Source organism: Synchiropus splendidus, chromosome 11 (genome assembly GCF_027744825.2).
Source record: "Synchiropus splendidus isolate RoL2022-P1 chromosome 11, RoL_Sspl_1.0, whole genome shotgun sequence".
Taxonomy (NCBI): domain Eukaryota; kingdom Metazoa; phylum Chordata; class Actinopteri; order Syngnathiformes; family Callionymidae; genus Synchiropus; species Synchiropus splendidus.
Window position 1 is genome coordinate 19,970,741 of NC_071344.1, and position 287,071 is coordinate 20,257,811.

Below are 287,071 nucleotides of genomic sequence, written 5' to 3' on the forward strand. Positions count from 1 at the left end.
TACAGTTTGTTTTTTTACAAAGGAACTTGTTTTGTCAGTCGATGACGATGATGTGAACAATTTAAAACATCAATATACATGTATGTATCTCATTTAATGTATCTGCTCACCATGCGTACAACAACCATTAGCGCCATGCTAACCGTCAGTGTAGCTGTTAGCTGAGGCTTGTCCACTGTCACAGATCAAACACGGAGTCGGGACTAGATAGAGAAGATAAGAAGAACGGGAATTAACATTTCTGAGCAAAACTGATGACTCACCAATTTTGTTTTTGTTTTTATTGAAAGAAAAGAGCCAGACATGATAGTGCTCACAGGGAGAAAACTTTAAAAATGGCCAGCTCAATTATGACCCATCTTCAGCGTATTTCAGAATTATATATATTTTATTATTATTTATTTTATTATTAACATCTCCGCCCCCATGGTAGAGATGGTGTTCTCTGGGTCATGTTCAGCAAAAAAGAAATACACAAGGACAAGTGCCTCAGGCCGAAGTTACAAACCTTTGATCCACACACCTAACCACACTCTGAATGAAAGTTAAATGAAGGAAACGCATGTGCGCTCCAATCCACAGCTGCATCATATAACACCGAGCTTATGAGACAGTTAAACAGATGCGACCACACAGCCTGGCATCAGCTCCTGATGTTTAGATTTATCTTTATGCACAGCCTCTGCTTAAGGACAAATTCCACTGCAAAAGCTGTCAGTATCTCCCCTGTTGCACCTGAAACATCTGCATCGTCTTACTGTACGTTCACTCTGAACACAATTTAGGCCACTGCTTCTGAGTCCAGATTTTACAGCGACAACCACAGAGAGGGGAAATTCATCAGCAAGACAAAGACATGAAATGGAAGAGACGATGGTCGTAGTGAGTGCTGGCATTCACCGAGCTTATACTTCTTCTAATGTCTCTGAGAGGGAGTTTGGCTTTTGTTCCTTTAGGCACCAGAGTTCTTTCAGTGAAATATTCCACTTTGATATCACTATTTCAAAAGGTTGTTGCTTGAAAACCGAGATAAAGGCATAGTGTAAATGAGAAAAATCTTCAGTTTGACCCAAAGTTTGGGAAGGGAGGAAATACACAATTTATATTATGACATCACCATGTGTGGCCAGGGTGAATTAAAGTGAAGACACACTATTGAATTGGTGTTTTGGGTTTCATGAAACTGTGTTTTGATTTTCAGAGGCCACCAAATGGCACTGTCTGCTGTAAAATGTTTGGATCAATTCTAAACCAAGAGTGGCATCTAAATAAGGGTGCTATTTCATCAATCCTGCAATACTGTTTCATGGTACGTGTGAATTGCATGATTTGTGTAGATGTTTATCTTATCTTGCTCCACTGGTGATACTCTTCTTCATTTTAATGCAATAACAACATTTGCAGTGTATTTTCTCCCACAGCTTCTACTGTGTCTGCCACTGTTTCCACATTTGACCGTGCCTCCTCCCTAGACCTCGACTAGATCTTCAATAAGCGCTGCTTGTGGACCATCAAAGCGAAATGGTGCGCTGTGACTCACTGTACGACTCAACAGCTTGACCTGCCATGTTGACATTGACGTGGGATGAAGTCACTTTAGTCGTGGAAACTAGCGACTACTTGGGTGTTGCCACCTCGTGCTTGGTGTGAATGTACATTAAATCTGCTGCCTTGGCACATGGTCACAACAGAAACATTTTAGAGCAGATCCTCTAGCTGAAAAACTCTCATTGACTCGAAGTGATGGTGGAACAGAGGGGTGAGGTGAAATTTGTTGTGTGCATATAGCCAAGCTCTGAACCTGCCCGTGTGTAAGGCAATTTCAGGTACATGCACAGTACTTCCTGGTGGCCACAGTACTTTACCCACACCTAACTGACGACAGCTCTCCAACAAACCAGTGGCTCCAAGACAATGTTGAGAAATTACAACTAAAGAATTTGTCTATTTAGTCAAGTTTGTTGTGCACTTATTTCAACACTGCACATTTACAAGTCTTTTATGGATACATTTGCCATTGATGGGATTAATCCAAGCCATGACCGTAATAATCTTGATTCATTTCTTTAAATGAATTGACACCACTTCTACAGTTCCATCACTTTTGCAAAGCACCTCTCATCTGTAATCTTTTTTTTTGTCATGGTTCCCTAATGAAGCACTGGAAGCAACAATGACAATCTCATTCCATGTTGATATTTTACTACATTAATGTGACACTACTGAGTCTGTTCCATTCTGACCTTTGTTGGAGAAAGGTCATCGGTTTCCATCCAATGAAGCCAAAAATAGGAGCTTTAAAGGTTGGAAATGTGGCCAGTCTGACTGAAGAAGTGCATGAGTGGCACAGACTCTGCCTTCCCCCCGCTGTCATTAGTCAGCTACTTAGCAATGTGAAGAGAAAGAGAGTCAAAGGAACAGAATGAGGCCACAAGGCTGCCATAATGCGCTTGTAATGGACTATAACCACACAGTCAAACACACACGCAGCAAGACAAGGCTGATAATACTGACACATACGTCCATGTATCAAGCAGTGATAAGCGATGATGATGAAGTTTGAGGCTTTTTTCCACAAAGCGCTTCCAAATTATAGCTTTCAAAACACACACAGTTTTGACAATGGCAAATGATATTTAGTGATTCTGAGCTATCAGTGAAGCCTAATGGCTGACCACATGGTCGTTCATGAAATAGTGTCCTCAGCTCAGCTCTGTAGGTGGCGCTCTCTCTTTCTAAAAATGACAAGTAGATTCAAAACCAGTGAGAGTAATGCTGAGAAGGCATCCAGTTAGTGGCCTCCGCTAGTAACACGGCTCCATGAATCCTTATCTGAGCATTGGTTGGATGATTTGAAGGAGGTTTGCAGGTAGATAATGGGAAACTTGTTTGCTGTGGTCATCGTCTTTTTCTCTATTTAAAAAAGAAGAGTCAATCAGAATGCTGTATTGCAGCACTGTCTTTTAGTGACGACTTAAAATCCTAAATGGTTGACAGACTGATCACTGGATGGAAGCGTTGTGTTTTGTTTGTCAGTCCAGAATGCGTTTGCAAGGTTGGATAGGAAACACTTTCTTGAGCTGGTGAAGCTTCATGAAACAATGACCTGAATTTCACACCTCAGTACGAAGTGCTCTTAAAAATGGTGTTTAAAGGATAAGGTTTCATAACAATGGCTGTTCAAATCCCAAGGTTTGAGATCAGACAGTTCCATCTAGTGGGCGCTAAAGATGAGGACATTGGTTTCATGAAGCTTCATCAGTCCCTTACTATAGACAAGGTTTCGTGGTGATGGGCTGACAAGGCTTCGTGAAGCAGTGTCCTGCTTTTCAGTGCTCACTTGCTGGTGTTGTCTGTTTAAAAATAATATCGTTTTTGTAGATTTTTTTTCTTTTTTTGAGTCGATTATGCCAGCGCTTAGTTTCATGACTGTGACACTGACAATACTTTGAAGTACCTTTCAGCCCTTGGAGAAATGTTGCTAGACAAAAGCAGTAATAGCCACTCATTTAAATGTAATAACCCACAGAAATAGGGCCCAGTAAATGTAACAGAAATGTATATAATACAGAAGGCACTTTCATATCATGACAATAGGTCTCCTTGTTTGTTTTGTTTTGTTGGTTGGCTCAAATCTGCAGCTGAGGACCATTGTGACCCATTACACTTTAAGTATGAGACCTTTTCACAAAGCATTCATCAAAGGATCCACACCATTCCTACCACATTTAGAGCAATTCAAATTCAAATGTGAAACCATTTAACACTGAACAATAGTTCACAACAATTAACATACGTACCACTACAAGTAAGTGATACTAGTAAACTGTCAAAATAATCATTAGTTGAATGAATGAATCAATGCTTTTATTGTCATTGTACCACAAGTTTCAGTAGTTTACCAACCAAAAAAATAGTATAGTAGTATTTGATAACTAGATATGAATGTAGTTAAGCTATCAGAAAGTTCCAGGACATGATGCTGCTGATAGAGGGATTTAAAATGAGGACAGTGCTTTTGCGTTGTCAATAGCAACAACGTACAATAGAAGAAGTCAAGAGTCTTGACTCAAGACGCCCAGTTTTGCGGAAGTCTGTTCTATGAAAAGAGCAAAAAGGAAAAAGCTTTTTGTGATAATAATGTGCTTGTTTTTCTTCTTATGTGTCAATCATGTCATTGAAAGAGACTTTCCGCAGACTTGAAGACGTCTTGACCCTGATGTTTGTGTTTCTCCGTGCTTGGTTCCTGCCGTGTGTGCAAGTGCTGAGAGATGTTGTGATTGAAGAGGGACGCGAAGAGCCCTGAATACTGTGGGAAACGTATCAGAAGAAAGAAGTCAGGAGCCATGGAAGAGTTTGTTTATTTTCCTTTCACCTGCTGCTTTCACTAACCACCGCCTCACTGACTATGACTCCTCCAAAGATCCCGTTTATAAACGCGCTATTGATTGTAATCTGCATGAGGCCGCTGGAGACTGAACCCCTACCATTTCCGAAGGGCCATTTGTGTGGAGTGAATGTGTGCCCTCACATCTTGTATCACCAGATAAAACTCTTTAACTCTTATCATGACTCTGTCATGTATTCCTTGTTGTGGGTTCCTCTTTGTTGGTAAGCATGGACATGTGACTGGTGGAATTGAGTTGATATCCATTTCTGTTTATTGGAAGCAGAAGGAAAGCTTTTATTGAATTTATTTATGAACTTGGGGCCCCTCAGGCAGCAATTTCTAGAGTGCAGATTTGATTCATTCCTGGTGGCATGTGACCATTTCATGTCTGTGATTGGCCGAGCTCATGTGCTGAAGGGGCACTTTTCCAGTGTCCCACAAGGAGTATATAATGAAGAGGACGGTGTTTCCTCCAAATTAAAATTATTTTATTGGTGATACGTTGTAGAGCACAGTGAACACAGTCATGAGTCACCAAGACATTATGAATAAAATCTTCCTTTCAATGGAAAATAATTAAATTCACCATATTAACAGAGGTACAATGAGGTGTGGGTCTGTGCTCCAGCGCCCCCTACTGACCAGCCGCCACTGTTGATTTCATCATACATCAATCATGCGACCTTTCCCATGTTATTACACTGTATCCTTCAGGTAATAACTTCAGATGAACTCACTGATATTATCCTCCATTTGTTTCCTTTTCTCAGCCAATCTTGTCTCGTCCCTATCCATTATAGCAAACTCTGCCCAACTTGATAAACCCTTGTCTTCACATTATTGGGTAGGATATTATTTTTGAGCCTCTTGTAGAACATCCATCCATGATGTTGCAACTTCAGAAAGTGAGACTGACTATACCACTAAACAATAGTAACCTAGTGGATTTATTCCTTTTAATTTGTTGGTTTTTTTTCCTCTTACTACACACGAAAGAGAGGTAGTGCCTTAAAGGTGAAATCTTCAACATGTCTTGGTCATATTTAGTGTTCCCCGGAGTGCAGGCGTTTAGTCAGAATTATTCCCTGAAACATACCTCTGTCTTCACGACATGATTCACCCTCCCTCTTCCTCTCCGCTTCTCTGAAGTGTCTCGGCCGTGGACGGTGACCCTGCCGGGGCTTTGCTGCAGTTGAGCTCTGAGCACGTCTGGGATTTTACATGATCTCTCCACTTTGTTCCTTTAGCAAGGTGAGGCTCTGTTTAGTGCGAGGGAAAATGGAGCTTTTAAGTGGCTTGTTGGAGACGTAACAGTGTGATGGTGCATGTCGGTCACAGCTGCTGTGGGCGCCCAGGCTACCCGCCTGCTGCAGTTCTGTCTCGTCCACTTCCCAGCGGCGGATCTGGCTGGTGTTTCAGTCCATCATGGGACGGTTAAACACCATCGACTCTTGATGAGGTTGCAGGGGGCTGGAGCTCATCCTAGCTACTTGGGGCAAGAGGCAGGGGCCATCAAGCCAGATCCACTGCAGAGCACACAAACACTACAGTCAGGGATGAACCTTAATTCATTTAGTTTAGCTTTTCATCCGGGCCCAGGATCTGATCAATGATGTGGACGTGACAAGATACGTCTGCTGCGTCAGTGTGAACCTGTCTGAAACAGGACTACGAATAAAGTTTGACTGGTCGGGTGTATTTTGGTGTATTCCAAAAACAGCGCCCGGTCGGTTGCATTCCATCCAGACACATGGCCTTTTACAGCTTCCAGTGTTGACCTCTTTGTCTTTGGCCGGCAATTCAATTTTGGAATCCCACCGGGGAGAATCCATAAATGAGAAAAAGAAAAAAAATCTTACTCGCTCAAATATTAGTTGTCTGGACAGAGGGAGGAAAAATAACCTGTTTATCATCGTCTGCTGTGCAACATGATCGAAGCAAACTATCTTTTCTGACAAAAATCCATAGCTCTGCAGGAAACACTCTTCAGCCAATGGCTGGACAGCAACACTGCTGGCTGCCCTCTCCCAAACTTGCACACGCACACGCACACACACACTTTGGTTTCCTTTGGGATTGCAGCTGACAAATGACAGTGTGACTTGTCTTCCAGTCCCGAGACATCTAGTGTGTGCGTGTGCGTGTGTGCGTGTGTGTGTAGATAAATCCCATTGATCACAAACGTAGTTTGTTGCTTTCCAGTTGGAATGGCAAGATTGGTGGTATAGTGGAAATTAGAAAGCAAAATAGCAAATCAAAAGTAAGTTTTCACAAGTTTTGGAGTGAACAATGTTCCCTGTCTCAATCTGAATACATTTGAATATATTCAGGAGGTTCGCCTGTCTGCCGTGTGCGTCCTAAAATAATCCAACGTTCATGTTCAGAGATGTACTGTTCAGCATAGGAGTGCGCTACACCACTGCCACCCAGCGGCGATAAGGCGCCATTACAATCCTGAATATGAAAAAAAAAGTTATGTGACTATATATGAAAATGTTTTTGGATGCTGTTAACTTTAGCGGAGTGTTTCATCAAACACGCGCTCACCGGTATCATAGCAATGTTAATATCATGCATGACAGAGTGATCTCCACAAATAGGCCTCTCCAGCTGCAGCAGCTTCCGTCCAGCCGATTAGCATAAGTGAGCGATGGCGTTCATTAGCCTTATCTGGGATTCATAAGCCGAAGAGAAGTGAAAGGAAACCGCCCCTCCGCCTCACCTCAGTGGAGCAGACTCTCGAAGCTGAGGAACAAGAACAGTTGTTGCCATCATGTAATTGATGGCCCAACCTCTTCTGAGGCTGCTACAAGTACTAACTACTGTGCAAGTGCTGCTTCAATTTATATTTATTTAACAAAGAGAATGATGGTGGCACTGACACTGGCGCAGCCGGTTTTTCCTGAAACCGCACTGTTAAATGTGCTCCGGAGCTCCTGCAGCCTCACAGAACAAGGCTGATGGGAAGTCAAAAGAGCATAAAATGAGTTGAGGCTGGATAACTGGTTCCAACCAGGCGAAGCAGCTCGGCCTGGCGTGGTTTTGGATCAAGTTTCGTCCTGAATCTGTCGCAATGCTGAGTGGGTGTGCATTGACACTGGGCGTTAACTTGAGTAATAGCAGGAGCAGAGTTTAGATGGCTTCCATCCTCCCTCCTGTCCACTGCTGGAGAAGGTCATCGCTCATCCGGACAGAGGCAGAGCGAGGCGAGTGACGGCGGTCATCCGGCCTGGGTGGAGGGAGTAAACAAGCTCAGAGGGGAGGTAACTGGGGCATATCACACTAGAGGGACAATGAAGAGCGACAACATCAACACGCGCTGAACCCCTGCTGTCACGCTCTCATCTTCTGCATCAAAACTTGACCCGGTTTTCAAAGACGAACAGCTCCATAGCGACACTGGCTGGCATTTGTCGCGACACAAACCTGGGCTTGAGAGGTTCACTATGAAGTACGTCGCATGCGTTTTCCGAAACAGGAAATTATGGGGTCATGCATTTCACATGGCAAAACAGGACGACATTTTCCCAAACTGACCAATCCAGAATACAAATATCACGAAAGGCTTCACACTTTGACTGTTGCAGTGTGGTAAAGATTGTGTTTTGCGTGTGGCCCAATGTGCTTTTTACTAAAACCAATGGCCAAGGCCCTTTTGACCGCTTTGATGTGTCTACTGACCTTCTTTACTCCACCTGCCTTACAAAGACAATCCTCTTCAATTTAGTTTATTCCTTAAAGAGGGACGTGGGAGCTGCAGAATCCATCAAAAACAGACCATTCAGTTATACACTCACATCTACAGGTAAGACATTTCACTCAGTTATTATGCATACATGACTGACTATAGGAGGAAACCCAGAGTGCCCAAATCCAGATGAAGCTCATGAAGCCGCATCTTTATTTCAGAGCTCAGGAGGTGGTTTGAAAATGACTCCATCACAGACCAGCGGTGATGGGTAGTTGGGGTATCATGAAGCAGTATTGCGGGGTTGATGAAACAGTGTCCTAATTTTCAGAGGCCACTAGATGGTGCTCTCAGTTTAGAAACGATGCGAGGTTTCACTGAATTAGTAGTTCAAGTCCAAATATTTTGGTGGCCTCTGAAAATCAGGACACTGTTTCATGAAACCTCATTTACCCTTCAATACTGTCATTGAACCTCATCTACTCATCACTACAGACCAGAGTGCCAACTGAAACTGCAGGCTGTGTTTCATGAAGCTTCATCAGTCCAATATTAGCACGTCAGAGTATAGTGGTACTCTCCGCAGCACCGCATTCCCCCCACACTCAGGTTTATGCATCTTGCACCTCAAAATTAAACACACATTAAAAATATTTCCATATTTTAAAAGACAGTTAACGGGCACCATAGGGCCAAGTGGGTAGTCCATCCCGTACAGTAAACCCAGATGGAAATGTCAGTAAATATTTTGCAGCTTGGTGGTTGAACAGAATAATTATAAAAAAAGACAAACATTTCATGGGATAAAAAAAGTTTTACTTCAAACATAATTTAGTCAATAAAATTACTTGTTAAAATTCTGTACAGTGTATGACAATCATTATGTAAACAGAGAGAATTGAAAACATTCTGCAGCTCCGCACATGGTCAGAAGGCACCTGAGCTCACTATGTGGTCACCTGCTGCCTCCTCAGCTGTCTGTCTAAACACTTGATGGACTCGGAGGTTCCTGGTCTCAGCCAGGCGTCCGTGGAGGCGGACTCAACAGAGCTCCTGTGGTTCGACATGAAAGGGGAGAACTGAGGAGACGAACTGTCGTCGTCGTCGTCTGAGAAATCCAGAGCTGCTGGAGGACAGAAAAAGGAAATGGTCATCAGAGAGTTCAAATTCGTACCTTGATTATGTGGCTCAATACTGCACCTGCTTCCTGCTGGGATTTACAGTTGGTGTGATCTGGGGAGTCATCGTCATGCTGTCCAGCTCCATCCTGAAACAAGCACAAGCGTTCCCCAGTTCACTTTGCTATGGGCACCATCCTGAGGGTCAGTGGACTACCTGGAAGGCCTGCGCCTGCTTGTTCAATCTCCTCCTTTCCCTGGCCGACAGCTGACAGTGCCTCTTCAACTCTGGCACGGGCAGCACTGGGAACGCATTACCTAAAGGGTCTTGAAGAATCAGTTCCACCTCGCATTAGTTTGGACGGACAGAACAACTAAGATGAACTAACTTAAATGAAAAACAAAGAACCACAGCGGACACAAAGTCTGATTCGAACCCGATTTTTCATCACATATTAGTGTGAAGTACTTAATCGATCTAACAGCTCTTTGTTCCAACAGTTTAATAAAATCTTGATGCTTTATTCCCTGGGTGGGCAGCCACAGTAAAGCAAATATGGCATATAGCACCACCAGCTGGAAAGAAATTGGAAGTGCAGGACTTAAAATGTGCTCAAGATTGTCATCTTGTTGTAGACATTTGCATACATAGCATAATGAGGCTGCGTGAATACAGTGGTGCATGTGTCTACAGCAGAAGTGGTATCACCAGTCACAGCACTACTTATAATCCAGAAAATATGGACAATGTGTTATCGTTGGTAGGTAGGTAATACTTGATAAAGTAGACCATGTTCTTGGTGGTGGTTCTTGCAAGAAGACACAATCTGGCCTTTTGCTTTATGTTTTTTATGTAGAGGATTGAAGAGCATTTTATCAAAACAAAACAGTGAGCAGACACACAAGGCAGCCGCTCACAGTTCAGTTTAAAACTGGATCAGCTCTTACCGATAAAGGCACTGTCTGACTCCAGCAAGGAGCCTTCGGCAGGTGCGCCCGCCGCACTCCTCTGCAGACACATGAGAGTTCCTCCAGTAACCAGAAGGCTTTATCATCCACAGGATCAGGAATAATACTCACCTGGTAATTTATGTGGAGAGGGGAGAGGTCGAGATAATCTGCAAGAGAAAAGCACCTTCATTTGTTTCCTTAATGGTATTGTGAAGAGTGTAGTATTGGTGGAGTTTTTGGAAATAATAGCTGCAACTATTCTCATGGTACAAAGGCTTCTCTATAGGTCAGGACCAAACCACAAATGAAAAACAGCCTTCAGCTCTCACCATCCTGAACAGTTGATCTCTGGCTGCTGGGCTGATGATAAAGGTCTCTGTAATCTCGCCTCCTTGGACTGGCCATGCCCAGGTTATCCAGCCCAGGAGCATCACTGGAGCCATACCTGGAGTCTGGGAATACCAACATGGAACACACGTCATTGTTGGAGTCACGGCTGTAGCAGCAATAGATGGTTTCAATATTCCATCAATTATCCTTTCTATCAATCGACCTTAACATAGAGACAGTGACTGACAGAACAGGAATTGCATCTGGTCACCTCTGCATTCTCACGCCAAACTTGAACTGTGAGTAGCTTTTTCATAGTCAGTGATATTATACAACAATATTTCAGCAAAGCAAATATGCTTATGCACAACCTATTTCATTTGAACACATTCAAAGCATTCCCAGAAAGTAAAAGCAGCAGTAATAATAAAACACGTATATGGAAGAAATACGAGCGCTGCCAGGGTGCAGAGCAGCAGTGGCCTCTTTTATAACATGGAACAAAGTGGTGCTGATTCAGCACAAAGTTATGAACATTTACACCTACAGCTGATGACCAGTTCCCACTATGTATTGAGGGTGGACACGTTACTTATGTGACATGCATTGACCCTAGTGCTGACAGTAATTTACAATACAACAATACAACAGTAATATTGTCTGTTTTGTCTCCTCTCTATAAAGTGCTGACGTTGTAGAAGGATCCACATCAGTCTTTGTTGACCAGGTACAAACATCTGGATAGTTTCAGTGTGGAAAAGTCTGACAAACCATGGTTCTACATACCCGGATAGTTGAGCTGAAGAGAGTCATGAATTCGAGAGAGATTTCTGGGCTCCAAGTTTCTGGAATTGGGCCTCCGAACAGGAGCCTGGCGCCTCAATCGGGCCAAATCAAAGACATCTAGAAGTGGTCGCCCATGATGCCTGTAACATCATTGTTGAGCAAGAAAGAACTGAATCAGCACCAGGAATCAAACAAAAACGTCAGTCATGTCAAATCATAGTTAGCAAACCAATGTGTAACCTGTGACTTTGAGAGTTGAAATCCTCCAAGTCTTCTTGCTGTATCTGCTTCTGAAGTCGCTTCTGTTCATTAAAAAGCTGGCGCCGCAGCACTGACAGTTCACTCAGCACATCACGCTGCTCCCCTTCAGTGCAGAGCAGAATAAACAAATGACTACTGGATGATCTGCATCTTTCACACATAATGCTGTTTGAAGTTTGAGAAACACTTCACTTGAAAAGGTCTCATTTACAATGCATTATGAGTACATTCATAAGGCATCATGATGCATTTATAGGACTATATAGAACATGTTATGAGTGTTCACAGTCATTCATGGTGATTTATGAAGCATTATAAGTAGGGGCAGGATTTGATTACAGGGCCCTCCCTTAGGAGTGGAAGTGCAAGATGGCCATCCTATCACTGTCTTACTACCACTGGCTGATGGTGATCGGTCCGGCTGTGTTCTACAACTGGACCATGCTGGTGGTCAGGTGATTGCTTCAACAACACCACACTACAAAAGCCAAGGCAAGTTTATACAAAAACAAAATATTGTTTATTTTGCATCAGTTTGACAATAGCACAATAAATCACGATGGTGGCTATATTCAAGTTTTTATATCACCTTATTTGAACTTAAATTCTTTTAATGTCTTGAAAATATTTGTATAAGAATTTCCATTTTGTAAAAATTTCATGTCCATTCAGTGTAGTGTAAACCCCAAAAATATCCCTGAACAAAAGCAAACAGTTTGCTTTTGTTTGCTTTTGTTCAGGGATTCCTCCATGTTTGTTGCTGTTGTCGTTATCATCCTAGCTGTGACGTGTCTTGTGCTTGGAACTTGTGCAAAGGTTCCATATTGTCTGGAGAGCAAACTGTTAACAAATTAAATTAAATTACATTAAATTAAATTATTTTTGTTGTAATTAATTAATCATAATAATGTTGTAATTAACTTGTTGAAGTCCCACCACTAATTATAAGTTGTGGACTTTATTAGTCCCACAGCAGGGAAATTGCTGTCATGCATGAATATGAACGGCCACAATATCTGCAAATGCATTATAACATCTTATGATAGTGCTAATAATGCGTTCTAGATGAGACCTTAATATAGTGTAACCGGCGTTTTGGAAATTATCCAATGTGGTAGTTTTTCACTGATTTGGAACAAAATCGTGGGAGACAGATGCATGAAGGTGTGAGAGCGTACCAGCAGCCCGTAACTTATTCCTACACGCAGGAACAGGTGGAGACTGGAGACCAGACAAAGATCGCTCCTGAAACAATGGGGAGAGGCAGGTGCACCATTAGTCTTCCTGTACACAAGTATGCTGCACTGTGCTCGCTGACAGGGCAGACAGACAACGATGTTTGTGTGACTCACGGAGAGAGGGGCTGTAGAGTGACGACTCTGCACACTGGGGGGTCTGGATGCAGACTGGTGGTGACAGCGTTTTTTCTGCAGGGTTGGAATCGGGGGAGAAGGTTGCCTGCAGACCTGAAAAAGTTTACGATTGGAGGAGGGTGTTCAACAAGTTGAAGGACACATAGGATGCTGTAAGGAAACATGGTACCACAATGGAGGTGAATGAGCTCACCTCTTGCACTTGTCTCGCTTTCTCATACTGCCTCCTGAGTTCTGCTTTTTCCCTCTCTTCTGCCTCCTTCCTCCTCTCCACTGCCTCCCTCCTCTCAGCCTCCTTCTTCCTCTCGGCCTCTCTCTTGTGCTGTTCAGCCATTTGAATCAACTCTTCATTCTTTGCTTTTTGCTATCAAAAGAAACACACATCATAGAAAATATAGAAAAACATTGAGTGCAATCAGAAAACACATAGTGTACACTATGTTCCTGTGTAGTAAACAAGGGAGCATCAAAGTCATTTCCCAGGCTTTAAAAGTAAAAGACCCAAACGTTAAATATTTTTTAATTGAAAACACATTTACTTATGCGTTGCCATAAGATTAAAATGTGAGACAGTATGGCTCCTTACCTCCATTTCTTTTTGTTTCTTTTTTTCCTGTTCTTCCTCAAACTCTCGTTGAATTCTTGCCCGCTGTTCCATCAGTCTCTTCTCCTCTTTCTCCTCCTCAAGTCGGATCTGTTCCCGCTCCTCCGCCTTTTTACGCATTTTCTCTTCAATCTGCAAACATGAAACAAATTTATTAAGGTTCCAGTTGCCACCACAAATTGCGGGTGACTTTACTCAAGATTGTGTTGCAAAAGAAAACAGTGTAGAATACTAGCCACCTGTTTAACTTAACGCTGCAAGTAAAACAACGCTGAATAAAAAGCCAGAGGACAGAAGAAGGCCAAAATAGACTTTGGCCGCCCCCAGAGCCAATGAATTCCTCCACTACTTCCAAACATTCTTTATTCATGCCAATATATTACATAGTCAGAAAATATTTGAAAAATACACACTTTTCACCAAACCTCTTTCCTTGTCTGTGTTTGCTATTGATTGGTCGCCACATATGTTCTAAGCTGCACTTGCTTTCATTTGATAATCAAGAGTATGAAGATGCACCTGTTGTTTCAGTTCAGCTTTATACTTGTCCTGCTCCTGAAGCTGCTGCTGGGTTGGTTTGCTGGAAAACACATTGCCTCGTGCAAACTGGGGGGTTTGAACGTGAGTAAAACCTAGAAAAGAAAACAGCAAGACTATAGGACGAGCGCAAACTGCTGGAGTTTCTCTGCATAAATATGAGCTCACTGCCAGCACAGCACTATTAATCCAGACATATAAAATATTAGCCATTTTTGGTTGATGTGTATATTAAACTTTTGTTTGGAGTCAGAGATGAGGTAAAAGGATAAATGCAACACTATACAAACAAGTAAACTGTGTTTATTAAGATAATGGATCAAACTCCAATTTGAAGTCCTTTCCGTCAGCCCTCTCCTGTCAACATTTTGTGTCCAAGACATAACCAACTGCTCACACACTTCCGCATTATTCAAGCTTGGGGTGACAATCTCATCTCCCACTGTTATTCAGATGAGCGTTTTCAGATCATTTACTTTATTCAAAGTGATTTTTGCAAACCGGGTGCACCCATCAGTGGGTGCAGCCAGTATCCGGGATTCAGAATTTATGGTACCTAAAATGTGTTTTAAATTAAAATGGTATAAACCGCTGCAGTACCAGAAACCCTCTCTTTTGGTTCAAAGCGCTCAGGTGCGTAGGTCGGCGGTGCTACTCTCCTCTGCTCGGGGTTGATGTAGGCCTCCTCATTCTGCTTGTGCATCTGCTTGAGATCAGCTTGGGAACAAGAATATTCATGACTTTTTGTAGCCCTGAATCACAACATCAGCATAAAAAATGCACTTCAAACAAGAGGGAATATTTCATTTACTAATGAGATTTCCAGTGCTGTCTCTGAGTGGAGCTCCTCCACCACCTCGACCCCATGGCTGATGGTTCTTCATGTCGGCCTCCAGCCGAGCCTCATAACGCTCCTTAGCCTCCCTCTCCAGGCGCTTCCGTTCCTGTTGTTCTTGAATCTGGAAGACATTTTGTTTGCACATCACACACATTAAAGATAGCTGCTTTGTAACCATTTATACTGCTCTTCTGTGGCCAGATTACCAAGTCTACACTACCAACAGCTCACCAATAGCCAAGGCAGGTCCGATATACACACACAAAGGGGGAATGAATAATTGGGACACAACAAGACAAGGAACAAAACACTCCCACAGACTGATCAAATATTGAATTCAATGGGGTCAATAGGCATTGTTTTATATTTTAGGCTCTGTCTTCTGCCATTTTACCTGGTGCAAAAACTTCATGTCATCCCTCCTGGAAGCTTTCTGTCAACACATCAAAGACTTTGAATCCAATACAGCTTCAAAAGTTGAAGTTATTGAGTTTTTAAGTGTAAAAAAAAAGCCTTATTTCTTGAGGTTATCTGGAAAAGACACCAACAAACTCTCACCCAAGTGGTTTCTAGTTTTATCCACTTCAGGTTTCCAGTGTTTGTGGCAAGTGCTTTCCTCCTAACATTGGCATTGAAAAAAAGAATATTGGCTGAAAAAATAAATATAGAAATATATTATTATTTTAATATCATTCTAGTTCTCTACCTCAACACAAAAATGTTTCAGCCAATATTTAGTTTTTTTTCTATTTCTACATTCTTTCGGGCGTTTTTGTTGTCAATGCCAATTTTCGTCTTCTGTGTTCTCAAGGTGGCACGGTTTTAGCGTGCAGAGCGTGCAGGGCGGGGAGGAGAGTGGGAAGGGGCGGGGTTTGCACTGTGTCTGCATGTTATTTGCATATTAGTATAATGTTAGTTTTTGGCAGTGTTTGGTGAAGCTCATGCGCCACATCGAACATGTAGAATTCATCTTCAAAACCTCAAGTAAGTCATTTTTCCTTCCGTTGATTCTCATGTATGCAACACTGCAGTGTTAGAGATACGGTTTTGGAGGACACAGTTTGAAGTGGAATTCAACATCTTCAACATGGCGCATGTACGGAACACCACACATGACATGGTAAAAATATAAATTTAAGAACAAAATACTAAAGCATGCCAACGAAATGTGTAAAATACGCACACTGACCTGTGATCTGAATGTAAAACTGTGGAACAGTCAATGGCCTTGTTATTTAGTTTGAACTTTTTTTTTTTTTTTTTTTTTGCAATGTCAGGTCTGGGGCTCCGTATGCATGAGCTTCAGTAACAGAACAGTGAGCGTTGCCAATATGCAAATGACATGCAGACAGCGCAAACTCCGCCCCCACCTCCTCCCTCATCCCATCTGACCCCTCCCCGCCCTGCACACTATAACAGTGCCAGCTTGAAGAGAACTCAAAACACAAACATTGGCATTGAAAAAAACAATAATAATAATAATTGGCTGTAAAAAGAATAAAGGATTTGGAAAAACTGAACACTGGAAACATTTCTGTACTGAGGTAGAAAACTAGAATGGTATTAAAATTTTAAATAAGATTTTTTTTTTCAGATACTTTTTTTCTATTCTACATTGTATTTTTCAGCCAATATTTTTTTTCAATGCCAATGTTAGCTCTCCCTGGTTTAGCCCTCTACTTTCCCAACTTCGGATTCTATTTTTCCACAGTTGCCATTTTATTGTTATCTTCTGATGTTTGTATACAGTGGAATTTGCTAATTGTAGTATTGTTTAAATGATTTTGTTCAGTGTCTTCGAGGTTCCAAGGTTATCACTTTTATCTTCCTCTCATTTTTGTCAACATTTGGATTCAGTTCTAAACATGGGGGACTGGGGTTGGTCATAATGATCATAATAATAACAACTCCACTTGTAGCATTTTGCTAGTTGTTTCTCTTTGAACAAGCCCTCTCTCTGAGGCGAACATACCTGTAACTTTAGAGCGTCTCTGTAGCTAAAAATCCTCTCCTTGCTTGATGTGGCACCTTCAGCGGGCAGGGTTCTGACATGGTGGTCTGCCACAGAAGCCTCTTTGCTTTGTCTGACACAAATCACAGAACAGCAAGTTCAAAACATCTCTGAACAGATTATTTTCTTTATTGCAGCCTTAAACATTCCTATGAATCCAGAGTGAGAAAAGACAATATTTACTGTGTTGACTGTTCAGGGTAACAGCTCCTGTAGTTCTGACTTTGAGGGATGTGGTTAGTGATGGGGCAGGGTATAGGTCCCCCTGGTGGAATATCTAATCAACAGAAAGGCATAATATTATTTACCATCATTTCCAAGACCGAGAGTATAACAACAAACAACTTACAATAAACCATGTTTGGCTCAAGTATATTGCCGTAGTGGTGATTGGGCTCAGCATATAGACTTCTGTAGACATCATTGGTGGCTGAAGTATGAAGGACTCTGTAATAGCAAATGTATCCCACAGGTTTGTTAGCGGTAGTTGCGATAAATATAAGCACACAAGGTGTACCTGGGTGCGTCCATGCTTGTGGAGATAGGGATTGCTGCAAGACGGCCAGTGGGAGACAGGCCACCGGCAATTAGGCCAAGAGAGGAGCTGCACTCCAAAACAGGGGACTGGAAAGCCACGTGAGGTTGATCAGGAGGTGGAGTTTGCATGCCCCTGGCATCAGTTGCCCTGTTCTCTCCTGATTTTAGCAAATATGGCTCAGTCTCTGTTTGTGCAACAGATTCGGACACCTGAGGATTTTTTCTGCCGTGCAGTCCAAACTGTCTGATTCGGTCTGGCTGTTGCACACATACACAGGAAAGGAAACGGTTAATCATGGACAAGGTCATGAGAGAATTTTTTTTTTAAACAAATATCTAATCTAGGGATGTCCCGATAGCACTTTCACATTTCAAGTTTAGCCTGAGCAATCTATGGATATGTTGATATACAGATTCTCTAAGACGGCTGGTACTGCCTTCTGGTTATGTATACAGGTTCCCTTGTTTATCAGAAGAGCAACATTACGATAATGAAAGGAAACAGCAGCGCTGAGTTGACAGCTCTGTAACAACCTGCGATGCACTGAATTTGAGGAATATAGCAAGGGAACACTGTTGTAGGTATCAGGTGCAGTCACGAGTATTGGACGAGTATGAATATAACATAATAGGCCAGTATTGGTGCAAGTACCAATGCTAGTATCAATATGTGAAGCCTAATCTAATCCAGTGTAAATTTAAAAAGGTAGTTTGTCACTTGTACACAAAAGCAAATAAACCTTTTTCTCTGGATCATTCACTCCTGTTGCAGCAACTTTCAACTCCAGATCTTTTTCCCTGAGAAAAACAATGGGTTAAGCGCAAAGATTCATTAAAAACTCTGAAGGCGTTCAACTCTATTACAAATGAAGCATAAAACAGAGAGGTAAAAGCATTGTTAGGCCTAGAATAACAAAGGGTGCACCTTTTTTTGTTCCTCTCTTGTTCAGCTATTTGCTCCTGCAGCTCACGTCTGTAGCATTCTTTCCTCTTCTGCAACATCTCAAAAGTATCAGCCACACCTGGAAAGAAGACAGCACACATCTAAGTCCAGAACTGTATAACCATGACATTTTAAACATAGGGCAGAAGGGAAAATGTCCATTACTTCACTGACTACCATGGGCTTTTATTGGTTTTTAATATGATGCTGAAAAATACAATCTCAGAATACCAAAACATTAAAAAAAAAAAAACAAAGTGTTTCACAAACCAATAATAAGGCCCGTGGCAAACTCTTGTCTGACATCTTTCCGTTGGACTTCTGGTCTTCTTTCTTTTCTAAGTTCTAATGAAGTCCATCTGTTGTCCCTGAAATGTAAAATGAAATTACTTTCAACCTCAAATCTATAATAAATGCAAATCTACTACTTTCTCTCACCTACCTGTCATCACTGTTATTGTATGGTGTTCCATATCGGCTGGTCCCAACACCCACATTCCTTTGTCTACTTCTCTCTCCCCGCTCTTGAGCCTCCCTCATGATCTCTTCCTTTCCTGACTCCAAGTCTCTCTGCCTTTCCAACCTGTCATGGTGATGAAGTACTGATGACGGTTCTTCACTCTCCTCAGGCAAAACACGCACAGCCATATCCGTCAGAGTGGCTGCGTCCCTGTGCAAAGTTGGTCGTTGTCTATGTACCTGGTCTTCTGACGCAAGGGCCTGGTAAACAGAAGGAGGATGAAGTCTAACTTGAGCTATGAAAAGTCAATGAAAAGTCAACATACGGACTAATTCATGTAAAATACGGTTTTAAGTATGAACAGGTATTTTATTACATCTGAACCACTGATACTTTCACATCAAGATATTGCAACCTTTACAATATATTTTCTTGTAAGGGACAGCAGGTCAATATTAGACAAAACATTATTCACAAGGAAACACTGAATGATTTTTATGAGACTACGTTCCTTCAATCACGAATAGTTGAGTATTCTATATTGTTCTTGTTTATTATTTGTTCTCTCTCTGCAGCAGGTACATGAAGAGGCTACAATTTGGCAGGAGAGACACAATCCGCAAAGCATCTTCAAACAGCTGAAAAATACTGAAAATATAATGTCATTAAGCCTAAGGTATTTATTTCTATAATAATAAAACAGAGGTTGTGTGGTTCATGTCTTCACATAACCAGAGGTTGTGTGGTTGTAGTTGCATGAATCAGTGGTCCAAAATGTAGGTTTATAAGCCGCTGGTGTAGCGGTGCCGCCTTCGCTCTATAAAGGTCAGTGACATCTGTGTTTTGAACTAGTTTATAAAACGGGGTTCAGCCTCAAGACTGATTAATGACGAAAACATACTGGAATGTTCTGAACACACATCAGGCCACCAATGTAATTGAAATTGTCACATTGGACCAATGAAATTACAGGTGAACCACAGTGAGGGGTTGACTGGGACGTTCAGGTTCATTTCAAGCCACCAGATCCAACTGAGTTTACTGAGTGACGGCACCTCACATGCCAAGTTGTGACCAAAATGTTGAAAGAGGACCAAACCCCCCCCCCAAAAAAACATTATGTCTGGAGCCGCAAAAAATTAAAAGCCTCCTATAAGCCTTAAAATGAAGGCAACACAGGCTGTATGTATCTATATTAGCTACATTGACCTACTATCACAATGCCTAAGTTGGCAACAAACACATGATGAGCCTTCATGATGAAATGTTTATCTTCTGGGCAGTGCATCCTTTAGAGAATGACGCACCACCTGACAGCTCTGTTGAACGATGCCGCCTCAAGTTTAACTTCATTACAATATTAATGAACTAGCAGGACTTCGGAATATTCTCTATCAACTTCAACAAGCAATGCACCGAACCGACGGTGGTTCAGTGCTTTTGCAATTATCTTGTTCACCATCTTGATGACAAGGTTCATCACCGCCATACACTCTGATAGGAATGTTTGTGCACACAGCGCCTCTTGATGCAAGATGCAGTGGAATGCAACCAGATGTCGATCCTATGCTTTCTGTAGCAAAGTCACAAACCCCCTTTTTGATCCTCTCATTTTGCCAATCGCTTTGAGTTCGTGAGTTTTTCCTGATCCACCTCCTTTGTTTTCCAGTGTGTCTGTGCCCGTTCTCCGTGGTTCTCCTCCCCACAATCCTGTGGACTTACTGCGTGTCTTGGGCTCTAGTTCTCCTCCGTTGTTTTGCGCTCATGGACGCTGTTTTGGTTTCTGAACAGTTTGATTTTATTTTCCGGACTCTGTCTCCCTCTTGTGTTGAGATTTTGTACCGTCTTGTTTTTCCTGCCTCCTACTGCAATTCTGTTCTTTTTAAGTTTGCCTCCTTCTACCGTTGAAGCGTATTCAGTTAGTTTTCTTATTAAATTTGTTGGACTTGACCCTCAGACTCAGTCTCCTCCCTGCTGCACTTGGCTCTCCCGTCTCAAATCGTTACACTTTTTCCATTTTCAAACGCTCCCGGGACAGCCGCAGGTTGCCAACCCCCGACTTAGACTGAAGACATGATGAGAAGTGGAGCAAAGCTGTAATTCACAAGAGATGTAGTAACTATCTGACTATCTTCCCACTGTTCACCATTCTTTGATTGCAAGATTCTAAACTCCCAGGATGACAAAAATAGTGTCCATAAAGTCTCTTATCCACTTCCACTTGGAAAAAATAACAAAATCACATGAAAAGATAATTAACCAACAATATTTGATGGATATATCCTTTATTCTTCCCAAAGTTGAGAACTTCATCATCAAATTTAAAATGAATGTGTTCTACTTTTTTGTCTTTTGACACTTTCTGTCAGGGGTTGCCACAGCAAGTCAACCTCCTCCATCTTAAAAGGACCCCTCTAATCCCGTTTTTCATCGTGAGTAATCAAATCTCACACTCATAGGGCAGCATCACATCAAAAATCAAAGTCAAATATTGAATCATCCTCCATGTCCAGTCTCTCCTCTCCATATGTCAAATCTCAAACCATCATGCCTCCTCGAACTTTGTCTCCAAACCTTTCTGCATGAGCACCCTTTGATACGCTTGTTTTTAAAGTTGTAAAAGGTTAAGGTTTGTAATAACAGTTCCTATGATGGAAGGATAATAAATAAATAATACAATTAATAAATGAATTGATTAAGCAATATATTGCAATTCTACCTTCCCCCAATTCAGTATGGATTCAGCAGATCCCCTGAATCGCAGATAAATGCTGATCTCATTGTCTAAAATATTTTTCAAATCGTAGAGGTACTTAATGGATGCCCAAAACAATCTGCACATCCGTGTGCAAATAATGAATTTTCACAGATAATATATTATTTTAAGAATTTTACTTCAATAATTCAATGTTAGCGAAGCCACTATTTCAGCCACACTTGTGTTTGGATCCACATATACAAATATACAGATATACATTTCTTTTAAGGCCCACATGAGGTCTTGGAAACATGACCATGCAGTAGTCAAGTTGACAAGAAAAACGGGACAAAGACTTGTCACAGTTTCTTTTGCACATGAATTAGTAATTCAGTAAAACAAGTGCGCTGCAATGAAATAAAGATTCAAATGACTAATTTCAAAACTAATATATCAATAGCTAATAAATTAAATAAAGCCAAAAGTGGCATGAACACAAAAATGAACAATAACAATCGAGTCTCTGACATGACAGGACCACACCTACAAACACAATGAGACCCATATTAAGTAAGATGTTCCACTGTTACCTGAGCCATGTAGGATCTGTAGTCCATCCGGAGCTCATGCTGCAGTCTCTTCTTCTTACGCTCATACTCGACTCCAAACGGAAGCCCGACACTGCTCTCTAGTACATAGACACATCAATAAGTGATTTTGGCAGTGAGACGAAGTCTAACAACATGGAGCCAAAATTCTCAAAAAGAATCCAAATAAATTTGGAGAGGATGTGTCCTACCTTTCTTGTGTGACGTACAGTCCGGAGGTATGTTCTCTTTAACAGTCGATTCATAACTCCAGGGGGGTTTACCCTGTAAATGAAGTTCCAGAAAGTATTAAGTTGTAGTCAAAATTATTCATCACCCAAGGATTTTAGAACAGGCTGAATATTACTGGTTTGTTGCCCACATTTTAAATGAGATCCTCCTTTCACTGACTACTGCAGTTTAAAATAGTCCAACCTCTGAATAAACCAGGTGTGATCTCAAGTACGCCGCAAATATCTGAATTATTATCATGACGTTTAACGCATAATGTAGTGGGTCCAAAAAGAGCAGTGAAAGAAAAAATATACAATGGGGAAAATCAGCTTTTCATAGCAGCAAACATTAACAAACATTAACAATGAATATGTACATAAAGTAACAATATTAAAAAAAATCAGCCACGTGTTGCATAATTAACAACATACAACAAATTAATATGGACATTAGACAAATCAATTTAAATTATAAATGAACAAATATGGCAAAATAATAAGAACAATAAATAGTCTAAACAATATGAGGAAAATCAAACGAAATGGAACAAATGGAAAGAAAATAAATGTGTTTTCTGCTACCTGTATGTAGCAGAAAACGGAAGCCATCGCGACCAGAGTCCTGAGGAGGCAGGTGCACAACAACCCCTGATCGACTGCAAAAGGCTTACAGAAAGACTTGGTGACAGCAGTAACTGAGGTTTCAGTTTCCACAGAAAGGCTTAAACTTAACACTGCCTGGCTCCATGCCCAAGCTCAAAGATGTAGAACACTGCAGATCCAAAATAAGGTTTCTGCAACATATAAAGTAACATGGTGGTGCGCCATAGCTTAAATGAGCGCTGCCATGCCATCAGGAAAAAAAAACTCTTTTTAAAAATGAAATGTCACGCGATCAAAAACATTAAAACGAAGTAGAAACATCGGAACAAACTGATAAACAAAACACATCATGGACATAGAGATGAACATGACAGTTTTCGGTCGGTTATTATAATGATTGAAGTACATTGCTCGCAGAACTGAACTCCAGCGTTTCAGCCGGCCATATACGAGGACACCGTGTGAGGACACCTTGGATTGGAGGCAGACTTAAAAACTAGCCCTTTTTACTGAAACCAAGTCAGTAAATGAGTAAAGGCTTGAATCAAGACAACCAGACTGGTAATAGTCGAAATTCTTTGACTGTACCCGTACGGAAGCCTTGATTCAAATCTTTACTGAGTGATGACCTGGGCAGCTCAAGATAGATGACGGTTGCAGGTCCCTGGCATCCGGCTCCTAGAGACAAGGGATGTTCTGAAACTTTATGGCTGAATATATTGGGCTGAATAGTGGGAAAAAGGCAACATTTGAATAGTGGCATGTAACGCTATCAGACACCGTGCAGAGGTAGGCGAACAATTATTTCCACTTCTAGTCAAAAATGCAATGTAACAGAACATGTTTTTTTAAATGCCAAAATGCAGCACTGACGTGGCATGAACTCTGCTATATGGCTGACGAAAATTTTGCTAACCACTCCCCAAACAACCTGTCCACACAATCCCCCACTTTCAGCAGTCAGCTGGTGGAGATGTTCAACACAGCTGGTAATTATGTAACACATATTTCCTCTTTATTTGATCATTCTTTGTCGTCCATGGTGCATTTAGTATTTAGCGTGGCCTGTTCCGACCGTCATCATGGTGACGGATCAGTGCAAAGTCTGATCCAAAGTTTGCATACAGAATTGAGGTTTTTGGTTCTTTTAAAGTCTTGGAGAGTTTGCATGGAGTGTTCATGCAACTGTGGTCCCCAACCCCCAGGTCGGGGACCGGTACCGGACCGTGGATCAATTGGTATCGGTCCGCACAACAAATAACTAATTATTTCCGTTTTGTGTATGATCTAAGTCTGAGGGATCTTTAATTTTGAAAAAAAATATTTTATGACCAGATTCTCTCGGTTAAGCCTCGGTCTGTGATGAGTAGAGTGATGAGTAATGAGTAGGAAACAGTAGTTTTTTGCAAAGGGTAAAAGGTTCAGTGAAAAGACAGGGCCTACAACTTCCAAGAAGAAATTTTTAAACAGACGATACCAGGAGTCGTACTTGAAATGTGGATTTATCGGGGTCGTCTACCATCACTCCCAGGTGAAACCGTCTCGTTGCAGAGAAACAAGCTCAGGTCTTCCATTTGATTGTGTGGTGATGTGGTGAGTTAAAATTTTCATGCACTTTATATTCGGTATTGTGGTATATCTATATGCAATTTTGAAGGCATGTTTAAATGTTACCATAGCGACCACAGTCAGATAGTATTAGGGCACTGGTTGAGAGGAGGAGAGTTTGTGAGGCACACTAATATCCAGAGGCCTTATATGACGGGTCAAAGTGGCCACGTTCCAGGTGTCAAGTCTTCACCGGTCCGCAGTGACAAAAAGGTTGGGCACCACTGATCTACATCCTTCTCTTATTATACATTATCAGCCTATAGTGTAATGGAAAATTGAGTTATGTTTTTTATTTAATAATTATTATTTATTTGACAAAGATTTTTTTCAAAAAACAAATTCTGAAACATAAAAAAATAATCCAGCCAGCCCTGACATCAGCAAATCTGATCTTTAACACGGTGGAACATCGGATAGGAAAACAAAGTAGTAGTCATCTGACGAGATTGTATTCATGAGGCATATTGGTAATGAAAATAACCCACCCTAATTTCCATATACGGAGGGTCTTGTTCCAAGTGGGCTTTATCTTCAGCCACTCTTGCTTTCCTCTCTCTTAGAAAGGTCTCAAACTCCTCGTCCATTTCTGAAAATTCAATAAAAAATTTATATATATATATATATATATATATATATATATATATATATATATATATATATATATTTATATATATATATATATATATATATATATATATATATAAAACACATCCGATAATTAGGAATTAATCTCGTACACAAATTCCTTCAGCCCTTCAACCACTATTGCGAGACCGGGACACAATAAACTGGGGTATTGTGCTTCATTGAATCGCTAAAGCAGTAGTCTATTTCTTTTCATCCATTTGTTCAATGACTTATAATATGTTCTAACAATTGCAGCAGTGGGCAGCGGTCAATAAACGCGTTAGCGTGACTGCCTCTTTAAATTCGGTTGTCAAGCAACCACTATGAACACGACAACGTCACGTTCCAACTGCGAGCATTAACCTAATTCACTTCGACACAATGAATGAAATAAAACTTGTCCGAAAAACAGTAAACGGCGGGAAAAACCAAAACAACAGTTTGTATTTGCTTCCGTTAGCTGGTTGGTTAGCTTTACTAGAGGCAAATCTTAGGAGAGAGAAAAAGAAACGACAAAAAACTTGGGAGGTTAACTCGTGCCATTCCCTCGGAATGTACACTTCTGTCTAGACAGAATGTGTGGCAAATATAAATAAAACACAGACCTGGAGGAGTGCAACAGTTTCTTAGATTTCGAGCGTTAGCGGCGCCTCTCCTCGCCAGCGAGCCAAATGAAGCCTCCACAGCTAAAGAGTTCCGCTTTTGAGTGTCACAATAATAGCTCGTCCAGTTCTTTAATTAGCTATTTCGGACAAATAACTGAATAGTCAAACATACCAGTGGGTTGATGCTGCAACTCGATCGTGTCGCAATCAAACACTACCGACAGAGTCTACTTAATGATATTGTGAAGATTTGTATTTAATCGCTTGTTTTATTTTGATAGGTAGATTTAAGCTGCCTGTGTTTTGTCTCCATGTGACCTACCTCAGCACATCTCAGCTGTTTGTCTCACTCTGTCACTTGTGTTCCCGGGAGACTGCCATGGAAACTAATGGGTCCTCTGAGATTCTACTGGTGTTTTGGAGATAGCTATAATAATAGACAGATATGTTAGGGTTAATTCTGTCGTCTTTGAAATATTGGTACCCAGTAAACATTCATCAGAATGATTTAGAAACGTTAAAGGAAGGCATCTGTACTGACCCCGCCAAGTTATTGTGTCTATCTTACTTACTTGCTGTGGGAATATATTTGCAAAAGCATTTGTGTTATACCTTTAAACTCGCCTCTCATCACCATGGAAAATATATAAACACACATTTTGTTTTTGTTGGTTTTCAAGGTAATTATACAATAACCACAATTATATCACTTGAATGACTAGGACATTGACTTTTTGCACTCTTAAAAACATACAGTATTACAGCTCATTGTCGCCTGTCCACATGGAAGGATATATTAAAAGAGCTTTTTAGTTATTCTTATTTTATTTATTTATTATTATGTATTTTTCATGGAAGTACAGCAGAGGCACAAAATTGTATCTGGTATCAGCAACTTTTATTTGTCAATCCCTCTGATGATTATCATAAGAAACATATGTTGAAAATGTGCTTGAATAGCTTCTCGTGCTCATGTCATTGATTATTTACCAAGCAGACTTGTGGCCAAAGTCCAACATCACATAGATGAGAGGTTTCAGGAAGTGAGTTTCGAGACTTGGTGAAACAGAGAATCGCCGTGGTGTACAGGTCTAGTACATTTCTCGTTTCGGTTACTTCACTGTTAGTCTGTTTTGTTGGAGCATTCTGTCATTCTTGTAAATAAGAGCTCGCACTTTCACTCTATCACCAATCAGCCATGTTATCTAAATGTGAGGCGTGTATAACTGCAAACTCCTTCACATCTTCCTACGGTTATGTGTTTCAGAAATGGCACTCAGCTTTGCGTTGCTGCTTGCCACTGTCACACCTGTCACTGCTGCCGAAAAGGTAACCCCAATTTTGAAGATGAATGGATACAAAAATGATGTCATCTTTGTATCCGTCATCTGTTTTTGAGCCAGACAACAGAAGCATGATGGCCTTTGCATGGGAGGCGTGGCTTCAATCCACAGTTATACATGTTTCCTTTTCAATAGTGTACCAATGATATGGCAATGGACTAATTGATATACATATATAAGTATTGTGTGTGTAACATCCTATATTTTTGTGGCTCAGACAGGTATCATTGAAAGCCTTCTGCAGGCAACGATCCAGCGCCCCTGGCTGTGGTCGGTCTATGTCTTCAGCGTCGGACTTCCAATTATTCTATTCATCAGTTTCATGTGGCCTGACAAGGTAACATCAGTTAGATGCTTTGCTGTTAGAATATTTTATGTCTAACTATCCAGATGTCTGCATGTAGAGGTTCGGGCCTCCTGATCAACAGTATTACTACAAAAAGTCTGATGACATTCAACCAGACGACCCCGAGGTGTCTCGTGCCACCAAGTCGACAGATGTCACGGGTAACGGTAATTCTCTTGTCTTCTGAAGTACATAAATGTAAATTGTAAAGGGTTTTTGAACGATAAGTGCAATTTCTACTCATTCTGTTGTTACAGACAAACCAAAGAAGACAGTATTAAGAAGAAAAGACGCTCATGGTGACCAGAGGAAGTCTTAGATTGACTGCAGCTTTGATGTTCTTGTGACAACATAAAATTAGGCCAATAAAACATTTGACTGTGTCATGGTGAGGGTGTTAGCATTCCATGAGTTTGCATGTGTTTCCTCTTTAAATCTTACAGAACAGACCTACTTCTCTCTCGATGGCTTTGCCAATATTTCATTGAATATCTTGAGACGGTTCCTTTATTATTTGTCAGTTACCAAATGAAACTTTGGGGATCCCCCTCATGTTCTTCAAGTGCCACCTTTGTAGCCTGCACACAAGCTGTGTATTTGTTTTATGCAGTTTACTGGAATAACTGCATTCTGTGTAACAACTTTGATTTATAATGTGTCTCTACCTCATTGCCAAATCTTAGCTGGAATTGTGCAGTGACCATCACGCTCCAGGAAATATGCTCTAAATTTCCTCATGCTTTGATGACTCACATATCTGGAGTTCATTTTTCTGACCCATCACCTGGTATTCATCTGGGGTACATAAATGACACTATGATTTGTAGCTAGCTACCACCTGATAACTCAAAAAGTCATACTGAATTTGACATATCCAATTTGTCACTTAATGGCACTTCATAATGTCACTCCATAACAGAATATTGGTACATTTAATGTCAAACAAAGTTAATCCATTAGTCAGCCTATAGTTAAGATACTGCATATTTTTGGTCCAATTTCAGTCTGAGGTTTGGTGCTCAGAAAACAATCATGGCTGAGCCAAGACAGTAGACTGATACCAGCAGGAGCAGATAAGGAAGGTGCCAGTGGTGGCTGAAATATTGACACCCAGGCGCTTGAGGTTCCATGGACTTCTAGGTCTTTATAATGACCCCCACTGTTTCAGAATCAGAATCAAATTTATTGCCATGGTCAGTGGGGATCCCACCAACTAGGAAAGTGATTCGGAATAAAGTGATGTCAATAAAATAACATAAAATAAAATAACACAGGCTGATCACAAATTCAATAGTCTGACAGCCGAGGGGTAGAAGCTGTTCCTGTGACAGGAGGTTCTGGTCTGGATGGACCGCAGCCTCCTGCCAGAGGGAAGAGGAACAAACAGTCCATGACCAGGGTGAGAAGGGTCGGCTCTGATCCGAAGATCCTCATGAAGAGGTGGAACCGATCACCTTCTCAGCAGAACGCACAATGCGCTGCAGTCTGCTCTTGTCCCTGGAGGTGGCGCTGCTGTACCAGACGGTGATGGAGGAGGTGAGGATGGACTGGATGATGGATTCTTTATTTCAACCAACTTTCATTAGTATTTTCCAGCGCTTTATACAGGGCTGTTGTGGACAGTTTTGTTACATGGTGTGAAGGGAATCATCTACAGCTTAATGTGACAAAGACTAAAGAACTGGTTATGCACATGAGGAAGACCAAGGTACCTTTGACCCCTGTGTTGACATTGGGGAGGACTAGGTGGAATCGTAGATGATAAACTAAACTGCAAGAACACAATTGCTCCCTGCAGAAACAACTTTATTCTTTGAAGTGGCTGAGGTCCTACAATATCTGCAGGACAAAAACACGCACCCACTACAGCCCTTTCTGGAACAGTTTGGTGACCCCTGCTCTACGGTGTGGTATGCTGGGGCAGCACAGTGATGGTAGCGGACACCAAACAAATTGAATAAGCTGTGGGAGTGAGCCTGGACTTAGTGACGGAGGTGTCATAGAGGAGAATGCTTCACAATATGAATAACATCCTGGACTGTGTGTCCTACCTGCTCCATAACATGCTGCTGAAACAATGGAGCTTTCAGCACCAGACTGATGCAGTACATAGCGTCACAGGAAATCTTTACTACCTTTGTCCATCAAACTGTACAACTCACCCCTCTGAGTGTCAGCGAGTGCCCCTCATGTTCAATAGCTTTTAGTGCAATAACCATCTTAACAACAACATTGTATTATAGCCTGGAATTCTTTGTACACTGCAAATATGTTTCTAATATTCTATTCTATTCTCATTCTATGATCCTGGCGCATAGTGTATATTGTATTGTATTGTATTGTATTCTCTTCTCTTTATTTCTTCATTCCTCCTTTATCTTGAGTAGGAGTTTTTGTCACTAAAAATAATTTCCCCCCGAATAAATCTGATTTATGGTATTCTCATTGAGTCTCTCACGCTTCCTCATTTCTTCAGTGTGTGTTAAAAGAGCTCCTCACTGCGACTCAACTGCCACCTGCTGACCGTTTCTCTATTAATAGCCATAGCATTTCATGTAATGTCTGCACTTAAATTATTAATCCATGTGGTAGACAGGACAGGAGGTGTTTTCATCAATCTTGTTTTTGACAACAAACAATATGATGTACTCTTTGTCAAATTTGAGGAATTGAGGAATTGACTCCCTGTTTTCTCGAAACTGACGCATATAAATGAATTCAGATGGGTTTTTTTTAATTGGACACAGATGCAAGTCGACTATTTAGTTCGACCAGATGCAGGCAAAACGAAAGTATTCCGCTCCCCTCTGCCTTGAAGATGCATCTCTTCTCCCTGTTAGCCTTCACAGCCTGCTGCGCCGTTATTTCTGTAAGTAAGCAAGAACAAAGGTTTGTTGCATGCTTTTCATTTGTTTTGTTGCTTACACATTTCATTACAATATGTGCATTACAATCCTGTTGACAGACGCAGTCCTGTCAAAACAACTGAATCATTTCTGCGCACTTTATTTCCAGGCTCAAAAATATTTCTCTGATTTCTGTCTTATTAGTCTTTCCCATATGTTGTTGATATCACCGCCACTATGGGGAGTTTATTTTCATGTTTTCTATTTATATAGTACAGTTCTAAATGTCTGTTTGTTTCTGTACAGGGGTCAGCTGAAAACAGTTGCCATGAGGAACTGGCTCGTCTGCAGGAGCAGGAGAACACACTGAGGAGGAAGCTACATGAACAAGAAGTCCTTCTCCAAAGAATGCAGCAAAACAGCCAACCTGGCACAGCTGACCAACCCAGACCTGCACCGAGCCAGGACTCTACGTTCTCTGGTCAGTTATGTCTTCAGGACTGTGAAACACTTGATCAGAACCAGATGATGTACCTGTACCTGTCTGTGGGTTGTCAGACTGCTCTCAGATCTACACTGCTGGCTTCAAACACAGCGGCGTGTATCGAATCAGACCAAGTGACAGTCCTGCTCCTGTCAGGGTCTACTGTGACATGAGTGATGGAGGTGGATGGACTGTGATCCAAAGACGCACCAATGGAAATGTGAATTTCAACAGGTGTGTCTTAAATACTCACCAGAGATGTTCTCTTAAATGTGTATTACTTCTAAGATGTGAGAAACAGAAACAGGAGCCAGTTGCAGGCTTGTGTGTTTCTGCTCTGCTGTGCTGTGAAATAGGGGTTACAGTTTTTAAGAACTTCAGGTCCATTTCTTGGAAGATGTATCAGGAGGGAGTGCACTTTGATGGGTGGGAAGCAGGTAGTTGAACCCTGGCTGCAAGCGTTGTTAATGTCTGTTGCATAGCTGTTGCTTTTTGACATGTCCACATGGTTTCAATGTCAAAGTGGCTCTCATGCTCCTCCTGAATTCTTCTTTCCTTGACAATGAAGTTTGAGGGGTCGCTGGGTCCATGACCGGCCAGACAGTGTCATCACAGAGTGTCCTTAACAGGACCTAATAGCAAAATAACATTCAGAGAGTCTATTGCAGCTCAAGGTCGAAAAGTGGCGGGACATATTGAGCGACAAAGGCATCATAGCCAGGAGAGCATTTTTTGTTTTAAAATATAAACGTACTGTTTATGCAGTTGTGAATGGGTATAAGGGTAAGGTGATTACTGGGGCTGGTACACCGGTGTGCAGGTGAGCTGGAAGGCACCGACCTGGCAGGGTGTGAACCAGGACAGCAACTGATGAAGACCCAACAAGCAAGTAACAATTTATTTCTCTCTTTTAGACCATGGAATGAATACAAGGCAGGATTTGGGGATATGGATGCTGAATCAGGAGAGTTCTGGCTTGGAAATGATAATCTGCACTTCATCACTACACAAGGTCATTGACTTAACTGTTTATATTCTGTCCTATATGAAACCAGATGCTTGGAATGGTGGAATTTGATACAGTATATCCTTGTCTTTCCCACTGATGTACATGATTGAATGTCTGTATGTTTTTAGGCAATTATTCGCTGAGAATACACCTGGAAGACTTTGATCTATACCAGCGATATGCTGAGTACAAGAACTTCAAGGTTGCAGACGAACAGGTATATTCATTTTGCTTTGGGCATGGTGGGATGCAATTCACACATCATCTGCTGCTTATTAAAATGCCTGTTGAGCAAGAGTTTCAAACTCACGGCCCTCATGGTGCAGCTTTGTGGTCCGCCGTGGATGCCCCATTTTAGCATGAGTGTGCCCTCCACAAGGCATCCACTCCATCTCCAACTATCAGTGAATTTCAATGGATGACGTTTGGACTTTACCTTAGGAACCTGTACTTCTTCTTCTTTGTCATGGTCCCAGGGTTACTTTTCCTTTTTATTGTCACCATACCTTTTTGCCTCGGAAAAATCTAACAAAATTTGATTTTCATCTTCCCAGATAGTAAGCACCTGCATTATTGTGCAACACCATGTGATGCACATTTGTGGTGAAGGCCTGTTATCATGAAGGCCATCATGATACCGTCTAGGTGTTGAACATGATCTGGAGCTAGTGGTCTTTTGTCAAGGAGCCATTTCTGTAGATCTTCAAGAGTCTCACATTGACATTAACTGGATTTAGTAACAAGTCATCAATGTAAATAACACCAGATGAAGCAAAATGACCAATGATAAGTGGGAAAAAAACATTCATTCAGCTTCACCATCACTCAGACCCCTTCTGTTGAGGGTTTGAACATTTTTTTTCTTTTTGTTTTCCCCTGAGACCGACAGAATCCAGATTTTCTCTGGCCATGTACTCTGCATCAGTCACAATTGAGCACTGAGGTGAATGATCTGTATGGGTTGATCATTTGAAAATGAGTAAATGCAACATTTCCGTCTGCAGGATCATTACAGGCTCTCATTTGGAGTTTATGTGGGCACGGCTGGAAATTCACTCGCTGGAAACTATGAGCCTGGTGTGTCAGACTGGGCCAGTCATCAGGGAATTAAATTCAGCACCTTCGATAAAGACAATGATAACTACCGGGGCAACTGTGCAAAGGAAGACAAAGGAGGCTGGTGGTTTAATAAGTAAGTTCAAGATTGATTTGCAAGTGCGCAAGTGTTTGACTTTTTTTTCTTTGTAAATGTTCTATTCTCCAGGTGCCACTCAGCTCATCTGAATGGCTTTTATCACCAGGGTGGCCACTACAGTGGGATCACTGACGATGGTGTTGTCTGGTACACATGGAAAGGCTGGTGGTATTCTCTAAAGACAACAGTCATGAAGATTCGCCCTGAAGACTTCTCCGTTGACCCAGTCGATGACCCCAATGCAGTTTTGCAATCTCTTCTCTAATTGTGCCGTCATGAGGATGTTTCATACAAGGCCTGTTTGCATTCTCTGATGATGTGGTTGTTTATATCCATAATGTGGATGTGTGTATACACTTTAATCAAACGTTTCAAGCTTTTGTAGACGGACAAACCACGACAGCACATGTGCTGGATGAGAAACTGACGGATCAGCATTTGAAAAGCAGAAGTGCAGTTTAAGGAGTTTGTGCAGAGAAAAGTGGTTAGCAGTTCAGTTTCATTTCACAAACAACTATAGAAATATAACAAAGTCATATTATATAGTATTTGACTGCTGTTAAACTGTCAAAAACATACTACATATATCATATATCATATTTTACTATTACTATTACAGATCATTAAATTGCTGAAAAATTCCAATTTAATGTTCCGCTTGACTAGGTGGTTGGAAAAGTGGTTCGCTGTCGCAAATAAATAAATACGTTGAACGTATTATCGCCTGCCTGCGTGTGCGTTTAATTAATTGTTATAGCTGCCCGGAAATTAGTGGAATGCGCGTATGTGCATATGAACGGGCATAATTACCGCCCCTACGGATGTTCTGGTGAATAGAGCAAGCGTACCTCAGCGAGCTAACGCCGCCGCTGACACCGAGCTCGTCAGTCAGCTGGCGCTCGAAGGAGTCACAGTTTTGTTTTTATCGGACCGGGATTCTGGGCATTCTCATATGAATGTCTTTTTATTCGCTAAAAACTGACGCCGTTGTTCCTTTTTGGGGAAGAACTACTCAATAGTGATTTTATGAGACACTTTTGAAAGATAAAAGGCAAGTACGGTTGTGTAGCTTGTGTGGTTGATTAGCTCGCAGGCTAGACAGTTAGCTGGCTGCTTGTTCTGAGTGCGGTTGGTTTTCAAACAAGTCGGCGATTGTAGGTGTTGTTATTTACTTTAACCGTGGGCTAATTATTGTTTGAACGAAACGTCAACTTTGGTTAAGCTGCCATGTTAGCGATTTGCTAATTCTGTTAGCTTTAATCATACCGCTCCTGTGTGTTTCCAAGGTGACGCTTGCTCCATCCATTTATCCCATCATTACTCTGCGCAGGCACTTCCTGTATGTGGCCGACATAAGGTTTCCCTCCGTGATATCGGCAGGAGGAGATGGCCGCCTAGAGTTCCCGACGTCGTAGCCCAAGGGACGCTGTGACCCACAGAGGATATGTCGGAGCGGGGATGCCTCGACTGGGAGACAGCCCTGTAGTCGCTGGTGCTCAGTATTGCTACCTCCTCTGCATACCAGACAAAGTTTCAGGTCTAACTAGCAGTAACACATATATGGATGGTGGGGTCGCAGTATGCCCACTCCTTCAACTACCTACACACCACAGGCTGGAGGGAGAAGCAGCACCGGGGGAGTGGAGGGGGACCACACGCTGGCCACCTTCATCTCCCATCTCAGCTCCTCATTCAGATTCGTCCCAGCCTTCTGCCTGGGCGTGGTGGCAGCAGTAGTATTCCAGCTGGTGTGGGGCGGCCTCACCCTCACATCCTTCTTTCTGAAGCTTTTTATTTATGTGTCATTTGCCCTGCTATGTTTCCTGGCTGGAAGCTTTGTCCTGCTAATAAGGAAGAGTCCTCTCAAAGTTAGCTGCTTCGACAGAACGCGAAGGCACTCGGCTGCACAGCAGGACTTCTTCAACAAACTGATGGTAAGATCATGCGCTGCTCCCCACATGTTTTTGAAGCATAATCCACCTGTGACTTGTCTGCATCAAGTTCTTCTTGAACATCACATGTCTGTGTTTCATTGGCTTCTGCATATACTCCATGATGAAGTGTGGGCTGATAGCTTTCATTCAATAGAGCAGAGAAGAACTGTCTTTGCAGCCAGTTTGATGAGTGTGATGCAGTTTTGTGATCATACTCAAATGAATGTAGTGACTGGTTTATTTCATTTGATGCTAAGAAACAGTAAGCAGTGTATATACAGTATAATATATGACAGTAGTGATATATATACAGTATGTCACCCAGGGTGATTTTATATACTTCCTGTTTTAAAAACTGCCTCTAGAATGTCTTTTTTTTTTTTTACATTTCTGACGCTAACTGCAAATGTTTTTGTGATTTAGTCTTCTGAACAGTCTATTTATTTTGTGTTTTTCCTTTACTTTGATAAATGTCTCTTCTATGCCAGAATGAGCTAGTCATGAATGTGGCAAGTTACAGAAATTGACAAAATGAACATTTTTAGTATTATAATAAAGGAGTAATATACACCCATCATTGAAGCTTGTTATTGTCTGTAAAATCTGCTATCAATGAAACAACACTTCGTTTTGGGCTTGCTTTTTGTTAATGATATGGTAATCTTTTTCCAGGTTAGGTCGCTGTCCTTTACTGCTTGCAATCTTTTAACCATGTTTCATAATTCGTCCACAGAGCATATTAATCTCATTTCATGATTGATATTCTAGCGTTAGATTTACATCCTGCTGCGAACACAACTACACCTACATCTACCCACTAACAGGGATGTTTGCTCTCCATAGACATGGAGTCTGTCCTCCTGCTGGCTTCTGTTATGTTGCAGCAGTCCAGTGACTTACCAGCGAGCCGTGTGTGTTGGCTGGTGGCTTATTAATGTTGACAGACTGGAAGTAATGTCACCAGCCTTCCTCTGGTTAATGTGCTGTATGAGCCTGTCATGGCATTTAATACATATTCTGCCCGTCTTTCCTGTCGTTGCACAACAGTTCCTGCCTCGCAATGTTTTCTGCAGCAGCGAAGGGACATAATCATGTTGGTGTTTCAGGCTCGTTTTGCTGCACCTCGGCAAGAATTAAGCCAAAACAGGAGGGTGGTGGTGTCACATAATGTGGACAAAGCCCTAAAGGAAGGTAACAAGGTTTTTTTTTTCTCTCTCTCTCTCCTGTTATTTATCTGATGGTGCAGCTATTTAATTGCTTTGGAATGGTACAGAAACCATTTTCTAAACCTACAAAGAGATGTATGTAATGTAAGGTTTATTTGTGTTGTACAGGATGCATTTACAGTCTTGACTGTTTTGTGTCTCACCAGTCGTAGTTGCAACAGTTTATAAACTGAATGAGAAGCATCACTCTTATACTGTATGTTAATACTATGGGGCGTCCATGCTGTAATGCTTGTAGTACGACAACTAAAACTAACTAACTAACAAATAAGCTATGTCAGAGTCACCAGTTTTACAATACATGGTGGCCAAAAATCATTTGAGTCTGGACTTGTTAAGATTTTCAATGAGACCGCACTATAATTTCAACCCTGATGGTGAAGAGATTGATAATTGCCAAAAGTTGTTGTTGTCAGATATCCTCATGATGTCTAATGGCAAAGCCGCCGTTGGAGGATACTGTGTGTTACTTATATTGTGCTGAAGCTTTTGGTAAAGAATTTATTGTGTCAAGTAATTAGTGTGAGATTTCACTGATTATAATCTGTCCTTTCTCTTTCATAGTAGTTCTTTCATAACTATTTTTAATGTGCCCTGTGAAACTTAAAAGAACAAATAGGCATCTGTTTTGATCCTGTTCAAAATACTTGGTCTTCCAGAGCATGTGCCTATGTCAGAGTTCAGCACATGGCTGAAAAGTAGTCAACAACGTGCCAGGACAACAGATTTGTGATGTTTAGGGGATTAGTGTAATGTCTGTTGTGTTGTTGAACTCCTCCCATTTCTCCTATTCATGCTCTCCGCTTTCAGTTGTGTATTTGGGTGTTTGGATAGCATTTGTTCAGGTCATATGGATTTTGTTGACCACTTTACGTACATCAATAGCTAACATTGTTGCGTCCACATTTGGGTGACTTACTAAGAGTGCTCTGTAAATAGTGTCTCTTTTGTTGATGAAACAGCAACATGTGTTTTCCTTCCCCAGTTTTGGACTATGCCTACAGAGACTACATCCTGTCCTGGTACATTCCCCTGAGTTATGACAAGGGCCAGTTATACTCCATGCTGTCTGAAGACTGGTGGCAAATGATCAGCCAATTGAGATCCCGGCTGGCTGAGATCGACCTTGTCAATGTTGTGTGTTACGACAGCATCCGAATTCTGCACACTCACTTCACAGACCTCAAGGCTGCATCTGCAAGGTGATGACCTTCTTTGTCTGATTCAAAAGTAGAGAAGTAATGTTTTATCTGGAGAGCTCTCACCCTAGACAGTGCTCCTTTATCATTAAAGGTAGCTTGCTTGTTATCTCCAGTTCATTCATTCAACCATCTGTATCTTTAGTTAAACAAAGAAAGTTCTGACAAACTGGCATGGATGATGATTTAGTTTTCACCTCAGTTATCTTGCTGTGTCAACCTGGGTGTCTGTATCTCAGCTGCAATATGGATACGCGATCTTTCTGCACTGTAGAGAACTGATATTTTGTAATAACAATTGGCTATAATGAATGGTAGCAGTCTGACTTTGGGCTCTCTCCCATGTACAGACCAGACGAGTGTGCCCGCCCATTTCCTCTTCACCCATGTCTGGTCAATCCTGACTCTGAGCTGGCCTTCCTCCGCTGTGTTGCAAGAATATTGCTGCTGTGTCTGCTGCCAAAAAAGGATGCCAAGTCTCACACACTACGCTGCTGCCTCACAGAAGTTATCACAACAAAAGGTATTCAATTTCCTGTTACTTGATATTAGAACCAGTTTTGATTTATGATCAGATATCTTAATTGCTTTGTTACATTTGTCTCTGAAAGACTGTTTTCCTAACATTTTTTAATCCACAGAAGTGCCCCAAATGCTTACAATTCTTGCTGTCAACCATGTTTGTTTATCTACCGCTTGTATTGTGTCATTTCTTACGTGTCTAGTAAGATTTGACAAACAGTCAAATCAGAAATCTAGTGTCTAGAGTAAATATAGCAATTAAAAAAGGAATTAAAATCATCTCATATTTACATGACAAGTGACATGAAGTATACAGAAATCTGTGGTGAATGATTTCCATTAAAAAAAATCCTGAAAAATAACTTCACACTGGCTGCACTCCTTCTCAGTCCTTTAGATTAATGTTTGTGACTCACTGTTTAATAGACCGAATGGTTCTGTAGCTACAGCTAGTTTCATGTCTGTGCACGCTCGTTTGCTCTGCAGTGTTGAAGCCTTTGGTGGAAGTGCTCAGTGATCCAGACTCCATCAACAGGATGCTGCTGTCTCAGCTGGAGCAGAGGGAGCAGCAGGCTGAGCAGCAGAAGAAAGCTTACACCTACGCTGCCTCCTATGAAGACTTTATCAAGCTGATTTCAACTTCCACAGATGTCAATTTCCTCAAACAACTCAGGCATGCTACCTCAGATGCACACACATGCATGCACACAGATGTGTTTTCATCACCTCAGTGGACGTCTCTTCAGTTCTTTTTTTAGTTCTGTTTTCTCTTAAAACCAATCAGCCAATTTTGTCAGTGATCTTACTTGGTACTCTGTTTGCTCCAAAAGAGATGCATTTATGTTAGCACACTCATTTTTGTGCTATATACAGAACACAATATTCAGCCTGAGTTGAGTCTTTTCCCTGCTGTGGAGTTGCCATGGGAACAGACAGTGTCCCTGAGATAATACGATGAAGCTAAATGAGGAATGAACATGACACCGCTACATTGTGTTGTTTGGGGCTTACGAGAATCTGGTTTCCTACTACTTAAATTTATAATAGCTTTAACATTGGGTTTTCTTTTCTTTTGCTGTGCTTATTAAACCTATCCACCTTTTCTTTGCAGGTATCAGATAGTGGTAGAGATCATTCATGCCACAACTATCAGCAGTTTGCCTCAGCTCAAGAAACAAAAAGGTACCAAGTAGTGCTAGGAATTGTTGATTTTTGTGTGGGAAATGGACTTATACTGGATAAGAACCTTCGATCAATTACTGTTGCTTCCCTGAACTGTTTCAACTGAACCCTTATAAACCTGGATCAAGTTAACGTTTTAGGAGTAAAGAGGACTTAGAGGAGAAGCTGGAGAAGTGACGATACACACAGAAGATGCAGCCTGTGAAAAACACTGAAAAGTCTCTCCATGATGCGTTGTGTTTGATGTTTTCACTTAGTTTAAATACATGTGAACACGTGAGATTTCATCTTTCAAAAGAGATGGTTTTTCTGAAGGCGTGGCAGTTCTCAGTTTTATCGTGCCGGTTTGCATGTAGCAGAAACCCTGGAGTTAGAAGTTGAGGACATGATGGGAAATGCTGAAAGGCCAAGAGAACTACACACGGGGTCCCTGGTTCTTAAATAGACAAGAAGAATTCAACATAAACATGATTTTCTGGCAAGTCAGAGGTGGGCACTATGGTCTTGCAGTGGTGCAGGTTTTTGTTCCAGCTGTTCAAACACACAGTTTAACCATTGAGGTATCAGATCTATCAAGCAGTCTAAGAAACCTGATGAAAAACAATACGTATTGCAGCTTGCTTGGTTGCATAGCAACAAACGTGACCATCAAAGTGGCGTCTCTTAATGATGGCTCCTTTCTGTTCTTCTGTTTGTCAGAGCGCAAAGGTAAAGAGTCTGCGGCGATGAAGGCAGACTTGCTGAGGGCCCGAGATATGAAACGATATATCAATCAACTAACCGTTGCTAAGAAACAATGTGAAAAACGGATCCGTCTTCTTGGAGGACCAAACTATGAAAACAATGAGGACGGAAGTGTGGATGATGGAGAGGAGCCTCAAAGTCAAAAGGTTTGAATCAGGAGATTCAACTACAGATTCATGCGTCACTTGGAGACTTGTGTTTGTAATCTTTCCTTTCCTCCTGCTCAGATTCTCCAGTTTGATGACATCATGTCTAATCCAAGTTACAGGGAGCACTTCAGAGTATACATGGAGAGAGTTGATAAGAGAGCTCTGATAAGCTTCTGGGAGCTGGTGGAAACCCTCAAAACGGCCAACAAGGTAACAGCACTTAATCCTGTCAGCAGTCTGAAAAAGAACTGTGAAAGACTGACTGTCAGCCAAGATGCAAAAACAATGAGGTTGGTTTCTGAATATCAAGAGCTCAAAATTGAATACATAGATGGTGATAAATAAGTGGCTGTAAGTACGATGTATACCCGTATACTGATCATGGTCACCTGGATTTATTTTGATTTTATGTTTGTAGAATTGATAAATATCTGTGCATAAGTGGTTTTTGTTCTTTTTTCCCCAAGACATGTTAGTTTCAAATCATTTTTCTCTTTGTAATGACAGTTAAAATGGGGACAAGTACAAAAACACTGTTGTTTTTTTCTACATAACATGGCTCAACTTCTCAAATGAGATCAGAAAGTCAGCAACTTTGGAGTATTTTATGTTACCAAACCCTCACTCCTGGACTTTTGTAGTTTATTTTTTTATGTTTTTTCTGCCAATTGATGATTGCAATGTTCAGACATTTTTAGCCTGTTGGGTCGGTATAGTGCTAAGCAGTGTGGTTAGATTGTCACAGCATAGTTTTGGGTGACAATCTGGAAAATAAATGTGAGACAACGCTACCCAACTAACCATTTAACTAAAAATTATTTCTGAGCTCAACATATGTACTCAATAAATCGCACTTCAGCTGCGCTGTGTTAGTCCCACTCCCTCTTGAACTCGGTTCTAGCAGCAATTTTTTATCTTCAATATGCATGTGCATTTCTGACATCTTGAGGAAGCGCTTGTTTCCTGCTTCCAGAAACCTTTGTTTTGTAGATGGCACCTCTTGCAGAAGTGCTGGGCGCTAAATGACACTTGCATGAGCACAAAGGCCCTCTGCTTTCAGATTGTGCCTGAATTGATTTTTCTGGAGAGGATTAACTTTGCAGGATAAACAGCAAATTTGTAATGTCTATGTCATATAGTGTCAGTGTGACTTTAAAGTTAATCATAAAAGGAGAAAAGCTTCAGCAGTAGCTATTGAAAGTAAACATGACACGCAACACTTCCTGTTTGAAAGCATTTCTAAATGAAGAGTCTGTGTTTTCAATACAACCTGCTGTGTACAGCATGTGACGCTCATGATACATTGCTTTGATATGTTCTGTTTTGCAACTCACTCGCTTGCGTTGCTTAAACTTTCATGCAACTCAATTTGTCATGCTTTGTCTTCCATAGAATGAGGTGCCACAAATTGTTGGCGAAATCTACCAGAAGTTCTTTGTGGAGAGCAGGGAGATTCCTGTGGAGAAGGTACTCCTGAAGGAAATCCAGCAGAGCCTGGTGGGGAACAGAGGAACTCAAGTCTTTGTGAGACTACAAGAGCAGGTGTTGACCTCCAAAATCTGACAATTCTTTTTATGCATGCCTTTTAGATGTGTCCTGAGTGCCACACTTGTCTTTGGTCACAGTCCACCATGCTTAGCTGAGCATCACATCCTCCAAGAACGATGCAGTGTCTGACTCTCTGTTGTTCTCCTCAGGTTGCGGAGACAATGAGAGAGCGTTGCTACCCTTCCTTCCTGGTTTCTGACCTCTATGAGAAGCTGATCCGACGGGAGGAGCAGCAGAGCCAATCTCAGTGTAGCACAGAGGGGAAGGAAGAGGGAGTAAGATGCACACAAAGATATGCAAGTGCTTAACCAGTAGCACATTGAGCTAATTATTTTTGCTCTTTGTGTAGTGTCAAGGACTGGATGCAGGTGAAGAGGTGTGTGATGAAGGTACGAAAGGAATCAACGAGCAGGCCAGCTATGCTGCAACAAAACTACGTCAGCTGTACGACAAGTTGGAGTACAAGAGACAAGCCCTGGGTTCCATTCAGAACGCACCCAAACCTGACAAAAAGGTATGAAAAATATTTGCCTCTTTTTCTCACATTGTGTCTTGTGTGCGCGCGAGTCTGTCTGTGTGTGTGTGCGTGTGTGCGTGTGTGCGTGCGCGTGTGCGCGTGCGTGCGTCGTACTTTATGGGATCAATTCTTGACAAAACACTCATCGGGTCTAAGTTTGGATCAGAGTCCTGGTCATGAGGTTTAGAAATACAAGTGCGAGTTCACTTGCTCTCCCTGTGTGTGGGTTTCCTTTCCGCATTGAGGAATGCCGTCATAAATGTCAGCTGCTAATCGCAAACTCCAAATTCTTGTGTGCGATGGTCGTCATGTCTAAATGACTTGTCCAGGTTGTCCCCTGCCTCTCAGCCCTCATTACTAGTTTTACCAAAGAACCTTGCCATTCAGCTGACCTTCCATGCTCTTGTGAATCTCTCCTTCTGACAACAACTGATTTGTCATTTCTTCTACATTTAATTAACTTAAAAAAAATGATATCTCGCCTGAGAGGAAATTATTTTAAATCGGACAAACACTGCCCTAGAAATTGGAACTAGTTGTAGTATTCAATACAGGCTCTTTTTCAGTTTAACATTAGTAAGTGTAAGTAAAAGTAAAAAGTATGAATGCAATTCAGTTCTGTGGTGGTTCAAAGTCACATCTCTTATTATCCTGCTCATAAGATGATGACTCTTCCTCTCTGCTGACGTCACACACTGACCCCAATCATACAAAGGATCTTCTGTGCTTACAGATTGTGAGCAAACTGAAGGATGAAATCGGTGCCATGGAGAAGGAACATAGTGAACTTCAGCAACACATCATTAGAACTGACTGGTGGTGTGAAAACCTGGGGCACTGGAGGGCAACAGTCACTGCGGCTGAGGTATTGCTGTGTTCACATAGAAGCCATAGAGAGTTCTAGGAGTATGGTACAGGTGATAGTTACTTAACCTCCTTAAATTATGTTAAACTTCAGAAAATATAGTCCTGCTAATAGATGTTGGCCGGCTGTAATGCCACCTAAACAGCGATGTTCTCTGACACCTGAGCTCTGCTTTATTATTTTCATTGTTACTGGTTATTGTGCATTTGAAAAGGCAACTTGAGGTTTGTATGGGACCAGAAAAGGAAGCCAGAAAAACAGGAACTCCAGTCAACAGGAAGAATCCAATCCATTAGCAGCTGTGACGTTGAGGAGGCAGATGATACACTAGCAGCTCCTTCATCTGGTCTGCAGAATTACATACACTCGCTCTCCTAGCATCATTCAATATTTTTCTAGTGGCAGTAATTTATGAGTAAAAGAATTGTGTGGTTTGGCAGAAAACGAAAGGCCGCTGCTTCAGGACCAGTCAGACAGGAGAGCTAATAACCCGACAAATAATTCATTTAATCTTGCTAGATGACCAGTCATTCTCAGTGGTGGAAGAGCAGCTGCCACGTGCTGCCGGGACCTGTGAGTTTTGTTGCTAGAGCTTCACCACACTGCAATACTCGCATCCTGTCAAATGTTTTTCACTGGTCCTTTTTGACTCAGTATGCCTATGCTGCAACACTTCACAGCAGACAGGTTCACCCGCCAGGATCTGACTATTTGTTCTGGATTCGGGAATCCATCTTCCTCTAGAGCTGCTGTCACTTAGTGAAAACAATGATTTTGCCTGGTGCTACAACACCAATCCTCCACTGTTTTCTCAATTTACTGTGTGTTGTGTAAGCAAGGTCTGGGAACGCTGAGGGCCGATGTGGCGTCATAAAACAATGTTCTGATATTCCATGCTCCCTAGCTGGTGCTCTTGTTTTCAAAAGCATGTGTGTGTACAAATCCAAAGACTTTAGAGTAGAAAGGCACTAACTAGTTGGCTCTTTAGGTGAGAACACGGACTGAGGAAGCCTCAGAAGCCTGTGACGAGTGGCAACAGTATTGAAAATCACATTGTGATATGTGTTGTCTGCCTTTTTAGTTTCATATTTAAATTGCGGCGGGAATAGTGGTATAGTAGTATGATGATGTAGTTAATAATTTGCCAAAGCACACCATGTTGTTAACATAATGCTGAATTCCGCCAGGCAACAGAGGAGGGTGGTGAGACGGTAGCTTGCTACAGTGTTTGTGTCAGCCTGCTGGAGGGGGAGGAGACCACCAACAGTCGATGGAGTGTCCAGAGGAAGCTCACCGAATTCCAAATGTTGCATCGTAAACTGACGGAGGTTATACAACACATACTACATTGATTATGCCGCGATAGTTCTCCTTCTTCACTCCCTCTTTCTTGTCCTCAGTGTTTTCCGTCACTGAAGAAGCTCCAGCTGCCCTCACTCAGCAAACTGCCCTTCAAATCCATCGACCAGAAATTTCTAGACAAGAGCAAAACTCAGCTCAATGCCTTTCTACAGGTAATCGAGAGTGTGACTTGCAAGACTGGGAGGATTGCATGATGTTTGGTATCCATTCAAGAAGATTCCCTTTTTTTCTGTTGACAAAACTGTTACCGCCCACCGTCTCTGCAGCCAGATGAATAGTTGTACTGCCTCCCTCTGGCTAACGATTGCAATCGCATGTTGTGTCTTGACCTGTGTTGACAGCGCCTGCTGATGGATGAGCGACTGTGCCAGTCTGAGGCGCTGTACGCCTTCCTCAGTCCTTCACCCGAGCACCTGAAGGTACCTTGTCATGCTTTTGTCTCTTCACAGGAGATTATCTATGAAAATGTCCGACTAACTTCACACCAGCTGTTGGTTGATGGTGATGATTATAATTATACAATTAAACTATATTACAAAAAAATTAAGAAAAATCAAAACGTGCTAAAACGCTCCCAGTCTTCCACCACCAGCTTGATGGATGAAACCCCTGGGTTCCTTCTCATGCATCCATGCTCAGCCTCGTGTTGCGAGAATGTGGCAGTGATTCCTGCATAATGAAGGCACTGATGCTTTGGACTGGCCTGCCCCTTCCATTGAGCTGAAGCCAATGATCTGGAGCATCACATCCACCACAGACTGTCTCTGAGCTGACTCATGACCTCACCAGAGCGTGTGGCATCACACGATGTTGCTTAGCTCCGCGTCAAGTCAGTGGCTCTCCTCATCACATTCCAAACCTCTCAGGGGAATATGTGAAAACTGGGCACTAAGTTAAGAATGAAGCTGAGGCAGCTGTGTTTTAGACTGCAGAAGAAGCTTTCACGTCCTGTTGTTGTTGTCAGAGTTGAGTTGTGTGATCGACTGTCCAAGATTCTGTTAAGAACGCCGAGCTTTCTGACAGTGAATCCGGCTGCTCTTTGTTGAAAGGTGATGTCCATTCAGAAGAAGTCCTCCTTCTCACTGGCCTCCTTCCTGGAGAGGCTGCCTGGAGACTTCTTCTCTCACACTGAGGTAGCACAGGCTTCCGTCTCATGTGTCAGGACTCCCCAGTGATGCGCCTCTGACTGTCTCCAGGAGGACGGCGACGAGGACAGTGACCTGTCTGACTACGGCGATGAGGCGGATGGCAGGAAGGACGCTCTTGCTGAGCCCTGCTTCATGCTCATAGGAGAGATTTTTGAGCTCAGAGGAAGTGAGTGCCCATCAAGATGCAGCATTCTGGCTGGACTCCACAGTGACTGGTCTGTCATTGCAGTGTTCAAGTGGGTCCGCAAGACTTTAATTGCACTAGTCCAGGTGACGTTTGGACGAACCATCAACAAGTGAGTTGTTTTTTTTTTTTTTTAAATCACAACAGAGGCTGATTCAGCAGTGCGTGGAATCCGCTATGTCAACTTTCAAATGGTTTTTGGTCTTGACATTAGTATTTACTCATCAAGAAGGCACTGTAGATAGAAAGTACATTTTTATGGAAGCAGTGGATGCTTCGTTAAATTCATAAACAAAAGATCCAGAATCCAGCAGAGCCATCACTCTATTAACATGAACATATGAAAACATGTCTCTTCATTTTTGGAGGCAGAATTGTTCAGGTTACGTTTTCATTATTAGGTGAGACCTCAAATTGCCATTTAAAATTTTGAGCTCTGCACAAATAAAAGATCCCTTTTTATTTTTTCAAGATATTCTTCATGACTTCATTCAAACTACTGAGGATAAAAACCAGGTGGTCCTGTGAGCTTCTCGCGTCCACGTCTTGAAATATCCTGCTTCTTTTCAGGCAGATCCGAGACACCGTGAACTGGATCTTTTCAGAGCAGATGTTGGTCGGCTACATCAGTGTCTTCAGGGACACCTTTTGGCCCAATGGCACCTTGGCACCACATCTGAAGGTCCGCACTGACAGCGAGCGCACTGAGACCAAAGAGCGGGCTCAGCAGAAGCTGCTGGACAATATACCAGGTATATTGTCATGGCGATGATGATGATGATGATGATGATGATGATGATGATCTTCATTGTGATCTCAGATGCACTAGCTAACCTGGTGGGACAACAGAACGCCCGCTATGGAATCGTCAAGATCTTCAACGCTCTGCAGGAGGCTCGTGCCAACAAGCATCTGCTCTACGTACGAAACACCAAGCTGTCATTCTTTGGTCAGGATTGTTGGAAACCTTCTTCTGTGTGTTTCAGGTGATGATGGAAATGTTACTGAAGGAGCTGTGCTCTGAACTCAGGGCTGAGGTGGACACCCTCACCTAAACCTACTGATGACAGGGGTGTGACGGGTGTCCGCACCGTCTCTGCTGCTCTCAGTTGGCTGCCAGAGCTTCGTCGTCTCATCTGACAAAGACTCGCTCTCCACACTTGAACAAACGGTGTCGTACTTCCTGTTCTTCAATCGCACTAAACGAGCAGATGTGAACCACGACTCGGTCAAAGCCCACGTCCCTGTGAATCATGGTGGTGGGTAGAGGTCTGTGAAGCCCTCACAGGAGGAGGAAGCTTGATGTCTGGACTCTCCATCGCCTCAGTGGGCCACTGAACATTCCTCTCACACAGCAGCTGAGCAGCTTCGTGTTCCGTGATCCTCGTCTACGGCTTTTGATTGTGCAATATAACGTCCTGTAAAAGTCATTGTGATGATTTTATTTATGATTGTTATCAATAGATTTTATTTTTACCAAAAATTGTTTAGAGACTTTATATAAGCAATAAATTGCAACAAAAAAGACTCTTGGATTCTCTCACTTTTGTTGAGATTGAGAAACAAGTTTGCGATGTCATCACTTCCCCAGAATAAGACGCTGGATGTTGAGCCTCTTTTCTTTCACTGTCATCATTTAGGAAGTACGGGTCTTCATCTTTCTGCACATCAGCATCATAGTGTCAGGACTTTAAAAACGATTATGCATGTGGCTATGTCTACTTTGGAGAAAGAACCAAAGAACAAGAAGCCTGTTGTTTCCGCTCCAGTTCTCTGTCAGATAGTCCTTTCGATCCACAAGGATCCAACATTTTTAGACGCTGTATCCAATGCTTTGTTGAAACTGGGTCGCTAATCGAACACATCTGAGAACCCCAGAACTGTGTGGTCAGCTGATCCACTGCTGTCAGACAAATGACCTTAGGGCCTCAACTCTCTCACTTCTCAACAGCTAATGTTATTGGAAATATCACAACATCTTCAGCGACTCTTTCATCATAATGACCAGCAAATAATTGTGTCGACATTTAAATCACACACTCGACAAAGAAGCTAGTCAGTTTAACATTTCAACCAAACATTTATTGTCTCAAACCACAAACAGGAACTTGAACCACTGCCTTGATGATGTCAGAGATGCAAGAATGACCACAGATCCAAGAACTCACTACAGGCCTTATATGAGAGCCACACCGTTTCATGAGGTTTCCAGTGGGTTTGTGACAAGTGGACCCCTAAACGGTTCCCTATTGTTAACCGCTCGAGTTTCAAGCGTCCCTACAATCTAAAGCATGGACATATTTATTATTGATCCAATGTCAATGTAAATCAAATAATATTTTTATTCTTGTAATGTTACGCTCACTACGTAATGGCGCTCTTACAAATGGCGGTTAAACTTGGCAATAGCTGGACAACTTGACAGTCATTCAAAGTCGGATGTTGATTTGACTGCGGACACCGTCGCCACAGACGCTCTCCACACCATCATTATCCGAGAGGAAGCCACTTCCTGTGGCGGCTGCACCGAGCCTCTGCTCCAGAGTTGTGACTCGCTGTTTCATTCTCTGCTGTGATGAGCCGAACTCGGACTGGAGACGAGCCAAACATGTCTGGGAGGATGAAAACAACACTCACTGTATATGTTTTAATAGTTCATTAGAACAGACACTCCACATATCTTGAGGGTAAATATGATGTGCAGAGTGAAACGTATTGAAGGCAGAAGGACAATAGAGGAAAGATAATTGAATTAGGATGCAAGTGCCTTATGATTTTACAGAGGTCAATGTCCTTAATAATTCAAATAAATGTACGCAGTACTTCTCTTGTGCTGACCTGCAGCCGATCCAGACTGCTCTCCAGTCGCTCCACCTTCTCCTCCAGTTCCTCCCCTGCAGACACATCCACTTCTTCAAGGAGCCCTTCCTTCTGCAGGATGTCCCGCCCCCTCTGCTCCAGCTGCGCTCTGGCGTGGGGAAACTCTTGCAGCGCTTCCATTAGGTCCTGCTTGGAGAGGCAGAAGAGGTCGGAGTAGCCCAGACTGCGAATGTTGGCCGTGCGCCGGTTCCCCATCTTGCTGCCGGAGATGTTCAGAATGCTGATCTCTCCGAAGCAGCTTCCTGCCGTCAGCACCGCCAGCTGGGTGAAGCCGTCCTCCGCCACCACAGCCAGATGGCCTTCTTTGATGATGTACATCTCTTTTCCCACATCGCCCTTCAGAGGACAAATGCAAGCTTGACACGCTCATCCATGGAGGTGCGGTCGCGCACGACTGCTCAGGCGTTTCTGGTGTCCTTCCGGAGACAGCAGACACTGACCTTCCTGCAGATGTAGTCTCCAGGACTGAAAACTTGTGGTCGAAGCTTCAGCACCAGCTCCACCAGGAGGCCCGACTCACAGTCCTGGAAAATACGCACCTGGCCACAGGTGCACAACAAAACCAATACAAAAACAAAACACAAATACAGCCACTATAAAAACATTCCCTCACAAAACTCTAGCTGCAATTCTACGAGTCAACACATGATGGCATTTATGCACTCTTATTCATGCTTACATGTTACGTGAATAAGAGTTTGAAAGGAAATAAAGCGGAGAACAATGATGCAGAAGAAGAGTGTAGAAGAAAATGAGGCAAAGCGGAGGCAAAAACGTGAAAGATGCGCCGACCAATTGAAAATCTTGAATTGAAGTCTTTAACTACAAGTAACATCCGACCTACTCGACTTACGTCTACCCGTACCCCAATTTTTTTTTTTTATTCAATGTCTGGCACCGCAGCACGTAGCAGCCTGGCATCGCATACGACAGTTACAGCAGCACAGTATCCCAGCATCTCACTCTCACACAGCCACCTACCACTACAGTAGGACCTATAACCCTCGCGTCGGATATTTTGAATCGCATTCGACTAATGTCCAATCCAACTGACAACTGGTTGGTCGGAACCAATCCCGGTCGTAAGTCGGATGTTACTTGTATTAGAAATACTGGAACAACACGAAGGAGCTAGCAACCAGAACTGTCTCATAAACACGGCCAACACTTCCAACATGTACCTTGTTTTCACCATCCTGAGCTGATACATACAAGTTGTGGTCACTGTGTGTTAATGTGAGCCACTGCGCAGTTGATACTTGGTTATATTGACGTAATGTTATGTGTTTCCTGGCAATGGATTGAGTGCTGCCAATAAATTCAGATTTTCTTGAGTGATTCTGATACGATGATGGATCATGCATGAAATGTCTTGCACTCACTTTGTGGGGATGTTATGGGTATAGTAGGCAAAAGCAACGTGATAATGTGACAGTGGATGTACCAAAGAGAGTGTAGACCTGTAACCCGTCTTCACCTTCTTGAGTGTGTCCAGGTGGACGTTGATGGCGATCTCTGCTCTCAGCTTGCTGGGCAAACTCCTCAGCACTTCCTGCTCATCCACTGTCTTCTGATTGGTCCAAAGGTAGTCAAACCAGCGTATGACACGCTGCTCAAGGGCCTTGCTGACGTGTCTGAAGTGCATGTAGTGCTTCAGAGCATCCACCTTGGTCTGAAAGGAAGCTCTGTTCGCATTCATGTTGGAGATCATGGAGCCCACGTTCCCGACGATGGAGGCGAAAATCAGAACCCCGATCTGCAACGGATTCAGTCAACAGCTGAGGCAGTGTTTGGTTTGGAATGCACCTTGTGTCAATACCAGAAAGTCAAAGATGAGAAAGAGGTACTCCTCGTCCCTCTCTGGCGGAGGCGTCTCTCCGATGGTGGTCAGCGTCAGGGTGGACCAGTACAGGCAGTAGATGTAGCTCCTGGTCAGGGAGCCAAACTCTGGGTCCGAGCTGTTGGGGTAAACCCAGGAGTCCGATCCCAGGCCCAGGACTTTGGAGAAGCTGTAGTACCCGCAAGCATTCCAGTGAATGATGACCAGGATGTAGAGGACCAGCTTACAGATGCGGAAGGCGTTGGGGTAGCCCGTCCTTGTTTCTGTTCGCTCGAAGAACTCAAAGAGGCGCGAGAGCCGCAGCAGGCGGTTGAATCGAAGGAGAGGAGTGTAGCCCTGTCCGACGACCAGGTAGAGCAGGTCAGTGGGCAGGATGGAGCAGATGTCCAGCTTACACTGCAGCGTGCGGACGTAGGTCTCCCTGAGGCGCTGCGCATCTTTCACCATCAAGCCCTGATCCAGGAAGCCTTCAGGAGATCAGGTCAAGAGGAGCATGAACACCACCAACAGCCAGGTGTTGCAGCTCTGGATTCTTTCTGTTACCTGTGTGGAGACGAACTGCTATGTCTAGGACATAGACTCCATCGCAGAAGTAGTCCAGCACCGGCCACACCAGCACGCTTCTCATCTGCAGTTCATCGAAACAGGCCCTGCACATCAGACGTGGGACCTGACCTGTTATTCCTGCTCAAGTGCTGTGCTGGTGGTGACTGGACAGCTTCCTCAAGAGTTGGATGTTGTTAGTTTGACACATGGGGTCTCATTGTTGTTTATGGTGAAATATGATCAGGTGCTACCAGACGCTAAAATGGACTGGACACTTCATGCTAGTGTGTGGCTCCCTAAGCGCATCCGCAATAGATTGCATGTAGCTAAGCAGCAACGGTGTGGTTTGCTAGGCCGCCACCTTCTGGTGATGTTATTTATTTATTTTATGTCTTATTATTATTAAATGAAACTTCAAATGAACGCTTTGCAAACATTTGTAATACAGTGAGACCTTATCATTTACAAAAAGATTAACCCTGTGAATCCAACCAGGAAAAAAAATGCAAGCTAGGATCCTTTCAATACGTTGTTGAAGGGAAACAATTAATTAATTACAACATTATTACGATTAATTAATTATAACAAAAAAAATTAATTTCATTTCATTGAACAGTTTGCTCTCCAGACAACAGGGAGCCTTTGTAAGTGCAGGAGTTCCTGGTCCACTGATCACACTGATGCACAAGACACGTGGCAGCTAGGATGATAACAACAACAACAAACATGGAGGAATCATCCCTGAACAAAAGCAAACAAAAGAAGTCTGTTTGCTTTTGTTCAGGGATGTTTTTCACTACACAATGGTCAGGGTTTCCACTACTCTGAATGTGCTTGAAATTCTAATAACATTGAAATTCTTATACATATATTTTCAAGACATTAAAAGAGCTTTAGTTTAAATAAGTTGATATAACACTTGAATATAGCCACCATTGTGATTTATTGTTCCATTGTGAAACTGATGCAGAATAAACACTATTTTGTTGTTTAAATGCATGTATGGGTCCATCATTTGGTTCAGTAATATACCAAATTCATTCAAATTGGAAAATGTGGCTTCTTGTGTCAAATATTCTTATACCATTAAACTGCGATTAATTGAGATTCATTAATCACAAATTCTCTCATTAACTAGATTTTTTTCTTTTTATCGAATCCCACACGTAAAAATGGAGCGTTGTTTTCAAGTAATTGTAACTTCATTTGTGTTTTCAATTTGAAGTTATATTGTGTGATTTTATTGACTTATTTATTTTAGTAATCTGAAGAAGGGTATTGTAACACGTCATTCATAACATACTGTGTATACCATAATACATATCATCCTACATGATGGTGCGTATGGCATCACGAGGTAAAGATCCTGTAAAGACTGACCCCTCCTTGGAGTTTGATTTGGTGTTGCAGGTTGCTCTGGAGATAGATAAACGTGCCTTGGCTTTTGTAGTGTGGTGCTGTTGACGCACTCACCTGACCACCAGCATGGTCCAGTTGTAGAACACAGCCGGACCGATCACCATCAGCCAGTGGTAGTAAGAATTATCAGACGGTGACAGGATGGCCATCTTGCACTTCCTCCTCCTAAGAGAGGGCGCTGTTTAACACCTTTGTCAAATCTTCTCTGTCACTTTTAATCCTGCTCACGTGCGTCGCTGACGTCTCGTTTCATTGCCAGTTTCGGAATCGTTTTGGGTGTGGCTGAATCTGCTCGGTGGGGCCTCAACGTCCATGTGGGCGGGGCCTCGGAATCGCTCCAGGAAGGAGTCCGGCCGCTCTGTCTCTTCTGCCAAACTCTTCTGAGCCCATTCTCTCAAAGTCACTACCATGTTCACAATCCTGAGGACGGAGGTGCAGATGAAGGGAGTCTGATCTGAATTTAGGCAACATCTAACAAGTCCCACCTGAACAGTGCTCCGCGACCACGCAGGGAGTTCTGGGAGTTTCCCTCTCTCCTGTCATCAGCCATCCTCTGGAGCTCCAAAGACGTGTCATCACACACAGACTGGCCCCTGCACACAGATTAGCGAGGCTGTTTCACCCCAGTTAGGGTGGTTTACTGGACTTTATTGGTCTGCTTTCACATTGTGGGTTCCCTCAGCATGTCAGTCTCCTCCACCTTAACTTGACTTAACTTGATCGTCCTCCCTGGTCACATGCATATAATATTTCTGCTGTACTTGTTGAACACATCAGAGCGGTCAGCATTGCTCCCTGTCCTCAGCGACCAAAAGCTCAGGCTGTATCTAAGAGAGGAGATGTTCCTGGCTTTCCTTAGTTGTTCTTCACAGCGCCTGACTCGGCCAGCCTTGGTTCATTGACAAGTCTGTTGCCTGACTGGCTGGTCTTCCACCCATCAAACCTCTCCTCTCTACGGCAGTTAATTCTATCAGACAACCATAACAAGGTCATTTCCTTCTCCTTCAGCTCCTATAGTTCCGGGTCATCCTTGGTTAGTTAGCCACCGTCCAAACTTTGGACTTTGGTCGGCCCACCAGATAATCAACTGGAGTCCTTACTGTCATGGTTCCTGCCTTCGTTCTGCTCTTCTCCCTTTGGAAGACAATCACTGTACCCCAGACAGTACCTCCTTTCTCTATGGATTTCTCTGGGTATGCAAGTCATCTCCTACCACCTGGGTCGAGTTTTCTCAAACACTCATCATCTGCCACGACCTGGGTCGAGTTTTCTCTCTCTCACACTCTCTCACTCTCTCTGCCAATATCACCCCTAATATTGGTCTTGTTCCGAACGGTCAAGAATCAATCTACCCAAGAGAGTGGCCATGGAGAACTTCATTGTTGAGTCCCACATCAATTGCTCCTGGTCATCACCGCTTGGCGCTGGGTTCTTCCTTGTCAAGAAAAACACTCTCCGTCACTGGATTTTGAACATTTAGTAATGTTGGTTGTTACATACTTCAATGACGTACTAAGAGATTTCCTTAATTGTTTAGTGTTAGTGCATATGTAGATGACATCCTGATTTTTCACACAACTTGGAGGAACATGAGTGGCATGTCCGTCAGGTTTCATGTTTCCTGTCTGGGCTTCATCCTCATGAGTGGGCAGGTGGAGGCAGATCCTGAGAAAAGAGGGGCAGTGGTGGAATGGCCGACCCCTTCTCCAGTTAAGCCTCTTCAGAGATTGGGCTTGTCAGGAACTACCATCGCTGCACCATCAAACTGGCTCAGCTCTGCCAGTTCTACGACTCCTAATCTACTCCAATTCTCCCATTCATCTGGTCCTCCCATGCTGACCTTACCACTGCCTGGTCCAAACCTACCTGATCCTTCATGGCAGTTGGTTTTGGAGGTGAATGCTGAGAATGACCACCGACTTTAGCTCTGTTCCTTCTGGTCCCTAAGAATTTGTGAGGCAGAGAAAAACTATGGTGTCGTCCTCTTGAGTAATGGAGGCAGTGGCTTGGTGGGGCTGACAAGAACCACAAGACCTGGCCTTAGATTCACACTGCAAAGTGCCTAACCTCTGATGTAACCTCACTGTAAAATGACCGCCCAGGTTCCAAAAAAAAATCACACAGAATGCCTTATCCAAAACTACTCCACCGATGAGCGCCCCTCAGGCCCTGGCAGCCTGCTGTCTCACTCTTGTGGGGTTGGAACCATTATCTGGGAGACTGAGACCATCATGGATGCCCAGTGCAACACTGGCAGTGGTCATCCTAATTGTTCCTGACTCAGTGCCATCCCATAATTCACACATAGTCTGTCAACCTGGGAGTAAACAGTGGCTCAAACTCTCCAAGAGCTTTTATTGCTGCCTGTCAGGTAAGGCTCGAGGCAACTCCTCATGGACCTCCTGATGGTCTCCTTCACCTATTCCTCCCTGACCTTGTCCTTGTCCTCATTCCTCTGTTTTGCTACACCCAAATCTCGCCACCCACCTTCTCCACTTGTCCACTTCCCTGGACTCTGCTCAACTCAGCTGAATACAACTCTTGCTCAATGGAATCCAACCTGGATATTGGACTCACACTGCTCACCCACCCGTATCTTCGATAAACTTGTGAACTCGGACTGGTTGTTCCAGTCTGCCTTCTGAGTCCATCTCTTCTCATCTGTGCATGACGGATATAGGTAGGTCACATGTTACTCATGTAAAGAACGGTAATATATTTTGATTGCCTTAGAGTTCAGTCGCGCTTGGTGGTTGTTGTTTGACATTTGGTTCAAAAGTATTTGGCTATTTAACATGGCTTCAGTCTACGATGACTCAAAACAGACAAAGCCGTGTTGCTGTCTGTCTGTGTGCGAAGATAACAATGACTTTTTGAACAAGAAGCCAATAATTTGTAACATTTTCAGAGAGACTTGCTGGAAAAAGCTTCCTATTCGTGTTATGGTGAATTGTATATATATATATATATATATATATATATATATATATATATATATATATATATATATATATATATATATATATATATATATATGTCATTCCAGAACTACTGACGGTTCTTTACATTCATCTGAAACCTTCATCTGTTCCGTGCAAAGAAAAACCAAACCCACCTCCTCAGCACATTAGAAGAAGAAGAACAGAGTGAGCTGCACTGTCACCATATCTCTGTATTTGATCTATTTCATTTATTTCCTCGGATTAGATGTCTCTCTCGACCTTCTGCAATAATTTCAAACAAATCTAAAGGATTAAACAAATGTTTTATTCTTTATGAACTAATTTACTTATGTGAGTTTGACGCCATTAAAAAAAATGAAAATGTCCTCCTTTACTGGAAAGAGCATGGTGTGCATGTGCTATGATACAAGTGAGAAAGAAGAGGCGAGAATGTAAATGTTTATCAGAGTCATCTCCTCCTCCCCGGATTCAAAAAGTCGATGGTGGAAGTATAAATACATTTTAATCTCGAGATGTTGGTAACAACAGTATGACTCCGTCTAATTCAAATAACAGCGTATGAGCTTGTGATTTCAGGAGGGTGTACATGAGTGTGTACCTGCTGTCCGCTTGGTCACTCTCCTCCTCAGTCCAGGTCTTCACCGACAGTCTGTGTGGCACTGTGTCTGTCATGCTACGCACAAACACACATGTTAGTTTTTCTATCCTTGTTAGGATAAACAAGCACACACACACGCACACACATTTTTGTATTTCTATCTTTTTGTGGACCTCTCATGGTCATAATGCTTTCCACGCCTCTCACCGAAAACCTAACCATCCAAAACACATGGCTCACCTTAACCAGGACTCTGAACTCAACTTAAACTTCATTATAATGACCTGCTATTTTGACATCTTCTTCCTCACATGCATGAATATATTTAGTGAGAGATACAACTGCATATAAATATTCTCTTTCAGTCATTCTCAAATGATGAAAATGTCATGTGTATGATATTTAAAATAGTTTCATAAATATTTCCATATCTTGAGATGAGAATTATGCACAGTGAGCGATAGGTACAGTGAAATCAGAACACAGTGCCAGGTATTGTTTTCGCCATTGGGTCATCCACTCTCAGGTCTCTCCGCATCAGGCGCTACCATGGAAACCAGAAAGAGTAGTAACGCACAGTGCAGTTGTTCCAATGGCAGCGTCTCATTGAAGTGAAAGACAGAAGGAGGACTGAGGTCCACAAACCTGAAGGGTGCCCTGAGTCCTTGCGGTCCCGGTCTGGCTTGAGTAATGTTACGGACCAGCAGGCAGCAGCTGAATGATGGCGGGAACAAGTGTGACATGAAAGGTGTGATCACGTGACACGCACAAAAGCATCGTTTGAATTGCAGATTTCTTTCTTTTTTTTTTTTTTTTACCCATGAGCACATCTGAATACAAGAATCCCTTTTCAAGTGGCTCAGCACTCAGCAGGTGTGTGTGTTGTCTTTCTCTGTCTGCATGTGCGCAGTGACCCCACACTTGTGAGCCATGTTAGTCAGGTAGTGAGGTAGTGTCTGTGCTGAAACAGAGGCACAAATAGTGAAATACACTTGTGTAAGCCCAAATTCAGGAATCTATCATGAGGCGAGACCGTGTGCGGAGATTCATGTCATCATCACGCAGCACTGTAGATGCACTGATGTACTGTACCAAGACCTCAAGACCTTCTCGCTAGCAACTATATAGAGACGGTCTTTGTCACAATCTTGTTTGCTTCTCAAACTGTTTGTCATGAAAAGAAAAAAATATTTTGAGTTTGAACCAGATTGTCTCGATATATTTATATGTGACCAGCATGAGTGAAGAAAACTGATGCGCTGACCTTCACTCTCCCGTGTTCTGTCCCGGGTTAATGTTGTTCTGTGTCAATGAGACAGAAAGACCATCTAGTGAGGACAGTGTTTCATGAAACAGTGACCTAATTTACAGAGGCCACTGGATGGCGCTCTTAGTTTAGAAAAGATTGGAGGTTTCAGTGGATGAGTCTAAACATCCTAAAGCAGAGTGCCATGTGTTGGCCTCTGGAATCAGTACACTGTGTCATGAAACCTCATCTTGCACTTGACAATATCTAGATGTTCAGTGAGTTCAAGACAAATGATTTAATATGCAAAATAATCTACAATAAAATGAATTAAATGCAGATTCCAGAACGCAACGAGCCTCAGAAAGCTGTATCTTCTTCCCCACCAGATGGCGCTCTCTAATCTCTAATAATACACCTTGGACAACTATTGTCATGAAACCTCACATCATTTTTACACTGGCAGCGCCACCTACTGAGCTTTGAGAATGAGGAAACTGTCTGATGAACCTCTGCGATATGTATTCTTCTAGAAATATGATTTTGATGTCAGTCACAGAGGGTACCTAACAAAATACGATTAAAGCTGGATGCAGTAGCAGTTGGTTTCTTTATCCACATGTATAGAGATGGTAATGATTATGGTAATGCGGCGTCTGGATTTTGCCTCAACACAAAGTCACACACCAGTCATTTTCTTTTACCTGAAATCATTCTTTATTGCTGTTTAATGATACAAATCGGTGCATGATGTGCACTTTAGGCCACTTTTAAAGATTCCTGAATGTAAATAGCGATGTAAATGTAAAAAGAGAAACAAAACATAGTTGAAAAATAAACAAAAAACCTTGATTTGCCACAATAAATTTCAAATAAATACATCTGGGAGAGTTTCACAACTTTGTTTCCAGTGTGATGACCTGGTTGTTCTCTTTGGTCACATTACCGAGTGAAAAAAGATGCTTGCCGGGCAAAGGAGCAACATTGTAATGCAGGCACTTGAATTACACTGCCCCCCACAGGTCAGATTAAGACTAGTTTATACCTGAGAAAATCAAATGTTTTCATCAAATCATCTTTTTAAATATTCCAGTGGCAAAATTGAAGCAAATGGCTTTATATATTCTTGTTGTAATCTTGTTGCTTTCATTCAAGGAAGGACAGAAGACGTGGAAGACTTCCTCAGCAGTCGCTTCCTTACTCTATATCTGTTGTGGGGTGGGAGTCCTGGTGCGAGGGGAATACAGCATTAAAGAGAGAGGAGAGAAGCAGCAGCAGCATCGAAACAGAAGCCTGGAGTCTCCCGCAGCATGGAAGCACAGATCTGATCACTGAGAGCAGGTGCTGACATAAACGGAAAGCCCCAAACCAGGAAATGTCGACCACGCAGCTCCGTCTCCCGAGTCAGTCGAACCATCAGCGTGAGTTACGCTTTCTTCATGCCTCGACCCATCAGGCAGGCGAAGATGGTCATCACCATTTTTTGGTTGACCTCCACGATGTCCTCTGGCAGGGCGTACACCTTCGCGCCGATCTTTCTGGCCATTGAGATGGCATACCTGCAGCAGCAAGAGAACAACGTCACTTCTGAAACGGCTGGTTTTCCCTCTCTCTAATGTGTTCTCAGTTGGACGACGGGACACAGACTACATGGTAATGAAATGTACAGTGCCATGTAGAGTGCATTTTCTGAGGCTGATGCTATTTTTGGGGGGACTCAGAAGATGACTGGTTTGCATTCCCATTTCAAGTCATTTCAATATATCAATTTCAATATGAGGCTATACACCTTGTTTGACGCACCATCGTGAAACCAAAACAACATTACAACATGTCACAAAAAGTGAAACTGAATGCATTTGGGCTCGGACAGGATGAGTTCTTGAAAAACATCTGATACCCAATCCAGTCATTTCAGCCTGAATTGGACCTGATACTGATTACAATTCCCACAACTTACTCATGAAAGAAACAAAGAGTTCCACCTTTGTCATAAGCAACATTTCTCCTTCATTTCAGCACAAGTTCTTGTTCAGTCTACCAACTTTAATCTATAGATGACTTTAGGCCTTGTGGAAGTGTAACAAGATTTTTCTATTGATGTGAAACTGAAGACATGGATGTGACAAAAAGTGAACACATGTGACTGACTTGGTTCTTCAGAGATGATCAAAGTGGAGTTGAGATTTGAGCAATTGAGAGTAGGATTACTTGGCATTGTCCAGTTTTTCCTCGTCCTCCAGTGAGCCTGTTTTGACCAGGTCAAAGTTGACACTCTGACACTGAATGGCATCGATTAGCTCCAGAACCGGAAGACTGGTGCTGATAGACTTGTCCTAAAAACAAGGACTTGTGGGTCAGGTGTGCTGTTTCATTCCTCCAAGATCAAATGACCGACCTTAAAGCTTTTGATTGAAGAACTCTTTCCAGCTTCCGCTAAAGTCTTGTTCACCCAAGAGATGATCAAATCATCGCCAGCAACTTCTCCATGGCCCAAGTCTTCAAGAACATTCAGTGTATACCTGCAGAAAACATTAAGACAATGATGCTCCACCAAACACAACACTAACCTCTCTAAGACCTCAGACCTGGAGGTAGAATAAATGAGAGCTTTACACTGCTAACCTGAAAATAAACATTATCTATGCTGTGCCAGTCCCACTTGCATGAGGACATAGTCCAAAACAGTGACATGTTGAGTTTTCCAGTATGGAAGTGTTGCAACAAGTTGATGTACTCTGCACAGCTGCAATGAGCCCCAGTTTGCGCAACAGACTAACTTTCATCTAAAACTTCATCTTGCCAAGCTTCTGAAAATATGTCTGTTGAAGCCAAAAGATGTGCGTGTTTTTTTGTTCCTCACAGTCCGCCAACTCAGCCCCACTGACAGCCATTACGCAGAAAGCGTCCAGATTTGTGCCGCTGCTGGAGTGCTCAACTTGACTCTGTTCCAATCAAACTGTTGGGTGTTGCAACTCGCAGTACCTGTGTTCTTACTACTTTCTGATCAGACCAGTAATTTTTCTGCAGCTGACACTTGCTTGGACAGCCAGCTCTACATTACTTGTGTGGCTCAGGTGGTTGAGTGAGTCGTCCAAAGCTCTATATAAATGTAAGCCATTACCATTGTTATTATTGGAATAGAGCCCAATAGAGAGCAGCCCAGCACTCTGTCTCATGGTAGCTCGATTGTGATGTCATACTTAGGACCACAGACATTGTGGGAGTGAGGCTGGACTCACTGACGGAGGTGTCACAAAGTGAAGGACATCCTGGACTGTGTGTCCAACCCACTCCATAATGTCATGAGTAAACAGCAGAGTCCTTTCAGCACCAGACCACGATGCACCACAGAACATCACAGGAAGTCTTTCCTACCTGTGGCCATCAAACTCCTGTCAGCTAGTGTCCCTTATGTTCAATAGCTCTTTAAATGCAATAACCTGCGTATGTGAATACACTGTTAATACTATTTAGATGGTCCTTTGTTTTTATTGCCGCTTAGTAGTATAAATTATGTCTTTACTCTTATATGTGAATACACTGTAAATACAGTTTAGATGGTTCTGTTTATTTGCGCTTAGTAGTATATATTATTATGTCTTAATTTTATATTTATCATACATGTTTGTTGAGTAACATTACATGTAATCCATTCGCTCTGTTTCTTCATTACTCTTCCATTTTGAGCATGAGTTGTGGTTGTAACAAAAAGCAATTTCCCTCTGGATAAATAAAGTGATTCTCATTCCGATTCAAGGTAAAAACATAATTTGACTTTGGACCGGAACATTTTCATTGTGATTTCTGACAAGAGATTTCACTCTGACTGGATGTAATTCCTTTAAATGCCTATCCTGGAGCTGAAAACTAGAGGAGCAGAGTGTACACTATTGCAATACTACATTCATTGAACTATTAAAAAAAAGGTAAAGTATCACCACTGAAACAATTGAACTGAATTGTCCCCGGGGGCCTACGGATGAAAGCAGGAAGAAACCGAACACCAGCAGCCACAGCTGCATCCACCTTGTTACCTAACAAAACGAAGCAGCTGCTGTGAAGCTGTACTTGTAACCCAAGTCACCTCCTCATCAGCTGCCAGACCACAGCCAGAGTTAAAGTGGCATTTCCATCATAGAGGTCCTGTCCTCCGATCCCCACCAGAGAGAAGCCGGCTTTGTTCTTCCCCAGCTCCACGGCGTAATTACAGTTCTCCATCTGCAACAATGAAAGAGCTTTGGTGAGCGCCAATATTTCCAGCAGGAAGTGGTCTGCTCACCTTTTTCAAATGTCCTCCACCGATACCCTTGAATGGAGGCTGGTTTACTCTAGAATCCCAGTCAACAGGAACTTTAATTTTCTCGTAGAGCTGGAGAATCACCATGGCGTCCTGCAAGTCTCTGTGAGATCACAGACAGTCAGCATGGCATCGCAAGACACAGGGATCACTCTGTTTCCAAGATACCAACCCATAGATGTGGTGAACATGAGGACTCACTCCAAGAGAGTTCATCCAGTTCCTAAACGTCCTCTCCTCCCTTGTCTCAGCTGGAAGAGTAAACCAGAAGACGCCTTCAGAACAGGTGGACACTTCTTCAGGCGGACTATTTGACAAGACCTACTGGTCAGGGTCCAGTCTTGGTCTTCGGGTTTGGTGAGAGCCGGATGCTTGTTGAAGAGTGTTGCAACAAAAGCCAAATTGAGTTTGCTGTTTCCACCCACAACGTCGGCCGCTGTTACGAACTGTCGACAGCCCAGTCGGTCAGCCTGCTTCAGCATCAACTCAGCCCTCTTGGTGAGATCTTTTTCCTGGAGGGAAGACATGTGAGGGAGCCAAGGTTAGGATACATCATCACGGAGAGCCACAAGCACAATAAGAAACTACAGAGCACAAATTTAAAGTCATTTAACGGTATATTATAGCCACAGTCAGTCAGCCTCCTCCACCTACTCTTATCCACCACTTCTAATTTCTGTATTTCCCAATATTGCATGACCCATGACTTACATAAACACCAGTCATATCAATGTCGACTCGTGGCATCTCTTCTTTGCTGCCATCAGGGGCGATCTGCTCCAGCAAGTGGAAGTAAGCTTTGGAGTCCTGCACCAAGGCAATAGCTCAGTCAACCACCAACAACAGAATGAGGATTTCTCTCAGCACACTGAACGGACCTTTATGTCTCCAGAGAAGTTTGATATGGACATGCCAACTTTCCTTAAGTGGAAATTGGCCCAGCGCAGCAGCAGCTCTTCAGGACTTAGTTTCATCAAATCCTCCAGACTCTCTCCTTCCTCCAGCAGGGCGGCGATAGCTGTACAGGGGAAAAAAAACTTTTTTAAATTATATATAAGTCACAAATTATATATATATATATATATATATATATATATATATATATATATATATATATATATATATATATATATATATAGAGAGAGAGAGAGAGAGAGAGAGAGAGAGAGAGAGAGAGAGAGAGACAGAGATATAGCTTTATATAGATATATGCACCCGCACCTTTTAGTTTAGAAGATATGCACCCACCTTCATTTCGGCTCAGCTCGATGTCAGCAAACAATCCTATTTTGATGATCTGCCACAGGAGTCCAAGCACGAGATGAGGTTTTCCCTCCTTCAGGTCCTGGGCCCCGATGTTGATGACCTGGCATCCGATGGCTGAGGCCGAGTTCAGAGCCAAGTTCAGATTCTCCTGCACATTCAAATAACAGTGTCTGTTGATCCAGGGGTGAGTGGTGAAGGGCATCGGTTCATGCTGCACTCTTGACTTTCATCCAGGGTTTTACCTGGATGGTGAACCGAGTGAGTTTCTTTTTGTTGATGGTTCTCTCGTCAATAGTGTCAGGAACGGAGAGGTTGATGAGTTTACTGCAGAATTAGAAACATGATTCAGTGTATCAATATTGACGACAGAGAAGCCTAGAAGGTTGAGGGTATTGATTACTGTATTCCATTACAATTATTCAGACTCAGAGAATGTTGTTAGCTTCGATGACTGATTTAAAGTGCATGTAACCATCAAGGCCCAAAACAAAACAAAGAGTCATCTACGGTCACTGAAGAAAAGCTAACCAATGTCTGCACAGATGAAGAATGCTGAAAAAGAATCCAAGTAGCAGGACAGATATTCGTCCTCACTGAGCCTCAGCACTCAGTCGAACATTCTATTTACATTCTTAACCTTAACTAAATTTAATAAAATTAAACACAATCACTGGTTAAACAGAGTGATGTGGACGTGGTTAAAGCAGGAAGAGTCTTTTACCAGAATAAAATGCCGTCAGACATGGCGGTAAATAGCTCCTCAGTGTTGGGATTTATTGGCAGCAAGGGTTGGCAGTCTGGATCATCCTCCAAAGAAGAATTGATGTAGTTGGCAAACGCAAAGCGCTCCTGCTCTGAAATACAGTGGAACATCATCAACTCAGAACGTCCCTCTAAAACACATGATTCACAGGTGAAGACATGAGTGGACGCCTCAGAAGAGATGCTGACTTACCAGAGATGGAGTGTTGGGTTCCTTCGCTGGAGATCTCACTGGTGCCACCAATGGCTACAATGCCCTCCTTCTTGTTGAGAGCTTTTCTGAATCCATCAGCCACAGGATCAGCCTTCAACTTTTTGTAGATCTGTTGAGGAACATTCAATACGAAATCAAAGTCAATAGATTTAAGAATGAAGCAAGAATGTTTGACTGAATTATCAGGGACGTGATCAGGACTCAGAAGGTTTCTGGTTAGTTGGTTACCTACCTCTGTGAACTCCTCAAAGCTGATTTGGCTGTCCTGATCATGGTCAAGTTTCTGAAGCAGCTCTCGGAGCTGGTAGCCGGCCACGTGGCACCCCACCTCCCGGAAGAGGTTGCCAAGCTCACAGGCCGTGATGTAGCCATTGTCGTCAATGTCTGCAGAAACCAGGAAGAAGACAACCGCAACAGAATGAGATGAAAAGAGGGAAAATTTTTCATTTTTATTTCATTTTTTAATCAATACCAATAGTTATACAATATGGAAACTTTACATTTAATGTACGTCAAGTTTTTTTGGTCAGTGTTCTTTGTTATCATTTATCATGAAACAGAACACAAATATGAAGCGCCATTCATAACAGATGACATTAGTGCCAACAAACGCCACTATCTTATTGTAGGGAACTGTTACAATTCGGTGTACCATTTGTTCCGGCACCAAGATCCAAATCCAATAGTTTTAGAGACCTTTTCAGCTCCAATGCCAGAGCAGGGCCATTTCAACAATTTAAGATTCTTAATCAGGAAGGGACTTCATGCTGTTGTCGTAAACATTATCCACATCACTGCTCTTGAATCAGCAAATGAAGTTTAGAAATCCTTGGGTCAGACAACAAAGGCCTCCGTCACAAAATGCAATACAGATTAGAAAATAAACCTTTTTTTTGGTTTTATTATTTTTATTATTTTATTTTATTATTTCAGGGAATGTCAAAGCTCACTGACAGAGTGTGAGCTGAACCAACTGGTCTGACAGAAAAAAATCCACCAGCAGCAGTTCATGATGAACTCTGTCCATGAGTGGATATGAACTCACCCACTTTCCGGAAGCTCTCTCGGATTTCCTCCAGCTCATCTGCATTGGCAGTTTTGGACATTTTAACACCTAATAGGAAAAAGCAAAAACAATGAGTATGAATAGTCCTTGTCATTTCTTACCACACAGTGATCTGCTATAAAAGTTTTGCCTGGCTCCAGACGCACAACAGCCCGTGTGATGTCCAGTCTTCTGCCCCCTCAGCTATAACAACCCCACACCTCTGTCATGTTATCGTCAACAGTGCGAAAGATGGAGAAGATCTTATAATACATAAGTTGATTCACGAGTAGTTTAACCCAAACTCTTTCAGTCACATCATAGCAAGCCATGCAAAGGAATTTTGGCGAGACTATTTTTTAAGATGTAGCATGGGTATTTACGCTTCTAAAGTAGTTGTTTAGCTGGTGGAAAAGAGAAAGTACACAAAAGCAGAACAACTCCAACAACCGTCTCTAGAAAAGCAGAACCATCAGGGCGAATGTGACACTTGAAAATGTCAATCACAAAGTTTTGGTGACTTCTGGCGTGAGAATAAAATTTATCGAACACACCTCCAACTGCTCTTCTGCATTTAGAAATGACAAATACATTAGATTTTGAAACAGGTATTACAAACGGACAGGTTTATTCATTAAAATAAATGGGACCAGGGGCCCTGTCATTATGGCAGCACTTAACATGTTTAAGATAAATATTTATCTGGAGTTTTGCATCCATTCCGTTCAACATTACTGAGCCACAACTTAATATATTCATCATTCAGTTATGTAAACATGACGCACAAATCGTAGACATTTTAGACATTTAGCAAGGGCATACAAACAGAACCATATTTTGAGTTGTGGTTTTGGTCGGTAGGTACTTTTAAAAGACATTAGGTGCAACTGGCCAAGAACCTCTTGGCATCCTGCTTTTCTTGGAAGACCTAGCTACATACACACATAGCAAAATACAGGTAACTTAAAGTTAACAACCTTTATGTTCTAAGCAAAACATTTAAATAAAACAAGTTAAAAAAACTGTCAGGAATTCAATATGAAAGATTAAAGACTACAATGAAATATAAGAAATGTCCACAATTATCAGATTACTGCAGTATATGAAATATTTTATATTATTTCTTTAAAATGTCAAAAAAAAAATCAAGAATATGTTGTTGGTTTCATTTCATTTGTAAAAAACGTAAGTAAAAATCTTTTGCATATGTTAACTCAGTAGTAGTATCATTGCTAGTGGTAGTAGAATTCGAATCAATCGCAAACAAAGTGCACTTTATCAACAAATGAACAAACAAACAAACAGTTTTTCAGTCTGATCATTTTCATATTTTTGGACAAAATTCACAAGACCTGTGACATCATCTGAGATTGAACATATCTTGTTAAAGGACCTCACGTCAGTCTCACGCACACACACAACCCCTGATGCTAGAACATGTATAGAGAGGCAGCTTACCTGCCTCAGCATGCAAATGTGGTGGCTGTCTGCCCAAACTAAGAAGAGGACTAAAATAAAGGCCAATAAAAAACCTTTCCGACAGACTGATTATATTAGCCCTTTAACAGTTTTGGGAATTATAATTAGATGAATAAAAATATTTATTGCCCTAAAACAACATATGAAGACCCAAACAGCAAATGTGTTTTTTTTAACTAACTGAAATTGTTATCCTCGTGGGACAGAATCAGCATTGACAATGGAACACACATCCTGGTGATGTGCTGATAAATAGTCCCTAGAAATAGTCTTCTTGAGAGGAAATATATTTTGAAACCTATGAAATCGTCAACAGTAGGTTAGTCAAACATTAGGAAAGATCAGGAAACAAATATTGTGAGAACAAAAACAAACAATCAGTAAACTACACAATCAGTCGCTTAATATTTCCAATTGTTACTTATCTAAAACAAATAAATGATTGGTAATGAAATTGTTCTCTGTGAATAAGCACTTCAAATGGATAAACGATACTTGACTCAATGAGTGCAGTCAACCATGTACAAAACAGTGGAGTGTGTTTACACACAATACTAATGGACACGCTCACATGCAAACTTAGGTGACGTCACATGGCCAACAGACTTAATAATAATTTAAACAAATTCTGCAAATGAATTGTAAAAATGACACAGTAGTTAAGGAAACCAGCTGCTTTGCATTTCGATCACATTAGCGAGTTCTAATATGTAAGATAGAAATTTTGAAAAGCTAGGCTAATAATAATGTCATTTAAATAGCACACATATGGAGGGTTTATGGGAAAGTAAAGATAAACATTCAGCTCGTCATAAAGAATAGCGTTATTTCTCGGTAAGGTTTTTTTTACGTCAGATATCGCCGCATTTTGGCTAATGTTAGCCTTTTTATGTGGTGCATCTTCTCGGATGTTGACTGCACAGTGACCAATAACTGTGTTTTGAATTGATATAAATGAGCCACAGATTCCTTATTAAAGGTGAGAAACCACTGTCCTACCTGAAGTCGGCAGAAGTGATTCACCTCGTCCAGCCCGGGGAGAGAATACCTTCCTCCTTCTCTGCCCCGCTCTCTTGTACAGACACCGCCCGGTCAGAAGCACCGCCCCGCTCCTCGGCTGCTGTCTCGTTCATAGACTCCTGATCATAACTCCCTCCCCTCCTCCCCATCTTCTACTGATAGGACCTTTTTTTCCCCTGTACGTGGAAATTTCAACGATAAATACGTGAATAAATTAATAAACGTTCCCATTAATAAATGCACAGTGTCCAATAATATTGCTCGCAGCTTGGAAACAATACATTGAAGACAAATATTTCTACAGAGAGGATATGTAAATATAATCTTGTTTTTTGCAGGAACTTGCAGCGCCACGATAAGTTCTGTCAGGAAATGCCCAGCTTCCTCTTTCTCTCATCTGGCAACCGTCAGCGCTGGATCAGTTCTTTATTGGTGGCCAGCTGGAAACAGCTTCTCTTTCTTGTCCAGGGATATTGGATGTTGTGGGTTGGTTGCCATCTACACTCAAGTACTGTTTGGAATGAGACCCCGCTCTATTGTAGTTTTGCCTCATCACCAGCTTGTCAGGTGATCCCTGTCTACACCACCAGAAAAACAAGCCTAGTCCTGGCTATTTTGGTCCATTTCCATGCTCAAAGCTATTTTATTGAGTAGCACTGCACTGCATTACATGAGGCAAAATGGGAATAAGGGGGAGAAGAGTGATCTTCAGGATGAGGTTGGCGACTGAGGAGAGGAAGACGGAGAACGTTGAGGCTGGAAGAGGACCGTTCAGAGTTCAGGGAGGTGTTAACTCGGACTGCGGTCAGGAGGGATTCCCGAAATTAGTGAAAAAAGGTTGAGGGAAACCAAAATGGAGGTGTGTTTGATGAGTGTTATGCTGATCAATGACTCATAATAATCTTTCACAAAGGTATGAAAGTTTGAAAGATTCTTCTCTAGGAAGTGAGACAGTTCCCAGAAGAGCAATAGCATGTTCGTGACTGGGTGATGGGATGTAGTTTGAGCTGAAGGTACTGAGGCCACAGCATGGCTGTCATGACAGCAGACCAGGAGTCAGTGCAGTGCATCCGCTCTGCATCCAGACACTGTGACTCCCCTCCTGTGCCTGTGAATGGTAGTCTCAAAAATAAAAACCGTCATGACTCTTCATTAGATTCATGGACAGCATGCTAAAAGCAGGCGTTTATCATTGCTCTTGTTTGTCATGACCTTCTGAGCAATCATTAACAGAACTGGTGTGGACTGAATTGCCATGATGAATCACACAAGAAAGTGCACACAAAATGCACAGCTCTCCAAAAGCTTCAGAATAACTCGGGTTAAGCAGCCTGTCTCAGCATGTACACATTCCTCTTTTCCTCATACTTTTCCTGCCTTACTCCACCCACTCTGGGTCTCTCTCTTCTGTCCATGTGTCAATCAGGTAAAGTTGTAAATTCTTGTCCGAGTGAAACATCCACCAGGGCCCACCGTACCACGCTGACTTGTTCAACATAGCCAGGTTGTTTCTCCCAGCAGGGCCACGATGAGATTAAATTCCATATAAATCGATGGACAGCCCTGACAGCCAGAGGATCTGCACCAAATTAGAGCTATGGTACAAATTCTAGGGATGATTCTGTTCCTGTTAGAATTGAGCTTGAAGTTAGTAGCTGTAACAACTTAATTTAGTTATAACTACACCCGTCAGTGTCATAAATAATATGAATTACAGGTTTGTGTGTTGTTGGAAATGGTGTGCAAGCAGACATGTGGTTCATGTGATAACATTAGCAGCTGGTCTCAGGTCAGCCGGCTGTTATTCAGGCTGTGGCTCTGGGTGGACATTGTTAGAATGTTGTGACAAACAGCATAAGGAGGCACAAACAACCAATCGAGGAATGTCCAGCATGCTCTGCTACAGAAAACAGCAGATACCCAAAGTTACATGCTTCCACAACTCCAAATATTGAAAAAAAAGAAAAAGGAGGGAAAAAAATCCAGTATCAACCAATATGTCCTGGCCCAGGTAAATATAAATTTACCATTGGTGGATGTGAACTTCATCTTCTCCTCACCTCCTTTGCTTCTCTGTCTTTGAGTTGGAGCTACTGTCTCTTAAGTATACATCATAGAAGGTCTCACAACTGTCCAATAGATCTTCCCTTTCGCTCCAGCTATCACTGCTCACTGTTGTTGTTATGACAGATCACCCCTGACAGTTGTCTAACCCAATCCACCCCGCCTGCACTCTCTTCTTCACCTCTCTTGATCTCTGTCCATCACTCTCTAGGACAGATTCCAAATACTTGATTACAAATCCATCTTTTTTCACTTCCTCTTCCCCATCGTCTACACAAACCTTCCCCTCTCTCTCAGATTGTACCTCCACCTCTCCAGCTTCTCCTGCAACTCATCTTTACTCTCACAGCAGATAGAAAAAAAGTATAGGCTGAGAGCTGATCCCTGATGAACTCCTCTCTCTTGAAGCCTTCTGTCTTTCCTACAGCACACCTCGCCATCGTCTGTTACTTGATTTTTTTTAGCTGTTAGGCCAAATAAGAAAGAACATGATCTGCGACACTGAGAAAATTCCGTATTACCCTAAATGCCCCAGACTGGGAGTTGGTCTTCACTATGTAAATGTATGTAAAATGGCCAGAAAAGCAAACTAACGTCACAGAGACATAGCTGGCTTCTTTAAGTCAGTCTTTCCTGTTTTTATATCCTTTCTTTGAAATAAAGAGCTCTGACTCACAACTGAGCTTCATTCACTTTTCTGTGTGTGACGTTTTTTTTATGGATTAACTGTTTTGTATCCTGTGTCTTGCAGTCATCAAACTGTGTTATGAAGACATTGATGATCCCCATTAGAAAGGTGAGAGACAGTGAATTATTATTAAACCTTGATCAGCAAGTGGGAGTGGTTTTATAATCGCAGGACGAGGTTGCCTCATGTCCTGTGTTTGTGCACCCACCTGACCTATAACCCTGAGAGTTGTTCTCCAGTCTTTAACCTCAACTAACTACTGTGTGAGTGAGATTTTTAAAAAGTCTGCTCCAAGAAAGTCATCATCTTTCATGTGCTGCTTCAAATCACAGGCGAGTGAGCGTGTTTTTACAAGAACAAAAGGACGGAGTAGTGTTTCTCACTCAGCTGGGACAAACCGCATGGAACTCCCACTCTCCACGCCCCCTTCAAATTTCCCACATATTCGTCCTTGCGTCCTTATATGGCCATGCTGCCAGAGCTGCTTTTGATTGGTCAGGGGAATTGAACGCCCATACAGGTACAAACACGCAGCGCTCATACTGCTCACACTGCCAGCGGGACATTTGTGCTGTCGAGTCATCTCAGCTAGACAGCGTCTCCGTGTGGTCATTTACGCACACTGACACACATCACTCCTCAATACATACGACCAGATAATGGGAAAAAAACAAGGGCACAGACTGTATTTATAACGCATTTATTATATAATTTCATAAAGACAAAGGTGTATATGACTGTGTGAGATCTTCAATCATAGTACAATAATGACTCCATCAGTCCTCAGGCTGTTCTGTAGTATCCAGCTCTGACAGAAGGCTCCTGAAGAGAAAAGGAATTGTTCCATCATTGATGTGGAGATAGTGAACTAGACAATGACTGCAGGTTCTCTCTCACCTTTGCTCCTCCTTCAGGTTGAACTCAGTCAGGGCTCTCTTGGCAAGTTTGGGTGTCGCCTGCAAACAGAAGGCTGACGACAGCTGGACCAGCTCAACTGCCCTCTGAGCATCTGAGTCCCTCTTGCACACGGACAAGAAGTCATCCAGCAGTTTGTCACTGAAAGAAACATCTTATTAAATAAGGAGTGGAAAACAACCACCTAGTCATCAGAAACCTCAACCTCACACAGGTGGTGCAAGACTGTGACCCCATTCATCCATGGTGCAAAGCAAATACAAGACGTTATTATTTAATGACAGCATTTCTGCTCATCAAACACGTGAGGCTTATTTTGTGTCCAGGAGTGAAATAGATGTTTGAACTCACGAGGGAACTCGGTTCTTCTCCTTGAAGACCTGCAGCATCTCCCTGGAAAGAAGGAAACAGTTGTTGTTGACCTAGTCTTCTGGGAACCTATGAAAGATTTAGTGGCATCCCTCACCAGGCCTGTCCTGTCTTGTTCGCTCGCAGCAGCAGGGTTGTGACATTTGACAGGGTGGTGTTGGTCCACTCCAGGACAGGCCTTCCTCTAAGACTCCCGACTGAGTCCTTGACTTCCAGAGCACATACTGCAAAAGACTCCTGGACCTGCAAAGCACGCACAAGATGATCTTGTCTGCAACCTAGATTGGTGCAGAGGGAACTAATGATGGGCGGTTGGGGCTTCATGAAAAGGTGTCCTGATTTTCAGAGCTCAGTAGGTGGCGCTGTTGGTTAAGAAATGATGTTTCATTGAGCTGGTTGTCCAAATCTCTTAATTCTTAAGTAGTGTGCCTAGTGTACTCTGAAAATGAAGCCTGAAAGTGTTGCAAATATCAGGACTGAAAATGTCTCTCAAGTGACACGCCTATATTTCTACAATAAAATGCATGTCCAACGCCTTGTGATGGCTCGATGAGGCTTCATGAAACAGTGTCCTGATTTTCATAGCTGTACCAGATTGCAGTACTTTTTCTTCTTGAGATTGAGCAGTGGAGTAGTACTGACCTCAGGAGGGTGTTCATCTCGGGCCATGAGAGTGAGAAGCTCCTCCACCAGCTCCAGTTTATTATCGTGTCCCAGAGAGCGAATATCTGAGAAAAAAAAATAGAATGGCAACCTCAATGAACGGAATTTACCTTTAGAAATGACAGCTTTTTTTAAAGGTTTTAAATACGTTATTAATTTTTAAAAGAACTGAAATTATATTTACTCATTCAAAAGAAAATAATAAAAATTGTAGATGACTATTTTCACCACCATCAGCTTTCACCATTACCTTTAGAAACCATCTGCGGGCATCCAATTGAACGATAGTGGACAATACCTCTTCATCATGAAAATAAATATTACTAATAATCAAAGCATTATTTATTTATCTTCTATTTGATTCATTATTAGCTGTATTGTTTTTTCCTTGGTGGTTTGGTAATATATTGTTACTTTAAAATGTAATTTGTTTCGGACAATTGAATTTCTCCTGTAGCATTCAGTTCTTCAGTGACTTGGCATGAGGAGTTCAGTAAATGTTATAACAAAAAAAAAAAAAAAAAAAAAAATATATATATATATATATATATATATATATATATATATATATATATATATATATATATATATATATATATAATAACTACAACCTCCAGCAGCACAACATCACTCCGATCTGACAAAGTTACAAGACACACCTTTCCATATCGTGGGGATCAAGTCCAGGCGTCCGTCTGTGTCCAGGGCTTGCAAAAGGTCCATCAGTCCCTGAGAGTTTGGATAGAACTTCTGCAAATAGGGAACAAAAGGAAGCTTGGTGAAGTCTTAAGACAGGACTTCGCAGCTGGTAGTTAATGTGACGTATCATTTCAAGATACAAAATGAACATAAACTACTGTGAACATGTCTACCTCCTTTGTGAGGTCCTAACAGAGAGCTCAAGACACAGAGGAGAAATTACTGAGCTGACAGGAACCAAAATGAAATGTAAAATAATGAAGGAATCAAGCGATCTCATATACAGTCAGGAGAGTCCCATTGCACGTTAATAATAGCATTAGCATAGTTGATGCAGGTGATGAATTAAATTGAATGCAATATAATTGACTTTGGAGACAGGAATGATATCATCCTCCTTGGTGAGGAAGCATTGCTTTGCAGCACATTTGGAAAAGTAAAACAGCACACATTACAAGTCAGACACATTTGTTGGAGCACAACAAAGATGATACACAACGATGAAATGAGGTTAGACTGTTGCTAGAGACAAACTCACAGATGGAACTAGCCGCCGGTACCACCTCATCACAGTATCAACATGCTCCATCATGCACAGCAGGCTGAAGAAGCGGAAGCTGAGGAGGAGAAACACACATGATCAGCAACTATACTACACATGCTACACTACAGTAAAACTCCAAGCAAGGCTTGCTCTCACTCACTAGTAAACACTTGTCTTATGGGAATCGCCCAGCAGCCTCCAGTTTTCCGAAGTCTCCACCAGACTGTGGACTTTGTAGGCCAGCTCCACATCTTTGTAGGCTAGACACTGGACATAGATATTAGCTGTGAGAACCACTTGGTGACAGAGGGACATGCTTGTGAGAATATTAGACTTACAATCTTCATGGCCGTGCAGAAGAACATCACTGTGGAAAAAAAACAGGATTCAATTACAAGCTCTTTTTAAGTCAACGCAACAGTTCTGTTTTGTCGAAAATGTTGCCAAAAAGTGTGATTCAACTGAACAAATTATAATCAACTCAATATTTGCAAATAACATTGACTGTGTTCTTCACAATTGTTATTATGAACTCACTAACTTTGATACTTCCTTCCATGTTAATGCTGCAAAGTGCACATTCATTCAGCATCAAATGAAATTCAACAATCAGTAATTGTATTAAATAAATCATAAATAAATTGTGATTATTTTCAACCAACAGCAACATACCATCATCAGGGTCCTGGCAGGTGAATCTTTGTCCCTCCAAGTAAGACAACAATTCTTGGAGAACAGAGGGGTTGCCCTTCCCGATGAAAGCTGAAGAAGATCAAAATATTTGTATTATGTTTTGGAATGTAATATGAAAACAAATATTCAAGATATGAAATACAAGGAGAATTGAACTCACATGGTTTGTAAAACACAACCAGGATGTGGTTGTAAGTGGCAAGACTGGGAGCTGTGCAGAAAAACCAGATTTTTTAGAAAACTCAAGAAGCAAATGTCAAAAACACTGTTGATAACATTCTGAGTACAAGTGCGCTGATAAAATATAAAACATCTCGACATGTGTTCCATTTGTATTTGAATAAACATTGAACATTAAATTACACCCAAAGTGGAGATGTGTGTTTGTACCTATTCCCAATGCTCGCATCTCATTGATCGTGTTGAGGGAATAATTTCTGGCCTGGGGTCCACATTGTCTCAGCGCTTTGAGAACAGTGTTGAAAGTCAGCAGGTTTGGCTGAACCTTCTGCTGATTCATCTGGTTCAACGTCTCCTGTCAACGCACCAGAAAATGCAGAATGGGAGCTGGACTTATACAGAGGCGTGGTGATTCCAAAAAAAAAAAAAAAAAAGACTTACAACAATGAGGTCCCATCTCTCGTTATATTGATCTCTGACGTCTGGAACAGCTGCGATAAGAGCATTGAATATGTGGACGTCCGCTGCGGACACAAGGTTGGGTTAGATCATAAAGACTGAAGTACAAATAGACTCAATTCAACAGCAGAGGGGCTCACCAGTCAGTCTATTGTTCAGCATGTCTGTGTACATGCTAAAAGCCTTAGCAGAGTTGCCATGCTAAGGAAACAAAGAGTATTAGTCACTGATCATTACCCAACCACTTTTTATCTGGCGCTGAAACACACCTGTGCATGCAGCACATACAATTTGGAAGTGTCGTGTCCGTACCTTCTGCATGCCTCTGATCAATGCAGAGTAACAGCGTGTGTCTTTCTCCGGCAGCAGGTTGAAGATTCTCTCTGCATTGTTGTTATCTTTCCACACTGGCTTCATAGAAGTCCTTCCCCTACGACCTCTGACACTGCGCTGCTTGACCTCTTCACCAGGTTCATCCTGATGCACACAAGCACATAAAAATATTTTGCATTGCAGAAAGGACATCATTTTTCTGTCACAGTTAGTGCCACATCAGCTTTTTTGGTTTGGTTTGTTTGCGCAGTAAAACAGCATATGACTGACAGCTGAGGAATGGAGCTTGTGTGCATGATATATAATTGGGAATCAAGCCCGAGACAATAATAATCCTATTTCACTATTATGCCATCATTGTCTCTCACTTTAGTCGTCATAACAGATGATTTAATTTCTTTCAGTAATGCAAAAAGTCAAAGACACTCTGGAACAAAACATACAGGATAACCAACTAAGAAGACTAGGAATTGTCAATAAATACTAAATATACTTTGACCAAACGTTGCAGTCATTATAAGAAAAAAAATCCAGTGCAGGTGGACGGATATCAAGTCATTGACTCACTGGGTCTTCAGTTTGTGCCCCCTCCTGGACAGGGTCCTTGTCACAGTAGAAAGAGATGAGATCCAGCAGTTCATAGACAGTCTCCATTGATACAACTGTGCCTGGAACGGTGGATTTAAACAATGAATATAAGGCACTGCAAGTTATTGTGTACTTTGTTTATCCTACTTTGTGGGGACCAATCCTCGCTAAAACACTATCCTTGTGAGGACTGTATGACATTGTGGAGACACTTGACTGGTCCCCACGAGGTTAAGCCTCAATTTGAGGATGAAGACTTCAAAATAACTGGGTCATTATAATTAGGTTTAAGTTCAGTTCAGAGTCATGGTTAAGGTTAGCCATTTATTCTGGAAGGTTTAAACTACAAATTAGATTGTAATATTGTAATAATTGGGTTTTAGTTTGGTTAAGAGTAAAGGTTAAGGTTAGCCATTTGTTTTAGATGGTTAGGTTTAGGGTGACAGGCTGGGGAAAGCATTATGTCAATGATGGTCCTCACAAAGCTAGGAAGATGCGTGTGTTTGGTGTGTGCGTGTCTATATGTACTCACCAGCTTGCAACAACTGGTCATACATTTCAACAGCTGCAGTGACTTTCCTCAAACTGATCCGCTCCTTCAGAGCTTCTTCACTCACGTCCTCCAGGCGCAGTGTTACCGTCTCAGGCATAAGACACTGCAGACGAACAAACAAGACACAATATGTTCACCACTAATTTGATCTGTAAACGAACAGTTTCCACCTCCTTTCTGCATTTATTTTTTCCCCCCCAATTCTTTTCTATTTGCACATCTTTGTTTATATTTTCCTTCGGAATAATATGACAATATATGACTGATTGTAAATGTTTGCCGTCAAAAGAAAATTATATCAACAAACTGATAGTTTTGAAGCATTCTATATACAGCTGAGTGTCTGCACGCTTATTATTATATTGTATTTACACCGTTGAATGTAATGAGATTTGCTCACATTCAACCCACATAGTAGGTTTCCTACAATTTAAATTGGAGTTTGATACGATAAATAGGACACATTTTTACATTTCCTGTTTTATTTGTCTTCAACAGTTCCTAAAGACAAACAGCTACAGGCAGATGAACAAATAAATCCTTTAGGCTGTTCATCTGGATTCCCTGTGCAAGTGTTTCTTACTGGAATGTGAGGTTCAGCAAAGTCTTTGGTGAAGAATTTGGGATTGGTGTTGACAAAATACTTGGCTGCTGATCTTCCAGACTCCTGAGAAAGCAAGAACATCTTCTGCAGAGAGACAATGAAGAGTGGTACAGTAGTGAGAACCAAAACAAACCACAATAAATAAAATGTAACACACATTTTTCTGATATGTTTAACGTGGAGTATTGCAAAATTATTTGAAGTGCTTATAGAAAATGGAAAAAAATATTAGGAAATAAAATAAATGCTGAAAGTGCACTAATGCCAATAAGTTATACTGTTAGACAGAAGGACCTCATCTCACAGACATATAAAATAAGTAGAACGTGTAAAATTGATGTCAGGTTTCCAACTTTATTGCCAAGATGTCTTATTTTATTAAAATGCAAAGACCCCCACCCTCCAACTTTCAAACAATGGCTGGGAAATCTCATGAAACATCAAACATTAGAGAAAATTAGGTACACGACCAGGGGTACACAAAGATATGGCAGCCAGTTGTTGAAGAGATGAACTCAAAAACTTGGTCAATTTAACTGGATTTTTACATTGACATATTTTCTATGTATAATATTATATAATTATTAGAATATATTTTTGTTTCTTTGTTTTTGTTATTTATTTCTTTATTAAAGCAGTAGACAAAAGATATTATGAACAAGATAGTATCCTGAACAAAGAGATCCATATTTGACATACATATTCTGAGGACGTCCTTGGAGTGAGGTAAGGATCATCTTGGAAATCATATTGATAAGCTGTAGGATCCTGGGGTGTGAAGAGAAAAGAGATGAATGGATTTATTTTTAGCAATATAAAACCTCATAACGCTGTAGTTGTATTAAAGGTTTAGATTGAAGCACTCACTCTGTTGACAGTTGATGCCAAAGCCTCCAGTACAGCAGTTTTGTTCCTGTCAAAAGTTTAACACATCGGGTCAATGTTCTGGTCACTTTTCTTAATCATCAAGGAGAGGAAAACGCACCATTCTTTCTTCCTGGGTAAGCTGATATTTTCTGTCAACCCTGTCAAAGTCGGCAAATAATTAGACGATAATCAGAACAGACAAAATATATATTCATAAAAACATACCTTTCTGAAGTTCTGTTGCTTGTTGTTGCAAAACAGGAGCCCAACAAAAACTAGAAGAATATCGTTATAAAACAAACATTAATAGTATTAATGTTTATGTATGTCTTCATGTCAGCCGAACTAAAAAGCTAATTAAAATAAATTCCAGAAAACAGGAACCAAAAACAGTTTTCCAACAGTTTCCTTTATCTGACCTTTTTCATTTAAACAGGAAGCAGATGAAATGCTTCATGTATCTGAAATATTCATAGCATTACTAGAGCGAATGCTGTATGGATCTCTGTGATACACACAAAGGTGACGTGAAATATTGAATATTAAGATTGTGGTGAGACAGGTGCCAATCACTCACAGACCATTTGGACAGTGATACATGACGCATTGAAGAGTGTATTGTATTATGATGTGCCTCTAGCTCCAGATGTACTTTACTTACAGCAAGTAAAAAGCAATTACTGGGGAAATTGTGAGCCACCAACTCACGAGCAATGGACCGATATTGTTGATAGCATTGTTATTATGGAAAGAATAACACATTGGCTTAGACTGTAAGAGAGACTGTGTGAAGAAAGATGGAAAAAAAATGGACTCAGATGAAGGAGTGACAACAAATGTAATACATGAGTACATATTAGAATACTATGATTTAAAACAACTTGAATTTCCTTCTTGATTTCATATTTTATAGTCCGTGCAATTTTTGTATTCTCTTTATGTTAGTGTTGGGGGCTGTTTTCTTTATTTTTTCATTATTGTTACTTTAAAACTTATCGCGAAATAGATCATCATTGCTGAATAGAACTTGCTCAAAATGTGGTGTGGAAGGTGTGCTTGATGACTCCATTGTGGAATGTTTGCATGCTTTTAATATTTCAGGTCGCGAGCCATTTCTCCTAAAATGTGCATAAAAGAGATGAGCAATGATGCCACGACGAGTCGACTAGCCGTAGATATCTGCCGATAGATGTGACCGACAGAGAAATATAGACGCTGCACGCTCCATCCGTCCTTAACTCGTGAACAATGATCTCCTCCACCTGAGGAGTGATCGAATTTTCAACCACCGAGAAGGACCATCACCCCAGGAAGTCGGGCACAAGGTTCATCCAGAGCATGCACTGACATTAGTCAAAATATGTATGTTGTGAGACAGTGACATCTCAAATGCGCACTGCAGACGTGACCTCCTGTCACAGCAGACATACGGAGGCGGGCGGAGTGGGGGGATAACCGTGGGAAAAAAATCAGAACTAGCAGAATATACAGTACAAAAATGTATTCTTACCTTCGACCCTTTAGTTGCTCAATGCTGCTAAACAAAAATCGACAGTTTTTGTTGATATAAAACCCGACATTCCTGCTGGCCGCAGCCATGTTGCTTCTCTAGTGAAGGCTTCTGGGAGGAAAAAACCAATAGGCAATTGAAATGGGGGTGTTTGTCTGAAATAACCTCAAAACTAACGTTGCGTCTTAAAAAAAAAAACAAAATCATGACAGCTTTATAAAACTTGTATGTTGAAGTGCACGTATTGATTGAAACAGACAAACAAGGTATGATAGTAGTAGTAAATATTTCTTGTTAACCTCCCCTGTTACTGTGGAGATTAGGAGGGTCCTACATGTGGCTCAACTTCTCTCACATGTGGTCTGCTGCCCTGTCGTCATGCGTTAGAAGTTTCTGAACTTGTCTTCATTCGTGTCCGCACAATGTTGTTTGGAAAACAAACGCCATGGCGGCGTTTGGAGGGGATGTCATTCGGTTTGTACTCTGCCGAAGAGTTAAGGTGAGTGACTTGTTAGCACCATGCTAAACTGCTGAGCCCAGAAACTCGTGTCATGGCTCCTCGTTTGCTGCGTTTCGATATTCTCCCCATACAGAAAGTTGAGTGTGAAGGCAATCAACAACTGGAGGTTCCTTGATGGAGTTGGGAATATGGCCCCGAACAGTCTGTACGACACGGCACTTGGACCTGCGGACAACAAGGAGGTCAGCATGGACGCCACCTGTTTTGGATATTAATACAAGCATCCTGATCATGAAGCGGTTTTAAGCTTTTTGGTTCCCCCATTTTGGAAACCCCAAAAGGCAATAGGCTGTTTTATATGTACCTTTGTAGTAATTCACGCATTTAGACTACATAACGGGCAACTGTCATCGCCAGTATTACGTATTTGATGCTAGCAAAAGAGACTGATTTTAATATTCAGCATACGATTTGTTGTCCTTTTTTTTCTAGGTCTGTTCAACTTGCTGTCAGGACTTCAACAGCTGTCCAGGACATTTGGGTCATGTTGATCTCCCTCTGCCTGTGTACAACCCCTTGTTTTTTGATGTAAGTACTTTATATTTATATGATGCTTCTTGCCTTGCACTAGGTCATGCATACGGTGCAAAGTTAAATCTCCGCCGTGAAAGATGCTATTCTTAAATTCACTTTCTTGAAGTCCGTTTATAATGTACACTGTTGTGCAAACATTTTGTTAGTTCTTAATGAAATGATATTGGTATAGGCATTCAGGCTTATTAGTGTATTTATACATATTTGTAATTATAATTACAAATCAAAATGTAACCTATCCATTTTAAACATTTTCTGAAAAACATGTTTTTCATCCAAGCATTTCTTTTTAATTATTTGTTTTTGGTTCTCTTAAGTTTGAGTTAAGTGATTCTCAAATCAAGCAGCAGTGTTACAGATTAAAAGTTCCATTTCAAATTTATAAACCAGACTAATTTTCATGAGAAATTGTGGTAAATGTAATATCAGGGAATTATTTGTAGTTTTCTTGATTAAACCACCATGTGCAAATCTCATTTGCCACTGTCACACAAGTTTTCACATCTTTTTGTACTTTGCCTTCTGTGGTAACAAGAGCCAGGAATTGGGAATAATTTGAATGTGAGGTTTAGCATTCATAATTTCGTGATTAGATTAGATTACAGCCTTTATTCTTCCCCCAATGGATTTGGTTTGTTTGGTGTTTATCATGAGTTGTTGAAAATAAAAATTTGGTATCATCATCATCATCATCGTGTTTTGAAACAAAATAAGCTTTTTTCCCAAAACATAACATAGATGCTTGTATTCCTGTTCCTTTTTTTCTTGTTTAAGTATATGCGGACATCACCATATGGTGCTGCAAAGTTGCTCTCAACAATGTTTTGTGACTATTAACATTGTTCCTGTTTCCCTCAACAGAAACTGTACCTGTTGATGAAGTCGGTGTGTTTTGCCTGCAACTCTTTAACCTGTCCACGGGCGTCAATGCACCTGCTGATGAATCAGTTAAAGTTACTGGAGCATGGAGCCTTCGAAGAGGTTTACCAGGCAGAGCATGTTCTCAACCTGGTAAGGTTCTCAACCTGCGTTGATGAGAGAAGTTATGAATGATAGGAGTCCCTCACTCCTTGTGGAATCAAATTTGGGTGTGTTATCAAACTGATGTACCTACATCAATGCGTGAATTGTGTGTGTAAGTGTAAGTTGTGTCCATTGTATAAATATGTGTTGTGTCTGTGGTAAAAGTGTGTTGTCTTGTGTATATGGCAAAAGTGGATGATTTGTGTGTGAATTTCTCCTGATGAAAAAGTGTTTTATAAACCCATATGCTTAGTTATCTGTTTATGTTTAAATGCTGATGGTTTGTTGCATTTTAGTTTCTGGAGGAGAATCCCAAACCCACTGGGGATGAGATTGAACAAGTCCTGACCGAGTATACAGATGCCATAATTGCCGTCAAAAATAAAAGTCCAGAAAACAGGAAACCGGTAAGTCTTGTTGCCCTCAAGTTCAAGTGTTGTCACCAAAATCAGTCATAATAACCCTACCTTCTTTCTTTTATTTAGATAAAACATCTTGTAGAAAAGAGGAACAGCCTCATAAATGACTTTTGGAGGACCCAGATTAAATCCAGGAAGTGTCCTGTATGCAGGTAACTAGGCAAATGGGTTAATATGTTACTGTACTACAAGTGTTAACAAACAGTATGAGCTAGATGCTTAATAATTCTGTCATATGATGGTTTCAACTCATGGCTGTCAGACATCTTTTATGATCTGTATTTAACGCTAGTGAACTTTAATTCTATTTTCAGAAATGGAAACCTAAAGCTCGATATACCACTTAATGTCTCTCTGATGAGTGTGTAATTGTTTTACTTTTTTTGTGTACCTGTGTGTGTGCTAAGCTGTGGGAGTTTCCACATCCGCCGTGAACACAACAGCAAGCTATTGGTCTCAGTACCTGCTGGAGCCCAAGACTCTGAATTTAAACTTGATGGTAAATCAATTGTTTGTTTTTTTTTCTGTTGTACTGGAGTTCATAGAACAGTTTTTGACCCCCAGTCATTTCTCCACATACAATTCTAACTGGCTAACTTATCAAGTAATGCTTGTTACAAATCCAATCACATTTTACAGTTCATCCTGCATGTGTCCAACAATAATGACCATGTCATGTGAAAGATAAGATTGAATTGTGTTGTTTTATTTTTCTTTTCCAGAGGACTTTGTGGCCGGGAAAAGAGTTTATCTGACTCCAAGTACTTCCCGAGAGCATGTGATCAAGCTGTGGAAGAAAGAGGGTAACTTCTGTTCTTGTCTTCTGTCCCTTCTTGTTGTTTGCCAATCGCCAACAGCCGATTGCACTGATATGTTTATTTTAACATTTATTGCAGTCTTCTTTTTTTAACATTTGTTTACTCAAAGATGTCAAAAGAACTAGGAGATACCAGGAAGTGAAGGATGTTCTGCCTCTGTGTCCAGGTTTCTTCTTGAAGTGCCTCTTTTCTGGGCTGGTGGATGGATCTGCAGAAAAAAGCAGTTTCAGCCCTGACCTGTTCTTCTTAGAGTTGTTAATGGTTCCACCGTGCAGGTACTGAAATTGACAGAATTATTGCAGTTAAGTTGTTTAAACTTTCATGATGATAGCTGGGCGTCATCACTGTTGTTTGCAGCGGGACCGTGAGCACGGCATCCACCAATGGTTGTGAAAGTTGTATTTTCTCCTACGGCTGCTGCTATTGTTGTGTTTTGTTCTTGCCTTCATGCAACCAACATCACTGTGTTTTGACCATGAATTGTGGTGCTGTCACCGGGAATGGGTGCGCTGTCACTTTGCGCAGAAGCAGCACTGCCAACCGCCATCTTCACGTTCTCTGTTGCTCTCCGTTTTGCTCCAACTGTGTAACTTAACTGGGGTCTGTTTTCAAACTTTTTCAAACTTCTGCAACACGCCCTCAAATGTTGCTCAGATTGGAGATACAGGTGTCTGACATACTTACTACTATACAGAAGCAGATGGCAATCACCATGTTTACAGATTGGCTTGTCTAAATGCCACAGTGTTGCCTGTCGCAAGTTTGCAACTTTGGTGCCCAAAGGGTTAATTGCTGCTTTTCTGGCTGTATTGCTTGAGCTGCCTTGTGTCATCTTCTGCTTTCAGGTATCGACCGATTAACCGACTGGGCGACCAGATGTTCACCAATGGTCAGACGGTGAATATGCAAGCTGTGTTAAAAGACTGTGAAATAATCCGGAAACTTCTAGCCTTAATGGCAATAGATAAAGATGTGGAGAATGAAGAGGTGAAGAACTCTTGTCAGTGAGTTTAGATTGCTTGCAGTCTAATTGATTCCAACATATATTCCAGGTCCCTGAACAGATGGACCAGACCTTTCTTACAGGAATTCCTGGTCAGACATTAACAGATAAACTCTACACCATCTGGGTCCGCCTGCAGTCACATGTCAACATTGTCTTTGACAGTGACATGGACAAGTTGATGACAGAGAAATTCCCTGGAATCAGACAGGTAACTGAAACTTTGGTTTTCATCGATGGCATCATTGACAGACCAAAAGATTCATATCGATCATGATGATGTAAAAGATGAGTTGAGTGAGGAGGAGCTGGTGAGGTGGAGGTACGAGCTGGAGAGAAGAGAAATGAAGCTCAGAGCAATCGAGGCAGAATGTGTAAGTGAAGGAGTGGAAGAAAGACCATTGAAGATGAAGCAGTAGAGGAAGAGAAAACAGCTGTGTTCAAGTGTTTCAGCTCTGACATGAAGCAGAGTCAAAAGTGATGATCCTCTGGTTTTCATGGCGTGACTAGGAAGTACAGGACAAGAAGTTGGTACATCTGAGGAACGCGTGGGATGACGAATGTTCCACATTGTACCAGGCAATAGACGGAAAGGCAGACAACTATGGTTCTTGATTGTGGTGAAGGAGGATGTGAGAAGACCATGTGTGGCTAGGGAAAGTGATCAAGATGATCAGTATATTAAGGTGTTGGTGGAAGATGAAGAAGAGGAGATAGTTTCTGGCTATAACAGCATCTGTATTTGTACCGCTGAAGCTTCAGAGGCAAATTGTAGGGTCAATGTTTTGCCTTTAACACATGTTGCTTTGTTCCTTACAGATTTTGGAGAAGAAGGAGGGATTGTTCCGGAAGCACATGATGGGGAAGAGAGTGGATTATGCTGCTAGGTCTGTCATCTGTCCGGACATGTACATTGGGACCAACGAAATCGGGATTCCCATGGTACACCTAAATAGTGCATTTCTTAGGCTTTGTTGTTCGCACACCTGACTATTTAATGAACTTTGCTCTGCAGGTTTTTGCCACCAAACTGACCTACCCACAGCCCGTCACCCCTTGGAATGTGAAGGAGCTGCGCCAAGCAGTCCTTCATGGGCCGCATGTCCACCCTGGTGCCACTATGGTGATCAATGAGGATGGTAAAAAAACCATCCTGTCTACAAGCCTAGCACAGAGAGAAGCTGTGGCAAAGCAGCTGTTGACTCCCTGCTCCGGCCCTCACAAGATGCCCATGAAAATAGTAAGCATCCAGAAATTCAAGCCTGTTTCTCCTTCTCCACAACACAAGTCAGCATCTTGGTGTACATCATACTGTTGATGAATTGAAGTATTTTATATGTGTTTGTGAAGGTCTGCCTGTGATATACTGTATGTTATGATCAATCATCATTTTTTGGGGGCGAGTTCAATAGTTTTGTATCTGCTGTCGTTAATTTAAGATCACTTGTATAACTTTTCACTATACAATGAATTCCATGATAATTGTGGCTCTTTTGCCATATTCCAGAAAAAGATTGTAACTTATTTTCATGCCACAATCATCCAAGACTGGAGCTGAAAAAAAAAAACGTTTTTCTCTGCAGGTGAATCGTCACATTAAAAATGGGGACGTGCTGTTGCTGAACAGGCAGCCCACCCTGCATAGGCCGTCTATCCAGGCTCACTGTGCTCGAATCCTACCGGGAGAGAAGGTAGGAACTCTCTGCTCTCTTCCAAAGAACAGCCTCAGGCTTCACTCCATGTCATTGTTTTGCAGGTTCTACGGCTTCACTATGCCAACTGTAAGGCTTACAATGCTGACTTTGACGGAGATGAGATGAATGCTCATTTCCCTCAGAGCGAACTGGGCAGAGCGGAGGCCTATACTTTAGTCAGCACAGACCAGCAGTATCTTGTCCCCAAGGTATAGTGGAAAACCTTCAATTGATATGAACGCGAACCCTGGAAAGTTTGTGGGGCTCTCTTGCTCTAGTGTCTGTATTCATGAACGGTTTTGGACTTGTAACAAATGTGTGGCTGAGCTTAAAGGTCTTCCCTCCAGCTTCTGTTGAATCTTGCCTATAAGAAGTGATGCTGCACAAAGGTTGAGTGAAGCACCACACCACCACCACCATCATCATCATAATTATTATTGTCATTAAAATCATTATTATTGACACTTCGAAGACAACAAATTTAATCTGTTTGTATAAACTACAATAGGAGTAATAAAAGGAATGGGATTGAATCCAATAATAAAAAAAGAAGACAGTGAAGCTTCCCCTCTGCTGTTAAGACAGAAAACACACTTCCACCCAACACTTTCTCCCAATCAAAACATTCCACTGTGCAGGTAAATCCTAACAAAACATTTTTGTTTGGATTTAACAGGATGGTAAACCGCTGGCTGGCCTGATCCAGGACCACATGGTGTCAGGTACCAGGATGACCATACGAGGTTGCTTCTTTACAAGAGACCAGTACACAGAGCTGGTGTACAGAGGACTGACAGACAAACCAGGCAGAGTAAAGCTGCTGCCACCGGCAATATTCAAACCTCAGCAACTGTGGACTGGAAAGCAGGTAACACATTGTTTTCTGTCTGTAGTCTGTGATTCTGGAGTCTATGCTTTATTATAATGCAGTACAGACTAGTGCCTGTTCTCAAATGTGTGTCCTCAGTGAGTGACACTGGCCAAAGTGGCTGCTAAAGTCATGATGTAGTTCATGGGCCACTGAGCATAGAAATGTATCACTCTCAACTTAGGGGCTTTTAACACTGTTGGTTTTGTCTCGGGTGGCCTCACTCCAGTACACGCCCAGCTGTGACCCTTGATGAAGCACATCTCAAGGAAATCGTCATCAGCTGGGCAACCTGGGCCCGAATCCATTTACTACCATCGGCTTGCCCACCTTATTTCTCTGTCATTTCTTAAGGTTGCGAGTCATCGACAATTCAGATATTTACTGATGACGAACCTCCGCCACACCTGTAAACACGAAAGAGTGTATCATGTTTATTTTACAAGAAAATAGTGTTATACGGATTTATCCTCGCCGCTCTCACAACACATTGAACAAAGTGAGTGAGATTACTGACAATCATGAAGTTTTTTTATCAGTGAAGTACAGGTCCCCATGTCAAAAATGATCAATGAATAGTCAGGTATTCTTCAATAACAATAACAGAAAAATCAATGTCTTTCCTCCTCACTGTTGTCCTCGTGCAGATAGCTGCGTAGCTGCAGGTTTGCAGTAGTGAAGTAAATCAGCCTGTCAATAAAATCTGAAGTGTATGCGCCTATTTTAAGCTAATTAAAAAAAAAAATTATGACACTCCATGTCACAGATGAAACAGAATACGAATCTTCTGTGGTTCTGTATCAGTATTTAATACATTGATACTTTGCTGTATTTGTGACACGTATTTACTATACACTAATAGTAAGTAATACTAAGGTTTTCTGTCTGTACACTGGAGTTATTTTGTTGATTTATGGGAGCGATTCATACTCTAGTCTTCCCCCTTTAGATGAAGGTACTTAATACAATATTGCTGAATTTACGGTACCACAATATCAATAAGATTCCTGCCAATACAAACAGCTATCTCACTGATATTGTGGCTTCAAAGTTGACCGTATTATTGACTGAACAAATGAATAGTGTGAAGATACAGTATGTATGATGTGTTGTAGGTAGTGTCGACGCTCGTTCTCAACGTTATCCCAGAGAAGGCCGTGCCCTTGAACCTGGTGGGGAAATCAAAGATTCCCAGCAAAGCATGGATCCAGCTACCTCCTCGCAGTGCTCCTGGATATAAACCGGAGGAGATGTGTGACTCACAGGTACACCCATAGAATAAATGTCACACATGGTCATAACAGTAGTAATGAATGTGCAACTCTCCTACTACCTCTGTCACAGGTAGTGATTCGTCAGGGTGAGCTGCTGGTCGGGGTCCTGGACAAAGCTCACTACGGCTCATCGGCTTACGGGCTGGTCCACTGCTGTTACGAGCTATACGGTGGCGAGACGAGTGGGAAGATTCTCAGCTGTTTGGCCAGACTCTTCACTGCTTATCTTCAGCTATACCGAGGCTTTACGATGGGTAAAGCACTGCTCATGTTCTCATCCTTGTTTGACACTTGATCATGCAAAAGCAAATTAACATCCTTGACCATTGGTTCTGTAAGAGTTAGTGTTTTCCTAGATAGAAATGCCAATACAGAGGCAGTACTGTTTTCCTTTCCCATTTAAACACAAGGATAACATAAAGCTATTCTATTTACAAATAGATATAATGCTACATTCCTCAACTGCTCATGACCTGCTTGAGTCTGTTTCCTATCAGCTCTTAAAATGTGATCAATTACTCAAGTAACAAAACAAACAAGTGTTCTTCTGTTTAGATACCAGCCATTTTTGAAATTCTTAAATTGAGTTTGTCTTTGAAAATAGCTTTTGATTCTTGACTGCAGGTGTGGAGGACATTTTGGTAAAAAAAGGAGCCAATAAAAAGAGGAAAAAAATAATCAAGGAATCCCTCAAGATCGGTACCAAGGTGAGTAAAGCATTACAAATGTATGATGTGTCTTTATGGCACTGCTTTTTGTAATAAAAGATGGTAAAAATGAGTTAATATTTTAATGTTGTCTCTGATGTATTTACACGGTCTATGCCATTAGTCTCTCTAAAAAAAAGTGCAGTGTGCCGCAGTCTTGTCAAATTCAGTGCACCCTCATCTGGGTGCCACTGGCCAAAATGGCTGCTACAGTGAAGTTGTGGTTCATGGGCCCCTCTGTGCTCCTTGGTGGCCTCTGGGGATATAAGTGTGCCACTTACAAGTCGACAAATGCCGAGCAGTGGATTGTTCTAAGATGATCTCGCACTAATGTATGGTTCTTTTGTGAACTTTTTTCCTCTCAGGCCCTGCAGGCTGCTTTCAACCTGCCTCCAGATGTGACCCAAGCTGAAGCGCAGAGCCGCTGGCAGGATGCCCACTTAAATCCAGACCAGCGGGACTTCAGTATGGCAGACCATAAGTTTAAAGAAGTGGCCAACCAAGTTAACAATGATATAAATAAGGTATCTGTCTCAACCACCAGTGCAGGTCCCTGAGATAAGATTCCTAAAAATATAAGTTTTGATGCTTGATCATTTATCTGCAATTATAAGGTAAAATCTGCATCTTGACTCTCTCTGGAAAAAAATGTTCATTCATACTTGCATAACAAACAATAACCCTTCTTTCGCTACAGTTGTATGAGCTTCCTATAAGACTGTAAACTATTAAAAGCAAGAATTCACACAGGACGCAGCCATGTCAAATTCAGTGTTTCCTCTTCAGTGGATGTCACTGGCCAAAATGGCTGCCACATTGTACTAGTAGTTCATGGGCCTCGCTGTGCACCTTTATGGTCTGTGGGGATAGAAGAGTGCTACTTACAAAATGGAAGAGCCTAACAGCTCTTCTCCACTCTGCCTGACCGAAGTAGTTCAATTGACTCAATGTTTTTTTTTTTTTTTTTTTTTTCGGTATTAGGTTTGTATGCCTATTGGCCTTCACACTGCCTTCCCTGACAACAACCTCCAACTGATGGTCCAGTCAGGAGCCAAAGGTTCCACAGTGAACACCATGCAGGTATGCAGGCTTCTGTTCTACCACTATTGGACTAATATTGTTGTGCTTCCTTTCATATGTCTGTTTTTTCCCCAGATTTCCTGCCTGTTAGGACAGATTGAGTTGGAGGGTCGGAGACCCCCACTGATGCCCTCAGGAAAATCATTACCATGTTTCCAGCCATACGACCCATCACCTGGAGCTGGAGGTTTTGTTTCGGGAAGGTTCCTCACTGGAATCAAACCTCAGGTACGCACTTTGCTTGTAACTCAAGTTGGTGCCAATTCGTGTTGATATTATGCTACATTAAGTCATGAACAAACCCTGCAGCATATTAATTTGCTGTTAATGGGGGGCACAGTAGAGAATACATTATTTCCACCCCATACCTCCACTTTTCCCAGAACAGTTGATTCTTTAATTGATCTTTGAAAAATATTCCCCATCCCAGAGTACTTTTGGTGGCACTGTTAGGTTTTTCATGTATGTTGCAGTGTTTTTCAAGCGGTGTGCCATGAGGGATTAAAGATTAGAGAGATTAAGAGGAAGTAAATCATGAACAATTAGAACGTGTTGTAGGTCTACCAACATGAAGAGAGTACCTGGATTTGGTCGCGTTCACTCTATACACTATTTATCTATGCTGATGCGTTGGCACCATCACTCGCATTGCTGGCTGTGGTTGGTGCTCTTCTTCCCACTCGCACTCACATCGACGAAGATGGTCAAATGTGCTACGTTTAAACCTGATGTGCCTCTAACTTGACCATGCTCCTTCATGACAGAATGATGGAGTTCTCCGCGACTATCTGCAGACACCGCAGAGCTAACGGCTAGCGTGACATCTCACGTCAAAACTTTGACACATGCAGACTATCAAAGTTTGGCTAGTTGTTTAAAAGTTGGCCCAAAACTAAATGCAGAGCCAAATAAAATCAATCCAAAGTGTGAAGAGATGTAAGATCATTGTTGCTATGAAGCTGAGGAAAAGAATATGAAAGATTTGTCTGGTAATTCCCAAACTAGAGTAATATCATGCAAAAGAGATCGTGACAAAATCGCGGAAGTTGTTTAAAATAAATAAATCCTGATATATTTTTGCCACATTGACCCACCCCATTTTTAAACAGATACTTTTTCACAAATTAAAAGGGATTTTCATCAGGACTGACATCCTATTGTGCTTTGCCAAGATTCCATTGGTAGTGTGCCTCTGGATTTGTTTTTTATGAACAAAGTGTGCCATGGCCTAAAAAAGGTTGATAAAGGCTGTGTTAGGGAATTCCACTGTCCACTCAGATCCCTGGAGTTCATTTGTCTCGGTGTGGTTCCTGCAAAAGGCTGGTAGAAGTTCTCTCCTCTCCTATTTTCCAGTTCAACCGATGTTAGTTCAAACAGTCTTCAATGAGTTTGCAGCAGTTATCAGTCAACAGTTTGTCATGTACATAGTCACAAATACCGGAATAGCAAATATGTTATTTTTTTATAAGTCTTATTGTCCAGTTTATAATTTCTTCTTTGTTCTTGAAGGAGTTTTTCTTCCATTGCATGGCTGGCAGAGAGGGACTGGTGGACACAGCTGTGAAGACATCCAGATCAGGATATCTGCAGAGGTAATACTGCCTCCTGTGACACAGAAAAAATGGCACTACAATCACTTTGTTGACATTCTTGCCACCGATGATTTGACAGCCACTTTTCAAGTTTTGGTAACTCAGGGTTCAAACAAAATGAAAGCAGGGATTGGGTTTTGCACCTGTGTGGCAGTCATGTATGCTCTTCATAGTAGGTCTGATGTTTTGTCAGATTTTGCCACCGCCACCTTTTTAACATACTTATTGCATTAAGATAAAGATTATACTGTCATCACCTCTTCTAATTTGAACCAACACTGGAGACATAGCAACACATTACAAGGGTCCTACACAGTCCCTTACTCTGTCTGAGTCTAATAATAATACAGTACAAGCAAAAAACATCCTCCGTCTTTCAGTGGATTATACCAATTACTGACCATAAACAATTCATACTGGCAGAGACCTCACTGAACAAATCAATTCATTTCTTCTGTTTTACTGATGGTTTTGACTTCTCTGTCAAAAGGGGACTTGGGAATGAACGTCCTTGAGATGATTGACATTGTTGTCCACCCTCTGCAGATGCGTCATAAAGCACCTGGAAGGTCTGGTGGTGCAGTATGATCTGACGGTGCGGGACAGTGATGGGTCGGTGGTTCAGTTCCTCTATGGAGAAGATGGCCTGGATATACCCAAGACTCAGTTTCTGCAGCCTCGACAGTTTCCTTTCATAGAGGACAACTATGAGGTAATGTTGCTGTTGGAAATCTTTATGGACTGTTGCAGCCTTGTCAAATTCAGTATGTCCTCCTTAGTGGATGGCACTGGCCAAAATGGCTGCCATAATGAAGTCGTAGTTCATGGGCCCCGTGGTTCGCACACATGGCTATCGGGGATAGAAACGTACTACGCACAAAGAACAGTCCTTGTTGTCAGTGGAGCTACTCAAGATCTTCTGGCAGATTGTGTTGTGCTTGTCCTGTTCCCGATGGTCTATTTTTAATTTGACTTTTGTGTGCACTCCTATTGTGCTTTTTCTGCCAATAGCTCAACAAATGTTTGTCAAACAGGTGATCCGAAAGTCCCAAGGCTTAGATGAAGCTGTGGCCCAATTGGACCCTCAGACAGCCAGTCGACATTTTGCCTCCGTGCAACGTTGGCTAGCGAAGAGAGACAAGGCTTGTCCGCGGACAGGTATAGTGGCAAAATGTATTCATCTTATATTCCCTTAGGTCGGCCTGTAAAGGTTTCTTCTATTATTGTTCCTCATCTACTTCTGCTATAACCTGCCTTAAGGTCATCATGGTATTGTAGTTGTTATATCTTAGGATTTTATGACTCAACTCCTTTCCTTTTTTTTCTTTTAATAGGAGCATTCCTTTTATTTTCCCAAAAGAAGTTGGCTAAATTAAAAGACAGTGAAGAAAACACACAGCCAGATGTGAATGGGAGAAGAGCTGTTACTCATCAGGTACTGACATCTGCAAATGTGCCTCCAGTCTTAGCTGTCCTGATCGTCTCCCCTCCTTCTCTCACACTTTTCTGCCTTGACAGATCATCCAGCAGTGGCAGTCTCTGGACCAGGACAGCAAGTCAAAATACATCAGGAAATCGTTGCATTGCCCTGACCCAAGTCTGGCCTTGTTCAGGCCCGACATTTCTTTCGGGTCGGTTTCTGAAAACTTCTATGACATCACAGAGAAGTATCTGCAGAGCAAACAAACCGGAGATGGCCTGGATCCTCAGAGGTGACGTCCTTATTTTGAATTTACACATTGCTTACACATCGACTTGCTTGCTCTGGATCAGTCTATAGATATTAGAGCTGCACAGTCACAGGCACTGTCAATCTAGCTTAAAGACACGCCATTTTGCTCTGGCTTTTCATTCAAGCTGAGCTCCTAATTTATTGTTTTTAATGCGTTGGATTTTGTCCCTATGTAATTCATCCAGTTTTAATCTGTAAAGCACTTTATTCAATAAATCTGCCATAGAGACAAACTTGTCCTTGACCTTACACAAATGTACACACAAGATGTGAGCGACTGACATGACTTTAGGTACAGAGATTTAGCTCATTGACAAGTCCTGACTGGAGAACTACAAATCAATCAATTGAACAGGTCGTGTCTGCTTACATTTTGATTACGGAGGAGAACATCTAAAAATCTATGTCTATGCGGTGACATTTGAGAAACCTTGACTCTGCATCTGCAGGCTTCGTCAGCTGTTTAACTACAAGTGGCAGCGCTCGCTGTGTGATCCTGGGGAGGCAGTGGGCCTTCTGGCTGCTCAATCAATTGGTGAACCCTCCACACAAATGACCCTCAACACCTTCCACTTTGCTGGCAGAGGGGAGATGAACGTCACTCTCGGAATTCCTCGGTAACCACATCCATTAATCTTGCATTTATCTCTGAGAAATGTTAGACATAGAAATCAAAGCCTTTATTGATCATTTGCTTTACTGTTTTTAAATTATGTTTTCCAATCTTTCTCATTTGTAAAAGTGAAAATCAATCTTTCAAACTCTGCTAATTGTATGAAATATGTCCTGTCTCAGGCTGCGTGAGATCCTCATGGTGGCCAGCGCCAACATCAAGACTCCGATGATGAGTGTGCCAGTGTTCAATAACAAAAAAGCTCTGAAGAAAGCCAAAATTCTTCGGAAGAAACTCTCTAGAGTTTGTCTTTCTGAGGTGAGCACTTTTTCTGACACTCATGTTCCTTTTGTCAGTTTTTGTGCTGCAGTGTGTGTTAACTGTGTGTGTGTATGTTTCAGGTGCTTCAGAGAGCGGATGTGGTGGAGACGCTGCGCATTCAGGGCCACAACAAGCAGCGGATATTTAAAGTCACCTTTCACTTCCTGCCGCCAGAACGCTACAACGAGGATAAGATGCTAACACCTCATGCGATCCTCCACTACATGGAAACTAGGTGCGTCAAGCCATCTCACCTGCATCAGGGGTTATATGAATTCATCTTGATATAACTAGAGTGGACTGATCAGACTTAATAGAATGAAATGACTTTTAGTAGTGTGTTTGTTTCTGCTACTTTTGCTGCATCAGATTTTTCCGTCTACTCCTGGAAACCGTTAAAAAGCGCAGCGCCAAGTTGGCTTCCATCACTGTGGAAACGAGAAAGGCCTCCTTCAGAGATAAAGACCAAGATGGCAACGTGGTGGCTGAAGGACATATGGTGTGTGCTCCATTGCCTCTGACATGATTAATTTCATAGTGACACGTTCTCCTTGACATAACAGGAAGAAGACCCAGAGGGAGAAGAGACAGGAGAGATAGTGGATGACTTGGGCAACGAAGGGGATGCAGACGCATCCGACGCTAAGCAAAAAAGCAAACAAGAAGAGGAGGTTTGACATTCATCCTGTGACATATTCCAACGGACAACAAACTAACTTGTCTGTATTCCCTGACTCTAGATTGACCAATCGCTATATTGAGATTATTCACTGTAAATGTCCTCTTCTTTCTTTTCTCAGTACTGAACTCTATTTTGTGTCGTAAGGTGGATTACGAGAGTGAGGAGGACGGTGGGGGGGAGGAGGATGAGGATAACGATGAGCCGGAGGAGGCAATGCCAGCCAGTGAAGAGAATGTTACGGAGGCTCCTGAAACAGAGACCACCACAATAAATGTGCAGCCGGTAGTCGAACACATGGCCTCTCAAGGAGCCATAGATTCGATGAGAGTAAATGCCGTCCTGGTGACAAACCCAGCGATCGAGAGCTACTGTTATGATTATGAGCACGAGCTCTGGTGTGAGGTGTGTTTAACTGTCTTTATCTCTCTTTATATGTTATGCCTCGGCATCTATGCTCATAACTATGTTGTCTGCATGATCGTAGGTGGAGCTGGCCTTACCGGTGAACAAGGTGCACTTTGACCTGACCTCTTTACTGTCGACGCTGGCCCAAAATGCCATCATTATGGAGACTAGAGGGCTGACCCGCTGCCTTCTGAGTGAGACCACCAACAAGGCGGGCGAAAAGGAAACGCTGCTCAACACAGAGGGCATCAACATGCAGGAAATATTCAAACACAGTGATGTCTGTAATCGCTTCTAAGGCAGGACGTAGTGATGAAGTAATGGTTGTGCTGACGGCTGCTTCACTTTTCACTGCAGATTTTAGACGTTAAAAGGTTGTACTCCAACGAGGTCCACGCCATGGCCCAGACGTACGGGATTGAAGTGGCTCTGAAAGTCATTGAGAAGGAGATAAAAGATGTTTTTGCTGTTTACGGTAGACACCGACACACACCTGCATGACGAAAACGGACATGAGTCATACTGATGTGTGTTCCATCTACAGGCATTGAAGTTGACCCCAGACATTTGTCACTGGTGGCAGACTACATGTGCTTTGAGGGCATGTATAAGCCTCTTAATCGACACGCCATTCTCTCCAACTCCTCCCCACTGCAGCAGATGACCTTCGAGACAAGCTACAAGTTCCTTAAACAGGCCACCATGCTGGGTAAGAAAGCAAGTATTGAAATATAGATGTGTGGGTGGTTGGTTTCTAGACAGTGAGGAATAAAGAATGTTCGCTAGCAATGCGACAATTCTGATTTAGAGTAATGCTGACTGATGATATAACAGGCAGCACATCATGTCACATGACTTGCTACACCTAAAACAGAAAATGGACAGACTGATTCTTTAAAACAAAACAATCAAATGTCTGTGATTAACCAACTGTCATGTGATATTGGTTCCCTCTAGTGCGGCCTCTTTTGTGTGACTGTGCATCATAGAAACATTGCACCGCTTTCACAATCTGCTGTCCATTTCAGTTTATTGCACTCTGAATATTTAAAGCAAAACAGATACAATATAGACAGGACAATTGTATTGAGTTAAGAAAACGGCAGAGAGGGAGAGAAGCTTGGCAAAGGTCTGTGTTGTCACAGTGCCTCTCAGTTTTTGTATGTTGTTACTAGAAAGACAATATGCATAGCTTGCATCAACAAAAGTGCAGCCAACTGCAAAAGTTGTTGTTTCATTGTCTTAAGCTGGACTTATATTGTTTGCATTTTTCACTGTTTATATGTTGCTAAGTCAAGTTTATAATTATTTCAAATCTATTGCATGTAACAAGCACAAACATGTCGGCAATAATGTTGCAGATTTCCTCACATTTCTGGAGACCGATTCATCAAGCACTAACAATCGATTTCCTCATCTGACTTGGACGTGTCCAATATTTTTTATTGTACTTTTTTTTTTAATCCATTTTTCTCAAACTGGTCCATGCTTAGATGTCTAAAGGCCACAATGTGCATCAACCCACATGTCTCAGTTGTGCCTCTGTTCTTGTCCCCAGGGTCAAGAGATGAGCTGTCCTCACCTTCAGCCTGCCTGGTAGTGGGAAAAGTAGTTAAAGGTGGCACAGGATTGTTTGAGCTCAAGCAACCTCTGCAGTAGTGTATAGGTGCCTGAATTCATTGTGTTTGAGCAAAACTATTTTTTAATGATTTCCAAACTGGTAAGATCATGTTGTAAATATGATATTGTGCTACAGAGGTTTAACATAATAAACATTTTTGCACATTTGCGCAATATTGGTACTTTCTCTCTGAAAAGAGGAATCCTGTCTCACTTCTGCACACTTTAGAACACTCAGAATTAGAGAACTTATTGGTCTTTCAGACGATGATAAATAGGGCTTGTGAAGTTCCTGCACCCGCTTCTTCACCTCTTTCTCACACTCTCCATCATCCTGGACAGTTGAGCCGAAGTACTTAAAATCCCCCACCATCTTTAGCTCTACATCCTGTAACTTCATCTGTCCACTTGCGTCTTGCAGCACACCTCACCACTGTCTTACACCTGGTATACATGTCCTGCACCACTCAAACATACTTCTCTGCCACTCCAGACTTCCTCATACTGTACCACAACTCTTCTCTTGGTACTCTGTCAAACACTTTCTGCAGGTCCACAAAGACACCATTGAGCTCCTTCTGACCTTCTCTGTACTTCTCCATGAACATCCTCAAAGCAAACACTGCACCTGTGGTGCTCTTTTTTGGCATGAAGCCAAACTGTTCCTCACATATGGTAACTTCTGCCCTTAGTCTACTTTCCACTACTGCATAGATTCCCATCCTTTTTGCAAAGTCTACAATCTTCTGACCTTCAGTGTTCCTTTCCTGGATGCCAAACTTTCACATCACTTCCTCGTCACCTCTGTTTCCTGCACCAACGTGTCCATTGAAGTATGCCCCAATGACCACTATCGCACCTCTGGGAATACTCTCCTGCAGTTCATCTAACTCACTCCAGAAGGTCTCCTTCTCCTCCAGGTCACACCCCACCTGTGGGGCATAAGCACTAACTACATTAAAGATGACGCCTTCAATTTCTAACTTGAGACTGATCACTTTGTCTGATACTTTTTTCGCTTCTAGAACATTCCTGACAAACTCCTCCTTCAAGATGACTCCCACTCAATTCCTCTTGCCATCCACACCATGATAAAACAGTTTAAACCCTGCTCCTAAGCCTCGAGCCTTGCTACCTTTCCACTTGGTCTCCTGAACACATACAATATCCACTCTCCTCCTCTGCATCATGTCAGCCAACACTCTAGCTTTCCCTGTCATCGTTCCCTCATTCAGACACATTCAAACCTATTCTCTTGTCTTTCCTCTTCTCCCTCTGTCTATTGACACGCCTCCCTCCTCTCCATCTCTGTCTTCGGCCTACAGTAGTCCAATTTCCATCAGCACCCTGCTGGTTAAGAGCACTGATGGCGGTCGTTGTTGACCCGGGCCTCGACCAATCAGGTATGAGATACATTTGTCTCATCCGCATCTTTTAGTTTGGCGAGTTTTTACGTCGGATGCCCTTCCTGACACAACACTTTGCATTTATCCGGACTTGGGACCAGCGTGGGAAGAAAACTGCCTGCAGCAATGGAGTTCTTGAAAAGAACTTGGAGAAAATAATGTTCTTGAAAAGAAAAAAAATGTAGAAAGTGATGCTGCCCACCTTCAACAGTAAAAACTGTTCATGAATGCAACTGTTGAAGCAGTTTGTTGTATTTAGTTTTATGCTGTGCCAATAAACAAAAGTCAACATCAAACGTTTACACATGCAAAGGCATGCACACATGCAATTATTAAAAAACGTTTACATTGAACTCAGGTGGTTCTTATTCTTCACTATTAAACATGAAAGTATCAGTGTATTGATTAACATTCACTGTGAGCGTATTGAATGGCAAAAAATAAAAATCATTTAGAAGAATCCATTTCAAGTTTTTATCTGTTAAGTTTGGAGCTTTATGGCCTCTGCAGGGTGTCAACAGTTTAGTCACCTCTGAGTTATGGTTGATGCAAATGATGCTCGCGCATAAAGACATGATAAGCCCTCATCACTGGCTTACAGATAACATAACAGCGGTTTTGACCAAAGAGCAAGAGCTTGTGTCGCAGGAAGTTGCTTCAACATGTGAGTATATTCGACCCAGATGTTTATTTTTACATATGTTTCAGTGAACTGAATGAAATTGAATGACATACAATGGTGGTGTTAAACCTCAGTCATTAAACAGCATCTTGTAGTTCCAGACATTGTGGGAAGAATAAAGGCAGTGCCACCGGTCTGTAGTCATTCAGTCCTGTGATCCTGGCCTTCTTGGGATCAGGAATGATAGAGGAGGATTTAAAGCAGGCAGGAACATGACAGGACACCAAGGAAGCATTGAAGATGTCCGTGAACACTGGAGCCAGCTCAGTCGCACAATGCTTCAGGATGGCAGGGGAAACTCTGTCCGGGAACTGAGTGAACACAGCCTGCCCCATGATGTCAAGAGACGGAGGGGGGGGCGGTCAATGACTGTGTTCGTCTTTGCTGTCTCAGTGACATCGTTCTTCTCAGTTGTGTCACTAAGAGACAGCATAGTCCTTTGCTGTAAGGGGGGTTCATGGGTTCTTAATCTCTTTGATTTCGGGGCCCACTTTTCCCAGAACAAATGGGATCAAGTCGATGCCTTCACTGTCCAAAGGAGCTAAACAGAAATGCTTTTAGCGTCCGTGCTTTTATTGTGAAGAAAGGCACGTGACGAGAACCCTGGTCCCTTATTGGCCTGTGCTTGTCGGCGGACGCAGGAGGACGGAAGAAGTGAGTTGATCGTACGCGATTGATCCGCGCGCTGATCAATGGCTCTCTATCCCCGCCACGACTGACTGTTGGCCTCCATGGAAAGGTATGTTGAATCTATTTAGCTCTTTGGGAGAAAGGGGTGAAGGTAACTAAGCCAAACGCGAGGGTGTCAGTGATTATCTGCCGCATCGACGCGGTCGTAATGTTGTCTTCGAGAGTCGTGGATGAAACGAATGCTTCTATGCCCTGTGAGCACGTTCGCAGAAATGTCTGAGATTCACCCCACCAATGAAAATGTTAGGGTTAGGGTTATTCAAACCCTAACACTGATCGAAATGTTCCTCTGTATTTCTATCGGAATCCGATCTTATGCAGTCGTAGTAGTATGAACGCGACAAAACTGTTTTTAAAAGTTGTTTGATAAGCCTTCATTGTTAAGCTTTTTTACTTGTATCTTTCTGACAACACTCACACGACATGCTTTTCTAGGTTACTATTGGCAATTCGCCTCGCTCATCTCCTCGAGCAATGTCTCGAGGGTGTTGAAAGCAGAGCACGTCACGAAAATTTCAAGTTACCAAAGTCTCCTAGTATAGACCTGTGAAACTGTAATAATAAACTATTATAAAGTGTGTGTATAACGTCGTCACATGACCTTATTATTGTCAGTGATGGGCAGTAACTCGTGATGTTACTGTAACGGCTCACTCTCCAATACTTTATCATATAGATACAGTGGTGATGCAACGTTGGATTACTGGCAAATGGGACAGAACATTTTCTCTGACTACTTGGACAAGGAGCACTCTAAAATAGAAAGTAATCTGACTACTGTTGAAGGTTTATATTGCGAACACAGATGTTGAGACAGAGGGAGCACCTTGCCATAAAGCGAAGGTCATAATAAAATAGCTTCGGGAACAAAACATTAAGATTTTGGGCCCTGTGCCAGGAAACTCTCCAGATCTTAATCCCATTGAGAACTTGTGGTCAATCCTCAAGAGGCGGGTGGACAATCAAAACCCCACAAATTCTGACAAACTCCAAGCATTGATTATGCAAGAATGGACGGCCGTCAGACAGGATTTGGTTCAGAAGTTGATCGACAGCATGCCAGGGAGAATTGCAGAGGTCTTGAAAAAGAAGTGTCAACACTGCAAATACTGACCTATTGCATGTAATTCTCAATAAAAGCTTTTGATACTTGTGAAATGCTTCTAATTGTATGTTATTGTACCATAGAAACATCTGGCAAACACCTTAAAACCCTGAAGGAACAGACTTTGTGAAAATGTAATATTTATGTCATTCTCAAAACGTTTGGCCATGACTGTATGTTTATGTCAAAAACAATGGCGTAGAAAGCAAACGGACAGGACGGTGCACTTCAGCTCGCGTGGGCTGATAACAAAGTGGTACTTGGGCTGCGAGGGATTCTAACTTAGAAGTTCTGGGTTTTTCTAATGTGAATGTGATGTAAATGGGTTGGTTGTCTTTAACAGTAAAGAAGGAAACATAAGAAGTGGGCGTGAAGGATAGTGCCTGCTCTTGCATGCACAAAGACAAGAATGTGGTTGAATAATACATGAGTGTGGGCAGAGTTGGACGAGAGGATGCTGTCATGTGAGTGCCTGTCAACAGAAATGTGTTTTTAAAAGTATTTTAAAGATAAATCTATATATATATGTGATGAATGTGTTTAGATGCAACACAACTTCATCATTATCTTGTAATTGATGTCATTTATAAAATGCCAACACACAGTAGGAAGCTTGCACCGTAGTTATGAAGCAAACCACTACCACAAACACCCTTAAGCTGGTGTTCGGCAGGACCAGCCACTATATCTGGTGTAACTGTGTCGGAGGGAGGAGAAATATAACAGATGATGTTTGGCTTTAACTTATAGTGAGAATTGAAGGCTGTGAAATCTGCCAGTCCATCTGTCGTCTCATGGATACTTAAAAGGAGTACATTTCTTCAACCAATCTATCAGAGTGTTTGTTTCTCGATGCGTTTGGCACTTGCACAGAGGGTCGTGGAGTCCTGTGACTCAATCTCAGGCTCTTTCTAATGTCAATTTGTTTCAATAAGTCTTGTTGTTTATAGTTTTCAACACTAAAAGTGAGTTAGGGAGATGCGGTGATATGGAACAACAGACAACAAAATCATTTTTTTGCCATATCGCCCATAAAATTATATATTAAATGCTGATCCGTGGCCCCTCTTGTTCCCTTTATATTACTGGCCGCTGTCCAAAGATGGCATTCCTTCACCTCAAAGTCTGTAGTTCTGTTCAATGTCAGTCCAGTGCGGCAGTTGAGGAAGTGTCATTCCTCCTGTCCGTTCTGGATCCTATCTTTTCTGCTCTTCAACTTCTTACACCTTCAGTTAGTGATTTCCTATTACCATCTATAACCATCTCTTCTGTTTTGGAACAAATCTCGGGACCAAAGCGATTAGATTCAATTAGAGAAATTGATATTCATCCTACTAAATTCCTGTGTTTTTGTCTGTGTCCAGGACCAGCCTTCTGAGAGCCAGACAGGCTTCAGCAGAGGAAGCAGAGGAAGCAGAGCTACCAGCGTCAAATCTGTCTGGCGAAATGAGACTTGCAAAAAGATGGGGTTCTCAAAGGTGCGCTCAGAATTTGTGGTGTGAAAGGTTGGGAAGGTCGACCTAACTTCCTAACTTCTGTTCTGTTCTCTGTATCTGCATTCACACAATCGCTCAACTCTAACTTTGGGAAGCCGCAGGAAATATGTTTACAACCCACAGGAAGCCACTCACGTTGTCACAGCCACTGAACATGTCACCACAAACGCAATCACAATAATGTTTAATAGTCATTTGATCACCCTGTTTTTAGCCTGGGAAGTAGATGTTTTGGCCAATTTATCTGCTAGATCAGGGTTCCCTGCTCTTTTTCTTATAAATGACCGGGTCGCTATGATCTACTACCATTTATTAAGTGTTCTTTATTGTTCCTGTTTGTTATTCCTTCTCTACAATTGGCCAGCAGAGACACCATAAAATGCATCTTCAAACTGCTGAAAAATTAAAATGAAACTATCAGAACATGAAATGAAAATATGACACAAATTAGATATAATGAAACCTAAGATAATTTTGTTTCGTGATGACTTCACGAACTCTTTCTACACAGGAGGTTGCAGGGGCGGAATTGCATGACCGCATGAATCCATATGACACAATGGTAATCTGTCTTTTTTCACAAACAATAAGCCACAGATGCTTTGAAATGGTTTTTAAAACGGTTCCCAGTGCACTGAGTTGTGCAACTGACCAGCTGTGGAGGCGGAGCTGCGGGAACACTGGACATGATGTTGGACGAGAACTGCACATTGAGCGTGTTATTGTCAATAAAACGCCAGTAATTTCATTGGTCTGATGTGATAAGACTCAATCTGGCCGGCTTATAAGAATCCATGTTGTCGAGATCTACCGCTGTGATTGGTTGACTGGACTGCAGAGCATCATGGGAACTGTTCAGGGTCATTTCAAAGTCACTCTAATTGAGTTTGAATTGTTGAGTGATGGCGCCTCACATACGATAATGGGCACATGATACCATTAAATGCATTCCACCAACTCTACTTGCAGTTGACATTGACATTCATCCCCCAAAAAGTCTTTGGGGGGGATGAATTAGTTGTTGACTGACTGTAGTGTGCTAAGAAATGGTGCTGCAAGTCACAAAAGGCCGTGATGCAAACAGTGTTTCGACTGCATTATTTTCTTAGATTAAAAAAAACAAAAAACATTTTTGATAGTATCTATAGGTAATGGATAAACAAAGTTGAAAGTCTTACTTAAAATCTGAGTTATGTCATTACACAGGTACACCACCAAACATCCAGAGTTCTGGTTCCTTGCGAGGGACATCAAGACCGTTGCTGTTTGGAACACATGTATCTCACAGTGAAACATGAATGTGACTTCTTACCTGTGATGTCTGTCTCTGCAGACGTGTGCTGGTGTGGGGTGGCCTTCTTGGATCACTGCTGCTGCTGCTGATGGTGTCCATGACGCAGTTCCAGTGGCACATAGACACAGTTCAAGAGTGGCATGTCAGCCCCACCCACAGGAAGGTACGCTGAGTTAAGCAGTCAGTGTGTCAGGCAGACAGGTGGAGGAAAAGATGTCTCGAAAGAAGACAGTGAATGAAGGGGTCAGAGGAAGAGAAGTCAAATATGTTGGTCAATGATACAGAGAGATTTAGGTTAGTGTTTTATAATGATGACTCAAGTGTCTTTAGGATGAAGTTTGAGCTTGGCTGAAATTGTCGCACCACTTTTAACTGGTAATTCTCTTCTTCATTTCAAGCTTGTGCAGGATTATGTACTCAAAGTTCTGGATGGACAGTGCCGTTTGGACGGTGCCAGAAAACTGCTTTTAACACGACTTCCTACTTCAAGCCATGTGTCTCAGCCCTTCCTGTGGAAGAACATGCCGTATCCTGACGACGTTTTCACGTACGCACCTCCGTTTGGCTTCAGAGGCTTGGAGGAGAACTTGCACACGCTACTGCAACAGGTTAGAGAACAACAGGACGTGTGTGGAAATTAAAATAGTTGATAGCAAGACATGGTAGTACCTTTCAGATAATGTTGGACTCTGCTTATTTGGCACTTTTTCATCGAATATTAAACTCAAAATGCTTCCGTACATCAAAATGGAAACGTCACAGGAAAACTTGTGGAGTTCAAAAGTGGTGCTTAAAATTAAAAACTCACTCAGAACCAGCCACACATACAGCTGGACATACGTACTTAAGATACACTCGAAAATATTAGGGGATTGGGAGAGAACTATGATGGGATAGCCTATCGACTGGGCCATATCTGGGGCCAAATCATGGGAGTGTGCAGCCATAACCAATCATGACCCACCATCAGAAATGCATGCTGAAAATCGATCGAAATTAGCAATTTCAGATGCACATGAGCATATTCAGGTGGAATCTGAGAGAGTGTTTGCATTTATTTTAACCGAAGGGAAACAAAAACTTTGACATTGTGTCCTTCCGAGCAACATAACTGCAATTGAGCATTATTAAAGGAGATCTTCTCTCTTAAATAGACAGTCCGCAACCTTTCCACATCAGTTCCTGACCTGATGTCGGCAGCACAGTGGGAGGGAGCTCTTTTGTTTAAATCTGTCACACTGCTCATGATGTTCTCATCAACATCAAAATGGATATACAGTACTAGAAATGTGACGGTAGCTGGTCTGTGTTTTGGTGGATGTCAAACCCTCTAAAGACCATAAGTGATGTTTGCGCTTTTTACCAACTTCCATGCTTTTTACAGAAATTATGTTTTTATTATATTTTAATTCATTATTTTCATTTTATTATACATATTTTAAAACTTTCTTTCATGCTCCATTCTATTTTTTTGTTAGTGCATGTTTATTGCATTAGTCGTGTTAAACTCAACTATTTTCATTCTGTTTTTTTGGAATATAATATTCTTTCTTCACTTACATTATTTCATATTTGGCGACCATTATATGCGGGATCTGAGGACAGAAAATATATATTGGTGAATTGCTGAATTTATTGCTTGTGTCCTGCTTGACCTCTTTTAACAACATTAAAAGGAGCGGTTGTTGAATTTGCTGTGTCCCATTGCTGTTATAGCTTTATGTAACTGTATTTTTTCATCTTTTAAAAAAAAGAAAATTCATCATTGAAACACAAAAAATCTTCTTTTTCACAAGTCATAGCAATGTTTGGCTTTGCTGAAGCCTCAGGTGTCACTGAACATTGTTGTAAACATTGTCAAAGCAAGAAGACACATATACACACATATTTGTTTAAACTGTAAAAACTCACTGCAGATGTTACCAGGTGGTTGGATATCTTCCTATTTACTTCTCTGTTTCAATTTGTATTTGTTAAATATTGAATTTTAGGAGGAACTTTTTGAAACTGTTCCTAGCTCTCTGATCAGCAGGGAAGACTGAGCGACAAAATACTAATTCATATATTATGTGACCTTTTCCAGCTTCCAAAACTGGACAAGGTCACCCAGCCGGGAAGGACATCCGAGAAGTGTCAGCGGTGTGTTGTCATTGGAAATGGCGGCATTCTCAAAGGCCTGGAATTGGGTGCCCTCATTGATCATTTTGACACCATAATCAGGTCTGTCTTCAAAACACTTTTGTTGCACTGCCTCTACTATTGTTGACATCCTGCCTTTCGCTTGTCCAGACTTAATAGTGGTCCTCTTGGTGAGTACAGCATTGATGTGGGGAATCGCACCAGTATCAGGATGAGCTACCCAGAGGGCACTCCGCTCAATTGGATGGACACAGACGCACATGCTCTGTTTGTAGCTGTGGTGTACAAAGGAGTGGATATCAGCTGGACAGCTGCTATGGTCAATAAACAGCCTGTGGTGAGTTTTTTTTTAGTTTTTTATCAATGACTGGAGTACAGAATCTGTGTTCTAGGTTCAGAGGTGCCTAACTAGTCTTGAGGAATGCTACTTGGGCTCGTAATGGTGTTGCCCACCAAATCTAAGGTTATTGGGTGGACATACAAAGCTAAAGCCAATTTCATTACTGCAACATTGTCATCAGCTACATGTGTGTCTTTGTAGCATTGTGTGTTACATGCCAGTGGTGCTGGTTGGTAGCAAATATTGGTCTGCAATAGTGGAGTAGATAATGTACAGGTTTGATCATCGGCTGATCAGTCTGGGACAGTTGTTTCATAGCATCTTCCTTGTGCGTTGAAAATATTGAGAATGTTTGTTAATCTTTTAATATCAGTTCTAGCCCTAGTCCATATTGACAATGAAATGAAGTCTGTCCACACTTCTGTTTTTTTCTGTGGCAATGGTCATAAGACTTGTCTGTGACTCAAGAGAGGCAAAGCATGAGGAACTTTGTGTGGCTCAGGCAACACAGACGAGCAGTATTGGAAGCTGCCTTCAAAATAGACCAACTAATGACAAGCTTCTGGTCTGTTATGATTTGGGTTACAAAGTTCAGCTGTTTAAATTCCTGTGTCCTGCATGGTGTGACTGTACTTCAACACATGAACAGTGTGTTGATCTTTTCACTACCGCTCTCTGAAAACACACACACCGGCAAATGATGTTCAACACAAAGACATCTGAACAGTGATTTGATATGTGCTCGTCTTACAGGATGTCACTACATAAACACTGCATACAAAAATAGTTCGAGTTAAAGGGGCCTTATTGTGCATTTTCCCTTCAGTTATGAAACCAACGCCTGCTAATAGAGCAACTTACCTCAAAATAAAATGTTAGATTTTTAAATGTATATGTTAAGTTTACAAAATTGCCGTCTCGCTCGAAACTGTACCTGTTACTCCACTAGTGATGAGTCTGTTACTGTTGTCACAGTATTGACGGGTTGATGAGGTTTCATGAAACGGTGTCCAGATTTTCAGAGGCCGCCAGATGGCACTGTTTGCCATAAGTGTTTGCACTTGAACAGCTAATTCAATGAAAACTCACACCATTTCTAAACCAAGAGCGACGTCAAGTGGCCTCTGAGAATAAAGGCTCTGTTTCACCAAACCCTGCCACACTGTTTCATGATACCTCATCCTCCCATCACTACTGATGATATATATCATTCAAGCATGGAAACCAGCCTTAACAATAGTAAATTAATAATAAACTAATGAATTAAATGAAAGCTGACTCATGCGCCATCTTGTGGCAAGATGTGAGTTGCTGCATTTCAACATGCAACTTAGTCAAATGCCGATAATTTGATGGCACACGCCTGCTGAGCTGAGGTGCTCTGATGCTATTTATGTCGAGATGTTCTCTTTCTCCCTCAGATCATATGTTGTTATTGCAGACAACCTAAGGTTTCTGTCTAAAAAAAGCTTCTCGATTGAGCGCTATTTGCACTGTGGGGCTTCATCAATCCCATGATTCCTTGCAACATGACATGAACTAGCTTTCTTGACATCAGGACTGATTATGTTGTCGCACCGTTATCACATTTCACCATACTGTATGTTGCAGTGATACTTCATCTCTCTCGACTGTCTGATCATTGTTGAAGTTCATTGTGGGTCATTTTGTCAGACCACTTCCTCTTCCACTGAACCATTCATCACATTGACAATCTCAAACTTACAATTGACACTCAGGAGAGAGTTGGTTGAAGGTTTTCAAACCCATGAAATGATTCTACTTCCTATTGTGAGCTCTAATTCATCTATCTTCCATGTTGCAGCCTTGGAAGGACTGGTTTTTCTTTTGGAAGAAGGTTGCAGCTCAAATCCCAATAGATACCTCAAGATTCCGGCTTCTTAACCCACTTGTTATCAGAGAGGCTGCACTGGGTCTGCTGAAGTACCCTCCACCATCCGCTCGCCTCTGGGGATGGGACCAGGTATTTTTTTTTTCGTATACTGTTTCAAAAGTGACAGAATAAACAGAAGAATTCCTATTATGCTCAGCAAGAACGTCACCTTATTGGCCATTTCGGTGTGTGGAAACTCTAGGGGGCTTCTGTTTGTAGTACCCGTGTTGTGCTGCAAAGTGCTTCCAGTGAGGTTAGTCCGTACGATCGGAAAAACTGTCGCTGTGTGTTCAGTGTGTTTTTGGTGGATTTTTTGTAGACATTGTCACAGACTGACATTACCGTAAATGTTGAAGTATAGAGCGCACTGGGATATTAAATGTACCCACTAAATTTAAGAAGGAAAATAGATCTTTTTCGTGCACCTTAAAAATGAGCACAGTATGTATAGATGACTTTTATAACAAAATGATAGTTCTTTTTTAAAGTGGGTTATTTATAGCCAATTTATTGTTTTATTTCTTTTCTAATTAGAAAAAAAGAAAAAAATCACCCTTGTCAAATACCTTGAAACTGATATAAGGGAAATGTGTCCAATGATAAAGCAGATTCTTTTGAAATAACCCTGACAAAATACTCCAGCAATGTTTTTTTTTCAGAGGCAAATTCTAAAGTTGTTTATATTTTATTCTCACTTGCTACCAAACTGGTCTTTATCTGTACATATCTTCCCCCACCATGTATTTACTATACTGCCAGACTTCCATAGAATTACATTACCACAAAGCTACTATTTTTTAATGGCCGAAAGTTGGCTAAAATATCGTCAATTTTTGTTGACTGAACATAGGCAAAGATGGCCATGGATGAGTGACTTAAGTAAGACAAAGGTTCTCAGACCTTTACTTGACTAAAATTGGTCCAGAGGTACACTCACTGTTATTCTTGTAGAAATGACTTCGTCAAAGCAAAATGGCTTTTCTGAACATTTAGACCGTGTTTATAACGTAACAAATAAACTGTTTACTCTGTCAAATTACAAATGAGGTGGACAGGAGAAAAAAAAACTGTTGCTGTTTCTCTCCCGTCACCCAGAATGTGCCGACCATTGGGATCACTGCAGTGAACTTGGCCAGCCTTCTGTGCGACGAAGTCAGCATCGCAGGTTTTGGCTACAACCATTCCCAGCAGGGGGCGCCACTGCACTACTACGATCACCAGCCAATGAGTGCCATGCTGCAAGAGAAGATGCACAATGTGGATCGAGAAACAGAGCTCCTCCGAAGTCTTGTCAATGATGGGGTCATTACGGACCTGACGGGGGGGATCCACTGCTACTACTGTACCAGATGACCCCCACAAACATTCCCCAATGCGAGGGCGGCGCATAGACATTCGCAGGTCAAATCAACTATGAAATGATTCACAACTTAAGTTCTTCCAACAAGCAAGTTAATCATGATAGCAATATAAACAAAACCATCTACCTGTTACTGTGCCGCGGATATAATACCAAAGAAAACCACTATATTTATTCTTCTATTTATAGATGTTTTACTGGTTGATAAATCAATGAAATACATATTTTTTTTTATTAATGTATAGAATGTATATATTTGTCGTGTTTACAACGACATTCAAACTTATTTATTCGGGACTTTTGTTACATCAGGTTGTCTGTTAAAGAATGGCTCAACGGGATCACACGTTACTCATTTATCATGTAATTTCAACTGGTGTGATCTCGGATCTGTCTCCTGATTTGTCTTAGTCAATTACTAATGGTTAGTAGTATGTTTTTTTTTTTTTTTTACTTTCTTCGTCTTAATTTTTTTTCCCTTTTTCAAATGACCTTGTTTTGGTTCACATTTACACACAATTCCAAAGTCATGAAAGGTATTGTAAAAAAAACATGTTTTGTATGTTGCTTCATATTGTATTGCTTTTCTCTCTGAACTTGAAATAAAAACAAATCAATCATTGCATAAAATGAGACTTCTGCATTTGCCCGTAGCTTTAAGTGTGACTTATTCAAATAATTTCTGTTTGAAACTGTCATGAAGGAAATGACACTAATGTCTCTTCCCCTAATCACGGCAGCAAAGGTCTATGCTGTTGAGACCATCGATGCCTTTGTACTCCAAGCGGTAATCAGATCGGGTGTGTGGAATTGGAGAAGACGCTGAACCGGTTTTCTTCCAGAGAAGATGTGAAGCACTGTGTTTGCTCTTATAATAGACGATTAGATGCTCAAATTATTGAAACTTAAAACTTTATCACGCCTATCTATGAAACGGCAGACCCTCTGTTCAATGACAGTCACATCTGTGTCTTCTGCTGTTGGCTCAGACTATTAACTCTATTTATTTCTTTTTGTCCCCAGTAAAAGTAGCCTACCTGAAACCAAAATAGTGACATACCATGTAGTCCAATTTCCCAGCATCAAATGGAACAACCTTCATTCTTAAATTCCCATGGACTTAAATGAAGGAACATTCTTTGATAACCTGTATTCACTGCTGGCCGAATGTGCCCAGAGGGATATTAGATTAGTAGCTCAGTGTTGGTCCAAGAAGAGGATCAATGGACTGAGGGTGATAAATGGCTTTTTGTGCGATTCACTTCCATGTGACCAAGTTGGAACGAATTCTCTTTTTCCTCAAGTCGCATACGACATACTTGTGACTCAACCATAAATGAAGTTTTACGATGGCCGGTCGGAGACAGTAACGCACTGGAAAACGACATTTTGAAACAAAAGCCAAAAGTTTCCTTCATCTACACAACTGAATTTTGTGACTTTTATTTTGACGTTTCTTCATTTGCCGGATGTCGTACTTTCCTTCAGCGCGTGGTCAGTAAGGAGTGACCGAGGCGGCAGCTCACAGGTGGGGCTCAAGTTAAACTCTTTATCTCTTCATTTGTTGGTCTGAAATATCGTGTGTTGCCTTGAAGTTATCGGCTGAACACTTTCAGCAACTTTTCAAAGTTTCATTTTGGCGGGAGGTTTAGAACCATGTCGCCTGGCGCGTACTCTCGAACTTATAGGCGTTCGTGTTTATACATGAGTGGTGTAGCAGTCAACCTGGCACTGTGAAACACACTGCTTATTCTCTGGTACAATCGAGTTCTCTCTAATGCCTTCCTGCTGAGTGCATTATTGTCGAGATGACGCTACAGTTTCAGACAGTGTGGTGTTGCTCAGCTGACGTGTGCCATCACGACCCACTGTACTGTGTGTAAGATGGGGGGGTTGTGCTTCTTATGGATTGTCATGGATTGTTATGGATTGTTCAGGGTGACATTACGTTTGGACCAGGGACATCGCCCTCGTCTACTGCGCGACAAGCGAACATAGGCACCAGAATTAGAGCACGGCCGGAGATGCGAGAGTTTGGCATCTGGCACGAAGCAGGTTTTAGGGTGAAAGGTCTCTGGTCTCCGATTGGGCTGCACTCTGACACTCTCCGTGCCCATGTGGGTTACAGTGTCAAACACTTACTCTTAAGTTTTTTGATCATTGACTTGATGGTAGTTCACCACTTGCATATATTGATACATCTCCACCTTCGTCAACAGTCCATGTAATAATTTGATTTAACTGGTGAATTTGTTCTTTTATATAAGTCTGTCTCAAGTTGTTTCTCTTATTCCACTGTGTAATGTTCTTCCTTTGTGGTGGCAGGGTTCGGGTTAGACCAAGTGTTAATGCCAGGTTATGTGTAACTGCAATTGTTAAGCATGTGTCATGTTTAAAAAGTATTAGGCTGTCATTACAGTTATATTACAATTGGTACTCTATTGTTCAAAATACAGTTATTAATAGCATTATACACTGCCTGGCCAAAAAAAAAGTCGCCACCAAGAAAAAGGGTCATAAACTCTAATATTTCGTTAGACCACCTTCAGCTTTGATCACAGCACACATTCGCTGTGGCATTGTTTCGATAAGCTTCTGCAATATCACAAGATTTATTTCCATCCAGTGTGGCATTAATTGTTCACCAAGATCTTGCATTGATGATGGTAGAGTCTGACCGCTGCGTAAAGCGTAAAGGTTCTCAACGGGGTTCAGCTCTGGACTCTGTGGTGGCCAAGCCATGTGTGAAAATGATGTCTAATGCTCCCTGAACCAGTCTTTCACAATTTGAGCCCGATGAATCCTGGCATTGTCATCTTGGAACATGCCCGTGGCATCAGGGAAGAAAAAATCCATTGAGGGAATAACCTGGTCATTCAGTATATTCAGGTAGTCAGCTGACCTCATTCTTTGAGCACATAATGTTGCTGAACCTAGACCTGACCAGCTGCAGCAACCTCAGATCCAGGATCCAGGTGGCGACTTTTTTTTGGCCAGGCAGTGTATTTACGACTGTAATAATGCAGTTATAAAATCAGTGTAGCAACTTAAACTCAATTACAATGACCCATTCATTTTAAACTTTTAATCCTCAAATCAAGGTTTAAACTCCAGCAAAAGGTCCTCTCAAGGAGGTGTGTTTCCAATAATTTGCCCACACAAGTATAGCTATACAAGGCACGCACACGCACGCACACACTCACGTTTCTTTTTCTCTCTTTGTGGGGACCGCTCATTGCCCTAATGATTTCGCGAGCCTCACTTCCTTAACCATCCAAAACAAATGTCTAAATTTCACCAAGACTCTCAACCAAACCTAACCGTAATATAATGACCCAGTTATTTTGATGTCTTCATCCTCAAATTGAGGCTTGGATGTGGGGTCCAGCCAAATGGTCTCCACATTGGCATGAGGTCCAATTTTTGCATCAAACACTTTGCCGTTTTTGAAATTTGATTTACTTTTCTGTTCATTATGGTTATTAATGTGAAACCCACACTATCAGATTGTTAGTCAAATATTTGACTCGTGTATGTGTACAATACATACCTCAAATGAAAAATGAAAGATGCCAACTAGCAGAAACCTGGTGGTGGTAGTGAATGGAGAATGATCAATGATTGAATGAATGAAAAAGCACATGACCTTAAATTAAACTCATGTGAGTGGGTGCCTTTGGGGGAAGTCAAACTATCAAAAAAAAAAAGAAAAAAGTAAGACACACAGTAGTCATGTATACACTAATGTGATTCACGATGACTTGGCTTGTTTGGCCCTAGCCTGAATTAGTCCATTGTGTCTTGTGGTGTATCGCCAGATAACAAGCTCGGCAGCAATAATGTGAATAGTTGGGATTCTCTAGTGGGCTTGGCTGAACATGCTGAAACCTGCAAGCATTCGCACCAACATCAAGATGTTGCATCTGTTGACGTGATTAGCCGGCTGAGCCGTATTCCACTTCCTGTACAGGGATGAAGCTGGAAATAATGACAGGCAGTTTGCTCCCAGCTGATAATGCTGCAAGCAAATTGTTCCTAGCTGTGAATATGTTTAACTATATTTGAACTTGTGTGTGAGAGAGACAACTTTAGTGTGGACTGGTCCCTTTCCATGCACATGTGCAAACACTTATGAGTCTTAAAGGTGAAGTTAACACCTCCTGCAACTTTTCAGTAAAATATCCAGATGTTTGTTTTCTAAGTGTGCATCAATGACAAAAACTTGATGAAAGAACCTGCAGACTAATCACGGGGCTGAAGATAAGTAACTTGAAAGTTTGTTGTCTCAAGTCCATGGATCCACTAGTTAAGCCACACTTTGTTCCATTGGTTCCAGTTCAGACTCAAATAGAGTAAAGGTTTCTTTTGCAAGAGTGTCCTGGTCCAGGCGCACAGTAGCAGTTGCAACATGGGCATACGCAAGAGTGCTAATATATATATATTTATTGTTGCACAAGTGATCAATATGGTTTGGAATTTAAGCCAGAGGGTCATTTTTATCTTTACAGTCAGTCAACCCTGAGTTATTGACTCTTTTGCTTTCATATTTTCACCTTCAATAGTTACAGTTGCAGTATCAGTCACTATTATTTTTTTGTATATTTTTTGTTGCTGTAACTAGTTCCAGTGTCAGAATTTGTATCCGTCTTGGGAGTATCGGCTCGACGTGGCTGTTGTTAGTCGTTGCTCCATGGTTAATAATGCCCGTAGCTGTTCACTCAAGATAATAGTGCCGGCTATATTAGGTTAGGTTAATGCGTTTGAATTATATGAGGCGCACCGTACTCACAGTAGCATTGTATTAGCTGCTATAACTAGGCTTTTAGCAAGGGGGGTGTCTAGTGTGGATGCCCTAAACTGCGAAACATGAAAAAATGGACATCCTCCTGCATTCACAGCAGGATGCCCTAAATGATTATTAGTGCCTATATAATGCCCTATTTGTAGTGTCATCACAGTAGTTTCCATGAAAAGGATCATATTTGCTGAATATGATAGAAATTCTCAGATTCTCAACCCTTTTACACCCGTAGCGTGGCCTTCGCAGTTGCTATATTAGTTTACTGGCGTAATCCGCACTGGCATGTCATGGAATTGCGTTGTCATTGATGCGGTGTCTGATGCTGATGACAGGAGAAAACCCGCAAATAAGTTTCCAACTTTAAATAATCGTTTACAAAGGCAACTCATTGATTTTTAATCAGAGGAGTATTTTTGCTGGGGTTTTTTGGCTCAAGACCCTCTCCTCTGCTCCTCTCGCTCCCCAGTGCCATACTCAGGCACTTAGCTTGTACTGAGGGAAAGAATCATTAAAAAAGTTTATTCATTTATTTTTATTTTTTAATTAATCAGGGTCACCCAAGTAAAACAGCTGCCCAGGAGAACCCTGCCTATGATTGTGTCCTTGTGGGAACAGCTACAGTTCATCTCTGTTCACTATTATTTGACTCAGATGTTTGTTTTTATAAAAAGTTATTTTTCTACACATTGATATTTACAGTTTCTTTTTTTTCAAAGCTACTTGTCAGTCGATGTCCTGGCGTGTCGGGAGGGGAATGGGCTAGGGTTAAGGGCATGGGGGCAAAATCGCAGCTAAAATCCTGGCCATTACTATTGCTGCTAGAGAATAGAAGTCATTCTTAGCTGCTCTGCTAGTGTACTATTTTTGGCTCTGAATATAAGCAGTAATGTTTATTACTGTGTGTTGTGTAAAAAACACAACATTTGTGTAATGTTTGCAGCAGATCGAATGGTTGTTTGAGTTCATTCGTGTTTGAGGCTTTGTGTTGCTATTCAAGGAGTTTCCCATTCTTCCAAACTGTTGGTGGTGAAATAATGAACTGTAAAGGTTAGTACAGAAATCAATAAATGTACCTTCAAGTTATTTATATCCAGCGCCTTCAAGTGTCTTATTGGACTTCAATGTTAAGATGGAACAATGTCGATTTGCGTTATACGCATGGAGAATACCAAAAAAGTATATATTTTAAATATTTTCCATGATTATTGAGTTTGGTTTTCTCATGAAAAAGTAAATTGAAAACCAATTTTCCATGTCATACCCGCTGTTTATACTGAACAAAAAAGTAAACTTTGCGCTACATCACTTAAGAGTGGAGTAGACAGAATCCTATTATGATTTATTGACTCAGATCTTCATGAGTCAAAATCAATCAATTTAGGAGATGGAGCATGATACCCAGCCCTAGTGGTGGCTAGTGGCCTAGTGGTAGGAATTGTATTCACTTCAACTGAATGCTTATTCATCGTACCCTGTAACATAGCATAAAATCACTTCTCATTTTTCTTATACCTATACATTGCTGCAAGGGATGCACCGAATTGAAAATTTGAGACGAAGCCAAAGCTGAATAAAGTTTTAAATGCTTGGCAGTATACCAAATAATACCGAATGTCCAATGTGATTACGATTTGTACGAATTTTAAAAAAGATGCAAAACTAGTCGAACATATGAACATGTTTGACAAGGAAAGTTAGTGTTTAGATGACTTTGCTTTTCAAATAATAAAAATTCCAAATTAAAAAACATGAAGTTAGTGTTTAGATGACTTTGCTTTTCAAATAATAAAAATCCCAAATTAAAAAACATAACATTATTTCCCATTATATAATTTACATGATAATATAAACAGATGGCTCTCGATAGTTTGGTTGCACACTCATTGCAAACTGCAATTCTACTCTTGCTCTTCAATACTATAAAAGAACCAAAAACTTCCACTCTATGCAGACTTTGGATCACCCTGAGCGCTGAAGCGTCGCCATGACGACAGCTGGATCCGGTGTTTAATACTTTGACACTGCGGAGTCGGTGCTGTCACCACTGAAAGTGGAGACTGGGGGTGTGGGTTGCCAGCGGTCTCATAATTTCACCTCTGCGGCACATTTGTGTTTGCATTTAAAAAGCACGTTCTCTTAAATAGCGTTGTTGATCAGATGTGAAAATCATCGTTCAGGCTGCTCTGCACGGTGTTTGACTGTGTCACAGGCCACTATTGAAGCCGAATGTTGTTTCACTATTCGACCGAATATTTGGTGCATCCCGAATTGCTACTACTGAAAACTGTAGGGTGCTGGAAATTCACTGGCGCATCTGTATAGCTGGTTTTTGCTGGTTGATAAATTGTGCCACAAATATTGCTGATAAACTATATTATATTCAACATTATTTTGAGACCAAAGTAATCATTAATGTAAGGATATTGTATAAAAAATATACAAGTGCAGCCTTTAAAATCTAATGTTTTTGAAATGTCTTATAAAGAACTATTATACATCTTAAAAATAAAAATGTATTTTTGGTGTTTGTGGTTCAGATGAGCATGCATGTTTGATTTTGCACTTTTTGTTGGCACCACATTAGACTAAATTTAGTCTAATCCATTCTAATGAAGGCAAACTATTCTCACACCAGGGCTGTGGCATTTGGCTTTGCAATTTTTTTTTTCTCCCTCTAGTTCAAAGATACAGTATTTTCTGTCGCTCCTTATGGTTCCTGCTAACTTGCTAAACTGAGCTTGGTGGTCAATGACTGACTCTTAGGTGACCAATTGGGAGGGTTCACTGTGCTACTTCTGCTCGGCACAAATGTGACCAGCGAGGTGTCTGACACTTTCACACTGAGAGAGTGAACCTTCCTGTCAGTGGGCTAGCCAGTAGTTAGTAGTTAGGAGCAGAGACGGAGACCGAAATTTTTCGGGGGTGGTCAAGGATTGCACCCCCCCACCACCACTGAAAGTAGAATAAGACATTAGCTCACAAAAAAGCAACAATATCAGAGACTAGTAAAATGAGATTATTAACCATAATTTCGTAGTAGTTATCGTTGAGACTTAAGCAGCAGTTGCATTAGATTACCAAAGCAGCAGTGTTGGCGTCAGTCATGGTAGTTGTTTTGGTTGAAGATGATTATCATATGACCAGATGATTATCACATGAGTAGGAGTAGTATTTGGCATTAGGGAAGTAACAGCTGCTGTCGAGCATCTGCACTACCTGTAAAAGAAGTTGTTTAAGCAGTGGAATTTATATTGTGGGCGCAGAGGTGACTGTGGAAGTTGTAGCAGCAGCAGCAGCATCATAAACTGGTGATGCATTGCTTCAATTCTAGCAGCAATGGTTGTGATAATTTATGTGATAAAATAGGATTGCAGGTGCTTTTTTTCCTTTTTTAAATGTTGAGGTCAGCTTTTATCTGACTGAGTCTAATCATCTCAGCAGACCGCAGAGTTCACAGGTCACTAGGGGAAAGGTGAAGTGAAACTGCTTGATCCTCAATGGTGTTGGAAACGCTTGCCCCAATCTCGCTGCTGAAATGTGTCAATATAAACTCGTCACAACATGAAACCCCATTGACTTTTGCAAAGATTAGGTTACCGTGGTTTAGAGCTAGTCAGATGGGCTTCTCTCAGCCTATGACAAGGTGCCCTGGAACCTCTCTGACCCCTGATTGGTAGACAGCCTGGGTTTACACATCACTGTTTTCAGCAACGTTGTGCAATGAGTATATGAGCGCCTCAGTCTAGTAATCTCAGTGTGTTTGCGCGCTTGCAGCCTCTCCAGTCTAGCAGGACACCTCCAATACACAGGTGAGCAGGCATTTCTAAAGTGTTTAGTTGGCTGTTTGAATCAGTCTTGAACTGTGGGATCCGTACGATATAATGTAATGTAATATATACTCTATAATATAATTGTATAATACAATAATCCTCTTTGTGGTTCATGGTTGAATACAGTTCAAGGGACACAGGTGAGTCTGAAACACGATAATCCGGCTTGGCTGTGATATGGTGAACTTTCCTCAGGCTGTGAGCGGTGAGGACATCCTGCTTGAACATTAAACACAGTAATTCAGGGCTTTTGAAACCTCTTCCCTTTAGGATTTGAACGTGACAAGATAAGAAAAGCGCTAGTTGTCTTCATTGAATTGCTCATGCTAATGTTCAGTTGTAAGAGGCTTTAATAATGAACTTTTGCAAATGCAACCTTGAAGTGACTTTTTTTGTTATATAAGATTACAAGACAGCAGTGTGGTGAAAAATCATTTTTCCATGAAGCAACACTGCATAAATCAATCATTCATTTCGATGTTAAACATTGAGTGGTGGTCATGTTGACCTCTAAGTCAGTGTTTGTGCAGGTTTGATTGCATTCTCTTGTCACTAGTTTTTCTGTGCTCCACTTATCAAGCTGGGCACATAGTGTCTGCTGATCAAATCAGCGAGTCTTATATCTGACACTCACATCAACTCTGTGTGCGTGACTCACACTGTGAACACCAGCACAATTGGGACTGTACAGTCATCGCCAAACCTGTTTGGTGATGGTTTATTCAGATATTTGAGCTAATTATAGAGTTCTACAATCCACCCAGTTAGTATGTGGAATTAAGTTACCAGTTCTTTCTTTTCAAGCAAGGACCCAATTATGTGCACCACTCAACCTGGTTTGTTTTCAGAAGTGTGTCGCCCAGGACTGCTGATGTCCAACTTTTCAGATCCAAAATGTTTCTATCACATGTGTATTTTTTCAAGACAGATGCAAGTGTCTGTACCACTGTCTGGTCATGACAATTCAATGAAACCTCAAATGAAGCACTGATGGCACTCACACGCATCACACACAAAACATTTATTTCTGCAAAAGACTATATTTTTCAGGCAAGTTGTTTGCCAAGCGCATACTGTATAATTTCCAGTTTCTGCATCGACATTGGTCGCCATCTACGCCCCATTATGGCGTTTTATTTGGAAGGGAAGGGAAGCAGCCTTGACAGGAAAAGCTCCATAAAAAGCTCATTCATTGACGCACATTTTTTGCAATAAATGAGTAAATGCATCTTCCGTGACACACAGAAGGGTCTTCTCTGAAGTTTATTCAGATTTTTGTATAATATCGAATTAAAGCCTGTAATAAACAGGTCGGCCAATCACAATGAGTTTGTCATCTGACCAGGAAGTAGGACATACAAATGCTTGACTTTCAAATCACCGGCTCGTCGAATATCGTCTTTTGCTGATAAAAATGTGGCAGTCGCATGTGGCAGAAAGTGCCATCAAATCCTTCATTTGAAGTTTCACTTATTCATTAAAAATATCAGATTGTGATATCCGGTTGTGATGTCATCACCCAGCAGCAAACTGGACGCATTCCACCAGTGGACACATTAGGTACCTGCTGGAATAACTGTGTTTGCAGGTGTTCAAAAAATATCCACACAGTGCCTGTTTGCCACGGGAGGTCTGATTGAGGTGACAACGTATATACATTAAAGCTTTTAATCATCTGACCTCAGAGAAGACAGATTACACATTGGAACCAGAATGTCGAGAGTGTTGTTTGGCCTTGTGGCCATTTAGATGGTCATGTCAACGGAAATGCCATTTGAGACCAATTGCTGGATAAGTATTGTACTTTACATTTTAATGTGACAACTGTCAGAATGAAATGAAGAATGAGGTCAGAGACAGTATGTTGTCATCATGCTCATTTACACTTGCAATGTGCTTTTTCATGTGGGGATTATTTGTGTTTTCATCATTAAATTGCACTTAAATTCAAATTGTTTTTGTTACTGCACATGAACATTGATATCCACAAAATCCACACTGCTTGGTTCAGTCTGTACTTGTGATGCAATGTGTTTCATCAGTGATAGATCCCTACATATAAGATCTACAGACCTGATGTTTTTGTATTTGCTAATAATCCATAGTAAAACACGCTCTTGTGAATGAATGACTGGTTGTAAGGTTTTATGCAAATACCTCGGTTATCGTGACATTTGACCTGTATTTACAGACTGAATTCATTTCAAGCTCTTGCATTTGTTTTTTGTTTTTGGATTCGATATAGGTCACATCAGGCCTGAGTGGCTCCACACACTCCTTTGCCTCACCAACTTGGTTCAACATACTGTACATACAAAGAGCAGCCTACCCCAAGCAGCCATGTTCAGCCAGGAGTTCCTACAGAAGCTGAGACTGCCAGACCTGGAGGACATGGGTCAGTACATCAAAGCCCTCTCTGCACCGACTTTGATTAGCGTGGGCATGGTGGCCGCAGCAACGACCTACTACATGGCAACACGACCCACGGCCCAGCCCCCTGTGTGTGACCTCAACATGCAGTCAGTTGAGCTTCCGGTAAGTGCAATGAGAAGTCTTGATACAAAGTTGTTTCTGCTTTGCAACTGAAGTGTTATACAGTCACATCTTGTTTACATTTTCCTCTCTCAAGCCTGTTCTTCCATCTTGACTTCCATCTGTCAGCCGGTATATCTCCTTTTGTACTGAGCACATCATGTCCATCGTGTGTGTCACTGAGATATTCTTGCTATTGCCTTTTAAGAAACCAACTGAGATATTCTTGCTATTGCCTTTTAAGAAACCATCTGGATATTTGTCTTTATTCATTCATACTCCTCTGAGGTTCTGGTGTCAATCCCAGCTACATTCAGGTAGACACAAAACTGAAAAAAAGATATGTCGGACCTCTGCATTCTGGAAACATGATAACCATTGAACCAGGACAATTTTAGAATTGTCTTATTCAATAAAGGCAAATGAAGTTAACCATAATTTGACAGACATATAGCTTTCCACTAAAATGCTATTTTGCTGTGTCATCTAAAATTCCAAAAGTCTATTGTTGTGTTGCAGTCACGCTTTTGCTAACGTCACTTGATGGATAACTCCAAGTAAAGAATGTTGCTTTCCTTTCTGGTCTTCTATCTCTTTAGGGTGGAGAGTTTGTGCGAAGATCAGTTTTGCAGAGAGGAGATAAGCCGGTGACATATGTCTATGATGACGCCAGAACAATGTATGAGTTCTTCCTCAGAGGAGCCAGACAGTCCAGTAAGTATTTGCCAATATATCTGATATTCAACAGCTGATAAAATGAGGAAGAAATACAGATTTTGTCATTTGTCCTGTCACTATCTACCAGATAACGGTCCCTTTCTGGGCTCCAGAAAACCCAATCAGCCCTATGAATGGATATCCTATGGAGAGGTGAGAGGCCAACATGAACAGTCAAAAGTAGACACACATCACTTATTAGAAATTACAGTGTCTCACAAGCTTTATCTGAATCGTTGTGATTGGTTCCTATTCCTGCACCCTCATATTGTAGACTGACTGACTGATGTGCAGAGTTTTTGTCACCCATGTAATATTTCTACAAGTTCTTGCTTGAAGATTAAATTTTACTCGTCAGATAAGTTGGGAAAAAAGAAAAAAAAAACGCCCACATATCGGGATGAAATTGAATCGGGACGTACCGTAAGTGTAAAAATGATAATGTAGAGATTAAAACACATGTGCCAAGAATACAATGTGGAATATAAAATAATAATATAAGATAAAATGAAAACCATAACAGACAAATAAGTATTATCCTAGTCATGACTTCAGGGTTGGACTCCTGTTCTCAATGGAGTTTGGCAGGTGGGACCAAAGCACTGAAACTACTGCTGTTGAGGAGTGTCTTGGTTTATTTTGGAGCAGTACTGTACAAGTATCACACATCTGCAGCCGCTCAACAAGCCTAACTCTGATATGTTTTGTTTTTGTCTGACTCTATGTCACCTCTCGCACACATTCACCTCTCACCTCACAATGCTGTGCCACGTACACACGCACATCTAAATGACACAACATTAATGCGTGCTATTTCCACAACAAGTGATTTGTGGATGATACCAAAAATGGTTCCGAGAGACTGAGAGCTCTGTCAAGCTCTGGCTTTCCATCATGATGGGCACAATGGGCACCCTGGTCTAGAGCCTCAAATCTTTCAGCAGTCAGTACTAATGCTCTAAATGGTTGAAGTTCGCCACAACGGTTTGTGTCAATGAATCTTCCATCATAAGGGTCATAAAGAAGGGGCCAGAAATAAATGACTGTATAGCTTAGTATACTGTTCACATTTTGTAAACGTAAATCAGGGCCATGACCTACACAAACACCAAGACAATGCTGGCGTGTCTGTGTGTGTTATAAACAGTTGTACCATGTGACACTTTCTGCAAAATCGTTTTACATGTGATTTTTTTTTTGTTACTCAGGGAATTGAAAGGACGCAGAATCTGGGCTCTGCTTTTCTTCATATGGGCCACTCCAAAACCTCAGATCCACACATTGGCATCTTTGCTCAGAACAGACCAGAGGTACATTGGCACAAAATGATAATGATGTGAGTCTGATCAACCCAAGAGTAGATGTTTAAAAGCTGTGTGTTCAGTGGACCCTCACGGAGCTGGCCTGCTACACTTACTCTCTGGTAGCTGTGCCACTGTACGACACCCTGGGATCCGAAGCCATCCACTACATTCTTGACAAAGGTGCTCAAAGCCATACAAAAATAGAATATCAGTGTTTATCCAAAGGTTTGCTCCTGATGAGTGTATTAATGCAAGTTTCATTCCTGTAGCCTGCATCTCTACGGTGGTGTGTGATGTGGAAGAGAAGGTCCACATTGTATTGGATGGTGCGAATGGCAAACAGCAGAGTGTGAAAACCATCGTCCTCATGGGAACCCCCAGCACTGAGCTGGTGGACAGATGTCAGAAGGCTGGAGTTGACATTTTCAGCCTGCAGGCAATGGAGGTCAGATGTAGCGCTTGTTTTTTAATTTCCTCTTTTCACCATCCTGCGGTTCACTTGGAAACTCAGCCCACACTCACATTAGTTTTTATTCATGCTACTAGGGCATCTTATTGTCATGCTGCAGTGACTTCAATCAAAGCACAATATTTGAAACAGTTTTTTTCTTAACTGAAGTTAGCAGTATCAAACTAAATTAAAATTGAGATGACTGAATAATCAAATGAAAGTAATCAAACAAGGAAAGTTAATTTGCAGCCCTCAGGTGTTCAAACAAATCCAGTGTTTTCTACATGATTTCCCCTCATCCTCAACCCTTTACTTTTGTAATTATTTTCCACAATATGCCACAAAGTTCTATATAGTTAGATGTTTCCTTCATGTGCTGTACTGGTGTCATCATTTTATGACTATACTTACTCTCCATATATTTATTCAAATATTTTGTTTTTCTTTGTTCCTTGTTGCAGTCTTTATTTATGAGTAGTGTATATTGAATTACCATGTCAATGACCCTTTTCGTTGTTGCCTTTTCTGTTTCATTGCCTTCACCTTTAATGATGACTTTCTGGGTGTGTTTTATTTGTTATGCAGGAGATTGGCAAGGCCCATCGACAGACACCGTCTGTAAGTAAATATCAGCATGTTGACAAGATCAAGAGTAGAAAAGTAAGTATCTAAATGTACTTTTAAAATCTCTTCAGCCTCCGCGGCCTGATGACCTGGCAGTGATCTGTTTCACCAGTGGAACCACAGGTTAGGCACTCAATTAGGAATGTTTTCCCATGGTTTTCTGTTGTGCTTTGTGTTCATCATGAGTGTGTATTTTTACAGGTTGTCCAAAAGGAGCAATGTTGACTCATGGCAACATTGTATCCAACACTTCGGCCTTTATTAAAATCACAGAGGTGAGTGTTGGTGTGCATTTATCATCTGAAAGCTTAAAAAGGTTAAACTATTCCACTGCTTTTCTCTTCCCAGTATTCTGCCTCAGTATTTGTACTACATGTATAAATCTATGAATAGTTTTGTACTGTTTTCATCACGACGTCCCATCTCCTGTCTGTGGTCAACATGTTCTAAAATCTCATTTTGCAAAACTTGTTAAACTGGTGTGTCCTATTGATCCTAGATGTGATACTGTCTAATGTGAGTGAACGACCGCGGATATTGACACAAGAAATAATGGAGGCTTGATTCTTCCACCTGGTCACTTCTGTAACTCCAAGAAACATCACCTGACAACATTGGGACAGCTCATGCTACTGCTATATATTGTGGAGAGCCAGTATACAACCTATTTGTCAGATGTATCGAATTTCCAAAATGGGGCTCTGAACTATACTTAAACCCATAGATATGTTAAACACACGCATACGCACACACACACGTTTATATCGCTGTCCCTGCGGGGACATTGTGAGGTTTCTCATTGCCGTAATGCTTTCCCCCGCCTCTCACCCTTAACTTAACCCTCCAAAACCTTAACCAGGACTCTGAACCAAACTGAAACCCAATTATAAGCACCTTGTTGTTTTGAAGTCTTTTGAAGTTTGTCCCCACGAGGCAGTATAAACACACACATACATAGATTGCGTGACATATGAATCATATAATACTAATCTGACTCCGCCTCACTGTTTCCTTTTCTGTCTTTGACTCTTCATTTTTAACAATACTTTTATGTTTTTTTTCTGAAATGTAAAATATGTGAATGAATCCCAAATGTTTATTTATGCTGTGAAAAAATCCAAAAATTACAAAAAACAAAAACAATGCCTAATTACACACGTAATAATAATTGTCACTGAAGTGTCACACATAAAATAGTAAAATTAAGTTGATTTATGCTTGTCCTTTTGGTTTGTTCTGTCACTTGTGTTATGTTGATTGAGTCAGATTTACCCATCTGTCACATGACTCTGTGTTCAGTCACACGTGTGTCCATCAGTCCTACACCCAGCTCAGCTCAGAAGACATCATGCTCTCTTCTCTGCCTCTGGCACACGTATGAGAGGGTGGTGGAGGTATTTTAACAATGTCTCTTCTCTTCCCCATTGTGTTCCCGTACCTGTGTCTGTGGGGGTCTTAGGATCACTGTCCAATTGGTCCTAGTGATGTCCATATTTCCTTCCTTCCCTTGGCCCATATGTTTGAACGTGTGGTTCAGGTATGCTTCCTCAATGTCCTGCTATTGTTCCCAGCACATCTTCCAGTCAGGTATAATTTATAACCTTCTGTTTTGCTCTGCTGTCAGGGTCTGATGTTAGTCAACGGTGGCCGGATAGGCTTCTTTCAAGGAGATATCCGACTGCTGATGGATGACCTAGCCACACTGAAGCCCACTGTTTTTCCTTTGGTGCCGCGACTTCTAAACAGAATGTATGACAAGGTCGGTGGTCACCTCTTTCTGACATGTCATTTAATTACACATCATATAACACACCGTTTAGACTTGACAACCAGCATAACGCACTTCCTTATCCTAATGTGACTGCTTCAAACACTGCTGGCTGTCTGTCATAAAGAGTGCATTTTCATTTAGGTCAGTTTTTTTTTCAGATCACCTCAACTGTTTAAGTGTAGACAATAATGCACTTTTGTAGGATTTTCCTGTGTTGACTAATGTATTTACAGTATCTAATCGGCTTAGTCCCTCAATAGTTAATCTAGTACAGGAACCCTTCAGCACGTCTTCTTCCTCCTTATTTTGAAATCTTATTTGTTTCAGGTCTTCGGCCAGGCCAACACTCCCATGAAACGCTGGCTTCTGAGTTTTGCTCACAGACAGAAGGAGGGAGACATGCAGAGGGGCATTGTGAGGAGGAACAGTATCTGGGATCAGCTCATTTTCAGGAAGGTCCAGGTAAATGCAACAAATCACATGATTGACCTTGTCAGTGCTTCTCTGCAGACAGGTTCTTATGTCAACTTATCACTGAGGTTAAATGTGCACTGACCTCACGACTTGTTTGAATTCAAGTGATTGACAAAGCTCAGTTCTGGTTGAGCCTAGCACCCCATAACAACTACTGGCATCAGAGGGTCGCTGAAATTCTGTGTGAGAGCTACTGTGAGTGAATCGCTGCTGCCACAGCTGTCTGTGCATGGACGTGTTTTATTTAATGAATGGAGAAGCTATAATTGAAGCATTTTGTGAGGCATGGTGAGCTGCCATATTGGAGATGAGATTTTATTTCAACAATTTCATTGTTCCTCTCCTCATCAGGCCAGTGTTGGAGGCCGCGTGCGTCTCATGTTAACAGGCGCTGCTCCAGTCTCACCGACAGTCCTCTCATTCCTCAGAGCTGCTTTTGGTTGCCAGGTAACATGTTAACAAGATTGTGTCTCTGTTGATTCATAAACATGCACTGAAACTGCAACGATATCAACAATACTAACACATGCAATGTTCTCTCTGTCAGTTCTATGAAGGTTATGGACAGACTGAGTGCACTGCTGCGTGCACCATGACAGTACCAGGCGACTGGACTGCAGGTAGTCCGCCGTCTGTTCAAAACTTCTTATATGATCTTCACAAGTGTCTTTACTGTATCACAATTAAAAATGGTCCTGAAACCTACTGTAGAAAATGTAATGTAAAAATGAAAGGTAGAACAGACAGATCCACCACAAGGCTTTGTGGTTCAGTGTTGCAAGTGATAAGAACGTTGTTAAGAAGTATTTCGTTTGATCAGAAGTAGAACAGGTGCACGTGCCCATAGTGCCGTCTGTTTTCCTTGTGAGACGAAAAAGTGGATAACAAACCATCTGGTTACAGGTCACGTTGGACCTCCCCTTCCCTGCAACTCAGTGAAGCTAGTGGATGTCGAGGAGATGAACTACCTGGCTGTCAATGGCGAGGGAGAGGTGAATGACATTAACAAGTGTTCTTTATCAGTATCTGCTCCTGATGCTCCAGTCCCTCATTCCACATTTATATTGTCCTCCCAGGTGTGCGTGAAAGGCCCAAATGTATTCCAGGGCTACCTTAAAGACCCAGAGAGGACGTCAGAAGCTATCGATGCAGATGGATGGCTTCACACTGGAGACATCGGGATGTGGCTTCCGGTGTGTTCACTTCTCTCTGATGATGCAGTTGAACTGTCAATCAAACCCATCCAGGATTCTCCCCAGCACATTAGCTAAATAAGCTCCACATAATGGCACACTTGGAAGTTAAAATCTCTCACAGCCCAAGCCCCACTTCCAGGTCAGTCCAAACAAGCTGACGTGCACCGTCCTGTCCGTGCACCTGGTTGTTGTTGGCTGTAGTGGACTGGAGAGGAGGGCTTTGCCAACTGATAACCGTGAGCGAGGAAGGAGACGGCAGCGTTAATGCTGTCTGCATTGCTGGAATCTGACTCCAAAGTCATGGAAAAAACACTGATTGTTGATCTTGGTTTCTTTGTTTGAGTGTGCTGTGAATGTAATTACTCAATTGTTTGCAGAACGGATGTCTGAAAATTGTCGATAGGAAGAAGCACATCTTTAAACTGGCTCAGGGAGAGTATATTGCTCCTGAGAAGATCGAGAACATCTATTTAAGAAGCGAGTCTGTGGCCCAGGTCTTTGTGCACGGAGACAGTCTTCAGGTAGTGTGTTTCTCCACATGGATCGTCATACTCAAATTCTAAATCTCATCAGGTTGTTTTCCTCCTGCCGATTCTCTGCAGGCTTGTCTCGTGGCCGTGGTGGTACCTGACCCAGATTTCCTGTCCACCTGGACCAAGAAGACGTTGGGCCTGGAAGGAAGCTTCAATGATCTGTGCATCAACCAGGTGCCAGTACAGTAATTTCTGTTGCACTAACTGAAATTGTTTTGCTTCTAGATGATCCACCGATCGTGTACTTTTGTGTACAGTAATTGAGGGCTTTATCTGTAGTGTGACAATTCCTAAAGATATATGTGAAAGTGATATATTTTAAGTTGTAATAGCCAAGTTTGAAAAAGTAGTAACTTGATTTTCTCACCGAATAGGAAGTAAAAGCAGCCATCCTGACAGACATGGTGCAGCTCGGGAAGGCAGCAGGTCTGAAGTCCTTTGAGCAGGTAAAATGCTTGCTGCTTTACAGTGGTGTGGAGGGAACTACCGGCTGTGTCCAGTCTGGCACTCTATTTGTCTCCTCCAGGTGAAGGCCATCTACATCCACAAGGAACAGTTCTCAGTCAACAATGGGCTGCTCACTCCAACACTGAAGGCAAAGAGGAATGAAATGAGACTCTTCTTCAAACCACAGATCGAAGAGCTGTATGCCAAAATGAACAAATAGCCTGAGCAAACACAGACCAAGTGGAAGATTGTCAAATTAAAGCCAAAACAAAAAGAACAAAAGGACAGACTCCATGAAAATATGTTGTGTATATGCCGTGATCCCAGTTGCTTTGTGTGTTGTGATTTCCCCTAAAGTGGGGGGTTTAAATTACTGACGACACAGAGCACCAGGTTTCTCAGGAGCTCACTGCCACAATTACCTCGTAAACATGTATGTATGCTTGCAATTTAGTAGCTCCGTGGGGAAACATTCACTCAAGAGAAAGACAACTATTGATGCCATTTAAAGATGGAAGGACCTGGTTTGTTGTCTAGAAACTCGATCAAACCGGGATGCTGCTAACACCAGCGACAGCTCTGCTCCAGACGTGCGCCAAGAAACACTCATGGGACAAAGGGAAATGTCTTAATATATTTATGGGCCGTGTGAAATGGCTGTGCTAAACCAAAATAGTCATTGAATGACATGCATTTTTAATTCACTTGTTTTGACCCTGAAGTTTATATGTGGTATGTCTTTAACTGTGCTTAAATGGATAGAAATATTGTGTATCTGGGGTGTTCACAGCAAGCAACCTATCTTGTGCATCCTCCCTGCTCACACTTATCCTCCTCATATCCAGTAACGCAAGTGTAAAAATGATATCCCCATTTACCACTTGACAGAAAGTGGATTGTCAGAGTATCTGCAAAATAAAGTCTGGCGTGCCTTTACTCTTGGAATTGTTGGGTGTACATTATTGTCTGCTTAAAGTCCACTTGCCATATGCTTTTGATTGTGGGAAGAAAAATGTAGAGCTAATTCTTGGAAGTGCATTTGATAATTGTATTGGCCAAAATGCTGGTAGCAAGAACAATAATTTTACATCAAATGAGATTTCTTTGTGATATTTTTTGTCATTGTATCACAGACATTCATGTAGATTTCACTGCAACGCATGTTTGGGCCGAAATGTTTTTAAACAGCATTGGATCAGGAGCTGGCAATATTTGTGTTTGTACCATGTTAATAATAACTGTAGTAGGGTTAACTGCAGTTTTTCAATACTTTTTTCCTTGATTGTCATCTCATTTTGGATGCTGCTGTTTTTAATCATAAAATGTATACACTATTTACGGTACATAAAAATGTCGATTGTCACTTTTTGTTAAATAAATGCAGTACGGCAGAACAAACAGCAGGGGGCGGTAACTCCTTTTACTGTCCGTTTTGGGTTGGACTTGAAACAGTCCATTTGTAGGGGTCATGCGTAAAAAGAGTTTTGACATGTATGGCTGAGTTTTACGAACTGGCAACATAGTGGACAGTTTTCTGTGAACAACTTTGACATCCAACCTCCATTTCGAAGTGCTGACATTTCAGTTCCTGAGGAAAATTTGTCTCCACCTCTTCGATTGCTTGAAATGGTACGGTCCGGAAGTAGACCTCTTTGGCGGGAGGTCTGTTTTGCAGTTTGAAAGTAGACGTCTCAGTCCGCGGTGCTCATGTCCTCAGCCAGGTAAGAATGGTGACTGTTTCGAACGTAATTTTAATGACTCCAGTCATGTTATTGAGTGGACTTTGTACGGAGTCAAGGGGTTAATAAAACCGATCGTTTGTTTTCTTTGTTGTCGTTTTAAAAGCTTTACTTCACAATCAAGGTTGTAACGTTGTTAACATTTCAAGTATACCAGGTTTGTTGTATAGTTTGGAAACAGTAGCACTGAGGAAGACACAGGAGGCAGAGCTGGAGGTAGCAGAGATGAAGATGCTGAGCTTCTCTCTGGGAGTGAGCAGGATGGATGGGATCAGGAAGCAGTAGATCGGAGGGACAGCACATGTCAGGTGAGGAAAAGTCACAGAGGCTAGATGGAGATGGTTTGGACATGTACAGAGGAGGGAGCCAGTACATTGGTAGGAAGATGTTGAGGTTTATGGAGGTGGTGAAGGAGGACGTGAGGTTTGTAGGTTTGAGAGAAGAGGAAGCAGAGGACGGGGTGAGATGGAGGAGGATGATCCGCTGTGGCAACCCCTGAAGGGAGAAGCCGATAGGAAATGAAGATACCAGGTTTGTTACGACGAATACATGAACAAGTTCAAAATGCCAAGCGTAGTCGACTCATCAAACTGTGATATGTGTACGTTTGCTTTCTGACTTCTGATCCAGTGGCGAAGAGAAGTGAATGCTATTTTGAAAGAAAATATTTTTGCTTAAGGTGTGATTTAAAATAAACCTCATTGGTGGGTGGCATCCGATCCCCTTACAGACTGGATGTATATCTTTTCCGTTCTCCAGAGGAAATGGAAAAAGGATCTCTGTGAGTGAAAAGATAAAAAGTAAATTGTAATTGAACTGACACTTGTTTCCTCAGGAATATGAAGAGGTCCGCCGCACGGCAGGAAGTCCATCAGGTCAGTAGTCAGATGTCATCTTGTGTTTCTTGTAGTAAAGCTAATGATCATGTGCTTTTAAAAAGTAGCTGATTAATAATATGATGTGATGCCACCGTCATATTTTTAAAAGTTCTCCTTGTGTTTCTTTCTATTTTGATATCCAGCAACAATCTCTGAACTCTCCAGACTTGTCAGCCATAGAGAAAGCGAGTTTCCTCGATGGACTGGTCTGTGATGATGGTAAAGACCCTTCAGATTCTCTGTATTCCAATAAATTATTGTCATGGATTTCCTGCAGCTGAGTGATACATGTACTACAGGCTTGACCTGGAAAGCTATGCAGCATGTATTCCCTAAATAGCTGACAGTAAAGTGCTATTTCTAATAACGACATGAATCATAAAATATGAATGAAATATGTTTACATTTGAGGAGATTAAATATTTGGAAGAAAAGGTGCTGCCATACTGGTTAAAATAGGATCCATCCATTCTCATCCACTTATCCGTTGCCGGATTGCGGGGGAAGCAGCTTCAACTGACTCCTCGACGCATAGAAGTAGTGGCAAGTGACAGACACACCTTCTGTTTGTCTCTGGGATCCCGTTCTTTCAGTCATGACCTATGGCTCATGGCCATAGGTGAGAGTCAGGATGAAGATTGATCGGTACATGGAGAGCTTAACCTTTTCGCTCAGCTCTGTTTCACACACAGCAGTGCGATACAGAGACTGCAATACTGTCACTTCTGCGCAGATTCGTGGACCAATCTCCGAATCTTTGACCTTTTCTCTTGAGAACAAACCCAAGATATTGGGATCTTGCAAAATATGCGTCCCTGCATTTCATTTAATCGATAAACATAAATCATTGATTCATTGCTTTTATTTACCCCCCAATGAGGACATTTTGCTTGACACACTCACATTGAAGACATATACAAAGCACAGAAAGAACACAGTCAACAATGTCGAAACAAAGACACCAGACACAGGAAAAAATTACTCTATTAACAACTCTTAAATTAAAATGAACAAAAACCTAAGTCGATTTAGACACTTATTATCTGTTTTTGGATTTCACTTTAAACATCAGAAAAGAATAACTTGTCTGTCTGTATTTTCTCTCTTATTGAAGCCTGTGTATTTGTGTCCTTCACCACGGCTGTTCTTGAAACTGGGAAGGTCGCAAAGATACAAACATTGTGTCAAATATGGGAAAACATCCAAGTGAAGTCTTGAAATTGGAATTGTGTCCTCCTGTCCTGTGCAGGTAACCCTCTGCACAGTACTGCCTTGGAGGACAATTTGAATACTTTTGTAGTGCCAAGTGAGGAAGCAGGTACACCTGATACTCAGCAGACGGCAAAGAGAAACAGAAAACCCAGGTATAGTTGAATGCTTTGAGTGTGAAATCTCTCAACTCCCAGTATTGGGAACAACGTTGAACTTAGTTTGTTTTTGCCTTGTTTGTCTGTGCATTGAACAGACCTCCTGAAATCAACGGAAAGCCAAAGAAAGAAGCAGCTGGAGGAAAGAAGGTAGTTTCAGGAAAGAAGCCGTTGAAGCAAAATGCAGCTGAAGCTCCAGCTCCAGCCAAGAGACCAGGGAAAGTAAAACAACCTCCTGCATCACAGTGAGTTAATTTCATTTGCAGCTAGCATCAGTTGCATTGGAATACCACATAATAAAATGCCATGGTGTAGTTCATACTACCTTTTGATGAGAATACACACAGTTAGCTGACTTATAAACTGTTTATTTTTAATCTCAAATTGAACTTAAAACGATCTCTGTTTTCAAGCGTAAAGGTCCATCCAAAGAGGGCAAATGGTGAGACTGAAGAAGAAGCTGGGAATCCCATGAATGCTGAGTCAGAGGTACTGTGGGGCTTCTTTTATGGGAATTCTTTTTTTCTCTTGACTCTGGACTCCTCATTTAAGGAGAAAACTGCTGTTAAAAAACTGTTAGTCATTCACTCCCACAGTACTCTCATGGACCGTTGTTTTCAGATCATTTCAGGTCATTTCTATTTATTTATTTATGTCATGCAGCCTAAATTTATCCTTGTTCTGTCATTTTTTTCACACCATCATTTCATTGTGCAAATATTTTCGTCCTCATTCATTCTTTTTTATTAATAAGCTCTTTTCTTCATTCTGTTGTAAAGTTATCTGAGTACTCTGTATAGCTCATGCCTTAAACTTTTCAATTTGCAAGATAAGGTTTATTGCATATTATAAGTTTCCTTTTTGACATCCAGGCATCAATTGCGGACTAAAATCTGCATTTGGTGTTTTGTTCAACAAATGAACTTGCTTTGCTCCCCAAATAAAAGTGAGAAAGCACTGTACGATTTCTGACACGTGCTTCCTGCTGACCATCAGGGAGATTTGGACTCTGGAATCAATAAGAAGAAAAGACGGAGCCATATTCTTTCTTCTGATGATGATGATGATGATGAAGAAAAAAGCTGGGTAAGCAGACAATGTGGAGCCAGAATCCAAAATCTATTTCGGACCTTATTGTTTATAAGGTCCCTTTCCTTAGAAACCAAGTCCAAAGAAGGCCACAAGGAACCGTGTCATCAGGAAGCAAGAAACATCCAAAAAGTCCCCCGCTGGTAATAAAACACTACAAGCCCTCTGGGGATATTAAGAGGAAAAATAACGCGTGGCGAGGTATTTCACCTTCAGTGGTGGGATCAGTGATGTCATCAGTAACTTGTCATTTTTCATTTCATTTTTATATGCGCATTACTTATGACATACTTCAGTCACTCACAGTTTGGCATGTGCTATGTTGTAAACCAGTGAGTGACAGCAGACAGACAACTTCTCAGGCAACTGTTTCAACAACTCTAATACAGGGCTGTCAGTGTCCTGCCATTCACACACTTGATGCAGCTCCCCAGAATGAAAGTTAATACAAATTAAGTGGCACAAATGTGAATCTTTAGGGTCCTGATGGACATCCAACTGTGAGTGACTGAAGAATATTGTTGTAAAAAAAAAAAGTCAGATCCCATTGCTTATTGTCTTGTGGCCATGCATTATCTCTGCTTTTTTGTTGCTATTCAAAATTGTTGAGGCAAATTGTCTGTGTGTTATTCAGCTGGAGACCCTGGAAAGGCTGCTGCGACCTCCAGTGGTAAAAAGAGTACTTCTGGTGGAACCGAGCCTGAGGTGATGCTGACAGCCTTTGTGGAGTACTGTGCTCAGTACAGGTATAAAAGCAGAATCTCTCCTGTGCCATAAGCTCCTTTAGTGATGGATGGTTAAATAGACTTCCTAGTTTACACTAAACCCATTTCTGTTGTGTGTACAGGGATTCAGTGGAGTCAGAAGCAGTTAAAGAGGCAATTGACATGTTCGCTGACAACGTTCGCAGCCAGCTCACCGAGAAGGTTGGTCTATTGCCAGCGCTCTGCAGTTTTGTAATGTGACTGTCTAGTAGGGTACGGTGAGCAGTTAGCATGGCATGGATATGGCACCTGAAGCGTGAACTCCTCCAAATATTGGGATGATATCCTGTGATGTGATACTCCAGCAGAGAACTTTTTTTAATATTTCTTAGCCTAAAATTGAAAATAAAAGCATAAAAAGATGGGTTTAAAAGCATTAAGTTTTTTTGGAGTTAGATGGACCATCATAAAAGCAGATGTTGCTAGAGAACATTATCTTTCTTCATGCCACCTTCGAGCCTACAGAGACTAGTTCCTCTGATGCTGCGGATGCTCTTCCTTGAATTGCTGCACTTAATCGTCTTCCAATCGCTGAGACAGGATCACAGAGTGAAGCAATAAAAACTACACTGAGAGTCTGTCAACACAGTTTTCACTAGCATCTGTGTCTGTCATCACATTAGGGCTGCAACTAGCATTATTTAGACAGTCGACCAGTCACTGGCTACCTTAATGTTTTGTCGACTGGTCAGCACACAGTGAATACAGGTTGATGAAAGTGGCAACACTTTTAAAACCAGCCATTTGAATTTTATTTGCTCGAAATGTGGTGTTATGTCAATGTGTCCTTTCTGTGTCTTTGTGAAAAGGTCCCATGTTTTGAGTCACGTTGCCTCAGCCATTTCTCTGTTAATGCGAATTGTGCTCAGGGAATGATGACGCCTTGACAAATGAACAGTTGGCGACTAATTTGATAGTCAGTTGTGGTCAACTATAACTATAATTGACTAATGATCTATTAATTATGGTTGACTATACCGAATAATTGTTGCTGCCCCAACTTAATATAAATTAAATTGGCTTCAGATTTGCACAGAAAGAATGACATGGCTCACGCCCGTGTTGTCTGGTGTATCTGCAGTTGAATCTTTGTCTTCTTCAGATGTTTTTGGCCTGGTTGCAGTTGCGCTTGTTCTTGTTTCATTTTCTGCTGAGAGTTTTTATTTTGTTTCATCCCTTTTATTGTTTGTTTCTGTCACAACTCTCCATTATGCTGTAAAAGCTCCTTATTGCATCTGTTTTCAGATCTCTTCTGAGAAGAACTTCTTGACCTTAAAGCGAGAAAATGCCAAGGTAGTTCACTGCTCACAGCATTTGACTGTCAACACTGTGAAACATTTCTCAGTTCTGTGTATCTGTGTCCAAGCTAGTTAGCCGTCTTGATCGCCAAGAAGAAACAGCAACTGCTGCAAGCCAAAAATGAGCTAATGAGGTACGAGTCCCTCCCCCACCCCCACTTTATTTTTATTTTTTCATTGACACGCAAAATATAAGAGTGTACAATTAATCCTTTACCAACATTTGGACTAATATTAAAGAAAAAATTTACCAATACATAATCTACAGAAATGTATAAAAAATGTATTATGCAACACATCTATGAACTATCCACCCTGTGGAGTGTTATACATTAATATAAATTGTATATGCATCATAATGAATGTAATAAAGCCACGATTCACCCATTTTCCTGAAGCCTCTATCTGTCAGTCTCTCAGTTCTCTCTCTTTTACACAATTGCTTCACATCCTGTGTAGATGGCTCCATCTAGTTCATTGTTATTGCTTTCTTTCCTGCTGCAAGTAGGGTTTTCAGCAAGACATTTTTATGAACACAATCCTTCAGAAGTCCAACTTTAAGCTGATGTTGTATGTTTGCTTGTACAGTGCTGAGAGAGAATTCGGGCAGTTGAAAAGAGTAGAGGCTGATCTTCATGTCAGACTCTCTGACCTGAAAAAGGGTCGCGCTTTCCTCAGCAGCATCAAGGAAGTCAGGCAGCAGTACCTCGATCTCCGGTGCAAAAAGCCACTGAAGAAATAGAAGGTAACCTGACTGGCTCTAATGTTATACTGAAAACACCTGTGTGATCTCTAACCAACCTCCTTTGTGTTTGTCCAGTGAGGGATGTCCAGTTTGCCTGCTCTATTGCTGTTTATGTGGATGTAAATAAATGTGTTATGGTTCTGTCATTACTGGTGTATGACAAATTTACTCTGACCTGAACCTGAAAGTCTAGACACTCTCTTTAAGTACTTTCAAGAATTCTACTGCTGCTCGTGAGAGAGGATGGGCATTGCAAAGATCTGACCTGACCTCAGAGCACACCCTGGAGTGACGACTGTTCTGTCACAAATTCCCAAGTCAGTAGAGACCCAGTGGAGTGTAATGGAACAGGTGTGACAAAGCACAATGTTTTCCTATTTGATTCTACTCCTTTTTATTTTCCAGCCTCTTAAACCTTTTGGTTTAGATGAAGGATTTAGAGACTTTATGAGCATGCAAATGCAGTACATTGCTTTCTTGTCAGGATGCACTTTTTCTATTAAACTTGGGACAAAGCTGGGCTGAACAGTTTCTCCACTCCCATCTTTGTTATTGGATTTCATTTGGAGAAGAAATGAATGAATAAAAAGTAGTGCTGTCAGTCGATTAAAAAAATAATCAAATCAATTACAGGATTCTGTAATTAATTAATCGAATTAATCGCATTTTTATGTTATATCTGCTAAGGTCTCCTGATAAAGAATTTGAGTTCTAGGATATTAAAAAATTGTAGTGCATGACTAATCAATTGAATACAGTAAGAAGAGAATATTTGAAATCCAATTTTTATTGGCGAACTGTGCTTCATAAATGAAATCCAAAAGTAAGGGTCAAGCACATCGGCAAACCAGTTAGGCCAGGTGCATTATTCAAAAATGTCAAACAAATAAAGCAATACAGTTAAATAAATAAAATAAGGCTGTTTTCAAAAATGCAATACAAATACAGTGATTCAGTTAAATAAATAAAATAAGGCTGTCTCAAATAGGCACTGAAGCTCAATATAGCAATTAAAAAATGAATAATAGAAGTATAACACGCCTCTATGGGTCCTTCTATGGGCCAAAATTCAAATGCACAAGCATTGGCTCGCCACTGTTGATACTCATAATTAATTGCGTTAAATTGCAGCATAATTAATTAATCGAAATAATGCGTTAAAATTACAGCACTAATATAAAAGTGGTGACTTGGTGAAGCTTGGAAATAATCAGGTTTCCATGGGGTCATGACTTAAGGTGACCTATCCTCGTCCTTGGGTAATTCTACCTTCATTTGTGCATGTAGATTTATATTATAGGTTTATATTCTTCTCCAAAGGCCCGAAAAAAGTTTATTTTAAACGTTTATTGTAGTTTCGATATGCTGGCAGTTGCCTGCGTTCCAAAGGTCAGGAAACCGTCAGAATACATGATTGGCATATGTTTTGACCAAACGGCTCCTCGGACCGGATTTTATCGCCGCCCAGCGAACGAACGTGGGATGCTATTGGCTGATTGTGTGTGATACCTGAATAATTTCCTTGAAGTTGCTGTGTCCCAGAAGACGAGACGCCACCCAAGGTAATGCCGCGAAATTAATCTGTGTTTTGTAGATCTATCCGTTAGATTAGTACGATGAAAATAGGAAATGTTGTATGCGTTGTATCAGTTCGTGGTGTGTTTTCGTCGCAGTCGTGTCTCGCTGCACTAGATTAGCACTCGGAAAAGAGTAGGAAGTGGTAAATTCTCGTCTAGTAGTTTTCTTAGAAATGACCTGAGCCGGTCAGCGCGTTTACACATTCACTCGTGAGGAGCATAAAGTCAATTTTTGACAGGTTTAATCGTCAACTGAAAATAATACATAGCTCAGTAAAAATGAAAAATAAAAGTTTTACGATTTATGATCATTTGAAATGTTACAAAATGTTGTCTTGTATTGTGTTCGCACTGTTCTCCATCTGTTGTGACACAGACAATGCTTAAACTAGTTCAATAGCTGTATATAAATAATTCGATCCTAATTCATTTCAACACACTGCACTGTCGTTATATCTGTGTTTACACTTTTGTCATTATTCTAAGTTGAATCCTTCATCAGGAGTTTCAGTTCACCCTCAGATTACGACATATAACGGGCGTCTCCAAACTTCCCTGTGGGGACTTCCATAATTCCCCAAGGGACCGATCTTCACTTGCTTACATGGGAGTCACTTTATATCAGTTATGGATCTCAATTTCTAACATTGACTAATCAGTAATGATAATTATAAACTTTTTTATTTATTTGTACAGCACAGAATGAACACAACAGTGACAGGAAGCACGTGAAGTAGGTATCTTTGATCAGGGACTTGATAGTGAGGTCAGTGCTTTAGTTCTTATTGAGTTACATGAACCTGAACCTGAACAACACCTCTCCAATTCTGCACCTGTAATCAACAATAAATCTAGATCATCTACACCACAATGCAGGGAGTAAACCTGCTCTGTTAAACCTGCGATTTCCAATAGTTTTTTTTTTGTTGGCCTCTTGCTTCCACACAACTGGTGTACTTTTCTTGTGATGGCACTTCTTGATTCTCATTCGTTGCCATCCTGAAAATTTTTCTCAGCCCAACATCTTCTGAAATTTTAAATGGCAGGCAATTTGATAGTGAGGTCAATTCTTATTTGAGTTACATGTTTGAGGGATTGTGAGGCAGCAACCCAGAAGACTCAGTCACCCTATGTTCTGGATTAGCTCACCATATACTTAGCACCTGAACAACACCTCTCCAATTCTCCACCTGAAATCAGAAATTCAACAATAAATCTCGATCATCTACACCACAATGCAGGGAGTAAACCTGCTCTGTTCTCTTGTCTGCAGGATCATGGCCGAGGCTGGGGACGACGTGGATGCCTTCCCACTGTTCACTAAGAGGTGATCATAGTTTATTTTGGAAGTAATGCTGTGTTTTGCTTTGGAAGGTCCTCAGGACAGATCTAGGACCAGCTATTTCTAATCTCTTACATGAAAACGTCCTGATATTTTTGTAATAGTTAGCTTCTGTCGATTGAAAACAGTATTTCTTCCAATGTGTGTTGACGTTTGACGAAGGCAAACCCCAAAGTGGTGCAACGATACGTTATGCGTTATTAAAAGGGGAAAAACATTAGTAAACAATCATTGTGCTGAAGAATTATATTTTAAGTCCTCTAAACACTGGCCGAAGCAAGACATGGCTTTTTTTGTTTTCTGTACCTGTAAACTTTTTTTAAACCCTTTCAACAGGAACCAGATAAACTGCAATAGTGTCCTAGTTATATGACAACAAAATAGAGAATAAAACACAGGGCTTAATAATAATAAACAGAATATTGCACTATAACTTGGAGATAATTGTCAATGCCCAGCGATTTCCAATAGTTTTTTTTTTGGCCTCTTGCGTCCACACAACTGGTGTTCTTTTCTCGTGATGGCACTTCATTCTCATTCAGTCCCTTAAATTGGCTTCCATGCCACTGCTCCCAAGAACTTTGAACTGACTTGGTTTTAGAACTTTGGATTTCAATTGAAAATTTCCGTTCAAGAGTCTGCTACCTGCCTCCATGATGCCTTCATCTATTACTTAGAGGTGCCCCCAAATGCTGTCAACAGTGAGGCAGAGGAGTTGGTGACCTTAAAAAAAAAAATTATTGCCTACATTAATAAACCAATTTTTTACACCCTGATCAACGTAATAAACCTAATGTCATACACTGCATGACTTAGAGTGGCAGTCTAGTTTCCAGTGCATTGTATGAACTTTAATATCTTATATATTCATGTTGCCTTTGGCTGAATCAAAATGAATCGTAACAAGCTGAGGATCATCAAACATCAGGAGGAGAAATGGCAGTCTGATGTGTTTTCAGGTCAAATTCTTCCGTGGCTGATAAACAGAAGCCTGAGGAACCACAGGGCAGCAGCAAGGTGGAGAAACCATGTGACCCATACTGCTACAGGATGGACTACCCCTCCCTAGGAACCTGTCTGATCATCAATAACAAGAACTTCCACAAGAGCACCAGTAAACACACCCTTCCATTCTTTCCTTTGTTGTGTACTGCTTTAACAAAATCCTTCGAGGACATCAGCAAGCGCACTCACACTGATGGCCTTTACATTTAAAGAACCAGCCAAACTTGATTGAATAGGTCTTTCGGGTTGTTGTGCCACAGGCTGTTGAGTTGTCACCCTACAGCAAATGAATTAAATTCAAAATGAAATAACAATAATGGTGAGGAAATCACTGAGTAAGACCTGTTTTCAACTGGGGTGCTGTTGGGGCACGTTGCTGTTGGGATGTGGGTTGAGACAACATATTTTCTCTCCTGAGTGTGTCTTTCTTTGCGCAGATGAAATGAAGTGTAAATGATTAGTATCTCCTGCCTCACTGCCACTGCTTTTTTTTTATGTGGCCTTCTGCTGGTAGGGACAGAAATGTCAGTGGAAGGTGCCCTGGCCTTAAGGCTCACATGAGAGTTGAGAGTTCTGGTGGAAATGTGCATCAGAATACTGGCAGCATTACGAATCTCTCCAGAAACACTGAGGTGTTTCACATAACCCATCAGCTGCAGATTGATTTTACCCCATATTTCTCTGACCCGCAATCCGTTGCTCCTCAGAACATCGGGGACAGCGGGGTTGCTTCAGAAACTGTCCTGCAATGCCCGATTTCCACCACGAGATGGTGCACTCTAGACATAGACGCGCGTAAATTTCAGCCGACAGAAGAGCAACATCCATTTACTTTTGGCCAAACTTTGATACCCACGATGGCCTGCCACTCAACCGCTTTTTTATTTCGGATCCCGAAAGGTTACATGCGTCCTGCAACTCCATGGTCAATCATTCAAGCTGATAATTCAAACCACTGCCCGTGTGTAGAAAAATTGGACGCATGGCTCCTGTGTTGACTGAGTCGTTCAAAACTTTAGCCATTTCCAGATCCGCAAAGATTGAGTGGATGGATTTACTTATGCGGAATGGCTACTGAATACCTTTGCATTTCCTCTGTCTCTGCAGATATGGGCTTCCGTAACGGCACTGACTTGGATGCTGCTGCTGCTGTGAAGACATTCATGCAGCTTGGCTACAACGTCAAAGTGGAGAATGATCTGACTGTGGACCAGATGGTGAAACTCATGAATAATGGTGCTTAATCTTCAGCCTCCTCTGCTGTGCTGACTCGGGTCAAGCATCACAAGTCCAGTCAGAGTGAGGACTAGCCCTTAAGACAGGCGGTGTGGGTTATGTGTCCCTGCTACAAATGGCAAAACACATCTGGGGCTAAAAGCAAACTTCAGCGTGCATTCACGCTGTAATACAGTGTACTGTTTCCTGACCTGATGAGACTACACATCGAATATAAGAATAACAAATAGAATAATTGACATTTTTAATACTAAAGAATCGTGCTTGTTGCTGCTTAAATACATCTTGAAATTATAGCAAGAATTAGTCTCTTAAAGGAAGACTTTTCTTAAAGAAATCTACTTGGACTAAAGTAAGTTTAAATTATTATTTTCAAACTTACAGCGCTTGTTTTTACAGTGCTAGAAGGACTAGCCCCATACAAAGATCTGAAGTGTGAAGCGAGGTGTCAAAGTTAAACAGGCGCAAGTGACAATATAGCTGGTTTAACCCGAGTCAAATGTTAGTTGCTAGCGTTGTTAGCGTTCAGTAAACCTGATGGTAGTACTTGTGTGTCCTCAGTGTCTCTGCAAGATCACAGCAACAATGCATCGTTTGCGTGCGTGCTGCTCAGTCATGGAGATGAGGGACTCATCTATGGCACAGACAGAGCTGAAAAGTTCGACACGCTGACTCGGCCCTTTAAAGGAGATCGCTGCCGGACTTTGGTGGGGAAGCCAAAGCTCTTCTTCATTCAGGTAGCCACGTGTTCATCATTTGACCTCACGTACAACTCACAGCAAAGTCTGTTTTATCTTCTAGATGTTTTATGGCTATATGGTTAACCAAAGAAGGCATTTGCTTTTTCATTGTTTTCAGTGGAACAGTGATAACAGTAAATGAAAGAGGACAGAGCAAAACCAAAAAGGCAATGACAACAACATGAGAAAATAAATGAGAGAAAAAAGGCTAAAGAAATATACACCAAGCATACATACGTACAGTTATCTGTATAGAATAAGAACAGTGATAGAGAACATTCAGTCACTTACGATGTTTCCCATAAATGGGTCTAATTTAGTACATGAGTATTAGGACAAGATTTATTAATAAAGGAAAAATATTTTCTCCATTTGTCGTTGTATCGTTCACATCGGTTAAGTCTAAATGAAAAAGAAGCCATACGTTTAAGTTTTTATAAATTTTTTAGTGTGTATTTTTTTTAAGTGTAATTCACAATTGACAATGTTTGTTATCATAGAAGGCATTTTTTAATGTCTTGATATGACATAAAGTTGCAAAGAACTGTTTCTATCTCCATGATCCATTAGCTCACACAGTCTTGTTCTTGTTCTTCATTCTTATTTGGTGCTGATCATTGATGGAAATCCTTAAGCAACCTAGCAGCAATGGCTATAATTAGGAGAGTGTGTTAGGCAAGTCATCTTTGTAACGCCAAGCTACAACATGTTTTTCAGGCTTGCAGGGGTCAGGAACTGGATGCAGGAGTCGAATGCGACAGTGATTCTGCACAAACGTCGGAGAGGATTCCGATTGAGGCTGACTTCCTTTATGCCTACTCCACTGCTCCAGGTTACCACCACCTTGCTGCTTTTCTGAACTCATTCTCTGCTGTACTGTATTATGTATACCAGGCTATTGGAACATCCAAACTAAGGCGATCATAGTAGAAGAAAACAATAATCGCAGAATCTGATCGCACACATGCGGTATGCCATGAAGTGTGTCAGAACATCACTTCAGGGCCCAAATTTTCATTCAAATTCCAAAATTTGCCAGTTCACACGTAGCCTGACTGCAGAGGTAAACCTCTCTATATTCTTCTGTACCCACCGTTTTATCGTAATATGATCAGAATTGGGATTTCATGTCATCACTCCATTGGTCACGTGGTTTGTACACCTCAAGTCAAGCGTTGCGGTTGACTTTGTGGATGCACAGGAAGCCAATTGCAGTTGAGTTACCTTTTTCTTCACAGAGAAGTATTGCTAAATGACAGCCATCGTGGCTCATCGTCTGGTAGGCGCGGCTGCAGCATCACAACAAGTTGTGTGATTTTCTCGAGAAATGCCTTTAACCATTTGGTTTCATCATTTCTACATCACATTATATTTAAAAGAATACTACAGTACTGATTATGTACGAATAGCATTTTATTAAAAACAGGCATATTTGTCATTTCATCGGCCGATGGTGATGACGTCATAAATGAGCATATCTGCGCCAATCGATTGGTGCAGCTGTTCTCTAGTTTGTTGTAGTTCATAATGAGATTAAACTTTTACAGATGTTTATCTGATCCACTGGTGACACTCTTCCTCATCTCTCAAGCAACCAACCATGATGGCTGGGCATTTTTTTTGACACTGCTCCCAAAACATCTTTGGACTCAGTGTACTAAAGCACCGGCTACAGTCTGTGCTGCTCTGTTAACCATCACAGCGAACATACTCACTGTCTCAATGCGTAGGAGCCGCCTCACTTCCTGCCCACTGGAAACAACATAACATCTTCATCAGAGAATGAATATTCCTGTTCAGAGTCTGAGTCAAATTCCCTCTCTGGCTTGGTGCTACCCTTTTTTAATTCTTGCGTTGGAATTATTATATTTCATATTTTAATATCGAATGCAATCATGTTTGTTTTGTAAATGGTAGTGTACAGTATGAATGTTGCATTGATTGATTTAAAGAAAACCGTGAATCAAATTACAATCCTGAAAAATCACCATTGCATATTACTCTTTGATGTCACTCTTAATGTCAATGTTTTTCAGACACTTAATCTCAACCTATTAGTAATCTATTTAAGTGTTTATATAAAGTATTTAGCATTTTAGTAATTTTACTGCCTCGGGTGAGTAATAAAACAAAACAAAACAAAACGAAACATTCAGTGTATTCACTGATGTCAATGCCATGCCAACATGCACTAATCATTCACTATTGCTATGACAGGACCATCCAGGAAGGGTTTATAAAATGCTGACCACTGCATTGGTCTTGCAGGCTACTACTCCTGGAGAAATACAAGCAATGGTTCCTGGTTCATCCAGTCGCTGTGCAAGATGCTGCAGAAACACGGTGGAAAACTGGAAGTGATGCAGATCATGACACGTGTCAACCGTGAAGTGGCGCTGTGCTTTGAGTCGTCCTCCAGCCTCCCAGGCTTCAGTGAGAAGAAGCAGATTCCCTGTATTGTCTCCATGTTGACCAAAGAACTCTACTTTCCTAAGTAGCTTGAGCTCTCATCTGGCGGCAGCCAACACCTCAGGAATCCGTTCTGTGTTGCCACGTTCTGAACACGCATAAGCGACACTTGTTTTTTAGCCTTAACTGTCAGTTAAGTTACATTTAGTAGACCCTTCATGTCATTACATGTTGAAAGGGGATTTCTGCATTAAAAGTATGTTAATAAAGAATTTTCATCATTTTGCTGAGACTCACCTGCGCTGTTCTTTTTTACCAGTGTTAAACGGGAAGCAAAACAAGTTGATGTGCATGAACAAGTTAAATTAAACATCAAAACTTTTTCTAGGCGTAGCCAGGGGTCGGAGGGGATCCGGTTTGGGAACCATGGAATTTCATCTCTGCTATTTGCGGACGATGTTGTTCTGCTGGCCTCATCGGACCGGGATCTTCAGCATGCGCTGGGGCGGTTTGCAGCTGAGTGTGAAGCGGCCGGGATGAGGATCAGCACCTTCAGGTCTGAGGCCATGGTTCTCGACCGGAATTAGGTGGTTTGCTCTCTCCGGGTCGGTGGAGAGTTATTGCCCCAAGTGGTGGAGTTTAAGTATCTCGGGGTCTTGCTCTCAAGTGAGGGAAAAGGGGAGCGTGAGATTGATAGACGGGTCGGTGCAGCGGCAGCAGTGATGCGGTCGCTGTATCGGACCGTCGTGGTGAAGAGGGAGCTGAGTCACAAGACGAAGCTCTTGATTTACCGATCGATCTATGTTCCCACCCTCACCTATGGTCACGAGCTTTGGGTAATGACCGAAAGGATGAGATCGCGGATACAAGCGGTTGAGATGAGTTTCCTCCGCAGGGTGGCTGGGCGCACCCTTAGAGATAGGGTGAGGAGTTCGGTCATCCAGGAGGAGCTCGGGGTGGAGCCGTTGCTCCTCCACAGAGAGGAACCAGTTGAGGTGGCTCGGGCATCTGATCCGGATGCCCCCTGGACGCCTCCCTGGGGAGGTGCTCCAGGCATGTCCTACCGGGAGGAGACCCCGGGGAAGACCCAGGACTCGCTGGAGAGATTATGTCTCCGGTCTGGCATGGGAACGCCTCGGGATCCCACGGGAGGAGCTGGAGGAGGTTTGTGCGGATCGGGAAGTTTGGGCTTCCTTGCTCCGAATGCTGCCTCCGCGACCCGACCCCGGACAAGCGACAGAAGAAGGTGAAGGTGATCAAAACTTTTTTTTGTTTGTTTCATTTGCCTAATCTCAATCTCAGAAGGACAATATTGTGGGACAATGCTACTCATTTAAAATGACAACAAAAACCCACCTGAGAACCATATGGACTTATGAACTTCTGTCATTAGATAAGAAAGAGATTGATCAACAAAGCTGAATAAATGAATATATTTACATTATATTCTAGGCATGCCTTATCTTGCTTTTTCAGAATCAGAATCAGCTTTATTGCCATGGTCAGTGGGGATCCCACCAACTAGGAAAGTGCTTCGGAATAAAGTGCTGACAATAAAATAAAATAACCCACAAACAACATTTTTTGTATTAGGATTGTATCATTGTATTAAAAAAAGTCCACAGTATTTGACGCGTGTGTGTGCAAGTGAACAAAACTGAGCAGGCTTGGAAATGTTGCATCAAACGTCACACTTCAGATCTGGCTTCATCTGCGGGTGCAGCGTTCAAGGACAGCGTGATAACCAGGCCTGGCGGTGGTTTCGACCTGGCCGTGTTGACAGATGTTACTCTCAGTTTTGTTTTTGCGCAAGCGTGACACAGAAAGAGGAACACAGGCTTGTGTGCAGACGGTTTCATTTCTGGCGGCTGTGGTGCAGAAATCGAGTTGCTACTTGCGAGAGGTAGGAAGTGAAAATGAAATCCACATCAAAGATCGTTTATTCGGTGAGCTAAGTCACTGACAAAGTTAAAAATCACATGTCATTTACAGAATGTCATGTCATGTAATGCAAATGGAATCGTGTATAGAATAAGTTTTGCGCTTAAGAACTTTATTGCCACCAAATTCTAGACAATATACTCTAATCTCAATAAACTATCACTACGACAATTGCACTAATATTACAATTATTTTCGCGGTAACCCATAAAAAAGAGTGGTGAAAGCCGGAGAAATCATAGACTGGTTCAATTACATCCATTGAACCAGTCCATGAATGTAGTTTGATCAAACTTTAGGTTCACGCAAGTATAATTGTCGAACCGCATGAAGCGTCAGAGTGAGACCTCTTGTCCGCGGCGTAGCACGCCAATCGACTTGCACTGTGCGCGTGCACACGCAAGCAGGCGGGGGATTTCCATCGTGAGCGCGCTCACTTCCCGAAGCAGCCTGTTTTGCTTTCGCTCTGAGCGCAGAAACAGAAAGAAACGAAAGATATACTTTCTTTTTTTCTCAACTATATTATAGCTCTGGTTTGTTGCTGGCTTAGACTGCTATCCTGGCAGCCGGACCGTGTGGCTCAAGTGCTGTTCGTGAAGAGCAGGTAAATATTTCCGCATGTTAGTGCTGATACAGACTTCCTTCCCACTGGACACGACATGACGGAGCCTGTAAACGAAACTAATACTGTTGTCGTCCCCGTGTTTGTTCAGCAGCAACGGCTCTTGTTTTCACTTTTGCCTCGTCGTTGACGCTACACTCGCCGAACTTCGACTAGTTGCTAAACTTCGTGTCCCGACAGAAACTGTCAAAGTTTGGCCATCATGTTACGATCAGTTATTGACTTTTAGCTTCATCGATGGTTGGTTTGCGGGACGTCAGAATAACATTGTTATGCCATTAAACACGAACGTGATCGTGAGACCGTGTCGCGTTTAGGTGTACGTGCACTGAAGGTTACGGTTGTTCTGCTCCAAAAACATTTCTCTGATTTACCCGGCAACTGGAGGAAAACAAAAACAAAAAACGATTCAATTCAACAATTTAAGAGAACAATTCGGTATTCTTTTCATTTTCAAGACAAGATTTATTTCTGCTGTGTCATTCATATTATTTTTCTCTAGCTTTTTGTGTAAATAATTAGTCTGATAGCGTTTTGCACCGGATGAAACATTAGCTATGATGATTCCCATATGTGCAGAGGATACAAAATCACATTTTTATGGTGCCGCCTCACCCTGTTTGACCTATCAGATGGTACGTTGGTACCGTTAACAGGGAGTGCCAGACTCTCTCTGCCTGGTTGGACTTTGCTCGCATCACACTTCATAGATTTTCACCCTGTGTGCCTCAATCTGATATGCTTAGATAAGCATCTCTTTTAGAGCCGTAAAGAGTGCTGAAAACACTTCTTTTTCTTTTAGAATATATATTTTGGCATTAACGTAATGATCTTTAGAAAAGCCTTAAATCATCTTATTCATAAGAACACTCTAAAACAAGGGATCACGACAGGAATCTTATCTTTACAGCAGCAGGCTTTTACTGCCAGCATTGTTCTTTTGAAACTTGACTGTTACGAAAATGCCACTTCTGTTGGCACCGTTCCACAATGGTGTCCTGTTTTTCTTGTTCCCTGTGATCATTCTGCTCTCCTTACCTCATGAAAGTGTGTATCCATGATGGACAGGCAGGTTCACAATACCCTAATTTGGATGTACTTTCAAACAGAAACTACAATGCCAGTGGAGAGAATGAGAATGCGGCCGTGGCTGGTGGAACAGATCAACTCCAGCCAGATACCAGGACTCAAATGGGTTAATGAAGTAAATGCCTTCTCATGTCTATGCACTCACACACTGCTAAGCACTTGCAGAGTGATAAACTAATGATGATGTGCTTATGTTCTCACACACATCTGTGTAGGAGAAAAGAATTTTCCAGATTCCTTGGATGCATGCGGCTCGCCATGGATGGGACCTGGAGAAAGATGCTCCTCTATTCAAGAAATGGGCGATACATACAGGTAATTGTCAATGGAAAGAAAAATCCTGATTCAGACACACAAAGCTTATTTAAAAAAATAACATATTTGTTGCAAGATCTCTGATAGATTAGTAACAAAAATCCTGCATGGAGTAGTGAAATAAGTCATCAACAGTTTTGCCTATCAGGCGTGGTTGTGCAGCACGGTTGTTTTAGTGCACTTCTAAGTCAAAGCAAAAACGATTTAGGGCGGTGCACCACTTTCACAATCAGTTTATATTTAACTTTCTACCACCTACTAGCTAGCTTTGCGAAAGAGTGCCAGTGTTTAACATGGCAGTAAAATAAGACCGCAAGCTACATTTTTGCAAGTTGGTTTTGGAGCATTGTGGTTCATTGAAAGGATCACTTCACCTCGGTGGAAGCAGCACAGTATTTTAATTTTCTTCCTTTAGTTGCACGTGCATGAAAACACTTTTTTAGTTTTCTTTCCCGGTCATAAAGGTCCACAATAATAAAGTGTGTGACCCAAGTGAACGTGGAACGCTGAAGTCATGTATTGCGAGCTCATCTGGTCCAAGCCGGATGACCGCACCAGGAATCTCATCTGCACGACTCAATCTAACAAACTAACTGCGGCTATGAGTGTCAAGCACACATGCGTGTTTTTTGTCAATCCAGTAACGTCACTCTCCTGCTGCCCATTCACATTCAGTGATGGACCTTTGGTTGGACCTGGAGGTTGAGAATGTAGTAGTAGTAGTCATGTGGCCAAAGGAAGAAAATCAGAATGCATTTTGGATGATTTATTTTTTTTTTTCATTTTATTATTGTGTCGGAAATTCATTCTGTAATCTGTATGATAAGTGCAAATTCATTTTTGACTTAAACCTTAGCATATTAACACCCTTCTTAGCAGTATTAATGTGGAGACCATGTCAAGATCAGCGCGCACAGAGACCAAGACTGAGACCATACTGAATACGGAACAAACTAGTTTGTTCCAGTGAATGCATTTCACTAGTTGATCTATTTTGACAAAATGGTTACCATATCCTTTGCAGTAAGATGTAAATGTGTATCTAGGTGAGTAATAGACACTGTCGTTTTTAACAAAAAATTAAATTAGTTTGCTTTTGAATATTTAGGTAAATATCAACCGGGTGTGGACCGTCCGGATCCAAAAACGTGGAAGGCCAACTTCCGTTGTGCCATGAACAGCCTGCCTGACATTGAGGAAGTGAAAGATAAGAGCATTAAAAAGGGAACAAACGCATTCAGGGTCTACAAAATGCTCTCTTCCTCAGAGAGAAATATGAAGAAAGGTGAGTGCCTCTGATGGAGTTGATCGTCTTGATGTAAAGATGTACCAATGCCTCTCTTCTCTTTTCCTCTTTAATATCATTAATTGGATGTTCCTCCACTTAGGAAAGAAAAGGACGGATAAGGACGGGAGATCAAAGCGCAGTAAGGAGGTGAATGTTCTTCATCAGAAGTTCTATCTATATAGTCATCTTTGCTATTCCTGCAAGTCCTCTGCCAGCCTGCTCACTTAAGGGCAGGGTCACACGAGGGCCATTTCATCTGTGCCAGTCGTGTCAGAAGCACAATTGTTCCCCCACCTTTGTAAGGATTTCAAGTACATTCAGAGTAGTGGAAACCCTGGCCATTGTGTAGCGAAAAACATCCCTGAACAAAAGCAAACAGATGCTTTGGTTTGCTTTTGTTCAGGGATGATTCCTCCCTGTTTGTTGTTGTTGTCGTTGTTGTTATCATCCAAGCTGCGACATGTCTCTTGTGCATCAGTGTGATGATTATATATATATATATGTGTGTGTGTATATGTGCTTTTATAAATGTTTTCACTTTTAATACAGCTGTAATGTTTGTTTCTTCATCTAGGCTGCTTCTTCGTCGACAGACAGTCCAGTCAAACAGGAAGTGATGATGGAAGAAGCAGATGAGCTCTCATTGGCCAATGATCCAGAAGGTGCCCAACTTTTGCCTTATTGTTATGGTGGTGTGTTTCTAAAGAGTGGCATTTTTGCTATTCTGAGGGAGGATATATTCAAGTCACGGTGTGTCAGTGATCCATTTAAGAACACCTTAATGCCTTCATTGACCACGATTGTGTGAACTATGCTTTCAATTTTAATCTTTAATCTTTGTGATGGTTGAAACAATTATTTTTCTCACCAACCTTTTGTATTGTGTTGTTTATCCCTAGATCAACACTTCTGCTTTGCAAATAATTTTTGTGTTTGTGTTTTACTTACCTTCTGTTTTTTGGAATCACAGCCGTTCGGAGTTCAGTGGAAGATGATGTAATTACCAGTGAGCAGCTTCCATTTGTCTGTCAGACTATTGAAGTGACCACAGAGAACGAAGAGCAGACTGTCAGCTCATCCCACTCGTACCCTCTCCAGATCTCCCCTGTATCCTCCTGCAGTGGTAAGGCTCAACTACACACACGCACTAAGCTAATATTTGTTGTGATTCATTTCTGGTCTGATTTTTGTTCAAACATACATGTCTGGTTAATATGCAGAATGAGGCAACTGGGATTTGTTCTCTTCTCTCGTGATAGAGTGCATTTGAATGGAGACACATGTATCATCCAATGCCTGCTTGTTTTCAGATAAGAGCAAGTTCTGGTTTGTTTGGTGTCTGTCTTCACATATCACTCATGTTCTCTTGTCATTTGGAGCTGCACCACACTTACTGAGGCAGACTTTTGTGTGTCACTGTCAGCTACATGACTTCTAGAATTAAAAACACAGCATTGTAGGGAACATAACACTTCCAGTGTGGGAAGCATAAATACGTGTATGTTTGCGTCATTGCCAGACCTTCTGTTCTCATAAACCTCCGTCTTAACCAGTTGTTCAGGTTGAGCTGGCTCTGTCAGTTTTCAATCATTCCATCCGCTCTCTTTGCTCTCTTTCCTCTTTGTGAGTGTCAGGTCCAATGCCATGGTCTAATCTTATTCATTCCTACTTTCACGTATTTTCTGAGAAATTACTTCAGAGTTGTATGAACTTCACCTTTAAACATAGATATTCTTTTCCCTTCTTCCAAGCTATAATGGCCATGAGATAAATAAAGTGCTTCATGATTACAGGACTCAAAGGAAGTGGAATTCAATTCATTACAATTCAGAGAAAGAATTCCCCACCATTTAGAATAATTTGGAATAGTGAAAAAAATGTGAATGCATTGAATTTATGATCGTTTTTCCTTATTTAATTGTCTGAATTTCCTCAAAGGTATCATCATTGCGAGGCATCCTTCCATTATTTATTCAAATTATTACATACATGAAATTAAATCACCCATTTTCAAGCTTATGCTTTTGTTTTAATTGTCCATGAAAAACAGTTGCTGCAATTAGACATAATGTGTACATGAAGTTCATATTAATAATGTATAATCTATGTATATACGTGGTTCTCTTTCAACGCACCATCATCATTAAATAATATCGGCATTCTTCTACTGACATTGCTGCAAATATCACTGTAACATATATGTCTGCCACGTTTTTTTTTTTTTGTTTCCCCCTCTATCCAGATCAGAAGTGAAACAATTGTGAGGAAGTATTGTTAGTATAACTACTTATTGCCACAAAAGTTGCAAAATAAATTATGTAAAAGTTGATTGTTTCCTGAATATCAGTTGTAGTTAAAAAAACCAAACAAAAACAACTTGACTACCAGATGAAAATGAATTGCAGGAACAAACACATGGGTTGACGAGAAGGACAAAAGATAATGACAATTTTACTGTCATGAGACATAGTGAGAAAGAAAAGTGGACCATCTTGACAAAAGGTAAACAAAACTGGTTGATTCTGTCTGGAGTTCTGGTTCATAACACCTGACTACTGTCAGATGAGGAGGTCTGTGTTCTTATCCATGTGGGTGAGATGATGGAGGAGGCCAGGACTTGATGTTGGTGCATGTTTAATTGTTTGTTTTTTAATTATTGCAGGCAGCGACACAGACACTGACACGGAAGACAGCAGGAGGGTGAGTGTCTCCGTGTTGGAACAAGAGGAAGTGATGACTGTTAGTGTTGACTGAGTTTCTGCCTGCTTTGATCGCTGAATTTGGACGGTTGTGTGTCTGTGTCTGGGTGCTCATGTGTGCGCTTGCTTCCTTGTTAGATACGAGTATATGGGACTGGGCTGTTGTGTAGCTGAACATTAACTTGATGATCTACAGTTGCACTTTGTATTATAACACACGCACACACAACGCTTCCCCTATGCACTTTGCAAAACACAAAGTTGAACTTGTTGAATTTAAAAACAAAACTGTGTGTGCCGGTGCTGATGCGTGATGCGTGTGTGTTTGCTCTCACAAGCCATTCACAAGCTCTTCTCTGCCCTTTTCTCCTGCCTGACAGGAAGCAGGTGCCATTTGGAAGCAAGACTACACCACGCCGGGTCTCAGGTTTCCGAACGTCTCTCTGCCCAGCATGGCCACGTTTTTTGGCGGAAAGAATCACTTGAAGTCAAATTTTAAGGTGACCAGCACGCGTGACCCCTCACCCCTCATCAGTTACCACATGGACCGTTGGACGGCGCCTTTCAGTCAGAACTCCGCTGAACCCCCGTCTGCAAGCCACACTCACGAGATGCGGGCCAGTGTCATTAGGAAAACCTCCGACGTCACGACCTCCTGACCCCAGATGGGTAGGATCTCATTTGTGCTCAGTGGGCGCAGGAATATCAGTGGCTTGACTTCATGATGACTCTCTGGAGACATGGAGATGTGAATCTGACAAGGACACAAAACTGACCATCACAAAGACTCGTCTTTACAGGTCTGTGAGGACCAACGCTGCCGTCTGTCACGTAAGCATGTCACCATCTCACGTTCCATTTTATGTTCATCAAACTGTGGATGGGTACTGTGTGCTTCTTTTCATGGCTGTCATCATTCCTCCTGTTGAAGCATGTTGACAAGAGCCAGTCGTGCCACCTCCATATTGGGATCAGAGTTTTGAAACTGGGCAGTAACTTACAACACAGAGCTCTTCAAACATTAACTTGCTTGATTGACAGGTAGATGCTTACAAGCCAACACACTTCGTTGTAGATTTTTTAAAGATAACATATTTAATTATGAGTTTAATTATTATTATTGTCTACTTATTTTTTCCTTTGTTTGCCCCTGTAGTACAACTAGTCATCAGCTTCTCTCTAATTCTTTCATTAAAAACTCATCTTGTAGGTTATTGTCACCAAACACTAAAGACGTCCTCACAGTGGCTCCTTTTCTTTTTAAATGACATCTTTGCTTATGAAGTGTAGTACTGTCCAGCTGTGCATGCTCATCCCTTTCAGACTGTCAGTGTTTTCCTGTGATGTTGCTGACATCACAGTGACACCAACAGTAAGGAAACAACTCTCTTGTTCTGAAGGTATTCAAAACAATTCACCCTGAGTGCCGCTGTTAGTTTAGATCACAGGAAAAGAGTGCTTTAAAAAAAAAAAAAGTTGACTTAGTGTTAGCATCACCAGCAACATGGTTGGCCAAAAGACAAGCAAGAAAATTATGTTTTATTTGTTGATGCTAAGAGGCATTTTTAATGAAATGATATATGATCCATTTTAAAATCATGGCCATCATTCAGTTTAATACTAAATATAATACCAAACATAATTTATATGTTTTTTCAGACAATGTACGCTAATATATGGGTGTGTGTCTTAAGCCACGAATGCACTCTGACCTCTGAGAATAATGCACACAAAATACACAAGAGCAAGAGTAAGGCTTGTCGCTCCTGAGCTCATACCTTTCAGCACCATATTACTTTTTCAAACTTAGACCTGACGGCCACATTAGCCGCTGCATGAGGACATTTCATCCATTACAGCTTGATGGTGGAAAACACAAGTAAGGGAAAACTGTGTACTACGTATTTGACAGGACATTAGAATTTCACACATTTCAGTAATTGCAGTAGTAGTAGTAGAGATAAGCAAGCCACATACAACTACTGCAAAAAGTACTTCCTCAAGCAAGTAGAAATAATAACAGACAAAGAACTGCAGAAATAACAAACCCAACAGACGGAAGCGAGTGATGCAGGAGTCCATAGAGAGATGCACCTCAGAGGAACTGGGTGTTGATGACCAGCATCACAGGAAGTTAATCTTACCAGAAACCCGAAACAACACTAAATGGTCGAGTTTTTATTAATTTTGATTTCTCATCTGTTGATCTGTTGCAGTTTGTGGAAGCCAGAGGATGTGATAAAGCCAATTGGAGACCCAAAGAAAACAACATATTTAGCATTAAATAAACAACCAAACATTTTAAAAACGTTTCCTGTAAATGAGGAAATAGGTACTGTTCCAGGAATAGAGCTGATATATTGAACATCTGAAATTTCAAAATAATAATCATAATAATGGAATGGAGCTAGAGTTGGATGACCCTTGAATCACATGACTGAGAAGGAAGTGTCTCCCTGACCTGCAGGAGGAATGAGCAGCTGATGATTTGATTTATGATCACACTTTTTGAAATCATGAAAACATGCTCTGTTTAGTTTGTTTGGTATTTCAAAGACCAAGCATCCTGACGCTGATTTGTGCATGTGTTTTAAGTTCGATGTGATGTTTTTACGCTGTTCATGACAAACTTTTGAAATCACCGTGAGTGATTCTGCACTGTAGGGCCTCTGATTGGACGATTGTCACTTCACACCCTCACATAGGAATGTTGTTGTGTGCTTCCATTGGTGTGTACAACTGCAGACAGCACAGCATTCCTTTATGGCCCGTTTGCTCTTTCTTCTGCCTCCTAGTGTTCATAATAGCTAGTATTTTTTTTTGCACCTACAAGCTACTTCTGCGCCTTACTAGCGTGCAAGCCTGCGCCACTGTGTGTGTGTGTGTGTGTGTGTGTGTGTGTGTGTGTGTGTGTGTGTGTGTGTGTGTGTGTGTGTGTGTGTGTGTGTGTGTGTGTGTGTGTGTGTGTGTGTGTGCGCGTGTGTGTGTGCGCGTGTGTGTGTGCGCGTGTGTGTGTGCGCGTGTGTGTGTGCGCGTGTGTGTGCGCGCGTGTGTGCGCGTGTGTGTGCGTGTGTATCTGGAGCATAAGGAAGTGCTTTGATTTAGTGCTCAGATGATCTATGCTGGAGGCGCTGCATTCAAACTGGATGCGTCTGGTAGACCATTTTTTTAATCCCACGCTCCTATTTCATGATCCACCTACTACCAGTAGTACAGATATGGCATTCTTGGTATCAACTGAGCCTGTCTGGACTCCCTGTTAAGGATAAACTGTAGGACTAATGCACAGATCTCTGTAAGGATCACTTTCAACCTTGAGCCACATTTTTTTTTACATAGAGTCCAAACTGAGGTGCTTTAAAATGCTTTGGTTTGTTTGAGAATATGACTCTCACGGCCCATACTCACATTGTCGAAGCTGCTGCTCTTGCCTTCTAATCACTAACTGCCAATCCATTGCCAGGTGGATGACAGAGTAAGAGCGGTGGGTGTGGCAGCGACGTCTTTTGTTGGGAAATAAATGACGTTCTAAACCTGTTCCTTCCCTTGCAAATATCTGAGTCATGAATCAACAAGTCTCTCAGAGTGGCTCACTTTTTTGCAAAACATAATCAGCAGCAAGGGTGGCATTTGAGTCATTTATTTACTCACGACCAGTGCTGTTTTTAACTGCATGAGATTTGACGCAGCGCACAGACGGGTTGTAACCGGTCAATGTTCTGCTGCGTTGTGCCAAGCCATCGTAAAACCGTCCACAAGAAGTCAGACTTGCACATGTCTTCAGTGTGTTACAGTTGAAAAGCGCAGAGTAAAGTGTGTTTACCTGGAGCTCACGGCAGATATGATCTTGACGGGACGCACTTGAATCAGACACTTTTTACTTCAGCGTCGCACACTGGCAGAGAATCTTCCTGCTGTTATGTCTTCTCATCACCTTCTTCGTTCCCATGTTTGGTTCATCACCGCAGACTATAGTTCTATCTACTACGCACTTACACGGCCAATCGTTTATGTTGTAAAGGAGTGTTCAATGCACTGAGACGTAGTGAAGATGAGGCTCAGGGTAGAGGCTCCAGATAAGATCTCACCAAAGGCTGTTGATGATTTTACACTGGATGTTTTTCCTCATCGTCATCACGTTAAAAGGGCTTTTGGTTCTTTTGTTGACAGCAGTTGTCAAAGCATTGCTTTCCCTGGTCCAGCTCTGCACAAACTTTGACTCTTCTCTGGAAGGATTGATGTTGTGAAACCCCTACTGTGTGCAAAGTGACCAAAGAGAAAAGAAAATGAATATTTATGTATTTATATGGCAGGTCTGTGAGTAACTGTTCGCACCAAGGTCTTCAGACTGGGAAACTTGTCCGTCTGCGTGTCTCTGAGGATCCAAACTAATGTGTCATGAAAAGTTATTGTGTGCCAAATACTTTTAAGTGTGCGTTTGAATTTGTGTCATTAAAATCAAAGGAAACAACATGGAGTCAGATGCACTTTTTGAATGAAAACTTCAACAAGATGGTGGCTGGTCAGGTGCTGGTCTATGTGGACAGCACCAAGCATCTGAGCCTGAGTCGGCATCATGAGTGTGAAGCAGACCGGTGGACTCACTCTTGATCACATGACATGCATCCACGGTGACACACGTTATAGAACCCAATAAAGTTGGTGTGTGGATTTTCGAAGCGCATTCTGGAATGAACGAGTTCATGACCCTGAAGGTGATTCATCTCATTTTTACTTATGATCAGTTGAAGGTATAAACCACATGATCTGATTGTGTTGCAATACTGCCACGACAATACTTTCATCCTTATCCACGGATTATGTTTACAATAGGATTTTGCCCTTATGTAATCTCCAACCAACCTCATACACCATAGTAAGTCGGTTTATGTACAGGTAAAGTACATCATAGCAGCCGCTGTTGAGTATTGTATTGCTGGGTCATTTTCGAATAGCATGTGTCGTGATCTGCGCACATTCATCTGTGAGTTTTAACCTGTTTAGCATTAATCTGTTCTCAGACACTCCTTGAAAATCTATTGTCAAGGTTGACAAAACAAAGATTTGGATTTGGCCAGTATTTTCACAGTATTTTGTCGTGTTAACCGGTAGCTGTTATCTTTAGCTTTGTTCGAGGAAGAAAATTACTTACAACGTGAAAACCTGTAAGGCGCAGATACAGATCACGTGCAGGTAATTGTGTGGAGCTTTTAAGTAAATCTAGCGGTAACTTATTATAGCTGAGTGTTCACATTTAGATGGTTGTGCAAAGTTTTAGAAAAAAAAAGTGCAACTTGTATTTCAGCGTTTGAACCAAGACGAAGAGCACTGCAAGATTTAGTTTTATTTAAGCGCTTAAATAAAGTGTTCAGTCCGTCATTAGGGAAACATTTCTCAATATATTCTCAGATAATCGTGTTTATGTTCAAACATGACGTGAAGTTTGATTGATTCAGAGTCCGTTTTCATCATAACTGGCTGCGAAGATGAAAGTTCCAGATGTGCATGTTTGGACGTAAGTTCCGGGTTGATCAAGGGTTCAATACAAAAGAACAAGTCCAGGAACGCTGTCAAATTCATTAAATCACTCTTAACTTTTAGATAATAATATACATAATGAAGGAACCGCAGAGAATCACTGATTTCATACTGTACATGTCAGGGAACGGCCAGGCTGGTGAATGTTCATCTGCTGTGGAATGCTGCCATCTAGTGTTTCAAAAATACCAGCGTGAAAATGTGTGGCATGTCGAGTGTATTACAAGTATTGCGGCTGTGAGATGTTGAACACAATGGTTTGCTCCCTGCCCGCAGAGCATCAGGGCCATGGGCGCGTGCGGCAGCGAGACGTGCGGGCGCTCCGGGTCTGTGAGGCCGGTCCGACATCCGAGCTGCATCCTTTGTGAGCATAAAGCTATGCTGTCGGCAGGTGGCGCTCTGTGTTTAAAAATGATAGGAGCTTTCTATGGACCGGTTGTTCAAATCCAAAGAGGAGAGAAGGCCATCTACTGGGCTCTGAAGATGATCATACTGCTTCATGAAGCTGCATGAGCCGTCACTACTGACAAGCCAATACCAACTCTGAGGCCGTGTTTGAAGAATCACTGGAGACCTCTTTGTTCATCTGTAACAGAATACGAGGCCGCTTCATGGCCAAACATCTGTCACCCTGGTGTTATGAGAGAGAAAGTAGTGAACGGGTTTTCATTCCTTTTTTAAATTTTTGACCAGTAGATGTCAGTGTTACTCTAGGCCTCAAACATGGCGCCCACACCCCTAACACCCCGTCTTTATTCTTGGTAAACCGAGGGAGGAAGAGACCCCTGAAATGTTGTGTTCACGCCTCAAGTGACACAAAAGCCAACCGGTGGAAGAGCGACCTGTAGTGACCTGCAGTGAGAGGAGCGCTGCCCCCCGCAGCTGTGTGACTCTCACGAGTCCTTTTAACATGCAGCCAGGTAGTGAATCACTGGCAGCGCGTGAGCAGGGAGGGGAGCAAGTGCCATGGAGGTGCGGCTTAATAGACACTAATGGTGCGTCGGTGTGAAGTGCTGTGTCTTGGCAGCCTTCTTCTCTCCCAGACGTGCTGCGGTGTGGCTGCTCCTGACATCCAAAGACACCCGCTTCATGGGATCAGGTGTCTTCTCCTTTGTTTTTAAATGTATATTTCATGTGGGTGAAGTGATTTGATGAAAGCACACACAGTTTGCTGCGTGAATCGTGCTTGTCTAGCATTTATCCAAACAAGAAACCTGCACAGAAACGGCACATAAAATGGAGAAAGCCAATGAGAACACTGCTCATCACTGAATATGAAATAGCCACAAACGGAAATATAACGCCAGTCAGTCGCGACACAAATTTAAACGAGTGTTTTATGAATAATTATATTTCCCTTTCCGAGGCTTTATTTAAATGAGGAAAACACAACATAGTTTTCTTTATTGAACTAGTGGAATTGTTCATTTGTTTTGTATATACCCAGCCGTTATTTGACACTCATTTATCAGAAATATTTCAACATCTGGATATCTACAGTACCTTGGACGGCTTTTCAAAGTCATGCAAGCTTTGTTCTGTAATATGTAAACAGCCATCCAACGGTTAGATAAGAGCAGTATCAGGGGATGGATGAGACTCCTGAAGGTCACAGAGATGAGCATGTTATCAGGAGAAGCTGCTTGGCATCAGTCACTATTGTAAACATGCTGTCTATTCAGGGCACTGATGGTTGGTTGCTCCGTCCCATTATCATCACTTATGTGGAAGTCAGCGTGCATGTCTCACTGTACATCTGTGCTGACAATCTGCTTGTGCAACACAATCTGATAATTAACTGCTGCTGGAGGAGTAATGTATACACACAGCACATCCGTCTTCGGTGTCACGTGAAGCAGGGAACACTTAATAGCCAATATCTCATTTTAAGTGGTAACAAATTCAGATTGTTATGGAAGCGAAAGGCTCGTTTACTTCTTATGACAGGCATTTGACTGCCATCTTGCGTGTGTTCTTGCACTTAACAGTTTCACCATCATGATTGTGTGACGCTCACATGACTGCAGTTCAGAACCTGCTGTGTTTGTGCCATGGCGGCGAGCAGTGTTGAGCAGTCAGCGCTGTTTTATGTGAGTTTTTACCACGCCAGTAAAGCTGGCAGATTAATTCCAACTGCAGTGCATGATATAGGGCATCACCGATTTTGTAGCCCTATAAAATGGCTGCCATGAATTTTACACGCAAATAAACTTAATTTCAGGGGCTTGCACCGTAAACAAATCATACAGCAGCAGAATGCTTCTACGACTGTTCACTCCTGAACCAACCAGTGGGTCGGCGTATTTACTAGAGTCAGCTCTCCGAATGGATGTTTTCTAAGCAACGTGTTAACATTTCAAATGTGTTTCCTGAAATCTGATTGATATCCAACAAACCTTAACACATGGATCCATCATGTCTGCAGAGACCACACTGACATCAGTTTACTCACGTGGGAGTTTCCTAAGATACGAACACGTTGAAGGGGCTGTGTTGAAGAACTTTCATTTATTGACATTTCTTTGCAATTAGAATATGCCGCCCACTGAGCAAAGTTCCCACATTATGAACCAGGGATGATTTGAAAAGGGCATCTACCACATTAGCCAGAAACATTCACCGTCTGCCGGAGCTGGTGCCTTTCAGGATCACAAGCACTTGAAACAAAAACAGGCCTGGATTTCTGGATGTAATAGACACATGACACAGACAGCAAGAACCAACATTTAAGATCACCAGTTAAGGATGGGCTGGTGCAGTCATGGGTAGATGAGGTTTCATGACACAGGACTGAAGGTTCCATGAAACAAGGTCCTGATTTTCAGAGGCCACCAGATGCCACTGTCTGCTGTTTATACCTGAACTAACCAACTAATATAATAAGTGCTAAACAAAGAGTGCCATCTAGTGGCCTCTGAAAATTAGGACACTGTTTCATCACGCCTGCAATACTGTTTCATGATACCTCATCTACCTGTCATTGGCTGACTTTACTCCAGGGACTAGGTACAGTATGAGGGAGGTCAGGTGGAAGCGTTGACTGTGTCTTACAGGTCTACACATGGCCTGCATACACCCAGGTCATGTGCAGGGGTTAGGAAGTAGTGATGGGCCGGGTGAGGCTCCTGATATTCAGTCTTACGTGGGTGGGGCTCTCAGTTTTATATGATATGGAGTTTCATTGGAATGGTTGGTCAAATCCAAAGGGTTTAGACCTAAGCACCATATAGTGGTCTTTAAAAATAAAGAATGGATAATGCCCTTACAATGTAACATGGTTGTCGGATGAGAGATGCTGCATCTGTGTACTTGATCTTACCCCTGATCCAACTGTTGTTTGTTATTCGTTTGTTCATCACTTGTTTTGTTGCTTTTGTTGAGTCACCATGTCTGGCCAACATGATCGACTCCACTTGCAATTACTCTGCAGCTAACAGATGTTTATAAAGTCCCATTCAGGGCCTCCCTCCGGTTGGAAACTGCATCCCTGACGCTTAGTCCTGTCCACTCAGAGCGGCCAGAAAGGTCAAGTCAAGACTACAGAAGGCGAAGGCCTGACTTGCGTCGGCGAGACCAGGAAGTGTGCGTGCTGGTGTTTGTGTGTACTGTATGTAGGTGATTGTGTGTGCGCATTTGGTTTAAATGTCAACTCTAATGTAAGACTTGATTGAACAACAGTGCTTCCGTCACTTCACTTATTTACGAGGGCGTGAGCGCTGACATGTACAACATAAACTCAGGTTTATATAATGAAACTGCGGCACTCTCAGGACTGAGGAACAGGGTCCTATTGATTTCATTTTTTACAAAGAGAATATATTTTTCCACCCCAGACCTGTAAAATGTGATTAAAGTCCAAACACAAACACAAGTCTGTGCTTCTGTCATTGCACCTTCAAAGATGACAGCATAAAGTGACTCACAGATGCTTATGCATCAGTAAAATTACCGCTTGAGATAGAAAATAAATAGAGTTCTTATTAATGACACACCTGAGGGGTTTGTGATGCTCCTGTGCATTAGGAGAATGAAGTTCACGTTGCAGCCAGCGTCTCTGATGAAGTAACACATCTGTGCGGCTGGATCTCAACTCGGCTGTCTGGGAATGGGGGTGTGTTGCTATGAGCCACTGAATATTCCCCATCAGCAGTCAACAAGTGAGACACGCCTTCAGAAAAGTTTGCGCTTAGATCAATCTTCTAGTTTAATCAGCATGTGTGCGGGGTCACTGGAGCGCACAGCCCAGTCGGAGTCAACATGAGTTTTGGGGATTAAAACCACAGAACTACCGGAGACTCATTTCACTTCAACAAGATTGGACAAGGCCACAACCACAGCAGGCGAGATGTTAAACAAGGAAAACATCAGACAAAGCAGCACTTAATTTATTCCCAGATGCCAGTTATATAACCAGTAATCCAGCATGTTACTATTTCCAAACCAGTGAATTAGTCACTTTGTCATTTTCCCGACGTGAATGTTTATATTAGTTTAGTTAGGGATGTCACACATCTTGGGACGAGTCACGTTTCCTATAACAGTGGCACAGACGTAGAGAGAAACTGAGGGAGGTGAGGGATGCGTGTTTTCTAGCTCCATCTGTGTCGAATGCGTGGGCTCAAAAGTGTATATGTTTTTGAATGAGCTGTTAAATGGACATCACAGGATGTTTTACCTTCTCAGACATCATCTTAAATCAGTCAATTATATGTTCTTCAAACAACAGATATGTCGCTTCATTTCTTGAGCATATGTCAACTTGTGCACACATTCACAATCACATGGTGAGAGAAGCCGAAGGTTTCTATTGTTTGGGGTCATTCTGTATCTTCATTGCACTGTGGACAGTGAGAAAGCCAAGCAGCACGTCAGGGGGGTGTAACAAAGTGGAGACACATAAGGATTTTCAAAGTCTTAAGCAATGTTTTATCTGTCCGAGACCCCACACTTGAAGTGTGCCGTTCACCATTATGTCTGTAGTGTAGGGTGTCTGTAGCCGTGATCACCAGTGATACAACGAAGTGGAAAACCCAGTGTCCAGTGGATCGGATGATGGATGAATTTGGATTTTTTAACAGAAGAATTCAGAAAGACACAACTAAATACCATGAATCCCTCCGCTGGTCACACCTGAAGGAACGGACTGGGTGAGCAAGATGAGTGAGTGTCCCTACTATTAATTCAAAGCCACTCTTTTCTTTGCTGTCAGTTCCATACTTTTCAAAATGTCCTCCTTTGCTTCCTTGTTTCTCTGTTGGATCGCCTTGATCGGTCGCGTTTCAACCGATGTCACAGTTCAGGTTCACACACAGTTATTTGGTCAGAAATATTGAATATGTTTAACATATATGAGTTTCAGACGACTATTGACCCAAATTCACTGTTAACCATTTGGCCGCTGAAGTTGCAAAATTACATAACAAACCAATCTGCAAATATGGAGCCTGATATAGTGACAACAACACAAGAAGGTGACGGACACCTGTTCCTGGACGTGCTTCTATTGTTATTGTTATAGTTGTGCAGTAAATGTTAAACTGCTTAGTAGTGATGGGTAGGTGAATCAAGCTTCACGATCAGAGAAAAAAAAAATCTATAAAAGTAATGTATTCACTACCTCCTCTGACTGGTGACATCATTATGTACAAATGAGTGAATTAACTCCATTCGTGGGAATTCCATCCCATAATATTTTTCTTTTTGACAGCATGCTTTCGTCTGTAGCAGTTTTCAATCTTTGGAAATGGCGATATCAAAGTTGAAAGTTTTCTCATTGAAAAAAGTCTTGCGCCCAAAGCGAGTTCTAGAGTTCGACATTCCTCTTAAGAACACTGGATTCAAGCTTCCTTTCCTTTGCTGATGTGCTCAGGGTTTGGATGGCAGATGCTGTTGAATTTGCTGTATCTGTGAACTACTTGAACCAAGGTAAGGTGGAGTTTTACAACCACACTTCTTGTATTAAAAAAGAAACTTTGATTGCACTACAAAAATACAAATGAGATTCTGCAACTTTGGTGATGTCAACACTAGTTTGGAAGGTTTTTGGAGCAACTACTTCTGTACAAATGAGTCAGGCAGGATACAGTATATCAAGGTTTCATTAGAGTGTATTTCGAGTGGGTACACTTCTATTGTGGAATGTTTTTTAAATGGCGTTGAGTCTAGCAAGAAAGAAAAGCCGTGTGAGTGTCTGACAGGGCTGTTTCCTTCCTTATTCTGATGCTTATACAGACGTGGAAGTGGATTTCCGCAGCCTGGGCGTAATGAACAGAGGTCCCTGTGCTGTACAAAATGCCTTTTCCACACTAAAGCTGTTTCTATAAGAACCTCTCTGTCGACAGCGCCACCATTTGTTTGTCGTTAATCAACTGCTTCAATAGGAAATGAAATCCACAACAGTGAAAGTTGTGATTCAGTTCTGTCCAATACTTTTCCCATAATATCAAGGCTAAATCCTCTTCCCCAAACCCTTCCCTCCTATATATCTCGATTCCTCCAAATCTCTCAGTAGGAGAGAGCTGAGCTGCCTTCATTCTTTTTAATCTGTTTCCGCCTATTCTCACCCTCTTGCTCCGGGGGGACAGATTTGAGGGCAGATGAGCCGTCTGAACCCTCGAACGTGGTTCACCCAGTGACAAATCTCCCTCTGGCTCCCTCTTCACTTTGCACGATTGTTCCTTACTCTTTGATAGTTCCACTCTTTTTGGCCAAAAACTCCCTCTTTCTTCTCTTTATCTGTTTCCCCCTGTATCAATCTGCCCTCTTCTGTTCCACCAGTCCTCCTGTCTGAGAGCCGTGCACTGCTATCATTTGTCAGTGGCAAAAAACTGACAGTAACCTGGTGAGATCTGTGGGAAGTAATAGTGTATTAGAGGAGATGCAGCCACGAATCAGATCTCTGGGCCTCTGTGTGTTTAGAGGCCGACGTGCAAGCAAATAAAAGCTGCGCCGGCTGGAACTTTTCACTTACAAAGGCTGGTGAAGCGTGCAGGGAGGGCTGCACTTTATTAATGCCTTAATGAGAAAATGCAATCAAGGCCGTAACGTAAGGGCGCCTGCAGGTATTTGGGGGTCAATTAAAAAACAAAACAGCAATATGTGGAACCTTTCATTTAACCCTGGAACAGTCACATCAGCATCACTAAAGTCTGGCAACTTTCAGCCGGTGTACGGATCCCTGACTGCCATTCACTTGCTTTCCTTCTCGATGACTTTTAAGCTTTAGTAAGGAGTAGAAGCAACTGCGTTTAACTGATGCTAGGTCATAAAAGCAGTGAAGAAAGCGCAGACAAAATGTCTTTGAGCGTCAGCAGCTATCAGCCCACAATCATAAGTGTATTATTATATTCCAGATAGAAATATTTGCCAAGGTCAACGGCAAAGTTTTATTGAGTGGTCACAAAGCCTGTGATTCGATGACAGCAGTGGATAACATTGGTGATCAGACCCAGGTGCAATGTGTGCTGGCTGACAGATAACAGATACGAAGAACCAAGGGCGCTGGAACCAGAACACGGACCGGGAAATACACACAAGGGCTGGGGAAAAGTGAGATTTACAAAGCACTCACACGCGGATCTACTGGAGAAATAATTGAGGACACAGAAAACTAGAGAGTGCAGTCTTGGGAGATGTTACCGTAGGACCACGAAGTAACCATCTGGCGACACGAGCTGGCACCGAGGTGTTGATATCCATGAAGATTTGATTAGCCGATGAATGCCAGCCGTGTCGCTCGGAATGCTGGGGAAAAACAGGGAAACAGTAACAAGCCACAACCAGGAATCACAAAAATAAAAGCATGAAGAAACGCGGACATGACAGCACGTGTCATTATAAATACGCAGCATATAGTTACATGAAAAAACACAGCTGACACAAACCTTGTAGTCACGAGGCCTAATGCGATAACTGCTGCGCCATAGTGGTGACGAACATCAAACCTAGGGTCAAGCCACGATTAATTTTGTTGATAAAATCTTCCTTCAAGTTCCAGTTATAACAGAAAGTGTGATAAATGTCCCATGAATCACAAGTTGAGTCAGCTTTAGTGCAATTTAGAATAAAAATGTTAATCTAATGACAGCGCCATCTTTGAATACACTTTTTGTTATCATTACTAACACACAAAAATATATACATTACCCTAAATCTCATTTAAATAAAAAATATATTTATGAGAGCATTGTCATTGTAATTTTGTGAATTTATATATTTTACAAGTAATATAGCTTAAAAATTCACTTCACTTCAAACATGGCTACAAATTCAAATCACTCCAAAGTTTCAAAAAGTCACAAATTCAGAGCGTCCGACCTTTATTGAAATGCCTTGTCCTTTTTTCAGTCATTCTGTTGCACAAACAAATCCCAAAGCACCCTGTGGCTGGTGATGGTGGTCCATGTGGGAGCACTGAAATTTGCCATTGAAAAATGTTAAACTGATGTAATGCAGCCACTCATTTAAACATGTCGACCTTCAATGGCGACAGTGAGGCGGCTGAACACAAGTACACAAGCAACTCAGACAGCAGCCAGACCATGATAAAAGAAACAAACATGTTTATTTTGTTCATAAATGAAAAAGATAAACACACATGCAGATATATGATACGGTGGAGGTCATGTGTCTGTGTTTGCACATGGTGAATCATGCAGTATGTCAAGCACAAGTCGGGACAGATGTTTGTGTGTGTGATTATTATTATAGACATACAGTATCAGGCAGATGTGAACGTGTCCGTCAGGTAATCCTTTGCTAAACATCTCCATCCTTCAGCTTTGAGGTGTGAGCACATTTCCTCTGATGTCTCTCAGGAGCACTGGTATAACTGAAAAATGACTACAAGAGGGTTTCAACAGTGGCTTACCGTGTCCATCATGACTTACTTGTCAGCCAAAAAGCCACCTTCTCTGAGCTTATGCATCCTCTCTAGTCACTCATATACTGTTCATGCCCTCCTGTAACACATCCAGGAACCTCAATGGCTGTTTTCCTCTTCTTTTACCCTGAACCTCCATGTCAACATTCTTGGTCCAACATGTTTCCTCCACGTGTCCAAACCACTTGCGTCTGGCCTCCCTAACTTTGTCTAATGCAGTTCTTCCTAGTCACTCCCAATGAACTCCTCAAACAAAGCCATACATCACAACAGGGCTACTGGTCTATAGACCTTCACAAAACATAAAATCACTGGTTTTCATAGAAGCACAACGCATTCATCAACCCAGTGTTCAGAATGCATTTTCAGAGGAGCTGTTCACCCCTGTAATTATTGGCAGTTGGGCTGAACAATTAATTGCATTTGCGATTATACCGCAATATGATAAAACGTGATTTTCTAACCGTAAGGCTGTGATTTGACTGGTCACGTGACTTCCACGTTAGTGGAGCAGTGCAACAGTGAGCTTTTAGCCATTGAGCTATGAATTACGGCTTTAGCCTTCTATGCTATGGCGGCCTCAGGAGCAACAGAAGCTGACACTCGTGAAACTAAAGGTTTGTAACCAAAGAGGGGCAGCACGTCAGTTGTGTGGAATTATTTCGGATTTAAAAAGGAAGATGCTGCGCAACGTCAGGTATTTTGCAGAACCTGCCTTGCTGCTGTTGCAACATCACGAGGTAACACCACAAATCTTTTTCAGCAATAAACACCACAAAGCCATGTATGATAATTGCATGGCAAAAATGCCAGTGAGTGCTTCGTCTTCAAGTAAGCAAAGTAGGCCTACCAGCCGACAAGGATCACTGACCGAACTGTTTGAATCCATAACTCCTTATGAACGGAATTCGAAACGGCACGCGGAAATAACTCTTACAATAACGGAGTTCATAGCGAAAGAGATGATGCTAGTATAGTGACTAAGCCTGGGTTTACGGCTTTGATAAGCACATTGGATAAGCGGTATAAAATTCCCTCACGCACGCATTTTAGCCAGGTAGCCATACCTGAGCTATACAAAAAATGCAGACAGAAAGTTGCAGCAGAGATGAAAACTGTGGAGTTTTTTGCAACAACTACAGATCTGTGGTCAAGCCTTATAGCGGAGCCATACCTAAGTCTAACGGTACACTACATGGATGAAGACTTAAATCTCAAAGCTCGCTGTCTTCAAGCGTCCTACTTCCAGGACGACCACACCGGGGAAAACATTGCAGCGGGCCTGAGAGAGAGGCTTGTCAGCTGGGATCTACAAGTAGAAAACCACGTCTGCATAATGACGGACAACGCATCAAATATGTTGGCAGCAGAGCTAAACGAATGGACCAGACTTCTACATCTTGCTAACGGTACGTAAAATTTGTATCTGGATGTATATTTTGGCGCGTGTACAATCAATGTGTGTGGGAGTGAGACTGTGTGTGAGAGCTGGGGCAAAAATCTCTCTTCAGTGTTGGGGGGGACAATAAACACAAAACAGTAAAAACAGAGTAATTCGTTTATTTTATAAAATAAATGCTACATTTTTGCTGTGTTGTTTTGATTCCCTCAAACGTCTTATATAGTTATATTAAATAATAGCTGTTAGTAAGTGTTCCTTTTTAGTCCAAATCCTACCTGTCTACACCTTTGTTTATGCTCAATTTATGCTGGAAAGTGGGAGCGACACCATTTTTGACCTCACAGACTTCTTTCTTATCTCACTATTAACTCTGGTCTTACTACCACAACAGCAGCTTTCAAGAACTGAGAGCTCAAAAAAAGTTATAAAACTAGAAATAAAACTACAAATTAATAAGAATGTGGATTGGATTAATTATATTTACTATAATGCGCAGAGATACACAAACCATACTTATGAAATACTTAAACTACTGGGAGAACAACTACATGAAACTGGTAAAATGGTGTTACAAAATCGTCAGGTGTTAGATTGGTTACTAGCAGAAAAAGGTGGTGTGTGTCACATGTTTGGAGATCAGTGTTGCACTTACATTCCTAACAACACCGCGCCTGATGGAACATTTGCCATTGCAATGGATAAACTTAGAGATTTAAAAAATGAGATAAAAGAGCATGCAGGGGCTAAAAGTTGGGCCTGGGATTGGTTAGATGGACATCTAGGAAAATGGGGAGCATTTTTTGCAGAAGTGGGGACGACTGCTGCATTCATACTAATTGTCATTTTTCTTCTGGCATGTTGCATCGTACCCATAATAAAAAGACAACATCAGACTATTCTTCATGCATATGCTTTTATTAAACTGTCAAAAAGAAAACAATCTGATTTTGTTAAAAATGAAACCTTGAATTCACAAACCCTTCAAACTAAATATCTAGTGTAAAATCACGCGGCTTGTATAAAATAAAAATGTCTATAGTGTTTTAATTGGAGGAATATAAGGAGTGGGAATTCAGTCAAAACTTCTGCAAACAACTTTGTAGAAGGGGGGACATGTCCTTGTATTTTTTTGTATTACAGGACATGCACTTAAAGATGACAGAGTGTCAAGAGCAATTGGGCTGTGCAAGGAAGTGGTGGGGCACTTCTCTCACAGCTGGTAGAAGAAGGCAGCAATGACTGAAGCCCAAAGAGAGCTCAAACGTCCTGAGCACAGCCTCATCACTGAGTGTCCAACAAGATGGGGATCTAAAGAAATGATGATTGCCAGGGTGCTTGAGCAGCTCAAGGCCATATCTCAAGTTCTGTCAGGTGAGTGATATGCACGCACCCTGATCCCAACCTGGCAGGATATTGAGGTGCTGGAGTCTGTTCACAAGGCACTGCATCCTCTTCTGGACTTCACAGATGCTCTGTCTGGAGAGGAGTATGTGAGCATCTCATACCTCAAGCCAGTTCTTCACCTTCTGTCCACATCAGTCCTCGCTGAAGATCAAGAGGACACTGACCTGACTAGGTCAATCAAAACCAAGGTCCTGGCATACCTTAATGATAAGTACAATGACCCCAGCACCCAGGAGCTTTTGGATGTTGCATCCTTCCTGGACCCCAGCTTCAAAACCCAGTATATCACTGTCGACAACGTCTCTAACATCAAGACCCGAATCAAGATAGAAATGCTGGAATCAGCAAGGCGTGCTTATAACCAGGTTAGTAACAATCATGTAACTATATCACTAACACACTTTGATTTTATTTATCTATAATCTAACTTCAATACTAATTGCTATTTTTGTATCTGGTGGAAGAGGTCCCGTACTGAAACCACTCCAGGCTCTCAAAGTGCTCAGCCCCCTGGGGAAAAAGTCTCTTGGAAGCTTCTTCAAGACTGCTGTGGCATCTCCCTCTTCTCCCATGCAACTTGAAGATGTAACTGAGGCAGAGTTAAACAGTTACCTCATGACCCCTGCCATTGATGGAGAAGAGGACCCCTCGGCCTGGTGGAATGTGCACAAAATCAACTTTCCACCACTGTGCAACATGGCCCGCAAGTATCTCTGTGTACCAGCCACAAGTGCTCCCTCAGAGCGTCTTTTTAGTGCTGAAGGGAATGTAGTGACTTGCACTCGCCCATTTTTAAAACCAGAGAAAGTGGACATGCTGGTTTTCCTCGCAAAAAAATCTGTGAGTTTCTGAGAATTATACAAAAGAAACTGTGGCTGACACAGCCATAGTCATTTTCCAATCCAGTTTGTTGTGTGCTGCTGTTACTGGGCGAATAGAACATATTAGTATTCAACATGTTACTTTTTTCCTTCTTAAGATTAATAAGTCGAGTTTGTGTTAATTGAGACTCTCATTCATTTACCTAAAAAATGTTCTATTGGTTGAATCCGGTATTTGTTCTCCTTGCCTTTCTTGCATTATTGTATGTGTGATGTTACTGACTGGACACAGTATGTTATATATATATATATTTTATCCATTCATTCAATTTTTTTATTACTATTTATGGGCTGTTTATGTTCAGGCAGTGCTTAAAAAGTGCAGTCTACCTTTACATGAAGAGTTGGACGTGTTAGAGTGGTAAAGCCACATATTGGTTTGCATTATTGTTGTAATATGCACTTTAGTTTGTGTGATTTATCAGTTTAGTAAGTCTACAGTTGAAACTGAAGTAGACAAATAAACCCATCTTTCATTTTAATTCATGCTTCATGTAACGGGTCAAGAGATGAGGGAGCTAGAGCCACGTATAGAGGACGTGGAGACTGGACCCAAACACGAGTGGTGAAAGTCACACTGAGGCAGGAGCGAGTTATAATATTTAATAATTAAACAAGAAAACACACAACGGAAAGCGTCACCGAACCGGGAGTTAAATGAGCTAGCTAGCATGAGAGACCGAAACAATGAGAACCGGGAGTTAAATGAGCTAGCTAGCATGAGAGACCGAAACAATGAGAACCGGGAGTTAAATGAGCTAGCTAGCATGAGAGACCGAAACAATGAGAACCGGGAGTTAAATGAGCTAGCTAGCATGAGAAAAGAAGCCGAACAAAAAGGGAGAGACATGAGAACCAGCTAGCTAGCATGAGAGACCAAAACAATGAGAACCGGGAGTTAAATGAGCTAGCTAGCATGAGAAAAGAAGCCGAACAAAGAGGGAGAGACACGAGAACCAGCTAGCTAGCATGAGAGACCGAAACAATGAGAACCGGGAGTTAAATGAGCTAGCTGGCACAAAACACAAGAAGCCGAACAGAGAAGAGCCACGAGAATTGGGAGTTACCACGGGGAAAACAAGGAGTCCAAAATCCCAGGAAAGGGAAACAACGGGTGAGTCCATGGAACTGGAAGTGACGATCATGGGGAACAGAGAGAAGGTGAGGATCTGACCCATGTTGCTGGAGTCCAGGTGCTTAAGTACTGAGTTGATAGAGGTTAAACGGCTCCAGCCGTGTGCCAAAGGAACAAAGGGAAAAAAGCAAAACCAGGACTCGGAGCCTGGAAGCGGAGCCATGACACTTCATTTGCCTTTATCGTAACATAAGAATAGCATATAAGGAAGAACAATTATATATACTGAATCACATATGGTTTATTATAATACAGATTGATTCATTATTGTGTTTGTTGTAAAATACATGAGAAGAGGACCTTGAAAAATAATCGCAATCGCAATATTGAGAGAAAAAAAATCACAATTCGATTATTTTCCAAAATCGTTCAGCCGTAATTGACAGGTCCCTTGGTCCTCAATTCTGTCAAGAAATTAAGAGCCCTTGAACAAGTAAGTGAAATGTTGACTGTTGGTCAGCAACAGTGTCTGGGAGGTCTTCGAGTGGTGATTCAGAGGTGCCATTATAGCCGTGGCGGGCTGTACATTTTACACCTATACCTTCAGTCAAGTCCTCTACCAAACACCAAAAACACCACTTTTTAATCACGAGAAGTAAACTGTCTCCAAACAGCAGCTAATATGTCTGACCGGAATTCACGACTTGAGTTCCGCCCGCAACGGACATCAATCATTATAATATGATGCTTCTTCTGGGATTTTTCCGTGAATAACACTTGAAAACTGACACATTCAAGACCACCTCTCTGATGTTTCCACTTTGTTTTAATACGTTTGATCTCGTGAGATTTCATCATCAAAAGGGGATCAGTTTTCTGATGGCGTGGTGTCGCTCATGTAAGCCGTGCCAGCCTAGTCTATACGTGGAAGAAGCCCTGTTGTACACTCATTTGCAAAGTCCCAGTTTCATATCACAGTTTGCGCACAATGGCACAAGAGATATGTCAGAGTAGTATCACACAGCTGTGCCAGTGCGCCCCGTCAATGACATGTTAAACCTGAACAAAATAAATGTCTCATATGTTTGCACTCACCAAGCGCTAAGCCTGTGGTAGCTGCTTGATTGGAAGTGCTGAACTTTCTCTGCCTGGTTATCCTGCCAATGTGGCTGTAGATGCCGCGAAATGCGGGGACGAAGAACAATGCGATACACTCTGGAATGTCACCAAACATCTGTGGTTTCATTGCTCTGAAGTTTGTTTGCCCATAAAAACTCATATGTGTTTAAGCCACTGGCTTTTGAGTTTGAAAAAAAATTTTGAGATTTTTTTGCTTCTGATTTTCAATGAAAATCCAGAACTCGAACGCCCCCGAAAAAAGCTGGAAAAAACATAACGTGCGCGGACTGATCAGCTGACCCACGACGCGCTTTGTTATTGTGTATAACGCAGCCTCTGTATGCAGACGTGTCCCTACATTTACTGACTGTTTATTTCATATTGAGGTGTAAAACCTTTCCTGTCTCTGCACTGGACCGTGGTAGAGTGTCACAGGGGAGGTGCTCACTCTCGACACCTCCGAGGCTGGAGCGCGCAATTCAGGGTTTGATGTCCTGTTGTGGGCTGGAGCTGGGACAGGGATGAGGCGAGTCTCGGACAGAGCGTTACTTGGTTTATGACTTTGTCACAGCCAAACTGCACAGAAGTGCACATTCAGAGCTGGACACGCACTGGGCACCTCTTCACTTCCGGTATGGATATCCAATCACGTTCAATGTGAGGCCAGATAGATGGCCACGCTGTCACCAACTCGTGATTTGACTGGCTATCGCAACTATCCATCAACTGCTAGTAACATCCGACTTACGACCCGGATCGGACGTAACTCGAATGCCATTCAAAATAGCCGACGCAAGGATTACAGGGTACTACTGTAGTGAGAGTGAGATGCTGGGATACTGTGCTGCTGTAACTGTCGTACTGGGCTGCTACGTGCTGCGGTGTCATTGAATGAAAAAAAATAAAGAGCATCTGCTGGCCGTTGGTCGTGAGTGTGGGTGGACGTAAGTCAAGCAGGTTGTAAGTCAGATGTTACTTTTATATGTTTCTGTTCACTCTGAGGGCACCTGCGCCTGCACTGTTGCTGCTGAAGGCATTGGACTGGTTTCACCCAACACAAGCCAGCTGACTTCTGATTGGATAAAAACTCTACCCTAGAAAACCAACACTGGGATATACTATGACATGAGTATGATTATTATATATACTATGCTGTATATATATGTATAGGTTTGATGAAAATAAGAATACCCTAAATTCTGGTCCATAGAATATTAGGTGCACCCACTGAATTTAAGAAGGAAAATAGATCCTGTTCATACAGCCGCACCAGGTAACTCAATTTATATTGTTTCCTTATTGCCATTGTCAGAGTTTCATATCTTCTATATGTGCTCCATAAGTGCCCTGCCAACATTAAATCTAACCTGTAAACCAGTGCTGTGTAACTATGCAGATCTCCTCCTTTACCTTGTGACATAAAAGTCACAATGTAATGCTTTTGAATCTGGTAAAATACGAGAACTGGCCTTGATGTGTTGGCTATCTCTAATCAGAGCAGCTTCCTAATGGATATGTCAGATTTATGAGTGTTGGCTGCATTTCAGAGTCAGCAGCCATGCACACTCTTAAAGAGCAGCGCTGACTCAGCAGTCGCAGGTCAGAGAGGATGTCCTTTGTCTCAAAGCAGTAATATGAACCTCTCTTTACAATGTGAAGCATTCTGGTGTGTACGTAGTTGTAGATCGACAGCTATTGTCACACACACATATTTACAAATGTTTGCTATACTCTCATTTTAATGCAATATGGATACTGTTTCCAGTAGAGTGGATGTGTGCCAGAGCCACTGCAGCACCTGTCTGACTAGTGACTTGTGCCTCTGCCTTCGACTTAATGGTGTTTTGTCTCGGATGTGCTGCACTCAGGATTTTTGGTCAAGACTTTTCTTGACAAAGGAAACAAAAACAAAAAAAGTAGCTGCCCTGGTATGTGTTAAATTCCCAAATTAGATTTATACTAAATAAATCTTTTGTGTTCAAAAGTTGCCACTTACAGCACCTGTCAATACAAGAGCTTGTATTTGACACCATAAAGAGGAGATATAAAAAAAGCTTTGAGTAGGTGCTATGCCGTCAAACTCAGCAGTAATTCAAGAAGCACATTCTAATTGCAAAGAGTTTGTCTGCCAAGCACCTGGATCGAAAAAGGCACTTTCCCCAAAGCAGCTGGAACAACAGCCTGTGTGTGTGTTTAATTTTATCTATCCTAGAGAGGACCAATTTTTGAGAAAACGCCTCCTTTCGGGACCTTATGCCTTCGTGGGGCCCTTTTGTTGGACCCCACAAAGTTAAGCCTCAATGTGAAGATGAAGACTTCAAAATAATGGGGTCATTGTAATTGGGTTTCAGTTTGGTTCAGAGTCCTGGTTCAGGTGAGCCATGTGTTTTGCATGGTTAGGTTTAGAGGGAGAGGCTGGGGAAAGGGTTATGGCAAAGTGAGGTCCCCACAGAGATGGTGTTCCTTAAATAACGATACTAGTGAGGACCAATTCTTGGAAACTAGGGTAAAAACTACAGATCTATGGTGTCGTCCTGCCACACTCACCGTCAGAGCTAACAAGCTGGTCTTTTACTTAACCTGAAGCGCCTCGAACTCGACCACTCACCGTCACAGCAGAACAATTCCGTGTTCCTTGTCAGACCAGCAATGTCAGAGACTGTCTACATTGATGTCTGACTTGAAACCTTTCTTGACACCAGTGGTGCATCAATGTTTGCCCCGTTGAAACCACTCAAAAGACATTTACTGTTATGAAGCAATCGAGCGAATTAATGTTAAAGATTTATCTGTAAACTCAACAAAACTGGAATGAAATATTGCGAAACAAGATGAATAAGGAACCGTATACCAACCTTAACTCAGTGTAAGTCAGATATAGCTGACAAAATGATTTTCTGTTGATAGGAATCTATCACAATGTCTCTTTTGTAAAAGATGAAAATAGATGAGATTCTTAAGCTGCTGGACCTTGAATAATCATGTACAATAACCAAACATTGCAGTTGGATCTTTTTTGTTCAGAATACTTAGGTTTGCATTTTTCATTTCACCCTTTAAAAAAACAAAACATTGAGTGTTTTATTTCACTTAAATCCTATTAAAATGACTGTGGTGATGAAAGCAAAAGTCCTGTTTATTTGTATTGAAAGTCTTCTTTGTCCCGCCCCTACTGCATGCAGCGTCTGACACGGAGTATTTTAAACAATGTTTTCTGGAAGTCACAGTTCCACGTCACATCCAGGTTCTCATCAGGGAATGATATAACATCCAGTTTGGTGATGCTCATCCTCTCCAGATGGGGAGTTCTGCGTAGTATCTGCGACTCAACTGCGGGGTAACTCAGTGTTTTGGTTCATGGCGTATGTCGCCTTGATAACTGACGCAGAGGTTTGCTGATACTGTTTCACACACAAAAAAAACAAACAAACAAACTGAGTTTCACTTCCAGGAAAACCAAGTCAGGCTTTTCACTTAAGCACCTCTTTGAAAGGGATCCATGGTTAAGGTTAGACATTTGTTTTGAATGTTATGTTTAGGGTGAGGGCATCTGCTTTGAATTATGCAGCATCACCAGAGGTAACCACGCTGTTAAATTGACATTTTTCGTCATAATGTAGTTATGTTCGCTCATTTACTGCAATATAGCCAAGCCCAAAATTATTCCCATTATTCATACGTGACTCATTATTCATGCCAAACTTTAACCTCAAGTTAATTCAACCTGCACGTGTTTTCTCAATGATAAATGACACCGACCTATTCCAGATGATAGTAGGACGATGTACTACAGTTTATTTCTCAGCTTTAATTTACATTTGAACAAAAAGTGGCATGTCCAAACTTCTCCATGCCCTTTGCAAACCTTGATGGTTAAATACAAAGTTCTGTATCATTCCAAACTGTCCAAGAGGTGGTGAAGCATCCTAGTAACCTTGCTTCATTAGTGTCATAAAGACATGGACGACAGAGTCTGGAGTGGATGAACTGACCTGAGTCCTGACCTGAACCCAATAGAACAACTTTGGGATGAATTAGAGTGGAGACTGAGAGCCAGGCCTTCTTGACCAACATCAGTGTGAGACCTCACCTTTTGGAAGAATGGTCAAAAATTCCAATGAACACACACTCAACCTTGTGGACAGCCTTCCCAGAAGAGTTGAAGCTGTAATAGCTGCAAAAGGTGGACCGACACCATATTGAACCCTATGGGTTAGGAATGGGATGGCGCTTAAAGCAACAATACGTAACTTTCCGTTACTCATTTTATTGTGTTTATCACAGTGTAGAGTAGATATAACCAGCAAAATGGATTAGCTACGACTTTAGCCGCTAGCAGCTAACTTTCATGACTAACGTTCACTACCATTTATCGGACAGAAAAATAGTCGATTCTCTGTCATTTGCAGTGTTTATGGTCCATCTGGTTTGGACAAGTGTAACATGTTATATTTCCCGTTCTATCTGTAGCTGCTGCCATTGAGGCCTCTGATCTGCAGACCTGCTGGGAGCTGGTGAGAGACACGACTTGCGCCACATTTCATCATCCCCGGCAATTGTTCTGGAAGTTATTGAAGAAGAAGAACTTCTAACTCTGGCGTTTGTGTCTCGAAATAAACGTGTGAACGGACATTTTGATTTGTCTGCTCTTTATTGAAACACATGACAGTCATGATGTAATAAAGCGTGAGGAGAAAAGTGCTGTAAACATGGGGCCGCACTGCCATGGCTTAAATGAGAGCAGATGACATGAACATGGCTGTTTTTCAGTGTATTCCAGACGCATCTTACAGATTTATTTCTCATAACTAAAAGACAGCGGTTTGTTGTCACTTGATCAGTGAATGTTCAAACTTACCCCTTTCCTTCATTCTGAAACATTCTGTCGAAATAAAGTTTTATAATCTGGGTGGGTTGGTCTTGCAGCTGCTTCCACCTCTCGCTGGATCCTGGCTCTCCTCACTGGCTGCATGACAAAGCTTCAAAGCTTTTAGAGTTACCTTTGCAAGTATAAGCTGCACAGTGTTGTGTATATTGCCATCTGTGATTACACTTTTCGCTGTTTCGCCACAATCTTTCCTCATGAACAAACGTGGGATGGGGGGCGGCACTGGAGACCCAGCTTTAGGACAGCCTGCAATTACACTCATTTACCTGTGGCGCCGCCAAAAGCAAATATTCTCAACTTGCACACAGCTGCTTTAAGTTCATATGCGAGTCAAGGCAGGTGAGCAAATACTTTCAGTAATAATATGGAATGGTGTTGCAGAATATAGTATACATAAACACTTTACTGTGCTATTATACTGGGCACCACTGGCTAAAGTATAACTGTGAAGGGGTTTGTGTCATTTGGGGCATCACTGTATATAACACCATCAGAGGGAGGTTAGATCATTCAGTCGATGGTCATTAAGCTGTGAGGTAATAACACAACTCCGCTCCAGATTGACAAAGATCGTAGTTTTTATGTGCCGCACCGAAGCAGTTTATTGATCATAACATACTTTTTACTCAAGACCTATCATTGGCTAATTACGATGCACTTTTATTGTACCTGTGTTCTTGCCTGGGTGAGCAAGCACAGCAGGCACATAATACTGTTCTGTCCAGATGGCCAGTGACGTGTTGAGGTGCCGTATGGACCAGGTGTGTTGCAGTGGGAAGGCTGAATTGAGAGAAGTAAAAAATTGCATTTTGGTGACCAAGATATATATTTTTACATTTTCTGAGTGGCATGAGAATCAAAACCTCAAAGTCCAAGAGAATCCAAGACCAACCAGCAACAGAAGTAGGTGCAAGTCATATTGATGATATTTGCTAAAAAAAGTAAAAAATAAAAAGTAAATATCATAAAACAATGTCTAAATATCTTGAAATAAGAATAATACATATATTTTTCAAAATACAAACTGAAGAAGATAAGTAAAGTGTAAATGAAAGTATCACCATGAAATGTTCTAATAAATTTTAAAATGGCATGCATGATCAATATTTACAGTTAGGGGGCGCCATCACTTCTCCATAGTTGGTAACTATCACAGATTTGCAGCTATGAAGTCAAGTCAGTAACTCACCATTGCCACCGTATGTGGCAAGTGTATTAACGCTGAGCATCTCGCGGCCCTCGCGGCCCGCAGGTGTGAAACGAAATACTTTCAGCTGCCCCAAACATGGGCCTCGACCCTATGGTTAAGAATCACGGTCTTAGGCTACGTCCACATAGCAACGCCCATTTTCCAATGGGATCTTTTTCCATGCCGGTTTCATAAAGTACTCTGTCAAATTGGAGCCACTGAAAACAATGTAGTACGTAGGCCAGGTCTGTAGTTGGCACTGTAGCGCTATAACAACAAATTAAGATGACGACATGTCATATGCACATATGGACCATAAGTGTTAGCATAGTTGCTAAACAAGAGACGTGTGGTTGGGATACGTTTCACACAGAGACAGATTTGTCCACTGTGGAAAAGACAAAAGACTTATCCAAAACAGAACTTGTGTGAATGTAACTAACCCTTGTCTCCATGTGGACAAGGCCCTGTTGACAGTCTTGTTCCATCCAGGTGACAGTGCCTGATTCCGTCGACTGATGCCCCATCTTCAAGTACTGTACTGTACGTACTGTATACGTGCTTTATTAGCTGAGCAACACCTGACTGCAACATGAAACAGGTTTAATGCTACAGTATTTTGGGGTAAATCTTCAAAGCTTGGTCTCAGGCCGAAATGAGTGTCCACTCATCATCCAAGCATCTGCACGGTGGTCGCTAACCTGAATCCTGCTACCCCATTTAAAACTGAGACTCCTGGGTGAAGCTGCTGCTGCTGCTGCTATAGAAGTGAAAATAGAAGTAGACAATGTTTTCCAACAAAGGTCTTCTTATGCACATGATCTCTGAAACACAGACTGAATCACGGGGTGAGTAGCGAATATGGACGGTGAGGAAATTTGTAGTTTTCACTGTTATTGCAGCTGAGACTGAACTCCTGAAAAGAAGAGTGTGGCTCTCAGTGGTGCATTATTCTGGTGGATGAAAGTTTCCTCGACTTTCAGCAAGCAACAAGATTAAACGCAGGAGAACTCAAGGACAAAATAATTCAGAGTTTGGGGAGATATGACTGGAGCACAGATCCAATCTTGTAGGACAGCGTGATGATGTCGTATCAGCAATGAATGCGAAACCACTGGAGTGGCAGCCAGAATAGAAATTGAGGAACAACATGCATGTAATGTGCATATTGGCGTGCAGTGCCTCAACCTGGCACTCGATGATACTGTGAACACAGTCCCACAGGCTGATGGCTTTTCAGCTCTCCTGTTGAGACCTGTGGTAGTCCAGCCCAAGGAGTTGCAGAAGCTCCGTAACACCAGATGTTTTGAACTACCCTTTCATTGAAACAGCACATAAAAACCAAGAACAATGGCTATGTGGAAGACGACTCTCGACCTCTAGTGTCGAATTTGTTTCCTCCAAACAATATCATATTTTATAGTTAACACGCTACAATGGACTCTGAACTCTTCTACTCATAATAAGCTATGGTTAATGAGCATTGCTAAAAAATAATAACTACAATAAATAAAAACTGTAACACGTACTTGGACTGAGCAGCTGCCACTGTACAGAGACATCCCCTCACCTGCTATGATTCATAAGCATCACAGTAAATCGGTTATGCTCTGAGAAAGCTAACCAGTGCCACCTTATAATGGAAGGCAGAAGGTCACCAACGTTGCCATGAAGGAAACATGATAGCAACCAGCCTGACCGCTGTTCGGGACAATCAAAGGTTATTCAGGCGAGATTAATATCAGAGTCATTATAGGAACAGCAATTATAGCGCTTGTTTTCCAACAAGGTGCCTTCAAACCCGAAATGAGTAATCACGTCCTGGAAACAGCTCCAGGATCCAAGGTGGCGGGACTGGTGGAGAATGAGAGCAAACTGCTGAAGATAAAGTCACTGAAAGTAAGACCATTGCAGCGCTGTGATGGTGTTAATGTGCCAACTGCTGTGAAGATCTGCTTTCACCAGCGCGTCATGCTTTGAGCCCCACAAGTGCTGGCAGAGTTCTGATCAAAAATGATGCAGTGAAGGAAAAGTGCTGACCGACAGAGTGATGTGGAGAGGTGGACAGGCATTTGCACTCTGCTTGATTGGCAGAGACACAGCGCCACATTCAATCACAATCCTGTCAGCATCAGTGTCTACAGCACAAACTCACAAGGTTCCTGTGGTCTATTCAGCCGTCTCCTTTATGCACAAATGGATGCTACACAACCCTGGCTTCCTATTCAGTGTATCATCTGGGTCGTGTTCCTGCCGGCATCATTGACCTCTGATTGACCCCTGTGAAAACTGTTGCCTGGTGCTTAACTGGTAGGTCTGGTTAAAAAGAAACGCCCTACACCAGCCAGTGCAACCACTGCCGTGTGACTATCTTTTCAAGTGACGGTGTAACACAGAAAAAAACAGAAGAGACACCGACTACACTATTCATCCCTCTGGAGATTTCCCCTGGGGACATTGAGGACAAATCATGGATAGAAAACAATAAAAAATCCATCATAAAAATGAGCAGAGATAATCTTGGATTGGTCCCCAAAAGTAATAAGATCCTTTTGATCTGTCCTTAAACGAACATATTTATGGTCCATGTTGTTAGCTTGGTCATTCACGGTGTGGTGAAGGATATGTATATTAAGAGTATTTGTTCATCATTCAACAATATCAATTATAACAGGCTTGTCTTTCCACCTGTCAATACTGCGTTGTGTCTCGGAGACTGAATGAACCACGGAGTTGTGACGTTCTTGCTGATTTATTTTCAGCGGTGACAACTCTGTTCAAACCAACATGAATCGTCAGTGTTTGAGTCGGCTAACACTTAAGCTGCAACACACATGTAATATGAATATGTTTACACTCTTCATTTCTCATTCTTAACCTTTATAGAACTATGAATTACATTTATTTATTCAACAGAGCAGCGTGCACACACACCTCCTCAGCAGCGACAACGCTAACTGAGGGAAAACCTCGTTCACACGTGCGCAAAATGACTTAAAGTGAACCGAACAATGAAACCAACATGAAACATTGAAAAGTAAAGTAACACACACAAAGATGGATTAGGGGAATTTCATCTTGAATAGCCTGGTTCCACAATATACTTCAAGAAAATGTTTAGACATCTAAGTGATTTCATTCTGGTGGTGTTCCGTTGTTTGGCTTTGATTAGCAGATGTCCTATAGATTTCTGTTGTGTCATGGTGGCTCACAGGGTCAGATTCAATCACTAATCGTGGCTGGGTCACAGAGGACTCAGACCGGTGAAAGTATGTCGGAACAACTGTGAGGTCCAAGAAAAACAGCAGTTGGAAACACGCAGGGACTGGGAATAACCTGGAAACAGAAAATAGATGAATGAATACAAGCCAAAAAAATGGGGGAAACAAAAATGCACTTGGTACAAACTCACAAGTCCCGAACAACAGAAAACGCTGGGAGGACAAAAACACACACATGAGGGAAGAAAATCCTGTAGAACAGAAAAACAAAAACACTCACCCAAAGAAATTAATAACATCTAGTGAACAGAATGTAACACAGTAACATGGTAGCTAAATAAACAAAGCTGCAAGAGAGTAAACACACAAAGCACAAGAGAATTGTGAACTTTATCAGGACAAATGATGCAACCATCTGGCACAACAGACTGGAACCAGGAAGTAGAAGTAATGTGTAGCAGATTACCCGATTGGTCTCAGCTGCGTACCACAAGCTCTGGGGAGGGGCGACAAAACAACACAGGAACAGGAAACACAGGAACACAACCGAGGGTAACAAAAGTAAAAGCATGACATGTTGAACCCTACTGCTTCCTGCTGAGCTGCGGCCATGTGACCAGCTTTGCTGATGGGGCAGAATCCAGATGTACATCGTACGAACTCAAGAACTATTTCATTCATTCTACATGGTCCACAATCGTCATTGATCAAAGCCCTTTGACCACAGATAACCAGATAGTAGCAAATGGGCACAGAATAAATGTAATATCGATAAAAAAAAGAATCTAATTAATGAGAGAATTTGTGATTAATTTATCTCAATTAATCATAGTTTAATGCGATAAGAATATTTGCCACAAGAAGCCACATTTTTCAATTTGAATGAATCTGGTACATGACTGAATCAAATGATGGACCCCTACATACATTTAAACAAAAAAATATTGTTTATTTTGCATCAGTTTGACAAAGCACAATAAATCACGATTTTATATCACCTTATTTAAACTGAAGCTCTTTTAATGTTTAGAAAATATTGTCTTAAAATGAAACTTGCCCCCTGTTGCAGCCTCGAATAATTTCAACAGACGTTGAGTTTCAATTCTGGTGCTTTTATTGTCTGTTTGCACTGTGAAAACTACACAATAATAAACAGAAAAGCACATACATATTACACGATGCGGTCATCCAATCTACATACGATACGCACATGCGTTCGAACAATCGTACCTTGCTTCGCCGTCCAAAAGTGCTAAATAAACTCCTTCGCTTGTCACTCCAAAATCGTGATACAGACAAGTGATTGATCAACAGGCAGAACATACATCTCTCTCTGTACATCAGGAACAATGTGCGTTGTGTATCTTCGCACGAGCAGTCACGCATGCGCAGGAGTCTCAGGATATTGTTCTTGCACCAGCAACAAAGCAATTACAAAATAAAAGCATGACCAAATGTCATGACATAAAGTAAGAAGTTCACAATTGAATGAACAATGAAACTACAAAACAAAAGAATACAGTGCAAACTGCCTGCCATTACACCCTCCATTAGTAGTATTCTCAGCGGATGCCTCCATGTTTGTTGTTGTTATCAACGTGCTCCAACGTGTCTTGTGCATCAGTGTGATCGGTGGACCAGGAACTCCTGCACTTACAAAGGTTCCCTGTTGTCTGGAGAGCAAACTGTGATGTTAAATTAAAAAGCACAGGATGTTAAAACGATGCTGGGTGCAGGAAAGAAAACAGGTTTGAATTAGCATGAATCCAATTATGAATAACAAACAAACAAAACCAATCCATTGGTTGTAACCACGACAACCAAACATATTTACTTGACTAGAGTAATCTAGCGGTCAGTGTTTGTGTCTGTGTGAAGCGGAACCTCACTCAGCTGTAATTACAGTCAGCTGTTCCAGGCCAGTTTGGCTCGGTAATTACCGACCGTGCCAGCTCATTTGAAAAGCCTTCAAAGACACCAATAATATACACGGCTCTAAATGTGGCTGGGGTTTCACATGGCTCGATGCGGAAGCTTCATTACTTTGTGGGAGCCACTATTACCATGGAAACACATCCAAAGAAAACATTAAAAACAGACAGGAAAAGAAAGCAGTTGGTTGAACTCATATGTGAGTGCATGTTTTTGGGCTGTGTGTTTGATAAGTCTCAGTCAAAGTCTGTTAACCTGTTTATTTTTATTTATTTTTAATATGCAGCGCTGTGATACATGATACATGAGCTGGCTTCCTTTTCTCAAGCTTCTTGCATGGTCTCAAAGTAAGCATCTGCTCTTCTGTGCAGCATCCAACCCTGTAGTGATGGTCTGAATATAACGTTCTCCTATTCAGAGCCCACTAGCTGTAATGGTCACTAGAGTGGCTTTAAAGTTCCAGTGTGAATTGTCTGATAATACCTGTTTGTCAACACCCCATCCTCAGTGCCATGGCTCAATGCGCTGACATTGGGAAAGCGGACTTTTGCGTCCTACACTGAGGCTGTGTATGTTGATGCATCCATATTTCAAATGAAGCTTGTATACAAGTTTTATACATTTGTTATAATTTGTTTATATATATTATCTTAATAGAAACAAAATACAAGTACTAGTGAAAATGAGGACAACACACTCAATTTCTCTAGGTATTATCTTTCCCAACATGTGCATCCACCACCATACCTTGAAATGCGGTACATCCCAGGCCCCTTATGAAACGACGGAGGTTAGATCATTGGTATTAGCACAATTTGTCTCGCTGAGCTAATGAACATTGAATAAAAAGGCAGCAGATGAGAACTTTGGATTCAACAAGGCAGGCGACGCTGTGGAGCGGTGGGATCAGGTTTTAAAGGCGAGACGATTCAGGCTGAGATGTTGGTATCTAATCCCATAGTGAGAAAAATTGATGGGTTTTATTAGGATCTTTAGGATTGTTGATCGGTTGTTAAAACCCTCCCAACAAATCGCCTTGCTATTGAGTTTGATATTTAGAAGTGACTCACAGTAAAAATGAAGCCACAAGAGACAGCAGTTGGGAACCAGCGACCTTGTCAACCACGGGAAAGAACGCGAACTGCTATGCAAAGTCCCGGGAGCTCAGACAGAACTTAGCTTAGTCTGAATTGACACCTCTGGGCTCACTGTGTCGGTTCGACTTGCCCCTCATGTGCTTTTACGAGCGGGCCATGTGTTGTGTTACTGCTGACTACATTATTCAAAGTTCTGCCTGTTTGCTGACTGTTGGTGACTCCAATCTCATAACTATCGTGAAATACAATCAGTGTTGGGGAGACACAAATAATTCAGGGCTTGAAAAAAACCCCAAAACATCCAGTGCAGACAGCATGTCATTTCAATTCAAGTCGGAATGATATCTCGTATTTGTGGATCAAATCCTTGGCCATGCACCACAGAGGACACAAGAGTCACCTGTCCATTAATAATCCATCCAGTCATGCATGCATCCCCTATCTTTCCCTTCCACCTGACTGTCCTCTCTCTCCTTGTCTTTCCGTCCATAACCCTCCCTCACCCGGCCGGGCCTCCCTCGCTTTCTCCAAAAAATCCAATTAGTCAGAGCCGTCTCTCGCTCTGCAGGACGACGGGGGAGAGCTCAGCCAGGGAGATGAAGAACAACTTTGGCATTAACCACAGTTTTCTCAACCTTAGCTTGTCTCCAGCGGGTTCCCTGTCCACGGCGGCGCAACAGAAAGTAGATGAGAAAAAACGATGACGTAAATGATGAAACCACATTCCTCTGCAGAGCAGCAAGACAAACACACAGGTCCCTGCCTTGTCTCTTCCACTCTCATGTAAGAAGCTGCGATGAAAAACAAACTGGCTGTTTGAGTTTTATTTATTTATTTTTATTTAGTTTTACTTTTCATATTATCAATGTCTATTGTATGTGCTGCTGAAGCTGTGAACATAGTGGAGCAGATCAGAGAGTGTCAGACGCTCCTAAAGCTCCATTGACTCATGGTATTCTAGTGATGCGTTGATGAGGTTTCATGAAACAGTGTTCTGATTTTCAAAGGCCACCAGATGGCAATGTCTGCTCTATGATGTTTGAATTTGAATAACTACTGCAATGAAGCCTCACATCATTTCTAAACCAAGAGTGCCTCTGTTTCATGATACCTCATCAAGCCATCACAAATATTCCATATCAAATACTTGGGTGACAGACATATTTCTGTCTCACTGTTTTGATTTCCCTGGACTAGGGATGGGCGATAAGGACAAAAAAAAATATCGGGATAAATGTTTATGCAATTTATTTATGTTGCAAATGATTATTACAATAAATACATTTTCATTCTATTCCATGTGTTACGCTACTATGATGAAACTTTGTCTCCAAAATCATTATTTGTTTATGTTGAAATTTAATAGTTAACTAAGCGTAGAGATGAGAAATTCAATGTTTCACGTCTCTGGTAGAAGCCGCTCGTGTCTGACAGGCTGCTCTGCCAGCTTTATTTAGGGGTTAAATTGAGCCGTCTGTCTGCTGTGTCTCATGTCTCTTAACAGTTGACTAACTATGGACCAGTCTGGACACATTCCCCAGATGCTATTGAGGAAATATTATAAATAATGTCAATAAATGATCATTTAGTCATATTCTGCGCCGAGGTGCCAGCGCAGCGGGTGAACTGCAAGTGTTGATGTGAACCGAGGCAGACGACCGCAACAGAGAACCGATGTGGACCACTCAATCATAAAACCGCCATAATAACAAACACGGACCCAGAGACTCAGAGTCGACCAGTGTCATTATCAAAGGTTCCCTGTATTAGAAATAAGTTTAAAAGTACGATCGTGAGCCAAGGTCCACCAAACTCTCCACGCCGGTGTTGGCATGTGACAGTTGCGGCGTGCCGTTGCGGTCTCGTCATGTTCATGTATGCAAGTCCAATGCCGAGTGCCGAGTGTTCATCGAATTTATCATGAGCTCCACATCATACTATATCAAACAAATAAACAAAAAGAATCCCTGTTAGATATTTTCTCTGAACTTTGCTTGTTCTTGCTTTTTGTTTTGTATTACACTCTTGCTTGGAACTGTTGTCAAATTGATATTCACTCAACTCTGTGCAAAAACACACTCACGAAGCCATTCAAAACTCAACATCTGAACTGTGAACACTGCAATGCAAGAAAGCGCCTTTGCCATGCAGCTTTAAAGTGCCGAGCAAAGATTACAAACAGCTTTTTTTTATTTGTCTTTAAATGTTACATCCAATCCACACAACCATCTGAGGCAACAGGGATGAAAGTTATCTGCCATCTCTGCGAGAGCAGGGGATTTAAGCATCAATAATCATGACTGGAGCAATTGAATAAGCTTTCAAGTGGCAGACATGTTGGGGAATTATACATTGAACATTATCATCCACCCTGCTGAAATGAACTAAATGGCTTGAGAGAAGAAGTCTTTGATTCCTGTGAACTAGTTCAGATGGGTGAAATGATTCTATCCTCCCATCACTAGTGCTCGCAACATCTGACAGAAGGAATGACAGTCACAGTCTTTGTTCAGTAGCCCTTTGAGTCCCGCTGCATTTGTGTGTGTTCTCTTCACTGGGTGATAAATATGATAACAGCGCTGAAAGACTGCAAACCGATTGGGTAACTTGCCAAGGCAGGGGAGCCCAGTAGCTGGATAACAATTGCAGGGCATCAGAGCCTTCTATGGCCAGGTACGCTGACTCTGGAACAGCTAGAATTGATCAAAATACTATGTTTTAGAGGCCTCCATCTATACAGTGCCCTTAAGAACTGATATCTGTAGGCTTGGGTGCATCTTAAATATCTTGTTCTATCACTTGTTCTGTTGAAATATTTGACTTATTTCAAGGTAAAAGTATCTTTATACATTTTTTCCTTGTTTTTTCAGGGCCATTTTTTCCAGTGAAGCAAAGAAAGTACACAAATGACACAACTATATAGCTCACTGCGAGAAGCTCAAGGGTATGCAACACTCTCAACCAACTTAACAATTGAAAATGTAAATGTTTTTCCTTCGCCACATAATTCTGCACATCTCGTTTCTTGCTTATGTTTGTGTTGGCAATATGTATTTATCATGTAGAAAGATGCAAAAATAAAGAAACCACAATGAATGAGAAGTGACAAAGGACAGAACCCACCACCATCATTACATTCCTCTTCAGATGGAAGCTTAAAAATCTCTTGGGATTCTACCTTAGTTTAGGATGGCAGTTGCAACATGAAGAAACACAAGACTCGATTCCAGGGTGTTTCTTTACATTTGAATTCTTCCATAATGCTGGAGAAGTGTAATCAGATAACTTTCTATAGATAGATGATGGTTGTATTTCTGACCACAAACTTGATCAACATTAAAACTTCCCTCCTGAGAAGCTACTGTGACAGATCTTCAGACAGATTGGTCATAATCCTTTTGACTGGATTCTGTTGAGTGATCTTTGAAATAACTGAATGAAACAGATGTTCCATGATTTATTTTCTTTATTGGAATGTCTTTGCACAGATTTCTTTCCCGTCATTTGCATGTGGATCAGTAAAGGCAAATCTTCTTTGCTGCGTTTCACTCTTTATCGAATGATTTTATGTGAGGTCAGAAAGATCTCCTAAAGTTTTAGCACAGTGCTGGATTTTAACAGAGACATAAAGTGAAAGATATATGGAAGTAAAAGAGAAGAACACTGGAATTTATATGAGAGGGTTTTTGTGGAAACAGACAGCTCGCAAGCCAGTTGGCCACAAGGGGTAGATTCTGCTGTCTAGTTATGACTGAGAGAGATTGGAAGACTTGAGTAAAGGGGTGACACGTGGGAAATAACGGATGGGCCCAGACTGTGGAGAGTCGTGTGGGTGTGTTCATAGTTCTTAAGCAGATAAATTGCTCTCTGAATTTTACTTTTTAGTAATAGAATTGACAGCAGACAACCCAGGGGAAGAGATGAGAATCAACAGGATTTCTTCAATTTAAACTGACAGAAAGCACTTAGAAAGAATGTCATTCGTCAGGATCAAGCGTGAAGGATGACTTGCTACACAAGTCGACTTCAGCTGCCGTCGGATTTGAGTCTCTCCATTCCTAATGACCTTGAGCATTTCAGTGCTTGAAAATCATAGAAGTTTAGGCTTTCAATTGAAGCACAGGCTCCGCCTCATGCATCATATCCTGATGGAGAAGCTCTCCACGTGAAAGAAAGCCTGAGGTGTGGATTAGAGTTAGCTGTGGGATGGATCACTCAAGAGAATCTAGGTACTTCAAAGGCACCGTCAGTGAGGGAAGAACCACATAAGGTTCTGTATATACCAACTGACATCGGAAGTAGTAATGATCATGCTTCCGATCATCTCCAGCACGCGTCCCAATTCCCTGCTTGGTACGATGCGCACGTTGCGTGTGACCCAAAGTTGGGAGTAAATTCACTCATCTACTGTAGCATGTATATTATGACGTCACCTGGCGGACATAGCCATGTACGTAACTTTTAGAAATGTTTTTTTCTGAGTCACTGGTGACATTGTACCTCATGTCATCAACGATGATTTCCTGTTTTCTTTTTATATCTACCTCCGTCATGGCTTACCATGAATCAGCTCCAGAATATGCTTGTTGTGGAGCTGTCAAGGGAAAGGATGTGCTATCATTTTGTCCCGCTGTATGATCTCTGTCAGAGTGGCAATATTACTGTTCCTAGTATGAGATGATGCTGTCACGCTTTCTGTTTTGCTCCTACTGCGTAACTAAAGCTGCACTTGTCTCCATGACCAGGCTCAAGTTTTCAAGCTTTTTTTTTATTCCAAAACTTTGTTAGTAGCACACTCTTCAATGTTGCTCAGATTGAAGATGTCCGCCATCGGCTTGTGTAAAGTAACAACTAGATCAGGCACCATATTTACAGGCTAGCCTGTATAAATATTATGATGTTGCCTTTTGCGTTTTTGGACAAACAGACAAAATAGTTTTGAAAAAACAAACAGCTTCATTTGAGGACAGCCATTTTTTTATTGGTGGCTTTTCAGAATGGGGTAAATGGTGAAGTTATCTTGAGAGGATCTCACCTGTTACTTTACGATAATTTCTTTAAGTAACAGGTGCATGTTTTTTTCCCCATTCCCCCATTCAGACACGTTGGTCTGTGATAGAAAGAAGTATTCACTATTTTGTCACTGTTTTATCTCCCTTAGAAACTAGATAAGAGTGGAACAGAGTGAATGACTCTTAAAGGACAAAGACATTATTGGTAACCATCAGTGGTCACAATCAAAACTGCCCTCAGGTCAGTCCTTCAATAAGAGTCGAGCCGCTGTCACTCAGCCTCACACTTCACAACATAGTTCTGAAGAGACCGTGAAAGGAGACTGACGAATGCTTTTGTTGGACTCCTGTTTGCCATGCCTGTTGAGCTGCATCTCGTGAACTCATATGCTGTACCCATTTAATATATATGCATCTTTGTGTTGCAAATAGTGTCTTTCACATAAGTAAATTGTGTAAATATCTCAGTATACACTTCTGCTACATACTTTTGCACATTTCTTTGTCTTATATTGACGTGGATAGAACTTTGATGACACTTTAATTTCACTGTAACAGGATAAATAAAATATTCTCGAGGAAAGTTTCACACATAGAATCTTAAATTGGCAGGATTACAGGCATTATAATATCAGCACAGTGACATGTATGTTGAGAGATGGACTCCTCAGGTTCTGTGGTCGCAGATTATGCTAGTGTCAGGTGCTTTGAGATTTATATCAGATCCCAGCGGTGCACTGTTCTGTCGTCATTTTAGAATGATTCGTCTATATTAATAAAATACTACATAAATCTTTAACAGTGTGAAGCTTTTCAATGAAATATTCAACTATTATCTCTATCCTTTTACTATGTTGCTGTTTCAATGTAGCTTGAAAATGCGTAGGGATAAAGGGATATGGTAAATGATAATGCCCTAGTGTTAGCGATGTTGTTTTTTTGTCACATTTTAGCAGTACACAATCTTGCAACGTTTCTTACAAATGTCTGACACATGTTAACAATGATGGCATCAATTGTACAAAGGTGATATTACATGTAATTACATGTAATATCATGTTTATATATATCATAATTACATGAAATTAGTTGCTCTTCAGCCAACTCTTGCGTTGCATCTTTTTTCAGTCCTATGACCAGTGTTGCCACAGTAATCCAACTACTCATGACTGATTACTCCCACAAAAAGTAACTTAGTTACTTTACTGATTACTTGAATTTAAAAGTAACTAAGTTAGATTGCAAGTTACTTGTCAAGTTACATTTGACAGCCGACTACAGCTCTCATTGCCTAAACAATATCTTTTATGTCAAGGTTGGAGTTATTGGGGGTCCAGAGTTTTTTCCCTGTGTGGGGTATTTTTTTTTTTTTAGCACAGTCTCAGTTATCTGAATGTACAGTCAATGTTTTACTTTGACATGCTTTAACCCATTGGCCCAAAAATCACACACAAAAAGCAACAAGTATGAAAAGCAAAACAAAGTGATATATTGCCATTTATATAATAAAATGTAGGAAATACCCCATTGTTTTTGTTATTATTTAACTTATTTGCTTTTTTTAACTACAAGGCAAAAGTTGAGTAAGTCTCACTGTGTCAGATCTCCTGTTGGCCACCTGGAGGCAGTAGTTACTCTCCTCTATGCTCCGTCGTAACGGAGGATCATTTTATTTCTGACTTTCGGGAGAAAATGCAACATCAGTACATCACACCAGTACCGTTTCTTCCTTCACCAAAGAAAAAAATAATCTATAAAAGTCTAACATAAGTGTCGTTTGACATAACATAACCCTATCAAGAGGATAAAAAAAACCAAAAAAACTGCTACATAGTTTTTTAAGTCCTCACTTTTGACACATTTGCAAGGCTATTTCATTTCACTCTCTTTAACCGGTGATTTCTGATGGTGGATCCTGCAGGGTTAATACCGTCATCTATAGCAGACACTAATTCAAAGTAGTGGCTGTATTTTCAGCTACAAATGTGCATCTCTCCTCACGCCTGTTATTTACTGCCGTATAGCCGGCAGCTTGACACGCGAGCTGCCCACGTGTTGAAAACGTGACTGGCGTTTCCCGCACATAACGTCATGCCCAAAGACGCAGCTGTAGAAAGCGAATGGTAATATTTTGCTTCCCGACAATAGCACGGTGACTTCGACAAGTAACTTTAACTTGGTTTCTATTTCTGTCCAAACCACAGAACATGCTTGCTATGATCCGGAAAGGAGCAGGGTAGTTTAATTCTGAATTCTTGATTCCAACATCTGCACCATCATCTGGGCTTCATCACAAGCCGCTAGTTGGATTAGATGATCTTTATTTGTCTCACAGTTCTTGAGAGTTCTGTTGGAAAAGTCTTGAATAAGGTCAAGACTCTTGCCATCAAACTGCACATTTCCTGCTTGTCTTGGCTGTGTCCATCAGCCCTCAAAGTTATGGACCCTCACGTTTATCACCCAGGTCCATATGTTATCTCCTGTCAGCGCTGCCCCAGACACATAATGCACTGCCTCGGGTTTAACTTTCCCACCTTTGGTAGTCAGTGACAGGACCTTTGGGAGCCAAGTCCTGTGGTCCTGTGCTCTGCAAGGCTGCTGTCTTCTCCGAGGCTCAGTGACATCAACATGCGTCTTCTCGTGTAGTTCTTAAGATATGTCTCCATTGTTTGACATAAACGTTTTATCAAGCAAATCCTTTTTTTTGCTAGTGATTCTGTCCAGGAGTCGAGTTGTAAAAAATATTCAGGGGTGGTGGTCAGTTTTTTCACCATTAAAAAAAGGGCTGCACTGGTGTCATGTAAATTTATAAACAAAACAAAATACCAAACAAGACTACTCAATCCTCTCAAAGTAAAGCAATATTTTGGGGTTAACATCTTTCTTTCTCAGTTTCAGCTCTCTTTATAGAAGTATGTGTTTACGTGACACTCCCTCTGGCTACAGGCATGAAAAATCATGTTGCGTCATTGCGTGTTTGCCTGCCTCTGTGCCCTCAGATTTTAAAATTTATTTTACTCAACGTGTAATACTCGATAATGATGGAATAATTCTGTAAGTAACTGTGGCAGCCAGCTGAGCCTGGCGCCGCAGAAGTGCTGCAAAGGCTGATCATGGGGGAGTGGTGAGAGGCTAGTTTATTGATGTGTAGATATTAATAACTGTCCCTGCGATTTGCTGTGATGATTCCACAACCAAGGGAAGAATGGAAAGATGGATGAGAATTTTAATGTGGGATGATGATTTTGATCAGTGTCCATTGGTTTTGCCATAGCTGGACCGAAAGTCATATTTGTTTATACGATCAAGTGCGGTGCTCCTCTTGTCCTATTCAAGGCCATTGTTCTACAGGTTTTTGTTCCAACCAAACAAGTTGGTTAAACTGTGTGTGCTAGTATCAGATTTCACCTGATACTAGCGTCAGCAGCTGACCGACAACCGCTGATCCCAGATGACCTGGATGGTGAAACTGTATGTGCTTGCTTGGTTGGAATAAAAAACACAGCCACTGAGGCTCTTTCTGGAACTGTTTGGTGACTCCTCCTGCCTGAGTAGGAGTTGCTTCTGCAGACTACAAACAAGGCGATGATCGGTGTTGTGGTCGCCTGAGCCGCACAGGGCTTCATGATGGAATAGTGGCATTTTACAAGACTAAGCTGCTATATATCTAATGGATGGAAATGAAAGCCTCGGGGAGGAGACTGTATTCACACTGTCAACATTCATCCTGGCCTGGATCCTGATTTCGTGGCCGGGATCTTTTCTTGTCACCAACCAAAAGTTTTAGATTTGGCAGAACATTAATATGGAAGCGGTTTTATATGTTAGCGTGGGCTTCAATTCATAGTACACAACCACTGTCCTGCTTTGTGTACCGCATTTCCTGTCCTATTTAGTTAATCCGTCCTCTTTCACTCGCACGTCCTTCTGAGGAACTTATTAGAAAATGATGATATTGGGAAATGATTTCCTGTTGGCCCACTGCTCCCCATCCTCCCTCCTCTCAGAAGAATTTGATCAAACAGAATGAAGGGAATCTAATAAGTGTGCGTGAGTGTGTGTGAGTGCAGCTTTGAATTCATTTCATCAGCTGCAGTTTTGTTCAGTGGCCACAGGAGGTAAGTAGCGTCCTGTAGACCAAGAAGGGACCTGGGTCAGGAACTAAATCTGAAACACAGAGCATGTACAAGTATTGCAGCATGTTGATGGATTGCACTTGTTTTTGAATTTGCTCAAATTTCATGATGGAAAGAACAATTAATTGCTGCCCTGAAAAACAACACAAGAAATGAGATCACCTGATGTGAAGCGTACTTTGAGATGGATGGGTAGAGAGCTGTTGCAAATGTTGCTCCACTGACAGAAAACTGTTTCAGGAATACTCGATACTTCACCTCACTGAAACCCTTGGGTTTGCTGCATCTATTTATCATAAAACCAAAGGGAAGACATTACATCAATCTATAGGTTTTTAATGAGTAACACGATAGGATGTTTGATGAATGGATGAATCCACTGGCATGTGGTGACCAGCAACTTCTTCTTCCAGATTTCTAAACCATCCAAGCCGACACTTGCACTCACTGTCTGACTATTGTTTACATTTTCCCAAAAGCTTCATTGCTACAACATCAATTATTCAAAGTAGGATTATTCAGAAGTATTTGAGAGAGCCTTTTGTTTTACTTTCCCACTGAGCAGCAGGATCCTGCACAGGAAGTTCTTCTAAATTATTGATCTTAATATCACAGTGAATCTGGAAGAAAACATGCACTCTCAAGGTTGCTGTGTTGTACGTATTGTGATGATGTGCAAGCTAGGTCAAGGTAGAGGAGTGACTTGATGGAGCAACCTCTGGTGAGAAATGCCTAAGACAAAGAATATCAGGGTCATGGTCAAATGTATTTATACCACACATTTCCACAATGGGAGCTGACCAACATGCTTTTCAGGAACATTAAAGTCAGCAATTTCAATTTAAAAAAGTGTGTCTTCAACATGGATTTAAAGTTCTCTAGGGACTAAAAGTATCTTGAGGGAGGGAACCAGCCACTGAGAAGACTTGGGCCCCTCGTGTCTTTAGCCTAGTCCTACAATTTAGAGCAGATCGCAATAGGGATTAGACAAAGAGTAGAATAGCACTGTGACTATTGTTAGCTTTATATATAATTGTATGTATACAATTGTATACATCCCAATTGTATCATCCCAATGCCAGGATGCCATTGTTTTTTTTTTACAGCATATATGCCTTGGTGGGTTTGAAGTGATCATTCTGTAGATCTCTGTTTCAGTCAGTTTGATTGTTTATTCATATTTGTTTTCACAATTCTTGCTTGCATTGCTTTGTGATGCATGTGTAAAAGCATAGGCAACCAAATGTCAACATGGGAAGTACATTTAGACTTTTCTGCACAGTTGCTGAAGACAAATAGTTGTGTATAAAGCATTGTTGTGCAGTTGAACTCTGACTCGCACTCTTCATTTTTTACTTTTCATTTAATTAGTGATGCACTGAAATTGAAATTCTTGGCTGAAACTGAAACAGCAAAAGAATTATTATGGGAATTCCATGAACGTGTTCAAATTTTGTGAGAGCACTGCTGCATCATCATTGGATTTGAACAACTATTAAACAAAAAGCTTGTCAATGTAACGCTAGTATGCCTAGTATTCATAGAACTGAAGTAACATGAGGGTAAAAACTAATATTTCACTGTATCCATGTGTGCTGCTTTATTCCTACAGTCAAGTGATGCTCTTTGTGACATGAATCAACATGAAATGCGTTTCACTCTGTGGTCGGTCTCAACCTCATTGCTCAGGAGATGCTTTAGCGCTGCTATTACAGGAATGGTGTCTGCCGCAGATGCATCAGAAGAGTGTTTCGAGGCTCAGAAGGGGGCAAGAAGAGAGAAATGTTCTCTATTAAAACCAGATGTTGTGACCAGACTGATGAAGACACGACCAGGTGATGCATTTACTCTGAGGCGCACGTACAACATGTAATAAGTGCGTAATGCACTCCCACTTGTAATTTCAGCATTGCCATCCAGCCCTCCATCCTCATCCGCCTATCTGTTGCCAGGTTGTGAGGGCAGCAGCTTTGAAAGGTAGCGGCAAACGCCCTTCTCCCAACATCCATTTTGAGACAATCCCAGGCTAGTACCCCTCGCTCTCCCCCCAGCTGGCCGTGCCTGAAACACCTAAAGGGAGGCCTCTATCTCTGGAGGAGATGCCAAGTGATTCCCGAATGTCATGCAAACCTTATTGTATACCAGTATAAGTATCAATATTAATAAAGTAGAGACAATGGCTTTTTATTAAACAGGAGTGTTTGGACATATACAGTACGAATCATAACTTCACCCACTTTTTTTCGTGGTTGGTTAAGTTTCTTTTTTAAATGTAATATAAGTCACTCTGCTCCACTCTGTGTCAGTGAGCAAGATGGAGTCGAGCTGTGGAGAATATATAGATTACATTTTCAGCAAAATGCCAACCTTCCAGAAAAACAGCACATAAATTGAGGGGGACAGCAATAACGCTGCTTTTCCAAAATATCACAAACAATGAGCTCATCCATCATTTGAGCTTTTTGTGAGTGGGCATCATGGACCAGGAAGGCTGTGTCCAAGTGATCCCCTCGATGAACGTAATTCAGTGAGATTTCAGCTGTCTTAACCACCACACTGGAGCACTTGGAAAATGCTTCCATGATGGAAACAATGCATAAAAAGTACATTGAGTGTGAAAATGTCACCTGCTGCCACAATTCAAAGATGCCTGTCTGAAAAAATATACGCTGATCTGAGAGTTTTGGGAGTAATAAAGGACAATGAAAGCGTATCAGGGTTAGGACCTCACTTACTGTGAACATATCAGTTACACGCTTATGTCCATCACTCATGACAGATTATTTGGAATCATCCATGCATGAAAAAAACTAACTGCTACTGTTGGCTCCTCAGACACACTCCCAAATCAACTTCTGAGTCGATTCTCAGTCGACAACATTTCAATAGAAAGGCACTGGGACAGCGCACACCTCAGCCAAATCTTCACTATTATTCCATCCATCCCTAGTGCAATGACCTCAAGTGGATAGTAGCGAGCACTTGCGATACAATAAATGGAGTCACTGAATTAAATTGACTTTCATGTTTCTGAGGAGACAAAATGTTTGTATTCAACAGTGTTTTAAAACATCTGTGGTGCACTAGTACACTGTACAGCACAGTGCTCTAGTAGGCAAGGTTGTTGGTCTGCTTCCGACAAGGTGCTTTTAAATTAAGTTCATTTTGAGGTTACATTCTCTAAGGAAGAGCATTAAGTGCAATGTGTGATTTATAAAAAAACAGGTAGACATTGATCAATAAAAACATCATGAGCCCAAAGTGTGACCTTTTCGCACCTCTGCCTCCAATCTGGGCTGTATACCGGCATAAACAGGACTCCAATTTTAATGCCTGTTCATCGCTATCATTTGTCAACATATAGTGGTCTGTAAAACCGAACTTCACATGCAGTGTTACTGCATCAACTGATGTGATGTTATTTTTTAAAAATTAAAATTACTTTAAAATTACCTGCATCTCAAGGTTGTAGCATTACCTTCAAGACTAACTTGGAAACCAACATGAATAAAACTGCTCTGTATAATACGAGCGAGGAAACTGAATTACAGCCAGCTATGATCATCCGATGGTTCACAGGGGCAGATTAGAAGATTAGCACTCCGCTCTTGGCCATGCATAGCAAATAGCGATCTTGTCTGAATCTGTATTTTTTTCCTGATAATATTTGGCTGAAGATTAATTAATATTCATTTCCCTTTCTGTGAAGCTCGAAGGGGAGTGTCACATAGCTGGAAACAGACCTATCTGGGGGAAAGGGCTTATTTAAAATGACAAATCCAACACTAACATATTAAAAGATAAATACATTTATTATCACAATGACATGTGTGCGATGATGTGAAACAACACTGACAGGGTACAAATTGTAGGAGAAGTCTCCTTGCAGGTAAAATGGTGCATGTAAAAGTAAAACAAAGGAAGAAACATCATTTAACAGTGAGAAGTTTCTGCGTGTGAATAAATTGTAAAGGTTACAAATTCACTCTGCCTCCCATGGCCACATAGCTATTTTTAAAATGGCACTGAGTCACCATTATTTCATCGGGCTTTCTAAAATGCAAGGTATTCTTGGCCAAGCTTTTTGACTGCCTCTGGTGCTGCTCTGCTGTTGTCCAACTGGAGTGTTTCGTCCACTGGGCCACATGAGAGAAGATTTTCAGCTGTGTTGAGAAGAAATGTGCTGTGACCGATCAAACACACAGCTGAGATTCTCACTCACTCGCACACACACACACACAGTCACGCACAGCTGATGCCAAGTGTCCGCTAACACACTGAGGAAATTAAAATATATTTGGCCCAGCAATGCTACTCGCACACCAAGCTTCTGCTTTATGAGCCAGAACTTCAGAGGTGAGTGTTCTCTTCCTTCCGCCTCAGTTGTAACAAAGCGTTGTTTAGGGGTGTAAAGAGAAATCGTGTTTCTTCCTGCTCACCATGATGACTCAACGTTTGACGCCTCCATTTCCATGTCTCATCCCAATGCCAGGATGCCAGTGTAGCTGTTGGAGGAAATCAGCTTGAAGAATAATGTGTGTAAAGTGGCAGGTAGCCGTTCACATGTGGTAACTAGACACACACAGCAGTGCTTGCTTTTGTTGCCAGAGCAACCACACATCACGACCCTGGCTACTATTGGACATTATAGGGACCAACCATTACAGCAGTGATGGACAGGTGGAGTTTGATGAAGCCCAACCTAATATGCAGAGTTTACCCAGGAGCACTCTAAAATGATGGTTTAAACTGAAATAGTTGTTGAAAGCCAGAGATTATAGAGCAGAGAGTGCCATCTAGTGGGCGAATGAGGCATCACATGGACGGTTATTATGGTTGGAGTCCAGTAGTTATCAATGGAAATAAAACAAAACAAATGGACGTCAAAATCTCCAAGCAACTGGAGAAGTTAGTACCATCCAACCCAACAGACTGGCAAGGGAGCTGGATGAGGTGCATGTCGACATGCGGTGTGGATTACTGACGGCCTCACATGCGGTCTTAGTATGTCAGAATGCATGTTTGCATGTCTGATTCCTTGTTATCAGTGTGAGCACACCCAAGCGAACTGTTCTGTCAAGGGAGATTTTACTTTCTCCTATACAGTCAGTTGGGTTGTGGGTATGTCACAGGCAGCAGTACCCTATTCAGCACTGCGAGTAAGGGGTTCCAAAGAAATTATTTGTGTCAGGGTTGGTCTGTCTGCTCTCTTTCGGCAAGGGAAACGCTGAACTAAGGGTATCGACTCGATCTGTACCAACCCAGACGCTGTTGCTCAGTGGAAATGTGGAATTGATATGATCAAGGAACGTAGTGGGGTGAAGAACTGCAGTGAAATTGGTTGCTTGTTGCTTATTTAATTCAGCTCCCGTGGCATTTTCTAAGATCCTGTATCTGAGCAGAGGTCTCTAATGATGCAAGCTCTCGATCACAATTGAGAAACAATTGAGCCCCCGAAGACTGTTTTCTTGCGCCCAAACTGCTTTGTATATTTATATATAGTCAATAGTATTTAGACAAACATATAGCCCTGGCACCACAGCCACCTTCTAGACAAGTTTTCAGTGGGAAACCCTAATGTTTTTCTTTACATTTCCAGAAGTGTATGATTCAACTTTTGGTTTTAGCAAAGGCCATCATTGGGACATTCAACAGCGCCAGTGGAAGTGATGCTGCTGCCATTCCTGTGATGAAGAACAGAACACAAGATAATTGATGATGAAGTGATACAGCGGTGCAGATTCCAACTTGGTTGATAATAATAATTTCTTATTAAGGATTGATACTCATGAACAGATCCATAATAACTTCCACATAAACAGAGAAAGATTTACATACTGCACTGAAGTTTATTCATGACTTGTGCGTTGGGTGAGTGGAGGCGATGTCCAGAGCTGTGATGGCAGATGGAATGAAGGAGACTTGAGGTCCTCGACGCCGCCGCTCCACAAGGTCAGAGAGAAATAAACATGACTGCCTTCAGCTTCTCCATCTCCTCCCCACTGACCAGATGCCCGTCCCTCCACAGAGCCAGGCCCTCCTCACAAGTCTGCTTTTGTGAGGCCACTCCTAATTCCCAGAGGAACTTGCATCAGAAGAGGCAAGTGTCAGCGTGATGCCACTGCAACACAAGTCCAACTCCAAGGCTGGTGATCTATGAGATGATGTCACAATCAAAAGGATGTGAAAAGAAACATCATCATGGATGAATAATGTCATAATTTACTTGAAGAATCTGATGATGGTATCTCCTGAATAGAATACAATGCTTCGGCGCAGAAAAGTAATGTTCCGCATTTGGCCTTTTGTGAGTTTTAAAGAGTAGTATGATGAACTAAAACTCCAAATATAAGAGGAGATTGAGTTCGGAAAAGTGGCCTATTTTACTTTCAACCTGGAGGCATGGGAAATGAAGTTTTCCTCAGTGCAAGCTGCAAGTGTGAAATAAAGATTTCTTTGCTTTTTAAATAATTAATGTTGGCAGCTTCTCTGCCATGAAATAGGTGGGGATACTTGGGAATATAAACTACCTGTTTAAGTACATTATCGGCAGGAATAATGTCTACATTCTAGCTTATACTTGCTAGATGTACATTTATTTAAGGCTTTTTTTTAAGGAGTCATTTCATCTTTTTATTTGCTGTGACTATGTATGTGGAGTGGAATGCGAAGTCTCCCTTCATCTTCTTGCGCACAGACAACCCAGATAACGCAGTTTTATTTCACTCCCTCTAATTAATCTGAGGCTTTGGTCAAGTGACTAAAAGAGGATGAAAAGGAAATTCATTTATTATATCAATTCTCATGTTTCGCACGCTCCCCCGTGGATCATTTTTTTCCGCCACAACTTCAAACATTTCCTTGGAAGATCTTTGATTATCTTATTCATTTGCATGCTACTTGTTTAATTCCTCAACATATTAGGCACTTAATTAACTTAATATTTGTTTTATTTTTGGCCACAGATGATGCATTCACAGCAGCTTTAGAGACACGCATATCAATCTAATCTGGGAGGAACAGTGTCCCTGTTTCTGTTTAATCGCGCCGTGAGTTAAATACAGCATCAGTGTTGATGATTATAGTTCTGCATTTCAAACGTTTTAATGCCTTACAGGGAAAAGGAAATGAGTTTTGAACCACTCCACTTCACATTCACAGGAGATGGGCTTCATGCTCATGCCAGCGCGATTAGGGAGGACCCCAGATTCATATTGGAATTATCTCAAAATTGTTATTAATTGGGTTAATAATGTGCACTCTGTCATCTGTCAGAGCAGCTTGGTAGAAACTGCTCATAACTGTAGTGCTGTATGATGTTCAATATTGATGGGTTGATGACACTTCATGAAACAGTGCCTTGATTTTCAGGGCTCAGTGGGTGGCGCTTTGAAAAATGATGTCTGGTTTCATTGAAATGGTTTCACGTTCACCTTCACCTTCTTCGACCGCCGGGTCGTGGAGGCAGCATTCGGAGCAGGGAAGCCCAAACTTCCCGATCCCCACACACCTCCTCCAGCTCTTCTCGGGGGATCCTGAGGCGTTCCTAGGCCAGACCGGAGACATCATCTCTCCAGCGAGTCCTGGGTCTTCCCCCGGGGTTTCCTCCCGGTACGACATGCCCGGAACACCTCCCCAGCCACCTCAGCTGGTTCCTCTCGATGTGGAGGAGCAGCGGCTCCACCCCGATCTCCTCCCGGATGACCGAACTCCTCACCCTATCTCTAAGGGTGCGCCCAGCCACCCTGCGGAGGAAACTCATCTCAGCCGCTTGTATCCGCGATCTCATCCTTTCGGTCATTACCCAAAGCTCGTGACCATAGGTGAGGGTGGGAACGTAGATAAATCGGTAAATCAAGAGCTTCGTCTTGTGACTCAGCTCCCCCTTCACCACGACGGTCCGATACAGCGACCACATCACCCCGTCTATCAATCTCACGCTCCCCTTTTCCCTCAAAACGTTTTTTTCAAACCCAAAGATTTCAGAGCAGTGAGTCCCATTTAGACACTGTTACATGAAGTCTCATAAGCCCATCACAACTCATCTGTGTCCTATAAAGCTCCATGAAGGCTCATTTTCAGAGCCCATAGATAGCACTTCCTGAAACATCCATCCATCCTCATCCGCTTATCCGTTGCCAGGTCGCGGGGGCAGCAGCTTCAGAAGGCCTCACCAAGCGCCCGTCTAGTGGGCAACTGCCACCAGCTCCAACTGGGGGGTCCTGAGATGCTCATTTTAATGAAACAGAATATCACAGTTAACAGAGAGGACTGTCTACTGAGCTCTGACAATGAAGACAACTCTGTGATCTTCATCGAACCATCAGAAGTGATGGGCTGATGAGGATTCATGAAACAGTGTCATCAGTTTCAGGACCAACTCGATGGCACTCTTTGGATTTGAACAACCATTTTAACTCAACCGCACATATTTTTGTAAATCAAGAGCGCCACCTATCAGACTTTCAGGCTAAGAGACTAAGAGCCAAACATTCCTACATGTTCACTTTTTTGGACACACTCATGACCGTTAAACCTTAAAAAACAAACAAACAAAAAAAAAGAAACAGGCTTAGCTTGACTGGAAATTTGGGAAGCAATGAAAGTGAAACAATGAAACAATAGAGCACAATACAAGCTTCCCACAGAAGGTCAGTGTTTAGATCAATTTCAATCAATCGATAATCACCATGTCATCAAAAACAGAGTTTCCAATGCTCTCTTTGACAGAAGCTCAGTGGGAAATGAATTACGTGAAACTGAATAGAGAGTTTGATATGGTGGAGCTCTGCTGACCTTTGCTATTAGAGTCAGTTACCATCATCATCAACGCTTCAACAATCCTTGTGAAATGACACAAGTCAGTCAAAGCTTAATTGAAAACCACATGGAAGAAATGAGGGTGTGAAACTGGCAGCTTTGATTTTTCAATGTCTCTACAGCTCTCACCATTTCAGTGAAACTGTCATGAAGAAAACAAAACTTCAGTCAGTGTCCACTAGAGTGAATCGTCACATTTGTTTATTAATTCTTTTGTCATGGCTTTCTGTGTGAAGATATAACAAACAATGACAAAGTTATACACAGTTGTACAGATATGATGAACCAAGGACGCCAGAACCAGAACACGGACCAGGAAATACACACAACTCGCGAGGCCCAATCAACAGAAACCGCTCGGTGGTGGAAAACACAAACACACATGAGGAAATAACGCTAACTATCAGAAAAACAAAAGTGAGATTTACATAACACTCATGGAGCGACAGGAAAATAATTGTGGAAACAGACACAAAGCGAGAAGAACGAGAGTGAAGGAGGCGGCTGAAAAGGGAATCAAGCGCGGACAGAATTTAGAATATTCAGAGAGGCAAAACGAGAGAGTGGAGTCTTGGAAGAGTTTACCGTAGGAACGTGAAGTAACCATCTGGCGACAAGTCCTGGCACAGAGGCGTCGATATCCATGAAGACATGATTAGCTGTTGAATGTCAGACGTGTTGCTCGAAAGGTGTGGAAAAAACAAGGAAACGGAAACGAGACACAACTGGAAATCACCAAAATAAAAGCATGAAGAACTCGGACACAGCAACACATGTCTTCTTGTCATTGTCTGCCAGATTCCTTTCTATGGGTACTTTGGTGTACCTCTGTTTTCATATTCTTTGTATGTCAATATAAAAATGCAACCCTTGGTATCTGGCCAACAGAGCATCTAATGTGTATTTTGATCTCTTTGGTGTGATGCACAAAGCCAACCTTAGTCAGTAGTAGCCGTCTACATGTCAATAAAGTTGCATTAATGTACATGGTGGTTTGGTGTTCTCTGGTATGATGACAATATTAAAACTGCACTTACTGCAACTGATGCTTCTACTGGGAGATATCCATTGGTCATAGAATGGGACGCTGGGCATATACTTCACAGGCGCAGTTCTTGTGGTGTCTGAAGCTGGATCATTACCTGAAAAAAAAATAAAAAATAAAATAAAAAGCCAGAAAAGGCTCATGTTGAGGCACACATCAGATAAGGTGCTCTTTTTGATTGCTAAAAATGGAAGGGTGCAAATTACTTAATTGAAAACTTGAAGGGTGACTTTGGTGTCAGCCTTGGATGCAAAAGTCCACTTTGCCAACATATATCACGCCAATGGGGAGAGGCTTGGTTGGTGATGCTGCGTCTTTCATCCTTTTTAAATTATTAATCACAGAGCCAGAAATTTGTGCTGCTACAAAGTCCAGACCAATGAAATGCTAACGTGGAAGGGAACCAATGACTCGTCACGGCCTGTCAACAAGTTCCATTTTGATTTTGAGTGTGAAAGGAAGCAATATTATTGTCATTCTTTATTCGAACTGGACGTGGTCATCCATTTAAAACAACATTAGCAATGGATTTCTCACTACAGTTTCTTTAAGTGAAAGAAAAAGAAGACCTTTTTTTCCAACCTTTGCCTCGAGAAGTTCTGTGCATTGGTAAAATTCATTGCTGCAAGCTTTATCTTGTCACTGGTCCCTGTCACTGCCAAGCTCATTTCAGTTGGTTTTGGCGAATTCATTGCTAAATTGGCGTTGAAACCTCCATCAAACACAGAATAACAGCTCCGAACTTTTCAAGCGCTCATCTGGGTTTAATTAGAACTGAAGTGCTTTCCCGGCGGTGTGCTGCGTACACTACATATGTTTGTCTGTTGTCGTCCCTCACGCCTGCATGCTGTTATTCACTGTCCGCTGCCTCCAATTCATGTTCCATTCCACTCCCTCAGTGACCATTACAAATCTTTGCTGGCTCCTTCTTTGGCTAATTAAAAAGGAGATGCCAGATGGCCCCAGTGACAGAAAACCATTGATTCAGTCGTAAACAGGTGGCTGCTGGTATGGAAAACGCTTAGGATAAAATTCATTCTGTCCCCTAAGCAAACATACACACACATCAATATTAACAAGGCCATTTAAGAAGTCCTTGCATCTCATCTGTATCAGAGCCTGTCTGTCCTGTCTGCCTCTCAGTAGTCGGGTGGATATGAGGAAAGGAGAGTTGCTAGATCACACAAGAGAAGACACACAGGGAAAAATCTATCAAAAACAACTTAGCACTGAATTTCTTTATTCATTTCGGAAGCTCGTGTGGTTGTAGTGGCTGCATTGAACCGACAGACTGAGCTTACCTTGTTATAAAGTCTGACACACAAAGTTGAACACACTTTATAGACCACAAAAGTCAGTAGTTGATGCTAAAGAATGATTTTGGTGTGAAAGTAGTGTACATGCTGTCCTTAAGATAGTAAAGCAGTTGAACTTCATCACGCACATCTGTGTCAGTCCATTTGAATGTAGGAAGGTCGGCCGAAGCCATGGAAGAGATGCACAGTGGAAGAAAATATGATCACATAGTAGAAGACAGACAGAAATTGGAAAACATAGCAACTGACACACTGAAGAAATGCATTGAATAATTCCCAAGAAGAACCTTAAAGTTTACCACTTACTGTATCGTCGCTGTGCTTTCACTTAAAGGGAGCCGGTGTAGAGGACTGAGGTGGACCTGTATCCTAGGGACTTTTCACACTAAGGACAAAGTGTGGTCCCCTCAAAAGTCCGACATGTAAACACAAGTAAACCAGGCTTTGGCCATGGACTTGATCCCGCCTGACAAGCTATATCTGGTTCCTGGAAGCTCTCCGCGGGGGTGAGCTTTTCGCCTCAGGCGACTCGGCGCTAGATGCCAGAAACCATGTGTAATGCGTGAATCCACACAAACATGATAAATGCAGAGTAGTAAAGGTTTCCGATGGCTGTCTGAGCAGGCAACATCATTCAAAAACAACTTTGCAAACTCCCAGAACATTGATGCGTGCAGCCGCCGCAGCAGGACTGTGGTCCTGGGGAACTGGAGTCATTGAACAGTGCAGCGTTCTGGGACTGGCATTGTCTGCAGGTTTTGATAACTCACATGTTTTCACATTTATTGGGCTGTTAAACATCTGATTTTATTGACAGAGAGATTTACTTAAAGATTTACTGAAAAGAATAATGTCGGATTCCAACTGTTCCCACTGAAAATCTGCAGTGTGAAAAGTTCCCTCGTGGACTCCAAAATTGTGGATGAATTGTAACTCCCATAAGGCATTGGTGCTCACATCCACACAGGAAGGATGCTACCATTTTTTCCATGGAGTCAATGTCATTTTAGACTACAGTGGATTGTTCAGGCAGGAAGTCAGTAGATAAAAGGAAACTCAAATTTTCAAAGTAAAACAATTTACATGGACTGCATGTACTTTAAATCAAGGTTTTGTTCAAAGCATTGACATAACAGCAGTGCAGCTAGCACAGGGACCAATGCGTCAGATGAAAGATAATCTCATTTGAAACTTGACCCCAGGCACAGCCAGCACTGTGATCAAATGAAGAGCAAACCTGTGGGACATGGGTGGTACAGTACAGTTCAAATAATCCAGCACAGTGCTGTGAGAGGGGTAGATGGTGACACTGTGAACTGCTGCCGGTGAGGAGTGTCTTGGCACACTGGTTCATTGCTCCCTTTAAATGCCCTCGGTGCAAGTATCAGCTTCGGTGGAAACAAGGAATGGGCCATTGCCCGGGATTAGTCTTTCCACCTGAGTTTGCAGTCACCAATCCTTCACCAGACTTGGTACTCAGGTCACCTTTGATGAAGTCTGTGTGCATCATGGAGCTCACAGACCCATGGAAGAAGTCATCTGAAGAGGCCCTTGAGAAACAAAAGAAATTTGTGCTACTGACGCTTAACTATGATGGAATGCCAAGTAGTATTTGGCTGAAGTGGGATCCAGAGGACTATTGAGACGCCCTGGCATCATTCAGCAACCCCAGTGACCAAACCCATTTCTGATGCACCCAAAAAGACACAGGTGGTGGATATGGATCAATAGGGGGCAATGGACAAATGTAGCTTACCGTACCCTTCAGAGGATAGGAGCAGGTACCGTGTGCATAAACCCGGGGTGGCCACAGTTTTTCTGCTTGCAGGATACCTATAAGTGACCAAGTCACAATGATCTATGCCCCATAAAAATGCAAACCATATGCTTGTTTACAAATATGTTCCAGTATTCTCTACTGTTCTTGTTCATTATTTCCTCCTCTCGCTGCAGCAGATTCAGAACACAAGGTTACAATTGGGCAGCAGAGATACAATACACAGAGCATCTTCAAACTGCTGCAAAAACTGAACATATGAGACAAATAAAATGTAACCAAACCTATTTTCATCCAGTAATTAAATAAAAGAGGAATATGACTTTACATTTCCTCATATAACTCTTTCCAAACAGGAGTTATGAATCCATATTTCACAATGTAAATACCGGCTACAAAAAGCATGAGGATACGAAACATCACTTCTGAAATAGTTTATAAATCGGAATCCAGCATCAAGACTGATTCATGACAAAAACCAACGTGATGATGTTGTGAATGCTCATCATGCTGCCCATATCATTTGACGTGTCACATTACATGTTGAAGTGCTCAATACGTTGATTTCTCTTTGTGTACCCAGTTCCAAGAGCTCGACTGTTTGATCACGAGCGATGTAGCAGCACCTTTGACAGAGCTTTTTATAATGTAGTATCACTCAATAACCAGTTACAGCAAGTGTCACATAGCTTGGACGGAACACATGAGAAATCCACGCATCCTCTTGAGATATAAACTGACAACGCTCGAGTGGGAGCCAGGACGGTCCCAGAAAGACTTTACAGAACATGTCCGCGGATGGTTTTCTTGTCTGTGGAATGATTATGATGATGACTGTGAGATTTCAGGAACCTTTCCTCAAGAATGAGGAGCAATGACTGGAAGTTTAGACAGACACCCTCAGGAGTCGCTGAGAATAGACAGAGAAGTATAGCGAAATGGGGAAAAACCCTTCGGAGTCATTCTTCAATAGCTTACAAAAAGCTTTAAAAATTGGTACTGTACTCAAACTCTGCTGCTCATGACAAATCTCACCGAGAAGAGAATCCTGTGAAAAGTTACAGATGTGAAAAGATTTTTTCCCCCATTCTGCTCCTTTTTTTTATCTCTGACGTGACATTGGGTAGAGATAAACATACATACAACACTGAAGGCTGCCTTGAGCGTCAGTATAGAATGCAAAAGTCCACTTTCACAACATCAATACATTACGCCATGGAAGTGAAGATGGGTGACATTCAGTTAGGGGGTCGATTGAGGCGTGAAGCTCAATCGACCCCCCGATTGAAGCTCAATTATGAATCAAGGCCTCTGAATTCATGTCCGAACTGTACCTCAAAACAAGCTACTCAGCTAGGAAGACATACCTTTTCTTTACACGATTTAAAGTTTCTGTCAGATTGTCGCCAAGGATCGGCATACAATGATATGTGCTCCTCCAGTGCGGCCAGAGCTTTAACTCCCCACTTCGACAGGAAATCCCCCTCTATCCCGGAAATATATGAGTGATATCCAATTTGGATGAACTTGACTTTCCATGAAGATGTATAGATGTGTCTCCATTGTGTCACATTCCATCCAGTTTGATTCATAACAGGGTGAGACAGGCAGGAAGATTTTGTGTTTACACTTTTGTTTACAACGCTGCAGCCAGATAGCCTCATCATCTCCAGTCTAATCCTCTTGTTTTCACTTCAGTCTTAAAATCAGTCACTTGTGCGTTTGTGGGAAGTGGCCATGAACCCCTTCGCTTTAACACAAACAAATGCCTGACCAACATACACATTGATGTGTGATTTGTGTGTAGTTTGTTCAAGTACATGAAGTTACTGTACTGGTAATTGATAATAAAAAAATAGGCAATAGAAGTTTAATTTATAATGAACTTGTAAAGTGGACGACTCAGTTTGCTAACGTCAAATGTTTTTATCCACAGAGCTGAAAATAATTAGCTGGTGAGGGCCGAAATAAAGGAACAAGGCAAGGTGATATCTTCACTGCACTTCTCTCTCTTACTCTCTTGTAAGGTTGTTTTGAACCGTTTTAGCTGGTGAAAAAATGAAGAGCTGTTCCATCAAAGCGTTGAGTATTGTTGAGTAAGAGTTGAGTAAGAGTTGATATAACATGTTACAGGGAGATCAGGGAATGTAAACATGAGTGGGAGTGGTCATTGTTATTTGGTCCAAAAGGAGTTTCTTTTTCATCGTTTCATGATACACGAGTGAGATAGTAGTCATTTACATGGCTTCCATCTTTAATGACACAAAGCAGTCGGCACCAGGTTCCAGTCTGTCAAGTGTATCAAGATAAAGTTGGTTCTTAGAAGAAGTAAATTTTGCTCTTTGGCCTACAGTGGTGTTATTCAACTCAAGTGAGCGAATGTTGAAGTAGAAAAATAATAATGTTTTGTGTTGTGCGGTAATGTTGAACTCATTCCAAAGTATTTGGTTTCATGTGAAAAATATACCGTATTTTCCGTACAACAGAGTGCACCAGAATATTAGCTGCACCTCACAAATTTTAAGAAGGGAAACGGATCAGCATCGAAACTTACTCATGAAACAATCTTTGCAATGTTCTGAACTTGAATCATGGACTCCTCACATCTTATTTACATTTAAAGTGTAAAAAAAATGCGTTGTTTTCACCCTCCAGTAGATCGTCTCTGTTGGCAGACCTGCGGACACGCGGGTGAAACAGTGCATTTTCAGAGCTTTAAAGGTGAATAAAATGCCTGTGATGTCATCGGTTTGATGTGACGAGACTCAATATTTTAGCCAGCACGACGCTCCTTAGACTATAAAAATCAGGGATGCTCCAAAAGACAGGGAGAGCACTCAACCTCTTTTATGAAAGTTCCCACTATGGACGTTTGCAAAAGTTTCAGACTCATGTGGCCAAAGAGCGCTGCATCTGACACAGACAGAACAGCAGCAGATTCGGTCATGGTTGATCCCATCGTAAAACGACACCCGAGAAAGGCTGGCCATCTAGCTCTGTGAAATTAATGATTATTTCTTGGGCGATATGCTTAGTGTTCCGAATGTCACGGTCAGACCAGCGAGTGTCCACGAATGACCTCTGGTTCCTGCAGTTTCACCTTCATGAGCACGGAAAACTCTCTGTGCTGTCAAGTGCTGGTGTTTTATATACCGTATTTATTTTTATATTATATAATATTTGTGGCATTGAGGCCTTTTAACGTGCTGCAGGATGCAAACTTTTCATGACAGACTGAAAAACACCTCCAGAGTAGACATGCTGTTGCCAAGTGAGCGGCGAGTCGGCAGGGAGGGAGGGAGTAGCGGACTCATCACAAACCGCGGGCGGTGCTTCATCCGAGTGCCGGCTGTCGCATGTGATCAGATTTTGTGATCGGCAATGACAGGCAGTGATCGACATTCACTGATCACGCCGAGATCAGCCTTTCATAATCGGTGGCTGATTGATTAGATGTAAAATTCTATATATTAACCGCGCCATTGTACAAGCCAGAGGGCTCAGGCCACGAGAAAGAAGTAGCTGCAGTACAGTGGTACCTCGGTTCTCGACCACAATCCGTTCCGGACCACCGTTCGAGAAGCGATTTGTTCGAAATCTGAATCGATTTTTCAAATTACAATTAATGGAAAAGGAAATAATGCGTTCCAAGCCTTAAAATAGTCTTTTGTAGGAGTGAATGTAGAGTGTCTGCTGCAGGTGCGCTGTTCCTCTATGTGTGTGGCCGCTGCATGAGGGAGGGGTTGCGGAGTGAGTGACGTCTCTCCAGAAGTGAAGAGGTGCCCGGTGTGTGTCCAGCTGTGAATGTGCGCTTCTGTGCAGTTTGGCTGTGACAAAGTCATAAACCAAGTAACGCTCTGTCCAAGACTCGCCTCATCCCTGTCTGAGCTCCAGCCAACAACAGGACATAAAACCCTGGAGTGAGCGCTCCAGCCTCGGAGGTGAGGAGAGCACCTCCCCTGTGACACGTGGGTCAGCTGATCGGCCCGCGCACCTTTCGTGTTTTCCGTCTTTTTTCGGGGGCGTTCAACTTCTGGATTTTCGTTCAAAATCCAAAACAAAAAAACGTTGAAATTTCTGTTCGAACTCTGATTTGTTTGAAGTCTGAGACGTTCAAAAACCGAGGTACCACTGTACTTTGATAACTGCAATCATTAACCTTTTTTTTTCATGTCTGCCTTTTTGTGATGCAGGTCTTCGTGTAGATCTGACTTTTCTCATGAAAACAATTTGGAACACTCATCTCTTTACATAAGTGCACCACAGCCAGAATACAATCCTGACTCCTCTACACAATGGGATCTCAATGGACTTTGGAGTTAAACACTCAAACCTACATGTTTTTAAAGAGAATACTAGACGATACACACCTGGATGAAGTAGTCTACAGCAGGGGTGTCCAAACTGTTCCAGAAAGGGCCGCAGTGGGCGCCGTTTTTGTTCCAACCTATCAAGCACAGACAGTTTAGCCAGCTGGGTTGGCACAAAAAACTGCATAACCTGGGCCCTTTGAAGACTGGTTTGGACACCCCTGGTCTGAAGGGACTCAGTGATTAATCACTGCCATTGTCAGTCGCTGGCCATCGATTATTAAAATATTCAAGGGAAACACATACTTAGACTGTCTCATGCGAACAGGTTTGTGGTAAAGCTTACAACTGTAAATATTGTACCTTATAGAAACTGGTGCCAGAGTAATTTTGTCAACAATCTGCCACCACAGTCGCATGCGCACATGCTGAATCCTTGCTCATTTTGTTGAGAGGCACACGTCTCTTTTCAAAGAATAGATCTGAAGTCTCAATTCAGCTTTAGTCTGTGTTCCTTGATGCCAGCCTCCTTTGTTATATTGTTTGCAGTCTGAAGTCATTATTAAGCCTTTGTTTCTTCACAGGAAACAAAAACACTTCAAAGTTATCTTGCCTACCCACCCATCCACTCCAACCCTCCTCAACATTTTTTTTCATCCATTCCCACATTAAATAGAATGTGTTGTTTTGTTGAGTCGCGAGCTCTCCTGTGAAGCTTCCTAAACCATGAGAAGCGCAAAATAAAAACAGGAGTGAGAGACGGTAATTTCCTCCAGGGGAAAACACGCTAGCTTGCCTATATTACCCCCTCTTTCTTCAGAATTTGAAAAACTTTCTCTCTCTTCCTCATTTTCGACTTGTTATTGACAAGAATCGGACCTCTGCTCCATGCTTCCTTTAACTTTCAATCAGGATCTCCTTCGGTGTCTTGTCCCATCTCACGTACTGTACCTTCCCCAGGCCAGCTTTCGTCTGCTTGTCCCTCTTTTTCTGATCTCTCTGACTCTCTAATCATAGCTGAGTTCTAGCTCATGTTCACCCTGTGATGCTTCAAAAGAGCAACAGCAACTCTGCTATTCACCCGTTGGCGACGTCTTGCTTGGTGGATGTTCAAGTGAAGTATTTCACAATGAATGAGGAGCAACCCAGACTAGATGAGACGGCGAGCTAATGATTAATGAATATAACACAAATAAACACACAAATTCATTCTGTTTTGACGTTGTGTTCACAGTTCAGGGTGCTGCACCACATACTTAATTGACTGACATTTTTCCTCTGAAATAAGCAATTCTCTTTCATATGAGGCTAGATGGAGTTCACCATTCGTACTCAGCATTTTCCTGATCAAAGTCACAGTTCCACCATGCCTCTTTCATGCTGCCACTTTCTCATCAACTGCAGTAGGACTGGTGTGTGGTGGTGTCTGGAATACCACCTCACACCGTGGCACTTCAAAACCACAGGACTTCTTGATGTTAAAATGCGTTTTCTGACGTCTGATTGAAACAGGAACCCACCTGACGCACTTGCAAGTCTCTAATAACCAGTCATTAAAGGCATTAGACTTTCATTGAACGCGTCAGATGAGACGGTCACAAACAGCCAGAGCTCCTGAATGCAATCAGGCGTATGGGTAATATCAAAGATCTGACACAACCGTTTTCAAAAACTGAAGGAAAGACTCTGACAAAAAGAAGCGGTCGATCAGAGAATTGTGAGTCATCAATTTTTAGCCACAAAACTGGCCTCAGAACCATCAAACACCAATAGTGGTGAGGCAAGTCATGCCACCGAAGGGTTATCTGAGGAAGACAAACAAGAATGAGTTACATGTTCAGAAACCATCTGAATTCATCATTTCAGATTCAGACTTTAAGAGTCAGTAACAAAAATCAACAATCAAACAAAAAACCTATAGCTGACAATCTGGGAAAAAAAAGACATTAAGAGGCAGCAGACAGAATGGGATTCATTCTTCTCTCAGCTCTTGTTCCATACCGGAAACCACATGGGAGAGTTGCATGTTTGATGCTTGAAGCAAACTTCTTCTTAAACATTGAATATTTGTTCTATAAATTGTAGGATTTTTATTACCAACACTTTCTCCTCTTATTATCTTCAGCTTGCAGTGTCGCTGCTGCTTCCAATCCACGCATATGGATGTTAGGCTACATCCACAGGGATCCTCACATGTTCCTGTCCGCACACTTTCTATGCCGGTTTAAAAAAAGTGCTTGGTAAAAACGAAAACCTTTCTGCTGGCCACATGGATAAAACAAGTCGAAACAATGTAGTACATATACCAGGACTGTAGAGGCGTTGCAATGTTCTAGAAACAAGTCAGAATGTGCAAATCAAGCAATAATCATTAGCACTGGATAGCAGAAACAAATCCATTGATAACAGACATTGCTGTTCACAGACAGCACTGAACTACAAGTCAGAGGTAGAGAGACTGGCCGGGGATAAATGTTTCAAGTGCCTTTTATGCTTCATCGACACCACAGTGAGTAGTCAACTTGTATTTCAGTTGCACCACACATTCTCACTCCCTGGCGTCACATATATTGATGTTGGATAAGTTGCCTATAGTGTCTGATACTGACGAAAGGCAGCCTCAGGTGCCGGATGTTGATGCATTGGCTGCGCGATGTTTAAAAAGTTATGGGAAGCCATGGGATGGTGGTCCATTCATTGTGCATTTAGAGACATATGTTGGGGTTAGGGTGAGCTATGCGATAGAGTTCCATTCATTGTACATTTAATGATGTGTCAGATTGCTATTTAAAGACCATCAAATGGCTGTGCGTTGTCGTCCCAGTGACTTTCAGCACTGTTACCAAGGAGAGCCACGCGAGGGAATGTAAATAGTAACTAACATCCAGTGTATTTCACGGAAGAGAGATTCAACACATCTCCCCGTTTCCCCTTGTGCATTCCCACACCCCATGCGTGGTGCTCCCAGCACTCCGCAACGCGCTTGTACCTGTATGGAAGTAAAATGTTTTTTATTTTGCCCTGCGCAACTCACGATCCACGCTGCCCGCCAGGAATGCTACGGAAGGAAAACATTGTCATAGTACATTGAAACATCTATGTGTAACATTCAATGCTGAAGGTTGGCTTTTTCGTCAGTACAGGACACAAAAGTCCACTTTCCCAACATATATAATAAAAAAATATAATATATTAAGTCATGGGAGTGAGGATGGGTTTGAGTTCCATGTTTGGTTATAGTTTAAGAAATGAAACGTTCACTTCAAACATTCCACCTATGTTTGTGACTGGCTTCTCTGTAGAGTGTGTGCTGCTCACATGTCCAGGGCATGTCTTTCTGCTGCTCATCACAATGACAGAGTAGCTGAATATTTCTTGTTAATATTAACAAAGCTGAACAGTTGGAGAGAGAGCCGAGCCAGACGAGGCTGCCATGTCATCTTTTTCAAGAGTATTTGGATCCACTGTCCACATGGAGAAGTGTTTCCAAGTGCGTTTAGGATAATTCACTTGGGGACCTAGTTTCAAAAAGCACCGAATAGGTTGGTCGGATACGGCATTTTGTGTGGACAGAAGGCCTATCTGACACAGAACTCGTGCGGATACAACTGATTTATTTATTTTTTTCGGCCTTAGATGTCAGCCTCTTTGTTGTGAGTAGGTTTTTGCATCTTGGTTGCTCCTCAGCTCTGTTGCTGAAGAACATATAAAACAAGTTTTGCTGCAGCTCCCACTCAAGCCCACGTCAGAGCCTGATAGTCTTGATTTAATAAACGGTACTCTAGGCTCTGGCACTTTGACGGAAGAAACAAAGACTGGGGAGTCATTTGTCAATATGAAGGTATGCAGCCGTTGTCACTGCAGAATGACTTCCCCAAAAACCTTTTAGTATAATAGCATTCCTTTAACTGAATTGACCCTCTGATCTATTTACTGTAAACTGAATTTACTCTGCAATTAATACAGCATTGAATATAGCTTAATGTAGCAGCAATAATTTGACTCTTTGTTCAGTTCTGAAGTTTAAGTGGAATAAAACTTCCAAAAAAAACTTCAAGAACCTGAACTTGCCGACTTAGATACCACAAGAGAACAGGTTAACAAAAAGGTTGAATGGTAACTAAGTGTTTTCAGCATTATCAGGCCTGAAACAACAAACATGAAGGTGTGTTTTCAACAATTGATTGGTGGCTCAATAAGTGAATACATTTTCTCCTGAAAATAGTAAAGTTCCCAAACGGGCTCTCTGGTAATCAGATGATTTGTTTGCTCAATTTAAAGTAGAGTTGGAACAAGAGTGTGCAGCAGCAGCAGAAAATGGAAACATAGATACTGCTGAGAGAATCACTTTTGGTGTGTTGACTGGACTGAATTTCAAAATGAAAAGTTGGAGCTCTGGTTCTACAACTGTGTGTTGGGGACTTGTGTTGTCTCAGATAAGTTGACATATGATCAGACTTTCAGGTTTCCTCTGAGTGCACCACCTACAGACTGTAACGTAAGCTAAAAAATGGTGTGTTCCCTCAACAAAGTTACTAAACAAAAGCGATTCAGGTGTATCTTCCATTGTCATCTGTTCAGCAAGGATTTTAGTATGTGCAGGTTCATCTATGATCCATGATGAAACATCGACCAGACAAATATCAGAACTGCCTCACTGAATTCAGTATCACACAAATAATGCTCACATTTACTGTACGAAATACCAACATATCTACAGAGATACATTTTGTGTCCCCTCAGTGGTGTTGGGATTCCTTGAACTGCATGATTTTCACTGAAATGTAGCCATGGGCTTATGAGGCTTCATGAAACAAGGTCAGAGTCCACTAGACGGCACACTCTTCTCTAAAATCTTTAGCTTCTAACAACCAGTTCAATGACGATTCATATTATTTTTAACAGTGCCACCTAGTGAGCTCTGAAAATCAGGTCACTGTTTCATAAAGCCTCATCAGCCCAGAAATCCAGACAGCTAACTTTCACTTGTCAGATGGCCTCTGGGTGGTGGGGAGCGAAGAAAAACACGAAAAAACAAAAAAAACACAAAATGAAATCTCAAAACTAGTCTGTGTTATTGTGAAACACAATGTGGGTACTACTTTTGCCTCTGAGTTTTTGTGTTCTGGGGTGAGCCAGTCAACTTGACAGCACATCCAGTGAGGTTTGTAGGTGTATCTACACGTATTTCCCCTCCTTGTATAGTTCAGTGGTTATTTGTGCATTTCAAAAAAGAAAATCACTGTTTTCCCACATTTAAATTCTAATTCCCCTTGACTGTTGGAACTAGTTGACAGCAGACACCGACAAACAGATTGAGGTATTACAGCAGATGACCAGCCAAAAGGAAGACCTTTGTTGTACTTCCCCTGGAAAGAAAGCAGAAAACTGTGCACTCATACCCCTCCTTCCTGCCCACCTCCACTTCATCTCTTCCCCCCTCAAGCTGATCATTCTGGACATTGCTTTGGAACTTTGTACCTCGCCGCCTACTCACACCTTCAGCAGTCTGTTCCACATACAAGTCTTTCTCAAGCAACATGAATTTCAATTCAGTCGAGCTGCTGTGTGATGATAAGCGCCAGTCTGTCACGTTAAAGATGCTCTGTCGACAAGAATGCTTATCGTATTGCCATTGTTTCAGAAACAGTAAAAAGAGGAGCATTCTTAAGGGAACACAAGTCAAGACAATGTGACAACTTAATGGTGACTTATTGTTGATGAATATGAGAATGTATGGAAATATGTAAGTTATCAGAATTGGTTGGCACAAAACTACATAACAGCAATGACTTACTGAGTTTGTGATACAGCAGGTTCAGTTCTCGAATTCAGAAGTTTTGCTTTCTACTCTGTACACAACTCTCAGTCATTATCAGGACCACTCCCGTCAGCCTTTTATTTTGTCTGGACTGCTGGAAAAATGGTCTTAAGCTCTGAGTCACTAGTCACTGGCCATTAGGATAATGATTGTGAAATAAAAAATGAGCATGAATTTCACACACCCAGGAAAAATGACCATTTCATGGGCTTGTGTCTGACTTACAACTAATAGTCACACTCCCAAATTTTACAACCATGAAATCCTTGATGTGTTTGGTGGTCTCATAGCCATGATCACTCAAGCTGAGAAGGTGTGACGAAGCGCTCTAAAATATTAATATCCCGGTCTCATGTTTAAGGTCAGGTGAACGGTGTGCGTGCTCCGTCCTCTCAGTAATTTTCAAACTGTGGGTCCAATAAAATGCTTGAAAAAGTTGCCTTGTTTAAGAGTGCATGCTATGAAAGGGAGATTATGGGCGTCAATGTAGGTGAGTAGCTTCCTTCTTTAAAAAAAAAAAAACGTTGACTGACCAAATTCTGAACGACTCGGTTTGTTGTCGATAATTACATGAGCTGTAGAGTCAAGCAGAAATTTAGTCGCAAAATAGTTTCCTGCTCGAAAAAGATTCCCTCAAGAACAGAGCCAGCGGATAAAAGAACAGCTGCTTTCGAAGGGAGTGAGGGATTCACAAGTTTTAGGGAAGTGCAACGAGATTTGAATGAGGAACAGTGGAGACATAGCGGGAGGAAGTGGGAATGAGTGGTAGAAGAAATAAAAGCTGCTGGCTCATCTTCTTATCTCCAGCTGGAAAATCCATTTTCAAATCAGCGTCCAGAGAGAAAGCCAAAGCGTGAGAGAGATCCTGGCAGCTATGGTAGTCACCGCGGCGCTTATCTCCTCAGTTCAGTTCCGTCTCAGCAGCGACATTGTTGAGCTGTCATCACAATAAGCGTTAATGCGAAAACCTGATCCCATCATGCAGTCAAAGGAGCTGAAAAGAAAAGATCTCTGCTTTATTCTTTTTCTGTCTTCTCTCGTTGGCATGAGTGGACTCCATCAAATTAAATCATATTAAATTACATCCTTCCTTAATCTGATTCAGGATTGAAGCCTGAGTCAATGCGGGACATTTCAGTAAATGCACTGAACGGATCTGCTGCTGAAAACATGTATGTACACCGGTGAAGATACCACTGTGGGGGAGCGTTTTCTTTAGTCGTCAGTTCTTGGCTATGTTCCATGCTGTTTCTACTCGGGTTTCATTGGCTGAAAGCTGACCATTGTGTCAGACTGAGGAGTCACAGAGTGTAGACTTATCATTTCTTGGGTATCTAGTATTTACTAGGGCTATATCTGTATATTTGTGTATGCAAACTGTCAATGTGAATATATAAAAAAGACATACGTAACACACAATTTCTATATTGACTGTGTTAGCCACACAACGGCGCTAGACAAAAAGCTTTATTCCCCACAACCACAGCCTGTCATGTTAATTACATGTTATAAAGTTAATGTAACTAACTTACACCTATGTTGGGTTTTTTGAGTGTAGAATTGACACAACTGACCCCTTTACCCTCTCTCCCATAAGCCCCGGGGTGCTTGTGGTCACACTATCCTGCACTGTTACCGTCAATACTTATGTCATGTTGAACAGCATTATACACACCTGTCAGTAGCGCCATGGACCGTGATCATGGCTGCGATTCGTCATCTTCTTCAAGATGTTTTTCTAAACGGTCTGCCCTCACCAACGGCAGGATTCAGTGATTATGCTCATATAGTGGTGCAATTGGAGCACATAGCAGGACTCACTGTGTGTTCATGTGGTTGATCATTTTTGTAATCCCACAGTTGTTGTCATGTGGAAAACTGAGGAGGAAAGACATACCTTACTTATGTTTACGTAAGAAGATGACCAAAATATTCACTATTCCCGCTGATGTCTACCTCTGTATTTCCATAGATAAAATCTGATTTGTGACTGACATGATTGTTCTCCTATTGAGCACTCGACTGTCACTGCTGTATGCGATGTGTATAGGCTATTTTCTTGTAGAATAAACATGACAACAGACACGACAGGCAGGTGATGACCAGTTGAGTGCGTGACTGCCAATGAACAGTCTTGGCACAGGCAACTACTCTTCGAGCACTAATGGCAGCAAGAAGGTTGCGATTCCTGGGTTGGACCAGTGGCCTTTCTGCATCTCCCCATGTGCTTGTGGGTTTTCTCCGGACTCTCTACTCTCCTCCCACTGTCCAAACACATGCTCAATTGAGCACTCAAAAATTGCCCTTAGCTCTGAGTGCCCTGCGATGGACCTGGCGACCTGTCCAGGGTGCATTCCTGCCTCTTGCCCTGTGACCGCTGGGATAGCCTCCAGCACTCCCCGCAACCCTGAACAGGAGTAAGCAGTGGGGATGGACGTATGTAAATTCTTGGCTGCTCATATCATAGCGCAAGATCATAGAGCAAGTTCAGGAGGCGAAGCATCTCATTCCATCCGGTCTTGGCCTTCAGCCATAAAGCTCACCATCTTTGCCATGACACTGACGTCATTCTTGAGGAGGTGCTAGGTGAGGCATGTGGCTTACCAACACACAACAAGTGTCCGTAAGATTTCGTCCCAGTTGACAAAAATAAACCTTTTGATCACTTTAGTGATGGTGAATTTTTCAGCAGATGTCACTGTAAAATCTGGGCTCTGAATGGTGAATGTGTCGTAACTTGTTGGAGAAATTCTGAATTTTAACTTGAGCATTTGAGTCTAAATTCATTATTTCTTCTCTCGTATTCATATTTTTTGTTTCGTTTATTGCTCTGAGTATTAATTTCTCTTCATCTTGCCATTATTTTATTAATGAATTTTTCAGAGTAAAGCACTATAATTTTATTTTCAGAATAAAAGGTGCATTCAATTCAGAAGCTCAGAGCTGCCAGCATGGGGAAAATATTTTTCGAACACTATCTATACGTTACCTCAGTATTTCAAGATAGTATCATGTTACATATCACATTATTACATGTTAGTATCACGTTATTTCATGATACTTATCATGTAATTTCACGATATTGTTACCCTGACTGTTTCCGGTGACTCTGGTGTCTTACATCATATTTGGTGATGCTGTTTGGCAAATTCAAGCTCAGGTAATCATAGAGTCTGGTCTAACATTCAGTTTTAGTGATTCACCGCATCGACTCCATTCGGACAAAGAACGGGTAAGTTGTTGTACTATTCTCAAGGAACAACAAACTTTAATATATCATAACGGTGCCTTGGTGCCGTGTTTGCTTGATAACATTCTCAAGCGTTTCCTTTGAACCTTGTCATAATACTGTCGTTACAAAATTATTTAAAATAATTAATGTTGACAGAATATGATAGCTAACTGGTGATTTGTGTGTACAAACATCGTGGCATAAACCAGTGTTGCCACAGCAAGTCAGCGTTCTCCAACTTGTCTTAGGTGATTGGATGATAACCGAACCCCTTGACACACCTGCCTGATTTAGGTCCTCAACTACCACATTCCATATCATTCTTTGTCCAACATGACTCCAATCCTGTCTCCAATCTGCATGTGTCTAAACAGTCAAACATCAGGGTCTCTGATGCAGACTTTTCGCTTCTGTCTGAAGCAGTGAGAAGGAATAAGGCAGTAACCTGTCATTTCGGTCAGAATCTGAAGTAACCATTATAATACGCTTGTATTCAATTATAAACTTGCAGTTCTAGGACTGAAATGCAATTTTAAGATATACGTTTGGTCTTTGTTTTCCTTTTCCAGATTCACAAAGCATTTGCAACCTACAGGCGAACATGGCAGACATTGAGAATTTAGTTCAGTCCTACTTTTCCCCAGGGGTGACACATGGAGAAATACCTCAGCTACTCATCACAGTGGATAATAGAAGAATCAGTATGAGAACACTGCAGAGGATTAAAAAAACTGGGCCTGTACAGGAGAAAAAAATGACTGATCTTTTGGAAGTTGCATCATTTCTCATCCAGAGATTGGAAGGACACGGAAGACGCCATGGATGCGAGCTACACCATCTAAGTAGTTTCCAAGGTGAGGCTTTTACTAAAACTAATTGATCAGGTGTTGAGCCCCAACTGATTAGACTCATGCGATGCTGCTATTTGAACCCTGGACTGAATTTTGTCACGTGTCAAGACGTGGAGTGGGACCCAAGTGCAGTGGTGAAAGTCACTGGAGGCGGGAGCCAGTCAAAAAACAATATTTTAATCATTAACAAACCACAGCAGAAAGCGTCACCGAACTGGGAGATACAAAGCAAAATCTGAATGTCCAAAAACAGAGTCACCAAACTGGCAGAAGTCCATAAACATGAATAAGAGTCCAACAGAAAGCGTCACCGAACCAGGAGAATCAAACAAACTTAAATCTGGAAACAGAGACAAAAGCACAATGAACAGAGATAGTCGGTCACAAAATAAACCAGGAAACACACAGAAACAGGAAGAAACAAAACACTAACTCAGACACCAGGGTTTCAGAAAGAGTAATCAAAATAAGCTAGCTAGCGCACAGAACAAGAGAACGAACGAGGAGAGCCAATTTACCGCAGGGAACAATAGGAGTGGATCTGGCCCACGTCGCTGGAGTCCAGGTGTTCTTATACATGGGTGATCAGGGGTTGATTGGCTCCAGCCGTGTGCCACACCAACAGCAAGGAAGGAGGGAGAAACAAAACAGAAGTCAAGGGAACAAAATAAAAGCGGAATCACAACAAATTTCATGTGGCACATAAACTGTTATGATGAACTAAAACTGTTTGGCATTTGTATAACTGGATCGATAGTTGGATTTTCAAGACTGAAGATTTGGCTTCATGTTATTCCATGAACAGCGATCCTAAAACTATTGCAGGATACTTTTGACAGAGGTTGAAAAGCGGATGGGAACTCAAACCCAAATCTGTGTTGATTTAGGAACAGAAAATTGTCATGTTTGCCTAGGAAGTGACCCAGGTGCAGATGATTGCAGGCTGACAGAAGGCACGGACAATGAGATTAAATTAATGAATTTAATACGAGATGGATTACAATATACGCAGAAGACGAAGACAGCAACTGTAGACGCCGGAGCCAAAGATGATGAAATAATCAGAAATCAGAAACAACTTTATTGCCATGGTCAGTGGGGATCCCACCAACTAGGAAAGCGCTTTGGATTAATGTGATGTCATGAATAAAATAAAATAAAATAAAATAAATAAACTCCTGTCATTGCTGTTAGTGGTTTGAAGCTCCCACGGGCACATTGTGATTCTGGGGCCCCAAGCAGTTGCATGACTTGCTGGCAAATGGTGGCTCCTGCATCCTCTTCACCCAAATGATTAAGTGAGGCCACTTCATTGACTTTATATGTAAATGACTCTTTCAATGAGACCAGATGAGCTGACTTGAGGCTTTTTGTGTGGAAAACTACTCATGTTAGACACACTGACTGAGGCCCAGCCACATTTTGCTAAACCAAACCAAGAATCAGGGATCTGGAGGAAAGACACAGCAGACCTAGTTAGATGAGCCATGCACCTCCCAGACAACACTTGACCTCAGCGGGTTCAGAAAGCGTGTTAGTAGTCCGGCCTAATTGGTTAACCACACATGAGTCAGTGAAACTCTCATCAGCCCGAATCCACCAAAGCAGATAATTCAATTGACTGACCTTGCCAGCAGAGTGTTGCTCTCATCCTGGTGCGTGGACAGAAATAAATAGTGGTCCCCTCTCTAACTAGCCTGAACCTTTTGGCTGCTTGTGAGGCTTAACAGCGAGTTAATGACCTGCGTGGTATTGACAACTGAAACCAGGCTTCAGCCAACCTGAAGTCTACGTTGCATGGTTGTCCCAACTTTGTATCACTGGAAGAAGACTTTCTTTTGCGCTTTTCTCCTCCATGTTGCCTTAGAGACAACTGTGAGTGAATGAATTCCAGGATCACAAAATGTTATTCAGTAATGTGTTTTTGGCACTGAATATCAAAGGGATGAAAACAAAACAAGACAAAATTAACACAATTTAAAAGCTTAGGATTCAAACAAGCATTTCAACAAAACCACTCATAATTTTTAAAACCACCTGCTGAGCCACAGTGCCACTGTTTTGTGATGCATCAGCCCATCCCTACTGACCCTGAGAGTCAAGAACACGCTGGAGGAATGATGACTGAGAGTGAAATGCAGCATGAAAAGACATTAGTGGTCAACAAAACGTAACCTGACATCCCAAATGTTTGCGGAAAAAAAAAAAATCAACGGAAGATATAAACAAATCATGAGTAGTAGAAGTTAAAAAAAGGAAGAAATGAACGTGATAGTGACAATACCCCAAAAACCAATGGAAGACAACGTAAAGGAAGGCCAAAAGAATACAAGAACAAAAATCTCAAACCCCAAAACAAACGTGAACACACAAACAGACAGAAAACAAGAGATAGAAAACGGAACAAAGCAAGCCTCAGTATGATGTTGAAGATTGAAAGCAATGCCAAAAGTTGACAAAGTCAGTGCTAGACTGAAGGGAAATATCACCAGGATCGAAAACTTAAGCAAAGACAAAGTGGACCGCCACGAGGAGTAACTTCTGCAATGAGGCATTTCATAATGATTTACCAATACACATGATGTTCCACTATTCTCTGGATCAAAGATACCTCATTTTTGGAATCATTTCCCTTTCCAGGTTTTCAAACACAGGCGTTTCAGTTTGCCAAACCTTGGTAAATGGATGCTTGCGCTTGTGAAAGCTGTTTCGGTAGCGCATAAAAGTTTATCTTCAATTGAATCTGTTGCAACAAATGCTACTTTCTGTCTGTAAGAACATCTTGATCACTCAGCTTCCTACACATCTAAGTTTAAAACTTAGTGTCTTCCTTCACTCAACACAGAAACACACAATAAATGCGTTCATTAACTGTAAAAAGCACAATATATTACAGTTGAACAAATGGCCTCAAGTTATGATTTCTCTCCTCCTACTTGCGTCTTGCTCATAGTTTATTATATTTAAGCAACTGCAACAACATCTGCTTTTTCTGGAAAATAATGTTCCATTATCATAAATCAAATCATGGATGCTGAGAAGGTGCGAAACGCGTGTCTGCTTGTTATTAAATCCTTAATCCACCTGAGGCTTTTCAGTTCAGAGCCAGCACGCTTTTTTTCGTCCTCCAGCTGCTGTTATGATTGATGATGCTTACAGACGTGAGTATGAAAACAGATAAAGCCTCAAGGCAACCCGCTAATGGTAGAAACAAGTCTACAATTACATGTATAAGTGGATGAAAACAAAAATGAAGGTAGATACTTTGCAGTCCCATAAACCTCTTAAGAAACCATGTGACGTGGATTGCTTCTGTGGATCGCTAGTTTGGCTCATAATTCACATTTGGAATAAAATAAATCAGTAATAACTGACTAGCTGAACTCTTGCTTGTCGTCCACTTACACATACAAGTCCTTGAACTCGCCTACGCCTTTTTCAAATGTGTGCATGTCTGGCTCATGTAAGACCTCCAGATCTCTCTCTGGCCTTGGATCTCTCTGCGTCTTAGATTGGAAATGACACTTTCGTAAGCAGTTGCTGCCTCGTCCTCTCACCGATATGTTGTCCTTAGCGACACCATTCTAAGTGAAGGTGTCGCCAAAGCAACCTCACGTCACGTCACACTTTTATGGTATCTGTCGCAGTGGTCTGATGTATTCGGCAACATTTGGGAAAGGTGGGTTTTTGAATAGTGCGATCATAACTTTGAACTGTATGAGTGATCGGCATGCAGAAGTGGAACCCCCTCAGCCGTCAGACTGTTGAATTCGCGAACAGCATTTTATTTTATTTTATTTTATTCCAAAGCACTTTCCTAGATGGTGGGATCCACACTGACCATGGCAATGACTCAGATTCTGAACTGCAGTGAATTTTATTCAGTGATTCACCAATTGATCTTAAACTTCATACATAGTTCCTTTAACCAGTTTGCTTTAGCATTGACCTCTGGGTTAGAGACTGCTAAAAATAACTGGAAATGAGTGACTTTTCATTTAATTTGGATTTCAGAAATTTTCTCATAACTGCCCAGGCACTAGATAATTCAATAAATGTAACAAACGAATCTTTGAACGTTTGAATGCCTTTCTCATGCCATAATGAGACTCTGAACTTTAAGAGCTGACATGACAACTTGATTGTTTGTAAAGATAGTCAGATTACAAGGAATGGATGAGGTACGTAGAGAGAGAAGGGAGCCACACAACTGGGCCACAAGGTCACGCAATGGCAGGTCAGGTGATTCGACCAACAACAAAAAATTAGCAGCCCAATAATATAATTGGCAATTTGGGGGTGCCACACCATCAAATCTACAGTTTTGAATGACAGCCCTCTAAATTCTTGGGTGTTGGACATTTCAGAGAAAAGAAGAAATCATCTGATCTAAAGTTAAAAAAAGGGTAAATCTGACTGAGAGGCTCAATTGCTAAGGCATAGAGCTGGGTGACAGATGACAGCTCTGTCGAGTGCCACGAGCAACAGGGAAGAATGTAGGAACTTGTTTGTGTTCTAACACAATTGAGGATGTCTGCTGTTTGTCATATTGCACTGTCGTAGCGGACAGTTAACATATAGGTGGCCCAACTGTTTAGCCACAAAGCTAATAATCCTGTTAGTCATGTTAATACACTAGATTGGCATGGAGGAGACAGACCCAAGAGATATAAGCATCACCTATGTTAAATCTTCTAAAAGTGTAGCAAGCAAATAGTTCCACGCAGTCCTGTTGCTTTTTCAGCACCAATAGAAATCAGCAATTCTTGAATATCTGTATGAGACTTGGTGTTGATAGTGTTTAACAACATCCGGACAATATAAGTTAGAGCCCTTAATAAAACCTGTTTGTTCTAAGGAAATAATTGAGGGGGGAAAGCGCTACATGCGTCTTCATGTAATGTAGGTTTATCTCCAAATTCACAATATATTGATTGCGTAGCAGATGATGCTCTGCTTTTGCAATTGCACCTAAATCAATCTGAGTTTGTACATTGATGTGATGTTTGAACTGAGTGGGAGAAGGACAGCTGTCAGCTCAGTGTCAGTTTTAGCTCAATCTTTACATAGTTCAGTTCATATGTAGTTTATTCAAGTGTGCTGAGTGTCAGACAAATTCCACCCCCGTAAATACGATTTTAGTGTTTCTCACAGTACAGAGGAGGAAATTATTGGTTTGCTGGTCAACTCAATCATTGAATTTGTAATAGACTCAACAAGTCATTATCTGATAATAAGAAATGATTGAAACGCCAGTATGATAAGCGTGGAGGGGTGAAGGGAGATACAACGTCTATGGCGTAACGGGGTGATATTTTACAGATGAAACCTTGGATTTTGTCAACAGAATAATAATTCATCCTTGAGAATCTTTTGTCCATAGAAGAATACAAAGAATTGCTTACTCCCTTGCTGGATATAAAAATGACGATAGATTTGGTCATGGACAATTGACTCGCTAGAGCTAGAGTGGTCCAATTTGGGGTCAATCACACAGTTCATGTCCCCACCCATTAAAAGATAATGATCATTTACTGAGGGAAGAGATTTATAAATTGTGGATTATCAAAGTTAAGAAGCATAAACATTGACCAGCACTACAGGGGCCTTTGATAAAGCACCTGTAACTATTAGGTAGCATCCATTATTATCAGCATCAATGCACTGACTTGCCAGCTAAGATGGCAACTCCTCTAGATTTTGTGTTAAAATTTGAGTGGAAGACTTGACGTCTGCAGATTTGTCATCATCGCAGGTGGAGAGATTTCTGTCACCGTGGACTTCAGTGCATTCATCTGTGTTAATGAACGTGATGTTCAACATCACATGCTAACTCTGCTTTCACGGTCTGACACTTGGCCTTTATGGAGTTAATGTTGACTGATAGTGTTGTCTGTAACTCTTGTTTTGAAGATAGCTGCCATTCCACTGCGCAAAGTAGAAAGAAGCTCACGTTTAGTCAGAAGCTGAGTCACAGTTTCTGCCTCCTTGTTTTTCCAGGCCATCATTCAATGTGATATGAGTGAATTACATGTAGTTACAATCATTATAATATGAAGTTACCAAGGATGCAACTGAATAATCGGCCAGCAAATATTTTCCAGACACCCTCAATGCATAAGCGAGACTCACCTGTATACAGCTCTGTGTGTGAGCTCCCGCCGAGAGTCGCATCACAACAGTGGATAGTAATAGAGAACATTATCTCTCTTCTTGTCCCCTTCAAGCCACCAACCACAGAGACCCGTCCAGTGATGCGTCTCTAGCAGATAGTGGCGGCTGGTGAAGTTTACTTCAGGAGGAGCTAGAACACCAAAATAGATGTACGTAAGTTACAATGAAATGTATGGTATTTTACAAGTCTACGAATAAAAGATTGGGTGTATTGCCTGCTGAATGTTCTTTGTGTTTGGTCAGCCCTGTTCTCACATCGAGCTTCTCTTGACAAGCTCTTGCTCCATTTTGGTGGTGTACTGCGCTGGGATGTCACTATGGTGGAAGGGTGGTCACATACAATCCTACTCAGCTGGGGGCGTGGATTGAGTATGCCCAAGCCCTAGTCCTGTTTATGTGCTTGAAGAGGACGTACTGCACATGCAGAGCTTTGAGAGAGTGAATGGTAAACATTTGTGCATGTGCGTTGTGCATGTAATATTTATCTTGCTGGTCTGAAAAGAGCAAATATATATGTTCTTTTTAGAGTCTGTCAGCACTCGTTTCACTGAGATCTTTTTGCATCCTCAAATTGTCATGCCTGCAATGATCAGCTCATGTTTCAATGTAAAAACAAAACAAATCACATAAAGCAGTATATGTTTATGAATAAACATTTGACAATCGTGGGCCAGTCAGTTAGAACATCATTCATAAGTGGGTGCGACAACAAAACATTTTATTTAGAATTTCATTTTATACGGAACATTCTTATCTGCTCTCATTAGATATTGTCATAATTTTGACATTGATTTATTATTTGAAGCCAAAATTGTACTTATTGATGTTACAAGTTAGGCACACAGTCATAGCCATAAATCCACTCGTACTAATAAACTGATAGGTTGTTCAGTGCACCTTAGAGATAGGGTGAGGAGTTCGGTCATCCGGGAGGAGCTCGGGGTGGAGCCGCTGCTCCTCCACATCGAGAGGAACCAGCTGAGGTGGCTCGGGCATCTGATCCGGATGCCCCCTGGACGCCTCCCTGGGGAGGTGTTCCGGGCATGTCCTACCGGGAGGAGACCCCGGGGAAGACCCAGGACTCGCTGGAGAGATGATGTCTCCGGTCCGGCCTGGGAACGCCTCGGGATCCCCCGGGAGGAGCTGGAGGAGGTTTGTGGGGACCGGGAAGTTTGGGCTTCCCTGCTCCGAATGCTGCCTCCGCGACCCGACCCCGGATAAGCGGCAGAAGAAGGTGAAGGTGAAGGTTGTTCAGTGTTTCGGTTTTCAGCCTCTGTGACCTAACTTTCAGCTTCCAGACAAGAAATTTGGTTACTATACTACTGTGTGATATTTGAATACTGAAAGAAAAAAAAACTTGCAGTGCCACTTTGAAGGCTTCATTTATCCACTACTCCGTAAATATAATGATCGCAACTGAATGGGACGCAAAACAACGGTTGTGTTTGGGCACATGAAGGCGGATCCCTGCATTTTCCTCATCCTGACAAAAAAAAAGCAATTCGAGCGTGTTGGATGGATCTTCATAGAAGATTGAAAAAACAGAAAGAGGAAGAGAAGAATTAAACGTCTTATCGCCTGCAACAACCAACAGACAATTCAAGCCGCTCCTCTTCTCACACTACAGCTGAACAAGCCTCTGCCAGCCTGTGTTTGATGAAGCGCCAGCAGCTCGCTAATCCACGCCCTTTGCCAATGGAGGTCAGTGGAATCAAGCCTGAACAAAAAATAGAAACAAAAGCTCATCTTCAGTGCAGTCAATAACCTGAAACTCCATATGACCTCGTGCTAAGCCGGTATCCCGAAAAGACCGCCTTGAGTTAATTCTGGAGAATTGCTAATTCAATTCTCCTTTTCTTCTGAAGATGGCAGGGTGGGGGAGAAAAGTTTAAACAGGACTGAAAAGCTTTTCAGGCTAACTAAATAGATAGCCTCGTTGAAATGATTCAAAAGTTATGATGATTGATACGGCCTGATTTCAAAAGAAGTAAACATAATTGAGCAAGGATTTTATGCTGACTGACTTGTGTGGTTGATTCTTTCATGGCACAAGGTGGCAGTGTGTGAGAACATGCTTCTTAATACAGCACAACTGACTGGCACAAATAAAAATTTAGGACGCATCACACTTGGTTGGGTTGATGTGTTTTCATTCATTACCTAAAGAAAAGCAATATTTTAAACCTACAACCAGATTATGACCATTAGGTATTTTCTTTTATATACCAGGATTAATATACTTCTGTGCCCAGTTAGACGCCTCGTGGTGCTTGAGCACCAGCCCTTTGTTCCTGCATGAATAGAAGTGCCTCTACTGGAGCCCATTGTAGGTCTTCATTCTTCAGTTATTGAGAAACAGAAGTAAGTCACTCATCAGTTCCACCCTAATCTACTGTTACTTGTACTAAGTATTCTGAAAAAGTATAGTTTCCAATCTAAATGATTACAATAAATACACCCATCAAAAGTTTCAATATTGTCATTCACTTGCACTCACACTGCCATTGCACCTTTAGGCCACTAAATGGCACTTGAAGTGGGTTATGGCTTATAGATCGATCAAGAGCCTTTCTTACCTGACTATCTAGTTTAGCAGTCCACACAAATAACTATGAAGGGACCCATTCTGACCCAATGTTTCTCGTTCCCCACCCAGCCAGATGACCGTGACTGTTCTAAGATTATTATGTTTGAGCTCTGCGATAATGTACAGTAAAAAAAAAAAAAGTTACTTTTGCTCGTAACTGGTTACTTTTGAAATGGGTAACTGTAACTAAGTTACTAACTTAAAGTAACTTGCCCAACATTGTGTATGCCTACCTTCAACATCATCAGTGAGAGTGCTGAAGATGCAAAGCAGGTCGCATCAGCACAATGAAACTGATGTGAACATTACTGCGTGCGTTAAAGTACAATGTAACAATGACATGCTGGCTCCTGTCACCATTCACCAGGAACGTGCATGGAACAATGACAAGAGACAACAGTGACGCATGTGGATGGGCGTGGCGCCTGACTGAGAAATTAGACGATGAATCGGTCGGCTTCAACATTTGTCAGCTCAGCCAACAAAGCAAGAGCAGACAGTTTAATCCGAGCTGATGGACACCTAAGTCCTAGTGGTGCAGACAGCATTGATGAGTCACTTGGGTTTTCTGTGCCCACCTTCATCACAAGACTGAGGGGTTAACTGTTGCACCAAGGTCCTTCAGTTCAGTCAGAGACAACACGCTCTTTCCACTGTTTGTTATATATGATGAAACTTGGGTTTTACTCTCAGGCTGTGATCAACGTTGCCATCTCATAAACTCTTGCTAGTGCTGACAGTAACAAGGAACTCAATTACTGCTCTTGGCCCCTGACACGCTTTCAAGAATGCAGCCAACTTGAAATCAGCTCAGGCACACAAAGATCTGCAAAATAAGGCCAGTGACTAAAAAGAAAATGATAGAGAGGGTCTTATGCCCAACAGGTACTGTAGGATGTCAGTTTGTCAGTGGCCATGTAGGTGAAGGTAACCATCCATCACTTTTCACTCGAGCGTGCCAACTTCACAGTTGGACCAGCAGTCCATCAATAGTCATCATCTCACACATTCAAAGCAACTGGAACAAAGTGAAAGTGAAGATAGCAGTCACTGGAGATCAGTCACCAGCAGCGGCAGCCGGTCTGGCAAACAAAAAGCAGTTATTTTTGGTCTTCAGCATTAGTAGCGTATTTCAGAGAGAAACCATAGGCAGTGTTTGGAAAAACTGCTCTTGAAGCAGGAGGTTTTGATCTTGGCGACCACCTGCTTTGGTTGAGCAATGGAACAAGATAATGACCCTACTTCAATTCCACCTCGACACCATAATGGAGCCTGGAGGGGCACAGCTGTGGAGAGACGGTGGACTGAAGCTGGCCACGTTCTGAGGAGAACCGCGCTCTGTGTGATAAAACCGTATCATGTTGCTTTCCATAAGCCTACCTCATTTTTTTGGGATATCTGGCATGATTTTAGATCAGAATCAATCGCAGCTTTATGGATGTGAAAGCCCTTTAAAGGAAACATGTTATCCTTTCGATGAATAGTCTTTACTCTCTGCAGATGTCCCCCAAGATTAGCCCCACAGTGTCACATGAAACACAAACTGAGCAACATATCATCCCAGATGGAGCGGGAGAGTGTGAGCATGTGGCGTGGTGATAAGCTGGTGTGTCTGCTCCCAATGGCACCGTAAACTAAGTGTCATAAGTGTTTGGATAAAACCACTTCCTCAAAGCTATGTCGCACAAACAAAAAAAAAATCATGCTTTCAACAGTCCAGTTCCGTGAGGCAGTGATTTCATATTTGATTGACGTTTCCCTTTTGTTTCGTTATATAGCGGCATTGTTAGGAAACTGTTTCGCTGTTTTTTACTGACCACCCAGCTGCAACAAATTATTTTTGATGGCACTCACCCTATATTTATTGGGAACACCTATAGCGATGAGTACTCATTCCTAGGGGCATTTTTTTGTCATTGCAGGAAAAGGTCAACAATACCACTTGATGCCACTTTTTTGCCAATGGAGTATGAGTACCATTTGAATACTTGCCGATACCGAGTACCATGATGATTGACCACGATGATTTATTTATTTTGCAGCACAAGTTCCTTAAAGGGTCACATGATGGCCTAGTGGTTAGCACTGGAGTTGTTCTAAAATGTTAGGCACCAGATGGGCTCCAGTCACTATTCCACTCTCTGCAACTCTGAACAGGACTAAACAGTGGTTAATAGAAGTTATATGTATGTATGTCTGTTCCTTGAACAAACGTGAGACCACTGCCACAGATTTCACTTTTACATTTGGAGCTTAGCGTAGGCAGACGGCATATGTTATATATATGATATGTAATATCAAAGATCCTGGTACTGCCTACCAGATTACGTACTGTAGTGTTCCCTCATATCACGGAGTTCCTGGACCATGCAACAGTTGAACATCTGCAAAAGTATCAGCACCATAACTTCTTAAGACCCAAGCTATTTGCAATTTGGGATGGGAATAACCTAGAACAGTAGATGTGACCAACATGAAATTACATGGATTTGGTCATATTCTTTCTACACATTATAGATCTAGGCTGATGCGCTGACTCATCCAAATACTTGCAACTGAGCTGCGCATGCTGCTCCTCTTCCCACAGACTCACAACGAAGAAGACGGTCAAAAGCAAGTTTGAGTTTTTAAACCTGATGTGCCCCGAACCTGACCAGCCACCTTGACAGCAGAATGATACTATATTCCTTGTCAGTTTAAAAATTGGCTATAAACTGAATGCAGAACCAAATGAACAACAAGATGTGAAGAGAGAAAGAATCATTGTTGTTATGAAGCTGGGGTCTGACTCTGGAAATTCCCCAAACTAGAATAAAATCAGGCGATAAAGATGTGACAAACAGTTACAGCAAAATATGTCAGTACTGGTGTGAGTACTGATACTGGTATCGGTATTGGGGCTTCCTTACACCGGGACATCTCTGGGCAGATCATGTTTCTACACCCTAACCCAATAGAATGCGTGCTTCCGTTCTTCTAATAGCGCATGCATGGCATTCATTTGGCTGGAACTTTGCAACACAGCTGTATCTGATCACATGATGAACTGCAGCTTTTACTGTGAAAGGCAAACACGAGATCCTGGCTGCAAACTCGCTGGTCCTGAGCTCTTTGCGATAGACAGGTCACAATTGCAGCAGGCCAGGTGTAAAAACACCATCTGTAAAACAATGATCCAGTGCTCCACGAGATCACCCAAATTTGATGTGACCAACGAAAATTTTCACTTTTCTCAGGAGACACAGAACTTTATTCCACTGAGGCATTTGGATTCATCCTTACCACTGACCATGGAAACAGGTCGAGTCAATGTGCCACCTTTCTCGAAAGACCCAACACCCCAAACCCCAAATCCCCACTACCCACTTACCCCTCCAACCTAGTAGCAAAACTCCATAGTTATGGTACTCTAAGTTTGGTGTTCTCTACACCTAGTCCCAGCATGTACATGGTGTTATAAAGATAATAATTGGATGTAAGAATAAAGCAGCTCGCATACAAGCAGAGACCCAAAAGCAGGAGAAGCGCAGAGAGCAGAGAAGTATTTGTCTTTAATACACTTTTGTTGTCTGATGCCTACAGTTCACATGTGCCATAGCAATCTTTGTTTGGAAGAACTTTTCACCGTCCACTGTCCACCGGCGGAGAACTTATTGTGATATCTTTCAGCAGTTGTACATAGTCTGAATGAATTTGTAGTAATCCTATAAATATGTTAAAATGCATGGTGTGTATTTAAGAGAGAACATATTTAATTCGGTCTCAGCTGTTCAACTTATAGGCCTTTACATTGTTCATGAGTGGGTTTATTCATTTATTTGTTGAAATGTCAGAACTAAAATACTTATATTATAATATTTTGAACTTTATGCATGAACAGTAATTTATGGTTTTGTCTGCATTGCATTGACCTTTCGTACGTTGAGTACACAGTCATAGCCTTATATGCAATATTGTCTGTGTGTCAGTTTTCCATCCCAGTTACCTCATTTTTGGTTTTGGCTGATAATTTTCATTTTGTGGATCTTGTGGTTGGCACTCAGGAGGTGTGGTCTGATGGGTAAGGACCTGACCGAGGGTGTACCACAATCTCTAGTATTTAGGATGTTACTGTACTTAGTGATGTTGTTTGTCATGCTTAAATAGGCCTCCATGTTAAATGATGTCTAAATGCGGTTGATATAGAGCTACAGCTTTCTGGATCTCCCCTTTTGTCAGATTTATATTTCCCCTGAACCATTCCTTCAGAACCGACAAATAATATATATTCAGGGGTATGGGTGAAGGAGTGATTTTTACTGATTTACTCATTTTTTCATTTTATTTTTATTTAATTTTTTGTTAATCCTTGGGGGTAAGCTCGGTAGAAAAATCCTGGCGGAAGCCCTTGGTAGTATTATTTCCATAATCACATGAAGTAAACACACTTGAAGGCTGTAGTTTAGCGTAGTGCCCCTGCAAGTTGAAGTCCCTGGAAATCATGTTGTTGATGGCATCATTCACACCACATATCCATGTACCTGCACAAATAAAACATTGAGGTGCAGATTTCCACAGATACAGGGTGCAGCTGATGTAGAATTTTGTTGGGACGGGGAGGCCGAACTGTGGAATGTTGGCAATTTATAAAAGTGGCACATACAGTTACTAACAGGTGGAAATGTTTGAGACACAGATTGTGTGATTCATGGATTGCAGCATGGCAAAATTAGTGAGTCTCTTTAAGAGGTGTAAGCGTATGAAGCAAACTTAATAAACCTTCACTGCCCACACAACAGGCTTTTAACACCAGAGTGAGCACGTCTGAAGAATCTGGTTGTTTAAAGGAGTTGAAACACAACAAATGCTGAATAACTACAGTGTTTCATGTCAACTGTTTTTAACAACAAATTCAAAAGGTTCAGGCCACACACGGTTGCGCACACACTGACACCATGTGTTTTGCCACCAATTTGTACACCAGAGCTAGAGATGCACTCATTGTACTCCACTGTGTGTGTGTGGAAAAGAAACAAGCAAGGCAAGCAACGAAGAACCTTTAAAACAGTTACAAACAGTTAACAGCTTTAAAATGAATGGATAACACACAGGTTGTTGACTTGAGCGGTAAATGGACTACACCCAGTTGTGACTGTTGATCAGTCTCAATAAAAGCATGGTGGTGCCTCACTTCACCTACAACAAAATGCTGATAGTTTTTTCTTGCTTCAGCTGCCACTATGCAGTTCACATTCACACAGCAAAACATCTTGAATTTTCTGCACTTGAGCCACTCAAAGAGAGAGTCACACCAGGACATCTTCGGTGATGTGACATTTTACGACTGTTATGCACCTTATATCAAGGACTTGGACGTGCACATTAGAGTTCCGAACACGTCTGTGTGTGCCCATAGTGTGGGAGAAACAGCGTGGTGCCGCTAGCTGTGCAGGAGCAGTGTGCTGCGCTGACAAATGTCATTGGGCCTGCCACTGAATGCTACGGCAATAAAGTAATGATTCAGTTTAGTTGCAGAGCTGGGTGGAGAAGCGGGTGCCATTACAGGAATTCCTTACTGGTAACCTGACATTTTATTAATTCAGTTTTTGTTTCTCTCATGCCCAAGCTAGCACATTTTTCTCTGTGGTCAACAGCTTTATTTGAAGCCTGCACCAGACAGTGAGCAATGCCATCTACTCAGAAGAAGAAAAAAAAATAAATATATATATTTTATATTGCTTGTATATTTATACAACAACCAACAAAGGCTGATGCAAAAAATATTGAGTTGATAGAAAGGCATTGACATAGATTGTAATATATATATATTTTACCTCTACTTTTTGTTTTCAGAAGACTTTGTTTTGGCTTCAAGCTTACTTGGGTTTAAGCAGGATTTTGGCCTCTTGTTATTATAACTGCTCAACCATTTTTCGTTGGCCAGCGCATCCTCACTCACATGGCAGCATATATTGATGTTGGGAAAGTTGCACTTTGCGTCTTATACTGACGAAAATGGCAGCCTTCAGCGTTGCATTTTGACACGTTGGCAGCGTTACGCGCAAAAAAAAAAGACGGGAAAACCACGGGACGGTGCTTCATTCAGTCTATGTTTAATGATGTGTCAAAATGCTCTTTAAAGCCCATCAAATGGCAATGAGTTTTAGACAGTGACTCCGTACTGTCACTAAGGAGGAGGACCATGTAAGAGGTTATAAATTGCATACTCCGTGTGTGGTGCTTTTCGATGCATGATCCTCACACCCAAATGCGTTTTTTTTTTTCTCTGACCCTGCACATGATGCGGCATGTGCCTGCACGCAATGCTCCATGAGGCCCAGTGCAACGCACGATCCACACCGCCCCACCTGGAACGCTACGGAAAGAAAATGTTCTTTTAGTCCATTGGAACACCGATGTGTAACATTCCATGCTGATGACTGCCTTGTCTGTCTTTGCGAGTATAGCACGCAAAAGACCACTTTCCCAAGGTCAGTATATTACTCCAGGGGAGTGATCTTGGCATCTGAACAAATCTGAAGTGCTTTGCCTGTTGTTTTCAGGGTCAGGTTTTATCTGTGGACGCATTGGTCTCATAAAAGCAGAAAAAGGTGGAAGCAACTCAATATTATATGCATGCATTGGCCTATATAATGGCCATGAAATCTAACTGATATGGGTCCTCAGTGTGGTGAACACGTACGAAAGAGGAGTAAAATGATGTTGAAAGTTAGCAGGAGAAACATAGCTGCTTGTTCTTGTGTTCCAGTCAGTTATATTTTTTACCCTAATCAGACTCTAAAATAAACCAGAAACAATCAGAGCTTTGGCAATGATCCTTGGGTTTTGGCTCCTGGTTACAACAGGTGTCAGTGGCTTCCAAATAAGTCCACTGTGAATTTCCATAGTATGGAATATCTTGCATATTTTACACATTGCTCTATAGCCACTGGAACGTCTTCAGACATGGCTTTGTAGCCCTTTCCGATGTGTGAGCAGCCACAGTGCGTTGTTCAGTTATTCCTGTCAGTTGTCTTTCCAGATATCCTATTGTTTCGGTGTGTAATGGCGCACCAAAACAATAGGCTATCTGGCGGGGGGAAACATGACGGACATCGCAAATGAGGAGGAAAGAAGGTGAAGGTCCGTAAGGTGGAGTTTGTGTCATCAACATATGAGAGCTCCCACTTTGAGCGACGTGGGCGATTTGATCCACTCCTTGGAAGCAAGATGGCTGTCATTTTTTAGTATGACCGCGGCCCCATGGTTCACCTGTCTTCTCAAGCAATTGACTTGGATCAATATTTGTGTCATATTCATCACTGTGAAGCGGTTTCATGATCAGTATGATCATATTGGGCGTCTCCAAAAATGTCTCTTCCTTTGGAATTTTTCAGCACATAATTCCTCATCATACACTACAGAGTCGTCATCCTCTTGTCTATATTCTTTTTGGATTGGTATTTAGACCTGGTATAAACTGTACCCTGCACTTACCTGTTAGCTAGATAGCTCATCATTAGGAACGCTGGTTGATCAACTCATTTATATGGACAGACATTACGCTTATGTCTGTTTCCCCCTTTAACCTTAAAACTGTTTTGAGTAGTTTAGCTTCAGTTTAGTTTCAGGGAGGCCCGTTGATACAGAGGGAATGACAAAATCTCGGTGAATCTCCTCTCTCAGCGTTCACTGCAGATAAAACATTGTCAGTTTATGTTGTAAAAGTTGACCAAGATGATCTTTGACCACAGGTTGTCAAGGTCAACAGTGAAAAAGTGAGAGGTAGTTGCACTCTGACACACCACTCTGCCACTACATGGTTGCTCTTGCTGCTTCATGGCATTTGTCGTGTGGAGAGCACACTAATTGCTTAGCCTCTGCCTTCTAAACAATCTTTTTTCAATATGTACTAAATTAAATTAACCAAAATCGTCCTGGTCAAAATGGGTCTTGCTTGAATCATGAACTTATCAGCTGTTTAAAATAAGAATGTGTGGCAGTAACAGAGTAAAACCCATGTCTAGCCACATGTATTTCAGACCCCTGGTGATGACCGTCTATGTTCCGGTGCATATTTTAACTGCGTGCCACACATGCTTGCACAATGTTGCTTGAATTTCTCAAATTTTGCTCATGTGGGCGGAGAAGAAATTTTCTTTCACACTGTTATTAATTTGATTACGGAAGATTAACGTTTCATATTAACACTGACACACACACACTCACCCACAGGATCCTGTTTTAGAGTGAGATGGGCACACGGGGAGAGGAGGGGATATGGAAATCTATTCTGTTTAGCTTTAATAAGAAGGCAGTCAAGTGTCTGGGGTACTCTCTCCTGCTTAGATTAGAACATGGATCTACATATGGCCAGTCTGGGGCTGTATGCTCAGCCATATGGATGAAAAAATGATAGTGAGAGCTGTGATGAGCAGACGCCGAGAAGTAAACGCAATCGCATAAAAGGATTTTTGCTGGCTTAGATGTACGCTGGTGAATCCCCCATAAGTGCTGTGATTAAAGTGAGCTTTGATGGATGTCTGTGCACCCAGCTCCTTGAATCTCATCTAAGACCTTTGTGCTGGAAATCCTGGTGGGATTTTAAATTGTATTTACATACGTGAAATTAATAAAGGAGCGTGGGGTTTCACAGGATTCACTCATCATGAAAAATCGATGAACGGACTCAAACCCATTAACCATTGTTTTTCTCACAATGGAAAGTCGTGTGACTGGTCTTCATAGCTTCAGTACTTGAATTGATTTATTCAATAACATTGGGGGAGTTTGATAAGTATGTTTATTCCCTCATGGTGGAGAGGGGTTGGTGCTAATCACAGCCACTAGGGTTGAGAGGCCAGTTCAACTAATGGACAGTTTAAAGTCACCATTAAACGTTGGTGAGTTTTTGGGCTGTGGGAGGAAACTGGACCGTCTGGAGGAAATCTGTGCAACCACAAGGTGGACAGTAAAGGTGGACAGAGCACTGTAAACTCAATGATTGGCCTGGAGCTTGTTTGTCTGTAAAAAATGTATACTGTATGTTTAAGTCGCAGGGTTCAGAGTGCAGCGGTTAGGCTGCTGAGTATCCAAACACAGGATGCATACAAGTCACCTGCAACATGGGTAGATTTCATTCTGCCAGGCGACACAAATGGCAACAAAAGACGTTCTAACAGAATGACACTCAACTTCTACACTGAGAAGGAGGCGATAACAACAAGGGAATCAAAATATTAACAAGTCCAATAAATAAAATAAAAGAATACAGGCACATAAACAAGAGTCCACAAGTGCAAACGGAAGGGAAAAAAACAGTGTCTAGGGCACGGAAATAAGTCCACAGGACTCGGGGAGAGGAAAAATCGAGAGCAGGCACAGACACTCTGAAACAGTAAGGAGACCAGACAATATGACCAGATGGAGGGGGTCCATGACACTTTATGAATAACCAAAATTCACAGAAAATGAAAAAAAAAAAACAAACAAACAAGATAATAAAAAGACAAAAAAAAAAACAAACAGTCACCTCATGTAAGCTGTTCTATTACAACAGCAATGTCAAATTTTATGCAGAAAAATAGTCATTATACAATAATGCTCCAGATGCTTGCCTCCATGTTGGACCAGACTGGAGGATCAGTGACACCACAACACTCAGTTTTGTGCCACCGAGCCTTCGCAGGTCCCTGGAGGCTAATTATGCATGATTAGCGAACAATTGCCTCCTCCCAAAATTGACTGGCTTTTAACAAGAGTGCCAGTCTGGCAAATGTCCTTTCTGTTTAAAGCCATTGGGAATCAATTTGCCAGAGTGGATTCATATGAGGGAATTAGCTTACCTTGCTCAAAAGCTTGCCGGAACATAATTGGAGAACACAGAAACACTGCGAAGGACGACGTGACAGATGACTCACAGACGACAGTTTCAGTGTTTGCAAGACATGCACGACGGAAATCTTCCAGCACATTTGAGTCCTTCCATGTAAAAGACTGGTGTGACCTTCTTGTTGCTGTGTGTGAATAATTCAAATCCGTTCAGAGAAGTCACGGCTGGACATGTTTTATATGAGACATAAATATCAAACAAATCCCAAGACGCTTCCTTGTTTTTGTGCTGTAACTGATAAAAGAGTTATTAGTGAAAGGACATTCCTCACAGAAGTATGAAAAATGCGAACAAAATTCCAAGGGAACGATCAGCTTACACTTATCCTGAGATGAACACAATCTGCGCAACAACACCCTCTAACCACTCCTTAAGTTTGTGGAGGTCCAGTAAGTGGACGAGGTGCAGCTGCCAATCGTGCCTGTCAAGAGATGAAGAACAAACAGGAAACTGGAAAAGACTGCACAAAATAGATGAATGGTGGAGGCACTCTAAAGAATAACACAGCAGCAGCTCCAGGTCTTTTTGTGAGGCATGGTTCTTCCACTGGCTTCCTCTGTCCTGTTACCACCTAATGCCCCTAAAACGGGCATCCCAGTCAGTCTGAAAGAATAAAAGGATGAGCCACATGCTGTGTAGTCATTTTCCTTCCAAAGGAGACTTCAACATAGCTGTTGAACAGTCTGTCTGACAGATGCACTTAACATCTCAAAGAATGCACTGGAGACAACAGGGGCGTCCCTTGAGCCGCTCAGTTGCCGCTGCTTGGCTCTTCTCCTATAATTCTTGCTGCAAGTTAAGGAAACAGGGCTAGTAGTCACCTCATTGCCTTTGCTGCTGCTCCTTCAGATAATTTGTTAGCGCCACTAGCGCTTCAAGGGGTTTCATATGGTATGAATCACTGTGGAGCAGTGGTCGACTAGTGTTTTGCAGAAGCCATGCTGCAAAACTTTTTCGCTCCCATCCCAGTGTGGTGCATCCAAGAGCGACGTCTGTCTCAAAGGAACACTTCATGCTACCAAGTGTTTTGACTTAGACCTTTATATTTATATATTTATACCTCATTTTTTCTAATTTAATCCTGTGACTGGCCATCCATTGCCATAGCTGTAAAGTTTGAATTTTACATTTTAATGAAAAAATGAATTATATCAGACTGTGGGCACAGTTTTCTTACGTAGTTATGTTGTATTGTCTCACAAAGCCAGTGCAAAAGTTAGAAAAGACAAATAACTTGTTCATTAAAATATTTATTGTGGCATACATGTTAAACAAAAAAGAAATAACAAATGTTCCATATCCATAACTTAAGATGTGTCTAAAATAAAATGGCCATCATACCAAACGTTTTCAACAGTTAAAACTACATACACTTTCCATATGCAATTAACAGCAATATTCAGCACTCAAACCGTACTTTGCCTTTTTCTGGATCACAGACAGCAATTGCGAGGGTCCTTTTGGCCCTAGTGTGAGATTAATGCAGCCATTTGGTACCTTTGGCATTTTAAAGGTGGCCCATTTCTAAGTCACAAAATGTCCCTTCACACTTGCTTTTCAGTGCTGCCAACATTGAGAATTGAGCTTGAGGGTTAAGATTAAGGGTTAATATATATTGTGCTCTTCACTCTTGTTTTGCCGTTCATGCCAGTCTCTCCTCAGTCTTGACCAATGGATTTCTCATTTTGTCAATTCTGTGCACAGTACCATGGGCTCTTATCATCAGCCGTGAACCTGTTCCTTCCCCTTTTTAATCTCTTGTTCCTGTTCTTTTGCTTTATATTTCGGAAAGATCTCCTTTGACATGACGCCCTGCACTTTTAAAATGTCCACCTTTGTTTTGATTTGGAGAATTTTCTTTCGCTTTGAACTCAGTGTAGCCATCTTTTCTGTCCTGTCCTCTATGTTCTTTCAAACCAATACATTGCACTTACTGAGCCACGCTTTTAGTTGCTGGCGATGCGCCTCCTGTTTTCTTCTTGTTCCAGATTCAATTTGATTTCAAAACAGGCCACAAAAAGCACAATTAAAGAAGATCTCCAGTAAAAATAACCATTATCTACTTTCTGAGATTGTTTCTTTCGGAGCCACAGGTAGAGAGTGGATAAAGTGCTGCTGCTGGTCGAATCCTACAGCGAACCAGCAACTTCGAGCAGAGATTATTCACACTTTCCCCTCCTTGAACTACGGATCAGCCTGTGGATATGCAAGTTCTTTTTTCTGTCTGTTTGTGTTCATGTAATGCACATATGTGTATATCTTTATATACACAACGAGTGGGGTAAGAACCAAACAACCCATCTGCCCGGTAATTTTGCCTGATGGGGATAATCCTCCAATCCTCCAATGCAATGTAATGCTGTCCCCTAAATCTATTTTGGTGTAGAAATGGTAATGCTATCGAAAAAGTTATTTAAATCTGAATCTGTGAGTGTACGACTGGAGGTGCATAGCTGTTTATAAAACTCTGCAAATCTGCCATTGATTTCTCTGGGGTTAGTGAGCAAAGTCCCACTCCAAGACATCAGTTTGTCTATAATTTATTTTTATAAACAAGAACATCTTTTTTTCCACAAAAAAGACAAGACTGCACCCAAACCTCTGGAGACGTGGCTGCCTGATTATGCAGACAAGATCCTTTACCAGGGAGAGTGGAAGGGAAACTACGTTTTCCTGTTGACGCTGGGTACCTGAGTGTTTAATAGCATGTACAACAAGCCAACAATATCTCTTGCTTTGAAGTCTATAATTCTGCATGTCCCTCTTATTCATCAAACTAGCAGTGGCTATGAGGATCATAACAACGCTGTTCTGAACCAGCGCCACCATGTTACAACTAAATGACTGCAGTAAATTTTCCTGGAATAAAGAGTCTGTCTGCCTGATGATCACTGTATTGATTCAATGAACACATCATGCAGATGAGGATCAGACCGCCGTGTATGACACGAAATCATATGAGTAAAAACATGCTCATGTCTGTTGCCACCACGGCGCCGCAGCATGTGGCTGACAATTAAATATTTCTTGAGACACATTTTCTAAAAATAACCTCTATCCCAGCATTACCTTGTGTTTACCACCCCTCTGAACATTGATGTATTGAAGTGTGACTCATCTCCCGCGCCAAGTCTTGGGCTTCTATCACTCCTACACCAATTAAAAAGCAGCTTGCAGAGATGCAGCAGCCACAGCTGATGTGACCCACAGTGGTGGAAATACACCTGCTTCTTGCTCTCACATCTCTTGCTCATCCAAATGTTTTTGCAGTTTTTAATCTCAGCCTGTATTGTGGCTGTTTACATCTGTGCTGCGGTAGATACATCACAAATACATCATAAATGCCGTCAACATGTGGAGTGATCAGTGCTATTCCCAGGCCGACTGACAGCGAAGCTACACGGACAAGCATACCTGCTGATGGACTGTCTCAACTTGGGCCGTGTCTCTTCTCAGTTCTGACACCGAGCACCTGACCACCCCAGGGCTCTGTGCTCAGTTCCATGCTATACACTCACGATTGTGCACTGATCCGGAATAACAACATCATCATCAAGTGAGCCTGATGACATGACTGTGGCAGGCCTGAGTCATAACAGTGATGACACAAGGATGAGGTCCTAGACTGACTACACTCTTAATTTAGTCTCTGAAAATCTGCACTGAAACGATCATTTCAATCTCGTCTCTCTCCTGTGCCGCATGTATCATCCCTTCCCACCAATTGGCTCAGTGTATCCACACATTTTGACATAAACATTAGCCAGATCCAATAGTTTACTTCATATAACAGCTGCCTTGTCTACTTGCTGTTCATTTCATTGTGTACTCGGAGGACAGTGATCTTGAGTGTTAGAAATACTCGTACACGTATTGTGTGTGCACTCGTGCAACCAGCCTCCGGCTTCTGAGTGAAATCAGAATCAGAATCAGAATCAGAATAGCCGTTATTGTCATTGTAGCTGATGATACAACGAAATTGAGTAGCATCTCCCTTGTGCATCGAACAATGCAGTGAGAGCTTAGTTTTATTTCTTTTATTTTAAGTAAAGTACGGTGTTTTATATGAAATTCAGGATGGAGTTTTGGTGCGCAGCGTAGATTTTTTTGTCGTATAAGGCCGTATAAGCACTGCACGATTGTGCAGGAACACAGCTTAGAGGCAACAGTGCATATGGAAACCAGAGAATGAAGTCTTTCACTTTTAGAGCGTGAGTTGTAATTTCTTATATTTCTTGAGAAACCGAGACTAAAAACAAGTCATTTATATACATTTTCTCTGTTGGTTGGAGAGAGGCAAGCACAAGTAAAAAAAGGAATAATAATAAATCTTCCTCGTATTCTACAAAATAAGCATTTTGTTTTTTTTAAATGTATATTAGCTTTATAACAGTAACCAAACTTTACTTCCTTTTTAAATATTGAATTTATTAAGCAAGTGAGTAACTATCATAGCAAGTGTTCATGCTGACAAAAGGGGATTTGTGGGAACACATGGTTGCTCACACAGTTATTATGGTCCTCCTATGTCGGAGTACTCACATGTTAAAAATGTGCTATGCTGCAGTTCGAGGCTGTCACGAGGTGAGCCATGAAATGTGAGCTGTTCCATCCCAACTGAGGGAATTAGGTTACACCTGTGGATGTTTAAGTGTTGTTGACTTATTTAAAATAAATATATTATGAATTTGTCAGCATAAAAGTAAAAGTTTTGAGAATGCTGCCAGTGGGGATATATTTACTTTTTATTTTATTCAGTTAATTTGTTTTTAATAGAATGACAAGCACACGTCTGCAGTTCACTGACATGTTGCTGAGGGGGATGCGAGTGTAAAATATGCAGCATCCATGTGGGGAAAGAGACAGGCAGTGATAACACGCCATCCACTGACCTTGTAGAGGAACACTAGGGTGCAGAACAACATTAGTATTTAGGCACTCACAGAGCCACAGGGCAGTCATTTATCGTGTGTGAGTGTTCACCCATCTGCCTCGTGCATTTTCGGGGCAACAGCAGCAAGCATTTTCAACTCTCCCAGCAAGGGAGGAGGACATCGGCTGCACACAGACATACAGCCTCAGGGGCTCAAAAACAAACTTTTAAAAATGCTCTGCGCAAGCAAGAATGTGTAGTTTTTTTCCACCTTACCTTAATTACTTTGCACAGATGAGACCAATCAGAAGACATGTTTTTTTTTGTTTTTTTTTTTTACCTTGTACCAACATGTGCATCCAATTTTCTCGTTGTATATGCTAACTGGATCGCTTCACTGCACTACACACTCATCATGATCTGGTACAAGGCGAGCCTCGGGGTGCTTAAAAAAACAATCTCAAATGTGTCCATTAGCAGCATGATGTTTGTGGCCAGCAGGCAATATACTTGACATGCATTTGGTGGCTCATTTCTACTGCGGCATGTCCAACTTCTAAGACTTGGAAAACAGTAGGATCATTGTAAAAATTATTTTAAGACACAGAATTGCCGCAGGCATGAAGCTCATGCATTACAGGATTATTTCTCTCTGTAGACTCCAAACTAACTTTGAAAAAAATGCTGCATCATTTTTCATAAACTTCCTTGTGTAGACAATTGGATCTTCACTTCCAGCATATCGAAATGAACTGTATGTTGTCCTTCTAAAAGGTTTATTCTATTTCTTATTTTTGAAAAATATTTAATCTTAAATTGTCAGGTGCGTGCTTTGCTTTTTTAATCAAGCTAGAAAGGACTGTTGACTTTCATAGTCACGGAAGCTCATTGTGATCTGAAAAGAAGTACTCGAGCAGCTTTGGATAATTATTCAGTCCATGTACTTTATGTCATCATGATGTCGACTCAAAGAGAGGTTGACTGGTACTCACACCCACAAACACATTTGTATTTCAGTCAGTCACCATTGCTGAGATTTGACATTCACCGACGCGGCGACCATGTGACGGGTTTCATGTGTCTTTTAAATTTCTTCCCTTGATTTCCAATGCTTGGGGCCTCTGTGTCGCATGACCAGCTCAGGCACTAACAGCAAAACCCCCTTGCAAATATATCTTAATAAAACACAACACACAGGTGAATCATGGAAATAAATCAATGTTCATGAGACTATGGTGACATAGTCCATAGTCGCATTAACATTCATTCAACGTTACTTTAGGGTGCAGAATGCATCGGAAACTCCACCGTGGCACAGTAGTGAGAGCATGGGTTTCCAGCCTACACGTTTATTTATTTTGCAGTAATTGTTTCAAATAATGGCACCTGCTATTTAGTTGTACGGAGAGTTTGTATACAACACAGAAGTATACAAGTCTTAGTGCCTTTCTACTTTGATTATGATTCACATGTACATGTACAGCATGACATGTTTGAGTAATGAATTAAGTTCAAAGTGTAGTTCAACAACTCATTCTTTAAACCAGTCATGATGTTTAGTTGAAGCCAAAGTCAAACGTTTCTGTTTATGTCATCTCTCACTCTTGAGAGTTATTATATGGATAGGCTTCCCATTGGTCATAATGCATCACTGTGCAGTAACTTCAAAGATTTGACAACAATGAATCTTGGGTTTCTCTGATTATAGAATATATGCCTTTGCTTCTGCTTCAGGTGCATGTGAGCTTGACTCAGTTGTTCAGTCTTTTTATCCGCTTCATTAAATAGGCATCTTTTCTCAGATTTAACCATGAGTCTTTGTCCTTCTCCTCCTCCCATTTGAGACTGGGAAGTTACTCGAATGTAACAGCAGGCTTACATTCCATCACCCTCCCAAAGCCAAGCGGATGCAACTGTCAGCTGTGATAACCCTTTACAAAACTACTGCAAACGAAGCACACTGTATTTGGTGGGAGCACGAAGCTCACACACTAAGATAAGCAGAGGAACATGTATAATTCATTGTCTTAACTGAGTGTGACTTATCTGGCTTGTGGGTGTCCTTAAGATAACAGCGAAACACTTTTAGACATGAGAATCCCAGATAGAAACTCAAGTTTGGGTAAACAAAGTGCAGAGGTGTTAAAACAAGAACAACAGATTTTGGTTATTTTTTTCTTCTCAGCTTGAGAGGAAAAGGTGTTTTGGGGATCTGGGAAACTCATTTGAATAGTGCATGTTAAAGTCAGCATTGTGAGTTGTCACATTCAGTGGCAATACATCAAAAAACAAACCAGTATATCAGTTATTTACAAACTGATTCATGTTTGATTTAGCAGCATTTTATTTGATTTGATACAGGTCCGGGGGTCATTTGGTGCTGGGCAGAAAGGAGCCCATCATTTCAGCATAGACTCTGCGAAACGAGTGTCAACAATTTCAGGTAAGAATGAAATAACTTAGATTGTGTGTCAATGCGCTATCCAACTCAGATGTGTGGATCAGCAAGGTTTTCTTGTTCTAAAAAGTATCATTAAAGCTACCATAAACTCAACTCCATACCTGCTTTGGTGTCACACTGCTCAGAGCTGCAGTCCATGTGAATAATAGTGAGGACGTTATTTGCCAGTCTGTGAAAATATATGTCCGATATTGAATCGGTCAAACCACTGAAAAGTTTGGGGATCAGTACGTTCACATCCGTAATGATTGGATCAGCTGGATGTCAGCGTAGCTGCAGCATTAAATCACACCCACTGCAGAACTTCTGTCTGTCTGGCATGCTTAACCCAGTTGGCATCTTGCTCTGTTGTCACGGTCACCCTGACGCTTTTTCACTCTGTATGCTAAACCATCCTGCTATTGTTGCAGCGTGTGGTCGCTATAATTGTACACTACTTGATTGAGTTGACTGTGCGATCATCGCTGCTTTGCCCTCTTGCTGCATTCCATTAACACATATCGTAGCTGAGTGAGTTTGTAGGTGCTTGGTATGTTGGCATGCTTACCATGCTGGATAGCTCTGACAGATGCCTTGTATGACTTGGGGTTGAGCCCCTCAGGCAGGCACTAATTGAAGATGCCTGCATGAGCTGCATACCTACGGCAGCGCCAACCCATCCTCACTCCCATGGCATAATGTCCTGACATCTCAAAAGTGGGGTCATGTGTCCTATGCAGCCGCCAAAGGCAGGCTTCAGCATTGCATGTTTACATAGGCTTTTTGATGGTTTTGTGCCACTTTAAATTGACAGGTTGGTATATGAAGAACAAAAGCTGGGCTATCCCTTGGCTTACCCAACCCCAAACTCTGTTTTACACGCTGCCTGTGGTGTCAGAAGATGCCGTGGAAGATGAGAACATGTGCTTCAGTTGAAAACTTAATGCATCAATATTGCAACGCTGAAACATTTTGGCCAGCCAGTTCGTCCACATCAAGGTTGTCTTGCCATCTGCCCTACATTTCTGATGAGCTACATATCAGCCTACTTCACAGGTGTTGGTCAGATCCTTAAGCATCCCCGCGTATGCGAGACGTCTGTAGGGATTTGGCTGCTATGGAGGCTCATGGCCAGTATGTGCGGGTCGAATGCCTGCTATTGATTCTTCCATTGTCTTCAGCTGAAGCCCTTAGGCCTCATGTGGAATAGGATTATGGATGACATTACTGACCAAGAGTTTCCTTGCTTACATCATGGGATCTGATGATCCCATTCCCAGATCGGGTTACTTCAGTAAAATTACACTTGACCTCAAGCCAAAAAGAAGAAAAAGACAGTAGAAAAGAAATGCGAATAAAAAAAATTGACAGGGTTTTCCACTCAGATATTTGTGCTGCAGCGGCATGGGCCTCTTCACGCCCCAATATGTGATGTCAACTCTCTGAACGTGACTTTGTTTTTATATCATGGCATGTACATGGTGGACATCCAGTTATTTCTCACTGTCTCAGGCAGCCATCCTGGGTTTAAAGAGCCTTAACCTTTGTCTGCTTGAATATCAGGGGAGAGGAATTACAAATTCCTCATGTAGTTGTCTCTGACTGTGTGTGTTTTTGTTTGTTTAAGATAATTCAAACATTATTTTAAACGATGACTATGTTAGTTTTTTTATTACCCCCTAGTAACAGTTGCTTTGTTCCCTCCAAATTATGGTAATTTTCAACTTAATTACCTCCAATAAATCTGCTAATTAGCACAAAAAGGACGTCAGGCGCCTGGTGTTGGAGCTTGGTGTGCTATTTTGGGCACCGATACCGAGTGAATTCTATTGTCGGCTACTAGGAATTTAGTATGAGTTACGTAGTGACACCGTTCAAATGTAGCCAAATATTCTGTTAAATGATCATTCAGTCATTTGAAGCCAAGTTGACAGTTCTGCACACCTGAAGAGGCAGAATCATCATGGACTATTTATAATAATGCTTGAAATGGTGCATAAAAAAGAAAGGATTCAACTTGTCAATAAATGCACATGAAAAACCTCGACACTGTAGTGAAGCTCAGAGGGCAGAAATTTCAACTGACCTCTGTAATGCAGCATGTGGATCAGAAATCTACAGGGGTTGGGTGGTGAGTTTTGATCCGTCGCTTATGTTGTCATCAGATCCCAATGCCGTTACTGGATTGTACTGGTTCTCTTGTAGAACCAAATTCACATTCAAATGTACAATTGTGGGCAGCACTCATTACTTCTTTTCAGGACGGTATGGGGGTTTGCTTCCCACAAGTGAATCATTTAAATGATGGCCACTTCGCTCGGATATGTTTCTGGTTCGCAAAGTTGCATCGAAGTTGTACATATGCATTTCATATCTTAGAAGATGATGTGCCTTTGAGCATACTTTTTCAACCAAATAAACGAAGGGACTTTTATGAAAACTGCAGACATTTCAGCTTCTGGAAAACAAAAATCCCAGACATTTAGTGCTTTTACAGTTACAAAATTTTTTTAAAACATTTTTAATAATGTAAATCTCAGATGCAAATCTCACATCAATCTGCGGCTATCCTCATCCAGTCCGTCCCCTAATATGTCTACGCAGCAAACTTTAGTTCCACAAGAGTCCCTGTGATTTATTTAAAATAATGTTTCCTAATGATTCTCCTGTTAAAAAAATCTGACGCATTTTTAATGCAGCAAGTTGTATTTTACACTTACTTTTTATACTACACGTTACTCCTTCGGTTTATCACATGTCCTCTCATGAGACTTCGGGCTCCGAGGACACACTTCTGTATCTGCGGTGAGACAGATGAAGTGCCTATGAGATTATTGGGGCGCACTACATACTGAACGATCAACGGCAGACTTTCTGTTGTCATGTGTGGGGTCCCACACAGATTAAAAAAACAATAAAAAAAGAAAAGGAAGAAAAAAGATTTTGAGGAGAGCTGAAGTAAAGTGGATAGTGTACCGATTTCAGTGAATAAATAAACAAATAAATAAATAAAAATCAGTGTTGTTGAAACCACACAAAGTAAAGTCTGTCACTCTTCAGCATGTGTCTCCTGTCACTTGCAACTCACTGTAGAGGGCATTTGTTGCTACAGCTCTTCCTTCAACAACGACATGAAGATGAAAATGCTCTCTGTCCATTTAAACACACCACCAGGCAAGATTAATAAATTATACATATACTATTGTACAAAGAATGCCAGCGGTAAAGAAACAAACTGACAGGTTTCCAAACGTTTACAGTATTTTTGCTGCTCATTTTGTGATTTGTTATTGTGCAAACCAGTGCTTTGTTGTTCTTGTGCATTTCCAAGTTGCAACATGAATGTGTCCGCAGCGACACAACTCCAGATGCTACAATGGACAAAATGGACAAGTAAATCACTGCACTGCTTGTGTCTACTATTTCAAAGATTTCCCATTTGCTCCAGAAAAGACAGAGTAGCAGGATTGTGGTCTCAGTTGAGTTGTTCCTTCCAAATGATTGCATTCACTCATGATCATTTTTCAGTCTAAATGAAACCACGCCAATAGTTTCACGACAATCTATTCCTCTGTAATTGACTCATTTCACCACGTGTGATTCAGCAACAACATCAAACTGTGGTAAACACTGTTTTTGTATCAAAGTATAATTAGATGATAAAACTCACATTTCAGAGCGATATTCTACTCCCCTTGTGTAGAAAGTCAGCAGAAACTCTGAAGGGGTCTGTTTGTTTTTGTCGCTTTGCACAGCCGACTGCTACTTTTAAGACTTGAGCCTGAAAAAGTCAAACATTTCCCAGCAACTTCGTAAAGTAAAAGCTGTCTAGGATTTCCATTAATGGTGAAATCTGAACGACATCCTTTTGCAGCTTTCCAAGGCAGAAAGTTCAGTACCAAAAATTCTAGCGTTCCGTATCATGAATTTTCTTGCCTGTCACCGGAAATACAAGATCGTGACGGTCACTGGTGGAGCTGTGTGACTCAAGTGATCCCTCTTTTGTAACACAAATGTACACTGGCTAACAGTGAATTTGTGCCGCTAGTTTAACAAACAAATCTATGTAAAATGACAGTGACAGTGTGCTGCATGATTGCCAGATCAGTTTTTCAATTTAGCAAAGAAATGCTATGAAAGCCATCAATGCAGTGACATGGAGTGTAATATAGAAACTCTTGAACTCAGACACACCGACCAAAAAAAAAAAAATTAAATCTCTCATTGCTGCTGAATCAAATTGCTTCACTTTTACATTGACAATTGCCCATGTTTGTGTTTCTTGGTGTGGAGGGTTAGTGAAAAATGTCTGTTTATGCAGACACCATATAGAACAGAAGTGGACTACCTGACTCTTGGTCATCTGTTCCTCCAGTGCCTAAGAAGAAATTCTGAACGTGCAGACCAGGATAACCTGCAAGTCAGGTTGTGACGTGGACCCTAACACCAAGTGCATTAGAATTCATAGAAGACATTAACAATATTTCCCATCAGTAATGACAATTTCAAATGAAAATGACATCATGCATTCACAGCATGGTTTACTCACAAAGGAGACCTGTGAGAGAACGTTCCATCAAGGCTGCTGTTGTCCTCATGAATGCTATGTGCTGTGGCAACCCGTCATCAAGGATCATTTGTTATTGCCAAAGTTGTCATCTCAGGAAGGTCAAATAAACACAGCCAGGTCAGAGTCTCAAACAGCAGACATAGAGCAGAATAAGAGTTAAACTGGAAAATATTTACCCTGAAATGGGGTCAGAGCCCCTGCGAAAAGCTGGATAAAAAGCTACGTACTTGCGCTGGTGGAAATAATACATGGAGGTAGGTAACGTTAAATCAAGAAAGCTAAAAGATAAAATGGACTGACTCAAAGCTCAGTTCTGCAATATATTAAGGATATCTGCAAATGAATAATGTGCTGTTTGATGCAAATTGTATGACAGTGAAGAGGATGTAAATTCATTAATTGAGAAAATGGAGATAGAAATAGAGAAAATTACGAACTGGTTAAATAGGCTCTCCTTAAATGTAGAAAAAAGTTAATGGTCTTTTCAAATTGAAAAGTGGATGGTAACATGTCCTTGACAATTAATGGAAAGAAATTAGATTGAGTATCGGAGGTGAAATTTCTAGCCAACAGCAGAATGAAAATATCCAGTTAGCTGTATGATAATGAACAAATGCAAATACTACTTGAACGACCCTGTACTGTAGTGTGATACTCCCACACTTGCTCTACGGAGTCGAGGTGTGGGGAACACCTACCATAGTAACACAAGACCACAGCCTCTGCTGCAGAAGAAGGCCATTAAAATAACGTATGAGGCAGATTACAGAGAACATACCAATGAACTGTTTGCTAAAGCAAGAGCGAGGGAGAGGGAGGTAAGGAGGCTCTAACCATCAGACATAGCGGATGTCAGTTGCTATTTATATCGGCAGAAGTAGCTGTCCTCCTTAGTTATGGTACCGATTGGCCCGGTCGTGCCTCAATCGGTGTTTAGCACTTGACACGTTGTTGCACATAGATTGAATGGAGCGCCATCCGATGGCTCACCTATAACGCCACCCTCTGTATTACATCAATGTATCGCACCATAAGGCCATTACAGTGAGGATATGTTGCCTGGTGAGGAGGCGCAGAGAACAAGTCCAACCATTTGCTAAAACCACATTGACACAAATACACTGCAATAGCGGGAGTGTGACATTGCAAGATTATTCAAAGAAAAAGTAGTCTGAAAAGACATACAACTGACTGACAGTAACACAAATATGAGTGGCATTATCACAGAGCACAACATAAAGGACACAACATAATGAAATAATGTAGCCATGTTGTACAATGGACATCCAAATGGACTATAATTTCTCATGTTAGGCATTTACAATGTGTTAGAGGAGGTTTAAATATTCATTTCAACATTCATTCATTTCTTGGTCAACATGAGTCTTCTAAGGTCATGGCATCCGATAAAGGAACCCTGTTCCTGAGTACTGACAAAAAAAAAAAAAAATTCTTGCTATGTATTTGAGTCAGACACATCCTGTTCGTGAATTCACCATACATTAATACAATTTTCACCGTACTAAGAAAGCAATTTCATGAGCAAGGCAGCCTGTCTTTGCTCTGTGCTAGTACTCTTGAGTAGTTGTGAGTTCTATCCAGCTGATTATGGCAATGAGAGCCTATAATTTGCCATTTACAGCATCAGGAGAGAATAAGGATTGAACCATCTATACAGGAAACACATCAATGGACCAGCAGCAGTCCATGGATCAGCCCCATAATCCAAAGCCGCTGTGTGGCCTTTTCTGTGGCTTCACTTGCAGATTAAAAGGCCCTCCTCTCCGCCAACACAACAATGCCCAAGCAACTTAGGACTTTGAACAGTGAGCACCCTGACAAATCCCATAGTGCCGACGTCTAGATCATATGTTCTCCACAATCCCTGTACTCATTCACCAATTCCTGGAACTTAACTCATTTACTCTTGTTGGCTTGCTCCAAGAGCACCGTAAGATCCAGTATGATGAGGAGTCTTGAAGCCTCAGAGGTAATGATCATGTAGATATATACATGTAGTTATTGCTGGTGCTGGGGGAACCTTACATACACTCAGGGTTTGACTCCAGCTTTGATGAAGGTGCCTTCTTTGGAGCATGATAGTGTTTGCCCATCCTGATATCTGAGACTATGCTCTCTGCAATCGCCTTAAGCACCTGGTCATGGTGTCAGCGATAGCAACTGTCAGCCAGTGCCTTTGGGCAGCAGCTGAGGACATGTTCCAAGGAGAGCAAAGAGGACAGGAGGGTGTCTCACTCTTCTCCCAGACATGGGTTTGCTGGGCTTGGCAGGGTATCAAAGTCATCTTGCACCAAGAAACCGACCTGAAGAAAACGAAAATCTGCTTGGAGGATGCGTGTCCAGGTGAGTCAGCGCCGCCATAAGCTCTCCCACTCTCTCACTCGCGTTTCCACCACACATGCTTGTACCTCCTTCTGGATCAGATGGTGTCCTTCCTCGCTGCGAGTCTGGCTCATCAGGGTCTTTGGGAAGTTGCCCAAGCCGAGAATTCCTGTTGCCATAGTGCCCACAGGTGCTTTTTGTCTCAGGTGTGACTATTCCACAGCAAGTGTTTTCCTGGCCATCCATGTGCTGCTTGTTTGAGCTGAAACCTCATTGGGTAAAATAAGTGCGCTTCATCAGTTGGAGCAAAAATCTTCTCCACCCCGGCCCACTGAGGACCTGACTGCCCAGGCCGTCTCTAAAATAAAAAAAATTAAAAAATAACAGAGCTAAGCCGTAACTCAACTTGCACATACCTATTGAAGCAGACGTTAACATTGCAAAAGATTGGTGTTGAACTGTGGTCAGTGGATTTGGAATCCAGTCTGAAAAAATGAAGTCACAAATGAGGCTTTGACAAATGTTTCATGTAATTTGCTCAACAATTGAGGCCAGCTGAGGTAAAAGTCACATGGTTTAATTCCTAGAAACAACAACTCAATTTGTTTGTAAATCGTACAGGCAAAAAGATCTGGTTCATGCACAGCTGGGGTCACCAACCTTTTTTGTATCTGTGAGCTACTCCAAGGGAAGAATTTACGACACTGACATTCAACATACACACTAACCACGCTATTGGTTTGTCACTCTGATTAACAATACGGTGTAACAAGCAAGGAAACATAAAATAAACCATAATAAGAAGGTTAATTTTTTAACTGGTGCATAGGCTTCTCCCTTGATCTCATCGAGCGCATGCAGACTCCACGTTGATGACTGCTGCTCTAACAGTATGTCAAGAAACATGTATGAGTGGAACCAACACACTCTAGAATAAAGTTAACCAATTATTAATTCACAATCTGAATAAAAGGAGACAGATGGAATTAACTAAGGGCATCGCAGAACTGGAAGCAGAGACCCGAACAAAACTGCAGAATAATCTGGAAATAGAACAAAAAGGAATCAGCAATCGCAGAAGATCAAACACACAGTCATGATGGTCAAACACACACTTGTGGAACAGAGTCCTTAAAACACACAATGGTGGTAACAAAGCTAAAACACAGAATCAAGAACAAACGAAAATGTTCTTGTAAGGGAGAGAACAAAGAGAGACGGAAGAGAACAGAAGAGCGTGATGCATAAGTGAACTGATGTTTTAACAACACAAAGATGAGGAAGTGAATAAGCAGCGAGAACAAACCAAGAATAATCCAGAATGATCCGAGTGGCAGCAGAATGAAAAAGGCTCACGCCTTTTGTCAGGTGATTGATTGGGGGTATGTGTGCCTTTTGCTGGAATATAGAGGGGAAATCAGGAAGTGGCACGACATGAACTTCATTTCCAGCTTCACCACTGGTGACAGAAGAATTCATGAAATCATAAATAAGGGTCAGCACTGCGCTTTGTATGACCGATTGCACTTGACGTGTAATGATTCCTTCCTCCAAAATACAAGAGTGGAGTCCTATGAATGGTTTACGTCAAAACCCATGACAGCCCCTCTGGCTTTATGACCTCAGTATCCAGCTTCAGCGTTTTGGGGGTTTGCCAGAGTGGCCATAAAGTACAGATTGTTTGGAGAACCTAATAGGAAGATCCTTCCAGAAGATAAGGTGATGAACCCAAGGCTGACCTCGCAGGCCTAACCTGTGAGTCACCTCACTCATGCCCTCTTCAGAAGGAACAAGAGACAGACCTGTCTCGTCCCTTGTGTGTTAGCATGGTCATGTTTGGTCTCGATTGAAATTTAAATTGAGATGGGAAAGTTTTCTCAAATTGCGAGCAAATCCACACCTCAGAGAATGTCTTATTGTCAAATAAAACTCTGCCACTGGACACTGGGACGTCCACCGATCAAAGAACTGTCCGCCCTGACTTCCAGGGCAGGTTCTAAAGGGACTGGTCTCTCTTTTTCATTCTTTTTGCCTGCTTTTTGTCTACTCTATTCTACACTCTATGCTCTTCATGGGTCCATGCCAGCTCTGCTTCACGCCACAGTCGTCTCGCCCTCGCTCTCTTGCAACCTTTTTCAAGAATGGTGCACTGTCAAGAACAGATATAGCGTCTCAACGCTATATCTTGCCGCTCACCGTGCAGCACTATGTGGAACCTGCCTCACCCAATGTTTACATTGGACCGTTCTGCCAAAAGATATGGCAGCCGAGAGCACAAAGCTTGTCGGCATTAGTGCTTCACTGTGTGACCGGAAGCCGGTGACCATCGCTTCATCCAGCAAACAGTGAGTGAGCGCACAAGACAGACTCAACAAGCTGCCATTCATGGAACGTCATCTAGCGACAGCTCCTAAGGTTTATACAGACCAGTGACTGAGTAAAGTAAAGTTTTTGGTTGCTGACGTTGACTCATTCAGCAACGGACATTTCCTGTCTGCAACAACGGACCCTTGACAGCCTGGCGACGCCCCAAGGACGCCACCTCCACCTGGACGCAATGATTCCATCCCTGCCAACGTGTCTTGCTTGAGAGCCAGGGCATCACCTCTGAAAGATCTCGCCTCCTCCCACGTCTCCAGTCCAGCCCATTCATCGACTCATCTCACCCCTCATCAATTCAACACGTCATCCCTCCTCATCCTTCCATCCATCACCAAAAAGTAAGACGCTGTTTGTCACTGTGCACAGATTGGCGTGTTGGGGTTCTCAATAATCTGAGGTTGGCTGTTAGACTAGAAAGTCACAACTTTCCCATCAGGTTTACGCACGTGTCTGAGATAACTTTGACATGACATCACGGCTGACTTACATCTTCCACTGTGATATAGAAGGGATCACCTTCACTTCATCTCATCGCATAATCTTTCATGTTCTATCACTTCTGCTTTTCTTTAATAAACTTACAACGTGACCTTGCTCTTACTGCCATTAGTTTGGAATCTAAGCGCCTCTGACAATTAAGTAGTGGCTTCAGATAAAGAGATCAATACATTTTTATTTTATTTTGCTATAATGAATTATCTTTTTCGTTTCCTGAGAACTGTATCTCAGGTGGTGCCCCAAATTCAGAGGTGATATTATTCTTCGTGGAGACATGGCTCAATGACACCGTTCCGGACCACGCCATCGAGCTAGCGCGGCTAGCATGCTATAGATCCGACTGGGCTGTCGTCGAAGGAGGTAAGACTCGAGGTGGGGGACTCTGTGTTTACATCAACCATGCCTGGTGCCGTGACGCTGCTGTGGTATGTAGACACTGCTCTCCACGGGCTGAGGTGATGATTATTAAATGTCGGCCTTTCTATCTGCCGAGGGAATTCGCTGCTGTTCTGCTGGCTGCGGTATACATCCCTCCCAGCTCTAATGACAACTGCAAGAGAGAGGCACTGAACGAACTTCACCAACTCATCAGTACTCAGCTGACAGCTCACCCCGATGCTCTCCTCATCCTGGCTGGGGATTTTAACCATGCAGACCCCAAGAGTGTGCTCCCACAACTGCACAGCCATGTAAACTTCTCCACACGAGGCAACAACACCCTGGACAACGTCTACACTGCGCACAGGGGAGCCTACAGATCAGTCCCCCTGCCTCCGCTTGGTGCCTCTGACCACACCACTGTCTTGCTCATTCCAGCATACAGGCCACGGGTGAAGGTCACAAAGCCCACCAAGAAGAGGATCCGCTTGTGGCCCGAAGGATCATCTATAGCACTCCAGGACTGCTTCTCCACCACAGATTGGAACATGTTCAGAGAGGCAGCCACTATCAACAACACCGTTGATCTCCAGGAGTATACAGAGTCCGTCACAGCCTACATCCGGAAGTGCATTGATGACGTGACAGTCGGCAAAACCATCTCCATCCGGGCTAATCAGAAGCCATGGATGACAGGTGAGGTTCACAGGTTGTGGCGGATTCGAAACGCTGCCTTCAGAGCTGGAGATGAGGAGGGCCTGAGAGCAGCCAGGGCCAACCTGGCACGTGGCATCAGAGAGGCGAAGCGGCAGTATTCCAGGAAGATTGCCGACCAGTTCAGCGACAGCAGAGACACCAGGAACCTGTGGAGGGGGATCCAGACCATCACAGATTACAAGCCCTCACCGCAGACCTGTGATGACTCCCCTCTTCTGCTCGACCAGCTGAATGACTTCTTCGCTCGCTTCGTGGCAGTCAACAAGACTCCAGCCCAGAAGATCCCTCTGACCCCTGAAGACCAGGTACTGTCGTTGTCTCCGAACAGGGTGCGAAGATCACTGAGAAGGATCGACGTGAGGAAAGCTTCGGGTCCAGACGACATCCCGGGAAGGGTCCTGAAAGACTGCGCTGAGGAGCTTACGGATGTCCTCACAGACATCTTCAACACCTCGCTGAGCCAAGCTGTTGTTCCAACATGCCTAAAAGCAGCATCCATCATTTCAGTCCCAAAGAAGACGTCTCCCACCTGCCATAATGACCACCGCCGAGTAGCACTCACTTCCATCATCATGAAGTGCTTTGAGCGTCTGGTCATGCATCACATCAAGACCTTTCTCCCTCCTGCTCTAGATCCATACCAGTTCGCATACCGGTCCAATCGCTTGACTGACGATGCCATCTCCACTGCTCTCCACTCCGTCCTCACCCACCTGGAGACGAGAGACTCTTGCGCCCGAATGCTGTTCCTGGACTTCAGCTCAGCATTCAACACCATCATCCCGCAGCAGCTCATCCTCAAGCTGGTAGAGTTGGGACTTGCCCCCCCCCCCTCTGCAACTGGCTACTGGACTTCCTCACAGGCAGACCACAGGTGGTTCGAGTTGGCAGGAATACCTCCGGGTCCATCACGATGAACACTGGAGCTCCTCAGGGATGTGTTCTGAGTCCTCTCCTATTCACTCTGCTAACGCATGATTGTGCACCTGTGTCTGACTCAAACCTCTTCATTAAGTTTGCAGATGACACAACTGTGGTGGGCCTCATCAGGAACGACGACGAGTCCAACTACCGGAGCGAGGTGAGCCGCCTGGTCCAGTGGTGCGATGACAACAACCTTTGCCTGAACGTGGAGAAGACCAAGGAGATGGTGGTGGACTTCAGGAGACGACCTGTCCTGCATCCCCCGCTTCTCATCGCTGGTGCCGCAGTGGAGCAGGTCACCAGCACCAAGTTCCTGGGTGTTCACATTTCCCAGGACCTGACCTGGCACATCAACACCACGGCACTGGCCAAGAAAGCCCAGCAGCGCCTGTACTTCCTGCGGAAGCTGAAGAGAGCCGGAGTTCCATCCCCCATCATGTCAGAATCAGAATCAAATTTATTGCCATGGTCAGTGGGGAGCCCACTGACTAGGAAAGTGCCTTGGAATAAAGTGCAACAAAAAACAAATAAAATAAAATAAATAGAATAACATAACAAGGCTGTTCACGAATTTAACAGTCTGACGGCCGAGGGGAAGAAGCTGTTCCTGTGACGGGAGGTTCTGGTCTGGATGGACCGTAGCTTCCTGCCAGAGGGAAGAGGAACAAACAGTCCATGTCCAGGGTGAGAAGGGTCGGCTCTGATCCGACCTGCACGTCTCTGGGTCCTAGAGGCATATAGGTCCTGAAGAGGTGGCAGGCTGCAACCGATCACCTCCTCAGCAGAACGTACGATGCGCTGCAGTCTGCTCTTGTCCCTGGAGGTGGCACTGTTGTACCAGACGGTGATAGAGGAGGTGAGGACGGACTGGATGATGGCCGTGTAGAACTCCACCAGCAACTTCGTCGGCAGTCGTAGTTTTCGTCGTAGAGCCATGGAGAGAGAACACAGCCCTGAGGAGACCCGATGTTGAGGGTCCGAGTGTCAGAGACAGTCGTCCCCAGCCGCACACGCTGACTCCGGCTGGTCAGGAAGTCTGTAATCCATCTGCAGAGGGAGTCAGGCACGTCCAGCTGGCGAAGCTTGTCTTCAAGCAGAGCTGGAAGAATTGTACTAAAGGCAGAGCTGAAGTCCACAAACAGGATCCTGGCATAGGTTCCTGGGCAGTCCAGATGCTCCAGAACAAAATGAAGGGCCTGGTTCATTGCATCGTCCACAGATCTGTTGGCTCTGTAGGCAAACTGCAATGAGTCCAGGTGAGAAGCAGTGATGGACTTCAGGTGAGAGAGAACCAGGCGCTTAAAGGACTTCATGAGCACAGACGTCAGTGCCACCGGTCTGTAGTCATTCAGTCCAGTGATCCTAGCCTTCTTGGGAACAGGGATGATAGTGGAGGACTTAAAGCAGGCAGGAACATGACAGGACACCAAGGAAGCATTGAAGATGTCCGTGAACACTGGAGCCAGCTCAGCAGCACAATGATTCAGGATGGCAGGGGAAACTCTGTCCGGACCGGCCGCCTTCCGAAGGTTCAGCCTCCTGAACTGAGTGCGCACGTCTTGCTCCATGATGTCAAGAGAAGGAGGGGGGAGGTGAGGGGGTGGCTCATCAAAAGTGACTGTGGTCTTTGCTGTCTCAGTGACATCATTGGTCTTAGTTGTGTCACTAAGAGACAGCACAGTCCTTTGTCGTAAAGTGGAACATGGGGCTGGAGAGACCACAGAGGTGCTGGGGCAAAATGGCTGCTCAAAGCGACAATAAAAGTTGTTCAGGTCCTGTGCAAGAGTGAGGTTGTTCAGACTGTGGGGGGCACGTGGCTTGTAGTTAGTGAGCACCTTGAGCCCTCTCCACACCGCAGCCGAGTCATTGGCTGAGAACTGCTGCGTGAGTTTGTCAGAGTATGCGGCCTTAGCTTTCTTCAGCTCCCTCTGAAACCCATACTTCAGCTCTTTGTAGCAGTTCCTGTCCCCACTCTTGCGAGCTGCCTCCTTCTCCCGTCTAATCTGGCTGAGTTTAGTTGTGAACCAAGGTTTGTCATTTGCATAACTCACCTTGTCATCATGTGCACCTTCTACAGAGGCACGATTGAGAGCGTTCTGACCAGCTGCATCACAGTGTGGTTCGTCTCTTGTACCATCGCCTGCCGCAAGACCCTGCAGCGCGTGGTGAAGACTGCTGAGAAGATCATCGGGGTCCCTCTTCCATCCCTCCTGGACATCTACAAGACTCGCCTCACTCAGAGAGCCCTGAGGATCGCAGGAGACCCCACCCACCCGTCGCACCGCCTCTTCACGCTGCTGCCATCAGGGCGAAGGTTCCAGAGTCACCGCGCACGAACTAGCAGACTGAGAGACAGCTTCGTCCACCAGGCTGTCATGATGCTGAACTTCCTTCCTGCTCTGCCCCCGGGTCTGCACCAGGCACTTTTGGCTCCATCCACAGGGGCAGAGGATGTTGCCATGCTGCCATGAGCTAGGTGCTCCTCCCGGTGTTTGATGGACTGATGTGACGATGATTTTTGTTGCATGTATCCTGCTGTCTGTGATCTTTATGTTGTGTCTGTGATCTTTATGTTGTCTGTGATTGTATGTCGTGTCCAGGTCTGTGAGAACAGATATTTCATCCATGCTATATGTCTTGTACTGTAGCATATTTGACAATAAAGTTACCTTACCTTACCTTATAATATCCACGTCACAGACGTGACACAGTATTTTCCTATTTTCACTTCACATAATAATCAAAAGAGAAACTGGCCCTGTGGGATTCTGGAGAGCATATCATATTTCTACACTCACCTTGGATGTAGAAAGCAATGAGTATTGGTGAGAAGTGGCAACAACAGTGATGTCATCCTTTTCAAAATCATCTGGGCTCGCTGTACAGGCATCTGGCATTTTCCAGTTTCAAAAGATTTCAAAAAGCACGGATACGGTGGCTGATCAATGTGGACGAAAGACCAATCCAACACTGAACTTGACCAGATACAACCAACTTTGTCTCTGTGTGGATGGGGTGCGAATATGCCTATTTCATAAAGAATGTTGAATGAAAAACCTGGGTCGCTTTAAACAGAGGAGAGCAGAAACTCCAGCATTGGTTAGTGGGGAAAACATCCGCAGTGAAACATCAAACGCAGAGTTTCCCTACTGACGCCCAGCTACTACGCAGAAACCCCGTCTGGGGAGGATGGTCATCCCCCAATAGCATGTTATATTATTCTCTAATGAGAACCTGCATGTGAAGTGAACGTACGGCTTTCAGAAAATATCGTTGGTCTGGTGGAATGAAGAAGGGCCGGCCAAAAGAAAAATGACGACTATATGATCAAGCCGTCATTCATCACATTCACTCTTTAAATATTTGAATGTCCAGCTTTTGAACATTTTTTTTAGTTAAGGTAAAAGTTAAATATTGCATTTTAGTTTACCCATATTGTGTTCAAGCTGCATTCAGAACACTGTTTGATCAGGACAAGCTGAACAACAACACACCTGTACACAATACTTTTTCTACTTCATTTTAGTTACAGTGAGGTCTGCTTTGCATCTGTTGAGTGTGCAAACTTCAGATAAAACTTTTTTTTCATGAGTTAACATTGACTCGGTCGCCATTGTTTCTTTAATGTGTTTAATACAACACATTGTCAACAGATAATTCTACCAAGCTTTCAATCTCAACAGTCTCATAAGTGCTAACTAGAACCAGTTGAACTTTCCATGAGCGTTGGACTCATACTCATGATGTAACTGTGTTTGATGGTGGTTGTAAGACAGAAATGTCATGTTTTATTTTTGAACTAAATAAAAAGTAATTAGGATTGTGTTTTCTATTGATGGACAATTACTAATCATATAATTTCATCATCCAGTCATTGTTTTCCAGGAGTTTAAGAAACCTGACACAATGTGATGTAAGTCCCCCCCACTTCCACACACTCCCCCTTGTTTCCGTTTTGTGCGCAAACCACGCAATCGCTCCCAAGACATTGTCTCTTTATGAAAGAGGTTTCAAAGTGCTTCTCTTTGAATTCCTGACAGCTGTGGAAAACTCTTGGAAGTTTAGAAATGTAATTAAAGTAGCGTCACACACTCACATGTCAGAATTGTTCTGACCTTCTGAGGACTTCTTTGATTTTAGAGTACGTGCTGGGACCTATTAAACGGCAGACATCATCTGGTAGTTCTCGATTTCTCAGATCGCTCCTTCCTGCCCAGTGCTTATTCATTTATTTATTTATATATTTCTTGTCATGATATTTGTTCATGTACTATATTCATGTATTTATTATATTGTGTTGTTCGACATCTCTTCTGATTCTTGTGACTTGCTTTTTTTTTTTTGTAGCTTTGTGTTTTTATGTGTGCTGATTTATTGCGGATGTCTTTGATGCTTGTTGTGTATCTTTAATGTCATGTCTTTGTTGTCATTGGCTGCTGTGAAACGTTGAATTTCCCCACTGTGGGAGAATGGACATCGAATCGTATCGAATCGAATGGAATCTGTCTGATTCCCGAGGTTTGTTTTGTTTCATGAACATCTTTTCCTTCTGCTGTGCTGTGGTTATGTGACAGCTAATGGTCAGCTAATGTAGCTTTTAAAAATACGTCACGCAATCGATTCATAAAAATAAATCAACTTTCTTGCAATACTGGTGACAAAAGTTGCTGTTGATGTTGTTCATCTGACATTGCTTTTTACATACTTAGTAGAGATATGTGCCCGCCAGGGAAACACCAATTTTTGAGGAGCAGTGCAAATGTCTGAAAAAGATGACATGACTGTGACTGGGTCATTACTGTCCAATTTTCAACAAATTTAGAAGGTTTCTGAACATGTAACTCACAGTTATTACACCTCCCTCTTGTTCCTATTCTGTGAATTATGTGCCATCAGGCAAGGCTTAACCCCTCAGGGGGTTGGTAGGCTTCCACTGTACCATATTGGAATTGAACTTTGAAGCAAATTCATTTTGTGTATCTCCCTTTACTTCCAGAAATTTCTTTCTCATTGCAATTAGCTTCTTCTTGTCTTTACTGGACGGTAAGTGGGTGATTGTGGACGAATGTGATCTTGGTTTGAGCATTGACGGTGACGTTTGCAGTCACCATGCTGTCTGCACATCCTGAAAAGAGTCGATAATAAATTCCTCTTTGGATTCCACCTTGTCCTTGATCAAGTTCACTGCGAAGAGTCTGAGATTATCGGCTTCCATGTAGAGTAGTTTATTGTCATGTTCTTCACACATGTATTGGCTTCCAAGTGGGCAATCCTCACCTCACTCTCAACTACGATTTACTTCACTTTGTCTATTATTTCCACTACATGTGTTGGCTGCAATCATTGGATGATTTGTTGATGTTTTGTTCTCAAACTGTCTCTTTCTGAGGAAAGATCTCCACTCAGATGATGCCCTGCATGTCTCCGCAATTTCCACCGTCTCTCACCAATTCCCCATTAAAAAAAAAAAAAAAAAGACTTTCATGTTGGCAATTTCCATTTGATAACTTTAAACTGTCTTGCACACTATACCCTACCTTTTCTTCATCTTCTTCCTTTGTTTCTACATTCTTTTAGGGGCCACTCATATATTGATAATTGGTTTGTTCCTGTCCCCATTTTACTCCTTCCAGACCAATGATGGTGAATGCGGTTTATGCTAACGCTTATAAGACTATCCAATGAGAGAATCCTTTTATCCGTGGGAGTGAATTCTGTGAAAAACTCTCAATCGTAAATGTTAAAAATGTTGACAGTTCCCGACCTGAACTGTGTTGTTGAATGGAAAGGATCCAAACAAGAAAAGATGCAACAGAGAAGCAAAGGAGTTAAATTGATGGCAATAAAAACAGTTATTAATCATAGATCACAATGTCTGGGCGTCACAGGATGATGTTTCTTATGGTAAAGAAAAAAAAAAAAACAATGCATGAAACCACCATCACCCGTTGCATTTTTATGTTGTGAATAGTGTACTTTGCTTGCTGTGAAGGTTCCACCTGGTTTTATCATGTGATCTCACGAGACTTCTGGCTAGAATGCATATGATTCTTGGTCGGTAGTGAGGGAGAATTTTTTTTTTTTTTTTTTTTTTCTAACAGCAGACTTTTATCTTCATGTGTGCGATAGATAAAAAAAGAGCTTTATATTTTGAAATGATGTCTGCAGCCCCCTTTAAATCCTTGATTTCTGATTTCATCAGTTTATTTTCTGAATGACTTTCTCCAAACTCTCTGTTTTCCCCACTATAAATGTCTTTATCGCGACTCACCCACTTCACTCTCGATGATTTCTTCAGACAGATTTCACTGAATCCGGCAGATGTTTATTTCCTAGCATTCCAGAACACTAAAGAATTCTGGCTACTTGTTTGTTTGACACCTTTATTGCCAGATGTTTTAGAAGCATCTGCAGCATTTGTGATAAAATTGGAAAAATATCACATTGTAATTGAAGTGATCAACCTGCCAAAAAGAAACATTTTTCTTCTCCTCGTCCACATTTTTAGTGACCTAATGACAAATGCTGAGACACAGCATCACAAGGTGAAAAACAAGACATGTAGCACAAACAGACTGTTTCATTAAAACATGTAACCATTTGTTTGAGTACGCTTATATGTTCTGTCCCATAATATTCAGCCAGGCAAATGCTTTCCATAAGAGTGGGCTTTTTGAGGTCAAGACATCCCTCATGGCGCTCTTTGCCTGGCAGGATTGAACAAACGCCATTAGATGCCTCTTTCAAAGCTGTTCATCAGTGAACCGTCACATCGAACAAAACTGAATCCAAAAAATGCTTGGCAATAGCTTTGGATGAGCACATGGAGGAATTGCGCCACTTTTGGGGATCAGTTGGCCACACACCTCATTTGAGAAATTTCATGTTTGTCCTCCTTTTAATACGCGGCAAAATCTTTGACAAGATTTTCATCTTTTCATCATCATTGCTGAACAACACACTAGACTCATGACTCATGAAATTTTCAGGATTAATACGATGCTCCACAGTCTCCATGGGAGTGCTTGGTTCTCAAGTCAACAAGACGCCTTCTATGCTCAATTTTTTGTCATATATTCATGCTTGGAATGTTCCTACCCAAGCCAGTTATCAGATGCTCCAAATACACACAAGGCCAGACTTGAATACAACTTTCATCTTTGACCATAAATCTCTAAAATTCCTGACCCCTTGTGGAGGTTGTACAGCAATGGAATGAAGGTAGTCTGGAAATTTGAAATGCCTTTTCGGCGTTGGTATGGGCACATGTTATTTGGTACTGCATTTAGTTTTTGACTAACTTTTAAACAACAAAGCAAACTTTGACAGTCTGAGTGTCAATACAGTTTTGAAGGGAGACCTCACCTTAGTCCTTAGCTCCGTTAGCTCTGTGCAGATTGTCTTGGCACCGTCGGTCCAACATAGGAACGATCCATTATTCTGTTGCGAAGGTGTATGGTCATGTTAGAGGTGCACCAAGTTTAAAAACAAGAAGTTGCCCATTTGACAGGCTTCTCCACTGTGAGTGTGCGGGATGAGGAGCATTGCGTGCATCACTGCACGCTGTGAGTGATGCATCATCAGCATACAACTGTAGTGTATAGAAAGAATGTCTATTGTCATCTCTGAAAAAATGGGTGAAACTGGATCATTTCGCATGACACACCTGACAGTTGCTGTACACTGGTAGAAAACCACTGCTGTATACATACATCCATGTTCAGTTAACCACTGCTTCGTCCTGTTAATTGGGCGAGAGGAAGGAATACACCTTGGACTGGTCGCTAGTCCATCACTGGGCAGACTATGCAGCCAAGGCACATATCCAGTATATGGCACATATTTCATCATTAGATGGATTAATGTTGTAGGCAAGGCCGTGTTGAGACCACGTGCAAAAGAACTGGATTGTTTCTCTCGCATTTCGGGCACTTGATTTATTAAAAAAAAAAAAAAAAAAAAAAAAAAAAAAGTACAGTTGCTGTTTGCTGTGAGAAATAAACGTTTGTGTGTGTGTCTTTATGATGAATAGACCTATACTTCTTCAGTTTGGGCTCATCCGCCTCAGTGGTGTTGGTCTCTGTAGACCTCAGGAAAAGAAGAAGAGCATTAGGACACATTTGTAAGAGGTACTGTCCCAGGGACAGAAGATTAGAAATTGTTGAACATGCTCGCTTCTTACTCGTCCCAATGAAAACCTGAGCATCTTCAACTTATGCTTCATAACTGACAGTTGTCTCTAACCATTCCAGCTTGCATGCACTCTACACTTCATCTGCTTTGACCTCTCTACTGTCCCACCGGTCACTCCATCTCTGACACTCTCCACATCTTCAGAAAAGTACCATGAGGCTCTCTCGACATTATTATGAACAGTTCAATAAAAATAAAGAAAAAATCCTATGCTCTAAACACTTACAGTGATTAACAGATTAAAAATATGTAGTAAATAGTAAATAGAGACTTGTAATTGTTCCCACGGTGCAAGTTATGGCTCTGTTCCAGTTGCAAGCGACCTCGTCTGGTCCTGCAGGGCTCACCACTAACATGCACACATGCTGAGGTAAACACTTCCCACCTCCGGCGCGGACACAGTTTCTATTTTAACTTTATGGTACAACAGAGACCAAAGCTCCAGCACCATCAAACATATTGTGGGAACAGGAAGCCTGCTGGAAAATTGAATAGTCTCAATTGTTTTCCCCTCATTAAAAAAACTCTGAGCACATTTTTCAAGCTTTTTACAAAACAAAGTATGGCTGTAAATATCCCATGTGCAGTTCATACAAAGAAGTTTGCAATAGATTGAACAGGTGGCTCCATTTTTTGGTGTACATTGTCATCTATCCCTTTTTTCCATGTAAATACATTGGCAATCTGCTGGTCAGGTGGAAGCCTGCTGCCCACCTCCGCAGACAGATAAGTCAATTGTTATCAAGCAATAACATGCAAACGGAGAATCATGAGGGACTTTCCACATCATGTAGAGCAGGTGTCATCAGTCCTCAAAGGGAAGGGGTGGTGCAACAACCTGACCCTTTGAGGATGGAAGACTTCTGAAATTGATCTGTAAAGGATAGAAGTACGTCTTTTGAAACACATGCATAATTCAGAAATACCTGATCCTTTTGATCGGCTGTCTTGTGAAAACTACTGTCTGAAAATATCAAAGCCTTGGCAATAATAATATCTGGTAATACATATGAATATTAATTTTTAAATCTGAAATTCACTGCATTGTTTTACATTATGCAAGTAACGATTATTGAATCAATTTGTGAGGGTTTCCTCCCCCAATTTATTGATGAATAAGATTGATAAAACAAACAAACATTCATTTCTGACCTTGTTGTAATGAACGTAGATGGGAGACCCACATGCAGCAGGCAGAGATGGAAGGTTGAGTCCAGCAGTTTAATAGAACTCACTTCTAGTACTACATCTCAGTATAGAAGGAGTTAAACAAGACAAGTAACCAAGAACACAAAGACCTAATAAGAAAACAAGTCTACTCTACTTCTAATCTCAAAGGAGGATAAAAAAAATGCAGAAACACTCTACTATATAATAAATAAGGGAGCTGGAAAAAACAAATGCAATTCAAAAACACAACGCAATATGTCGTCAGAGTCCAAACAAACAAAAGTAGAAACAACAGTCAAATAATTTCAACAAGAGTCCTGACCGTTAGATGGTGGTAGTCACAAAGTCAATGGAGATGTGGGACCAAGGACATCCAGGAATGGGCAGAGGCTGAAGAAGGCCGGCCGAAGGTTGATGAGATGACTTGCTACGAGAACAGACAGTGCAGGTGGCAACAAACTCCTTGACGTCTTTGATGATGTTGGGCCACCAAAAACATTGTCTGACGAGAAAAAGAGTTCTGGCAATTCCTGGGTGACACACGACTTTGGAGTTGTGTCCCTACTGGAGGACTTGGGAGCGGACGGACTCAGGAACGAACGTTTTTTTAGGAGGACCCGAGCCGGGGTCTGGTTGCAGATCTTGGGCCTCCTGCACCACCCTCTCAATGTCCCAAATGGCTGCGCCGATAAAGCATGAGTTGGGTAGGATGGTCTCAGGATAAGGGCTGGTGGTGGGAGGGTCGTGAAGGCGAGAGAGGGCATGGTTTATTTGGAGCCTGGGCGGTATGAGATGGTGAAGTGGAAACACCCCAGGAAGAGGGCCCAACAAGCCTGGCGTGAGTTGATCCTTTTGGCAGTTTTGAGGTACAGCAGGTTCTTATGATCTGTGAGGATTAGAAAGGGGACAGAACATTCCAGTAATTCTGCTCAGCTGGGGTCAACTTCTGGGAATAGAAGGCGCAGGGCTGGATCTTGTTATCCAGGGTGGAACGCTGGGAGAGGACCGATGCCAGTGTCGTAGGCGTGAACCTCTACAATGAACTGACGGGAAGAGTCTGGGTGAATGAGGATGGGAGCGGAGGAGAACAGTTGCTTGAGTCTGTGGACAGCAGAATCTGCTTCTGAGGTCCGTAGGAAAGGAACTGTTGAAGTAATTTGCGGGAGGTGCCCTTGACCGAGGATGAACCCCAGAAAACTGACAGATGGAACATAAAATTTGCACTTTTCAGCCTTAACAAGAAGTCTGTTCTCGAGAAGACGCCGAAGAACAAGACGAACATGGGAGGGGGGTAGGGGGGAACCAGGAAAAAGGTCAATAGAACAGTCGTAAGGACGGCGAGGGGGCAGGGATATGGCCCGTCCCTTGTTAAAGACCTCACCGAGGTTGTGCTCCTAGGAAGGAGCGGAGGAGAGGTCAGGAGGAGAGACAGGAGTAGGTCTACGCCCCTTAACAATGGCCGAGCGTAGACAGTGGGAGTGACAGAAATCACTCCAAGGCAAGGATGGTGGATGGAGGCTTGTCAATCTGCGGATTTTGACGTTTGAGCCAGGGCAGACCAAGTACGACTGGGGAGGAGGGAGAGGAGATTACAAAAAACTGTATGTGTGACATCATTCAGGGAACTACCATCAATGGCAATTACTGGACAAGGGGACTCTAGACAAAGTTGGTGGAGGTTGGTCTAGGAGATCTGGGGCAAACAGGAAGATTGTGGGATCAGGTTCAGGTGAAAGAAAGACAGAGGTTGGGGTAAGGTAAGCAGCTGCCCCCCCATGTGCCAGCATGTGAGCCATACCCACAGGAAGACTGCCTTGGCGGGTTACTGAATATTAAAAGGTACTGATTCATTTCTTGTTAATCCTGACTATTGTTTACCACTGAATGGCCACCACAACTATTAACACTAAGCGTGTATCTAGTTTATCAATGGATAATCCCTGTTCCCTATCTGAAGTGCTACTGTTCAAACTCTTCTGTTCTCACATTTGAGTACCGTCTCATTGCAATGCATACATAAACTGACAACACACACAGCCATTGTTTCTGTCTTCACGAGTGCCTTCACTAAAAAACAAATAAACAAATAAACAGACCAAAAATACAAATCTCAAAGCCAACAGACTGTCAGCAGGCCCATCAGTTCATGGGTTACTGGGAGCAGTTCATGAGGAGGACAATTGTATTCAAGAAGTGAATCGCTGAACATGAAAATGCAGATCAGCGTGGTGTATGGCTCACAGAGGTGAGCATGGCAGGGGAAAGTGTGGGATTCCCAGCTCAAGAAAAGCCAGCTATGTACTGTGACACATCATTTGAATTGCATTAGGTTTTAATTATTTATTCAGCGGCTTTTGAATGAACCGAACAACACCAATTCAATTTAAGGAAGTTGGAAGAAGACATTGAACGTTAGATGACACACAGACGCCCACATGCAAAATACACCAGAAGGCAAGATGAACATGAGAGCACAGGGCAAAATAAATTAAAGCACACATTGTAACAATCCGTCACGATAACAACTCAACTCCCTCCTCTGTAATTCCCTCAAACCACATTTTCTGTCATTCTTCAACACCCATGTTGAATGAATCACACTGAAAGCATTAGTTATTTCCCTAAACTATCACCTTGTGTGAGTTCTTGAGTGTTAATTTCTCCCTTCAAGCTCATTGCGAAACAGATTGTAGGGAAATGACTGCACCATGGAGATTTATTTAATAAGAAAGAAGAGCGATGACTTCAACGCACCCTTGGGTGAGACTGAAATGACTGCCAGAGACTTACCTCGCTCTCTGTGGTTGATGTCATTGTCTCCTTAATTCATCCATCGTTCCCATGAAAGTAGCTGTGTAGGATGAAAGAAAATGTCGCTCTAAAGACACTGATCATCGTCATGCTGGGAAACACTCAACATGAAACAAAAATGTTTTAATGACTTCCTTCCGTTGTGGTGAAATATGAAGTAATTCCTGATGAGTTTGTCGACTTGCATCAGCTAGAAACGCAGGACTTGAAAGAACTACTGCTGCCAAAATGCATTTGGTGAAACTGCTACTTTGAGATTTAAATGAGATGTCATAAAATATTCTGAAATAAATAAAAAAATGTGCAAGTTTGAGCATATGATAACGGTTGAACGATTGAGTGTGCAATGACAAATTATTAAGTATTTAAACTAAAATCATATTGTAGTGACTGAGAGGTGGACTGCTGTATTCAGCAGTGATGTGGACTACCCATGACGCATTTGGTGGTTTTCAGATGTTGGGGCACCATAATTCAAGTGGCTGTTGTGTTTTATGCCTTTGCTGTGTTCACTGTTTGCTGCAGTTCGGTTGCTTTCAATAAAGAGCGTCTGTGAGTTCCTACGGATCCAGAAAGACAACCCATTGTGTCATCTCTGACCACTGCTTGCTACAATATCATAGCCTAAATATGATTTCTGAAAATAGAATAACGTGACCACATTTATTTTTACATGGCCGCGTAGATTAGACACATATGTAACAAATCATTTATCTGCTACAAAATCAGATCACGACATTCTCTTGTGCTTTGAAATTAAGAGTATGTGTAAATAATGCTGAAATTCATGTCAAGCACTGTGTGCCATGGACCTTACTTGAGCTGCAATGACTGCGAGCTACTCCGAGTGGTCAAAAACTAGCAGCACCTAGGGCAACTTAACACCGAGAAATTGGACATCTCTGCCCTGACACATAGGTTCAAACAAACATGTAATGAAACCCATTTCAATAATATAACATGTTGAATTATACACATTGATACACAGTATATGGAGCATTTCCCAGCAACTGTGCAGTCTGATGAAGAGAACTCAGTTAACACTAGATATATTGATAAAATATATATTTTTTGCCATTGTATATTCCTGCTTCCTGTGCGCCAGTGAAAGATTTGATCGAAATAAGTAATAGAATAGTTGAAAAACAAGTTCATTTTGAGTCAGAATAATGTCATGTGCGGTTCTGAGAACAGTACGTCTTAAAGTGAGTCTACATATCTTTCCATGGATTTTTTGTATGAATGTGAAAGCACAGAAGGTTTGTGTGTTGATGTACAGTAAGGGTTTGGGTGGGTTTGACTTGGCAAAGAGGTGAAAAACCTTGCTAACCTCATCATTCACCAGCCTGATCAAAAAACATTCTGCCAGATTGATCACTTGCTTCTAGTTTGAAAAAAAAAATACACACATGAAAAAAGACTGGGTCATCACTGGTAAACGGATTTGTTTTTGTCAATCATAAATCTTGTGAATTACAGAAGTTGATCTTTTGAAGAAGAGGAAAGTGACAGTTCCATTGGCTCATGTATGTGAGAGGAGTAAAATGTGCTGGAATATCTCATTCTGCCATTTATTAACCACCTACAATGCAGATAAATAAATCTGCAGAGCCGCAAAATATTGAAATCTATTTGATTTTATTTCACTTTAGATTCAAGTTTGTTTCAAAATTACTTGTAAGACACTTTGCATTTTGCTGCAAAGCACCGAATATGAATAGAAAAGCGAAGCTGCCAACATTTGTTTCAATATATGAGTTTGTTTGTTTGTTTGAGGAATAAATCACCTTTACTGCAAGTGATCCACAGAACGTGCCGTACAGCTCATTTGGGCGAACCTACTCAAGCAGTTACTGAGAGTTCCATGTACTAAACAAAATGTTAAAACAATGATTATGGACAAAAGGCTCTGTTTTGCTGTCGGGAGGTGTGAGCTGCCCTGTCTGCTGATTTCACTCTCCATTGCTGTATTTTGAAAAATGTCAAACAGCTATGCATTCCGCAACATCAGGCCAAAACAATGAGAGGCAAACCAAGTTTTTTTACGCTGTTTTGCTCTAAAACACTCAAGTGACCACCACTCTTTTTTTACTTCCCCTGTGCAATTTTCAATACTCAACTTCTTGCCACGCTGCCAATCAAAATAGGTCAGGAGAGAAGATGAACAGGGTAAGAGCTTGTACTGACGTGAAAACAGACTGGTTCCATCAAAGTCTGATGGCTGATGTCTTGACAAAGTGCTGCAATTCACTTTTGAGTGATCAGACCTTTTCTTTTGCCAGGACATGACCTCTTTATATGAGGTGCCAAAATGCATCCCAGGGATTTTCGACAACCATTTGGGATTTTGATCGTCTTAATCCTAAAAATGTGAACATTGTATTTGCCTTACATTTCATGGCACCTCAGAATATTTGCTTTTAACGACTGTTCTTCCTTTCTATTTTGACAGACGGAAGTGTCAGAAGGATGAAAAAAAAAAGTTGTCATGTTGATGCATTGACGTTTAAGTAAAAAAACGTTTTCTGTGACTTGCCAGGTGGGGGTGTGGATAGCTTGCCTTAGCCCATGGACGTGTGTGGTGGGAGGGATTAGGGGGACGGGGCACACCTGCACAAGCTTCTAAAGTCTCCCAGTTCCCCTGCTTCTTGAAAGCTGTCACTTGTTTGTATTGTTTGTCCTTCATCATTCAGATCCAACTGCAGTGCCAGGCATAGGTCACTACTACTAACTCTGGGCCATTGGCAGTCTTGTCTCTGCTGGCCACAGCTGAACCGCAATGTTAAGAAGCATCTCCATTCCACCCTCTGCATGTCCCTCCTGAAACCAGTCATGACCAACCCGTTCAGTATTCTGGTCATTAGTGACCATCCAGCCAATAAGGTTCAGGAGGTTCACAAGGTTAGGTGCGGGAACTGGGGGATCCAGTACCAGGGTAATAGTCTTGAAGATCTGTTGGCAAGTCATCCTGAATACGAGTCTCAAGAACCATCCCAGCAAGCTGGGTATTGCATCTGTACTGGAACATCCATACCACCCTGTCCACATCCCAGGGAGCTGAAAGCGTCTGTTGTTTTGCTCTTATATTCTTGGACCTTTTTTCATTTTTGTATAGTCCTGGTGTTTGATTGTTAAATTATTTAGCATGTTGACTTCCGCACACTTTCTTTTCTCTGTCATGACTTTATGTGAGAGTGTACGTGAGTTTGCTTTTCAGACCTCAAATGATGCAAAGAAAACATGATCATATTCATTTTATGATTTTTTTTCTCACAGCTTTGATACATCTGATCCACCAGTGTTTTACATCGTTCACGGTTGACTTTATTCCACTCCTGGTGCAAGAATTCAAGTAGCTCATCTTTGTCTGATGGCTTGCAACCATCCATCTTCCTCTTAATCACATTCCAGTGGTTTTCAATGGGGTTCAGGTCCAGAGATTGGACTGGCCATGACAGGGTCTTGATCTGGTGGTCCTTCATCCACATCTTGATTGAGCTAGCTGTGTTGCAGCTAGGTTGAAATAGGCTTCTTGGGGCAGGGCTCAAGTCATGTCAGGCAAAAAAAATCATCAATGAGAAGTAAAGGAGAGCCAGGCTGCAAAAGTCCATAAGGATATGGCTGTTTTTGAACTGGTGTATATATGTATATATATATATTACCTACAACATTATCTGCCCTGTGGGTTTTGCTGTATCCATAATTTACTGACATATATATATATATATATATATATATATATATATATATATATATATATATATATATATAAACACACATATACATACACACACACAATTTTATTGACTGCAGTGACTGTCTCACCTAGGATTTCTCCTGTCATTTAGACCTGCTTAGTATTCCAAGTAGCAGACCACTTCATTCTGCTCTATCCATATTTATGAAGTTCAGTGATCTGAGTAGTAATGGATATGTCCTCTATGGTCCCTCGAATGACCCACACACGTATCCATACACCCCTCTCCTGTATGAAAATGTGTGTGTGTGTGTGTGTGTGTGTGTGAAATCCCTCCATATTTTCAACTGTTCTCATATTTAACCTGTCAGTCGATCCTGAAAATCACTCTGGTGATACAAATTTGAAATGTGTGCAAATGCCCACGCTCAGAGCAGTGATCTTATTCAACACTGTTACCTTCCAGGTTTTATCATTTACTGTGGGGAGCATCAGTCACAGGGGAAGCCACATCATTCATGACTTTCGCTTTCAATATTATCATCAGAATTTTACCTCCAACGTTATCTGCCCTGTGGGTTTGCTGTATCCATTATTTACTGACAACTGATGAATATGCAGTGAAGCCTTGGGAACAGCACAACTGAATATATGGATTGATCGCTGAAGGTTCAAGGTTTTTTTTTCTTCCCTTTTTACGTTTTGTTTTTCTCCTCCTGTTCATTTGTCTTCGTCAGTCTCGCCTACAATACTAATAATAATGGAGGAATGATGTTCAACCTTCAATTACGATCAATCCCAAGTGTCGAGATAAAAACCAATGCATTTATTTGTGGGATTGTATTTCTTCATTTATTTCTTCGTTTAAATAAAACATAGTATTCTACAAATATCAACTGATTGTGATGAAAACGTATGTGTGTATTGTGATTAAGATATCTGTGATTGGCTGATAGGGCTTCATGAAACATTGGATTGACTTCAGTGGTCCAGTAGGTGCGGCTCTTTGTCAAAAGAAATGTGGGGTTTCATTAACATGTGGGGTCAGATTGTTCACAGAAGCCCATCACAACTATAAGTAACAGCCGACTTACGACCTGCTCGACTTACGTCCACTGGTACTCACGACCACGGGCAGCAGATGCTTATTTATTTTTGTTGCACCACAGCACATAGCAGCCTGGTGCTTACCACATTCAGTCAGATAAAAAAATTATTGCAATTTTACTGTATATCATTTTTCATTCAAACTAATACGTGATTGTCACACTTGCAAATTCAGACAAGTTCTAAAGAGGGAAAGGGGGAAACAGTTTGTGTGGGGTCTTCACCAGACCATGGTTGGGTGACACTGAGGAGGAAGGACTCGTCACCCTTAGGGCAGAAGCAGAAGTTCAGAACTGAGAGAGAGGCAGGAACTGTTGACACTTATGAAAGTTATGACGGAACTCCCCCGTGGCTTTGTCACTTTAAACACTCTAAATTGCCAATAAAACTCACCAATAACACAGCAAAAATACTCACGGCAGCAGCAGCAGCAGCAGCAGCAAAATAACAAGCATTTCCTCTCAAGGAAGAAATATCTGTGAGAGCTATATGTAATTTTTAGGTGACACAACCCTCCCGACTACTTCAAACTGTCTTTGTGATAGTCTTCAAAACAGGCCGCAGGTCATTTTGTTGTTGTATTTATGTTTCAGAGTTGCTGTATTGAATGAACTTGCTTTTGTCAGTGACTTATGATAAAAGATACCTAATATACACCGGACACTCCCTCTAACTAGAACGAAGAGTGCAGAATATTCCTATGTATACACAAACTTATAAAGGTACAGATCAGCATGCAGCGGCTATCTCACTGCCAAAAGGTTGGCTCAGCCCTCGGGCTGGGAACGGTGATTACGGTCCAGAGTGTGCGAGGAGAAGATCAGCCTCTAATTCCCTGGGAAAGGAAGCTCCCTTCTCACTGATATTACAGCCTTGGCTATTTCCATCCGCCCTGATCTGAATTAAACCTTCCATAAAGACACCACATCTGGAACAGAACCTCTGAATATTTGGACATTTGGAACGGACACTGTGTAGCATCATGTCTATTAAATGCAGTCCAATGCTTTAATATTCTTTGTCCTTTTCTTTGTAGCTTGGCTGTCTTTGTTTGTCATTTTAAATATGCTTGCACAATTATTCAGGAGAATTATCAATAACAAAATTCAGATTCACTTGGAAATTCTTACTTGTTTCAAAGTACAACTGCTCTTTGGCTTTCTTCCCAGACAATTCAGCCGGGAGGTGCTGTGATACTGTCTCAAATAGCATATTCAATGCAGCAAAACAACGAACTGGAACAAAGACCGTTGGCTTGATCACTCGCCAGGTATGAATGTAATATACCACAAGGCGTAAAAAACGTGCCGGCCTGTACCGATCACAGTTACATGGAGATGACGTCTTGACCATACATGGAACACAGTGATGTTTGATATTTACAATCAGAAAAAAACACAGACTCAAAGCAGAAATTGAAGGTCTGTTAGTGTTTGCAAAGGTTCATCAGCCAACACTTTTTGAGCAGGTGGCATCATTTCTCAGAATGGGAAGTTTTTCTCTTCATGAATCCATTTATTTGATGTTGAGTCAATTCCTAATTTCAATTCTGTTCTCTTCATGTCTGTTTCTCTGTTGCAGCACGTCCTCACAGTCATGGAGTAACGTATATAGTGACGTTGGGACAATGGACTTTTGCCTCCTATGGTATGTTGACGCATTAAGCTTTCAACTGATGCTCATGTTGCACTGATGCTATGGGCAGCGAGTCATGTGAAAGAAAGATGGAGGTTGGGGTTACGTGAGGCATGGGACAGTGCTCCATTCATTTCAAACATGATAACATGTCAGTTGCCATTTTAAACCCCTTAAATGTCTCTTCACTAACTGGGGAAAAAGAGAGACAAAATCAAACAGGAGGTGTCTACACTGTCTTCCCTCTTCCTAATGTTTGGATGGTGATTCACAATTGTTGAGTGTTGATAAACACATCACTTGTTATGAACACATTGCTAAGCATCACTCTCCTGCTCCCTTCTGTGAGTGGTAGTAATGAGTTGGATAATTTATTTTTAGAGCGCTCTAAGCACTGCAGAGATGCTTATCCTGATGAGTGAACCCAGCATGAGTTCATTTCTTCGCTTTTTGGGTTTAGCACTTCAAGCTGCTGCACAAACAAGACAAGCATGCTTTGGAACGCCACACCGAACAACATTTAAGTTTCTCTGAAGACATCGTGATCAAGGGAGAGACTGAGAGTCCAGAGCCTTCCATGTAGATTTACTGTTCTCGTACACAGCTTGAAAAAAAGTGAATGAGCAGAATGAAGGTCCAAAACATACACACGAGTGATCTGATTGGTCCTAGATTTGGTGCCAAAGCTTGTGGTGCTTGTGGTGCTTCCCTGAGGTGGATGACTCAAGATGTCATTGAGGCAAACAGGGAAGGAGATGTGGGATCGATAGGAGATGTGGGATCAACAATTGCCTGCAGGTGCTCCATGCTTGTTTCCCTGAAGCACAGCATCTGAGTTAACCTGTCTGGTAGCGTCAGTCCACTCTAAGAAAACAGTCTATGACCCTAAACCTATGCTTAGATGTGGGGAAGTTCAAATCAGTGTCACTTGGACAGTAAGTACTTGGCTTCTGTTGGTATTTAAAAACAGACCAGACAGGTAGTGATGAGCAGATGACGCTTCATGAAACAGTGTCCTGAGTTTCATAGTTCAGTTTCAAGGTTAAATGTTAAAATGATGTGAGGTCTCAGTAAATTGTTTGTACAAATCCAAAGATTTGAGATAGATACTTTACTGAGCTGGAGGGAAATTCAAAAATTCAACATCTAAGTCACACTGCAGCTATTTAAATAAAAAACGTCAGATGTATTGTACTGTGTACTTACCATGATGATAGAAAAATAGCCAAAGATACAATGGATAGGTTTGGACTGCAGCTATGTGTGAGGATACCGAATTAAGTGGGATCTCAGGGAATGTGTCGACAGACAAACAGACTAGACAGCGAGTCAAGTATATTGTTAATATACAAAATCCAAGCACAGAGAAATACACAGGTCAAAAAGTGTCCACGACTCCAGCAAAAGTAAAAGCCCATTATGTCAGTGTCCAAGCAGACTCCAAAAACCAAACAGTCTGCCGAACCAGGGAAAAAAAACAAGGGAGCCGAGAGTCTAAAATAAACCAAAAAACATAATGAAATCAGGAGCAGTTATGAGTGGGGGAAAAAACAACTCAGGAACTCGAGAGGCAAAAAAATACAAAAATGCTTCCAAAATCCAGTATTTCCAAAGTCGAGCAGAGAGGGCCTTCACCAGGGGATAATCCTGAACGATCTGGCACACAGGTCTGGAACCAGACTACTGAAGTAAGCTCTTGCTTCGGGCAGGGAGCCCTAAATTGATCTTTGAGAGAGGACAACAGAATAAAAGCAGATCATCACACTATGTACATAAAAACTGCTCACATACAGTAATGGAGTATGTAGATGAAGATGGTAAAAATTAAAAAAGGCGCATGAATGAATGTGAGGTTGGAGCAAAGAAAGGTACTTTCAGATGGAATAATACATAAATTAATCTCCATAAAACTGCTGAGACTGCGGGTGAGATCTTGACCGCTCGCCTGTCAGTTCAGAGTTGTAGAGCCGAATGGCTTGGGCTACAAATTCTGTTGGTGGAACAGGTCAAAGAGAGCACCCTGGGGCTGAATACACTCATGGCGGAAGGAGTTGTCCATGATGGTCTGGATCTCGAGGGCCACTGAGACCAAAAAGTCCAGCTCTGTGCCCACCACAGAGCATGTCCTTGAATCTACTGTGTCCCTTTTCTGAGTGCTGCTTCCACAGCTCAGTACAGTATGGAAAATGATGCTGTGACATCAAACCGCTTGAAGTCTCAAAGCTTTTGCTGCATACAAAAACATCAATAAATTCCTCTTGGATTAATAAAACTGTGAACTTGTTGCGTCATATCCGTAACTATTTTGTATGTTTTTACCTCTATTCGCCCCGCATTGTTCCATGCTTTTATTTTGTTACTCTCGGTTGCTCCTGTGTTTCCTTTTCCTTCCTTTGTTCCAGCTTCACAAGCGGCGCAGCTGGTGTTCATTTGACAATCAAGCCTCACATGGTTTTCAACACCTCAACACCAGTTTGTGCCGCCAGATGATTGCTTCGCATTCGCATGGTACACTCTTCCAAGACTTAATCTACTCGCTTCGTTCCCCTGACTTTTCTAAATTTCTCTGCGCCCTTGATTTCCTTTTCAGCCGCCTTCTTGGATCTCGTTCTTCCTTGCTCCGTTTCTGTTTCTCCTCCATTCATATTGTCAACCCGCGTGTGAGCACTTAGTCTCACCTCCTTCATTTATCACTTACAGTAGTTGTTTCCTCGTGTGAGTTTGAGTTTTCTCCTCCACGTAGCGCTTAAGTTATTTGGACCTCGTGGGCTTATCTCCGAGCGTGTTTGAGTTCTCCTCGTTTTAAAGGCTTGATTCTAATTCGCCTCTCTTCTGTTTTCAGATTCTTTCCCAATCCCTACGTGTAGTTCCCGGTCTGCGTTCTGGCTCCAGCGCCTTCTGTTCTCCGTACTTGTTCGTCTGTCTTAAAACTCGTCATTGTTGATTAAATTCTTTAATTTACTCTCGTTTCTGAGTTTTCTGTCGACCAGCACACACTGCACCTGGGTCCAACTTAAAGCAGACATGACATGTTGATGTTCCCAACCAGAATGAGGACTAACATCTGAACTGAATGAGGTAGAGAACATCTCGACTGATAAACAGTGTTCGATGTCACTGTCTTGGACTGGAGTGTATAACTTTTGCCACTGTGTTGCTATTTATTGACCACATTGGAAGTCCATGCATTAAAGTACGTTCACACCGAACGTGACTTTTTAGTCGTGGTAGCGCCAGTCGTCAGTAGCTGGTAGCTTGCTCAGGTAGTGATTAGTTGTCACCTGCCCGGTTTGAACACATCGCCAAAGTAGGTCAGTCGCCGTATCCCAGTGATGCTCCTCCAGCAGCATCACTGGGATACGGTGGCTTCGAGTGGTACTTCAGGCGGAACCGTCGCTAGGTGGACGACCCGTTGGTCCGGATCAGTGAGATCAGTTCTTTAATGTGACTGTGGCTACAAAGAAAATAAATGACGGGTCCAAATGATCCAAATTTCAGCCAGCTGTTGTTTTGCTTGGTAAAGTAAGAAGTACATTTTAAATTTATGTGGAACCTGGAAGGAACGAGGACCTTGAAAACTCTCATTTTCTGTGCTGGGTTTGTGGAGGGAGTTCATTAGTAGATGCTTGAGCTCAGCTTCAACATCGGGGGACACCTTCCTCTGTAGGTCTCTTCCATCAGTGTCTTGTACATATATATATGTACATTAACCTGAAGCAAATTATGTCACTATGACAGTGCTTAAATGACATGGTACAATAACATTTAATAAAAAAATAGAATAATGCTAGAAAATGCTATTTCTACATACATGGGGAGCAGCAGTGGATGAGGAGGGGCCAGTGGCAGGTGGAGGAGATGCAGCAGCACCAGGTGAGGCAGAGGAAGGTCCATCCTCCTCCTCATCATCACCAACATGAGTGGATCCATCCTCCTGCTCTCATGAATGACAGCATAGCGTGATTACATTATTGTACTAGCTACACAGAAAAAAGTAATACTGGTCGCAGTCGTTCAAAAAATTGAACGACTGCGACTGTCGCGGTAGCCCAATTGTGTCTTGAGTCGTGTCTTGAGTAGCCGGAATCGCTGTATGTAGCTCAAATCGCGTAGTGTCGCACACTCCAGCAGTGTTGCGTCTGATCGCCGTCAATCGCCCCAACTCCATTGACTTTGTTTGTAAATCAGTTGTGTCGCTCGTGGAAGTCGCGTTCGGTGTGAAGGTACCTTTATTCTGCAACATGTGCAGATGTGTTACCCCTCTGCATGTAGCCGATGGCACAAATGCTTTATTTCCAAGCCTCCAAGGTTTGGCACAGTCCAAGGTAAAAGTCAGCAATGTTGTGGTCTGTGGTCAGGAAAGGTTTCAAGATTCAAGAAGGCACTTATAGAAAATAATGCTGGACTTCTGGCACTCAGAGAAGATGAACTGGCAGACGACAAAGGAGTCACTCAGGGGAAGGGAGTTGAGCAGCAGATCAGAGTGGAGCTGCTGATTGCACAGGTAGGAGCGAAATGAAGGCAGGATCAGTCGTATACCGAAAGTAAAGTGAAATTCAAAATATGATAGGAAGTAATAGTAATGTATGCAAGAACCGAGTAGAATAACCAACATGACATGACCTTTTTTATTTTTAGTGTGTTTGTGTGTACTTTGTATCACAATATCTGTGAGACCAATTTGTGGGAACACACGCACTTGTGAGGACATATTTCTTTGTCTTTAGCTGATCTGCATTAGTTTAAGCCTGAATTTGAGGATGAAGACTTAAATAACTGGGTCATTATTATTGGGTTTAAGATTGGTTCAGAGTCCTGGTTGAGGTTAGCCATTAGTCTTGTATGGTTGAGTTTAAGTTAAGAGGCTAAAGCATTATGGCAATGAGAGGTCCTCACAAAACAGGAACACAAACATGGGTGTGTGCGTGTGTGAAAAAAATCAAGTGCAGACACACAGCGGTCAGTCACCTCATTGAAGGATTATCCAGCAATCCCTGCCTTTGCAACATGCCTTCCACGCTGAGGCAGGTGTTTAGTCCCATAATACAGGCATGTCGGCCCAAGAGCCCCTGAACACTATTATATCCCGCTTTTGAACATGAGTCAATGGCAGCTTTTATCCACATGATATTATGTTAAGCAGAGTTTTCGCCTGCTGTTGCACTGCACTGCTGTTATTTATTTTCTGCCTTTTGAACTGCTAGAAGAGCTAAATGTTACTGGCATGTTTGAGTTGACATTACTTCTGTATTTGGAATTCTTGGGTTTTGAATACAATTCACTTTCAAACTGAGAAAACCATGTGATGCCAAACTAGCTCCTGTTTTTTAAGGGGACAGAAATATCTTAACAATTGCATTTAGCATGTATAAAGGATTTAGTCTCACCTGGCACATGCCGTGGTGATATGTGCTTTTTTAAGATGATGTAATTTGACAATGTGAGTGCTCTCCTCTAAGATACTGTATATCAAGCATTAAAATGCTGTTCTTTCAAATGCTTCCTGCTAAAACATTAAACATGAATCACACACCTTCATGATCCCTTGCCCATCTAACTGCCTTTATTCTTCAACCGTTTCGAAGCTCTGCCTCAGTCCTCACCACTGTGTGTGACGTGTTTGTTCTCAACGACCCTGTTGTCGATGATATGACCTGTGTGTTTGTGAGCATCTGCCCTGTTAATGTGGCGACAGCTGCAGACCGACCTCTGAACTCCCTGCGGCGAGAGTCTGCCTTTGAGATCACACCTGAAGGAGCAGGATGAAGTGAAAGATGAATGTAAACAGGCCAAGGAAGAGACGGCACAACAGAGACACTAGACAGAGAGTAATATCCGGCAGATAAATCATCTCCACTGTCAGGTGCTCAGTCATCTGATATCCAGACCAAGTGAAGCAGAATAGCTTTCTATCTTCGACTATTCTTTCTCCTCTTAATTATGACTGCGTAATGAACCCAGGCTGTGTGTGTGTGTGCACGCGCACATCATTAAAAGTATTCTTTTATGACTGGTACTGGAACCTGATAAATTCATTAGATGGTATCACAGGTCTTCCAAAAATAATAAGGTCATTATAATGTGATGAAAATCTAAATTTTTGACATTTTTTTTCTATGTCAAATTGATGCAAAATTACTAAAGTTGGTAAGGTGAGAGTGGAGTTGGGGTCCTCTCTTAGCAATTTCTTGTTTGATATGGTATGGACAGGCAAGATGTGGGAAAAGTGACCCATGATGTTTGCTGATAATATAAAGAACTGAATGAAGCTCAGCAGAAGCAAGAGAGAATACATGCGTGTAAATGAGAGACGGTATGTGAGATCAGTGATGCAACATAAGGGACAGAAAAAGGGTGCTGGCGACTGGCATTGATGCTCTGTGACGGAAGAGTGCTCTATAGAACAGTAGTGAGGCCTGATATGATGGATGGTAACAAAAACCAGCATCAATGTTGAAAATAGTGAGGTTTTGGGGACTGATGAGGAAGGACAATATTAGAAACTAATATAGCAAAAGGAGTCCTCAGTTCGGAGAAAAGTAAAAACTGGTAATATGTTGGATAAAGAATGTTAAACATGGAAGTACAGGCCAAAAGATGTGGAGGAAGACAATGAGGAACATAAATGCGATAAAGGAGGACATAAAGGCCATCAGTGTGGAGGATTCTTAATTCTTTAGGCAGCAAAATGCATTCCATCTGCAAGTATGGAGCTTCCTTCTCAGTAGCTACTGAGACAAGGCAATCATCAACATAAAGGCACTGAAATAGTTGCTGCACTGTGTCTTCACTGTAGAGATGCCCATAGTCCTCTGCACACTTTCAGAGAGCAAAAATGTCACAGCTAGGAGGAGAAGTGAATAAAAGTTTGTCACAAGTACTAAACTTGTGTGTTTGATCGGCTGCTCTGTTGAGTGGGGTTGGGCTTGATCTCTCGTTGGATGGATATGATGTGTACTGTTGCTGTGGCTATATAAAAATAGATTCAGGGGAGAAATATTGATATTAAACATTCACAAAATAAAAAGTGATGCATTTAAGAATTGTTTTTTTTCCCCCTCAGCCATAAAATATATATGACCGAGAAGTGTAAATCTGTGTGTAACTTTCTTTGTCGATATCAGCGGTGGTGTCACTGGCGATGACTAGATTTGTCTTAAATCACCTTCACTCGTTTTGATTGGTCACACAATAAAATTAGAGGACGTGGTTTCTTGATTTAAGGATACAACATTTCCTCCACGTTAGCGATGTTAGGATGGTTAAGTCCACACGGCGATAATCTAAAGCACGACCCTGTGCAATAGGTCATACATATCCATTATTCCTGCAATGCAAAGAAAACAGTCTCCTCCGATACTTGTGATCTAATGCAGAAACTTCTTGAAGTAAGCCATCCTGCTTAGTCAGCCATAGAAGGTGACTCCAATCTGCAGATTCCACAGACATCTGAAGTTAAACCAGACTATGTTGTTGTTTCGCGCGTGGAGTGCATCTGTTGATATTGAGGAAACCTGACTCTTGGAAGTGGTGAATTGCTTTTCCCCGCCTGATGGGCCAGAGTGACAGGCTGTGGCTGCTGTTTTCCTTGGGTTCAAACACCCAATGAACCTGCAAGTGCTCAAGTTTGTTCTACTTCCAATATCTTGGACATGGAGGAGACAAATTGAGACGGTGCAGAGGATTTGTGCACTCACCGCAGTGGATTTGTACACTTCAAACACTATGTGAAATGACATTATTCAAGTGCACAACAGGTTCTTTGTGACTTCAAGTTTATAGGACATGCTCAAATTTATTGGCTCTTCAAATCCATTTGGCACCCAATACACTTTCGTAGTATAAAGTTTGTACTTGAAAGTCAGTGTGCACGATATATTTCTCAGAGTAAACTTCCTCTGAAAACTCAAAACTTTTCAAAGTAAGGTCACACATTCTGCATGTTCTCAAGATTAATGAAATATTCCGCTTACATCTGCTTAAGAGTTCTACAGCAGATAATGGTATAACACAAGGATTCTGCGGGACATTCCAGGGATTAAAAAACTGTCTAACGTTACCCCTTCAAGTGCAAGATTAATGTTCAAGTCATCAACTGTAGAGAATTACAAAGTGGACCTCTGCAGAGCTTCTGCCAGGAAGATAATAGGTCTCATGATCATGAATGTCATGTTTTTTTGCCCCTAACATCAGAGAGTTGTGATAAAGCATACTGCAGCAAGACTGGGGTTCTTAAGAGGCAGTGAGTGACGAAAAGAATAATAACCCTTGTTCTGGTGAGAAATATTTTTCAGAGGGATTCAAAGCTATTTAAAGTATTTTTTAAATATTTGTACCAGCGGCAATGACAGAGAAAAAGTGAATGGAATTGGACAGAAATGATTCCTTTTCTACTAAGTTTCTCTGAAGCTTAATTGTTTCCTTCAGTTGCTGACAGTGGATTAGATGTGAGTAAAGTTTGGAGAGTAGTACAGGGACACAAGTTTATTTCCAGTAAGACTTGTATTGAGCAAATGGAAGTATTCAGCGCCTTTCCTCTTCTGGTGATAGCTCGATTCACTACTCACCTATTGACACATGGTATAGTTTTCCAGCAGCGCAAATACTTGCTGCTCATCTATCCACATCCTAATATCCGTATATTTTAATGGAATCTAGTGCAGTCACAGTACTACTCTCTGCTCACGTAAATTAAACCAAAAAGCGGCTGCGGTAACCAGTAATGCAGTTGGTCTTGAAAGAGAACTATGAGTCTGTAAACAAATGTTGGTCTTTGAACATGGTCACTTGCTATGACTCACCAACACTGTCACAAATGATGGGTTAGTTGATGATATGCATATATCTTAAAAGCCACAAGGACATAGTGTTGCGAATAAAAATGGTTGTGAATCTTAACTGATGCATAAATTACAGAAGCAATTTGAATTTCAAACAGTGCCAGTGTGTGGTAAAGAGGCTTATCAACATTCAGTGATGCGGCGCAGTGTTCTGAGCTAAGCAGACTACTGAGGCCAACATTAGAACGTGCAGTGGCCCGGACAGTCGGGCTCATTAGCCGCCAGCAGGGGAAATCAACCTACTCCACATATTCCTCAATTTGAAAAACTTCCCCTGCATGCAGGGGATCAGAATACATTTTCATCGAGTGATTGCCATGTACAGGGTGACAGGTGCAGCAGGGTAGTGAGAGCAGATTCCAACGAGGAAGCAACCATAGGTTGCCCTGAAAGAGGACATCATTGTTTGGATCTGCTGGGAGGAAGATGAGGCTGCGGTTAAGCCTGGATCCCTGTAGAGATAGTTAAAGACATTGCACTCCATACAAAGGGTTACGATTTCAATGTAGCCATGCAAGTATTTCCTGGAACCAGACGTTCAGACATTGACCATTTGAACAATTTCCATTTGTACTTTATAAAGAGAAAACTCAGTCTGAGTTTTATTTTTTTTTATCTCAGTCGGTGGCGCTCATGGCTTAAATATGACGTGAGGTTTCACTGAAATGGTTGTCCTAATCCAAGGAAGAGCAGACAGTGCCATCTGCTGGGCTATGAAATCGAGGACACTGTCTCATGAAGCCTCATAAACCTACACTAATTGTTGCTGTTTTTGCTCAGGAAATAGTTGAACAAATGAATATTTTAAAATTCTCACAAACCGTGTGAGAGAATTTTCACAATCACCTGACTAAACCTCATGTAGAGACGATTTTCAGGTGGCCTATGGCTTCCATGTTGCAACATCAGAAATATTTCTGATCCTGCAATCGGGAGCTTTTTCACTTAGATGTCACTTGGCATGTACAGCAACTCCAATGATCATGCACCATAATCTAGGCTGGCGACTATGGTAGTGTAGATAAGCAGCAAGATACTGAATTGCACACACAGATCGAATAGACTTAAGGTCTGTTTTCTAAGTGACATGCTGCCATCGACATCAGGATATGCAGCGGAAGGTGAAATGTGTGCTTCACATCATTGTCAACTGGCAACACACAAGGCTTACTTTGCCATCACCAATAAACAGTCACTTTTTGACGCCTTGGCAGTGAGAATGTGTTGTCTTGAATATTCAGATTTTTTTCAAATTGTTTTTAATGTGTGCGTGCTCTGTTTTCAAAATAGTTTTCACAATAAAATGGTCATTTGTGCTATATACAGTATAAATTAGGTTGAGAATCACTAGGCTCTGATATAAATATTCTTTGGCAGAGTACTTAGAACACTGTGCTGATGAGGCAGAACAATCCTCTGAGATAAGGAACAAGAGAGAACTGTATAATACAAGCGGGAAACTTCCAGGATACAGACCAGAATAATCATCATGGACAAGGAGAAGCAGACCTGGATATAGACTGTGGCAGGCCAACAAAGGGATACATATGTCAGCGAGAAGATGAAGGATGGATTGGCAGGAAAACCAGATGGAATCCCAGCAAAGACCCTCTAGGCAAATGTCTCGTCGCCATCATGCACACAGACCTATGGTTCAGAAGCAATCTGCTACCAGCAAAGGATGTGCGCTGGATGACAAGCAAATGGAGATTTATCCCCCAAAATACTCTCTAAAAACTACCCCAAAATACTTCTTGTCAGAGCTCATCTGGAACCACGAAGGACAGACAACCAGCAACTTCAACTGGCAGCTTTAGATGGCCTCTGTCCCTTGAGGTAGTAATGGATCAAATGCTTTGAGTTTGATGCTTGTGTCGAGC

At 41.9% G+C, this 287,071-nt stretch overlaps 13 protein-coding genes, 1 long non-coding RNA gene and 3 other non-coding genes across 27 annotated transcripts; 12 read left to right on the top strand and 5 right to left on the bottom strand.

Moving 5' to 3' along the window:
* Positions 1–7,273: 7,273 nt before the first annotated feature.
* LOC128767662 (centrosome and spindle pole-associated protein 1-like) lies at positions 7,274–25,872 on the bottom strand. 2 transcript variants are annotated; one of them, XM_053879862.1, is made up of 30 exons: positions 25,792–25,872; positions 25,045–25,145; positions 22,325–22,397; positions 22,116–22,213; positions 18,810–19,087; positions 18,638–18,735; positions 18,350–18,446; positions 18,165–18,222; positions 17,405–17,682; positions 17,237–17,334; positions 17,071–17,164; positions 16,849–16,960; positions 15,271–15,309; positions 14,850–14,997; positions 14,639–14,755; positions 14,021–14,133; positions 13,484–13,633; positions 13,091–13,261; positions 12,877–12,990; positions 12,703–12,769; positions 11,504–11,627; positions 11,264–11,403; positions 10,477–10,599; positions 10,277–10,314; positions 10,145–10,205; positions 9,414–9,523; positions 9,279–9,345; positions 9,038–9,204; positions 8,072–8,144; positions 7,274–7,619 (listed from the first exon to the last, which is right to left on the bottom strand). In XM_053879862.1, exons 2-29 carry the CDS (start codon positions 25,141–25,143, stop codon positions 8,109–8,111), a joined length of 3,168 nt encoding a protein of 1,055 aa, XP_053735837.1. In that variant the 5' UTR covers positions 25,144–25,145; positions 25,792–25,872; the 3' UTR covers positions 7,274–7,619; positions 8,072–8,108. The 2 variants fall into 2 exon arrangements, with proteins under 2 accessions (XP_053735837.1, XP_053735838.1); XM_053879863.1 differs by lacking the exon at positions 15,271–15,309 and having other exon boundaries at positions 7,275–7,619.
* Positions 25,873–26,340: 468 nt separating this feature from the next.
* Positions 26,341–27,863, top strand: LOC128767684 (calnexin-like). 3 transcript variants are annotated; one of them, XM_053879902.1, is made up of 6 exons: positions 26,341–26,471; positions 26,786–26,880; positions 27,059–27,120; positions 27,352–27,471; positions 27,539–27,647; positions 27,738–27,863. In XM_053879902.1, the coding sequence occupies exons 3-6, from the start codon at positions 27,061–27,063 to the stop codon at positions 27,797–27,799; spliced, it is 351 nt and encodes a 116-aa protein (XP_053735877.1). In that variant the 5' UTR covers positions 26,341–26,471; positions 26,786–26,880; positions 27,059–27,060; the 3' UTR covers positions 27,800–27,863. The 3 variants fall into 3 exon arrangements, with proteins under 3 accessions (XP_053735877.1, XP_053735879.1, XP_053735878.1); XM_053879904.1 differs by having other exon boundaries at positions 27,539–27,641; positions 27,738–27,841; XM_053879903.1 differs by having other exon boundaries at positions 26,372–26,471; positions 26,789–26,880.
* Positions 27,864–30,298: 2,435 nt separating this feature from the next.
* fgl1 (fibrinogen-like 1) lies at positions 30,299–33,602 on the top strand. Its single transcript, XM_053878762.1, has 7 exons — positions 30,299–30,349; positions 30,633–30,807; positions 30,885–31,044; positions 31,725–31,822; positions 31,948–32,036; positions 32,824–33,011; positions 33,084–33,602. The coding sequence occupies exons 1-7, from the start codon at positions 30,299–30,301 to the stop codon at positions 33,277–33,279; spliced, it is 957 nt and encodes a 318-aa protein (XP_053734737.1). The 3' UTR covers positions 33,280–33,602.
* Positions 33,603–34,348: 746 nt separating this feature from the next.
* Positions 34,349–47,105, top strand: snx25 (sorting nexin 25). The gene is made up of 21 exons (XM_053879027.1): positions 34,349–34,948; positions 36,055–36,139; positions 37,160–37,376; positions 37,724–37,896; positions 38,382–38,568; positions 39,007–39,077; positions 39,777–39,967; positions 40,049–40,180; positions 41,363–41,512; positions 41,668–41,793; positions 41,868–42,032; positions 42,769–42,900; positions 44,088–44,228; positions 44,301–44,414; positions 44,604–44,681; positions 45,312–45,395; positions 45,459–45,576; positions 45,640–45,706; positions 46,165–46,346; positions 46,415–46,515; positions 46,581–47,105. The coding sequence occupies exons 1-21, from the start codon at positions 34,595–34,597 to the stop codon at positions 46,647–46,649; spliced, it is 2,937 nt and encodes a 978-aa protein (XP_053735002.1). The 5' UTR covers positions 34,349–34,594; the 3' UTR covers positions 46,650–47,105.
* Positions 47,106–48,023: 918 nt separating this feature from the next.
* LOC128767378 (cyclic nucleotide-gated olfactory channel-like) lies at positions 48,024–56,522 on the bottom strand. The gene is made up of 11 exons (XM_053879392.1): positions 56,486–56,522; positions 55,841–55,915; positions 52,765–52,872; positions 52,508–52,699; positions 52,334–52,444; positions 50,858–50,964; positions 50,294–50,781; positions 49,952–50,230; positions 48,915–49,013; positions 48,433–48,810; positions 48,024–48,206 (listed from the first exon to the last, which is right to left on the bottom strand). Exons 2-11 carry the CDS (start codon positions 55,912–55,914, stop codon positions 48,024–48,026), a joined length of 2,019 nt encoding a protein of 672 aa, XP_053735367.1. The 5' UTR covers position 55,915; positions 56,486–56,522.
* A 1,257-nt stretch (positions 56,523–57,779) lies between these two features.
* LOC128767556 (plastin-3-like) lies at positions 57,780–67,231 on the bottom strand. The gene is made up of 16 exons (XM_053879664.1): positions 67,152–67,231; positions 64,674–64,742; positions 63,861–64,012; positions 63,608–63,737; positions 63,374–63,506; positions 62,895–62,976; positions 62,635–62,800; positions 62,265–62,404; positions 62,098–62,193; positions 61,712–61,898; positions 61,559–61,637; positions 61,369–61,489; positions 61,174–61,307; positions 59,485–59,608; positions 59,298–59,422; positions 57,780–58,645 (listed from the first exon to the last, which is right to left on the bottom strand). Exons 2-16 carry the CDS (start codon positions 64,732–64,734, stop codon positions 58,513–58,515), a joined length of 1,863 nt encoding a protein of 620 aa, XP_053735639.1. The 5' UTR covers positions 64,735–64,742; positions 67,152–67,231; the 3' UTR covers positions 57,780–58,512.
* Positions 67,232–70,619: 3,388 nt separating this feature from the next.
* Positions 70,620–79,604, bottom strand: ptcd3 (pentatricopeptide repeat domain 3). Its single transcript, XM_053879940.1, has 23 exons — positions 78,902–79,604; positions 77,617–77,666; positions 77,510–77,549; positions 77,392–77,437; positions 77,224–77,292; positions 76,504–76,608; positions 75,900–76,023; positions 75,347–75,447; positions 74,759–74,923; positions 74,587–74,647; positions 74,429–74,511; positions 74,198–74,342; positions 73,968–74,018; positions 73,787–73,876; positions 73,453–73,481; positions 73,275–73,381; positions 73,109–73,187; positions 72,531–72,621; positions 71,851–71,936; positions 71,306–71,451; positions 71,191–71,232; positions 70,822–70,980; positions 70,620–70,746 (listed from the first exon to the last, which is right to left on the bottom strand). The coding sequence occupies exons 1-23, from the start codon at positions 78,988–78,990 to the stop codon at positions 70,701–70,703; spliced, it is 2,004 nt and encodes a 667-aa protein (XP_053735915.1). The 5' UTR covers positions 78,991–79,604; the 3' UTR covers positions 70,620–70,700.
* On the top strand, positions 79,205–96,057 carry polr1a (RNA polymerase I subunit A). Its single transcript, XM_053879935.1, has 37 exons — positions 79,205–79,400; positions 79,495–79,603; positions 79,854–79,949; positions 80,817–80,966; positions 81,275–81,385; positions 81,464–81,549; positions 81,805–81,896; positions 82,120–82,200; positions 82,382–82,490; positions 83,061–83,202; positions 83,268–83,429; positions 84,038–84,160; positions 84,234–84,458; positions 84,802–84,909; positions 84,975–85,121; positions 85,589–85,780; positions 86,896–87,045; positions 87,125–87,308; positions 87,679–87,761; positions 88,127–88,285; positions 88,743–88,841; positions 88,917–89,069; positions 90,351–90,433; positions 90,980–91,145; positions 91,468–91,591; positions 91,768–91,868; positions 91,952–92,145; positions 92,615–92,782; positions 92,961–93,096; positions 93,180–93,334; positions 93,469–93,598; positions 93,663–93,770; positions 93,926–94,183; positions 94,266–94,466; positions 94,544–94,661; positions 94,731–94,895; positions 95,745–96,057. Exons 1-37 carry the CDS (start codon positions 79,324–79,326, stop codon positions 95,843–95,845), a joined length of 5,046 nt encoding a protein of 1,681 aa, XP_053735910.1. The 5' UTR covers positions 79,205–79,323; the 3' UTR covers positions 95,846–96,057.
* Positions 87,912–88,046, top strand: LOC128767810 (small nucleolar RNA SNORA5). Its single transcript, XR_008416173.1, has one exon. It is a non-coding gene; the product is annotated as a small nucleolar RNA SNORA5 (small nucleolar RNA).
* LOC128767811 (small nucleolar RNA SNORA5) lies at positions 88,514–88,650 on the top strand. The gene has a single exon (XR_008416174.1). It is a non-coding gene; the product is annotated as a small nucleolar RNA SNORA5 (small nucleolar RNA).
* LOC128767816 (small nucleolar RNA SNORA5) lies at positions 91,179–91,315 on the top strand. Its single transcript, XR_008416179.1, has one exon. It is a non-coding gene; the product is annotated as a small nucleolar RNA SNORA5 (small nucleolar RNA).
* Positions 96,058–98,413: 2,356 nt separating the features above from the next.
* On the top strand, positions 98,414–108,846 carry st3gal5 (ST3 beta-galactoside alpha-2,3-sialyltransferase 5). 2 transcript variants are annotated; one of them, XM_053879941.1, is made up of 8 exons: positions 98,414–98,633; positions 101,054–101,167; positions 102,519–102,642; positions 102,878–103,087; positions 104,563–104,699; positions 104,769–104,955; positions 106,784–106,942; positions 107,948–108,845. In XM_053879941.1, exons 1-8 carry the CDS (start codon positions 98,626–98,628, stop codon positions 108,203–108,205), a joined length of 1,197 nt encoding a protein of 398 aa, XP_053735916.1. In that variant the 5' UTR covers positions 98,414–98,625; the 3' UTR covers positions 108,206–108,845. The 2 variants fall into 2 exon arrangements, with proteins under 2 accessions (XP_053735916.1, XP_053735917.1); XM_053879942.1 differs by lacking the exons at positions 98,414–98,633; positions 101,054–101,167 and having other exon boundaries at positions 102,638–102,773; positions 107,948–108,846.
* Positions 108,847–109,633: 787 nt separating this feature from the next.
* LOC128767712 (long-chain-fatty-acid--CoA ligase 1-like) lies at positions 109,634–127,837 on the top strand. Of its 3 annotated transcripts, none has more exons than XM_053879937.1 (21): positions 109,634–109,740; positions 119,089–119,378; positions 119,975–120,089; positions 120,181–120,245; positions 121,301–121,402; positions 121,477–121,576; positions 121,666–121,841; positions 122,433–122,465; positions 122,543–122,594; positions 122,673–122,746; positions 123,931–124,008; positions 124,096–124,230; positions 124,570–124,704; positions 125,068–125,163; positions 125,264–125,336; positions 125,620–125,708; positions 125,793–125,909; positions 126,290–126,433; positions 126,515–126,619; positions 126,820–126,891; positions 126,972–127,837. In XM_053879937.1, exons 2-21 carry the CDS (start codon positions 119,184–119,186, stop codon positions 127,110–127,112), a joined length of 2,097 nt encoding a protein of 698 aa, XP_053735912.1. In that variant the 5' UTR covers positions 109,634–109,740; positions 119,089–119,183; the 3' UTR covers positions 127,113–127,837. The 3 variants fall into 3 exon arrangements, with proteins under 3 accessions (XP_053735912.1, XP_053735911.1, XP_053735914.1); XM_053879936.1 differs by lacking the exon at positions 109,634–109,740 and adding an exon at positions 116,705–116,822; XM_053879939.1 differs by lacking the exons at positions 109,634–109,740; positions 119,089–119,378 and adding an exon at positions 119,642–119,692.
* A 710-nt stretch (positions 127,838–128,547) lies between these two features.
* On the top strand, positions 128,548–135,244 carry LOC128767590 (centromere protein U-like). Of its 4 annotated transcripts, XM_053879717.1 has the most exons (15): positions 128,624–128,939; positions 129,063–129,162; positions 129,467–129,506; positions 129,653–129,728; positions 130,759–130,873; positions 130,975–131,121; positions 131,290–131,365; positions 131,873–131,962; positions 132,036–132,108; positions 132,600–132,711; positions 132,813–132,891; positions 133,975–134,022; positions 134,100–134,161; positions 134,616–134,772; positions 134,848–135,244. In XM_053879717.1, exons 3-14 carry the CDS (start codon positions 129,471–129,473, stop codon positions 134,767–134,769), a joined length of 1,068 nt encoding a protein of 355 aa, XP_053735692.1. In that variant the 5' UTR covers positions 128,624–128,939; positions 129,063–129,162; positions 129,467–129,470; the 3' UTR covers positions 134,770–134,772; positions 134,848–135,244. The 4 variants fall into 4 exon arrangements, with proteins under 4 accessions (XP_053735689.1, XP_053735692.1, XP_053735691.1 ...); XM_053879714.1 differs by lacking the exons at positions 128,624–128,939; positions 129,063–129,162 and adding an exon at positions 128,548–128,613; XM_053879716.1 differs by having other exon boundaries at positions 128,624–129,162.
* Positions 135,245–136,295: 1,051 nt separating this feature from the next.
* Positions 136,296–143,366, top strand: LOC128767591 (caspase-3-like). 2 transcript variants are annotated; one of them, XM_053879720.1, is made up of 8 exons: positions 136,330–136,334; positions 137,046–137,082; positions 137,623–137,676; positions 138,651–138,805; positions 139,804–139,932; positions 140,494–140,669; positions 141,390–141,504; positions 142,941–143,366. In XM_053879720.1, the coding sequence occupies exons 3-8, from the start codon at positions 137,627–137,629 to the stop codon at positions 143,168–143,170; spliced, it is 855 nt and encodes a 284-aa protein (XP_053735695.1). In that variant the 5' UTR covers positions 136,330–136,334; positions 137,046–137,082; positions 137,623–137,626; the 3' UTR covers positions 143,171–143,366. The 2 variants fall into 2 exon arrangements, with proteins under 2 accessions (XP_053735694.1, XP_053735695.1); XM_053879719.1 differs by lacking the exon at positions 137,046–137,082 and having other exon boundaries at positions 136,296–136,334.
* A 2,079-nt stretch (positions 143,367–145,445) lies between these two features.
* Positions 145,446–155,497, top strand: irf2b (interferon regulatory factor 2b). Its single transcript, XM_053879645.1, has 9 exons — positions 145,446–145,625; positions 146,753–146,847; positions 146,948–147,047; positions 148,156–148,332; positions 148,436–148,482; positions 148,910–148,997; positions 149,306–149,458; positions 150,998–151,035; positions 151,415–155,497. The coding sequence occupies exons 2-9, from the start codon at positions 146,761–146,763 to the stop codon at positions 151,691–151,693; spliced, it is 969 nt and encodes a 322-aa protein (XP_053735620.1). The 5' UTR covers positions 145,446–145,625; positions 146,753–146,760; the 3' UTR covers positions 151,694–155,497.
* Positions 155,498–201,238: 45,741 nt separating this feature from the next.
* LOC128767563 (uncharacterized) lies at positions 201,239–210,567 on the bottom strand. Its single transcript, XR_008416139.1, has 3 exons — positions 210,441–210,567; positions 210,138–210,214; positions 201,239–202,771 (listed from the first exon to the last, which is right to left on the bottom strand). It is a non-coding gene; the product is annotated as an uncharacterized LOC128767563 (long non-coding RNA).
* Between the last annotated feature and the right edge of the window lie 76,504 nt (positions 210,568–287,071).

Excerpts from the sequence above, each read along its gene's own strand:
- LOC128767662 (XM_053879862.1), bottom strand. The coding sequence starts at position 25,143 with ATGGACGAGGAGTTTGAGACCTTTCTAAGAGAGAGGAAAGCAAGAGTG. Across the intron at positions 22,398-25,044 it reads CTCCGTATATGGAAATTAGG|GGTAAACCCCCCTGGAGTTA; the intron begins GTGGGTTATTTT and ends CTTCATTTACAG. Across the intron at positions 18,223-18,349 it reads CAAGAGAGGAACAAAAAAAG|GGAAAAAGATCTGGAGTTGA; the intron begins GTGCACCCTTTG and ends TGTTTTTCTCAG.
- LOC128767684 (XM_053879902.1), top strand. The coding sequence starts at position 27,061 with ATGGCACTCAGCTTTGCGTTGCTGCTTGCCACTGTCACACCTGTCACT. Across the intron at positions 27,121-27,351 it reads CTGTCACTGCTGCCGAAAAG|ACAGGTATCATTGAAAGCCT; the intron begins GTAACCCCAATT and ends TTTGTGGCTCAG. Across the intron at positions 27,648-27,737 it reads GACAGATGTCACGGGTAACG|ACAAACCAAAGAAGACAGTA; the intron begins GTAATTCTCTTG and ends CTGTTGTTACAG.
- fgl1 (XM_053878762.1), top strand. The coding sequence starts at position 30,299 with ATGCATCTCTTCTCCCTGTTAGCCTTCACAGCCTGCTGCGCCGTTATT. Across the intron at positions 31,045-31,724 it reads GGAAATGTGAATTTCAACAG|ACCATGGAATGAATACAAGG; the intron begins GTGTGTCTTAAA and ends TCTCTCTTTTAG. Across the intron at positions 32,037-32,823 it reads TCAAGGTTGCAGACGAACAG|GATCATTACAGGCTCTCATT; the intron begins GTATATTCATTT and ends TTCCGTCTGCAG.
- snx25 (XM_053879027.1), top strand. The coding sequence starts at position 34,595 with ATGCCCACTCCTTCAACTACCTACACACCACAGGCTGGAGGGAGAAGC. Across the intron at positions 37,377-37,723 it reads CTCAAGGCTGCATCTGCAAG|ACCAGACGAGTGTGCCCGCC; the intron begins GTGATGACCTTC and ends TCCCATGTACAG. Across the intron at positions 44,682-45,311 it reads CTTCACCCGAGCACCTGAAG|GTGATGTCCATTCAGAAGAA; the intron begins GTACCTTGTCAT and ends CTTTGTTGAAAG.
- LOC128767378 (XM_053879392.1), bottom strand. The coding sequence starts at position 55,914 with ATGACAGACACAGTGCCACACAGACTGTCGGTGAAGACCTGGACTGAG. Across the intron at positions 52,445-52,507 it reads ACGAGACGTCAGCGACGCAC|GAGGAGGAAGTGCAAGATGG; the intron begins GTGAGCAGGATT and ends GCCCTCTCTTAG. Across the intron at positions 50,965-52,333 it reads TGGACCATGCTGGTGGTCAG|GGCCTGTTTCGATGAACTGC; the intron begins GTGAGTGCGTCA and ends TCTGATGTGCAG.
- LOC128767556 (XM_053879664.1), bottom strand. The coding sequence starts at position 64,734 with ATGTCCAAAACTGCCAATGCAGATGAGCTGGAGGAAATCCGAGAGAGC. Across the intron at positions 63,738-63,860 it reads GCTTTGAGGAGTTCACAGAG|ATCTACAAAAAGTTGAAGGC; the intron begins GTAGGTAACCAA and ends GTTCCTCAACAG. Across the intron at positions 61,899-62,097 it reads TTGATATGACTGGTGTTTAT|GAAAAAGATCTCACCAAGAG; the intron begins GTAAGTCATGGG and ends TCTTCCCTCCAG.
- ptcd3 (XM_053879940.1), bottom strand. The coding sequence starts at position 78,990 with ATGGCTGCGGCCAGCAGGAATGTCGGGTTTTATATCAACAAAAACTGT. Across the intron at positions 74,924-75,346 it reads GGGCACAAACTGAAGACCCA|GATGAACCTGGTGAAGAGGT; the intron begins GTGAGTCAATGA and ends TGTGTGCATCAG. Across the intron at positions 73,877-73,967 it reads GGTTGTGTTTTACAAACCAT|CTTTCATCGGGAAGGGCAAC; the intron begins GTGAGTTCAATT and ends GATCTTCTTCAG.
- polr1a (XM_053879935.1), top strand. The coding sequence starts at position 79,324 with ATGTTGTTTGGAAAACAAACGCCATGGCGGCGTTTGGAGGGGATGTCA. Across the intron at positions 79,401-79,494 it reads TACTCTGCCGAAGAGTTAAG|AAAGTTGAGTGTGAAGGCAA; the intron begins GTGAGTGACTTG and ends CTCCCCATACAG. Across the intron at positions 81,897-82,119 it reads CTCTGAATTTAAACTTGATG|AGGACTTTGTGGCCGGGAAA; the intron begins GTAAATCAATTG and ends TTTCTTTTCCAG.
- st3gal5 (XM_053879941.1), top strand. Across the intron at positions 104,956-106,783 it reads TGGTCAATAAACAGCCTGTG|CCTTGGAAGGACTGGTTTTT; the intron begins GTGAGTTTTTTT and ends TCCATGTTGCAG. Across the intron at positions 106,943-107,947 it reads GCCTCTGGGGATGGGACCAG|AATGTGCCGACCATTGGGAT; the intron begins GTATTTTTTTTT and ends CCCGTCACCCAG.
- LOC128767712 (XM_053879937.1), top strand. The coding sequence starts at position 119,184 with ATGTTCAGCCAGGAGTTCCTACAGAAGCTGAGACTGCCAGACCTGGAG. Across the intron at positions 126,620-126,819 it reads ATGATCTGTGCATCAACCAG|GAAGTAAAAGCAGCCATCCT; the intron begins GTGCCAGTACAG and ends CTCACCGAATAG. Across the intron at positions 126,892-126,971 it reads GTCTGAAGTCCTTTGAGCAG|GTGAAGGCCATCTACATCCA; the intron begins GTAAAATGCTTG and ends TGTCTCCTCCAG.
- LOC128767590 (XM_053879714.1), top strand. Across the intron at positions 131,366-131,872 it reads CCATGAATGCTGAGTCAGAG|GGAGATTTGGACTCTGGAAT; the intron begins GTACTGTGGGGC and ends GCTGACCATCAG. Across the intron at positions 132,892-133,974 it reads GCAGCCAGCTCACCGAGAAG|ATCTCTTCTGAGAAGAACTT; the intron begins GTTGGTCTATTG and ends ATCTGTTTTCAG.
- LOC128767591 (XM_053879719.1), top strand. The coding sequence starts at position 137,627 with ATGGCCGAGGCTGGGGACGACGTGGATGCCTTCCCACTGTTCACTAAG. Across the intron at positions 137,677-138,650 it reads TTCCCACTGTTCACTAAGAG|GTCAAATTCTTCCGTGGCTG; the intron begins GTGATCATAGTT and ends ATGTGTTTTCAG. Across the intron at positions 141,505-142,940 it reads TGCCTACTCCACTGCTCCAG|GCTACTACTCCTGGAGAAAT; the intron begins GTTACCACCACC and ends TTGGTCTTGCAG.
- irf2b (XM_053879645.1), top strand. The coding sequence starts at position 146,761 with ATGCCAGTGGAGAGAATGAGAATGCGGCCGTGGCTGGTGGAACAGATC. Across the intron at positions 148,483-148,909 it reads GATCAAAGCGCAGTAAGGAG|GCTGCTTCTTCGTCGACAGA; the intron begins GTGAATGTTCTT and ends TTCTTCATCTAG. Across the intron at positions 148,998-149,305 it reads ATTGGCCAATGATCCAGAAG|CCGTTCGGAGTTCAGTGGAA; the intron begins GTGCCCAACTTT and ends TTGGAATCACAG.